The 275,977-nt window shown below is 47.8% G+C and overlaps 9 protein-coding genes and 4 long non-coding RNA genes across 19 annotated transcripts; 9 read left to right on the top strand and 4 right to left on the bottom strand.

Moving 5' to 3' along the window:
- Nucleotides 1-4,984: 4,984 nt before the first annotated feature.
- Nucleotides 4,985-21,278, bottom strand: LOC147648267 (uncharacterized). Of its 2 annotated transcripts, XR_015280481.1 has the most exons (4): nucleotides 20,926-21,278; nucleotides 12,175-12,376; nucleotides 7,888-9,650; nucleotides 4,985-6,120 (listed from the first exon to the last, which is right to left on the bottom strand). It is a non-coding gene; the product is annotated as an uncharacterized LOC147648267 (long non-coding RNA). The 2 variants fall into 2 exon arrangements; XR_015280482.1 differs by lacking the exon at nucleotides 4,985-6,120 and having other exon boundaries at nucleotides 7,775-9,650.
- A 4,752-nt stretch (nucleotides 21,279-26,030) lies between these two features.
- LOC147648266 (uncharacterized) lies at nucleotides 26,031-26,470 on the bottom strand. Its single transcript, XR_015280480.1, has 2 exons — nucleotides 26,421-26,470; nucleotides 26,031-26,123 (listed from the first exon to the last, which is right to left on the bottom strand). It is a non-coding gene; the product is annotated as an uncharacterized LOC147648266 (long non-coding RNA).
- LOC147648265 (serine/threonine-protein kinase PAK 3-like) lies at nucleotides 26,285-44,832 on the top strand. Of its 2 annotated transcripts, XM_086867992.1 has the most exons (22): nucleotides 26,285-26,936; nucleotides 27,062-27,597; nucleotides 28,039-28,076; nucleotides 28,504-28,607; nucleotides 30,118-30,256; nucleotides 30,396-30,595; nucleotides 31,515-31,642; nucleotides 31,819-31,988; nucleotides 32,814-32,885; nucleotides 33,210-33,332; nucleotides 33,636-33,758; nucleotides 34,330-34,465; nucleotides 36,577-36,640; nucleotides 37,422-37,470; nucleotides 38,763-38,872; nucleotides 39,700-39,817; nucleotides 40,648-40,747; nucleotides 41,156-41,352; nucleotides 41,678-41,812; nucleotides 43,739-43,989; nucleotides 44,139-44,306; nucleotides 44,658-44,832. In XM_086867992.1, the coding sequence occupies exons 2-20, from the start codon at nucleotides 27,522-27,524 to the stop codon at nucleotides 43,781-43,783; spliced, it is 2,127 nt and encodes a 708-aa protein (XP_086724118.1). In that variant the 5' UTR covers nucleotides 26,285-26,936; nucleotides 27,062-27,521; the 3' UTR covers nucleotides 43,784-43,989; nucleotides 44,139-44,306; nucleotides 44,658-44,832. The 2 variants fall into 2 exon arrangements, with proteins under 2 accessions (XP_086724118.1, XP_086724119.1); XM_086867993.1 differs by lacking the exons at nucleotides 30,118-30,256; nucleotides 30,396-30,595 and having other exon boundaries at nucleotides 26,297-26,936.
- Nucleotides 44,148-55,048, top strand: LOC147648264 (zinc finger protein 541-like). Its single transcript, XM_086869791.1, has 10 exons — nucleotides 44,148-44,306; nucleotides 48,969-49,172; nucleotides 50,466-50,515; nucleotides 50,675-50,814; nucleotides 51,266-51,369; nucleotides 51,921-51,996; nucleotides 52,340-52,428; nucleotides 52,959-53,042; nucleotides 53,763-53,926; nucleotides 54,391-55,048. The coding sequence occupies exons 1-10, from the start codon at nucleotides 44,148-44,150 to the stop codon at nucleotides 54,485-54,487; spliced, it is 1,167 nt and encodes a 388-aa protein (XP_086725917.1). The 3' UTR covers nucleotides 54,488-55,048.
- A 33,786-nt stretch (nucleotides 55,049-88,834) lies between these two features.
- Nucleotides 88,835-106,771, top strand: LOC147648263 (uncharacterized). Its single transcript, XM_086867991.1, has 21 exons — nucleotides 88,835-89,426; nucleotides 89,876-89,913; nucleotides 90,341-90,444; nucleotides 91,954-92,092; nucleotides 92,232-92,431; nucleotides 93,276-93,403; nucleotides 93,580-93,749; nucleotides 94,569-94,640; nucleotides 94,968-95,090; nucleotides 95,394-95,516; nucleotides 96,090-96,225; nucleotides 98,343-98,406; nucleotides 99,188-99,236; nucleotides 100,192-100,301; nucleotides 101,136-101,253; nucleotides 102,082-102,181; nucleotides 102,589-102,785; nucleotides 103,111-103,245; nucleotides 105,175-105,426; nucleotides 105,598-105,765; nucleotides 106,597-106,771. Exons 1-19 carry the CDS (start codon nucleotides 89,351-89,353, stop codon nucleotides 105,217-105,219), a joined length of 2,127 nt encoding a protein of 708 aa, XP_086724117.1. The 5' UTR covers nucleotides 88,835-89,350; the 3' UTR covers nucleotides 105,220-105,426; nucleotides 105,598-105,765; nucleotides 106,597-106,771.
- A 281-nt stretch (nucleotides 106,772-107,052) lies between these two features.
- On the bottom strand, nucleotides 107,053-125,699 carry LOC147648262 (uncharacterized). Of its 2 annotated transcripts, XR_015280478.1 has the most exons (5): nucleotides 125,345-125,699; nucleotides 116,619-116,819; nucleotides 112,332-114,094; nucleotides 110,422-110,562; nucleotides 107,053-109,785 (listed from the first exon to the last, which is right to left on the bottom strand). It is a non-coding gene; the product is annotated as an uncharacterized LOC147648262 (long non-coding RNA). The 2 variants fall into 2 exon arrangements; XR_015280479.1 differs by lacking the exon at nucleotides 112,332-114,094 and having other exon boundaries at nucleotides 125,345-125,697.
- Nucleotides 125,700-130,475: 4,776 nt separating this feature from the next.
- LOC147648261 (uncharacterized) lies at nucleotides 130,476-130,952 on the bottom strand. Its single transcript, XR_015280098.1, has 2 exons — nucleotides 130,866-130,952; nucleotides 130,476-130,568 (listed from the first exon to the last, which is right to left on the bottom strand). It is a non-coding gene; the product is annotated as an uncharacterized LOC147648261 (long non-coding RNA).
- LOC147648260 (uncharacterized) lies at nucleotides 130,734-149,269 on the top strand. Its single transcript, XM_086867046.1, has 21 exons — nucleotides 130,734-132,044; nucleotides 132,486-132,523; nucleotides 132,951-133,054; nucleotides 134,565-134,703; nucleotides 134,843-135,042; nucleotides 135,962-136,089; nucleotides 136,266-136,435; nucleotides 137,261-137,332; nucleotides 137,657-137,779; nucleotides 138,083-138,205; nucleotides 138,777-138,912; nucleotides 141,024-141,087; nucleotides 141,869-141,917; nucleotides 143,200-143,309; nucleotides 144,137-144,254; nucleotides 145,085-145,184; nucleotides 145,593-145,789; nucleotides 146,115-146,249; nucleotides 148,176-148,427; nucleotides 148,576-148,743; nucleotides 149,095-149,269. The coding sequence occupies exons 1-19, from the start codon at nucleotides 131,969-131,971 to the stop codon at nucleotides 148,218-148,220; spliced, it is 2,127 nt and encodes a 708-aa protein (XP_086723172.1). The 5' UTR covers nucleotides 130,734-131,968; the 3' UTR covers nucleotides 148,221-148,427; nucleotides 148,576-148,743; nucleotides 149,095-149,269.
- Nucleotides 149,270-153,442: 4,173 nt separating this feature from the next.
- LOC147648258 (zinc finger protein 541-like) lies at nucleotides 153,443-254,489 on the top strand. The gene is made up of 11 exons (XM_086867987.1): nucleotides 153,443-153,607; nucleotides 154,903-154,952; nucleotides 155,112-155,251; nucleotides 155,703-155,806; nucleotides 156,358-156,433; nucleotides 156,773-156,861; nucleotides 157,396-157,479; nucleotides 158,192-158,355; nucleotides 158,820-158,975; nucleotides 254,000-254,206; nucleotides 254,346-254,489. The coding sequence occupies exons 2-9, from the start codon at nucleotides 154,921-154,923 to the stop codon at nucleotides 158,914-158,916; spliced, it is 786 nt and encodes a 261-aa protein (XP_086724113.1). The 5' UTR covers nucleotides 153,443-153,607; nucleotides 154,903-154,920; the 3' UTR covers nucleotides 158,917-158,975; nucleotides 254,000-254,206; nucleotides 254,346-254,489.
- LOC111944787 (uncharacterized) lies at nucleotides 192,454-211,163 on the top strand. Of its 2 annotated transcripts, XM_086867981.1 has the most exons (22): nucleotides 192,454-192,955; nucleotides 193,022-193,818; nucleotides 194,268-194,305; nucleotides 194,733-194,836; nucleotides 196,346-196,484; nucleotides 196,624-196,823; nucleotides 197,668-197,795; nucleotides 197,972-198,141; nucleotides 198,961-199,032; nucleotides 199,360-199,482; nucleotides 199,786-199,908; nucleotides 200,482-200,617; nucleotides 202,735-202,798; nucleotides 203,580-203,628; nucleotides 204,584-204,693; nucleotides 205,528-205,645; nucleotides 206,474-206,573; nucleotides 206,981-207,177; nucleotides 207,503-207,637; nucleotides 209,567-209,818; nucleotides 209,990-210,157; nucleotides 210,989-211,163. In XM_086867981.1, exons 2-20 carry the CDS (start codon nucleotides 193,743-193,745, stop codon nucleotides 209,609-209,611), a joined length of 2,127 nt encoding a protein of 708 aa, XP_086724107.1. In that variant the 5' UTR covers nucleotides 192,454-192,955; nucleotides 193,022-193,742; the 3' UTR covers nucleotides 209,612-209,818; nucleotides 209,990-210,157; nucleotides 210,989-211,163. The 2 variants fall into 2 exon arrangements, with proteins under 2 accessions (XP_086724107.1, XP_086724108.1); XM_086867982.1 differs by having other exon boundaries at nucleotides 192,454-193,818.
- LOC147648259 (uncharacterized) lies at nucleotides 234,316-252,868 on the top strand. Of its 2 annotated transcripts, XM_086867985.1 has the most exons (22): nucleotides 234,316-234,749; nucleotides 234,796-235,644; nucleotides 236,086-236,123; nucleotides 236,551-236,654; nucleotides 238,165-238,303; nucleotides 238,443-238,642; nucleotides 239,562-239,689; nucleotides 239,866-240,035; nucleotides 240,861-240,932; nucleotides 241,260-241,382; nucleotides 241,686-241,808; nucleotides 242,380-242,515; nucleotides 244,626-244,689; nucleotides 245,471-245,519; nucleotides 246,802-246,911; nucleotides 247,738-247,855; nucleotides 248,686-248,785; nucleotides 249,194-249,390; nucleotides 249,716-249,850; nucleotides 251,775-252,026; nucleotides 252,175-252,342; nucleotides 252,694-252,868. In XM_086867985.1, the coding sequence occupies exons 2-20, from the start codon at nucleotides 235,569-235,571 to the stop codon at nucleotides 251,817-251,819; spliced, it is 2,127 nt and encodes a 708-aa protein (XP_086724111.1). In that variant the 5' UTR covers nucleotides 234,316-234,749; nucleotides 234,796-235,568; the 3' UTR covers nucleotides 251,820-252,026; nucleotides 252,175-252,342; nucleotides 252,694-252,868. The 2 variants fall into 2 exon arrangements, with proteins under 2 accessions (XP_086724111.1, XP_086724110.1); XM_086867984.1 differs by having other exon boundaries at nucleotides 234,349-235,644.
- A 2,587-nt stretch (nucleotides 254,490-257,076) lies between the features above and the next one.
- LOC147648257 (zinc finger protein 541-like) lies at nucleotides 257,077-259,387 on the top strand. The gene is made up of 4 exons (XM_086867990.1): nucleotides 257,077-257,108; nucleotides 258,402-258,451; nucleotides 258,611-258,750; nucleotides 259,202-259,387. The coding sequence occupies exons 2-4, from the start codon at nucleotides 258,420-258,422 to the stop codon at nucleotides 259,372-259,374; spliced, it is 345 nt and encodes a 114-aa protein (XP_086724116.1). The 5' UTR covers nucleotides 257,077-257,108; nucleotides 258,402-258,419; the 3' UTR covers nucleotides 259,375-259,387.
- A 470-nt stretch (nucleotides 259,388-259,857) lies between these two features.
- On the top strand, nucleotides 259,858-262,464 carry LOC147648256 (zinc finger protein 541-like). 2 transcript variants are annotated; one of them, XM_086867988.1, is made up of 5 exons: nucleotides 259,858-259,932; nucleotides 260,273-260,361; nucleotides 260,896-260,979; nucleotides 261,700-261,863; nucleotides 262,328-262,464. In XM_086867988.1, the coding sequence occupies exons 1-5, from the start codon at nucleotides 259,869-259,871 to the stop codon at nucleotides 262,422-262,424; spliced, it is 498 nt and encodes a 165-aa protein (XP_086724114.1). In that variant the 5' UTR covers nucleotides 259,858-259,868; the 3' UTR covers nucleotides 262,425-262,464. The 2 variants fall into 2 exon arrangements, with proteins under 2 accessions (XP_086724114.1, XP_086724115.1); XM_086867989.1 differs by lacking the exon at nucleotides 261,700-261,863 and having other exon boundaries at nucleotides 262,328-262,421.
- Nucleotides 262,465-275,977: the final 13,513 nt, after the last annotated feature.

Here is a 275,977-nt window from a genome sequence, read left to right as displayed (position 1 = left end):
CCCACTCTCACCCCTCCACAGCACAGAAAATCTTTCTCCTTTAACAACACAATACAATCTACCTCCCTCCAGAAAACAAACTCAAACTTTCAATCAACAACCACATACATTTATTTACCCTTACTCTCTCACATCTGTCACTCACCCTCACTCATCTTAGTCACAACAAGACAACAATAAGATACCTTTTACTTTCAAGTCACTTGTTAATATCCACCCATGGGTATTGTAAAAAAATGTTCCAGGTTTCTTGGATTAATCTTCAGTTTGGTCGCTTTAAGCCCAAATTTATTGGATTTAATCCTCAAATTGTTTGGGGGAAGTTTTGGGGATCCCCACATTTATCTTGTTTTCCCAGTGGATTGTGCCAGGGAAACATTTGTCTCCCTTCCCCAGAGGGGTCCAATCCCTCCCCTGAGACTCAGTCCCAGTCACCCCAGAGGCTGTCTTGCAACCTCCCTTCCTGCTCTCCTGAAAAATACTTACAATCTTTTGTCTTCTCTGGGTCTTCATGCACAAGAATTATGCAGCTAAATTCTGTGATTTAGGGAGCATTTTCCCTCTCCTGTGCTTTATCTGTCTCCTTGTCCACTGAAGGAAATTGGCCAGGAGACAAGACTCCTGTTTGATGCCTTTCTTAGGATTCAGCTCTTCGGGTGGGGGGCCCGAGGAGTTGCTTGCACCACGGCCATTCCCACACTGGCAGCTCCAAGGAGGAGGCACAATTCAGCTCTGCAGCACACACTGCAGAGCTGGGGCTTCCATCCTCATGAGAGTAGCCAGGACACCTGTTGTTCTGGCTCGTAGTCTAGGGGGGTCAGTCCTTTCCAGTCCTCTTGAGGTCATGGAGATGCAGGAAGATGGTTTCTAAGCAGGCTTAGGTGATGCAGGAAGATGATCTTTCATCATAGCTTGCTAGAATATGTTTCCCTGTCCTTTTATTCCTGTTAGCTCCTTGTTTTGGTGTCTCGCATGCCTTTGTTTGCATATTACTCGGTTGCACATCTTCCTGGGAGTTTCTTTGTTCTGGTGTGGCACAGCCTCCATGGGAGTTGCTCCTTCTGTGGCATACCTTTCTAATGGGTTGCTTTTGTTAGTTTGATTTAGCCCCCATGGGAGCAGCTTTGTTACAGAGTAGCAAGGAAGTAAGGGAAAGGGTACAGGAATGTCTCACAAGAACCTTTAAAACACTTGAGAAACTGCTAAGTAATTAACATTACTAATAACCATCGGAGTAAACAAGGTGCACAAGGTTTACAAATGGGATGAGAACATTAACTGTACACAACTAAACACAGTATTTTAAGCGGGGTGGATTTCTTGAGAGATTTTATTCATGACATCCACAGGGTTTTTACCTGCAGCCGCTGATTCATGGCAGAGGAGCGAGGTCTACTGAAGTCAGCAGGGCGCACCTTTTCTCTGCTCAGGATCTCTCAGTGGTCTCAGAGGTGAGGTGCTCCTCCCAGATGAGTCCCCAGTTGTGAAAAATGACATTCACTGTTCTGGTAAATTTTAGAAGACACGAATGCTGTTGCTGGCCTGAAAAGAATGGGAAGGCCAGAGCTGTCTCTCAGAAGCAGGGAGGTCCCCCAGGAAGCCACCTGGCAGAGCCAGGCTGGAGCTGGGGGAGAGGGCTGGCTGTCAGGCTGCTAAGGAGGTGCCTGAAGCTGCTGAGTACGTCCTGTGCATTCTTTGTCAGATTGAGCAGTGTATTCTAGTGTATGTGCTTCAGCATGAGCCGCAATAGCACATGTTCCTCCTCACTTTAGTGTCACACAGACATTTTGCAACCCCTACTGAAGCCATTGTGGTGCTTGGAGGCAGCCAGGGAGCACTTTGGAGCGTTCCTTTGGCCTTTGAGGGCAGCTGGGAGTGGGTGGGCTTTGCCTGAGCTTCCCTGTGCAGTAAAGAAAAAAGTGGGGATTGTTTCCTGAGCAGCAGAAGGTTGTGACCTAGCAAATGGCCCAGTGAACGTGTGTGTGCTAGTCAGACTAAATTGACCAGAACTGTGGGCTTCCTAGATTCCCCTTAAACTCATGACTTGTCACCAGTCAGTGGAGACCAAATTCTTCAGAGAAATTACTTGGCTCTGTGGCTGCTTTCCTATTGGTGGTGTTTGTATCACTGGTATTATTTCCCCTCTTCTTTCTACAGGTCACATGGCCCCTGCCACAAAAATCTCCACTCCGAGTGCTTTTCAAATGAAAATGTAGGACACTTGCAGCAAAACAATTGAGGAAGTTGAGGACATGACCAGGAACACTTCAGGATTACTTTCTCCAATGCCAGCTAGCAGCAGACTCGCAATAAAAATCCTAGAAACCCCCAAGCCACTTGCAAGATTCCTTTCCTTGTCTCCCACGCAATATGGCTCTACATTCACTTCTGAATTCTTTCTTAAATGTCCCTCCTGTGGGCGTTCTGGTATGGTTTGGAATTGGGAACAGTCTCCTTCCTTTATCAACTCCAGCCTACCCTGCCTTTGCAATATGGCCATTGGCCAGGTTTTGCCCAGCCGTGGACTTGTGGATGAGGCAGAAAGTGCAATTGCATTTCCAGCCAGAAAGCATAGAAGAGCAGGGCAGCCAAAACCTCCCAAACATTCCCCCCTTTTTTTTTAAATATAAAAGCAGTATCTGTCATGCTGTCTCCTGGCCCTTTGGAGACAGGGTGACAAACAGGGCACTTGGACCTTCCACCTAACCCTACAGGCCTAGTTCCTTTCAGCCAGTGATACCTCTTGTTGTATCCCTGGTGATGTGACAGTCATATCCAGGAGCTGTCAAATGGCATTTCCAGTGATCCAAACTCTCAGAGTAGCATGCTGCAGGCTTGCTAACTTCAAAGTTACAACTTTAAGGCTTAACTCCAAGAACAGGAAACAGTTTAACCTTAGAATCCTGGGAAACCTCAAGAAAGGAAAAAAAAACCGCTTGTCTAAGTCACTTTTTGACTCATCAACTAAATACTCAAGTTCTCACCTTAGAAAGTCTTTGTGGTCATAAACAGATAAAAATCCTCAAATAAACTTGTCATCTCTAAAGGTCCCAGATCACCACAGATCAACTGCACGAGTCGTCACGGCTCCACAACTTCTGCTGGAGCTTGGTCAGGGAGATGATGTCTCCTGGGCAGCATGTAGGTGCAGGGCAGACACCCCTGGCTACTCACCACCGTGGTCTGGTGTCCAGTGAAACACAGGGAATGCAATGGGTTCCCATGGGCCTTCCCACTTATTCGTATTCATGTCTTTGTTCATTACTTTAGGTGTGGGAGACAGGGCATCACCAGACAAATGTTGTGACCGGAAATGACTCAACATTACTGGGTTCTGGGATCGTTCCGCTGCTGTTAAGTGATTTAGGGTGTAAACAGCTTTTTCTACTCTACTCTGTCGTGTTGTGCTACACATTCCCCCGTTTTGTTTATCTAAGATGTGTTTTAAAGTGCCCTGTGCTTGTTCTACGATAGCCTGTCCAGTTAATAAATGGGGAATACCCGTTTGGTGTGACACACCCCATAGCTGTAGAAATTGTCTACTTTTTTGGGAGGTATAAGCAGGTCGGTTTTCTCTTTGGATGTTACGGGGGATGCCCAAAGCAGCAAAGGCTAATCAACAATGTGCGATGGCATCCCGACCTTTTTCTCCTGAGTGTACTGACGCCCAGATTGCCGATGAAAAGGAATCAATTGACACACGCTCCTATTGCAGTCTAAATTCAGGAATATGTATGACATCAGTCTGCCAGATTTGGAAAGCTTTGAAGCCACGGGGATTAAGTCCCCTTTGTGGTGGAGCAGTGTGGCTCTGGCAGTCAGGGCAGCTATTAACTATGTTACGAGCTTCTGTGTTCCGCAGCATAAATTGCCTCCGTGGAGCTGCAACACCTTGATGGAAGAAGGCGGCGTGTGTGAGGCTTTTGCTCGGGCAAGTGTGTCTGGTTGTGGTGCTGTGCCGGCGGGGCTAGCTAAGTGATCTGCTGGTGCGTTGCCCTCTGTAATAAAACCTGGAAGACTGGTGTGGCTTCTGATGTGAAGGATGTAGTAAAGACGATTTCTTGATTGAATGCTACGCCGCAGGGTTTTGACTAAGCCAAATAACTGTGCATTGTCAATTTCCTTTAATAGAGCTGGATCTAATCTCTGTGTAATGGCTGCAACATCGGCAGAGTCAGTGACTGTGTTTAAAGGAGTATGGGGAAAACGCTGAAAAGCCACGGTTATGGCATGTAGCTCAGCTAACTGAGCTGACCCCTTTTCATGACCTAATGTTTGCCACTCCCTTTCTTCCTTCCACAAGGAACAATTGCTTTTCCTGGTTTTCCCAAGCCATCAGCAAACACAGTGAACACAGTAATACCTTTTAAGGGAGTTTTACTCTTCAGAAGTTTCAGGGATACTGCAGTGGTCTTAATTGCAGTGACGTATGACTCGGTAGATGGTAAGAGATTTGCCCTGAGAAATTTTGTAAGGCACTTGGCAAAGCAGTGCTCTTGGCCTAACACCATTCAAATTCTTCTTGTGTTATAGGAAGAATGATTTTTGAAGGATCTTTTGCAGTCACTTGTAAGCAACTTTGATGACATCTCGTGATTAGCTGGGCAATTAATTCAAAGATGCTAGGGGCTGTCTTTTTTGGTTGATGGGGTAAGAACATCCATTCTAAAACATGCAAAAGGGTCAGACAACTGAGTACCCCATTGTCCAATAATTGCAGCAGGATGGAATTCAGCAGTGCATATAAACACAGTGACACACACTTCTGGGAAAAGCCGGTGGACCTGTCTGTTTGTGAGGGTCTGCTCTCCTCTTTCAAGAATGGCTTTTTGCTTCCTGAGGGAAGTTAGATCAAGATCACCCTTTAGGAGGCAAAATAAGGGTACTAATTGTGGAGCGGTGGGTCCTAGATAGGTTCTGAGCCACTTGATAAGAAGTTTTGAGCATCACTGAAATTCTTAATTTTTGTTGAGAATTGAATTGTTTGGGGCTGAATAGTCTGATGCATAATTTGGAGCCCAAGGTACTTCCAAGGTGGTTGCTGCTGAAGCTTTTCTGGTGCCACTTGCAGCCCAAATGATTTCATGCTTATATCAGGCTCGGCCAAATTAGTGAAAGATCTTCTTAGTTAGAGTGGCTATTAAAATGTCATCCATATCATGATATAATGATAACAATAAGGCAATTGTTGCCTTACTGATGAGAATGCCCGAGCAACATGCCATTGGCAAACGGTAGGGCTATTTTTCATGCCTTGAGGAGGAACCTTCCATTGATTGTGCTCCAAAGGGGCAGTGTTCTTAAAAGAAGACACTGTGCAGGCAGACTTTGAGGTATCATTTGGCTGTAGTGGAATAGGAAAGAAACAATCTTTTAGATCCACAGTCAGAATGTCCATGTTGGCAGGAAGCATTGTGGGAGATGGCACAGCACGTTGTAAAGCTCCCATGTTTCTGTGACTACACTGATTTTTTTCAGGTCCTGGAGCAACCTCCATTTCCCCGACTTCTTTTTGATGACGAACACCGGGGTTTTCCAAGGGCTTGTGGAGGGTTCTAGGTGCCCTTGAACCAGCTGCTCCTGCATCAAAGACTTCAGGGCATGTAGTTTTTCCTTCTCTAGGGGCCACTTTGGTACCCACAGAGGCTGAGAGGTAACCATTTTAGGACTAGTGTATGAGATTTCAAACAGCCCTTTCAAACAGTAGCCCCATCAAAAATCTGTCCCCACCCGGACTCCCCAGGCAGATAAAACATCCCTCCCCAAGAGGTTAGGTGGTGCTGCAGTGAAGTAAGGTCAGATGGTGGCTGTCTGACCCTCTGGACTTTTCAGCAACACAGGCTTACTGCTCCAAGAGCTCTGCGTGGTCCCATCGAGGCCAGCAACAGTGGATCCCGCAGCTGTGGTGGGCCATGATGAAGGCCAAGTTTGGGCAGAGATGATGCTGACATCTGCCCCTGTGTCAATCATTCCACTAACCTTTATTTGGGAGGGCTGTGCCCACGGCACTGTGATAGTACACACCATGTTAGGCCTCTGATCGCCAGCAACCTGGGTCCAAAATACGTGAGGTTCGTTCACCGGTCGACCTGAGGCCTTGGTCTCCTCTCACCTTGGGGTCTGTATTTGGAAGACAAGACATCAAAGGGATAAGCTGGGCTATTTTGTATTTTTCAGGAATAGTCACAATAGTGGAATAGGGGGGTAGCATGTATTTATCCGGTAAAGTCTGAATTATTAAGAGCAGGGTGTACATCGATATCTTGCATAGTGGCACTGGACCTTGCAAGTACGAGTGCTCTCAGCCTTCTCCCGATAGGCCCCTGGGCATCAAGTGGGATTTGATGTACTTTTAAGGTGCTTATGGTCACTGAGATGAGGGTGGAAACATCCATTCCAGCGGCTCCTTCATTCCTCCCTGTGAGCTACTCGCACAGGCTGCTGTGATAGATTGGCATTTAAGAAAACAAAGAGAAACACCTCAAGAAGTCCAAACTGCTAGAGGCTGTTTGGTGGGAGTTTTTCTCCCGGCCAACAACTGGCCATTTCTAAGAATTGACATCCCTTTTGACTATTGAAAAGTGAGATCAACCTGTGAACGCCACCTTAAGACCTAAGCCTGGGAATTTCTTTGTCTCTTTGTTTCTGGCTGGGAAAGGTAGCAGAGCTCCAGCTGGCCTCCCGTTCCCCTGCCCAGGCCATGTGGCCCACGCAGGGGCTGGGCTGGGCCTGCCGCGGCTCCCGGCCGAGAGATGGGGCCTGCGGAGCTTCCCCCCGGGCTCTGGCCGGGCCAGGCCGGTCCCTGGCTCGGCTGCAGTTTTTGCTCTGACTGAATTCACCAGAGATGGTCGAGTAGAGAAAGAAAAGCGCTCTTGACTTGCGGCGAGCTGAGACAGTGACCACACTCTCTAGAGCTACCATGAAGAATCTTCCATCGCAGACAGCTCCAGCTGCTGCTCCGGCAGAGATCACAAAACCATCTACAAAGCCTGGACAAGGTTTTAACCCTTTCATTACCCAGATGTGACCAGCAGATTAATGGGGTTTTTTTCCAGAGAAAGAAAGAGAGAGTAATGAACATGTAAAAAGAGTTTATAAACTATCAGAGACAGTGAAGGAAAGAATTAAGCTTTAGAAGAGATAAAGAATAAGGAGATGCTTTAAGAAGCTGAAATATTTTTCTGTGAAAGCTACAGAGATAGACAATAGCGTTCTGAAAAAACTGCTTTAATTCATGACAGAGTATTTTGGGAGGAATAGAGCAGTTCAAAGTGTGGATTTTGAGCAAAAAGTGAAGTGGTTGTGATACAGTGAGGTGCTGGAACAGAGCGGAAGAAGTAATAGTTGAAGATTTGTGGCTTTGTAGAAGCAAAGAGAAAACTTCTGTTTGCAGGGAAGCTCACAGAGACAAATGAAGAGAACTTTTGCCTTTGAATAACTCATCCTTAAAAATGACATCCCCAGACACATTTGACCCATAACACACCTCAGAGTGATGTAAAATGAGAGAAGACAACGGATAGCAGATTTACAAGCAGCTGGCATCAGAGAATTTTTTATAAAGAAAATTAGTTTTCTTGTGAGAAACTCCAGAGATTCGCAGAAAAAGACTTCTGTTTCTCTACAGAGACTGATAAGAAAACTCTAGCAAGAATTGTGACTGTTTTAAATACCAAAGTTTTTTTGTTGCTATGTTGTCATGATGAATAAGAAAATGGCTGAGTAGTGGGGGAGAAAAGGGTTTCCTGGGAGTATTATTCTCGTTTTCTTATCGTTTTATTAATAAACTTTCTTTATTCCTTTTAAGTTTTATGCCTGTTTTGCTCTTCTTCTAATCCATATCTCACACCAAGAAAGAAGTAACTTTTCTAGTAATTTTTTACTTACTGCTTTAAAACCACGGCACCTGCACAGGAGGGCAAGGAGACCTCACGCTGGATTCTCCCTTTGCCTGCTCCTTGAGACAATGTCTGTTAGTATGGAATTGTGATCTGCATTGCTTGGCTAAATGACCGGGTTTTCCACCCTTGTTACAATTGATGTCCATATTCCTCTGACCCTGGCATGTTCCCACTGAAGCAGCCTTGCGGGGACAGTTCATTTTTAGGTGGCTTTGCTGTCTGCATTTCTAACACTGACAAGGTGACACTCTTACAGCAGCGGCAATTGAAACAGCTGGTAAAGTCATCCTGTGGGAATGAGAACCAACATTAGAACAGGCAGGGATCATATCATTTAGTGATGGATTTTCATTTGGTAGCAGTTCTATAATCCTTCAACCATCCTCGTTCGCATTGCCCCTTCCTCACTGCAAAATCAAGGCATTTCTGGCCTCAGGATTTGTCATTTGTTTCTCCATCACACCTTGTAACCTCCACATGAATTGTAGATATGCTTCTTTGACTCCTTGTTGGATTTTGGAATACGCTTGTGTTGGATTGTCTTATTTGCTACTTTAAATAATGCCTTTGTTCCCAAGTATTTCATCCATGCCATTGTTAGTGGATGCAGGTTGGCCTGGAGTTTTGGATGTCTCGCTGGTGCTAGTCCTAAAAGCTGAGGGACCTCGGCCTCGTAACATGGATCTTGGAGTGGAACTTTTATATTGTTTAACTCCATGATTATCAGCGCAGTGTCTCCATTCCATCTGCTGATTCCAACAGCATATATTGGACAGTTGTAAACATTCATTTGGCTAGTTGCTTCATGTCAAATGGTGTTCCTTCCTCTGTTGTTAAAGAGCACAGCATATTAGCAACGGCAGGCAAACCTGATCCGTGCTTGGCAACCAGCTGACGCAGCTCAGGAAGTGCCAGCCATTGGAAAGGGGTGCATTTCCCTGGTAGATTTCCACTGCCTCTTACTACGGGAGATGCAGCAATTGTCCCGTCCTCTGGCTCCCAGCCCCCTGACACGGGCACATCCATTTTTTCTGCTCCTTCACTTTCCCCACTCACAATAGCTGCCTGCTTCACCTTTTGCCAGATGCTTACAGGATCAGGCAGGGCTGTTGGCAGTGCAGTGATGGCGGTGACATCTCAGGGCTAACCAAGGGGACGGTGGCTCTGGCTCTCTCTGGTTGTATCCCTGGCGTCCCTTGCCGCTCTATTTTCCAGAGGTAGCTCCATCTCCGGTGATAGCAGCGTGTCTGCTGCAACAGCAGCGGCAACATCAGGTCTCTGTGGTCCACCATTATTTCTGGGTATGATGCTTCACTGGGCACCAGATGCTTCTGATGACACGTGTGTCTCAGGCGAGCGCTGTTGTGATGCTGCACAGGTGCGTTTGAAGCAGCTGCAGGATGCTCTTTCTCCATAGAAAATGCGTGGCCAGCACAGCCAGGCACGCTCACAGAATGCCTGCTCGTCAAGGCTGCGGAGCACAGCTCCACAACAGAAGCAGCTTGGCAGTGGCCAGGGCTTGACCGCAGCTGGACATGGTCCCACATTGCCCAGCAGTAAGCACCTCTCTGCAGCACTTGGAGGCAGGGCACGGAGGTGTGGCAGAGCACGGAGTGGCAGCAAACCCCACTCCATCACCAGGCACTGCCTCACTGGGGCAAGGAACCTCATCGGAGCAGCCAGGTGCCGCTTCAGGCTTTTCTGCAGGTGCCAAAGCCCATGCACCCATGCACCCATGCTGCTGATGTCCTGCAATTACAAAAAAGGAAAAAACAGAAAGGAGAGGTGTTGACCAAGCATGGCACTCTACAGCATTGTTAGTAGCTCTAAGGCTGTGGGCAGCTTTTCCCCTCTGTGCCACGGCTGTCCCACCACTCTTCACAGCTCAAATGCTGCCAGCAGCTTTTCCCAGATGCCCCATGTCTATCCCACAGCTCTGCTCAGCCCAGATGCTGCAGGCAGTTCTTTCCAGCTGTCTTTCTTCTCTGCCCCTTCTGTCTCCCCGCTCCACCCCTGACAGCTCCTGTATCACTTCCAGTGGTCACCAGTTGTCGCAGTCTGGGAGACACACAAGCGACAAGACACGCTGGGTTCATGCACAGCAGCCACCTTTCACTGAGTTCAGCTCTCTTTATATAGATCAGAAGGACTGCACGGGCAATCCCCACTGGCTGAACCGGTTGCCACCCGGTCAGCCAGGCAAGAGCTGCTCTGTCCCCAGTGCTCTAGGCCTGCTCTCCAACAGCTCCCACTGGTCAAGTGACATAATCGAGGCACTTACATAAACACACACCTTTCACTTACAGAACGGGGTTTCATTATAATTGTGAGGCCTTCAGGCCAGCTGTTGACCACCACAGTACAGGAGAGCCTCATTTGTCTGCCCTTTGAGGTGGCTGCTCACTGCAGCCTCTTGAATCTGGAAACTTCATCTGGAGACTGAGTTCTCTGCCCCATGTTTTTTCCCAGAGACCAGGGCCTGTCATCTGCTGTCCCAGGTGGCTTTGAGGGTGGCCCCTGTGACCCTACTGCAAACAACAGCGGACAGTGGCAGGTGGTTGTTTCCAAAATCACGTCCTTCAGGGGCAGTGTGCTGTGTACATCCTTTGTCCAGCCAGGCCCCAGACCTGGGGATCACATGCAGGCACTGCTGCTGCTGTCACTGAAGTCAGTGAGGATTTGCTGGTTGGCTTCCATCCCAGCAGAACTGGTCACTTACAAAGCCAGGGGCTGATGCTGTCCTGCAGATCTCTGGGCTGCATGGGGGGGAGGGAGCTGTCCCTTGCTGTTATTCTCCATCAGGAAAAGCTGTGCCAGCCAGGTGTGCATCAACACAGCAAACAGGGAGTGTGAGAGTCTCTTCCATCTGTGTCTGCTGAGAGTTTTGACTTTTGAGATGAAGTGGCACAAAGTCCATTGCTTTAGGTCCCTCTCTGTATCGCTGTGTTAGATAATGCTGCTACCTCGGCCTGTAGCACAGCAGCAGGGCAAAAAGCCTCTCAGCTTAGCAGGTGCAATAAGCTGCTATCAATGCACAGAAAAACTGCATTTTGTCTTTATGAGGGAGATGAGCACTGTTTGAGCAGTGAGAAAATAGGGAATGATGCTCCTGAACTTTCCTTCTTTCCTTCTGTCAATTACAGGCAGATCTCTGTGGCTCCTGGGTGTGCCCATGACTGGCAGCAAAAGGGGGAATCTCCAGTGCCACACCCAGGTTGGGCCATGAGGTGCCAGGACCAGGAGCATGGCCCTACATGAGCTCACCTGCAAATTGTGTCTAGACTTGCAGGTAGGTGCCACAGCCCAAGTCAATCAGTTGGGCCTGTCTGGTGGCCAGGTTGAGAAGGATTTGTTGGGTTGGATGTCCCTGTGCAGCATGTCACAGCTGCTGCCGTGCCATTGCTATAAACGGGCTCAGAGTTTTTGGGAGGAAAAACAAAGTCAAGCCCTTTATTAACCACACTACAGAAAAACACCAACAGAGGCAAGAGACACTGATTAGGGCACCTCCAACAATTATCAGTATTTTCTTCCACCGTTTATGGGTATCATTCATTCCTAGATACTGTTTCCAAGGCAGCTCACCTACAGAAAAAGTGAATTTAGGGCCTCTTCTCCATATGCACTCCTCACCAATGGCATCAGATCGCAAGCTCCAGACTTCCTCTTCTGGTCTTTTATCTGGTGTGGATTCTCCTTTTTCTAATACCCATAGTAAATTCTGTAGGCTCAAAGGCATTCCTTTCCATGGCCAGATTTCGGCCATTTGGGTGTCACCACAAATCCAAAAGTTAGTAATGTTAAACTCACGGCTTATTCTCTCTGCCAAATCCAAGAATAGGTTTTCCCCCCTATGGTACCTGTATCCCAGGTCCCTGCTTTATTATCCCTCTCCCCTCTCTATCTTTGATCCAGTCTGGCTTATAAACTCCTTTGGCAGTACCACTTGCAATAGGCTTTTTCTCTGAACAAATCCAGTTCTCCTTCATAGAGCATTCCCCCAACAATTTTCATTTCATGTTCCCTACCTTTTCGGACAGCCAATACATTTTCCCATCCTCATTACAATAGTCAGTTCTAAAAAGTTGATACAATTGAGGTTTGGGTTAGTATGTACTCTGAGGACAGCAGTCCAAGAGTCTCCTGCATATGTGGGGTAGTAGCACTTACCACAGGGAGCCACTTCTTCTCTCTGGACCATTACTTGTAAGAGGAGAAATACCAGCAGGAGTCTGGTACAGGTCACTTTCCCACCCATGCCTCACTTTCTCACCTGTGGCTCTTTTTGTGGCAAGAAGTGTATCCTGATCCAGTCATGCCTCCCTTCTTTTGGCACTCCTAGCTGGGTACTATTTTACTTCTTTGTTGCAGGAGCTTGTAAATTTTCCCTTTTGTATCCATTTGCTTGTTTCTTTTAGGGCCTGATTGCTAGATGTGTGGGAGAATGCTCTATCTGCTTCTTAGGATCTTGGCATCTGCAACAAGAAATACCAGAGGTTAACAAGGAACCTTCAACCTCGTACATTCTCATACGTTAGACAATTTCTTTAAATAGATTATACACAGTTAAAACTTAATATATTTTAAATACATTCAACAAGGGTTGAATATTTAAATAGAGTTAAATAATTAGTGTGGCTCATAGTTGCAACTTTTAAAACAGACTCTTATTATTTCCTGTTCCCAGGAGGTTGATTTGGAAATTTCTTCTTTCAAATGAGCTTGGTGTCTGACACTTTTGTTGTTGTCCATTCTGTGGGAGTAGAAGCTGGTTCCTTAGGAGCAGGGACTGGTCCTTTGACTCTGGTGACATGTGTCCATCTCTTTTCGTGTGTCTGGGTCACTGTTTCAGTGATTAGCAAAACTCGGAAGGGACCTTCCCATCTTGGAGTTAATGCTTGTTCTCTCCATGTTTTAATCAGGACCCAATCTCCAGGTTTAAATTCATGTACTTTAAAATCAGAGGGGGTGGTTTGAGGGAGTTATCCTTTCTCCCCTAATTCTTCCAAGGTGTTAGCCACTGCCTGTATTTATATTATATATTATTTTTATTATTGTATTTTCTGTATGTATATTACACTCCTCATATGTTCCAATGGTACCCGGAGTGGTCAGGAATGGTAGACCAAACATCATCTTGTATGGGGAAACCCCCTAATCTGCTCTAGGTTTTGTCCTTGCCCTCGTTAAAGCAAGAGGAAGACACTTCAGTGAATTGCTTTTTGTCTCTTCTGTTAATTTCATGAGGGCTATTTTTAGTGTTTGATTGATTCCCTCAAAGTTCCCGTCCAGAACTTTGTGGCCTCCAGGGGGTATGGAGTCTCCAAGCCATATTTAGGGCAGCTGTTATTTGATGGAGGATTTTTGACATAAAATGTGGACCTCTATCTAAATCTATAGTATTTATTAGTCCATACCTTGGTATAAATTGTTCCAAAAGGAATTTATTAAAGACTTCTGCTGTTGCCTTGGTTGTTATGAGTTAGATGATCAATTATAACCAATAGATATTTGAATCTTTGTACCTGGGGAAGTTCACTATAATCTAGCTTCATATTTTGGAAGGGTCTTCTAGCCAATTCTCTTCCCTCTTGAGGAAATTTCCCCATTACCTTTTGGTTTACCCGTTAGCAGATCGTGCATTCTCGAGTTATAGCTCTAAGGACTTCAAATACTTCAATAGAGGCATAAGTCCGTACAAAGGGATCATTAACGCTTGGGTCCCCCAATGGGTTGAAGCATGGAGGCTCTCTAACACCTTCTGAGCCAGTGGTTTGTTTAGTACTTGCCTCCCATGCAGCATCCTCCATTCCCCTTTTTCATTTTTAACAGCACCATGCTTTTATAATTCTTCTTGCTCTTTTTCACTGAATATCGGAACTCCCTCATCTTCTTTGTTTCTATCATCCTTACCCCCCACTTCTACCAGCTGTAGTATTTTGCTGGTGTTCTCTAAAGCAACTGCCTTGGCTACTTGGTCAGCTAAGTGATTTCCTTTTATTCTCACTGAATCTCCTTTCTGATGTCCTTTCACGTGGACTACTGCTATCTCCTCTGGCCCCATCAAAGTTTCCAGCACAGCTTTAATTAAACCCTCATGAATTCACGATTTCCCTTTGCAACTTACAAAGCCTCTTTCAGTCCAAATTTTCCCAAAGGTGTGTACCACCCCCTCAGCAGATCTGGAGTCTGCAGAGATAGGTCCGCTCTTTCGATTAAGCCATTTCCATCCTTTTAACAGTGCCTAGCTCTCGCAGCACTGTGCAGACCAACTATCAGGGAGCTTTCCTTTCTCTGTAACAGTCATGTTACACCCGCCAATGATGGCGTATCCCGACATTCTTGTTCCATTTACTACTTTGGATGAACCGTCCACAAAAAGAATTTCCCCTTCGGTTAACGGATGCTCCAGAAGGTCTTCTCTGACCTTGGTCTGTAAATCAATGATCTCAAGGCACCAGTGCTCTGACTCCTCTTCTGTTGGTCTTCCATACGGGAACTGCGAGGGATTCTGAATTTTTGTAATTGCTAATCCCAGGCTTTCACTATTATGCCAAATTAATTCATATTTTGAGAGTCTATTATCTGATGTCCAGTGACCAGCCCTTTTGCTTAGAATGGCTTTCAAATCATGTGGGGTATACACTTGGATTTTGCTCCCAAACGTTAGTTTCCAACTCTCTTTTATGAGGGCTGCTGTCGTGGCTATGGCTTGGAGACAATTTGGCCACCCTCTAACCACAGCATCCAATAATTTTGACACATAAGCCACAGGCTTCATAAGCCCACCCCACTCCTGTACCAGGACACCATAGGCAATTCCCTCTTCAGTATTAACAAATGGTTCAAATCATCGACTGTTGTAGTTGATAGCCTGAAATGTATCTTTTCCCATCTTTTATTTGTGATCCTCCCCCGACCCCCAGCTTCTCTTTTTCCTAATTGTTTACCTGGTGTCAAGTTACCACGGTTACTGAAGTTTCTCTCCTCAGCCCCACGGTGAGAGGCCGGATAGAGTAAAGAGAGGACCCCGCTGGCATTTCCAGCTGCTTGAAGTTTCTTTAGCCCAGGAAAGCACGGGGTTGAGAGAAGAGAACCCTTCTTTCCAACACGGAAGTTTGTAACTCTGTTTTTCTCGTCCCAGAATGCCTCTGAGCTATGGAAGCTGAGAGGCCAGGCTTACCTTGCCTTCCCTTTCTTTCCCCCCTGGGTTGCCAGGAAACCAAGCCCCCCCTCTCTCCTCCTCTGCCCCTCTGTGGAGAATACTCCTACACCTTTGTGGGCATTTGAAGAAGTTGGTGTCTGTTATTTCTTATCTTGGTGTGTGTAACCTTGATTTGTAGAAAGTTTGTAAGATGTACTAACTGAGAAAAATAATTGGTTCTTTCTCTGATGTTCCCTCCCTCCGAGAAACCCTGTTAAAAGAGACCCCCCAGACCCCAAATCCTTTGTCTCTCGTCCCTTGGATTCCCCTTCACAGAAATAAACTGTGGAATGCAAACCAGAGAGAGAGTCCCCCCCTGATTTCTTTACTCGCTCTATAGACTTGAATTCTTGAAGAAAATCAGTGAATCTCACAAACATATGCTGGCTCAAAACTCGAGTGAAGAGAAACCTCATCACTGAGCTAGCCGGGCCACACTCGAGAAGATCGAGTCAATCGACTTGGATCTGGCAAGCTCAATACAAGGGCACTAGCCAATCTTGCTTTCTATTTCAGGAACTTCTTTTCATCGTCCTCAAGCCAAGTGATAGGTTCACCCCCTACCAATTAATCATATAAGAATTTAACTAATTTAGTATGATCTTCTATCCACAATTTGCAAGATCCAATTAGCTCAAATAATTTCCTTATATCCATTTTGGTCTTTGGTGCCGATAATGATAATATCCCTTGGACTCGGTTTGGATCTAACTTTCCGTATCCTTTTCCAGTGAAATGCCCTAAATATTTCGCTTCAGGTTCTACAAATGGTAGTTTCTTTTTTGACATTCTCAAACCTTTCTCCCCCAAGAAATTTAGTAAAATCACTGTCATATTTTGGACCTCTTCTTTTGATTTCCCTGAAACCAAGAGATCATCTACATACTGTAGGACTTGTTCCTTTACTGAGCCCAGACCATTTCATTAGTTCCTCTAAGACTTGTCCAAATCAATTGGGAGATTCCGTAAATCCCTGGGGTTGCTGGGTCCATTGCAACTGTTGTTTCCGGCCTGTTTCCTCCTCTGCCCATTCAAATGCAAACCACTTCCTGCTTTCCTTCTCTAAGGGGCAGGACCAAAAGGCATCCTTCAGATCAATGACGCTGAACCATGCCTGTTCTGATGGCACTTTATTTAATAAATGATATGGATTAGCCACCACCGCGTACCTGGTGACAGTTTGTTCATTAACCTCTCTCAAATCTTGCACTAACCCATATGTACCATCACGTTTCCTGACTGGTAAAATTGGTGTGTTATCTGGTGACATACATGGTTCTAATATTCCCCCTTCAACTAACTCCTTAATCGCTGTACTTAACCCTCGTTTTCCTTCTGCTGATACTGGATATTGTCTCACCCTGATGGATAGTATTTCATTTTAATCTCTATGGGGGGAATATTTAATAGTCCATGACATCCTTTTTCTGCCCACACCTTGGGATTTACCCCTTTTTCATCGTCATTTCTCAGTACCAACATCCTGGCTACCATACGTCCTCCCTCTGCTACCAATCCTATTTGCAGTTGCACTTGGAAGTCCCGGCTCAAAAGATTGCACCCTATGTCCAGCACGTACAACAAATCTGCACACCCCTCCCAGAAACTCCCTTTTACTTTCACCTTTTCTACAAGAAATACTTCAAATGGTTCATTTTTTGCACCATTCACTTTACATCTGCAATTACTTAATTTATACCCCCTTGGAATCTCAGAAATATTGATCTATCTGACCCAGTGTCAACTGAAAATTCCTGTTCTTCGCTCTGAGGGACAATTTCCATCTTTACCACGGGCTCCCTCTGATGTTCAATCCCGTCCCATAGAGCATAGAGCCCCTGACACCCCTTATCGTCTCCCCTCAAAATCTTTTCCAAGGTATCTTGTTCTTTGGCTATACTTTCATCTTGCTCTCTCTTCTTACAAAACCTCTTGCTATGACCCTTCTCATTACAGCAATAACAAACCATATCCACCCACAGGGATTGTCTCTCTCCATCTCCTTTTTTCTTCCCCTCTGCCCATCTTTTCAATCCCCCTTTCTCCTCTTTCACTGGCTCATTTTTATCAACCCACATACTTGGCTTTGCCACTGCTATCATGATTTTAGCTTTTGCCTTGATTTTCTCCACCTCCCTTCTTAAGCATATATGGATGCTAGCTTTGGAACAGGCTGCAGGGAGCTGCAGAAACTGCAGGCCCATGGCCTCTCAGTCCTGCCTGAGAAGCTAGCCTGGGAAATTCATAGGAGGATTTCAAAACAATCCTCAGAGACAGAAAACAATTGCCAGGTGCTGTTTGTCTGTCCTCTTGTTTTCCTTGCAGGAGAGAGTCAGGGGGGTAGTGAGCCCCACTGACCAATGATGGTGATGTAGCACTTTGCTAACCAATAAGAGTTTCCTTTCTGTACTTTTCCACCTATCTGTCTATAAGACAAGCTAGAGCAATAAACTAGAGAGATTCTCCTGTTGTGACTCCCTTGAGAGTCCATGTCATTCTTTATCGCCATTCCCAATCAGAACGACAAGCATACTTTTTGCACCTCCCTCAAGAACTCATTAAGGCCCTTCTCCTGCCAGTTACTCAATTTTTTCCAGTTTTCTTCTGATGTCTACCCTGGCTTTAGCTACAAACTGTATTCTTTCCAATACCTGTCCTTCTGGACTCTCTGGATCAACACTAGAGTATAATTGAAAATTCCTTTTCAATCTTTCGAGCCAAGTGCTGCGTCTTTCATCTTTCTCCTGGTGACTATCAAACACTAGCTTGGCATTATTTGCTCTGGCAACTGCCTCTCCTATTCCTCGTATCATCAGTGTTCTATAGTCCCTCATATTCCTCCATCCTTCTTCCTCGTTGGGATCCCATCCCGGTTGGTTATTAGGCACTTTTTCCTCTCCTCTAGGAACAATTTGATTCTCTCTTTCCCAAATCCTCATTGCAGCTGCCTGAATTAATTGATTCTCCTCTAGGGAGAAAAGTATACCCAGTATTGAATTTAATTCTTCCCAGGTATACATGCTTGGACCCAAGAATTGATCCAGTTGGTTCGGTACCTCAACTGGATCTTCCAATAGGGCTTTTATTTCCTTTTTATAATGTCTCAGCTCAGAGGCGGTCAGTGGGGCATCTACAAACCCTATTCCCCCTCTAGCACCCCACATAGGTACTTCTGTCAATGGAAACAACCTTTCAGATCTCTCTTTTTTACTCCTGTTTTTCTCAGCCTGGAATCTGGTATTGTACCTGTTGGCCTTTTTCATTCTCACTCTGTCTGTCACAACCGTATGTACTCTCTCCCCCTTGTGCACACTCCCTTTCCATTTCTGTCCCTAGTCTTTCTTTTAACCCCATCCTCTCTCCAACACATTGAGTTATGGGGGAGAAAGAGAAAGGGATATTCTGGAGGCTGTTGGGGGCAAGGATAGGTACAGGAATATCTGATGACTTAGGTGAGGGTTTGAAGATGCAGCTGGGATTACAGAAATAATTGGACGAGACACAGGGGAGGCTGTGGGAACCTGGAGTCTTAAAGGTGGTTCTGAGGAGGATGTGTGTGGTGTTGGGGAAGTGGAAGGTGAATTAAGATTCGTGGGGCAGGTAGGAAGAACAGGTTCAGAAGGAGGACATGAGGGTATGGACAGGGACTTAGTGGGAACTGAAGGCAAGATGGGGTAAGGTGCTAATGGCAGAGGAGGAGGATGATGGATAACAGGTGGAGTTGGGGGAGGAGGTGGTGGGAGGTTATCTAGGGGGTTCCACTTCTTTTCAACTTTTCCTCCTTCTTCCCTACCTGACCCTTCAGATACTTGAAATACCTACACACTTTTCTCTGTCTCAACTTTCTCAAGCCAACAGGATGGATATTTTGCTGCTTCTTCATCTGGAACCTCTTTTAAACTGACCTGTTTATTTAATGCCAAGCATAACCATTTTTCCTTGCAGCCATACCAAGGCCAATAGACAGGGCCCTCTGAAATGCTTTCCATTGCCCATATTTCAGTACAATACTTTATCATTTTTATTTTATTTAGGCCCTTTAAAATATCTTCTTTTTCCCACCTGTTCAACATTTCCCCCAGGGGACTATTAGCGCCTACTTCCTTAGGGGTGTTCTTTCGTTTTCCTTTCTGACCTTTTTTCCTACACACTGTCCCATTGTCTTTTACTATTGAAACTCAACTATTACTTTCAATGAATACAACAAAATCCAGAAGACATAATGAATGTAATATAAATCCAACAGTATTACGGTCTACCTAGATCAGACATTAATAGGAAAACTAAATAAGAAAACACTTAAACAAGAGTAAATATGATATTCTAAACATTAGTTTAAAGAAATCCACTTTGGAAATGGCTACAGCGCAACTTATCAAACACACCCGAATGTTAACAACAACTGGAATGCCAGCTGCAGGTGATCACCTGAAATAAGGGTAAGAGGGTAGCAAAACAGATTAATTAAAACATTCAAAAGTAGAAAGGCCAACAATTGAAGTAGTTGTTAAAATAGTATGGGAAACAAAAATAAATATGGCGGTCAAAGACAGAATGGCCAACAATGGAAAGAGTAATTAAAATAGTTTGGGAAACTAAATAAATATGGGTGTCAAAAAAAAAAAATTAATGGCAGACAATTGAAATATTAATTAAAATAGCGTGGGAAAATAAAATAAATATGTCTGTCAAAAACAAAATGGCAGACAATGGAAATTGTGACTAAAATAAAAATGGAATGGAACCCAAATGAAACAATTGAAGAGAGTGAAATAAAAACAGTTATATGTATCCAATTAAAACCATTGTAACAATAAATATGGGTATTTAAGATTAGCAGCTAAAGATGAGGAAATTCCTATGAATTAAATAACTATCCTATTCAATATGACCGCTCAGCTTAAAATGGATGCCTCAAATGACCCGTTACAGTCCAAAATGGCCGCCCCGCCAGCCCATTATGATCTGAAATGGCCGCCCCGCCAGCCCCGTACCATCTCAAATGGCTCTCTTGAGAAGTGATCTGGGGACTCTTGGCTAGCCTTCACCCCAGAACTGCACTCTCCAAGGACCCGCAGCTATACAAGAAAACCTGAAAACCACAGACTAACAGCAAATTCCTAGTAAAACTTCCAAACACAAGCCAAATCTCCCACAGATAAAATGGACATTAAATGAGCGAGAATAAATCACAAAAAAAATATAAATGACCAAATTATGACCAAACTAGAAATTTTAAACAAACTATAAATAAAAACATCAAATATAGATATAGATATAGATATAGATATAGATATAGATATAGATACCCCTCCTACCTCTGGGGTCCTAATTCCCTGGACAACAAATCCTCCCTTTGGTTGGTTTCCAGGCAATCACCCCTGCCCACCCCAGTCCTTCCTCCCTCCAGTCCCTCTTGGGTTCCTAGTTCAGAGGGGACTTCCCCTTCCCAACCCCCTCTTTGGGATTCCTAGCTCAGGGGGTGAGGGTTCTGGATAAGATCAACTGCACCTCACAAGCCTCCTTTTGGGAGGACAGGAGCCTTTGCGAGTAAGGCTGGTGTAAGGGAAGGTACTACCTGTCTCCCACGAGCTCCCTAAAAATCCCCTAAACAGGATTTTTAAATTGAGATTCTAGGAGTCCACTCACTCAATCTCAATTGCTTCCCTCTGTTCTCGGTCAGCCCACTCGCGGGAGTCCGGAAACGCGGTGCTAGCAGGCCCCACTTGCTTCTGGAGTCTCTATTAACAGCCCCTGTCTCACTCACACTCACACTCACTTCACAGCCCCTTCCCCTCAGACCCCACCCACCACACCAACCTGTGTGTCGTGGGCCTCGCTCCCTCTCGAGGTGGGGTTGCTGTGCCTCTGCTGGTCTTCGGGTCCTATCAGCTGTCCCTTCCACGGTCTCGATGTAGTCCAGGGGGACAAAAAATACATGCGCACCCAAATCTGTCCTATGTGGAGACTGCTCCCCAGCATGATAGTTCCAGACGAGTTCCCAAAAATTGTTATAAATGGGCTCAGACTTTTGGGTAGAAAAACAAAGGCAAACCCTTTATTAACCAAACTACAGGAAAACACCAACAGAGGCCAGAGCCCATGACAAGCCTGAACTCTGCAATAGCAATGCCAAACACTCTCCCTTAAATCAAACTCTGCAGGAGGACCCCAAGTGGAAGCTCGATGCTCCTTTTATAGATGCCCCCTTGTCCATGATTGGTCCATTTTCAATCTGCCCTCTGATTGGTCCATTTCCCGGGCTGTCATTGGTCTTTAGCGTGGTGCACTCCAGACCAATCATTCCCCCAGGGCGTCGAGTGATTGGTTGGCTTTTCCACCAATGGTTGTTTCTGGTGCAGACATCACCCCTGGCACATCATGTTCTGGAGTGTTCTTTTAACTTACCACCGCGCAATACCCCACCAGCCCTGCACCATCCCATCTCCACTTGACTGCCCCCACACCAATCACCGGACTTTGCCCACTTCCCTTCTAAACCCACGAGAACACAAACTCCCTAACAACAAATGTTAACTAACGACTAGGAACATTTTCTATTGAATAATTAGTAACTTATAACCCAGACATCAACAATTAATCAACATGTTACAACAATTAGATTTCTTATGACACTTATAACACCACATGTCCTCCAGCACCTGGCAGAGCAGCTCCTGCACCACCTAGCTCTTCTGATAGGATCTCCCACACCAGAATGAAATCAAATAGGTCCTGGCACTGCTTCATCACCAACAAGAAGTTGTTGTGGAGCTCAAACCATTCCAGGAGATGAACACCACAGAATCCAGCGGATATCTTGTCCAGCAGCTCAATCTCCAGGGTCACGTGGATGCCATAGGGCTGCAGGAAGACCACGATGCTGAGAGTGGAGCTGGTGCTGTGCCAGGGGTCTGGAAATGCTCACCCATCCTGGGATGCTCTGTTCCCTGCGCTGAACCCACCCTGCCCCACAGGGCCCCTGGCCGAGCCCCGCTCGCCCCGGGGCAGCACTGGCCACTTCGTTGCCAGGCCGAAGCAGGCTCTGATGGAATCATGGAGCAGCTCTTTCTTCCTCCATGGCCATATCCACCGTCTCGTTTAGCTTCTTCTTCACTACACTATAACTTTTATTTCCGGCAACCTGCAACTTTCCCCTGATGCTCGCATCCCCTGGACCTCATCCCGCCTACTCACCCCCCCATACTGCCATCTCTTCCTCACAAGCAAAGCGCTGTCCGGACTTTCCCCTGGAGCATTAGGAAGTGTTGAATGAGGAGCCTGCCAGTGCCAGGCAGAGCCAGCCATGAGGGAGGGCAGAGGAGTGGATGAGAAGGGAGAAATGCAGCCCCTGCGGGACAGTGCTGCTCTCCCGACGGCTCAGGGTGGGGAGGTGGGGCTGTGCGCGGCACCGTGCCCTCGGCACCGGGGCTGTTGATGTTTGCTTGTGCGGTTCTGCGTGAAAATCTGAGACTGCGGATAGGATTCAAAGAAAAGCAACTGCTACTCTTGCTGCAGTTTGGATGCCAATCCAATAGAGCAGCTCAGCTCTCCCCCACGTCCCTCCTCCCTTGCCAGTCCAGCACTTTCACACTGGAGCAAAGGGCCTGCCTGCAAAGAAACTGCTGGCTGGTTCATTTCTCCTGCTGGTTGTTGACACAGGTAGAAAACCAAAAGAGGCTGGATCCCAAGTCTCTTTAAACATGGTAACTTTGCCATGCTAATCCAAGACAAAGAGTCTTGACTTCTGCACAGTGTCACACAGATCACCTCGGTTGCTGCTGTGTATTGTCCCTGCTGAGGGTAAAATACTATCAGAGCTTATTCCCTGTCTCTAGAACTCACACTTGAGCAAAGAACTGTACTCTAAGGTCTTACATTTGCACGTTTCTTGTGGTTCCAGCATTGCTTTCAAAGAAAAACAAGGAAAAGCAAAGTGTGCGTAGCTAATGATAGAGTGCCTAAAACTTGCAATGTCATAGGTTTTAGAGGTAAGGTGAATTAGGAATTAATGTGATTTAGAACTTGTGCAACATGGAAAAGGGGAGCTTGTAAAGAAAGGAATTCCTACATGTGAACATCCTGGATTGTTTCTTTCTGTTTTTATTTCACTGTGGGAAAGCTTTCTCAGTTTCCAAGAATCTTTTCCACAGTCATGTTTGTTCTTTCCAAGCTCTTCTCTTTACTGGACAGCTAGGTTGCGCTTCTGCCACAAGATGTGCCACCAAGTGCAGCTTCTCTTGGCTTTCAACAATGTGTGTGCAGCAAGACTCTTGCAGCAAACCAGGAGAAATGGTTTGTGACCTTTACATCTTGTCTTTTCCTTGAAAACTAGAGAGTTGTGCCATTGGCTGGGTTTTCACTTAGACCATTGTGCCTGCCCAAGGAAAACTGCAGATAGTACCAGGAATTGTTAGGGACACAGCCCTGGGTGAACTCAGAGATAGGAGCTCCAGAGCCTACAGCCAGAAAGGGAATCTTGTGCAATAATCATTCCAACACCTCAATGTACATCTAGAGAGTGATCTAGAAGGTGAAGGTGGTCTGACAGAGGTAGTTTGCTTCTGTGTTCAGTTTAGATGATTCTACATCTTGTGCATTGGTGTCACATTTCAGCTTTTGCGACCTCGGTCCCAGGCCAGCTGAGAGAAGTGTGGCAAGTAAAAAGATAGGCATGATTGGGTGACCCAAAAATAAAACCGCTTTAATGGCAAAATAACAAAAACAAAAGGCGAACACACAGTCCACCATAAAAGGTGAGAAAGGGGTGGCTACAATGGTGTATATATACGGAAGATCTGAGGGTAGCTCTGAAGGCAGGGTTCCAATGACAATCCAGGATTAGGAATATGGAAACTAATGCAACAAACAACAACCAATCCGGGGAGAGAACTAAGAACACTCTGGAAGCATAACCATGTATGTACAGGCTTGCTAGCGTCCGGCCTACAGGCTCTATTCCCATGGTCTTTGTTAATGTCTAAGGCTGGTTCATTATCAGTGCCAAGCAGTTCTAGCCCCAGCCTTTGGTATGAATTGAGTACAATCAGTTCATTCAAAGCAGCAGAACAAACATGACCTAGGAGAGCAGACGACTGAAAGAATTTGAGGAGAATATATGCAGGGAATGATTTGGCTATCTTGGTCTATAAGAATGATAATTCTTCTGACTTTCTAATATATTGCCTGTGCTTTTGACCTTCTTAACAAGGCCCTTTGCATCACACGTTCATCAGGAACTGAGCACACTGAGCTTCTGTAACTGCATGAAAGATGTTCCTCTGCAGGGACACGCAGGGGGAAAAAGGAGCGGGTGCTTGAGCCCTCTCTGCATGTGAAAGTTCAGACCCCACTTCCCACGTGTCAGTGGCAGGGCTGAAGAGCCAGGTCATGGCAGGACTCCAGCCCTCAGCATCTTCAGCCACTAAGGGCAAATGCTGCCTGATCAGAAGCTTGCAGCTCTGCACTGCGCCAGAGCTTTGCACTGGACCAACCAAAGCTACCCCTTACTGGTTCAGGATGCTCAGGCCCTGGACTGACAACACGTGCGGGATTGTTGTCCTTTGGCTCCCCTTTTGCCTCTGGAGGCACAGAGCGAGCCACAGGAGGTTCTGCTGCTGGTGTGCTGCTCTGCAGACAGACAGGGGCATGAGGGACAGGGAGCAAGTTGTCATTTAGAACCTTATTTCTCCTGAGCTCTATCCCCAGCTGTCCAAAGGAAAAATAGTAAATGTGGAAAGGAATTGAAATCCAAGTCTTTAAAACAAACTTCAAACGTGTTGATGACACCCATTAGATGGTACTATGTATGGTTCTGAAGGAGATCTTCCAGCCTGGCTGCAATCAGCAACCAATCTTCTGTCTGAAGATCTCAGTTTCATCTGATTGGAAATGGAAATGCAAAATTTTAAAATAGGCCATGATCCCTTTCCTCCCAGTGATGTGAACACTGAAGTTTTACAGAGGCTTCTGGCTTCCCAGGTAAAGCCAAGGCAAGCGCTGCTGCTGCTGCTGCTGCTGCTGCTGCTGTGGCAGAGAGCCCTGGCTGGGCAGGGCAGGCACCCACTGTGCCACGGGCTGTTTCTCCTACCTGAGCTGGGCGGTGCTTTTGAGCCAGTAATGACAACCGGTGGGAGAACGAAGGGGGCTCTTCTGGCACCGGCACTTAGGGATGCCGTAGGGTGACCTTCAGGGCAGAGCTTGGGCCCCCACAAAGCAAAGCTGAGGTGTAGTGTTCTGGGGCTGCAGCATCGTGTCCAGGGAGGCTACAGTTTATCAGTGACCAGCATGGGACTCAAGGAGATGATCTCCTGCTCTGTAACAGTTTCCTGATCTCTGGAAACTGTTGCCACTGGAGATGAACAGATCACACGGACACAGCTCCAGGTGTGGTGAAAGGAAGAGTTTATTTCTTCTCCCAGGATTTAGAGGTTTCTGACCACGGCCAGGGATTGGATGGTCAGGATAACACTTTCCCAACTGCACTGGCCGTGAGAGATGTCCATCACAAGACGTGTATCAGAAAGAATGGACACATCTCTATGTTTAGAGTTACAGTCCTGGGAAAGTCTTTAGAAAACCATGTGAGCAAGCTCAGAAGCTGAGTTTTCAAGGCGACAGGAAACCATTTCTTCAACGCAGGAACAAACTCAACTTAGATCCAGAGACAGAGAGCCCCAAACAGAGACAAGGTGGTGAGTTTATGGGACAGAACCAGGGTGGAGTTTTAAGGTTGGGGTCTAATAGGAACATAGCAAGGGAGAAACCCCAGGGGCTCAAGCGCAATCTGAACTCCCTGGGCTGCCACCCCACAAGGCCAGCGCAGGAGGGTCCAGGGTGGGGCAATTCTTCCTGGGCTCATCTCCCTAGAGGGATGGAATCCACTCTTCCCGGGCTTTAAAGAACCACACCTGTCACTTGTCCAATGCTTATCTGAAAGTCAATGTTTGCCTCGCTGGGCAGGGGGCAGCTGACACAGAGGGAAACGGTTGTTGAGCACTTCCTTTCAAGCCTTCTGGCTGTTGGCAGGGAAGGGACACAAGTGCCAGGATGAGCAGCAGGGCCCGAGGCCGCTCCGTGCCTGCAGGGAGGGGCGGCTGCCGCTGGGGGCGCCATGGGAAGGGGGCGCCCCCGCGCGGGGCGGGCGGGGCGGGGCAGCCACCAGGGGGCGCCCGGGGCGGGGCGGGGCCCCTCTGTGAGGGGGGAGAGCCTCGGGCGGCTGCGGAGCAGGGCCGAGCTACAGACGGGCCCGGCCGGCCGTCTGTCCGTCCGTCCGCAACAGCGCCAGAGCAACGCACAGCGCCAGGGCAACTCACAGCTTAAGCGCAGCCCGGCGAGCAAGGGAATCTTGCCATGGAGGGCAGGCTTCGGGGCGTTTGATTGCCAGGCCTGCGCTGAGCCGGCAGGGCACAAAGCCTCCTCAAGCACCACTGCCTCCTCTGCAGGCTTCCTGCTCTTCCTTTGCTGACAGGGTCCAGTCAGCCAGGCTGGAGGCAGGCTCGGCTGGTGTTACAAACAGCTGCTGTCCAGAATGAAAAAGACAAAACCCAAAGCAGAGGGAAGGATTGCTTCCCAAGCTGAGTTCCTCACAGGAGGAGGCAGCGTTCCTCTGGTTCCCAGAAAGATGCAGAAATTTGACACGAGTACACTAAGTGCCCCTTACTTTTGTGGCCAGAACCTTGCCATTGCAGGCCAGTGTAGCTCACAATCAATATTCACCCATTCATCCAGAGTCCTCAGCCTGTTGGGATTTTCCCCCCGAGAGCAGCCTGGGAATGCTGCTTGCTGTCCCAGGGCTTCTTCCTTGCAGGAAACTCCAAAGACTCACTTAGGTAACTCCTTTCTGTGTACCTTCATCATGACATTACCCCAAGCTCTTTCCAAGGCTGCAGATTGAAGCCTTCAGCATCTGTGGAATTTTCCATTTCTCCGTTTCCCACAATGCATGAATTCACAGACCCACCTAGAGCGGCTGCTATTGTGATGTCAGCGGCGGGCTGCCACGTCACAGCGCTGTCAAGGGGAAGTTGCCCTGGTGCACGCAAGGCCTCAGCGTCCAGAGCGGCTCTTGGCGTGCTCGTTGCAGGAGGACGCTGTATTGTGGTGTTCTCAGGCAGCAGTCTGTGCCCTGAAAAGGGAGTCTTTTTTTCTTTGCCTGCTCTTGTATGAGTCTGTGGACTCGTGCAGGCATCCTTTTCTTTCCCCTGTAGTTGTAGGGTGTGCAGACAGGTTACACGTGTGGTGTAGTCTGCACACCTGTGCACGTTTCTTTTGGATTTTTCCCCTATTCTTATACAGTCCGCGGGTTGCTGCGGGTATCCTTTTTTTTTTCCCCCTTCCTTGCACGGTCTGTGCAACAGAGAGTTTTCTCTGTTTTTGTGTTTTGGCCTGCGGACTCGAGCAGCCCTGCTGAAGAGATGGAGCAAGTCCGTAGAGCAGTCGGCAGGGCTTTTTCATCTGTGTCATGCCGCAAACTATTTAGTGGTCTGAGACGTAAGTAGAAGTTGTTCCCTTGGGGCTGCATATTGGAACAAAAGTGCCATAAAGATGCCATAAGGATACATACAAGGGATGTGCCTGTCTAACTGGACCCCCTCAGTGTGCTACAATAGTGAGTGGCTTTGCTCTGAAGGGCCAAAAGCTGAGCACTTTGTGTGTGCTCCTGCACCCTGGGGCTGGGCCTGTGCTGTGTCCAAAGAGATGTGCAAGCGCTGAGAGGCGTTTGGGGGAAGCTTTTCTGAGGAATTGTTTCCAGAAAGCGCAAAAAGGGAAATACTGCATGCAGTTTAGGAAAAAAACCAGTCTAGGAAAGGGAGGAAACAAAAAAGCTGCTTTAGTTGCATGGTGGACAGTGAGCTACAATGGAGGCACTGACTACTAAGGATCAGAGAGTTTTCCAACAGCACCTGGCTCATTTTCCTTTGTCTCCGGCAGGTCGCCTGAAACGTGGAAGGAGTCAAGTCCATGGTTTGGTGAGTGGGAATTGCACCCTTGACATTCCTGGTGTCAGAGAATAGTGGAGCAAGCTTTGGGCTTGGTCTGTTGCAGCCTAATGTCAGCCTGGCAGGCCAAATGAAAGTCCATGTCAGTGTCTGCATGGCAGAGACAATGTCTGTCTCTGAAAGACTGGAAGGCAGTTCCTATTGGCTTCTCCCTAATACCTGAAATCCTGAGGGGAAGCCAGTTGACCAGAACTGAGCAGGGAAATGTTCCCTGCTTCTATTCAGACACTTTCACAGCAACTCAAGACTTATGTTGTTACTCCCATCAGCACCAAGACACAACAGCTTTTGCCCCCAGGTGACCTGTGTCTCCGCTTGCTGCTGCTGCCATCTCTCAGGAGCCAACATCCCTGCTCTTATTGTTTGTTTGTGCTTTTCCCCTGCTCCTTCCCTGCAGGCCCCAACAGGAGAGATTCTTGCCAGTCAGGACTCCTCGGCCCAGGCAAGAAAGGTGGAGCAGCAGCAGAGCAGGGATCAAGTGCAAAGCGCCCTGGAGTTCAGGTGTGTGCTAGGCTTTCTCGCTTTCTGTGATCAGGGCTGGGCATTGCTGGGCTTTAGGAGGCCCAGCGTCAAAGAACAATTTGACTTTGTCATCGTTTGACTGGCTCAGCAGTGTTGGGGGAAGGCAGCCCATGGGCAGGTCTGGCTGCAGCCGACTGAGCTGCAGCATAGCTGCCTCCTGGGACTCGCTCCTCCAAGCTTGACAAGAAGCATTGCAAACTGGAGCAGAGTAGGAGCAAGGGAGCTTCAGGCTGGGCCTAAGGAGAAGCACTGAACCCCAAAGGCAATCATGCAGCAGAAGAAGCCCCTCAGAGAGCTTGTGCACATTCCACCTCTAGAAATTTGGAAGCCCCAGCTAGATGGAGCCTTGAGCAGCCTTTCCAGACGCCGTAGCTGATCCCAGGTGCTTGGAGCTAAAGTCTGGGCTAGAAGCTTCCAGGGATCCCTGCCAGCCTAAACCATGCAGGGATCCTTTGATTATTGGAATTGGATTGCAAGTTCATACCTACCTCCTCCCTCAGAGCCTGAGGGTCGTGGTGAAAATCTTGAGACTTTTCTGAGCTAACTCTTGTGAAGTATGCTGCAGGACCTAGAGTTGCTTTTGAGCAGCAGCAGTAGAAAGGAAAGGTGTTACAACTTCCTGAGAGTCTCTGGGGATTCTAGCTGAGCACTGATTCTTGCTCACTTGTCCACCCACCCACTGGAACTTGTCAAGGCCCATTTGGCTGGTCCCTCTTCCTTTTTAAAGAGTGCCAAAACTTAGTGAGCACTGCTGGCTTAGTTAGTCAAAAACAAATGTCACAATTCTTCTTGCTCACAGAATTCCAGTAATTTAAATGGCAGGATACCTTTCCCTCCTCCAGGATAGTTCTTGTTCAGATCAAATCCCAGCTGTGGTTTCTTTCTCATGCTGCTAGAAGCTGGTGTTTTCACCTATGCTCCAGTGCATAGCTTTAGTCTCTTTACCTTGGAGAGTCTCTGGAAAATGAAGTATCTCTAGGTACCCTATGAATGGCATTAAACATTGACGAGTCAGCCAGGAGAACACTGTGTTCTGTCCCCCTGCAGAGTGACTTGGAAGTGCAGATGAGCTCAGGGCTCTTTGCTTGTTGCACTAGTGAAAGCAAGGGTAATTGTGGCTGTCCTCATCTGGACTTAGCAAGCCTGACTTAGCCAAAGAACTTTTGCAAGTGCAGTAGCCAGTGTATCAGAGAGGAGCGTAAGGCCTAGCAGGCAGGAAGCTGTTCAGCTGAGAGATCCTGAGCTTTCTGGAAGTGTTTCTGTGGTTTCTGGAAGCTTGTTGACTTCCTCAGTGGTGACTCTTTCACCTGCAGTAATGACAAAGAGCGATGCTGCTCTAGCCAGGCCATTCCAGCATTCTCTTGAGGTGGATCTAGAGGGCTGTTGCAAGTCCCTGAGGATGGCCTATGTGGGACATCGTATGTAGTCATGGTTTTGCAAGGAGGCTGTGTTGCTATGAAAGGCTTGTTTGTGTGTGCCCCTGCTGTAGATGGAAGGAGTTGGCTGCATTTGGGAGAAACCGCCCCTCCTCACTGGAGAGGGCGTTTGAAGTGGCAGCAGAGCCAGAGGAGGAATCACAGCTGCAGAGAGATCTGCGGAAAGAAGAGGTTCCTCAGGCAGTGCCAAAGGTATGCTCACCTTATTCCTAGGCACCACCCGTGGGAGAGGGAGCTGCCCTTGGCAAGACTGCCCCAAATGTTGCTTCTGGCAGCAAGCTAAGCCCGAGACTGTGGTGTTTTTCTTCTTGAAAAATGGTGCCCCCCGCAGTTCCAGGTTTGCCGCCCTCAGCGGCCAGCTCACAGGCATCTGGAGAAGCTGCTCCAGGAGTTCTCTCGCCAAGGGCACATCCTGTCCCAGGTGTGCAGCGAGAAGGCAGCGCTGGCACAGGAGAACGCTGCCCTGCAAGAACGACTGGCAGCCACGGAGCGGGAGCTACGAGGCCTTTCGGAGCAGCTGGGAGAGGCCAGGTAAAGGCAGGGAGGAGACCCTGGGCAGGACATTATGGAAGACATTTCTGAGCTAACGCTTGTGAAGTATAGTGCAGGACCTAGAGTTGCTTTTGAGCAGCAGCAGCAGAAGGGAAAGGTCTTGCAACTTCCTGAGTGTCTCTGGGGATTCTAGCTGAGCACTGATTCTTGCTCACTTGTCCACCCACCCACTGGATCTTGTCAAGGCCCATTTGGCTGGTCCCTCTTCCTTTTTAAAGAGTGCCAAAACTTAGTGAGCACTGCTGGCTTAGTTAGCCAAAAACAAATGTCGCAATTGTTCTTGCTCACAGAATTCCAGTAATTTAAATGGCAGGATACCTTTCCCTCCTCCAGGATAGTTCTTGTTCCGATCAAATCCTAGCTCTGGTTTCTTTCTCATGCTGCTAGAAGCTGGTGTTTTCACCTATGCTCCAGTGCATAGCTTTAGTCTCTTTACCTTGGAGAGTCTCTGGAAAATGAAGTATCTCTAGGTACCCTATGAATGGCATTAAACATTGACGAGTCAGCCAGGAGAACACTGTGTTCTGTCCCCCTGCAGAGTGACTTGGAAATGCAGATGAGCTCAGGGCTGTGAGCAGAGGCTGGGCTTTTGCTCCTTGGCGGAGACTTTGTGGGCACAGCCACCCTTGTGGGATATGGGAGGCAAAGGCAATTTGAGCTTTGGCTGCTGAGATCAAACTCAGCTGGCCTTTCTGAGCAGGGCTAAGTCATGGGGAAAGGCTGGCCAACCACCTGGAGGGGCCTGCTTTGCTATTTGAAGTGGTAGAAATAGTCTTGGATCTGAATTTCCATGCCAGCCATTTTCCATCCTCAGGTGTCGGGGCCTCAAGGCACATCTTCCTAGAAAATATGTTTGTGTGTGCCAGGAACAATTTCTCTTCTTTCCCACAACTTGTAGGTCAGAGAAGCAGAGCTTGGAATGCAGCCTGTTGGAGGCTCAGCAGCAGGTATTGAAGCTGGAGATCACCAGGAGCCACCTGGAAGGCCAAGTTCGCACAGCCATGCAGGCCAAGGAGGTGATACTTGGTGAGAGCCTCGTGCGCTGTGTGTCTGGTGATGGCCCTGCCTAGTGCAGTTGCTGTGAAGGCAGCTCTGTGCGCAGGGCTTCCGAGGAGTGAAGGAGCTGGGAACAGGTCCCTCCTTGGCTAAAACAGAAAGGGCTTAAGGTCAGCAGAGTCTCTGAGTGTTGTTCATGCTTGCAGAGGATGTGAGGGGCCTTCGTCGGGAGCTGCAAGCTCTAAGATCTCTCAGCCAGCAGCAACTGGAAGAAATGGCTCAGCAGCTCCGCTCTGCAGAAGAGCAGTTCAGCCAGGGTCTGAGACAATGGCAATCTGCTCAGGAAGAGGAAAAGAGGAAGCTCCTGCAAGAACAGGTAGGAAACAATATGCACCTGAATTTTTCAGGCAAGCTTGGTGGGCTGGCATAGGAGAATAGCAGCCTGAGTATGTGACACAGTGGCAAGGCTCTACTATAGGCCAGATGTTGCTGGGCCAGGCAGCAGAGGGCTTCAAGGGCTCAGAGTTGAGGGGCTGAGAATGGCCAGAGGGAGCTGCTGGGACACTGAATGCAGCCACGGTTTCAGGGTGTGAAAAAGCCGAGGTCTCCTGGAGGCTGGGTGCTGCCCACACAAAGCATGGCAGCAGAGAAGGAGCAGGATGTTTCCAATGCCCTCGTGCCATGCAGCAGTCTGCTGACCTTGCTGCCAACTGCAGTCCCAGCAACTGGGTTCCTTGCTTTCTGTCCTTCCACGGTGGAAGAGGACAGAGGTCTTCCCTTTGGCCTTGAAGCACTCTCAGCAGGCCCCATGTTGCTGGTATTTCAGCTGGTGGCCTGTCTTGTGATTAAGGCATGGGGGTGCTGGCCTTGTCGTCATCCTGCAGTCCACCTGCAGCTTTTCCTTGATCAAAGGGCAGGGGGACATTGAGAACACAGCCTCTGAGAAGAGGCAAAAATCCTGAGGAGGGAGGGGCCTGATCAAACAGGCAGCCGTCAAAGTGGCAAAGGAAGGTGGCATCTCCTTTCCTTCCACTTGCTGACCCTCCTCCTAAGTTTCTCGTTAGGTCAGGAGTTGTGGCGGGCACAAAGCCACTACTGTGAACTCCTTAGTAGGAGGGTTGTGGGTATGATGCAACTTGCCTTGTTTTCTCTGGGGAGAATGGCTGGGCCTTCATCTGGAAGTGTCTCTTCCTCTCATCAGGAAAGGCAGCTGGAACAACAGCGTTTGGAGGCTTGGGAGCAGCTGGAGCAAAGGGAGAACCTGGTGGCTGAGGTACAGAGGGAGCAGGAGAAAAGGTTGCTCGAGATGAAGCAGGAAGTTGCCATCTTGCAAGCAGAACAAGAAGAGATAAGAACTAGAGCCAGCCAAGAGGCAACGCGTGTGCAAAGAGAGTTTCTGTGTTGTTTTGGGCTCCTCTGGGCTCCTTGTGGGCACTGCTTTCCTGGACACTGTCTGGATGGCATCCCTTAGCTGTCCCTAGTTCAACAAGAGAAAAAGAGCAAAATGCTTTTGGGAAAGTGTGAGCACATCAACCTTGCTTGCCACACAAGTGTTGTGTGGGAAGTTTAATGCCATCTTCTCTTTGTTCCTGTGCAGCTGCAGCACCAGGAGGCTACTCTCTTGCGAAGGGTGCACCAGCTGCAGAGAAAGCTTAACCATAGGCAGCGGGAGGTAGAGCTGCTGAGGCAGGAGCTGGAGGAACAGCAGGAAGATTGGCAGGTGAGCCTGACTAGGCAGGTAGCAGAGGGAAGGGCAGTAATGAGGACGTGAAGTTTGCATGTCAGGAAAGGGGAGGCAAGGACTACTGCAGGCACTGTGAGCACAGAGCGTGACAGGCTCCAGCGCTGAGCAGCAGGAAGAAGAGTTAGGATGGAAGGGCTGGAGCTGGGTAGAGAAGCTGAAGGAAGTGCTTCTGAATGGAAGGTCTTTGGAGACTGGGAAAGGAGAAACCTGAGCGTGGTTGGATGCCACCTGCCACTTGATGGCAGGTGCTAGTAAGAATTTTCTTGACAAAATATCCAGGACGAGCTGCAGGCAGTGGTGCAGGAAGCTCAGTGGAAGATGAAGGCAATGGAGGAGAGGCGCAAGGAGGAAATGAAAAGGATGCAGCAGATGCTGCAGTACAGGCTGGCAGAGCAAGAGCAGGTGAGTGAAAGAGCAGTAGGCAGTGCAGTCATGCAACAAGTGGTCTCTGCCCTTCTCACCTTTCTCCTGCAGAGCAGCAGGAGGATGGAGGCCATGCCCCTGGCTGCCATGTGCTGGGGTCTCCATTGCAGCTGCTCAGAAGGACACTTCCTGGGCTGCTGAATCTCAGCTGCTGCCCTGGGCAGCAGGGCTGGTGCTTTGGCTGTGGGCCAGCAATGCTCAGAATGTATTTCTGCTGGCCTCCTGGTGCTCGCTTTCTTTTTGGGGCTTTCTTCAGGTCAACATGGTGACCCACATGGATTCTGAACAAGTTGTCCCTGTCCATGGTGAATGCAGTCCTCAGGACAGGGTGAAATTGAAACTTGTTCTTTCCCTTCCACAGTCTCTACTCGGGCTGACTGACAAGCTGTAGTCTGTGCCTGCTTGGTGGGGTTGGACTTGAGCTGGAAGAGTTGAGAGCTCAGCTTGCAGCCTAACACAAGTGTTGTTCCTAAGGGCTTGCCTTTGATATGCGCTCTCTGGGGCATCTCTGCCAGCCACCTTTGTGACACCAACCAATTTCTTGTTCCAGATGGACGTGGGCGCTGCAGCAGCATCTTCCAAAGGAGCCTTCCCTCCGCAGCCTGAAAACCTGAGCAGGAGCAGTTCGTCCCGCCCAAGGCAGGAGTCAGAGCAGCGGAAAGAGAAGCACTGCCTGAAGCTGCTGAGTACGTCCTGTACATCCTTTGTCCAAACAAGCTGTGTATTATAGTGTGTGTGCCTGCTGTACTACAGCATATTCCTCCTCATTCTGGTGTGGGACAGACATTCTGGATTCCCTACGGAAGCCGTTGTGGTACTCAGAGGCAGCCAGGGAGCACTTTGGGCCATTCCTTTTGCCTTAGAGGGCAGCTGGGAGTGGGTGGCAACTGATGGTTGCGACCTAGCAAATGACCCAGGGAACAAGTGTGTGTGCTAGTCTGGCTAAATGGATCCTAACTGTTGGCGTCCTAGATTGCCTCTCAACTCCTTTCTTGTCACCAGTCATTGGAGACCAAACACTTCAGAGAAATTGCTTGGCTGTGTGGCTGCTTTCATACTGGTGTTGTTTCGATGACTGTTAGGACTTCTCCTCCTGCAGTTGGTTTTGTTAAGAATTCTATATTTTGGTTAGCCCAACCTCCTTGAAAAGGGTATCAGGGTATCAGCAGAAATAGGAGAGGAAGAGGTCTTTTCAGTAGGCCCCAGAAGTTAAAATACCATATTCTTAGAAGAATCCTTCGGAGTCAGAGAGGAAGAGGTGTTTTCCAAGTGCACAAAAAGAAGAAAAACAGGAGACTTTTTTTTTTACAATCCCTCTTTGATATTTTACTTGTATGCTTAGGAAGATGCATCAAAGAGACAATGCATCTATGTGGCACAGTGAGATCCAAGTGCCCTGCAGGCAGTTCTCAGGAGGAAGGCTGCAGCCCCTCTGCTGCACGTTCCCCTGGTACCGGCCACTTTGTCACGGCTAATGCCCGGCCCATCAATACTCCTGGAGAGCCAAGCCCTGGCCTCAATCCCTGCTCGGATCATGCTCTAGGAAAGCACACCATGGCCTTGGTGACTCTGCAGTACAGCCAAGTTGCTTCTTGCATGTAATATCTGCCAGGGCAGGGCTGTCAGAGAATAACAGGTTGGGTACTGAACAGAGCCCAGTTTATTCAGAGTCTGCCGTCAACTGTTGGGACAAAAGGGGCATTGATCCAGTCCTGTGTGGGTCTGGACTCAGTGGCAGTCATGGTCTGCGTCGAGTGGGGCACCAGCTTGTAATGGGACTCAGTCTGACTCTGGCTTCTTCACAGTGGTTGTCTGTGGCCATTGGTGGGCTTTGCCAAGCTTTTTGTCCTACCTGCCCTGCCACTGATGGCTGGTGTGACTGCAGAGGCTGGAGCCTTCCTGAGCTGTGAGGATTTAGCTGCCTCCCCATTGGCACAGCTTTGCCTGGACTTGTGAAAGAATCAGCGTTTCACTTGGGCAGCAGTCTGTGCCATGGCAGCGCCTGAGGAGCGGCGCTGTCCTTGTTACCCATCTCCACTGTGCCCATTTGGGAAGATGGGGCACGTGGGTGGTGCTGAAGAGGCTGAGTCCAGTGCTAGAGACTGCTGCACCCCAGGCTGAAGACAAGTACTTGTATTTCTTCACTGCCCATGGGGAATGGGCAAAGTCATCTTCAGAACTTAGCCTGCTCAGCAATGAAGAGGATCCTAATCCTTCCAGCCATTGTTCTTGGTTATAGCATGAGCTGCTGTTCTTGACAAGTGGCAAGGCATTCTTTAGGCAAAATACTGAGAGGTAGACAAGGTCCCCTACGCTCCTGGAATTCACGTTGCAATATTCTTTCTGCTCGGCAAAAAGCAGCTGTTGGTAAAAATTCATCCCAGATCCCAGAGTGTATTTAGTCTTTGGAAGTAGGAAATCTTTTGCTGAATCTTACAAGAGAGTGTGCATTCCCAAGGAAATGAAGGCTCCTGATTTTTCAGCTCTCCTTCTGATTTGTAAATGACAGCTACTTGCCTTGGTGCCTGTTGTTTTCTGATGTTGGTCTGCTCTGATGCTTTCTCCATGGGCTTAGTTTCCTCTCAAGGTAACCCTTCAAAGGAGCGTGGAGAATCAGACTCTGTGCAGGCCATGTGTGCTACAGAGCTGCCTGCCTTGCTGGGGCTGCTGCTGCTGTTGTTCTTGTTGCCAACCGACCATAAATTGCTCAGAGTCCCGGGAGTGGAGCTGAGTTTCAGATCTCCTGCAAGTCGGTATCTCTCCTTTGAAGTTTGTTCTTGTGTTTTGTTTCTTTCAGGGAGTGTTGTGAGCGTGGGAGATCCAGAGAAGAAATACACTGGATGGGAACTTATTGGTAGTGGGTGAGTGCAGCCAAGCTTACTTGTGCATGGGCCAGGTATTTTGCTGGTGCAATATCAAGTGGGAAGTCAGGCCAGCTGCAAGCATCTTCACAGCCCGGCTTTAGATTGTCCCTGTCTCACTACTGATCACAAGGCATCATCCAAGGTAACTGGATGCTGGCAATTTCTTGCCTGCCTCAAGGAGGAGGACCTGGAAGCCGTGCTGTCCCTCAAGCGTGTGGCACCACTTGGCTGCTTTTCCTAGGAGACATGGTTTTGTATGATTCAAAGTAATATGGCCACAATGATGAAGGAAAACTGAGAGAGCAGCTTCCCACCTGATAGCTGTCAGATAACTGCTGTCGGTGGCATTTCTTTCCAGTCTTTGGCTGAAAACAATATTCAGTGCTCAGGACAATAAGGAAGGCTGCGTGGTGCTGCCTGAGTTTGGCAGATAGAATGAAAAGAGAGTGGTGAGAAGGCCCTGCAGGTCTCTCTGTTCCATTGCCTGGAAAGGCACACACACAGGCACAAAAAGGAAGAAGGGAAGAAAACCCCCACATCCATAATCTAGTGTGTACATTTGGGATTTGTAGCAGCCTTTTTCCTTCCTGTTGGATGGAGCTTTTCACTTGAACATGGTGCATGCAGAGGGCTGCTGGGCTGCTGGGCTACTGGCACAAGAGTAGACAAACCATGGTGTTTTACAGACACTCCGGGCAGCAGAGAGCTCCTGCCTGGGCTGCCTTTCACTTCTCAGCACTGAACAGCTTCTCTGTTCTTGCCACTCTTCTGTTTCTAGGGCTTTTGGAACCGTTTATAAGGCCTTTGACACTGCCACAGGACAAGCGGTAAGTGCCAACAGCCCTCGCAGATTCTGCTGCTCTGGAGTGCTTTCCCTTGCAATGTGACCTGTGGCCAGAGCTTTGGGCCACCTGTCCTTGCTGCAAAGGCTGTCCTGCAGAAGCAGCCTACCTAGAGGCAGCCTGCAGAATGCATTTTGGACAGACTTTGTCTTGCATCCTGAATGGATGCAGGGATGGCGGTGGTGTGTTTCAGAGAAGGACACGCTAGTCCAAACTTACTGGATAAATATGCATAGAGTGATTGATGGCAACAGCCATCGTTCTGGCCCAATTCCTCTTAAGCCCAGGTTCTGACACAGATGGGATCTCCCATTATCTTCCATCATGTGGTTTAGTTTGTAAATATAATACAAGATCTAATGAAGGAGAGATTTTGTCTGGACACGGTTTTGCGTTTCAGTCCTAGGGAACGTGGCCCACACACAGACACACACACACACACACACACGGGTCAATGAGGAGAAGTCAATGATGAGCCTTAAATAATACAACCTTGTGTTGGTTCTGTGTCAGTGACATTCCATTACAGGGATGCTGTTTGTCCTGAACAGGCATGGTGGTCTCTTGGAGAGCCGCACTGCTCTTTGGGGTTAAAAGTTCAGAGTCCTGACTTCTCATTTCTGGCTCCCAGCACATACAACTCCATCTTCCTGATAGTTCCTTATCCACCTGCAGTGCTGTGCTCAGGAACTGTGCTCGGAGGGAGGTCTACAAGGAATCCAAAAGCCCTAAACCATGCCTATAACATGGGGGGTGTCTGCCACAGAAAGAAGTATTGCTTTTTAAACCCACTAAATAATTACAAGTCTAAACCATGTTCAAGAATGTTCTTCAGAGATGCAAAATCCAAACTATAAAAGTTAGGGAAGTTTTGAGAAAACTCAACTTTACTTTGAGTTGTCTTAGAGTTCTTTTTTGGACAGCATTTTCTCCATAATGTAGCTGTGCATTTACATTGGGGCACAATCAAGAATGGCAGCCGGTTCTGAAACAGTGAGTGGTCAGTCCCTAGAAATGCTAGCATATTTCCAGCCATTTCAATTTCTTTTCACAGAAGCAGAATTGCTTTTGGCTTACAAAACGTGTGTAAATGATAATAGTGGTGAGAAACCAAGTCTATTTGAGAAGCCTGTGGGTGCAGAGAGTGTTGTTAGCGCCTTGTGGTTGATGCTTTAGAGTCCCTTTTTCCCGAGGTGACAAGGCATCGTGGCCCATGAGCACAAGGAGAAAGAGGCTCTTGTAATGTCTGTACCTAATGGCTTTCAACGTCATTGCAGGTGGCTGTAAAGGAACTTGATCTCCAGCACCAGGGCTGCGAGGACGTATTGAAAGAAATCCTGGTCATGAGGGAATACAAGAACCCAAATATTGTCACCTACCTTGAAAGGTAAGTACTTCTGGGATTTTTCTGGGAATGCTCCTTGCCATACTCACAAGGCAAAGGTTTAAAAGGTCTTTACTTGCTGGCAGAAAATGCATCTTTCCATTAACATCAAGCCACTCCTGGGCCAGGCATGGGAGGAGATTGCATTTTGTCCCCAGGAATGATTCCCGGCATAAATAACTTGAAGATTGTTCTCAGAAACCTGGCTCTCTTCCTAAGCCAGCAGCCTGCACATTCACTCACTGCATGTCCTTATGAGGACATGGTTTTTCCTGAGTGTCGCAGGAGAAGTGCTGAGAAAGCATGACAGAAATGATTTCCCTTGCACTGTTCCCACCATTTTCCATTGCCTTGCATTCCAAAAGACTAGACTAGGAGACACATGGTTTGCCAGGTTTGAAATTGTTTTTCCCCTTTGTGACTGTCCTTTATGCACCGTTTTCCAAAGGGTGTTTTGCAGTGCTGCACACTCGCCTGCCCTGGGTAAAAGCTGTGAAATCTGTTCCCTTGTTGCTGGAGTTAATGGTGCAATTGGTATATGAAGATAATGAAGCAGCTGCTGGCATGTGTCCACTTCCAGATTTATCTGGGCCATCACAAATGTGTCTTTTTCCCCTGCTTGCCGCCTAAGCTGTCTCCTTTTCCACAGATGTGCCTTCCTCATTCAGACACAGATTGCAAGCACTGGATTGCCTAGGTGGAGATGGTCTTGATTTTATTCCATCTTCATTTACCAGCGACCTGGAAACAAAACTCAGCTGTAACCCTTCCTTCCATACAGCAGTTTAGCTGTGCACATTCATCTCCACGCTGTTGTTTTCATCTTTCAGCTACCTTCTGAATGAGATTCTCCTGCTGGTCTTGGAGTATATGGACGGAGGCTCTTTAGCTAAGGTGATCCACATGGGAACGATGGCTGTAGGACACATAGCAACGGTCTGCCGGGAGGTAAGGGATCCTGCTTGTGCTTGCCATGGCTTGGCATGGCTTGTCCTTGGAAGGTGCTGCTAAGTGAGTGATTCCATGTTCAGAGCTTTCTTTCTGCATTGCTCTTTTACGCTTCAGAGAAGCAAGAGCATCTGGACTGAACTGCCTGCCTGTGGCCCTGCCTGTACTGCAGTCTTCTTTACACTTACCTACTGCTGTTGAACTCTCTGTCTCTTTTGCAGTTTTATTTTCTGTTCTGTGCTTTGCCCCTCCAAGCCTTTGCCCAGAACCTTTCTGCATTGCCTTCTTTGCCTGTAAGTGCAAAGGGGCTGATGTCTGAGTTTTAAACCTATGGCAAAGCCAAAGAGAGACTCATCTCTCACAGGTCTGGCTGTGCCAAAGGATGGCATGGCCCCCACCATGGTGCTTGCTGCTGAAAACTGACAAAAGAGCTCCTTCTGAGTCTGCTGTCAAGGCAGCCTTATAACCCTTGTCCTCCAGTCTCCCAGCTGACAGTGATCCCCTTGGTACCCAAGGCAGGGACTTCTCCTCTTTTGGCAAACCGTTGCTTGTCCTCCGGATGGGGAAAGCACATCAGCTGCAGCAGCACTCATTCCCACTGGCTTTGCAGGGGACAGTCTCGAGCAAGGACTGATGTTTCCCCCTCAGCAACTAATATGTCTTCCCTTGGAAAGATCGCTCTCTCCTAGAGTTGAAGCAGCAAGCTCTTCCTCTTGCCACCACTCACTGCTCCTTTGAGATCTGTGAATCTTCAGGAGCAGTTTCCTTTGGCATGTGATGCAATCAGATCAGGCTAACTTTTGGCTTCCCGTTTCTTTTTTCTCTCCCAGTGCCTGCAAGGCCTGGCCTTCCTTCATGCCAACGACGTGATCCACAGAGACATCAAAAGTGACAATATACTTCTGGGCCTGGATGGCTCTGTCAAGTTGGGTGGGTATTCTTGGTCAGGTGCAGCGCTGCGGGGAGGTGGTGTGGGGCTGCTTTTGAGTGGCTGCCAGCTGCTGCTGAGAGTGCACGCAGCACTCCTGCAAGCTCAGGGCACTGCTGCAAGGTGCTAAGAGGTGTAGAGAGCAACAAGGTGTCAAGGTTGGCTTGTACGTGCTCACTCCAGAGGGAGAGAAGTTCAGTCTAAAGCTTCAGGTGAATGAGGAAAAGCCACGGTGTGAATGGTTTGGGTTTGCTAAGTGGACAGTTCCCCATATGCATGGCTGCAGCCCTGAGGCTGCACAAGAGCACAGCTCCTTTTCCACCTTGATTCAGCATTGCATTCTGAGACTTAGACTGAGGAACATTTTCCCTTGGTTTCCTCCTTGAAGCAGTGTTTGTTTGTCTCCTCAGCTGATTTTGGCCTCTGTGCTGTGCTCAGCCCTGAGCAGAGTAAACCGAGGTGTATGGCCGGGACCACTCGCTGGATGGCACCCGAGGTTGTCAGGAGAGAGCCATACGGCCCCAAAGTGGACATCTGGTCCCTTGGGATTGTGGGAATAGAAATGGCCATAGGAGAGGCTCCGTATACTTGGAAAACCAGTGCTAAGGTAAGGTGCAAATAAGCCCACATGCCAGTGGCCTTCTGCTCTGTCTCCATTAGACACAATCCCATTCCCACGGCTTGGACAGCTTCCAAGAAGGCCCACTTCTAAAATGTCCCTGGGGCCCACGTAAGCTGTCAAGGCAAGAGCTGCTGGATGTTGGAATAGCTGAGGCAGCCCTGGGGCCTTTTTCTTTTGGGAGAAAAGGCTCATCTCTCACCATTTGCTAGGCAAGAAATTGCCACTGCAGACTGGGCCTTCAAATATGGGGTCTAGGTGGGTACTTAAGGATATGAAAGAATCACGTAGAGTCTGTTTCCTTCTTCCTCAGGCTAAGTATCTGATAGGCACACAAGGAGTTCCAGATCTGGACAAGCTAAGCCTACATCCCAGCTTGTGTGAATTTCTGGAACGTTGCCTGCAGATGGATGTGGACAAGAGAGGCTCTGCCAAGGAACTTCTGGAGGTACAGTGCAGAGTGGCTGCAGGCCAAAGAGTGTTCCCTGTCAGGGTTTGCTCCTGGGCCGAGCTCCAGGGCATCAGATGGGCCCCCCTCATCTTAATCTCCAGTCTGGTTGCTTTTCACATGAAAACCAAGTAGGATCCAAGACTACTTCAGGTTAGAAGGGACTGCTGAAGGTCATCTAGTCCAAGGCCCCTGCCACTGGCAAGGATATCTTCAAGTAGATCAAGTTGCTCAGAGCCCCAGCCAAGCTGACCTTGAATGTTGCCAGCGTTGGGGCACCTGCCAGCTCTCTGGGCAACCTGTGCCAGTGTTTCAGCACTCTCCTGCTAAAGACTTTCTTCCTTAGAGCCAATCTGAATCAACTCTCTTAGTTTAAAACCATTTCCCCTTGGCTCTTGCAATTGGCCCTGTGAATAGATGTGTCCACATCTTTTTTAGAAGCCCCTTCAAATATTGAAAGGTCTCCTTGCAGATTGCCCTTCTCCAGGCTAAACAAGCCCAATTCTCACAGCCGTTGCTCAGAGGAGAACTCTCAACTTCTCGTCATTTCTGAGGCCCTCTTTTGCTCTCGGGTGCTGTTTTCAGGTTTACCTGCTAGCCAAGGAACTGAAGTATCGCAGTGCTGGGGACAGAGGCCTGCAGTGGGGTTTGGAGATCCCAATGAAAGCAGTCCCTGCCAAGCGCTTCTAGGCTGATCTGTGGGAAGGCAGGGGCTGTGGGGGCTGAGGGTGAGCCTCACAGGGGACCCAGCTTGTCCCTCCTGGCCCACTCTTAGGGGTTTCTGCCAGCCAAACAGGGACAGCTGAGCAGCATTTGTGCCAGCCCCATGTGCTGCCTGGCCCGGTCACGTAGATGAGAAGCGCTGCGGCTTTGCTGCCAGGTTTTGTGGCAGATGGGGAGCTGCTGAGCGGGCCACTTCCTCGGCTGTCCCTGCTATGGAGGAAGATGCCAGAATTGAGTCCATCTGTGCTCTGCCACTTGTATCTGTGTGTTTCTGGACACTAGAGGAAACCAGCTTGACCCTGTTATAAATGAAAATGCTAGACTTGCCAGTACATCAGGCAATATAGCCAATTTATTAATTGGTTTGATAAAAGCTGAGCAAGTTTTTACGATGCGCTGGGTGCGTTGAGTTCCTCTACCCTAAGCAATGCACAAATTCAGGTCTCCAAAGCTCGTCTCTTATGCCTTTCTAGGCACTTCACTTCCTCAAATCCTCACTTATTTTCTACTTGGTTTTCCCTCCTAATCAGTGGTTGTGGTTCTTGAACATCTGTTGGGGAGCTGGTCCGAGACGGTCTTCTGCTGTGTCCGTAGTCTCTCATCTTTCTCTTAAAATATTGTTTTCTATTAGCAGTTTGTTTAACTAAGCGTATGTTTTGTTAGTCAGAATGTATTTTGCAAGCTTTCTTTCAGTCATTTTCCAACTCAAAGCTAACTTCTCTAAAAATAGCTTCATAGGCTCTTTCTTTAGTTATTACAAAACTCAAAATGTTCCAAAGCATGTTTCAAAATGCTTTTCTAGAGCTTTTTAGCTCCTGTTGGTCTTATTTCCCTTTTTTTAAGTGATTACAAGTTTTCCTTCAAACTAGTTTATACAAAGATACAAGGTAGTTTAAAGTTTAATATTTGGTTGTTAGAACAAGCTGTTATCTAAAAGCTGATTGTTATATAATTATTTTGTTCAACTTTACTTCCATGCTTTATTTTAGCTAATTTTCAAACCACTTCTTAGTAATAATCCCATGGTCTCTGTCTGTATTGCTCGCAGACACACAGACATGGGTGAGTGTCACCATTAGATTGACACAAATCTCCACTTAATTTCTCACAACCCTGTTAGAAGCTCAGTTGGGAAAACAATGGTTCCTCTTTCCTTTGCCTTTTTTCATTTGGTTTCTTTTGTTTCTTTTTCCCTCTGGGCAGCATCCATTTCTCAGATTAGCCGAGCCTCTCTCCAGCCTCTTCTGACAACCCCATGGCTGTCATCCCGGCAGCAAAGTAATGCAGGAAGCAGAGGGGATGACGAGGACCACCTGAGCACTTGGAGAACAGAGCCTCTGAGACCAGGCGGAAATCCTGAGGAGCCAGGGCCAGGAAACAGGCAGCCATCAGAGCAGGAAAGGAAGGTGGCCTCTCCTTTTCTCCCATCTGCTGATCCTCCTTCTAAATTTCTGGTAAGGACACAGGTGCTGGAGAGCACAAAGTCACTATTAATGTGCCCTTTCCAGCTGGGGGGGCTGTTGTGTGGGGCATGAAGCTTCCACTCTTTCTTTGGGGAGCTTGTCTGGGACTTCATCTGCAAGTGTCTTCCTCCCCCCACCAGGCCTGTGAGATGGAATGTCAGCATGTGGAGGTGCAGGAGCAGCCGCTGCTGCAAGGAGAAAACTTCCTGGCAGATGTAGAGAGGGAGCAGGAGAGATGGAGCAGGAAGTTGGCACCTTGCAAGCTGAACAAGAAGACGTATGAAGCAGGGCCAGTCAAGAGTCAAAAGGTATGAAAAGAGAGTTTGTGTGTTGTTTTGGACCCCTCTGGGCTCCTTCTGGGCACTGCTTCTCTGGACACTGTCTGTCTGTCTGTCTGTCTGTCTGTCTGGGATTGTCTCTTAACTGGTCCTTGGTCAACAGTGCTGGAGAGACCTTTGTGCCATGAGGGACAGGGCCTCTCAGGTGAGAGGCTGCCAGGGTGCAGATGTGAGGAAGGCACGAATGCTGTTGCTGGCCTGAAAAGAATGGGAAGGCCAGAGCTGTCTCTCAGAAGCAGGGAGGTCCCCCAGGAAGCCACCTGGCAGAGCCAGGCTGGAGCTGTGGGAGAGCTGGTTTTACTTCCCCTCTTCTTTCAACAGATCACATGGCCCCTGCCACAAAAATCTCCACTCCGAGTGCTTTTCAAATGAAAACGTAGGACACTTGCAGCAAAGCAATTGAGGAAGCTGAGGACATGACCAGGAACACTTCAGGATTACTTTCTCCAATGCCAGCTAGCAGCAGACTCGCAATAAAAATCCTAGAAACCCCCAAGCCACTTGCAAGATTCCTTTCCTTGTCTCCCACGGAATATGGCTCTACATTCACTTCTGAATTCTTTCTTAAATGTCCCTCCTGTGGGCGTTCTGGTATGGTTTGGAATTGGGAACAGTCTCCTTCCTTTATCAACTCCAGCCTACCCTGCCTTTGGAATATGGCCATTGGCCAGGTTTTGGCCAGCCATGGACTTGTGGATGAGGCAGAAAGTGCAATTGCATTTCCAGCCAGAAAGCAATGAAGAGCAGGGCATCCAAGACCTCCCAAACATTCCCCCCTTTTTGTTTTTAAATATAAAAGCAGTACCTGTCATGCTGTCTCCTGGCCCTTTGGAGACAGGGTGACGAAAAGGGCACTTGGACCTTCCACCTAACCCTACAGGCCTAGTCCCTTTCAGCCAGTGATACCTCTTTGTTGGGGGTTAGGTGTCCTATTTTTTAGTTCTAGCTTGCCCATGGAATTTTTACCCATTAGTTGCAAGGACAACCTAACTGTGGGTACTTGGTGGGTGACAAAAGAGTTTGGCCAGGCCCAGAGGGGGAAGGGGGCAGGAAAAAGGAGGGTGGGGACAGTTTGGAGGGCTTTCTTCAGCTTCGGAGAAGGAAACTTTGGGTGCAGAGCTGCTGCGGTGGGGAGAAGGGAATTTCGCCATCACCCAGATGGAGCTGCTGCTTCTTCTCCTTCTTCCCTCTTTGTTGGTGGCCTCGCACCCCCTGTCCTGCCGGGACATGTGGCAGTGCCAGGCACCACCACGGAGGTCCTGATACATCTCAGCCACCAGCCCAGGATCTCTGCTCATCCCTGCTGTTCCAGCCGACTGTTCCTCAGAGCCCTGCAGGAGCACCGGCACTGCCCGCCCGAGGGGTTTGTGAAACAAAGCCTCTCCTCCATCCCTTCCCATCTCAGCCGAGAAAGCTGTCACGGGGTCCCTGGTTCTGTTTTCTTGCTAATGCTGTAGTTATTGTTGTTTGCCTGGTTATACTAGTAAAGAACTGTAATTCCTATCCCCAGATCTCTGCCTGAAGGCCCCTTGATTTCGGAATTATAATAATTTGAAGGGAGGGGAGCTATATTTGTTCATTGCAAGGGAGGCTCCTGCCCTCCCTAGCAGACACCTGTATTCTAAAACAGGGACACTCCCCAAGAAGAAAAGACCAAATTAAGCCTGCCACTTGTCCAGGGCTAACAAGAATTATCTGTCAAATGGTCTGGATAGAAATCTAGATAGATTGATTTTTCAGTTTTTAGGATTGTTCATTCTTCTATTTAGTTGACTAGATAGACATTTCTCCATTTGTTACTTAAGATTCATTAGCATTCTTAAAGATTTATTAGGATTATTAGATTATTATGATGATTAGATTATTTGAATATTACATTATTAGGTTATTAGCTTCTTAGATTATTATTGTTAGATTATTAGATTCGATTACTAGCGACATTTCTCAATTTGTTAGTTGAGATTCATTAGCTTTCTTAAAGATTTATTAGGATTGTTAGATTATTATGATGATTAGATTATCTGATTATTAGATTATTAGGTTATTAGGTTATTGTTATCATTAGATTATTAGATTAGATTATTAGATTATTAGTGTTCGATTCTTATCAGTCAATGTAAGAGCTTTGGTGTTGTTCATTAAGCTCCATCTTTTGTTCTCTTGTTTTCATGAAGACAAAAGCTGTCTTTCTCATTAAAGCAAAGTTTGTTCCATTTTGTCTTTTTGTCTGTCTGAAATCACTCCAGCAATGTCTGTTCCATTTGTTTGGTGTTGCAAACACGCTATTGGCCCTGAGAAGGATCTGGGCACGTGCATCCTCCCACAGGCCCAGCCCCTTCCCCAGCTGGCAGGACTTCCAAAGGTGTGTCCCCATGGTGCCAGTGAAATCATGGTGGGCTTTCATCCTTGGATTCCTAAAAACCTCAGCTTGCAGTGAAAAGGGAGGCTTTGTTTAATTCAATGAATTGCATCTATGTGAGTGGGCTTGTCTCATTATACTTGGAGGGCTAAAAGCTGGGGGTTTGAGTACTTTTGGTCGCCAAGCAACACAGCTTTGTTCCATTTTGCTGGACAGATGGACTTGGCCACCTTCAAGGACTTTTCCAACCTCTGCCATTCTATAAAATTAACATCCACATGCATTAACATCTGTCATCTATAAAACCTGAGATTGGCATTTGCATGTGGAATTGTTTGTTGTTGTTGTTTTTGTTGCTTAGAAGTTGTTCATTGTAGAATTGTACTGGTTGTGGTTTTTTGTGTGTTCCAATTGAATGTTTAATTGTCATAAGCATTATCCCTCTTTTTGTAGTCCCTTACTCATTTGTTTGTTGCCATTGATGCATTGTTTGTAAGTTTAATAATCTCTTTTAAGTTTGTTACTTTCAAAGTTTTCCAAGCAAATCCCCTCACCAGCAGCATCTTAGAAAGAATTTTTAACCTGCCCCAGAAGACTTGTAACTTGACACCAGGGCAACGGTGCATACTAATGAGGAACTTTCCCTCCAAAACCTCAGTTACCCCAAGGACAGCAAACTGTTGGAGGAGAAGATGTTACCAGCACCAATCAACAACAACTACAGGGGTGGGACTGCCAGCAACAAGCTGAGGGGACAGAGATTATAAAAGGACCTGTGAAGTTTGAAGAGCTGCCCTTTAACTGTGGATTAGCTGCAGCTGAGGACCTGACACTGCACACTTCGGTCTACATCTCTTTTAGAGACTTTTTTATATAAATTTGAGTGCAGATTAGCAGCATTCACTGCAGTGCCGCCGAGTTCTTGCTTTGGGACCAAAACCCCGGTTCGGCCAAAGGATTCCTCAATCCTCAGACCTGGGACTTTTATAAAATTTATTTTCTTTTTACTCCCTCACCCATTATCCCTTCCTCCCCTTTTCTTTTTTCCCTTAATAAACACCCTAGTTTATTTGAACCCCCAAAGTTTTGTCTTTTTCCTCACACATCCAAGAAAGCAGCAGCTCACTTTCGGTTTCTCTTTCCAAGACCAGCCTCCCGCTCTGGGCCTCCACCAACCTCCTTAGATCAAGCAAAGCGGGAGTGAACATTATCCTCTCACTTCTCACAGCTTTGGTATTTGCACCAAAGGAGCAGGAAACTCGCTCCTTTATCTAGCCCAGCAAATGGCATGGCCTGGCAAGGTCTTGGGAGCAGGAGCTGGGGAGAATGGAGAGGAGACGAGGGAGGGGGGAACTACCAGGCTGGTGCTGGGATGCTGACAGAAGCTTGCTCTTGTCTGACGGAGCCGCTGCAGGTGGGATTTGGAGCCTCCAAAGCATCTGCTTTGCACTGGGCCTTGTTACAGCTGTCCCCGGGGTTTGCTGCTGTGTGTGTGCAACAAGCAGGCTGGGAAGGAAGCAAGATTTGCTTTTGCCTAACATGAGGCAGGAAAGCAGTAAAACAGGCTCGGTTCCGCCCTATCTGGGACCTAAAACAAGTGGGAAGGCCATTAGTGTGAAAAAGTAATTCTGTTCGTGCTAGTCTCCCAGTCTTTTGAGACTAACATCTCACTTCTCCAAGGGAGCTGGAAGAAAGAAAAAAGGAATTGGGCATTAAATGTTTGCTAGGGAATTGCTGGTGGTGTGTCCCCATCAATTCCCCTGAAAAACATCCTGTTTATCCAAGTTTCAGGGAACGACTGTTGAGGTGAGAGACTGGTCAGCTCAAAGGAGGGAAAACATCATCAAGAGACATCACTAGGCATCTGACAGTTTATAAAAGGGGGCTGGATGAATGCTTCCACTTTGAGAGAAAGCTTTGCAGCTGCCTCTCCAGTGAACGACTGGCAGGCTCTTGCTCCTCTCGGAGCTGGAGCAGAGCCAGGGCCAGGATCCTTCTGCTTCTGCAGTGCAGACAGTGTGCTATGGGCCCTTTGACAGAGCCAGGCTCCCGTTCAGCTGCAGGCACCTTCCAGAGAAGCACGGAGAAGACCCAGAGCTCTCCCTGCACTGCTTTGCCCTGTCCAGAGGACTGTCGAGAAATGCCCCACTGGGAAGGTGCTCAGAGCAACCTTGCAGCAGCAGAAGTAAAAGAGGCAAAGGTGCCCCAGCCCTGTTTGTGTCCCCTGGGTCCCCTGGGTCCCCTGGGCATGGAATGTGTGGCTGTGCCCATAGCGACTGTCGTCATTGTCTCCCACTCCTGTGGCCGTTGGTGGAACACTGGTGCTGGACCAGCGCTGGAGCAGCAGCTGCAGGATCTGCTCCTGGGCTGCCCCTGGCCAGCCACCTTCTAGCCTCAGTGCCAGATCTGGCCTCTGGATAGACATCCCGAGCTCGTCTGCCAGCAGGCATCCCCACACTACTTTGGCACTGGCAAAGGTAAGAAAATCCCCCTTTGCCCTCAAAGCGCTAAGAGAACGGCAGGAGGCTCCTCTTGGCTCTCCCACCAGCCACGGCAGACACGGTCTGTGCTCCCGTTCCCCAGACGAGGTGACGCATGAAAGCGGGCTCCAGCTTCTGGAGGAATAATCATGCCTCCGTCTGTGGAAATCCAGAGCTTTCCATAGAGGACATAGAGAACGGTCACCGTGCAGTTTCACATTCTCATCCACCAATGAGATTTTCTGATTAAAAGTCCTCCTTGCTACCCACTGAAGTCCTACAACTATCTTGTGGTGACCCTTAAACAATCTGGTCATTACTGACGAGTTCAGGGCTTCAGTGTCCATAAAAGTCCTGTATCAGGCCCTGGCTCTGCTCACGCCTCCTCCAAAGCTTTCAAAACCAGAATGTTGGCACTTCTCCTCTGGGATCCCTGCTGTTCAAGGCATGGAAGCAGTTTGCCAGGCTTGTCCTCCAATACAGCCTTTCACCTACAAAAATGGTCTGCTTGCAGCCATTCTTCTATACTTACACACTTACATCATTTACAGCGACATTAGACTTTAGTATCTTTCTAGATTCTTTTGTTCCACCTGCATTGTGTCTCTGCAGATGAATGACAGGGGATAGATCCTCTTACCTCTATCGAGATATTGGGATGGATTTCTCTATGTTTTTCAATGCCTGTGGGGCTGGTTGTGCCTCATGGGCAGAGGCAGCTGTGAAATGGGGCCATCTGGAATGGTCCTTCTCAACAACACAGTCACAGAATTTGGCAGAATTTTCTGGGTTGGAAGGCACCCAGAAAGTTGAGTCTGGCTCCTGGCCCTGCCCAGGACAGCCTCAAGAATCACACCCTGTGCCCAAGAGCAATGTCCAAATGTCCATTTTTTGAGTTCTGTCAGGCTTGGTGCTGTGACCCCTTCCCTGGGGAGGCTGTGCCAGTGCCCAGCCACCCTCTGGCTGAAGAACCTTTTCCTCCTATCCAAGCTCAGCCTCCCCTGGCACAACTTGCGTGCCGTCCTCTTGGGTCTTCTCACTGGCCCCAGGACTGAAGGGAAGCCTGAAGGCAAGACTGCCTGTCCTTCAGTCTTCCCCTCTTGAGGACACTGCAGGCTGCCAGAGGCTCCTGCCTCGCAAGTTCCAAGTGAAAAACGCAGCAATTGTGCCAAACAGAGGGGAGCTGGGACGCAGGAGCTTGTGCTTTCAATGATGAGGATGAGAAGGAAGGCTAGCAACACATCATGGCTGAAGTTTTTTTACCTGGGCCTTTGTTTTGCTCTCTTCCAGGTGGAAAGGAGAGGCACAATGAAAAGGAAAGCAAGAGCCCAGATTCGACCGTGAGTTTTGTCCGAGGGATAAAAGAGCGGCAAACTTGAGGGATGGCGAGGAGGAGAACTGTTATTTCAGAGTTGGGCTGGGATTGCCTCAAGCCTGCCCATGGCATCAAGTGTCTCTTGACCACTTGCCTTTCTTCCCTCCATCCCTTTTCCCTTTAGACACATCAAGGTTGGCAGTGACTTTCAGGCTGAGCTCCCTGAGCTGCAGACCACAGCACCGAGTGAGGATGAAGAGCACGCGTCCCTGGTCTGGAAGCCTTGGGAGGAAGATGACTCTGCCATGGAAAAACCTGACAGAGGTAGCTGTCAAGCTTTTCTTCCACCCCTGAGATACTTGGGTGTGTAAAAGGCAGCTTTTGGTTGGTAAAAGGCAGCTTTTTGCATGCTCTGCATCTCTCCTTGTCTCACCCGTCTTCTTCCATGGGAGGGTTAGAGGCAAGGAGAATGCTCCATTTCTGCAGCAGGGTGGGAAAAGAGCAACTTTCCTGCTCTCCATATCGGTCGGGGGCATTTGCCACTGGAAGAGGAGAGATTGGCCCCTGCTTCTTATTCCAAAGGCTGCTTTCATGGGAGAGAGAGCCAGCACTACGTGGGCCCTTGGTTCAGCTGCCCCTTTCTTTGCTATCCTTTCCACGCTCTCCAACCGCTTGGCTGTCTTCAGCTCTTGTGCTTTCCTTCTCCCTTGTATTGCAAGCTTTCCCCTTTCTTGCTTCAAGCCTGACTTTCACTGGGGTTTTGTTGTGCTTGCAGTAAGACAACTGTTGGACATGGCCAGCGCCCGTGGCGTTTCCGGGCCAGCGGCTAACCTGGAGCTGGCCCTGCACTGCCTGCACCAGGCACGCGGCAGCCTTCCGGTAAGAAGCGGCACTTTGGGTGCCCAGAAGAGTGGACAGGGAATTCCTAAGGCCTGGGCACTGGGATAGCCTCTCCTGGCTGCTCTTTGTAGAGGGGGGCTAACAAGAAGTGGACAACTTGCTGCCTGCTGTGTCTCCTCCAGCTACAGCAGGGGTGAGCCCAACTGGCTTGAGCAGGGACAATATCTCTCCTGGAGGAGCTGCTGGCAGGTCCCACAGCCTGCTCCCTTGTCGATCTCCCGCACATCTGTGTGCTCTAAAACATTCTGGGGGGAGTTGAGGGGAAATCCCCACAAGCCTCAGTGAGCAGAGGCAATTCTGGGCTCAGGAGAAGCATTGAGTGGGTGACCAACGTGCCACTCTAGGGGAGCAGGATCAAAGGGATGGGCAGTAAAAAGGAAGGTTTGGGAGCAAACCCCAGTGTTGAACCCATATGAGATCCACTGGACTGAACCCCTGAAGAGGCAAAGTAGCTGAAAGGTAGCGTTGATGGTTCTTTGGCTCCTTTCTATGGTGGGGAAGCTAAAGCCTTTTTCCCTTTGATCCTGCAGGAGGCTCTGGACATGTTGCTCTCAGGGGGGCCTCCCACACCTCAAGGCCACCCCTTGGCTGATTATCATTACGCAGGTAAGCGAAGCACAGCTTGTTCCTTCACTGACAGATACTGCCTGCCGTCCCCTTAATTGCCATGGCAAGCATTTGTGCTCCAACAAATAACGCCATCACAAGGCCTCCTCTTGCCTGGGGCAGGGGAAAGCAGCAGCATCTCCCCCTTCAGCTTTCCTTGGAGTTTTCCATGGGTTTTTTTTTTATCCTTCCTGGGGAATGCCTGCTCTTGTCTTCATTACTTTCCAAGGGAGCAGACATGTACGCAGGTGAAAGGTGGGTGGCGCCAATTTTGTTTTGGCAGCCAGTGGGATCTACTCCAAGTGGATGGAGGGACCAATTTACCTGCTGCTTTTTTTGCCAGACTCTGACATATGGACACCTGAGGAGAAGGAGTCCTTCGAAAAGGCTTTTCACACCTATGGCAAGGATTTTCATCTCATCCAGAAGCAGGTAAAGCCATAGGACATTCTTGACCCTAGCAGATCATCAGGAGGAAATGTTGATTATTTCTGCTCCCAGATGTTGGAATCCAGTCTCTCTTCTCAAATACCCGAAATAATCAAGTAATAATGAAACAGGACATCAAAGGCCTGCAAGAGAGGGGTGATTCTGCCTCAAAGGCCCTTTCCTCCAAGCTCTTTCGGAACACAAAGGCTTATTCTGTCAGATTTGGTCTCCTAAGTGCGCTGATGCTTCCACAGCAGATGGTGCTGGGAGAGCTGAGAACCCAATGGGGGAAAGAAAAACTGTGCTACATGGATTTGTTATTGATCTGTGCATCGCATGTCTTCCCACACAGCATCATACACTGTATATTACATTGCACAAGGCCTCTTTTACACCTTATTTATTTCATTTTACACCCTACTCAATTTACTCCATCATTTTGCTTCCTAGGTGACTCCAGAACTCTCCAATTGTTCTCCAATGCACCCTACAGGATGGCCATTTTAGATTCCTTCTTCTTCTCTTCCCAACAGGTTCAGAGCAAGACTGTGGCACAGTGTGTGGAGTACTACTACACCTGGAAGAAAGAACATAAACTTGCCAAAAGTCTTGCTCAGGTGAGTGGGAAGAAAATCAAGACAAGGCTGGAGGGTGGAGAAACTGGGAGAAGGGGACAAAACCTGCTGGCAAGCCTGGGAGGCACCGCTCTGCCAGGATCACATTGTCCCGTACACTGGAAAGGCGCAGCAGATGCTGCCCAGGCCTTGATCATCAAACATCAAAACATCAAAACATCAAAACATCAGTAATCCTGGCTGCGCTCGTGCAGATTCTGTAGATGTTCAGGGACCTTTTGTAGCATCCCAGTGTACTCCCCAAAAAGGAGCTGCCCGTGCTGTGGCTCTGCTGAAACTTTCCTTACTGACAAACCAGAATTTGCTTCACAGACACTGAGAGAGAGAGAGAGAGATTAGTTTGGGCAGTAGAAACTGGGTAACCATGTGTCTTTAGGAATTTGGCTGAATTTAAAAGTCATTCCCTAGACAGGGAGGAAAAGTAGGGGTAAACAGATGCTGGGCAGAGAGGTCCAATTAAGAAAAGGAGAACTATAGATACCCACGTATGGATCCCACCCCTTCAGGCAGTAGAAAGGAGGTGTTTTTTCCTCCAAGTGCTGTGTTTGTATTCCGCTGCAGCCCACCCCCAAATCCAGCTGTTTTCCCAGCTCTTTAGGCTTGGGAGGAATTTGCTTAGGCCAATAGATTCTGGCGCTGGACGCTCTGATTTCCAGCTTTGTGAGAGGAAGGAAAAATTGATCAGGATTCTTGGATTTCCAGACTGTGAGCGAACCAAAGAGGAGCCAAAGCCCTCCCAGAAAGGAGAACGGGAAGACAGGGAAGAGAAGCCGCAAGAGGGCCCGCAACGCGGAGTGTCCCTGCTGCCAAGCGCCCCAGCCACCCCATTCGGCGGGAGGCCCCTTTCCCTGCGGCCAGTGCAAACGGTGCGCAAGTTCTACCTCTTTCTGCTCAAAGCCTGCGCCTTTGGACTGAAACAGGCTGACCGTGTTCAAAGGCACCACAGGGGAAGCTGAGGGCACTCGCAGGACCGCCTCTCACCGCCGTGCAAAGCCTTACAAGCCACTTTCACCCCAAAGAGCTTAGCTAAAGCCCAGCATTCCCAGGGAAACCTTGCCCTGCCCCACCAAGACACAATTCGTACACAAGTAGGAATAGGTAGACCAAAGCTTGCTTTGATGGTGCTGATCAAATCCAAAAGAAGATGAAGCGAGAGGAGGAAGACATTTGAAGGAACTGCAACAAGAAAGATCAGATTTATGCTTCTGATCAATTTACAGAGGTTCCACAGCCAGAAAAGACAGAAATTCACGGAGAAATGGAAATCTTGGAGCTCGCTTTAATGGTGTGCATTGAATTAACAATGGCTGCTTTGTTTCCTGTCTTCCAGGGTGTTTGAAACCGTGCAGGAAAGGAACGCACATAGGAGAAGACATCGCGCACGGAAGGAACCAGGGCCTCTCCCCAAGAAGAAAAAAACAAATTAAGCCTGCCACTTATCTGGGGCTAACAGAAATTATCTGTCAGATGGTCTAGATAGAAATAAGTTTTTTAAGATTTTTAAGATTTTTAAGTTTTTAGGATTATTCATTCTTCTGTTTAGTTGACTAGATAGACATTTCTCCATTTGTTACTTAAGATTCATTAGCTTTCTTAAAGATTTATTAGGATTATTATTATCATTAGATTATTAGATTATTAGGTTATTAGCTTCTTAGATTATTATTGTTAGATTATTAGATTCGATTACTAGTGACATTTCTCAATTTGTTAGTTGAGATTCATTAGCTTTCTTAAAGATTTATTAGGATTATTAGATTATTATGATGATTAGATTATTTGATTATTAGATTATTAGGCTAGTAGGTTATTATATTGTTATTATTTGATTATTAGATTTGATTATTAGCTTATTAGATTATTATTGTTCGATTCTTATCAGTCAATGTAAGAGGTTTGCTGTTGTTCGTTAAGCTCCATCTTTTGTTCTCTTGTTTTCATGAAGACAAAAGCTGTCTTTCTCATTAAAGCAAAGTTTGTTCCATTTTGTCTTTTTGTCTGTCTGAAATCACTCCAGCAATGTCTGTTCCATTTGTTTGGTGTTGCAAACACGCTATTGGCCCTGAGAAGGATCTGGGCACGTGCATCCTCCCACAGGCCCAGCCCCTTCCCCAGCTGGCAGGACTTCCAAAGGTGTGTCCCCATGGTGCCAGTGAAATCATGGTGGGCTTTCATCCTTGGATTCCTAAAAACCTCAGCTTGCAGTGAAAAGGGAGGCTTTGTTTAATTCAATGAATTGCATCTATGTGAGTGGGCTTGTCTCATTACACTTGGAGGGCTAAAAGCTGGGGGTTTGAGTACTTTTGGTCGCCAAGCAACACAGCTTTGTTCCATTTTGCTGGACAGATGGACTTGGCCACCTTCAAGGACTTTTCCAACCTCTGCCATTCTATAACATTAACATCCACGTGCATTAACATCCAAGAAAGCAGCAACTCACTTTCAGTTTCTCTTTCAAAGACCAGCCTCCCGCTCTGGGCCTCCACCAACCTCCTTAGATCAAGCAAAGCAGGAGTGAACATTATCCTCTCACTTCTCACAGCTTTGGTATTTGCACCAAAGGAGCAGGAAACTCGCTCCTTTATCTAGCCCAGCAAATGGCATGGCCTGGCAAGGTCTTGGGAGCAGGGGCTGGGGAGAATGGAGAGGAGACGAGGGAGGGGGGAACTACCAGGCTGGTGCTGGGATGCTGACAGAAGCTTGCTCTTGTCTGACGGAGCCGCTGCAGGTGGGATTTGGAGCCTCCAAAGCATCTGCTTTGCACTGGGCCTTGTTACAGCTGTCCCCGGGGTTTGCTGCTGTGTGTGTGCAACAAGCAGGCTGGGAAGGAAGCAAGATTTGCTTTTGCCTAACATGAGGCAGGAAAGCAGTAAAACAGGCTCTGTTTTGCCCTGTCTGGGACCTAAGCAGTAAAACAAGGTGGAAGGCCATTAGTGTGAATTTCTTTTTCTATCATACATTGAGCTGTGTCTGTGTGAATCATTTAGTGTCCAACAGCGACAATCCCTTTTAAAATCTGACCTGTTATTTGTAGATTTGTGGACTTCTAGTTTCTAGCCCATAGGCTTTCATGATCTTGTTTCCTCAACTACATGCAGAGATTAGTGTGCATGTAGATCAACTGAATGCTTGCAGTCTGGCATTTCATGCTTTCCCAGATACTGTAACACATTTCAGCTCTCAGCTTAATATTAGGTTATTTCAAGAGGAGCCCTAGTGCAGGCACTGTTATTGGTGACATGGCAGGATTCTGTGAAGTGTTGCTAGCATAAGCAAATTCATTGGTTTTTAAGTCACAAGGAAACCTAACAGTCAACAAGATGGTTCCTCCAGGCCAGAGGCTGTAAGATTTCTTCAATGTTCTCCTGTTTGCCTGTTTTCCACTGCTTCAACTCTTCCACTTGTCATGGAATTTAAAGAAATGTATTTTTCCTAGAGACATTTCCTGGAGAGCAGACTGAAAGAAATGAAGGTTCAAAAGCTTCTGTTACTCCTCAACTCCCAGTTTTCCTTCTCCCTAGGAAAGATGGTTGGGCCATATGTTTTTTAGCAGCCCAGCCATAAAGTCTTTGGCATTCCTCACCTTCGTCAGCACAGTGGTAGATATATATTTCCTATGTGATAAGGATGATGGAAACCAGAGCATAAGCATGCAGGAAGGTTTTCTCCATCCTCACACTTGGCAAGTGTGAAACAACAGGATGGGAAGACGGGAAGACCTCATCAATAGAATATCGTGCAGGCAGGTCAGAGGTTAAAAAACAAACAAGAAGGGAGCCTGAAATATCAATTGTTGGCAAGAAAGTTTGAATACTAAAACACATGAATATGCATGAGCCTCAGGAATGATACAGTATAAAGATAACACTGTTTCAAATCTACAGCATGCTCTCTGGCGAACCGGCCAGAGACACCTCAGTGCTGGATACTTTCGTCCCTTTTCTTATCCCTCATTAAACTTATTAAAAATTCTAAAGTGTGAACTTTGTTTTTCACAATCTCCAGTATTATTCTGCCACACAACACTACTTTGGAGTTAGAATTGTGAAAAACAAAGTTCACTCTTTAAAATTTTGAAGTTTAATACGGGATAAAAAGGGACAATATCAAGCGCTGGGGTGTTTTTGGCAATTGGCCAAAGAACACATCATTCGCTTAAAACAGTGTTCTCTAGATACTATTCCACTGATGGGGGTACATGCATATTCATAAGTTTATACATTATTCAAACATTCTTGTGAGGTTTTGATGTTTCAGGAACTCTTCTGTTTGCTTTTAACCTCTGACTTGTCTGTATGACATCCTGTAGATTAAGTATAAATATATATTTTATTTCTTCTTGTGGTTCCATCCTGTTGCTTCCCACTCCCTGGTAACGAGGAGAAGTCAATAAATTCTTCTCTGGTGCTCTGTTTTTTGTCACTGTTATCTTATTACTTGGAGAGGCCTGTCTGCAGATGTGAGAAACAACATCATTGTTTTACACCATTCTCTGGGTTCATTACATAACTGCATTTTAACATTTCATAGTCTCCATTTTAATATTTTGCTAAGGCCTAGGATATAACATCTATTTATCACACTACTATTTATATAAACTTTATATAAATATAAATAAACAAACATAAATTAAGTAGAAATAAACCGATAGATTATATTATACTAACAAGCAGTTAAATTAAAGGAATATTCATATCTAGGAATTGTAAATTGTACAATATCAAAATATATGTGATTATTAACAACATGCAAAAGCTAATACATAAATGCAAGAGCCAATATTATATTGTCATTTATAACAGAATTTACATGGATATATTAGGACCCAAGAAGGTTAAAGATAGAAAATTGTTATTTGAAGTACACTGTTATGGAACTCTCAGGAAATGAAATGAAGTGGAGCTGCAGAGCATTTAACATACAATACTCATCCTAATACTTGTGAAAGCCAATATCACAATATGGATTTATAACACTCTGTCATCAAAGTCCCTCCACAGACTCAGCAGTCAGTTATATTAAGTTCCTTACTTATCCTTTCCCCTAATTTTACAAACAGGTTCTTTCTTAATTTTGAGATATCTATTTCTCTGTTTAACTGCTGTTTAAGCTTTGTATACAGGTCCCGACGTGAGGTTAATACAGGGCTAGATTGCTATGCTGGCTTTGTCTTTTTTCTTGACAGTTTTTCCTTTACCAAATCTTGGACTTTTCCCTTAATGGCAAATGTGAAACAAATCCATTTTTCTCTTTTTGGACATTTGTTTGCCAAGCTGTTACCACTTGTTCTTAGATTTTCTGTAATCTAATACTTTTTCCCATTTCTGCATACAAGTATTTCATTTTGGTGGCACATAACAGTGACTGTTGACATGGGTGTGAGGAATAAAATAGGAACTCTGGTGGTTTTTCATGCAAAGCTTTCGGAAGCATTTGTAACATGGCCTTGCCAGTGTCTTGAAAGGGAAAAGGCAAAGTATAAGTGACAGAAGAAGGAATAACAGAAGTTGAGTATGGCTTATACCCTCACCTCCCCTCCCCTCCCTATGGGGCTGCAGCCCATAGCAGCTGTACAGGATCTTTTTGGTGGCGACTACAGCGGCCAACCCGGTCTTGCCCTCTAGTTCCTCCTTACTTCTTTTCTTTTGCAATTTCCAGGCAAATTGCTTTTGACACCTCTTAACCATAGTTTCTCACCATTCCTCAGGTATTTCCCATTCAACAGGCACTAGTAATTCCCATCCACAAAGCAAAGTTGTTATTTCAATTGTTCTCAATAGATTTGGCACAATACAATACTTCATGCAATGAGAGCTTTAACTTTGTGAACTACAATACTAAGTTTTCCACAATTTAACTCAGCTAGTATGTTTAGTATTGGCATGATTCAGACAGGGTGTATGGGATGGCACTTAAGGAAGTTTTAATTCCATCCCCTGCTTTATATTAATCACAGGTGAAAGGCAGAACATGAGGATCTCTTGACTGAAACAGTCCGGTCGTCCTGTCTAAAGTAGAAGTATTCCTCCCCAAGGTGGGTATTGAAGGAGTCTCAGAACTTGTCTAGGTGGCACTTGAAACTACTGACATAAACTAAGCCTTACTTCCCAGATAGGCAGGATTTTTTGTACATTCCTTGGATCACTTGGATTGGCCTAGCTCATTACCACCAAGTCCCCACTTAAGACTCAATTTGGTATCACCCGGCTTAGATGTTACAATCCCTTCCTCAGCTTCCTTCACTGCTCCTTTGATTTTACTGGTGTGGCATGGATTTGCCCTCTTGCTTTGGTGCAGACTGCTGTCTCAGTTATCAGTAGTACCTGAAAGGACTTCTTAATAGCACAGGACAGTGAAAACATCACATCAGGATTTTTTATTGGCATTGTCTAAAACATTTGCGTTTTTTATAAAAAGCTTGAAAGTAAATGTAGAGGCAATTTTTTCTTTGTGTGAGCTATAATTAGTTAAACAAGAAAGGCCAGGCTAGTGTTGACATGAGATGAATCCCATTTATTACCTTTTTACCCTCTGGGTAATATCTAACTGTTTAGCTTCACAGACTTCTTCTTCTAACTGGTATAAATTGGCGTGACAAAATAAAAGGGACAATTTAAACAATAATTAATGAAAGCCAATTTTATTAATCCAGCAAGCAGTAAAGCAAGCAAAAGCCAGCTGGGGCAGCCGGAGGACACTTCCTCTTAAGCGTCCCACACGCTCAGCCTTGGCTGAGGAGGTTCCCTTTTTTATACAGTCTCTGCCTCTGTGTCTTCCTGGATCACATCAGCGCCTGCGCCTCCTGTTGCTAGGGGGTCTTCTTCTGCCTCCCGGTGGTGGCGGGGAGGCAATTCTCCTGAATAAGGAGATGTTCTACTTCCCCTTTGTACAGCCGGACAGCATCTTGCAGCTTCAGCTCTGCAGTTTCAGCCTCTTGCCTTCACAGCCGGACATGTGGTCATTGTGCTTAGGCGTTTCTGCAATATTAGCTCTTAAAACAACCTCAATAATTAAATTTTATTTTAGTAATCCTATTAAATTTGATTAACAAACAATAAAAATTTATTACATAACAGTTTCTGAAGACAAAAAAACCTCTTCCTCTTAACAACGAGGAAAAAAGGAAATAAAGGAAGAGAGGAAAAAGAAATCTTACTTTAAGAAATTAAAACTAAACACCTTGGTGAAGTTTGGAGAACTAGCGAGAGATTAAGGCTATTTTGCCTTGGTCTCATCCCCCACTGCTCTTTTTACTCACAGCAGCTCTTCCAGGCTGTCCCTCACTCCTGCCCCGCTGCTGCCGTGGCTCTGGGCAGGGCGAGCTCTGTTTTAGCAGCTCACTCTGCAGGCGAGGGGGACTCATAGACAGCCACCTGTGTGGGGACCCTGGGGGCGAAGCCCGTGCCCCGCCTAGCCCTGCTGCGCTGTCCCCACACACAGGACTGGCATGTTCAACACAGCCAGCCCCAGCACAGCCCACGGGCAGTGCCCGGAGCCCACAGTGCTGGGCTCCAGCGCTCCGCTCTGACGCCTCTGTCACCGGGCCAGCGGTGAACTGCGCGAACCGCACCCAGCACTGCTGCCGGGCCAGCGAGCGTGTCCAGCAGCCCTGTGCCTCTCCACACCCGGCACAGTAAAGGCAGGTCGGACCTCAGCAGCGCCCCTTGCAAACCGCGCCCCACGCCACCTCCACCGGCTGCGTGAAAACCAGAAGCCTCCGAGCCGGGCCCCTCTGGTGGCCACCCACACGGACCAGCCCTTGCAACAGCCTTCCAGATCCTGACGCTCGCAAAAAAGCGGTCAAACAACCCCCTCAAACGTGGCAACCCCCAACCCGGCATCCCTAGCTGTTCCTGGTATTTTCTTTCCTTGGCACAACCCCCATTTTTAATTGTATTTGCAAGTCCCTTCCCAGCAAGTTGATGTCTTAGCTCCAGGAACTAGTAAAACATCTCCTGTTCTTATGCTGGTTTTCCTTCGAATTTCTACAGCTCCAGTGACAGGAATCTCAAACCCTTCTCCCCCTGCTACTTCTACTGTGTTACCACCTACACCACATCTTTCTGTAATTTTTACTACATAAGTTCTTCCTGCTTCAGAATCAACCACAAATTCTAATACCTCTTCTTGAGGGCCTACCCTCAAAGTTATCAAAGGCTTCAGATGGCACTCACCTCCCCCCAGAAAAACCAAAGAGAGCTTACTTCCTCCCCACTCTCTCCCTGGATGCATCTCCTGGAATCCTTCCAAACCCTTCTCTAAACTTCACTGTTCTCCCCAAAATCCAAGACTTTAAGCAGAGACACAGCCCACCACTGCAGAAACTCACAGCACAATCACACAGGGAATTCTTCTGAGACCCAGGAAAACAAGTACTGCAGCCACAGAGTGCCCCTGGATTGGAGCTCATGCCACACGTTGGCGCTGCTTCGCATCCCACTCGCACATCTGGCCAAGAAAGAGCTCTCTGAGATAGTTCCACATTAGTCTCCACTCCTGAAATCAGAGAACCAAATGTGCCCGGGGCTCTAGAAGACCCAGAAAACTCGGGTCCCAAAGGAACTCCTCCAACTCCTTCACTATTTGAAGTAGGCACTGGGAACAACCCACTCCACAGCATGTTCCTGGCCTGTTTCACAGCTTCAGGAGGTTTCCAGGAGCTACTGAGAGCCCCTCTGATCCCCCTGTTCCTGGAGCACGGACCGGAACACGGGGAACCCAGACCAGCATCTGGGGCTCAACCAGCCCACCTGAAGGCACCGGAAAAACCAGAGCAGGGCTCTGTGGGCTGGGAAGAGCCCTAAATGACTTTAAACAATCTATGGGCACCAAGATCTAGATGGCCTCCACCCTTGCCCCACTTGAGAGGGGAGAGCTGAACTTATTCCCAGGGTACCCCTCGAGCCCTGACCTCATTGCCCAGCTGCTCCAGAAGACCTACGGAGTCCGACCCAACAGGAGCCCCACTCCACTCCTGAGGCTGATCCACCACTCCAAGTGCCACAGCAGGCCACAGCTCCTCAGGGAGTAGCTGCAGGAGCACTATCCCCCAGGAAAATCTTTTCACTGCTGCCACTGCAGCCCCAGTGGGGCAAAACCCTAAAAAACCCTCAAATGCTTCTGCTTCTCCTCCCCAGGGCCCTGGCCAAGCCATATGCTAGCTCACAGCATACAGGAGCAACTGTCCCCCAAAGGCTCCAGTTGCCCAGGGGAAAAGAAGTGCTGGGAGGAGGGAGTCGCTTCTAAAAATAACCTTGACTCTGCTCTGGGACCAGAGCTGCCACCCTGGGCAGTCTCACTGAAAACCAATTTGGGGCAGAACTCTGGGGGCCCTTGGACTGCAAGCCCCAGCCCTGGTTTGCCATTCCGAGACTCCAAGACAGAAGCCCCTAGGGAGGAAGGGAATCAACACCAAGTGTCCCCACTGTGACCCAGCCCCATCAAGACCCTCTGGTGGCATTGTCCCTGTCCCCACTCTCACCCCTCCACAGCACAGAAAATCTTTCTCCTTTAACAACACAATACAATCTACCTCCCTCCAGAAAACAAACTCAAACTTTCAATCAACAACCACATACATTTATTTACCCTTACTCTCTCACATCTGTGTCACTCACCCTCACTCATCTTAGTCACAACAAGACAACAATAAGATACCTTTTACTTTCAAGTCACTTGTTAATATCCACCCATGGGTATTGTAAAAAAATGTCCCAGGTTTCTTGGATTAATCTTCAGTTTGGCCGCTTTAAGCCCAAATTTATTGGATTTAATCCTCAAATTGTTTGGGGGAAGTTTTGGGGATCCCCACATTTATCTTGTTTTCCCAGTGGATTGTGCCAGGGAAACATTTGTCTCCCTTCCCCAGAGGGGAAGGGGTCCAATCCCTCCCCTGAGACTCAGTCCCAGTCACCCCAGAGGCTGTCTTGCAACCTCCCTTCCTGCTCTCCTGAAAAATACTTACAATCTTTTGTCTTCTCCGGGTCTTCATGCACAAGAATTATGCAGCTAAATTCTGTGATTTAGGGAGCATTTTCCCTCTCCTGTGCTTTATCTGTCTCCTTGTCCACTGAAGGAAATTGGCCAGGAGACAAGACTCCTGTTTGATGCCTTTCTTAGGATTCAGCTCTTGGGGTGGGGGGCCCGAGGAGTTGCTGGCACCACGGCCATTCCCACACTGGCAGCTCCAAGGAGGAGGCACAATTCAGCTCTGCAGCACACACTGCAGAGCTGGGGCTTCCATCCTCATGAGAGTAGCCAGGACACCTGTTGTTCTGGCTCGTAGTCTAGGGGGGTCAGTCCTTTCCAGTCCTCTTGAGGTCATGGAGATGCAGGAAGATGGTTTCTAAGCAGGCTTAGGTGACGCAGGGAGATGATCTTTCATCATAGCTTGCTAGAATATGTTTCCCTGTCCTTTTATTCCTGTTAGCTCCTTGTTTTGGTGTCTCGCATGCCTTTGTTTGCATATTACTCGGTTGCACATCTTCCTGGGAGTTTCTTTGTTCTGGTGTGGCACAGCCTCCATGGGAGTTGTTCCTTCTGTGGCATACCTTTCTAATGGGTTGCTTTTGTTAGTTTGATTTAGCCCCCATGGGAGCAGCTTTGTTACAGAGTAGCAAGGAAGTAAGGGAAAGGGTACAGGAATGTCTCATAAGAACCTTTAAAACACTTGAGAAACTGCTAAGTAATTAACATTACTAATAACCATCGGAATAAACAAGGTGAACAAGGTTTACAAATGGGATAAGAACATTACCTGTACACAACTAAACACAGTATTTTAAGCGGGGTGGATTTCTTGAGAGATTTTATTCATGACATCCACAGGGTTTTTACCTGCAGACGCTGATTCATGGCAGAGGAGCGAGGTCTACTGAAGTCAGCAGGGCGCACCTTTTCTCTGCTCAGGATCTCTCAGTGGTCTCAGAGGTGAGGTGCTCCTCCCAGATGAGTCCCCAGTTGTGAAAAATGACATTCACTGTTCTGGTAAATTTTAGAAGACACGAATGCTGTTGCTGGCCTGAAAAGAATGGGAAGGCCAGAGCTGTCTCTCAGAAGCAGGGAGGTCCCCCAGGAAGCCACCTGGCAGAGCCAGGCTGGAGCTGGGGGAGAGGGCTGGCTGTCAGGCTGCTGAGGAGGTGCCTGAAGCTGCTGAGTACGTCCTGTGCATTCTTTGTCAGATTGAGCAGTGTATTCTAGTGTATGTGCTTCAGCATGAGCCGCAATAGCACATGTTCCTCCTCACTTTAGTATCAGACACAGACATTTTGGACCCCCTACTGAAGCCATTGTGGTGCTTGGAGGCAGCCAGGGAGCACTTTGGGGCGTTCCTTTGGCCTTTGAGGGCAGCTGGGAGTGGGTGGGCTTTGCCTGAGCTTCCCTGTGCAGTAAAGACAAAAGTGGGGATTGTTTCCTGAGCAGCAGAAGGTTGTGACCTAGCAAATGGCCCAGTGAACGTGTGTGTGCTAGTCAGACTAAATTGCTCAGAACTGTGGGCTTCCTAGATTCCCCTTAAACTCATGACTTGTCACCAGTCATTGGAGACCAAATTCTTCAGAGAAATTACTTGGCTCTGTGGCTGCTTTCCTATTGGTGGTGTTTGTATCACTGGTATTATTCCCCTCTTCTTTCTACAGGTCACATGGCCCCTGCCACAAAAATCTCCACTCCGTGTGCTTTTCAAATGAAAATGTAGGAAACTCACAGCAAAGCAATTGAGGAAGTTGAGGACATGACCAGGAACACTTCAGGATTACTTTCTCCAATGCCAGCTAGCAGCAGACTCGCAATAAAAATCCTAGAAACCCCCAAGCCACTTGCAAGATTCCTTTCCTTGTCTCCCACGCAATATGGCTCTACATTCATTTCTGAATTCTTTCTTAAATGTCCCTCCTGTGGGCATTCTGGTATGGTTTGGAATTGGGAACAGTCTCCTTCCTTTATCAACTCCAGCCTACCCTGCCTTTGGAATATGGCCATTGGCCAGGTTTTGCCCAGCTGTGGACTTGTGGATGAGGCAGAAAGTGCAATTGCATTTCCAGCCAGAAAGCAATGAAGAGCAGGACAGCCAAAACCTCCCAAACATTCCCCCCTTTTTGTTTTTAAATATAAAAGCAGTACCTGTCATGCTGTCTCCTGGCCCTTTGGAGACAGGGTGACAAACAGGGCACTTGGACCTTCCACCTAACCCTACAGGCCTAGTTCCTTTCAGCCAGTGATACCTCTTGTTGTATCCCTGGTGATGTGACAGTCATATCCAGGAGCTGTCAAATGGCATTTCCAGTGATCCAAACTCTCAGAGTAGCATGCTGCAGGCTTGCTAACTTCAAAGTTACAACTTTAAGGCTTAACTCCAAGAACAGGAAACAGTTTAACCTTAGAATCCTGGGAAACCTCAAGAAAGGAAAAAAAACCCACTTGTCTAAGTCACTTTTTGACTCATCGACTAAATACTCAAGTCCTCACCTTAGAAAGTCTTTGTGGTCATAAACAGATAAAAATCCTCAAATAAACTTGTCATCTCTAAAGGTCCCAGATCACCATACATCAACTGCACGAGTCGTCACGGCTCCACAACTTCTGCTGGAGCTTGGTCAGGGAGATGTTTTCTCCTGGGCAGCATGTAGGTGCAGGGCAGACACCCCTGGCTACTCACCACCGTGGTCTGGTGTCCGGTGAAACACAGGGAATGCAATGGGTTCCCATGGGCCTTCCCACTTATTCGTATGCATGTCTTTGTTCATTACTTCAGGTGTGGGAGACAGGGCATCACCAGACAAATGTTGTGACCGGAAATGACTCAACATTACTGGGTTCTGGGATCGTTCCGCTGCTGTTAAGTGATTTAGGGTGTAAACAGCTTTTTCTACTCTACTCTGTGGTGTTGTGCTACACATTCCCCCGTTTTGTTTATCTAAGATGTGTTTTAAAGTGCCCTGTGCTTGTTCTACGATAGCCTGTCCAGTTAATAAATGGGGAATACCCGTTTGGTGTGACACACCCCATAGCTGTAGAAATTGTCTACTTTTTTGGGAGGTATAAGCAGGTCGGTTTTCTCTTTGCATGTTACAGGGGATGCCCAAAGCAGCAAAGGCTAATCAACAGTGTGCGATGGCATCCCGACCTTTTTCTCCTGAGTGTACTGACGCCCAGATTGCCGATGAAAAGGAATCAATTGACACACGCTCCTATTGCAGTCGAAATTGAGGAACATGTATGACATCAGTCTGCCAGATTTGGAAAGCTTTGAAACCACGGGGATTAAGTCCCCTTTGTGGTGGAGCAGTGTGGCTCTGGCAGTCAGGGCAGCTATTAACTATGTTACGAGCTTCTGTGTTCCGCAGCATAAATTGCCTCCGTAGAGCTACAACACCTTGATGGAAGAAGGCGGCGTGTGTGAGGCTTTTGCTCGGGCAAGTGTGTCTGGTTGTGGTGCTGTGCCGGCGGGGCTAGCTAAGTGATCTGCTGGTGCGTTGCCCTCTGTAATAAAACCTGGAAGATTGGTGTGGCTTCTGATGTGAAGGATGTAGTAAAGACGATTTCTTGCTTGAATGCTACGCCGCAGGGTTTTGACTAGGCCAAATAATTGTGCACTGTCAATTTCCTTTAATAGAGCTGGATCTAATCTCTGTGTAATGGCTGCAACATCGGCAGAGTCAGTGACTGTGTTTAAAGGAGTATGGGGAAAACGCTGAAAAGCCACGGTTATGGCATGTAGCTCAGCTAACTGAGCTGACCCCTTTTCATGACCTAATGTTTGCCACTCCCTTTCTTCCTTCCACAAGGAACAATTGCTTTTCCTGGTTTTCCCAAACCGTCAGCAAACACAGTGAACACAGTAATACCTTTTAAGGGAGTTCTACTCTTCAGAAGTTTCAGGGATACTGCAGTGCTCTTAATTGCAGTGACGTATGACTCGGTAGATGGTAAGAGATTTGCCCTGAGAAATTTTGTAAGGCACTTGGCAAAGCAGTGCTCTTGGCCTAACACCATTCAAATTCTTCTTGTGTTATAGGAAGAATGATTTTTGAAGGATCTTTTGCAGTCACTTGTAAGCACCTTTGATGACATCTCATGATTAGCTGGGCAATTAATTCAAAGATGCTAGGGGCTGTCTTTTTTGGTTGATGGGGTAAGAACATCCATTCTAAAACATGCAAAAGGGTCAGACAACTGAGTACCCCATTGTCCAATAATTGCAGCAGGATGGAATTCAGCAGTGCATATAAACACAGTGACACACACTTCTGGGAAAAGCCGGTGGACCTGTCTGTTTGTGAGGGTCTGCTCTCCTCTTTCAAGAATGGCTTTTTGCTTCCTGAGGGAAGTTAGATCAAGATCACCCTTTAGGAGGCAAAATAAGGGTACTAATTGTGGAGCGGTGGGTCCTAGATAGGTTCTGAGCCACTTGATAAGAAGTTTTGAGCATCACTGAAATTCTTAATTTTTGTTGAGAATTGAATTGTTTGGGGCTGAATAGTCTGATGCATAATTTTGAGCCCAAGGTACTTCCAAGGTGGTTGCTGCTGAAGCTTTTCTGGTGCCACTTGCAGCCCAAATGATTTCATGCTTATATCAGGCTCGGCCAAATTAGTGAAAGATCTTCTTAGTTAGAGTGGCTATTAAAATGTCATCCATATCATGATATAATGATAACAGTAAGGCAATTGTTGCCTTACTGATGAGAATGCCCGAGCAACATGCCATTGGCAAACGGTAGGGCTATTTTTCATGCCTTGAGGAGGAACTTTCCATTGATTGTGCTCCAAAGGGGCAGTGTTCTTAAAAGAAGACACTGTGCAGGCAGACTTTGAGGTATCATTTGGCTGTAGTGGAATAGGAAAGAAACAATCTTTTAGATCCACAGTCAGAATGTCCATGTTGGCAGGAAGCATTGTGGGAGATGGCATAGCAGGTTGTAAAGCTCCCATGTTTCTGTGACTACATTGATTTTTTTCAGGTCCTGGAGCAACCTCCATTTCCCCGACTTCTTTTTGATGACGAACAGCGGGGTTTTCCAAGGGCTTGTGGAGGGTTCTAGGTGCCCTTGAACCAGCTGCTCCTGCATCAAAGACTTCAGGGCATGTCGTTTTTCCTTCTCTAGGGGCCACTTTGGTACCCACAGAGGCTGAGAGGTAACCATTTTAGGACTAGTGTATGAGATTTCAAACAGCCCTTTCAAACAGTAGCCCCATCAAAAATCTGTCCCCACCCAGACTCCCCAGGCAGATAAAACATCCCTCCCCAAGAGGTTAGGTGGTGCTGCAGTGAAGTAAGGTCAGATGGTGGCTGTCTGACCCTCTGGACTTTTCAGCAACACAGGCTTACTGCTCCAAGAGCTCTACGTGGTCCCATCGAGGCCAGCAACAGTGGATCCCGCAGCTGTGGTGGGCCATGATGAAGGCCAAGTTTGGGCAGAGAAGATGCTGACATCTGCCCCTGTGTCAATCATTCCACTAACCTTTATTTGGGAGGGCTGTGCCCACGGCACTGTGATAGTACACACCATGTTAGGCCTCTGATCGCCAGCAACCTGGGTCCAAAATACGTGAGGTTCGTTCACCGGTCGACCTGAGGCCTTGGTCTCCTCTCACCTTGGGGTCTGTATTTGGAACACAAGACATCAAAGGGATAAGCTGGGCTATTTTGTATTTTTCAGGAATAGTCACAATAGTGGAATAGAGGGGTAGCATGTATTTATCCGGTAAAGTCTGAATTATTAAGAGCAGGGTGTACATCGATATCTTGCATAGTGGCACTGGACCTTGCAAGTACGAGTGCTCTCAGCCTTCTCCCGATAGGCCCCTGGGCATCAAGTGGGATTTGATGTACTTTTAAGGTGCTTATGGTCACTGAGATGAGGGTGGAAACATCCATTCCAGCGGCTCCTTCATTCCTCCCTGTGAGCTACTCGCACAGGCTGCTGTGATAGATTGGCATTTAAGAAAACAAAGAGAAACACCTCAAGAAGTCCAAACTGCTAGAGGCTGTTTGGTGGGAGTTTTTCTCCCGGCCAACAACTGGCCATTTCTAAGAATTGACATCCGTTTTGACTATTGAAAAGTGAGATCAACCTGTGAACGCCACCTTAAGACCTAAGCCTGGGAATTTCTTTGTCTCTTTGTTTCTGGCTGGGAAAGGTAGCAGAGCTCCAGCTGGCCTCCCGTTCCCCTGCCCAGGCCATGTGGCCCACGCAGGGGCTGGGCTGGGCCTGCCGCGGCTCCCGGCCGAGAGATGGGGCCTGCGGAGCTTCCCCCCGGGCTCTGGCCGGGCCAGGCCGGTCCCTGGCTCGGCTGCAGTTTTTGCTCTGACTCAATTCACCAGAGATGGTCGAGTAGAGAAAGAAAAGCGCTCTTGACTTGCGGCGAGCTGAGACAGTGACCACACTCTCTAGAGCTACCATGAAGAATCTTCCATCGCAGACAGCTCCAGCTGCTGCTCCGGCAGAGATCACAAAACCATCTACAGAGCCTGGACAAGGTTTTAACCCTTTCATTACCCAGATGTGACTGGCAGATTAATGGGGTTTTTTTCCAGAGAAAGAAAGAGAGAGTAATGAACATGTAAAAAGAGTTTATAAACTATCAGAGACAGTGAAGGAAAGAATTAAGCTTTAGAAGAGATAAAGAATAAGGAGATGCTTTAATAAGCGGAAATATTTTTCTGTGAAAGCTACAGAGATAGACAACAGCGTTCTGAAAAAACTGCTTTAATTCATGACAGAGTATTTTGGGAGGAATAGAGCAGTTCAAAGTGTGGATTTTGAGCAAAAAGTGAAGTGGTTGTGATACAGTGAGGTGCTGGAACAGAGGGGGAGAAGTAATAGTTGAAGATTTGTGGCTTTGTAGAAGCAAAGAGAAAACTTCTGTTTGCAGGGAAGCTCACAGAGACAAATGAAGAGAACTTTTGCCTTTGAATAACTCATCCTTAAAAATGACATCCCCAGACTCATTTGACCCATAACACACCTCAGAGTGATGTAAAGTGAGAGAAGACAACGGATAGCAGATTTTCAAGCAGCTGGCATCAGAGAATTTTTTATAAAGAAAATTAGTTTTCTTGTGAGAAACTCCATAGATTCACAGAAAAAGACTTCTGTTTCTCTACAGAGACTGATAAGAAAACTCTAGCAAGAATTGTGACTGTTTTAAATACCAAAGTTTTTTTGTTGCTATGTTGTCATGATGAATAAGAAAATGGCTGAGTAGTGGGGGAGAAAAGGGTTTCCTGGGAGTATTATTCTCGTTTTCTTATAGTTTTATTAATAAACTTTCTTTATTCCTTTTAAGTTTTATGCCTGTTTTGCTCTTCTTCTAATCCATATCTCACATCAAGAAAGAAGTAACTTTTCTAGTAATTTTTTACTTACTGCTTTAAAACCACGGCACCTGCACAGGAAGGCAAGGAGACCTCACGCTGGATTCTCCCTTTGCCTGCTCCTTGAGACAATGTCTGTTAGTATGGAACTGTGATCTGCATTGCTTGGCTAAATGACCGGGTTTTCCACCCTTGTTACAATTGATGTCCATATTCCTCTGACCCTGGCATGTTCCCACTGAGGCGGCCTTGCGGGGACAGATCATTTTTAGGTGGCTTTGCTGTCTGCATTTCTAACACTGACAAGGTGACACTCTTACAGCAGCGGCAATTGAAACAGCTGGTAAAGTCATCCTGTGGGAATGAGAACCAACATTAGAACAGGCAGGGATCATATCATTTAGTGATGGATTTTCATTTGGTAGCAGTTCTATAATCCTTCAACCATCCTCGTTCGCATTGCCCCTTCCTCACTGCAAAATCAAGGCATTTCTGGCCTCAGGATTTGTCATTTGTTTCTCCATCACACCTTGTAACCTCCACATGAACTGTAGATATGCTTCTTTGACTCCTTGTTGGATATTGGAATACGCTTGTGTTGGATTGTCTTATTTGCTACTTTAAATAATGCCTTTGTTTCCAAGTATTTTATCCATGCCATTGTTAGTGGATGCAGTTTGGCCTGGAGTTTTGGATGTCTCGCTGGTGCTAGTCCTAAAAGCTGAGGGACCTCGGCCTCGTAACATGGATCTTGGAGTGGAACTTTTATATTGTTTAACTCCATGATTATCAGCGCAGTGTCTCCATTCCATCTGCTGATTCCAACAGCATATATTGGACAGTTGTAAACATTCATTTGGCTAGTTGCTTCATGTCAAATGGTATTCCTTCCTCTGCTGTTAAAAAGCACAGCATATTAGCAACGGCAGGCAAACCTGATCCGTGCTTGGCAACCAGCTGACGCAGCTCAGGAAGTGCCAGCCATTGGAAAGGGGTGCATTTCCCTGGTAGATTTCCACTGCCTCTTACTACGGGAGATGCAGCAATTGTCCCGTCCTCTGGCTCCCAGTCCCCTGACACGGGCACATCCATTTTTTCTGCTCCTTCACTTTCCCCACTCACAATAGCTGCCTGCTTCACCTTTTGCCAGATGCTTACAGGATCAGGCAGGGCTGTTGGCAGTGCAGTGATGGCGGTGACATCTCAGGGCTAACCAAGGGGACGGTGGCTCTGGCTCTCTCTGGTTGTATCCCTGGCGTCCCTTGCCGCTCTATTTTCCAGAGGTAGCTCCATCTCCGGTGATAGCAGCGTGTCTGCTGCAACAGCAGCGGCAACATCAGGACTCTGTGGTCCACCATTATTTCTGGGTATGATGCTTCACTGGGCACCAGATGCTTCTGATGACACGTGTGTCTCAGGCGAGCGCTGTTGTGATGCTGCACAGGTGCGTTTGAAGCAGCTGCAGGATGCTCTTTCTCCATAGAAAATGCGTGGCCAGCACAGCCAGGCACGCTCACAGAATGCCTGCTCGTCAAGGCTGCGGAGCACAGCTCCACAACAGAAGCAGCTTGGCAGTGGCCAGGGCTTGACCGCAGCTGGACATGGTCCCACATTGCCCAGCAGTAAGCACCTCTCTGCAGCACTTGGAGGCAGGGCACGGAGGTGTGGCAGAGCACGGAGCGGCGGCAAACCCCACTCCATCACCAGGCACTGCCTCACTGGGGCAAGGAACCTCATCGGAGCAGCCAGGTGCCGCTTCAGGCTTTTCTGCAGGTGCCAAAGCCCATGCACCCATGCACTCATGCTGCTGATGTCCTGCAATTACAAAAAAGGAAAAAACAGAAAGGAGAGGTGTTGACCAAGCATGGCACTCTACAGCATTGTTAGTAGCTCTAAGGCTGCCAGCAGCTTTTCCCCTCTGTGCCACAGCTGTCCCACCACTCTTCACAGCTCAAATGCTGCCAGCAGCTTTTCCCAGCTGCCCCGTGTCTATCCCACAGCTCTGCTCAGCCCAGATGCTGCAGGCAGTTCTTTCCAGCTGTCTTTCTTCTCTGCCCCTTCTGTCTCCCCGCTCCACCCCTGACAGCTCCTGTATCACTTCCAGTGGTCACCAGTTGTCGCAGTCTGGGAGACACACAAGCGACAAGACACGCTGGGTTCATGCACAGCAGCCACCTTTCACTGAGTTCAGCTCTCTTTATATAGATCAGAAGGACTGCACGGGCAATCCCCACTGGCTGAACCGGTTGCCACCCGGTCAGCCAGGCAAGAGCTGCTCTGTCCCCAGTGCTCTAGGCCTGCTCTCCAACAGCTCCCACTGGTCAAGTGACATAATCGAGGCACTTACATAAACACACACCTTTCACTTACAGAACAGGGATTCATTATAATTGTGAGGCCTTCAGGCCAGCTGCTGACCACCACAGTACAGGAGAGCCTCATTTGTCTGCCCTTTGAGGTGGCTGCTCACTGCAGCCTCTTGAATCTGGAAACTTCATCTGGAGACTGAGTTCTCTGCCCCGTGTTTTTTCCCAGAGACCAGGGCCTGTCATCTGCTGTCCCAGGTGGCTTTGAGGGTGGCCCCTGTGACCCTACTGCAAACAACAGCAGACAGTGGCAGGTGGTTGTTTCCAAAATCATGTCCTTCAGGGGCAGTGTGTTGTGTACATCCTTTGTCCAGCCAGGCCCCAGACCTGGGGATCACATGCAGGCACTGCTGCTGCTGTCACTGAAGTCAGTGAGGATTTGCTGGTTGGCTTCCATCCCGGCAGAACTGGTCACTTACAAAGCCAGGGGCTGATGCTGTCCTGCAGATCTCTGGGCTGCATGGGGGGGAGGGAGCTGTCCCTTGCTGTTATTCTCCATTAGGAAAAGCTGTGCCAGCCAGGTGTGCATCAACACAGCAAACAGGGAGTGTGAGAGTCTCTTCCATCTGTGTCTGCTGAGAGTTTTGACTTTTGAGATGAAGTGGCACAAAGTCCATTGCTTTAGGTCCCTCTCTGTATCGCTGTGTTAGATAATGCTGCTACCTCGGCCTGTAGCACAGCAGCAGGGCAAAAAGCCTCTCAGCTCAGCAGGTGCAATAAGCTGCTATCAATGCACAGAAAAACTGCATTTTGTCTTTATGAGGGAGATGAACACTGTTTGAGCAGTGAGAAAATAGGGAATGATGCTCCTGAACTTTCCTTCTTTCCTTCTGTCAATTACAGGCAGATCTCTGTGGCTCCTGGGTGTGCCCATGACTGGCAGCAAAAGGGAGAATCTCCAGTGCCACACCCAGGTTGGGCCATGAGGTGCCAGGACCAGGAGCATGGCCCTACATGAGCTCACCTGCAAATTGTGTCTAGACTTGCAGGTGGGTGCCACAGCCCAAGTCAATCAGTTGGGCCTGTCTGGTGGCCAGGTTGAGGAGGATTTGTTGAGTTGCATGTCCCTGTGCAGCATGTCACAGCTGCTGCCGTGCCATTGCTATAAACGGGCTCAGAGTTTTTGGGTGGAAAAACAAAGTCAAGCCCTTTATTAACCAAACTACAGAAAAACACCAACAGAGGCAAGAGACACTGATTAGGGCACCTCCAACAATTACCAGTATTTTCTTCCACCATTTATGGGTATCATTCATTCCTAGATACTGTTTCCAAGGCAGCTCACCTACAGAAAAAGTGAATTTAGGGCCTCTTCTCCATATACACTCCTCACCAATGGCATCAGATCCAAAGCTCCAGACTTCCTCTTCTGGTCTTTTATCTGGTGTGGATTCTCCTTTTTCTAATACCCATAGTAAATTCTGTAGGCTCAAAGGCATTCCTTTCCATGGCCAGATTTCGGCCATTTGGGTGTCACCACAAATCCAAAAGTTAGTAATGTTAAACTCACGGCTTATTCTCTCTGCCAAATCCAAGAACAGGTTTTCCCCACTATGGTACCTGTATCCCAGGTCCCTGCTTTATTATCCCTCTCCCCTCTCTATCTTTGATCCAGTCTGGCTTATAAACTCCTTTGGAAGTACCACTTGCAATAGGCTTTTTCTCTGAACAAATCCAGTTCTCCTTCATAGAGCATTCCCCCAACAATTTTCATTTCATGTTCCCTACCTTTTCGGACAGCCAATACATTTTCCCATCCTCATTACAATAGTCAGTTCTAAAAAGTTGATACAATTGAGGTTTGGGTTAGTATGTACTCTGAGGACGGCAGTCCAAGAGTCTCCTGCATATGTGGGGTAGTAGCACTTATCACAAGGAGCCGCTTCTTCTCTCTGGACCATTACTTGTAAGAGGAGAAATATCAGCAGGAGTCTGGTACAGGTCACTTTCCCACCCATGCCTCACTTTCTCACCTGTGGCTCTTTTTGTGGCAAGAAGTGTATCCTGATCCAGTCATGTCTCCCTTCTTTTGGCACTCCTTGCCAGCTACTATTTTACTTCTTTGTTGCAGGAGCTTGTCATTTTCCCTTTTGTATCCATTTGCTTGTTTCTTTTAGGGCCTGATTGCTAGATGTGTGGGAGAATGCTCTATCTGCTTCTTAGGATCTTGGCATCTGCAACAAGAAATACCAGAGGTTAACGAGGAACCTTCAACCTCGTACATTCTCATACGTTAGACAATTTCTTTAAATAGATTATATACAGTTAAAACTTAATATATTTTAAATACATTCAACAAGGGTTGAATACTTAAATAGAGTTAAATAATTAGTGTGGCTCATAGTTGCAACTTTTAAAACAGACTCTTATTATTTCCTGTTCCCAGGAGGTTGATTTGGAAATTTCTTCTTTCAAATGAGCTTGGTGTCTGACACTTTTGTTGTTGTCCATTCTGTGGGAGTAGAAGCTGGTTCCTTAGGAGCAGGGACTGGTCCTTTGACTCTGGTGACATGTGTCCATCCCTTTTCGTGTGTTTGGGTCACTGTTTCAGTGATTAGCAAAACTCAGAAGGGACCTTCCCATCTTGCAGTTAATGCTTGTTCTCTCCATGTTTTAATCAGGACCCAATCTCCAGGTTTAAATTTATGTACTTTAAAATCAAAGGGGGTGGTTTGAGGGAGTTATCCTTTCTCCCCTAATTCTTCCAAGGTGTTAGCCACTGCCTGTATTTATATTATATATTATTTATATTATTGTATTTTCTGTATGTATATTACACTCCTCATATGTTCCAATGGTACCCGGAGTGGTCCGGAATGGTAGACCAAACATCATCTTGTATGGGGAAACCCCCTAATCTGCTCTAGGTTTTGTCCTTACCCTCGTTAAAGCAAGAGGAAGACACTTAAGTGAATTGCTTTTTGTCTCTTCTGTTAATTTCATGAGGGCTATTTTTAGTGTTTGATTGATTCCCTCAAAGCTCCCGTCCAGAACTTTGTGGCCTCCAGGGGGTATGGAGTCTCCAAGCCATATTTAGGGCAGCTGTTATTTGATGGAGGGTTTTTGACATAAAATGTGGACCTCTATCTAAATCTATAGTATTTATTAGTCCATACCTTGGTATAAATTGTTCCAAAAGGAATTTATTAAAGACTTCTGCTGTTGCCTTGGTGGTTATGAGTTAGATGATCAATTATAACCAATAGATATTTGAATCTTTGTACCTGGGGAAGTTCACTATAATCTAGCTTCATATTTTGGAAGGGTCTTCTAGCCAATTCTCTTCCCTCTTGAGGAAATTTCCCCATTACCTTTTGGTTTACCCGTTAGCAGATCGTGCATTCTCGAGTTATAGCTCTAAGGACTTCAAATACTCCAATAGAGGCATAAGTCCGTACAAAGGGATCATTAACGCTTGGGTCCCCCAATGGGTTGAAGCATGGAGGCTCTCTAACACCTTCTGAGCCAGTGGTTTGTTTAAGTACTTGCCTCCCATGCAGCATCCTCCATTCCCCTTTTTCATTTTTAACAGCACCATGCTTTTATAATTCTTCTTGCTCTTTTTCACTGAATATCGGAACGCCCTCATCTTCTTTGTTTCTATCATCCTTACCCCCCACTTCTACCAGCTGTAGTATTTTGCTGGTGTTCTCTAAAGCAACTGCCTTGGCTACTTGGTCAGCTAAGTGATTTCCTCTTATTCTCACTGAATCTCCTTTCTGATGTCCTTTCACGTGGACTACTGCTATCTCCTCTGGCCCCATCAAAGCTTCCAGCACAGCTTTAATTAAACCCTCATGAATTCATGATTTCCCTTTGAAACTTACAAAGCCTCTTTCAGTCCAAATTTTCCCAAAGGTGTGTACCACCCCCTCAGCATATCTGGAGTCTGCAGAGATAGGTCCACTCTTTCGATTAAGCCATTTCCATCCTTTTAACAGTGCCTAGCTCTCGCAGCACTGTGCAGACCAACTATCAGGGAGCTTTCCTTTCTCTGTAACAGTCATGTTACACCCGCCAATGATGGCGTATCCCGACATTCTTGTTCCATTTACTACTTTGGATGAACCGTCCACAAAAAGAATTTCCCCTTTGGCTAACGGATGCTCCAGAAGGTCTTCTCTGACCTTGGTCTGTAAATCAATGATCTCAAGGCACCAGTGCTCTGACTCCTCTTCTGTTGGTCTTCCATACGGAAACTGCGATGGATTCTGAATTTTTGTAATTGCTAATCCCAGGCTTTCACTATTATTCCAAATTAATTCATATTTTGAGAGTCTATTATCTGATGTCCAGTGACCAGCCCTTTTGCTTAGAATGGCTTTCAAATCATTTGGGGTATACACTTGGATTTTGCTCCCAAACGTTAGTTTCCAACTCTCTTTTATGAGGGCTGCTGTCGTGGCTATGGCTTGGAGACAATTTGGCCACCCTCTAACCACAGCATCCAATAATTTTGACACATAAGCCACAGGCTTCATAAGCCCACCCCACTCCTGTACCAGGACACCATAGGCTATTCCCTCTTCAGAATTAACAAATGGTTCAAATCATTGACTTAGATCTGGCAAGCTCAATACAAGGGCACTAGCCAATCTTGCTTTCTATTTCAGGAACTTCTTTTCATCGTCCTCAAGCCAAGTGATAGGTTCACCCCCTACCAATTAATCATATAAGAATTTAACTAATTTAGTATGATCTTCTATCCACAATTTGCAAGATCCAATTAGCTCAAATAATTTCCTTATATCCGTTTTGGTCTTTGGTGCCGATAATGATAATATCCCTTGGACTCGGTTCGGATCTAACTTTCCGTATCCTTTTCCAGTGAAATGCCCTAAATATTTCCCTTCAGGTTCTACAAATGGTAGTTTCTTTTTTGACACTCTCAAACCTTTCTCCCCCAAGAAATTTAGTAAACTCACTGTCATATTTTGGCCCTCTTCTTTTGATTTCCCTGAAACCAAGAGATCATCTACATACTGTAGGACTTGTTCCTTTACTGAGCCCAGACCATTTCATTAGTTCCTCTAAGACTTGTCCAAATCAATTGGGAGATTCCGTAAATCCCTGGGGTTGCTGGGTCCATTGCAACTGTTGTTTCCGGCCTGTTTCCTCGTCTGCCCATTCAAATGCAAACCACTTCCTGCTTTCCTTCTCTAAGGGGCAGGACCAAAAGGCATCCTTCAGATCAATGACGCTGAACCATGCCTGTTCTGATGGCACTTTATTTAATAAATGATATGGATTAGCCACCACCGCGTACCTGCTGACAGTTTGTTCATTAACCTCTCTCAAATCTTGCACTAACCCATATGTACCATCACGTTTCCTGACTGATAAAATTGATGTGTTATCTGGTGACATACATGGTTCTAATATTCCCCCTTCAACTAACTCCTTAATCACTGTACTTAACCCTCGTTTTCCTTCTGCTGATACTGGATATTGTCTCACCCTGATGGATAGTATTTCATTTTAATCTCTATGGGGGGAATATTTAATAGTCCATGACATCCTTTTTCTGCCCACACCTTGGGATTTACCCCTTTTTCATCTTCATTTCTCAGTACCAACATCGTGGCTACCATACGTCCTCCCTCTGCTACCACTCCTATTTGTAGCTGCACATGGAAGTCCCGGCTCAAAAGATTGCACCCTATGTCCAGCACATACAACAAATCTGCACACCCCTCCCAGAAACTCCCTTTTACTTTCACCTTTTCTACAAGAAATACTTCAAATGGTTCATTTTCTGCACCATTCACTTTACATCTGCAATTACTTAATTTATACCCCCTTGGAATCTCAGAAATACTTGATCTATCTGACCCAGTGTCAACTGAAAATTCCTGTTCTTCGCTCTGAGGGACAATTTCCATCTTTACCACGGGCTCCCTCTGATGTTCAATCCCGTCCCATAGAGCATAGAGCCCCTGACACCCCTTATCGTCTCCCCTCAAAATCTTTTCCAAGGTATCTTGTTCTTTGGCTATACTTTCATCTTGCTCTCTCTTCTTAAAAAACCTCTTGCTATGACCCTTCTCATTACAGCAATAACAAACCATATGCGCCCACAGGGATTGTCTCTCTCCATCTCCTTCTTTCTTCCCCTCTGCCCATCTTTTCAATCCCCCTTTCTCCTCTTTCACTGGCTCATTTTTATCAACCCCCATACTTGGCTTTGCCACTGCTATCATGATTTTAGCTTTTGCCTTGATTTTCTCCACCTCCCTTCTTAAGCATATATGGATGCTAGCTTTGGAACAGGCTGCAGGGAGCTGCAGAAACTGCAGGCCCATGGCCTCTCAGTCCTGCCTGAGAAGCTAGCCTGGGATATTCATAGGAGGATTTCAAAACAATCCTCAGATACAGAAAACAACTGCCAGGTGCTGTTTGTCTGTCCTCTTGTTTTCCCTTGCAGGAGAGAGTCAGGGGGGTAGTGAGCCCCACTGTCCAATGATGGTGATGTAGCACTTTGCTAACCAATAAGAGTTTCCTTTCTGTACTTTTCCACGTATCTGTCTATAAGACAAGCTAGAGCAATAAACTAGAGAGATTCTCCTGTTGTGACTCCCTTGAGAGTCCATGTCATTCTTTATCGCCGTTCCCAATCAGAACGACAAGCATACTTTTTGCACCTCCCTCAAGAACTCATTAAGGCCCTTCTCCTGCCAGTTACTCAATTTTTTCCAGTTTTCTTCTGATGTCTACCCTGGCTTTAGCTACAAACTGTATTCTTTCCAATACCTGTCCTTCTGGACTCTCTGGATCAACACTAGAGTATAATTGAAAATTCCTTTTCAATCTTTCGAGCCAAGTGCTGCGTCTTTCATCTTTCTCCTGGTGACTGTCAAACACTAGCTTGGCATTATTTGCTTTGGCAACTGCCTCTCCTATTCCTCGTATCATCAGTGTTCTATAGTCCCTCATATTCCTCCATCCTTCTTCCTCGTTGGGATCCCATCCCGGTTGGTTATTAGGCACTTTTTCCTCTCCTCTAGGAACAATTTGATTCTCTCTTTCCCAAATCCTCATTGCAGCTGCCTGAATTTATTGATTCTCCTCTGGGGAGAAAAGTATACCCAGTATTGAATTTAATTCTTCCCAGGTATACATGCTTGGACCCAAGAATTGATCCAGTTGGTTCGGTACCTCAACTGGATCTTCCAATAGGGCTTTTATTTCCTTTTTATAATGTCTCAGCTCAGAGGCGGTCAGTGGGGCATCTACAAACCCTATTCCCCCTCTAGCACCCCACATAGGTACTTCTGTCAATGGAAACAACCTTTCAGATCTCTCTTTTTTACTCCTGTTTTTCTCAGCCTGGAATCTGGTATTGTACCTGTTGGCCTTTTTCATTCTCACTCTGTCTGTCACAACCGTATGTACTCTCTCCCCCTTGTGCACACTCCCTTTCCATTTCTGTCCCTAGTCTTTCTTTTAACCCCATCCTCTCTCCAACACATTTTGGAGTTATGGGGAAGAAAGAGAAAGGGATATTCTGGAGGCTGTTGGGGGCAAGGATAGGTACAGGAATATCTGATGACTTAGGTGAGGGTTTGAAGATCCAGCTGGGATTACAGAAATAATTGGACGAGACACAGGGGAGGCTGTGGGAACCTGGAGTCTTAAAGGTGGTTCTGAGGAGGATGTGTGTGGTGTTGGGGAAGTGCAAGGTGAATTAAGATTCGTGGGGCAGGTAGGAAGAACAGGTTCAGAAGGAGGACATGAGGGTATGGATAGGGACTTAGTGGGAACTGAAGGCAAGATGGGGTAAGGTGCTAATGGCAGAGGAGGAGGATGATGGATAACAGGTGGAGTTGAGGGAGGAGGTGGTGGGAGGTTATCTAGGGGGTTCCACTTCTTTTCAACTTTTCCTCCTTCTTCCCTACCTCACCCTTCAGATACTTGAAATACCTACACACTTTTCTCTGTCTCAACTTTCTCAAGCCAATAGGATGCATATTTTGCTTCTTCTTCATCTGGAACCTCTTTTAAACTGACATGTTTATTTAATGCCAAGCATAACCATTTTTCCTTGCAGCCATACCAAGGCCAATAGACAGGGCCCTCTGAAATGCTTTCCATTGCCCATATTTCAGTACAATACTTTATCATTTTTATTTTATTTAGGCCCTTTAAAATATCTTCTTTTTCCCACCTGTTCAACATTTCCCCCAGGGGACTATTAGCACCTACTTCCTTAGGGGTGTTCTTTCGTTTTCCTTTCTGACCTTTTTTCCTACACACTGTCCCATTGTCTTTTACTATTGAAACCAAACTATTACTTTCAATGAATACAACAAAATCCAGAAGAAATAATGAATGTAATATAAATCCAACGGTATTACGGTCTACCTAGATCAGACATTAATAGGAAAACTAAATAAGAAAACACTTAAACAAGAGTAAATATGATATTCTAAACATTAGTTTAAAGAAATCCACCTTGGAAATGGCTACAGCGCAACTTATCAAACACACCCGAATGTTAACAACAACTGGAATGCCAACTGCAGGTGATCACCTGAAATAAGGGTAAGAGGGTAGCAAAACAGATTAATTACAACATTCAAAAGTAGAAAGGCCGACAATTGAAGTAGTTGTTAAAGTAGTATGGGAAACAAAAATAAATATGGCGGTCAAAGACAGAATGGCCAACAATGGAAATAGTAATTAAAATAGTTTGGGAAACTAAATAAATATGGGTGTCAAAAAAAAAAATAAATGGCAGACAATTGAAATATTAATTAAAATAGCGTGGGAAAATAAAATAAATATGTCTGTCAAAAACAAAATGGCAGACAATGGAAATTGTGACTAAAATAAAAATGGAATGGAACCCAAATGAAACAATTGAAGAAAGTGAAATAAAAACAGTGATATGTTTTTTATCCAATTAAAACCATTGTAACAATAAATATGGGTATTTATGATTAGCAGCTAAAGATGAGGAAATTCCTATGAATTAAATAACTATCCTATTCAATATGACCACTCAGCTTAAAATGGATGCCTCAAATGACCCGTTACAGTCCAAAATGGCCACCCCGCCAGCCCATTATGATCTGAAATGGCCGCCCCGCCAGCCCCGTACCATCTCAAATGGCTCTCTTGAGAAGTGATCTGGGGACTCATGGCTAGCCTTCACCCCAGAACTGCATTCTCCAAGGACCCGCAGCTATACAAGAAAACCTCAAAACCACAGACTAACAGCAAATTCCTAGTAAAACTTCCAAACACAAGCCAAATCTCCCACAGATAAAATGGACATTAAATGAGCGAGAATAAATCACAAAAAAAATATAAATGACCAAATTATGACCAAACTAGAAATTTTAAACAAACTATAAATAAAAACATCAAGTATAGATATAGATATAGATATAGATATAGATATAGATATAGATATAGATATAGATATAGATACCCCTCCTACCTCTGGGGTTCTAATTCCCTGGACAACAAATCCTCCCTTTGGTTGGTTTCCAGGCAATCACCCCTGCCCACCCCAGTCCTTCCTCCCTCCAGTCCCTCTTGGGTTCCTAGTTCAGAGGGGACTTCCCCTTCCCAACCCCCTCTTTGGGATTCCTAGCTCAGGGGGTGAGGGTTCTGGATAAGATCAACTGCACCTCACAAGCCTCCTTTTGGGAAGACAGGAGCCTTTGCAAGTAAGGCTGGTGTAAGGGAAGGTACTACCTGTCTCCCACGAGCTCCCTAAAAATCCCCTAAACAGGATTTTTAAATTGAGATTCTAGGAGTCCACTCACTCAATCTCAATTGCTTCCCTCTGTTCTCGGTCAGCCCACTCGCGGGAGTCCAGAAACGCGGTGCAAGCAGGCCCCACTTGCTTCTGGAGTCTCTATTAACAGCCCCCGTCTCACTCACACTCACACTCACTTCACAGCCCCTTCCCCTCAGACCCCACCCACCACACCAACCCGTGTGTCGTGGGCCTCGCTCCCTCTCGAGGTGGGGTTGCTGTGCCTCTGCTGGTCTTCGGGTCCTATCAGCTGTCCCTTCCACGGTCTCGATGTAGTCCAGGGGGACAAAAAATACATGCGCACCCAAATCCGTCCTATGCCGAGACTGCTCCCCGGCATGATAGTTCCAGACGAGTTCCCAAAAATTGTTATAAATGGGCTCAGACTTTTGGGTAGAAAAACAAAGGCAAACCCTTTATTAACCAAACTACAGGAAAACACCAACAGAGGCCAGAGCCCATGACAAGCCTGAACTCTGCAATAGCAATGCCAAACACTCTCCCTTAAATCAAACTCTGCAGGAGGACCCCAAGTGGAAGCTCGATGCTCCTTTTATAGATCCCCCCTTGTCCATGATTGGTCCATTTTCAATCTGCCCTCTGATTGGTCCATTTCCCGGGCTGTCATTGGTCTTTGGCGTGGTGCACTCCAGACCAATCATTCCCCCAGGGCGTCGAGTGATTGGTTGGCTTTTCCACCAATGGTTGTTTCTGGTGCAGACATCACCCCTGGCACATCATGTTCTGGAGTGTTCTTTTAACTTACCACCGCGCAATACCCCACCAGCCCTGCACCATCCCATCTCCACTTGACTGCCCCCACACCAATCACCGGACTTTGCCCACTTCCCTTCTAAACCCACGAGAACACAAACTCCCTAACAACAAATGTTAACTAACGACTAGGAACATTTTCTATTGAATAATTAGTAACTTATAACCCAGACATCAACAATTAATCAACATGTTACAACAATTAGATTTCTTATGACACTTATAACACCACATGTCCTCCAGCACCTGGCAGAGCAGCTCCTGCACCACCTAGCTCTTCTGATAGGATCTCCCACACCAGAATGAAATCAAATAGGTCCTGGCACTGCTTCATCACCAACAAGAAGCTGTTGTGGAGCTCAAACCATTCCAGGAGATGAACACCACAGAATCCAGCGGATATCTTGTCCAGCAGCTCAATCTCCAGGGTCACGTGGATGCCATAGGGCTGCAGGAAGACCACGATGCTGAGAGTGGAGCTGGTGCTGTGCCAGGGGTCTGGAAATGCTCACCCATCCTGGGATGCTCTGTTCCCTGCGCTGAACCCACCCTGCCCCACAGAGCCCCTGGCCGAGCCCCGCTCGCCCCGGGGCAGCACTGGCCACTTCGTTGCCAGGCCGAAGCAGGCTCTGATGGAATCATGGAGCAGCTCTTTCTTCCTCCATGGCCATATCCACCGTCTCGTTTAGCTTCTTCTTCACTACACTATAACTTTTATTTCTGGCAACCTGCAACTTTCCCCTGATGCTCGCATCCCCTGGACCTCATCCCGCCTACTCACCCCCCACACTGCCATCTCTTCCTCACAAGCAAAGCGCTGTCCGGACTTTCCCCTGGAGCATTAGGAAGTGTTGAATGAGGAGCCTGCCAGTGCCAGGCAGAGCCAGCCATGAGGGAGGGCAGAGGAGTGGATGAGAAGGGAGAAATGCAGCCCCTGCGGGACAGTGCTGCTCTCCCGACGGCTCAGGGTGGGGAGGTGGGGCTGTGTGCGGCACCGTGCCCTCGGCACCGGAGCTGTTGATGTTTGCTTGTGCGGTTCTGCGTGAAAATCTGAGACTGCGGATAGGATTCAAAGAAAAGAATTCAACTGCTACTCTTGCTGCAGTTTGGATGCCAATCCAATAGAGCAGCTCAGCTCTCCCCCACGTCCCTCCTCCCTTGCCAATCCAGCACTTTCACACTGGAGCAAAGGGCCTGTCTGCAAAGAAACTGCTGGCTGGTTCATTTCTCCTGCTGGTTGTTGACACAGGTAGAAAACCAAAAGGGGCTGGATGCCAAGTCTCTTTAAACATGGTAACTTTGCCATGCTAATCCAAGACAAAGAGTCTTGACTTCTGCACAGTGTCACACAAATCACCTCGGTTGCTGCTGTGTATTGTCCCTGCTGAGGGTAAAATACTATCAGAGCTTATTCCCTGTCTCTAGAACTCACACTTGAGCAAAGAACTGTACTCTAAGGTCTTACATTTGCACGTTTCTTGTGGTTCCAGCATTGCTTTCAAAGAAAAACAAGGAAAAGCAAAGTGTGCGTAGCTAATGATAGAGTGCCTAAAACTTGCAATGTCATAGGTTTTAGAGGTAAGGTGAATTTGGAATTAATGTGATTTAGAACTTGTGCAACATGGAAAAGGGGAGCTTATAAAGAAAGGAATTCCTACATATGAACATCCTGGATTGTTTCTTTCTGTTTTTATTTCACTGTGGGAAAGCTCTCTCAGTTTCCAAGAATCTTTTCCACAGTCATGTTTGTTCTTTCCAAGCTCTTCTCTTTACTGGACAGCTAGGTTGCGCTTCTGCCACAAGATGTGCCACCAAGTGCAGCTTCTCTTGGCTTTCAACAATGTGTGTGCAGCAAGACTCTTGCAGCAAACCAGGAGAAATGGTTTGTGACCTTTACATCTTGTCTTTTCCTTGAAAACTAGAGAGTTGTGCCATTGGCTGGGTTTTCACTTAGACCATTGTGCCTGCCCAAGGAAAACTGCAGATAGTACCAGGAATTGTTAGGGACACAGCCCTGGGTGAACTCAGAGATAGGAGCTCCAGAGCCTACAGCCAGAAAGGGAATCTTGTGCAATAATCATTCCAACACCTCAATGTACATCTAGAGAGTGATCTAGAAGGTGAAGGTGGTCTGACAGAGGTAGTTTGCTTCTGTGTTCAGTTTAGATGATTCTACATCTTGTGCTTTGGTGTCGCATTTCAGCTTTTGCGACCTCGGTCCCAGGCCAGCTGAGAGAAGTGTGGCAAGTAAAAAGATAGGCATGATTGGGTGAACCAAAAATAAAACCGCTTTAATGGCAAAATAACAAAAACAAAAGGCGAACACACAGTCCACCATAAAAGGTGAGAAAGGGGTGGCTACAATGGTGTATATATACGGAAGATCTGAGGGTAGCTCTGAAGGCAGGGTTCCAATGACAATCCAGGATTAGGAATATGAAAACTAATGCAACAAACAACAGCCAATCCGGGGAGAGAACTAAGAACACTCTGGAAGCATAACCATGTATGTACAGGCTTGCTAGCATCCGGCCTACAGGCTCTATTCCCATGGTCTTTGTTAATGTCTAAGGCTGGTTCATTATCAGTGCCAAGCAGTTCTAGCCCCAGCCTTTGGTATGAATTGAGTACAATCAGTTCATTCAAAGCAGCAGAACAAACATGACCTAGGAGAGCAGACGACTGAAAGAATTTGAGGAGAATATATGCGGGGAATGATTTGGCTATCTTGGTCTATAAGAATGATAATTCTTCTGACTTTCTAATATATTGCCTGTGCTTTTGACCTCCTTAACAAGGCCCTTTGCATCACACGTTCATCAGGAACTGAGCACACTGAGCTTCTGTAACTGCATGAAAGATGTTCCTCTGCAGGGACACGCAGGGGGAAAAAGGAGCGGGTGCTTGAGCCCTCTCTGCATGTGAAAGTTCAGACCCCACTTCCCACATGTCAGTGGCAGGGCTGAAGAGCCAGGTCATGGCAGGACTCCAGCCCTCAGCATCTTCAGCCACTAAGGGCAAATGCTGCCTGATCAGAAGCTTGCAGCTCTGCACTGCGCCAGAGCTTTGCACTGGACCAACCAAAGCTACCCCTTACTGGTTCAGGATGCTCAGGCCCTGGACTGACAGCACGTGCGGGATTGTTGTCCTTTGGCTCCCCTTTAGCCTCTGGAGGCACAGAGCGAGCCACAGGAGGTTCTGCTGCTGGTGTGCTGCTCTGCAGACAGACAGGGGCATGAGGGACAGGGAGTAAGTTGTCATTTAGAACCTTATTTCTCCTGAGCTCTATCCCCAGCTGTCCGAAGGAAAAATAATAAATGTGGAAAGGAATTGAAATCCAAGTCTTTAAAACAAACTTCAAACGTGTTGATGACACCCATTAGATGGTACTATGTATGGTTCTGAAGGAGATCTTCCAGCCTGGCTGCAATCAGCAACCAATCTTCTGTCTGAAGATCTCAGTTTCATCTGATTGGAAATGGAAATGCAAAATTTTAAAATAGGCCATGATCCCTTTCCTCCCAGTGATGTGAACACTGAAGTTTTACAGAGGCTTCTGGCTTCCCAGGTAAAGCCAAGGCAAGCGCTGCTGCTGCTGCTGCTGCTGCTGTGGCAGAGAGCCCTGGCTGGGCAGGGCAGGCACCCACTGTGCCACGGGCTGTTTCTCCTACCTGAGCTGGGCGGTGCTTTTGAGCCAGTAATGACAACCGGTGGGAGAACGAAGGGGGCTCTTCTGGCACCGGCACTTAGGGATGCCGTAGGGTGACCTTCAGGGCAGAGCTTGGGCCCCCACAAAGCAAAGCTGAGGTGTAGTGTTCTGGGGCTGCAGCATCGTGTCCAGGGAGGCTACAGTTTACCAGTGACCAGCATGGGACTCAAGGAGATGATCTCCTGCTCTGTAACAGTTTCCTGATCTCTGGAAACTGTTGCCACTGGAGATGAACAGATCACACAGACACAGCTCCAGGTGTGGTGAAAGGAAGAGTTTATTTCTTCTCCCAGGATTTAGAGGTTTCTGACCACGGCCAGGGATTGGATGGTCAGGATAACACTTTCCCAACCGCACTAGCCGTGAGAGATGTCCATCACAAGACGTGTATCAGAAAGAATGGACACATCTCTATGTTTAGAGTTACAGTCCTGGGAAAGTCTTTAGAAAACCATGTGAGCAAGCTCAGAAGCTGAGTTTTCAAGGCGACAGGAAACCATTTCTTCAACACAGGAACAAACTCAGCTTAGATCCAGAGACAGAGAGCCCCAGACAGAGACAAGGTGGTGGGTTTATGGGAAAGAACCGGGGTGGAGTTTAAGGTTGGGGTCTAATAGGAACATAGCAAGGGAGAAACCCCAGGGGCTCAAGCGCAATCTGAACTCCCTGGGCTGCCACCCCACAAGGCCAGCGCAGGAGGGTCCAGGGTGGGGCAACTCCTCCTGGGCTCATCCCCCTAGGCAGAGGGATGGAATCCACTCTTCCCGGGCTTTAAAGAACCACACCTGTCACTTGTCCAGTGCTTATCTGAAAGTCAATGTTTGCCTCGCTGGGCAGGGGGCAGCTGACACAGAGGGAAACGGCTGGAGAGCACTTCCTTTCAAGCCTTCTGGCTGTTGGCAGAGAAGGGACACAAGTGCCAGGATGAGCAGCAGGGCCCGAGGCCGCTCCGTGCCTGCAGGGAGGGGCGGCTGCCGCTGGGGGCGCCATGGGAAGGGGGCGCCCCCGCGCGGGGCGGGCGGGGCGGGGCAGCCACCAGGGGGCGCCCGGGGCGGGGCGGGGCCCCTCTGTGAGGGGGGAGAGCCTCGGGCGGCTGCGGAGCAGGGCCGAGCCACAGACGGGCCCGGCCGGCCGTCTGTCCGTCCGTCCGCAACAGCGCCAGAGCAACGCACAGCGCCAGGGCAACTCACAGCTTAAGCTCAGCCCGGCGAGCAAGGGAATCTTGCCATGGAGGGCAGGCTTCAGGGCGTTTGATTGCCAGGCCTGCGCTGAGCTGGCAGGGCACAAAGGCTCCTCAAGCACCACTGCCTCCTCTGCAGGCTTCCTGCTCTTCCTTTGCTGACAGGGTCCAGTCAGCCAGGCTGGAGGCAGGCTCGGCTGGTGTTACAAACAGCTGCTGTCCAGAATGAAAAAGACAAAACCCAAAGCAGAGGGAAGGATTGCTTCCCAAGCTGAGTTCCTCACAGGAGGAGGCAGCGTTCCTCTGGTTTCCAGAAAGATGCAGAATTTTGACACGAGTACACTAAGTGCCCCTTACTTTTGTGGCCAGAACCTTGCCATTGCAGGCCAGTGTAGCTCACAATCAATATTCACCCATTCATTACTTTTGTGGCCAGAACCTTGCCATTGCAGGCCAGTGTAGCTCACAATCAATATTCACCCATTCATCCAGAGTCCTCAGCCTGTTGGGATTTTCCCCCCGAGAGCAGCCTGGGAATGCTGCTTGCTGTCCCAGGGCTTCTTCCTTGCAGGAAACTCCAAAGACTCACTTAGGTAACTCCTTTCTGTGTACCTTCATCATGACATTACCCCAAGCTCTTTCCAAGGCTGCAGATTGAAGCCTTCAGCATCTGTGGAATTTTCCATTTCTCCGTTTCCCACAATGCATGAATTCACAGACCCACCTAGAGCGGCTGCTATTGTGATGTCAGCGGCGGGCTGCCACGTCACAGCGCTGTCAAGGGGAAGTTGCCCTGGTGCACGCAAGGCCTCAGCGTCCAGAGCGGCTCTTGGCGTGCTCGTTGCAGGAGGACGCTGTGTTGTGGTGTTCTCAGGCAGCAGTCTGTGCCCTGAAAAGGGAGTCTTTTTTTCTTTGCCTGCTCTTGTATGAGTCTGTGGACTCGTGCAGGCATCCTTTTCTTTCCCCTGTAGTTGTAGGGTGTGCAGACAGGTTACACGTGTGGTGTAGTCTGCACACCTGTGCACATTTCTTTTGGATTTTTCCCTTCCTCTTGTACAGTCCGCGGGTTGCTGCGGGTATCCTTTTTTTTCTTTCCCCTTCCTTGCACGGTCTGTGCAACAGAGAGTTTTCTCTGTTTTTGTGTTTTGGCCTGCGGACTCGAGCAGCCCTGCTGAAGAGATGGAGCAAGTCCGTAGAGCAGTTGGCAGGGCTTTTTCATCTGTGTCATGCCGCAAACTATTTAGTGGTCTGAGACGTAAGTAGAAGTTGTTCCCTTGGGGCTGCATATTGGAACAAAAGTGCCATAAAGATGCCATAAGGATACATACAAGGGATGTGCCTGTCTAACTGGACCCCCTCAGTGTGCTACAATAGTGAGTGGCTTTGCTCTGAAGGGCCAAAAGCTGAGCACTTTGTGTGTGCTCCTGCACCCTGGGGCTGGGCCTGTGCTGTGTCCAAAGAGATGTGCTAGCGCTGAGAGGCGTTTGGGGGAAGCTTTTCTGAGGAATTGTTTCCAGAAAGCGCAAAAAGGGAAATACTGCATGCAGTTTAGGAAAAAAACCAAAAAACCAGTCTAGGAAAGGGAGGAAACAAAAAAGCTGCTTTAGTTGCATGGTGGACAGTGAGCTACAATGGAGGCACTGACTACTAAGGATCAGAGAGTTTTCCAACAGCACCTGGCTCATTTTCCTTTGTCTCCGGCAGGTCGCCTGAAACGTGGAAGGAGTCAAGTCCATGGTTTGGTGAGTGGGAAGGGCACCCTTGACATTCCTGGTGTCAGAGAATAGTGGAGCAAGCTTTGGGCTTGGTCTGTTGCAGCCTAATGTCAGCCTGGCAGGCCAAATGAAAGTCCATGTCAGTGTCTGCATGGCAGAGACAATGTCTGTCTCTGAAAGACTGGAAGGCAGTTCCTGTTGGCTTCTCCCTAATACCTGAAATCCTGAGGGGAAGCCAGTTGACCAGAACTGAGCAGGGAAATGTTCCCTGCTTCTATTCAGACACTTTCACAGCAACTCAAGACTTATGTTGTTACTCCCATCAGCACCAAGACACAACAGCTTTTGCCCCCAGGTGACCTGTGTCTCCGCTTGCTGCTGCTGCCAGCTCTCAGGAGCCAACATCCCTGCTCTTATTGTTTGTTTGTGCTTTTCCCCTGCTCCTTCCCTGCAGGCCCCAACAGGAGAGATTCTTGCCAGTCAGGACTCCTCGGCCCAGGCAAGAAAGGTGGAGCAGCAGCAGAGCAGGGATCAAGTGCAAAGCGCCCTGGAGTTCAGGTGTGTGCTAGGCTTTCTCGCTTTCTGTGATCAGGGCTGGGCATTGCTGGACTTTAGGAGGCCCAGCGTCAAAGAACAATTTGACTTTGTCATCGTTTGACTGGCTCAGCAGTGCTGGGGAAGGCAGCCCATGGGCAGGTCTGGCTGCAGCCGACTGAGCTGTAGCACAGCTGCCTCCTGGGACTCGCTCCTCCAAGCTTGACAAGAAGCATTGCAAACTGGAGCAGAGTAGGAGCAAGGGAGCTTCAGGCTGGGCCTAAGGAGAAGCACTGAACCCCAAAGGCAATCATGCAGCAGAAGAAACCCCTCAGAGAGCTTGTGCACATTTCACCTCTAGAAATTTGGAAGCCCCAGCTAGATGGAGCCTTGAGCAGCCTTTCCAGATGCCGTAGCTGATGCCAGGTGGTTGGAGCTAAAGTCTGGGCTAGAAGCTTCCAGGCATCCCTGCCAGCCTAAACCATGCAGGGATCCTTTGATTATTGGAATTGGATTGCAAGTTCATACCTACCTCCTCCCTCAGAGCCTGAGGGTCGTGGTGAAAATCTTGAGACTTTTCTGAGCTAACTCTTGTGAAGTATGGTGCAGGACCTAGAGGTGCTTTTGAGCAGCAGCAGTAGAAAGGAAAGGTCTTGCAACTTCCTGAGAGTCTCTGGGGATCCTAGCTGAGCACTGATTCTTGCTCACTTGTCCACCCACCCACTGGAACTTGTCAAGGCCCATTTGGCTGGTCCCTCTTCCTTTTTAAAGAGTGCCAAAACTTAGTGAGCGCTGCTGGCTTAGTTAGCCAAAAATAAATGTCGCAATTGTTCTTGCTCACAGAATTCCAGTAATTTAAATGGCAGGATACCTTTCCCTCCTCCAGGATAGTTCTTGTTCAGATCAAATCCCCGCTATGGTTTCTTTCTCATGTTGCTAGAAACTGGTGTTTTCACCTATGCTCCAGTGCATAGCTTTAGTGTCTTTACCTTGGAGAGTCTCTGGAAAATGAAGTATCTCTAGGTACACTATGAATGGCATTAAACATTGATGAGTCAGCCAGGAGAACACTGTGTTCTGTCCCCCTGCAGAGTGACTTGGAAGTGCAGATGAGCTCAGGGCTCTTTGCTTGTTGCACTAGTGAAAGCAAGAGTAATTGTGGCTGTCCTCATCTGGACTTAGCAAGCCTGACTTAGCCAAAGAACTTTTGCAAGTACAGTAGCCAGTGTATCAGAGAGGAGCGTAAGGCCTAGCAGGCAGGAAGCTGTTCAGCTGAGAGATCCTGAGCTTTCTGGAAGTGTTTCTGTGGTTTCTGGAAGCTTGTTGACTTCCTCAGTGGTGACTCTTTCACCTGCAGTAATGACAAAGAGCGATGCTGCTCTAGCCAGGCCATTCCAGCATTCTCTTGAGGTGGATCTAGAGGGCTGTTGCAAGTCCCTGAGGATGGCCTATGTGGGACATCGTATGTAGTCGTGGTTTTGCAAGGAGGCTGTGTTGCTATGAAAGGCTTGTTTGTGTGTGCCCCTGCTGTAGATGGAAGGAGTTGGCTGCATTTGGGAGAAACCGCCCCTCCTCACTGGAGAGGGCGTTTGAAGTGGCAGCAGAGCCAGAGGAGGAATCACAGCTGCAGAGAGATCTGCGGAAAGAAGAGGTTCCTCAGGCAGTGCCAAAGGTATGCTCACCTTATTCCTAGGCAGCACCTGTGGGAGAGGGAGCTGCCCTTAGCAAGACTGCCCCAAATGTTGCTTCTGGCAGCAAGCTAAGCCCGAGACTGTGGTGTTGTTCTTCTTGAAAAATGGTGCCCCCCGCAGTTCCAGGTTTGCCGCCCTCAGCGGCCAGCTCACAGGCATCTGGAGAAGCTGCTCCAGGAGTTCTCTCGCCAAGGGCACATCCTGTCCCAGGTGTGCAGCGAGAAGGCAGCGCTGGCACAGGAGAACGCTGCCCTGCAAGCTCGACTGGCAGCCACGGAGCGGGAGCTACGAGGCCTTTCGGAGCAGCTGGGAGAGGCCAGGTAAAGGCAGGGAGGAGACCCTGGGCAGGACATTATGGAAGACATTTCTGAGCTAACGCTTGTGAAGTATAGTGCAGGACCTAGAGTTGCTTTTGAGCAGCAGCAGCAGAAGGGAAAGGTCTTATGACTTCCTGAGTGTCTCTGGGGATTTATGCTGAGCACTGATTCTTGCTCACTTTTCCACCCACCCACTGGAACTTGTCAAGGCCCATTGTCGCAATTGTTCTTGCTCACAGAATTCCAGTAATTTAAATGGCAGGATACCTTTCCCTCCTCCAGGATAGTTCTTGTTCCGATCAAATCCTAGCTCTGGTTTCTTTCTCATGCTGCTAGAAGCTGGTGTTTTCACCTATGCTCCAGTGCATAGCTTTAGTCTCTTTACCTTGGAGAGTCTCTGGAAAATGAAGTATCTCTAGGTACCCTATGAATGGCATTAAACATTGATGAGTCAGCCAGGAGAACACTGTGTTCTGTCCCCCTGCAGAGTGACTTGGAAATGCAGATGAGCTCAGGGCTGTGAGCAGAGGCTGGGCTTTTGCTCCCTGGCAGAGACTTTGTGGGCACAGCCACCCTTGTGGGATATGGGAGGCAAAGGCAATTTGAGCTTTGGCTGCTGAGATCAAACTCAGCTGGCCTTTCTGAGCAGGGCTAAGTCATGGGGAAAGGCTGGCCAACCACCTGGAGGGGCCTGCTTTGCTATTTGAAGTGGTAGAAATAGTCTTGGATCTGAGTTTCCACACAAGCCATTTTCCATCCTCAGGTGTCGGGATCTTAAGGCACATCTTCCTAGAAAATGTGTTTGTGTGTGCCAGGAACAATTTCTCTTCTTTCCCACAACTTGTAGGTCAGAGAAGGAGAGCTTGGAATGCAGCCTGTTGGAGGCTCAGCAGCAGGTATTGAAGCTGGAGATCACCAGGAGCCACCTGGAAGGCCAAGTTCGCACAGCCATGCAGGCCAAGGAGGTGATACTTGGTGAGAGCCTCGTGCGCTTTGTGTCTGGCGATGGCCCTGCCTAGTGCAGTTGCTCCGAAGGCAGCTCTGTGCGCAGGGCTTCCGAGGAGTGAAGGAGCTGGGAACAGGTCCCTCCTTGGCTAAAACAGAAAGGGCTTAAGGTCAGCAGAGTCTCTGAGTGTTGTTCATGCTTGCAGAGGATGTGAGGGGCCTTCGTCGGGAGCTGCAAGCTCTAAGATCTCTCAGCCAGCAGCAACTGGAAGAAATGGCTCAGCAGCTCCGCTGTGCCGAAGAGCAGTTCAGCCAGGGTCTGAGACAATGGCAATCTGCTCAGGAAGAGGAAAAGAGGAAGCTCCTGCAAGAACAGGTAGGAAACAATATGCACCTGAATTTTTCAGGCAAGCTTTGTGGGCTGGCATAGGAGAATAGCAGCCTGAGTATGTGACACGGTGGCAAGGCTCTACTGTAGGCCAGATGTTGCTGGGCCAGGCAGCAGAGGGCTTCAAGGGCTCAGAGTTGAGGGGCTGAGAATGGCCAGAGGGAGCTGCTGGGACACTGAATGCAGCCACGGTTTCAGGGTGTGAAAAAGCCGAGGTCTCCTGGAGGCTGGGTGCTGCCCACACAAAGCATGGCAGCAGAGAAGGAGCAGGATGTTTCCAATGCCCTCGTGCCATGCAGCAGTCTGCTGACCTTGCTGCCAACTGCAGTCCCAGCAACTGGGTTCCTTGCTTTCTGTCCTTCCACGGTGGACAGAGGTCTTCCCTTTGGCCTTGAAGCATTCTCAGCAGGCCCCATGTTGCTGGTATTTCAGCTGGTGGCCTGTCTTGTGACTAAGGCGTGGGGGTGCTGGCCTTGTTGTCATCCTGCAGTCCACCTGCAGCTTTTCCTTGATCAAAGGACAGGGGGACATTGAGAACACAGCCTCTGAGAAGAGGCAAAAATCCTGAGGAGGGAGGGGCCTGATCAAACAGGCAGCCGTCAAAGTGGCAAAGGAAGGTGGCATCTCCTTTCCTTCCACTTGCTGACCCTCCTCCTAAGTTTCTCATTAGGACAGGAGTTGTGGCGGGCACAAAGCCACTACTGTGAACTCTTTAGTAGGAGGGTTGTGGGTATGATGCAACTTGCCTTATTTTCTTTGGGGAGAATGACTGGGCCTTCATCTGGAAGCGTCTCTTCCTCTCATCAGGAAAGGCAGCTGGAACAACAGCGTTTGGAGGCTTGGGAGCAGCTGGAGCAAAGGGAGAACCTGGTGGCTGAGGTACAGAGGGAGCAGGAGAAAAGGTTGCTTGAGATGAAGCAGGAAGTTGCCATCTCGCAAGCGGAAGAAGAAAAGATAAGAACTAGAGCCAGCCAAGAGGCAACGCGTGTGCAAAGAGAGTTTCTGTGTTGTTTTGGGCTCCTCTGGGCTCCTTGTGGGCACTGCTTTCCTGGACACTGTCTGGGTGGGATTGTCCCTTAGCTGTCCCTAGTTCAACAAGAGAAAAAGAGCAAAATGCTTTTGGGAAAGTGTGAGCACATCAACCTTGCTTGCCACACAAGTGTTGTGTGGGAAGTTTAATGCCATCTTCTCTTTGTTCCTGTGCAGCTGCAGCACCAGGAGGCTACTCTCTTGCAGAGGGTGCACCAGCTGCAGCGAAAGCTTCATCATAGGCAGCGGAAGGTAGATTTGCTGAAGCAGGAGCTGGAGGAACAGCAGGAAGATTGGCAGGTGAGCCTGACTAGGCAGGTAGCAGAGGGAAGGGCAGTAATGAGGACGTGAAGTTTGCATGTCAGGAAAGGGGAGGCAAGGACTACTGCAGGCACTGTGAGCACAGAGCGTGACAGGCTCCAGCGCTGAGCAGCAGGAAGAAGAGTTAGGATGGAAGGGCTGGAGCTGGGTAGAGAAGCTGAAGGAAGTGCTTCTGAATGGAAGGTCTTTGGAGACTGGGAAACGAGAAACCTGAGCGTGGTTGGATGCCACCTGCCACTTGATGGCAGGTGCTAGTAAGAATTTTCTTGACCAAATATCCAGGACGAGCTGCAGGCAGTGGTGCAGGAAGCTCAGTGGAAGATGAAGGCAATGCAGGAAAGGCACAAGGAGGAAATGAAAAGGATGCAGCAGATGCTGCAGTACAGGCTGGCAGAGCAAGAGCAGGTGAGTGAAAGAGCAGTAGGCAGTGCAGTCATGCAACAAGTGGTCACTGCCCTTCTCACCTTTCCCCTGCAGAGCAGCAGGAGGATGGAGGCCATGCCTCTGGCTGCCATGTGCTGTGCTCCCCATTGCAGCTGCTCAGAAGGACACTTCCTGGGCTGCTGAATCTCAGCTGCTGCCCTGGGCAGCAGGGCTAGTGCTTTGGCTGTGGGCCTGCAATGCTCAGAATGTATTTCTGCTGGCCTCCTAGTGCTCGCTTTCTTTTTGGGGCTTTCTTCAGGTCAACATGGTGACCCACACGGATTCTGAACAAGTTGTCCCTGTCCATGGTGAATGCAGTCCTCAGGACAGGGTGAAATTGAAACTTGTTCTTTCCCTTCCACAGTCTCTACTCGGGCTGGCTGTGACAAGCTGTAGTCTCTGCCTGCTTGGTGGGGTTGGACTTGAGCGGGAAGAGTTGAGAGCTCAGCTTGCAGCCTAACACAAGTGTTGTTCCTAAGGGCTTGCCTTTGATATGCGCTCTCTGGGGCATCTCTGCCAGCCACCTTTGTGACACCAACCAATTTCTTGTTCCAGATGGACGTGGGCGCTGCAGCAGCATCTTCCAAAGGAGCCTTCCCTCCGCAGCCTGAAAACCTGAGCAGGAGCAGTTCGTCCCGCCCAAGGCAGGAGTCAGAGCAGCGGGGAGAGAAGCATTGCCTGAAGCTGCTGAGTACGTCCTGTACATCCTTTGTCCGAACAAGCTGTGTATTACAGTGTGTGTGCCTGCTGTACTACAGCATATTCCTCCTCATTCTGGTGTGGGACAGACATTCTGGATTCCCTACAGAAGCCGTTGTGGTACTCAGAGGCAGCCAGGGAGCACTTTGGGCCATTCCTTTTGCCTCAGAGGGCAGCTGGGAGCGGGTGGCAACTGATGGTTGCGACCTAGCAAATGACCCAGGGAACATGTGTGTGTGCTAGTCTGGCTAAATGGATCCTAACTGTTGGCGTCCTAGATTGCCTCTCGACTCCTTTCTTGTCACCAGTCATTGGAGACCAAACACTTCAGAGAAATTGCTTGGCTGTGTGGCTGCTTTCATACTGGTGTTGTTTTGATGACTGTTAGGACTTTTCCTCTTCCTCCTGCAGTTGGTTTTGGTAAGAATTCTATATTTTGGTTAGCCCAACCTCCTTGAAAAGGGTATCAGGTGGCAGCAGAAATAGGAGAGGAAGAGGTCTTTTCAGTAGGCCCCAGAAGTTAAAATACCATATTCTTAGAAGAATCTTTTGGAGTCAGAGAGGAAGAGGTGTTTTCCAAGTGCATGAAAAGCAGAGAAACAGAAGACTTTTTCTTTACAATCCCTCTTTGATATTTTACTTGTATGCTTAGGAAGATGCATCAAAGAGACAATGCATCTATGTGGCACAGTGAGATCCAAGTGCCCTGCAGGCAGTTCTCAGGAGGAAGGCTGCAGCCCCTCTGCTGCACGTTCCCCTGGTACCGGCCACTTTGTCACGGCTAATGCCCGGCCCGTCAATACTCCTGGAGAGCCAAGCCCTGGCCTCAATCCCTGTTCGGATTATGCTCTAGGAAAGCACACCATGGCCTTGGTGACTCTGCAGTACAACCAAGTTGCTTCTTGCATGTAATAGCTGCCAGGGCAGGGCTGTCAGAGAATAACAGGTTGGGTACTGAACAGAGCCCAGTTTACTCAGAGTCTGCCGTCAACTGTTGGGACAAAAGGGGCATTGATCCAGTCCTGTGTGGGTCTGGACTCAGTGGCAGTCATGGTCTGTGTCGAGTGGGGGACCAGCTTGTAATGGGACTCAGTCTGACTCTGGCTTCTTCACAGTGGTTGTCTGTGGCCATTGGTGGGCTTTGCCAAGCTTTTTTGTCCTACCTGCCCTGCCACTGATGGCTGGTGTGACTGCAGAGGCTGGAGCCTTCCTGAGCTGTGAGGATTTAGCTGCCTCCCCATTGGCACAGCTTTGCCTGGACTTGTGAAAGAATCAGCGTCTCACTTGGGCAGCAGTCTGTGCCACGGCAGCGCCTGAGGAGCGGCGCTGTCCTTGTTACCCATCTCCACTGTGCCCATTTGGGAAGATGGGGCATGTGGGTGGTGCTGAAGAGGCCGAGTCCAGTGCTAGAGACTGCTGCACCCCAGGCTGAAGACAAGTACTTGTATTTCTTCAGTGCCCATGGGGAATGGGCAAAGTCATCTTCAGAACTTAGCCTGCTCAGCAATGAAGAGGATCCTAATTCTTCCAGACATTGTTCTTGGTTATAGCATGAGCTGCTGTTCTTGACAAGTGGCAAGGCATTCTTTAGGCAAAATGCTGAGAGTTAGACAAGGTCCCCTATGCTCCTGGAATTCATGTTGCAATATTCTTTCTGCTCTGCAAAAAGCAGCTGTTGGTAAAAATTCATCCCAGATCCCAGAGTGCATTTAGTCTTTGGAAGTAGGAAATCTTTTGCTGAATCTCACAAGAGAGTGTGCATTCCCAAGGAAATGAAGGCTCCTGATTTTTCAGCTCTCCTTCTGATTTGTAAATGACAGCTACTTGCCTTGGTGCCTGTTGTTTTCTGATGTCGGTCTGCTCTGATGCTTTCTCCATGGGCTTAGTTTCCTCTCAAGGTAACCCTTCAAAGGAACGCGGAGAATCAGACTCTGTGCAGGCCATGTGTGCTACAGAGCTGCCTGCCTTGCTGGGGCTGCTGCTGCTGTTGTTCTTGTTGCCAACCGACCATAAATTGCTCAGAGTCCCGGAGAGTGGAGCTGAGTTTCAGATCTCCTGCAAGTCGGTATCTCTCCTTTGAAGTTTGTTCTTGTGTTTTGTTTCTTTCAGGGAGTGTTGTGAGCGTGGGAGATCCAGAGAAGAAATACACTGGATGGGAACTTATTGGTAGTGGGTGAGTGCAGCCAAGCTTACTTGTGCATGGGCCAGGTATTTTGCTGGTGCAATATCAAGTGGGAAGTCAGGCCAGCTGCAAGCATCTTCACAGCCCGGCTTTAGATTGTCCCTGTCTCACTACTGATCACAAGGCATCATCCAAGGTAACTGGATGCTGGCAATTTCTTGCCTGCCTCCAGGAGGAGGACCTGGAAGCCGTGCTGTCCCTCAAGCGTGTGGCACCACTTGGCTGCTTTTCCTAGGAGACATGGTTTTGTATGATTCAAAGTAATACGGCCACACTGATGAAGGAAAACTGAGAGAGCAGCTTCCCACCTGATAGCTGTCAGATAACTGCTGTCGGTGGCATTTCTTTCCAGTCTTTGGCTGAAAACAATATTCAGTGCTCAGGACAATAAGGAAGGCTGCGTGGTGCTGCCTGAGTTTGGCAGATAGAATGAAAAGAGAGTGGTGAGAAGGCCCAGCAGGTCTCTCTGTTCCATTGCCTGGAAAGGCACACACACAGGCACAAAAAGGAAGAAGGGAAGAAAACCCCCACATCCATAATCTAGTGTGTACATTTGGGATTTGTAGCAGCCCTCTTCCTTCCTGTTGGATGGAGCTTTTCACTTCAACATGGTGCATGCAGAGGGCTGCTGGGCTGCTGGGCTACTGGTACAAGAGTAGACAAACCATGGTGTTTTACAGACACTCCGGGCAGCAGAGAGCTCCTGCCTGGGCTGCCTTTCACTTCTCAGCACTGAACAGCTTCTCTGTTCTTGCCACTCTTCTGTTTCTAGGGCTTTTGGAACCGTTTATAAGGCCTTTGACACTGCCACAGGACAAGCGGTAAGTGCCAATAGCCCTCGCAGATTCTGCTGCTCTGGAGTGCTTTCCCTTGCAATGTGACCTGTGGCCAGAGCTTTGGGCCACCTGTCCTTGCTGCAAAGGCTGTCCTGCAGAAGCAGCCTACCTAGAGGCAGCCTGCAGAATGCATTTTGGACAGACTTTGTCTTGCATCCTGAATGGATGCAGGGATGGTGGTGGTGTGTTTCAGAGAAGGACACGCTAGTCCAAATTTAATGGTGGTGTCTTGGAGAGCCGCACTGCTCTTTGGGGTTGAAAGTTCAGAGTCCTGACTTCTTATTTCTGGCTCCCAGCACGTACAACTCCATCTTCCTGACAGTTCCTTATCCACCTGCAGTGCTGTGCTCAGGAACTGTGCTCGGAGGGAGGTCTACGAGGAATCCAAAAGCCCTAAACCACGCCTATAACGGGGGGTGTCTGCCACAGAAAGGAGTATTGTTTTTTAAACCCATTAAATAATTACAAGTCTAAACCACGTTCAAAAATGTTCTTCAGAGATGCAAAATCCAAACTATAAAAGTTAGGGAAGTTTTGAGGAAACTCAGCTTTACTTTGAGTTGTCTTAGAGTTCTTTTTTGGACAGCATTTTCTCCATAATGTAGCTGTGCATTTACATTGGGGCACAATCAAGAATGGCAGCTGGTTCTGAAACAGTGAGTGGTCAGTCCCTAGAAATTCTAGCATATTTCCAGCCATTTCAATTTCTTTTCACAGAAGCAGAATTGCTTTTGGCTTACAAAACGTGTGTAAATGATAATAGTGGTGAGAAACCAAGTCTATTTGAGAAGCCTGTGGGTGCAGAGAGTGTTGTTAGCGCCTTGTGGTTGATGCTTTAGAGTCCCTTTTTCCCGAGGTGACAAGGCATCGTGGCCCATGAGCACAAGGAGAAAGAGGCTCTTGTAATGTCTGTACCTAATGGCTTTCAATGTCATTGCAGGTGGCTGTAAAGGAACTTGATCTCCAGCACCAGGGCTGCGAGGAGGTATTGAAAGAAATCCTGGTCATGAGGGAATACAAGAACCCAAATATTGTCACCTACCTTGAAAGGTAAGTACTTCTGGGATTTTTCTGGGAATGCTCCTTGCCATACTCACAAGGCAAAGGTTTAAAAGGTCTTTACTCGCTGGCAGAAAATGCATCCTTCCATTAACATCAAGCCACTCCTGGGCCAGGCATGGGAGGAGATTGCATTTTGTCCCCAGGAATGGTTCCTGGCATAAATAACTTGAAGATTGTTCTCAGAAACCTGGCTCTCTTCCTAAGCCAGCAGCCAGCACATTCACTCATTTCATGTTCTTATCAGGTTTTGGGGCTTGAGTTTTCCTGAGTGTTGCAGGAGAAGTGCTGAGAAAGCATGACAGAAATGATTTCCCTTGCGCCGTTCCCACCATTTTCCATTGCCTTGCATTCCAAAAGACTAGGCTAGGAGACACATGGTTTGCCAGGTTTGAAATTGTTTTTCCCCTTTGTGACTGTCCTTTATGCACCGTTTTCCAAAGGGTGTTTTGCAGTGCTGCACACTCGCCTGCCCGGGGTAAAAGCTGTGAAATCTGTTCCCTTGTTGCTGGAGTTAATGGTGCAATTGGTATATGAAGATAATGAAGCAGCTGCTGGCATGTGTCCACTTCCAGATTTATCTGGGCCATCACAAATGTGTCTTTTTCCCCTGCTTGCCGCCTAAGCTGTCTCCTTTTCCACAGATGTGCCTTCCTCATTCAGACACAGATTGCAAGCACTGGATTGCCTAGGTGGAGATGGTCTTGATTTTATTCCATCTTCATTTACCAGTGCCCTGGAAACAAAACTCAGCTGTAACCCTTCCTTCCATACAGCAGTTTAGCTGTGCACATTCATCTCCACGCTGTTGTTTTCATCTTCCAGCTACCTTCTGAATGAGATTCTCCTGCTGGTCTTGGAGTATATGGACGGAGGCTCTTTAGCTAAGGTGATCCACATGGGAACGATGGCTGTAGGACACATAGCAACGGTCTGCCGGGAGGTAAGGGATCCTGCTTGTGCTTGCCATGGCTTGGCATGGCTTGTCCTTGGAAGGTGCTGCTAAGTGAGTGATTCCATGTTCAGAGCTTTCTTTCTGCATTGCTCTTTTACGCTTCAGAGAAGCAAGAGCATCTGGACTGAACTGCCTGCCTGTGGCCCTGCCTGTACTGCAGTCTTCTTTACACTTATCTACTGTTGTGGAACCCTCTGTCTCTTTTGCCGTTTTATTTTCTGTTCTGTGCTTTGCCCCTCCAAGCCTCTGCCCAGAACCTTTCTGCATTGCCTTCTTTGCCTGTAAGTGCAAAGTGGCTGCTGTTTGAGTTTTAAACCTATGGCAAAGCCAAAGAGAGACTCATCTCTCACAGGTCTGGCCTTCAAATGATGGCATGGCCCCCACCATGGTGCTTGCTGCTGAAAACTGACAAAAGAGCTCCTTCTGAGTCTGCTGTCAAGGCAGCCTTATAACCCTTGTCCTCCAATCTCCCAGCTGACAGTGATCCCCTTGGTACCCAAGGCAGGGACTTCTCCTCTTTTGGCAAACCTTTGCTTGTCCTCCGGATGGGGAAAGCACATCAGCTGCAGCAGCACTCATTCCCACTGGCTTTGCAGGGGACAGTCTCGAGCAAGGACTGATGTTTCCCCCTCAGCAACTAATATGTCTTCCCTTGGAAAGATCGCTCTCTCCTAGAGTTGAAGCAGCAAGCTCTTCCTCTTGCCACCACTCACTGCTCCTTTGAGATCTGTGAATCTTCAGGAGCAGTTTCCTTTGGCATGTGATGCAATCAGATCAGGCTAACTTTTGGCTTCCCGTTTCTTTTTTCTCTCCCAGTGCCTGCAAGGCCTGGCCTTCCTTCATGCCAACGACGTGATCCACAGAGACATCAAAAGTGACAATATACTTCTGGGCCTGGATGGCTCTGTCAAGTTGGGTGGGTATTCTTGGCCAGGTGCAGCGCTGCGGGGAGGTGGTGTGGGGCTGCTTTTGAGTGGCTGCCAGCTGCTGCTGAGAGTGCACGCAGCACTCCTGCAAGCTCAGGGCACTGCTGCAAGGTGCTAAGAGGTGTAGAGAGCAACAAGGTGTCAAGGTTGGCTTGTATGTGCCCACTGCAGAGGGAGAGAAGTTCAGCCTAAAGCTTCAGGTGAATGAGGAAAGCCACGGTGTGAATGGCTTGGGTTTGCTAAGTGGACAATTCCCCATATGCATGGCTGCAGCCCTGAGGCTGCACAAGAGCACAGCTCCTTTTCCACCTTGATTCAGCATTGCATTCTGAGACTTAGACTGAGGAACATTTTCCCTTGGTTTCCTCCTTGAAGCAGTGTTTGTTTGTCTCCTCAGCTGATTTTGGCCTCTGTGCTGTGCTCAGCCCTGAGCAGAGTAAACCGAGGTGTATGGCCGGGACCACTCGCTGGATGGCGCCCGAGGTTGTCAGGAGAGAGCCATACGGCCCCAAAGTGGACATCTGGTCCCTTGGGATTGTGGGAATAGAAATGGCCATAGGAGAGGCTCCGTATACTTGGAAAACCAGTGCTATGGTAAGGTGCAAATAAGCCCACATGCCAGTGGCCTTCTGCTCTGTCTCCATTAGACACAATCCCATTCCCACGGCTTGGACAGCTTCCAAGAAGGCCCACTTCTAAAATGTCCCTGGGGCCCACGTAAGCTGTCAAGGCAAGAGCTGCTGGATGTTGGAATAGCTGAGGCAGCCCTGGGGCCTTTTTCTTTTGGGAGAAAAGGCTCATCTCTCACCATTTGCTAGGCAAGAAATTGCCACTGCAGACTGGGCCTTCAAATATGGGGTCTAGGTGGGTACTTAAGGATATGAAAGAATCACGTAGAGTCTGTTTCCTTCTTCCTCAGGCTAAGTATCTGATAGGCACACAAGGAGTTCCAGATCTGGACAAGCTAAGCCTACATCCCAGCTTGTGTGACTTTCTGGAACGTTGCCTGCAGATGGATGTGGACAAGAGAGGCTCTGCCAAGGAACTTCTGGAGGTACAGTGCAGAGTGGCTGCAGGCCAAAGAGTGTTCCCTGTCAGGGTTTGCTCCTGGGCCGAGCTCCAGGGCATCAGATGGGCCCTCCCCATCTTAATCTCCAGTCTGGTTGCTTTTCACATGAAAACCAAGTAGGATCCAAGACTACTTCAGGTTAGAAGGGACTGCTGAAGGTCATCTAGTCCAAGGCCCCTGCCACTGGCAAGGATATCTTCAAGTAGATCAAGTTGCTCAGAGCCCCAGCCAAGCTGACCTTGAATGTTGCCAGGATTGGGGCACCTGCCAGCTCTCTGGGCAACCTGTGCCAGTGTTTCAGCACTCTCCTGCTAAAGACTTTCTTCCTTAGAGCCAATCTGAATCAACTCTCTTAGTTTAAAACCATTTCCCCTTGTCTCTTGCAATTGGCCCTGCTAATAGATGTGTCCTCATCTTCTTTAGAAGCCCCTTCAAATATTGAAAGGTCTCCTTGCAGATTGCCCTTCTCCAGGCTAAACAAGCCCAATTCTCACAGCCGTTGCTCAGAGGAGAACTCTCAACTTCTCGTCATTTCTGAGGCCCTCTTTTGCTCTCGGGTGCTGTTTTCAGCTTTACCTGCTAGCCAAGGAACTGAAGTATCGCAGTGCTGGGGACAGAAGCCCGCAGTGGGGTTTGGAGATCCCAATGAAAGCAGTCCCTGCCAAGCGCTTCTAGGCTGATCTGTGGGAAGGCAGGGGCTGTGGGGGCTGAGGGTGAGCCTCACAGGGGACCCAGCTTGTCCCTCCTGGCCCACTCTTAGGGGTTTCTGCCAGCCAAACGGGGACAGCTGAGCAGCATTTGTGCCAGCCCCATGTGCTGCCTGGCCCGGTCACGTAGATGAGAAGCGCTGCGGCTTTGCTGCCAGGTTTTGTGGCAGATGGGGAGCTGCTGAGCGGGCCACTTCCTCGGCTGTCCCTGCTATGGAGGAAGATGCCAGAATTGAGTCCATCTGTGCTCTGCCACTTGTATCTGTGTGTTTCTGGACACTAGAGGAAACCAGCTTGACCCTGTTATAAATGAAAATGCTAGACTTGCCAGTACATCAGGCAATATAGCCAATTTATTAATTGGTTTGATAAAAGCTGAGCAAGTTTTTACAGCAAGTGGGCTGGGTGCGTTGAGGGCCTCTACCCTAAGCAATGCACAAATTCAGGTCTCCAAAGCTCGTCTCTTATGCCTTTCTAGGCACTTCACTTCCTCAAATCCTTACTTATTTTCTACTTGGTTTTCCCTCCTAATCAGTGATTGTGGTTCTTGAACATCTGTTGGGAAGCTGGTCTGAGACGGTCTTCTGCTGTCTCCGTAGTCTCTCATCTTTCTCTTAAAATATTGTTTTCTATTAGCAGTTTGTTTAACTAAGCGTATATTTTGTTAGTCAGCATATAGTTTGCAAGCTTTCTTTCAATCATTTTCCAACTCAAAGCTAACTTCTCTAAAAATAGCTTCATAGGCTCTTTCTTTAGTTATTACAAAACTCAAAATGTTTCAAGGCATGTTTCAAAATGCTTTTCTAGAGCTTTTTAGCTCCCGTTGGTCTTACTTCCCTTTTTTAAGTGATTACAAGTTTTCCTTCAAACTAGTTTATACAAAGATACAAGGTAGTTTAAAGTTTAATATTTGGTTGTTAGAACAAGCTGTTATCTAAAAGCTGATTGTTATATAATTATTTTGTTCAACTTTACTTCCATGCTTTATTTTAGCTAATTTTCAAACCACTTCTTAGTAATAATCCCATGGTCTCTGTCTGTATTGCTCGCAGACACACAGACATGGGTGAGTGTCACCATTAGATTGACACAAATCTCCACTTAATTTCTCACAACCCTGTTAGAAGCTCAGCTGGGAAAACAATGGTTCCCCTTTTTTTTGCCTTTTTTCATTTGGTTTCTTTTGTTTCTTTTTCCCTCTGGGCAGCATCCATTTCTCAGATTAGCCGAGCCTCTCTCCAGCCTCTTCTGACAACCCCATGGCTGTCATCCCGGCAGCAAAGTAATGCAGGAAGCAGAGGGGATGACGAGGACCACCTGAGCACTTGGAGAACAGAGCCTCTGAGACCAGGCAGAAATCCTGAGGAGCCAGGGGCCAGGAAACAGGCAGCCATCAGAGCAGGAAAGGAAGGTGGCATCTCCTTTTCTCCCATCTGCTGATCCTCCTTCTAAATTTCTGGTAAGGACACAGGTGCTGGAGAGCACAAAGTCACTATTAATGTGCCCTTTTCAGCTGGGGGGGCTGTTGTGTGGGGCATGAAGCTTCCACTCTTTCTTTGGGGAGCTTCCACTCTTTCTTTGGGGAGCTTGTCTGGGACTTCATCTGCAAGTGTCTTCCTCCCCTCACCAGGCCTGTGAGATGGAATGTCAGCATGTGGAGGTGCAGGAGCAGCCGCTGCTGCAAGGAGAAAACTTCCTGGAAGAGGTGGAGAGGGAGCAGGAGAGATGAAGCAGGAAGTTGACACCTTGCAAGCTGAACAAGAAGACGTATGAAGTAGGGCCAGTCAAGAGGCAAAAGGTATGAAAAGAGAGTTTGTGTGTTGCTTTGGACTCCTCTGGGCTCCTTCTGGGCACTGCTTCTCTGGACACTGTCTGTCTGTCTGTCTGTGATTGTCTCTTAACTGGTCCTTGGTCAACAGTGCTGGAGAGACCTTTGTGCCATAAGGGTCGGGGCTTCTCAGGTGAGAGGCTGCCAGGGTGCAGATGTGAGGAAGGCACGAATGCTGTTGCTGGCCTGAAAAGAATGGGAAGGCCAGAGCTGTCTCTCAGAAGCAGGGAGGTCCCCCAGGAAGCCACCTGGCAGAGCCAGGCTGGAGCTGGGGGAGAGGGCTGGCTGTCAGGCTGCTAAGGAGGTGCCTGAAGCTGCTGAGTACGTCCTGTGCATTCTTTGTCAGATTGAGCAGTGTATTCTAGTGTATGTGCTTCAGCATGAGCTGCAATAGCACATGTTCCTCCTCACTTTAGTGTCACACAGACATTTTGCACCCCCTACTGAAGCCATTGTGGTGCTTGGAGGCAGCCAGGGAGCACTTTGGAGCATTCCTTTTGCCTTTGAGGGCAGCTGGGAGTCGGTGGGCTTTGCCTGAGCTTCCCTGTGCAGTAAAGACAAAAGTGGGGATTGTTTCCTGAGCAGCAGAAGGTTGTGACCTAGCAAATGGCCCAGTGAACGTGTGTGTGCTAGTCAGACAAAATTGATCAGAACTGTGGGCTTCCTAGATTCCCCTTAAACTCATGACTTGTCACCAGTCATTGGAGACCAAATTCTTCAGAGAAATTACTTGGCTCTGTGGCTGCTTTCCTATTGGTGGTGTTTGTATCACTGGTATTACTTCCGCTCGTCTTTCTACAGGTCACATGGCCCCTGCCACAAAAATCTCCACTCCGTATGCTTTTCAAATGAAAACATAGGACACTTGCAGCAAAGCAATTGAGGAAGTTGAGGACATGACCAGGAGCACTTCAGGATTACTTTCTCCAATGCCAGCTAGCAGCAGACTCGCAATAAAAATCCTAGAAACCCCCAAGCCCCTTGCAAGATTCCTTTCCTTGTCTCCCACGCAATATGGCTCTACATTCACTTCTGAATTCTTTCTTAAATGTCCCTCCTGTGGGCGTTCTGGTATGGTTTGGAATTGGGAACAGTCTCCTTCCTTTATCAACTCCAGCCTACCCTGCCTTTGGATTATGGCCATTGGCCAGGTTTTGCCCAGCCGTGGACTTGTGGATGAGGCAGAAAGTGCAATTGCATTTCCAGCCAGAAAGCAATGAAGAGCAGGGCAGCCAAAACCTCCCAAACATTCCCCCCTTTTTGTTTTTAAATATAAAAGCAGTACCTGTCATGCTGTCTCCTGGCCCTTTGGAGACAGGGTGACAAACAGGGCACTTGGACCTTCCACCTAACCCTACAGGCCTAGTTCCTTTCAGCCAGTGATACGTCTTGTTGTATCCCTGGTGATGTGACAGTCATATCCAGGAGCTGTCAAATGGCATTTCCAGTGATCCAAACTCTCAGAGTAGCATGCTGCAGGCTTGCTAACTTCAAAGTTACAACTTTACAACTCCAAGAACAGGAAACAGTTTAACCTTAGAATCGTGGGAAACCTCAAGAAAGGAAAAAAAAACCGCTTGTCTAAGTCACTTTTTGACTCATCGACTAAATACTCAAGTCCTCACCTTAGAAAGTCTTTGTGGTCATAAACAGATAAAAATCCTCAAATAAACTTGTCATCTCTAAAGGTCCCAGATCACCATAGATCAACTGCACGAGTCGTCACGGCTCCACAACTTCTGCTGGAGCTTGGTCAGGGAGATGTTGTCTCCTGGGCAGCATGTAGGTGCAGGGCAGACACCCCTGGCTACTCACCACCGTGGTCTGGTGTCCGGTGAAACACAGGGAATGCAATGGGTTCCCATGGGCCTTCCCACTTATTCGTATTCATGTCTTTGTTCATTACTTTAGGTGTGGGAGACAGGGCATCACCAGACAAATGTTGTGACCGGAAATGACTCAACATTACTGGGTTCTGGGATCGTTCCGCTGCTGTTAAGTGATTTAGGGTGTAAACAGCTTTTTCTACTCTACTCTGTGGTGTTGTGCTACACATTCCCCCGTTTTGTTTATCTAAGATGTGTTTTAAAGTGCCCTGTGCTTGTTCTACGATAGCCTGTCCAGTTAATAAATGGGGAATACCCGTTTGGTGTGACACACCCCATAGCTGTAGAAATTGTCTACTTTTTTGGGAGGTATAAGCAGGTCGGTTTTCTCTTTGCATGTTACGGGGGATGCCCAAAGCAGCAAAGGCTAATCAACAACGTGCGATGGCATCCCGACCTTTTTCTCCTGAGTGTACTGACGCCCAGATTGCCGATGAAAAGGAATCAATTGACACACGCTCCTATTGCAGTCTAAATTCAGGAATATCTATGACATCAGTCTGCCAGATTTGGAAAGCTTTGAAGCCACGGGGATTAAGTCCCCTTTGTGGTGGAGCAGTGTGGCTCTGGCAGTCAGGGCAGGTATTAACTATGTTACGAGCTTCTGTGTTCCGCAGCATAAATTGCCTCCGTGGAGCTGCAACACCTTGATGGAAGAAGGCGGCGTGTGTGAGGCTTTTGCTCGGGCAAGTGTGTCTGGTTGTGGTGCTGTGCCGGCGGGGCTAGCTAAGTGATCTGCTGGTGCGTTGCCCTCTGTAATAAAACCTGGAAGATTGGTGTGGCTTCTGATGTGAAGGATTTAGTAAAGACGATTTCTTGCTTGAATGCTACGCCGCAGGGTTTTGACTAGGCCAAATAACTGTGCATTGTCAATTTCCTTTAATAGAGCTGGATCTAATCTCTGTGTAATGGCTGCAACATCGGCAGAGTCAGTGACTGTGTTTAAAGGAGTATGGGGAAAACGCTGAAAAGCCACGGTTATGGCATGTAGCTCAGCTAACTGAGCTGACCCCTTTTCATGACCTAATGTTTGCCACTCCCTTTCTTCCTTCCACAAGGAACAATTGCTTTTCCTGGTGTTTTTTCCCAAACCGTCAGCAAACACAGTGAACACAGTAATACCTTTTAAGGGAGTTCTACTCTTCAGAAGTTTCAGGGATACTGCAGTGGTCTTAATTGCAGTGACGTATGACTCGGTAGATGGTAAGAGATTTGCCCTGAGAAATTTTGTAAGGCACTTGGCAAAGCAGTGCTCTTGGCCTAACACCATTCAAATTCTTCTTGTGTTATAGGAAGAATGATTTTTGAAGGATCTTTTGCAGTCACTTGTAAGCAACTTTGATGACATCTCATGATTAGCTGGGCAATTAATTCAAAGATGCTAGGGGCTGTCTTTTTTGGTTGATGGGGTAAGAACATCCATTCTAAAACATGCAAAAGGGTCAGACAACTGAGTACCCCATTGTCCAATAATTGCAGCAGGATGGAATTCAGCAGTGCATATAAACACAGTGACACACACTTCTGGGAAAAGCCGGTGGACCTGTCTGTTTGTGAGGGTCTGCTCTCCTCTTTCAAGAATGGCTTTTTGCTTCCTGAGGGAAGTTAGATCAAGATCACCCTTTAGGAGGCAAAATAAGGGTACTAATTGTGGAGCGGTGGGTCCTAGATAGGTTCTGAGCCACTTGATAAGAAGTTTTGAGCATCACTGAAATTCTTAATTTTTGTTGAGAATTGAATTGTTTGGGGCTGAATAGTCTGATGCATAATTTTGAGCCCAAGGTACTTCCAAGGTGGTTGCTGCTGAAGCTTTTCTGGTGCCACTTGCAGCCCAAATGATTTTCATGCTTGTATCAGGCTTGGCCAAATTAGTGAAAGATCTTCTTAGTTAGAGTGGCTATTAAAATGTCATCCATATCATGATATAATGATAACAGTAAGGCAATTGTTGCCTTACTGATGAGAATGCCCAAGCAACATGCCATTGGCAAACGGTAGGGCTATTTTTCATGCCTTGAGGAGGAACTTTCCATTGATTGTGCTCCAAAGGGGCAGTGTTCTTAAAAGAAGACACTGTGCAGGCAGACTTTGAGGTATCATTTGGCTGTAGTGGAATAGGAAAGAAACAATCTTTTAGATCCACAGTCAGAATGTCCAAGTTGTCAGGAAGCATTGTGGGAGATGGCACAGCAGGTTGTAAAGCTCCCATGTTTCTGTGACTACACTGATTTTTTTTCAGGTCCTGGAGCAACCTCCATTTCCCCGACTTCTTTTTGATGACGAACAGCGGGGTTTTCCAAGGGCTTGTGGAGGGTTCTAGGTGCCCTTGAACCAGCTGCTCCTGCATCAAAGACTTAAGGGCATGTTGTTTTTCCTTCTCTAGGGGCCACTTTGGTACCCACAGAGGCTGAGAGGTAACCATTTTAGGACTAGTGTATGAGATTTCAAACAGCCCTTTCAAACAGTAGCCCCATCAAAAATCTGTCCCCACCCAGACTCCCCAGGCAGATAAAACATCCCTCCCCAAGAGGTTAGGTGGTGCTGCAGTGAAGTAAGGTCAGGTGGTGGCTGTCTGACCCTCTGGACTTTTCAGCAACACAGGCTTACTGCTCCAAGAGCTCTACGTGGTCCCATCGAGGCCAGCAACAGTGGATCCCGCAGCTGTGGTGGGCCATGATGAAGGCCAAGTTTGGGCAGAGATGATGCTGACATCTGCCCCTGTGTCAATCATTCCACTAACCTTTATTTGGGAGGGCTGTGCCCACGGCACTGTGATAGTACACACCATGTTAGGCCTCTGATCGCCAGCAACCTGGGTCCAAAATACGTGAGGTTCGTTCACCGGTCGACCTGAGGCCTTGGTCTCCTCTCACCTTGGGGTCTGTATTTGGAACACAAGACATCAAAGGGATAAGCTGGGCTATTTTGTATTTTTCAGGAATAGTCACAATAGTGGAATAGAGGGGTAGCATGTATTTATCCGGTAAAGTCTGAATTAATAAGAGCAGGGTGTACATCGATATCTTGCATAGTGGCACTGGACCTTGCAAGTACGAGTGCTCTCAGCCTTCTCCCGATAGGCCCCTGGGCATCAAGTGGGATTTGATGTACTTTTAAGGTGCTTATGGTCACTGAGATGAGGGTGGAAACATCCATTCCAGCGGCTCCTTCATTCCTCCCTGTGAGCTACTCGCACAGGCTGCTGTGATAGATTGGCATTTAAGAAAACAAAGAGAAACACCTCAAGAAGTCCAAACTGCTAGAGGCTGTTTGGTGGGAGTTTTTCTCCCGGCCAACAACTGGCCATTTCTAAGAATTGACATCCGTTTTGACTATTGAAAAGTAAGATCAACCTGTGAACGCCACCTTAAGACCTAAGCCTGGGAATTTCTTTGTCTCTTTGTTTCTGGCTGGGAAAGGTAGCAGAGCTCCAGCTGGCCTCCCGTTCCCCTGCCCAGGCCATGTGGCCCACGCAGGGGCTGGGCTGGGCCTGCCGCGGCTCCCGGCCGAGAGATGGGGCCTGCGGAGCTTCCCCCCGGGCTCTGGCCGGGCCAGGCCGGTCCCTGGCTCGGCTGCAGTTTTTGCTCTGACTGAATTCACCAGAGATGGTCGAGTAGAGAAAGAAAAGCGCTCTTGACTTGCAGCGAGCTGAGACAGGGACCACACTCTCTAGAGCTACCATGAAGAATCTTCCATCGCAGACAGCTCCAGCTGCTGCTCCAGCAGAGATCACAAAACCATCTACAGAGCCTGGACAAGGTTTTAGCCCTTTCATTACCCAGATGTGACCGGCAGATTAATGGGTTTTTTTTCCAGAGAAAGAAAGAGAGAGTAATCAACATGTAAAAAGAGACTTTATAAACTATCAGAGACAGTGAAGGAAAGAATTAAGCTTTAGAAGAGATGAAGAATAAGGAGATGCTTTAATAAGCTGAAATATTTTTCTGTGAAAGCTACAGAGATAGACAACAGCGTTCTGAAAAAACTGCTTTAATTCATGACAGAGTATTTTGGGAGGAATAGAGCAGTTCAAAGTGTGGATTTTGAGCAAAAAGTGAAGTGGTTGTGATACAGTGAGGTGCTGGAACAGAGGGGGAGAAGTAATAGTTGAAGATTTGTGGCTTTGTAGAAGCAAAGAGAAAACTTCTGTTTGCAGGGAAGCTCACAGAGACAAATGAAGGGAACTTTTGCCTTTGAATAACTCATCCTTAAAAATGACATCCCCAGACTCATTTGACCCATAACACACCTCAGAGTGATGTAAAATGAGAGAAGACAACGGATAGCAGATTTACAAGCAGCTGGCATCAGAGAATTTTTTATAAAGAAAATTAGTTTTCTTGTGAGAAACTCCAGAGATTCGCAGAAAAAGACTTCTGTTTCTCTACAGAGACTGATAAGAAAACTCTAGCAAGAATTGGGACTGTTTTAAATACCAAAGTTTTTTTGTTGCTATGTTGTCATGACGAATAAGAAAATGGCTGAGTAGTGGGGGAGAAAAGGGTTTTCTGGGAGTATTATTCTCGTTTTCTTATAGTTATATTAATAATCTTGCTTTATTCCTTTTAAGTTTTATGCCTGTTTTGCTCTTCTTCTAATCCATATCTCACACCAAGAAAGAAGTAACTTTTCTAGTAATTTTTTACTTACTGCTTTAAAACCACAGCACCTGCACAGGAAGGCAAGGAGACCTCACGCTGGATTCTCCCTTTGCCTGCTCCTTGAGACAATGTCTGTTAGTATGGAATTGTGATCTGCATTGCTTGGCTAAATGACCGGGTTTTCCACCCTTGTTACAATTGATGTCCATATTCCTCTGACCCTGGCATGTTCCCACTGAGGCGGCCTTGTGGGGACAGTTCATTTTTAGGTGGCTTTGCTGTCTGCATTTCTAACACTGACAAGGTGACACTCTTACAGCAGCGGCAATTGAAACAGCTGGTAAAGTCATCCTGTGGGAATGAGAACCAACATTAGAACAGGCAGGGATCATATCATTTAGTGATGGATTTTCATTTGGTAGCAGTTCTATAATCCTTCAACCATCCTCGTTCGCATTGCCCCTTCCTCACTGCAAAATCAAGGCATTTCTGGCCTCAGGATTTGTCATTTGTTTCTCCATCACACCTTGTAACCTCCACATGAATTGTAGATATGCTTCTTTGACTCCTTGTTGGATATTGGAATACGCTTGTGTTGGATTGTCTTATTTGCTACTTTAAATAATGCCTTTGTTCCCAAGTATTTCATCCATGCCATTGTTAGTGGATGCAGTTTGGCCTGGAGTTTTGGATGTCTCGCTGGTGCTAGTCCTAAAAGCTGAGGGACCTCGGCCTCGTAACATGGATCTTGGAGTGGAACTTTTATATTGTTTAACTCCATGATTATCAGCGCAGTGTCTCCATTCCATCTGCTGATTCCAACAGCATATATTGGACAGTTGTAAACATTCATTTGGCTAGTTGCTTCATGTCAAATGGTGTTCCTTCCTCTGTTGTTAAAGAGCACAGCATATTAGCAACGGCAGGCAAACCTGATCCGTGCTTGGCAACCAGCTGACGCAGCTCAGGAAGTGCCAGCCATTGGAAAGGGGTGCATTTCCCTGGTAGATTTCCACTGCCTCTTACTACGGGAGATGCAGCAATTGTCCCGTCCTCTGGCTCCCAGCCCCCTGACACGGGCACATCCATTTTTTCTGCTCCTTCACTTTCCCCACTCACAATAGCTGCCTGCTTCACCTTTTGCCAGATGCTTACAGGATCAGGCAGGGCTGTTGGCAGTGCAGTGATGGCGGTGACATCTCAGGGCTAACCAAGGGGACGGTGGCTCTGGCTCTCTCTGGTTGTATCCCTGGCGTCCCTTGCCGCTCTATTTTCCAGAGGTAGCTCCATCTCCGGTGATAGCAGCGTGTCTGCTGCAACAGCAGCGGCAACATCAGGACTCTGTGGTCCACCATTATTTCTGGGTATGATGCTTCACTGGGCACCAGATGCTTCTGATGACACGTGTGTCTCAGGCAAGCGCTGTTGTGATGCTGCACAGGTGCGTTTGAAGCAGCTGCAGGATGCTCTTTCTCCATAGAAAATGCGCGGCCAGCACAGCCAGGCATGCTCACAGAATGCCTGCTCATCAAGGCTGCAGAGCACAGCTCCACAACAGAAGCAGCTTGGCAGTGGCCAGGGCTTGACAGCAGCTGGACATGGTCCCACATTGCCCAGCAGTAAGCACCTCTCTGCAGCACTTGGAGGCAGGGCACGGAGGTGTGGCAGAGCACGGAGCGGCGGCAAACCCCACTCCATCACCAGGCACTGCCTCACTGGGGCAAGGAACCTCATCGGAGCAGCCAGGTGCCGCTTCAGGCTTTTCTGCAGGTGCCAAAGCCCATGCACCCATGCACCCATGCTGCTGATATCCTGCAATTAGAAAAAAGGAAAAAACAGAAAGGAGAGGTGTTGACCAAGCATGGCACTCTACAGCACTGTTAGTAGCTCTAAGGCTGTGGGCAGCTTTTCCCCTCTGTGCCACGGCTGTCCCACCACTCTTCACAGCTCAAATGCTGCCAGCAGCTTTTCCCAGATGCCCCATGTCTATCCCACAGCTCTGCTCAGCCCAGATGCTGCAGGCAGTTCTTTCCAGCTGTCTTTCTTCTCTGCCCCTTCTGTCTCCCCGCTCCACCCCTGACAGCCCCTGTATCACTTCCAGTGGTCACCAGTTGTCGCAGTCTGGGAGACACACAAGTGACAAGACACGCTGGGTTCATGCACAGCAGCCACCTTTCACTGAGTTCAGCTCTCTTTATATAGATCAGAAGGACTGCACGGGCAATCCCCACTGGCTGAACCGGTTGCCACCCGGTCAGCCAGGCAAGAGCTGCTCTGTCCCCAATGCTCTAGGCCTGCTCTCCAACAGCTCCCACTGGTCAAGTGACATAATCGAGGCACTTACATAAACACACACCTTTCACTTACAGAACGGGGTTTCATTATAATTGTGAGGCCTTCAGGCCAGCTGTTGACCACCACAGTACAGGAGAGCCTCATTTGTCTGCCCTTTGAGGTGGCTGCTCACTGCAGCCTCTTGAATCTGGAAACTTCATCTGGAGACTGAGTTCTCTGCCCCATGTTTTTTCCCAGAGACCAGGGCCTGTCAGCTGCTGTCCCAGGTGGCTTTGAGGGTGGCCCCTGTGACCCTACTGCAAACAACAGCGGACAGTGGCAGGTGGTTGTTTCCAAAATCACGTCCTTCAGGGGCAGTGTGTTGTGTACATCCTTTGTCCAGCCAGGCCCCAGACCTGGGGATCACATGCAGGCACTGCTGCTGCTGCCACTGAAGTCAGTGAGGATTTGCTGGTTGGCTTCCATCCCAGCAGAACTGGTCACTTACAAAGCCAGGGGCTGATGCTGTCCTGCAGATCTCTGGGCTGCATGGGTGGGAGGAAGCTGTCCCTTGCTGTTATTCTCCATCAGGAAAAGCTGTGCCAGCCAGGTGTGCATCAACACAGCAAACAGGGAGTGTGAGAGTCTCTTCCATCTGTGTCTGCTGAGAGTTTTGACTTTTGAGATGAAGTGGCACAAAGTCCATTGCTTTAGGTCCCTCTCTGTATCGCTGTGTTAGATAATGCTGCTACCTCGGCCTGTAGCACAGCAGCAGGGCAAAAAGCCTCTCAGCTCAGCAGGTGCAATAAGCTGCTATCAATGCACAGAAAAACTGCATTTTGTCTTTATGAGGGAGATGAGCACTGTTTGAGCAGTGAGAAAATAGGGAATGATGCTCCTGAACTTTCCTTCTTTCCTTCTGTCAATTACAGGCAGATCTCTGTGGCTCCTGGGTGTGCCCATGACTGGCAGCAAAAGGGGGAATCTCCAGTGCCACACCCAGGTTGGGCCATGAGGTGCCAGGACCAGGAGCATGGCCCTACATGAGCTCACCTGCAAATTGTGTCTAGACTTGCAGGTAGGTGCCACAGCCCAAGTCAATCAGTTGGGCCTGTCTGGTGGCCAGGTTGAGGAGGATTTGTTGGGTTGGATGTCCCTGTGCAGCATGTCACAGCTGCTGCCGTGCCATTGCTATAAACGGGCTCAGAGTTTTTGGGAGGAAAAACAAAGTCAAGCCCTTTATTAACCACACTACAGAAAAACACCAACAGAGGCAAGAGACACTGATTAGGGCACCTCCAACAATTATCAGTATTTTCTTCCACCGTTTATGGGTATCATTCATTCCTAGATACTGTTTCCAAGGCAGCTCACCTACAGAAAAAGTGAATTTAGGGCCTCTTCTCCATATACACACCTCACCAATGGCATCAGATCACAAGCTCCAGACTTCCTCTTCTGGTCTTTTATCTGGTGTGGATTCTCCTTTTTCTAATACCCATAGTAAATTCTGTAGGCTCAAAGGCATTCCTTTCCATGGCCAGATTTCGGCCATTTGGGTGTCACCACAAATCCAAAAGTTAGTAATGTTAAACTCACGGCTTATTCTCTCTGCCAAATCCAAGAATAGGTTTTCCCCCCTATGGTACCTGTATCCCAGGTCCCTGCTTTATTATCCCTCTCCCCTCTCTATCTTTGATCCAGTCTGGCTTATAAACTCCTTTGGCAGTACCACTTGCAATAGGCTTTTTCTCTGAACAAATCCAGTTCTCCTTCATAGAGCATTCCCCCAACAATTTTCATTTCATGTTCCCTACCTTTTTGGACAGCCAATACATTTTCCCATCCTCATTACAATAGTCAGTTCTAAAAAGTTGATACAATTGAGGTTTGGGTCAGTATGTACTCTGAGGACAGCAGTCCAAGAGTCTCCTGCATATGTGGGGTAGTAGCACTTACCACAGGGAGCCACTTCTTCTCTCTGGACCATTACTTGTAAGAGGAGAAATATCAGCAGGAGTCTGGTACAGGTCACTTTCCCACCCACGCCTCACTTTCTCACCTGTGGCTCTTTTTGTGGCAAGAAGTGTATCCTGATCCAGTCATGCCTCCCTTCTTTTGGCACTCCTTGCCGGCTCCTATTTTACTTCTTTGTTGCAGGAGCTTGTCATTTTCCCTTTTGTATCCATTTGCTTGTTTCTTTTAGGGCCTGATTGCTAGATGTGTGGGAGAATGCTCTATCTGCTTCTTAGGATCTTGGCATCTGCAACAAGAAATACCAGAGGTTAACAAGGAACCTTCAACCTCGTACATTCTCATACGTTATACAATTTCTTTAAATAGATTATACACAGTTAAAACTTAATATATTTTAAATACATTCAACAAGGGTTGAATATTTAAATAGAGTTAAATAATTAGTGTGGCTCATAGTTGCAACTTTTAAAACAGACTCTTATTATTTCCTGTTCCCAGGAGGTTGATTTGGAAATTTCTTCTTTCAAATGAGCTTGGTGTCTGACACTTTTGTTGTTGTCCATTCTGTGGGAGTAGAAGCTGGTTCCTTAGGAGCAGGGACTGGTCCTTTGACTCTGGTGACATGTGTCCATCCCTTTTCGTGTGTTTGGGTCACTGTTTCAGTGATTAGCAAAACTCGGAAGGGACCTTCCCATCTTGGAGTTAATGCTTGTTCTCTCCATGTTTTAATCAGGACCCAATCTCCAGGTTTAAATTTATGTACTTTAAAATCAGAGGGGGTGGTTTGAGGGAGTTATCCTTTCTCCCCTAATTCTTCCAAGGTGTTAGCCACTGCCTGTATTTATATTATATATTATTTTTATTATTGTATTTTCTGTATGTATATTATACTCCTCATATGTTCCAATGGTACCCGGAGTGGTCAGGAATGGTAGACCAAACATCATCTTGTATGGGGAAACCCCCTAATCTGCTCTAGGTTTTGTCCTTACCCTCGTTAAAGCAAGAGGAAGACACTTCAGTGAATTGCTTTTTGTCTCTTCTGTTAATTTCATGAGGGCTATTTTTAGTGTTTGATTGATTCCCTCAAAGTTCCCGTCCAGAACTTTGTGGCCTCCAGGGGGTATGGAGTCTCCAAGCCATATTTAGGGCAGCTGTTATTTGATGGAGGATTTTTGACATAAAATGTGGACCTCTATCTAAATCTATAGTATTTATTAGTCCATACCTTGGTATAAATTGTTCCAAAAGGAATTTATTAAAGACTTCTGCTGTTGCCTTGGTTGTTATGAGTTAGATGATCAATTATAACCAATAGATATTTGAATCTTTGTACCTGGGGAAGTTCACTATAATCTAGCTTCATATTTTGGAAGGGTCTTCTAGCCAATTCTCTTCCCTCTTGAGGAAATTTCCCCATTACCTTTTGGTTTACCCGTTAGCAGATCGTGCATTCTCGAGTTATAGCTCTAAGGACTTCAAATACTCCAATAGAGGCATAAGTCCGTACAAAGGGATCATTAACGCTTGGGTCCCCCAATGGGTTGAAGCATGGAGGCTCTCTAACACCTTCTGAGCCAGTGGTTTGTTTAGTACTTGCCTCCCATGCAGCATCCTCCATTCCCCTTTTTCATTTTTAACAGCACCATGCTTTTATAATTCTTCTTGCTCTTTTTCACTGAATATCGGAACTCCCTCATCTTCTTTGTTTCTATCATCCTTACCCCCCACTTCTACCAGCTGTAGTATTTTGCTGGTGTTCTCTAAAGCAACTGCCTTGGCTACTTGGTCAGCTAAGTGATTTCCTTTTATTCTCACTGAATCTCCTTTCTGATGTCCTTTCACGTGGACTACTGCTATCTCCTCTGGCCCCATCAAAGTTTCCAGCACAGCTTTAATTAAACCCTCATGAATTCACGATTTCCCTTTGCAACTTACAAAGCCTCTTTCAGTCCAAATTTTCCCAAAGGTGTGTACCACCCCCTCAGCAGATCTGGAGTCTGCAGAGATAGGTCCACTCTTTCGATTAAGCCATTTCCATCCTTTTAACAGTGCCTAGCTCTCGCAGCACTGTGCAGACCAACTATCAGGGAGCTTTCCTTTCTCTGTAACAGTCATGTTACACCCGCCAATGATGGCGTATCCCGACATTCTTGTTCCATTTACTACTTTGGATGAACCGTCCACAAAAAGAATTTCCCCTTTGGTTAACGCATGCGCCAGAAGGTCTTCTCTGACCTTGGACTGTAAATCAATGATCTCAAGGCACCAGTGCTCTGACTCCTCTTCTGTTGGTCTTCCATACGGGAACTGCGAGGGATTCTGAATTTTTGTAATTGCTAATCCCAGGCTTTCACTATTATGCCAAATTAATTCATATTTTGAGAGTCTATTATCTGATGTCCAGTGACCAGCCCTTTTGCTTAGAATGGCTTTCAAATCATGTGGGGTATACACTTGGATTTTGCTCCCAAACGTTAGTTTCCAACTCTCTTTTATGAGGGCTGCTGTCGTGGCTATGGCTTGGAGACAATTTGGCCACCCTCTAACCACAGCATCCAATAATTTTGACACATAAGCCACAGGCTTCATAAGCCCACCCCACTCCTGTACCAGGACACCATAGGCAATTCCCTCTTCAGTATTAACAAATGGTTCAAATCATCGACTGTTGTAGTTGATAGCCTGAAATGTATCTTTTCCCATCTTTTATTTGTGATCCTCCCCCGACCCCCAGCTTCTCTTTTTCCTAATTGTTTACCTGGTGTCAAGTTACCACGGTTACTGAAGTTTCTCTCCTCAGCCCCACGGTGAGAGGCCGGATAGAGTAAAGAGAGGACCCCGCTGGCATTTCCAGCTGCTTGAAGTTTCTTTAGCCCAGGAAAGCACGGGGTTGAGAGAAGAGAACCCTTCTTTCCAACACGGAAGTTTGTAACTCTGTTTTTCTCGTCCCAGAATGCCTCTGAGCTATGGAAGCTGAGAGGCCAGGCTTACCTTGCCTTCCCTTTCTTTCCCCCCTGGGTTGCCAGGAAACCAAGCCCCCCCTCTCTCCTCCTCTGCCCCTCTGTGGAGAATACTCCTACACCTTTGTGGGCATTTGAAGAAGTTGGTGTCTGTTATTTCTTATCTTGGTGTGTGTAACCTTGATTTGTAGAAAGTTTGTAAGATGTACTAACTGAGAAAAATAATTGGTTCTTTCTCTGATGTTCCCTCCCTCCGAGAAACCCTGTTAAAAGAGACCCCCCAGACCCCAAATCCTTTGTCTCTCGTCCCTTGGATTCCCCTTCACAGAAATAAACTGTGGAATGCAAACCAGAGAGAGAGTCCCCCCCTGATTTCTTTACTCGCTCTATAGACTTGAATTCTTGAAGAAAATCAGTGAATCTCACAAACATATGCTGGCTCAAAACTCGAGTGAAGAGAAACCTCATCACTGAGCTAGCCGGGCCACACTCGAGAAGATCGAGTCAATCGACTTGGATCTGGCAAGCTCAATACAAGGGCACTAGCCAATCTTGCTTTCTATTTCAGGAACTTCTTTTCATCGTCCTCAAGCCAAGTGATAGGTTCACTCCCTACCAATTAATCATATAAGAATTTAACTAATTTAGTATGATCTTCTATCCACAATTTGCAAGATCCAATTAGCTCGATTAATTTCCTTATATCCATTTTGGTCTTTGGTGCCGATAATGATAATATCCCTTGGACTCGGTTTGGATCTAACTTTCCGTATCCTTTTCCAGTGAAATGCCCTAAATATTTCGCTTCAGGTTCTACAAATGGTAGTTTCTTTTTTGACATTCTCAAACCTTTCTCCCCCAAGAAATTTAGTAAACTCACTGTCATATTTTGGACCTCTTCTTTTGATTTCCCTGAAACCAAGAGATCATCTACATACTGTAGGACTTGTTCCTTTACTGAGCCCAGACCATTTCATTAGTTCCTCTAAGACTTGTCCAAATCAATTGGGAGATTCCGTCAATCCCTAGGGTTGCTGGGTCCATTGCAACTGTTGTTTCCGGCCTGTTTCCTCGTCTGCCCATTCAAATGCAAACCACTTCCTGCTTTCCTTCTCTAAGGGGCAGGACCAAAAGGCATCCTTCAGATCAATGACGCTGAACCATGCCTGTTCTGATGGCACTTTATTTAATAAATGATATGGATTAGCCACCACCGCGTACCTGGTGACAGTTTGTTCATTAACCTCTCTCAAATCTTGCACTAACCCATATGTACCATCACGTTTCCTGACTGGTAAAATTGGTGTGTTATCTGGTGACATACATGGTTCTAATATTCCCCCTTCAACTAACTCCTTAATCGCTGTACTTAACCCTCGTTTTCCTTCTGCTGATACTGGATATTGTCTCACCCTGATGGATAGTATTTCATTTTAATCTCTATGGGGGGAATATTTAATAGTCCGTGACATCCTTTTTCTGCCCACACCTTGGGATTTACCCCTTTTTCATCTTCATTTCTCAGTACCAACATCCTGGCTACCACACGTCCTCCCTCTGCTACCACTCCTATTTGTAGCTGCACTTGGAAGTCCCGGCTCAAAAGATTGCACCCTATGTCCAGCACGTACAGCAAATCTGCACACCCCTCCCAGATACTCCCTTTTACTTTCACCTTTTCTACAAGAAATACTTCAAATGGTTCATTTTTTGCACCATTCACTTTACATCTGCAATTACTTAATTTATACCCCCTTGGAATCTCAGAAATATTGATCTATCTGACCCAGTGTCAACTGAAAATTCCTGTTCTTCGCTCTGAGGGACAATTTCCATCTTTACCACGGGCTCCCTCTGATGTTCAATCCCATCCCATAGAGCATAGAGCCCCTGACACCCCTTATCGTCTCCCCTCAAAATCTTTTCCCAGGTATCTTGTTCTTTGGCTATACTTTCATCTTGCTCTCTCTTCTTACAAAACCTCTTGATATGACCCTTCTCATTACAGCAATAACAAACCATATCCACCCACAGGGATTGTCTCTCTCCATCTCCTTCTTTCTTCCCCTCTGCCCATCTTTTCAATCCCCCTTTCTCCTCTTTCACTGGCTCATTTTTATCAACCCACATACTTGGCTTTGCCACTGCTATCATGATTTTAGCTTTTGCCTTGATTTTCTCCACCTCCCTTCTTAAGCATATATGGATGCTAGCTTTGGAACAGGCTGCAGGGAGCTGCAGAAACTGCAGGCCCATGGCCTCTCAGTCCTGCCTGAGAAGCTAGCCTGGGAAATTCATAGGAGGATTTCAAAACAATCCTCAGAGACAGAAAACAACTGCCAGGTGCTGTTTGTCTGTCCTCTTGTTTTCCTTGCAGGAGAGAGTCAGGGGGGTAGTGAGCCCCACTGTCCAATGATGGTGATGTAGCACTTTGCTAACCAATAAGAGTTTCCTTTCTGTACTTTTCCACGTATCTGTCTATAAGACAAGCTAGAGCAATAAACTAGAGAGATTCTCCTGTTGTGACTCCCTTGAGAGTCCATGTCATTCTTTATCGCCGTTCCCAATCAGAACGACAAGCATACTTTTTGCACCTCCCTCAAGAACTCATTAAGGCCCTTCTCCTGCCAGTTACTCAATTTTTTCCAGTTTTCTTCTGATGTCTACCCTGGCTTTAGCTACAAACTGTATTCTTTCCAATACCTGTCCTTCTGGACTCTCTGGATCAACACTAGAGTATAATTGAAAATTCCTTTTCAATTTTTCGAGCCAAGTGCTGCGTCTTTCATCTTTCTCCTGGTGACTATCAAACACTAGCTTGGCATTATTTGCTCTGGCAACTGCCTCTCCTATTCCTCGTATCATCAGTGTTCTATAGTCCCTCATATTCCTCCATCCTTCTTCCTCGTTGGGATCCCATCCCGGTTGGTTATTAGGCACTTTTTCCTCTCCTCTAGGAACAATTTGATTCTCTCTTTCCCAAATCCTCATTGCAGCTGCCTGAATTAATTGATTCTCCTCTAGGGAGAAAAGTATACCCAGTATTGAATTTAATTCTTCCCAGGTATACATGCTTGGACCCAAGAATTGATCCAGTTGGTTCGGTACCTCAACTGGATCTTCCAATAGGGCTTTTATTTCCTTTTTATAATGTCTCAGCTCAGAGGCGGTCAGTGGGGCATCTACAAACCCTATTCCCCCTCTAGCACCCCACATAGGTACTTCTGTCAATGGAAACAACCTTTCAGATCTCTCTTTTTTACTCCTGTTTTTCTCAGCCTGGAATCTGGTATTGTACCTGTTGGCCTTTTTCATTCTCACTCTGTCTGTCACAACCGTATGTACTCTCTCCCCCTTGTGCACACTCCCTTTCCATTTCTGTCCCTAGTCTTTCTTTTAACCCCATCCTCTCTCCAACACATTGAGTTATGGGGGAGAAAGAGAAAGGGATATTCTGGAGGCTGTTGGGGGCAAGGATAGGTACAGGAATATCTGATGACTTAGGTGAGGGTTTGAAGATCCAGCTGGGATTACAGAAATAATTGGACGAGACACAGGGGAGGCTGTGGGAACCTGGAGTCTTAAAGGTGGTTCTGAGGAGGATGTGTGTGGTGTTGGGGAAGTGGAAGGTGAATTAAGATTCGTGGGGCAGGTAGGAAGAACAGGTTCAGAAGGAGGACATGAGGGTATGGACAGGGACTTAGTGGGAACTGAAGGCAAGATGGGGTAAGGTGCTAATGGCAGAGGAGGAGGATGATGGATAACAGGTGGAGTTGGGGGAGGAGGTGGTGGGAGGTTATCTAGGGGGTTCCACTTCTTTTCAACTTTTCCTCCTTCTTCCCTACCTGACCCTTCAGATACTTGGAAATACCTACACACTTTTCTCTGTCTCAACTTTCTCAAGCCAACAGGATGCATATTTTGCTTCTTCTTCATCTGGAACCTCTTTTAAACTGACATGTTTATTTAATGCCAAGCATAACCATTTTTCCTTGCAGCCATACCAAGGCCAATAGACAGGGCCCTCTGAAATGCTTTCCATTGCCCATATTTCAGTACAATACTTTATCATTTTTATTTTATTTAGGCCCTTTAAAATATCTTCTTTTTCCCACCTGTTCAACATTTCCCCCAGGGGACTATTAGCGCCTACTTCCTTAGGGGTGTTCTTTCGTTTTCCTTTCTGACCTTTTTTCCTACACACTGTCCCATTGTCTTTTACTATTGAAACTCAACTATTACTTTCAATGAATACAACCAAATCCAGAAGTAATAATGAATGTAATATAAATCCAACGGTATTACGGTCTACCTAGATCAGACATTAATAGGAAAACTAAATAAGAAAACACTTAAACAAGAGTAAATATGATATTCTAAACATTAGTTTAAAGAAATCCACTTTGGAAATGGCTACAGCGCAACTTATCAAACACACCCGAATGTTAACAACAACTGGAATGCCAACTGCAGGTGATCACCTGAAATAAGGGTAAGAGGGTAGCAAAACAGATTAATTAAAACATTCAAAAGCAGAAAGGCCAACAATTGAAGTAGTTGTTAAAATAGTATGGGAAACAAAAATAAATATGGCGGTCAAAGACAGAATGGCCAACAATGGAAATAGTAATTAAAATAGTTTGGGAAACTAAATAAATATGGGTGTCAAAAAAAAAAAATAAATGGCAGACAATTGAAATATTAATTAAAATAGCATGGGAAAATAAAATAAATATGTCTGTCAAAAACAAAATGGCAGACAATGGAAATTGTGACTAAAATAAAAATGGAATGAAACCCAAATGAAACAGTTGAAGAGAGTGAAATAAAAACAGTGATATCTATCCAATTAAAACCATTGTAACAATAAATATGGGTATTTATGATTAGCAGCTAAAGATGAGGAAATTCCTATGAATTAAATAACTATCCTATTCAATATGACCGCTCAGCTTAAAATGGATGTCTCAAATGACCCGTTACAGTCCAAAATGGCCGCCCCGCCAGCCCATTATGATCTGAAATGGCCGCCCCGCCAGCCCCGTACCATCTCAAATGGCTCTCTTGGGAAGTGATCTGGGGACTCTTGGCTAGCCTTCACCCCAGAACTGCACTCTCCAAGGACCCGCAGCTATACAAGAAAACCTGAAAACCACAGACTAACAGCAAATTCCTAGTAAAACTTCCAAACACAAGCCAAATCTCCCACAGATAAAATGGACATTAAACGAGCGAGAATAAATCACAAAAAAAAATAAATGACCAAATTATGACCAAACTAGAAATTTTAAACAAACTATAAATAAAAACATCAAGTATAGATATAGATATAGATACCCCTACTACCTCTGGGGTCCTAATTCCCTGGACAACAAATCCTCCCTTTGGTTGGTTTCCAGGCAATCACCCCTGCCCACCCCAGTCCTTCCTCCCTCCAGTCCCTCTTGGGTTCCTAGTTCAGAGGGGACTTCCCCTTCCCAACCCCCTCTTTGGGATTCCTAGCTCAGGGGGTGAGGGTTCTGGATAAGATCAACTGCACCTCACGAGCCTCCTTTTGGGAAGACAGGAGCCTTTGCGAGTAAGGCTGGTGTAAGGGAAGGTACTACCTGTCTCCCACGAGCTCCCTAAAAATCCCCTAAACAGGATTTTTAAATTGAGATTCTAGGAGTCCACTCACTCAATCTCAATTGCTTCCCTCTGTTCTCAGTCAGCCCACTCGCGGGAGTCTGGAAACGCGGTGCTAGCAGGCCCCACTTGCTTCTGGAGTCTCTATTAGCAGCCCCTGTCTTATTCACACTCACACTCACTTCACAGCCCCTTCCCCTCAGACCCCACCCACCACACCAACCTGTGTGTCGTGGGCCTCGCTCCCCCTCGAGGTGGGGTTGCTGTGCCTCTGCTGGTCTTCGGGTCCTATCAGCTGTCCCTTCCACGGTCTCGATGTAGTCCAGGGGGACAAAAAATACATGCGCACCCAAATCCGTCCTATGCCGAGACTGCTCCCCGGCATGATAGTTCCAGACGAGTTCCCAAAAATTGTTATAAATGGGCTCAGACTTTTGGGTAGAAAAACAAAGGCAAACCCTTTATTAACCAAACTACAGGAAAACACCAACAGAGGCCAGAGCCCATGACAAGCCTGAACTCTGCAATAGCAATGCCAAACACTCTCCCTTAAATCAAACTCTGCAGGAGGACCCCAAGTGGAAGCTCGATGCTCCTTTTATAGATCCCCCCTTGTCCATGATTGGTCCATTTTCAATCTGCCCTCTGATTGGTCCATTTCCCGGGCTGTCATTGGTCTTTAACGTGGTGCACTCCAGACCAATCATTCCCCCAGGGCGTCGAGTGATTGGTTGGCTTTTCCACCAATGGTTGTTTCTGGTGCAGACATCACCCCTGGCACATCATGTTCTGGAGTGTTCTTTTAACTTACCACCGCGCAATACCCCACCAGCCCTGCACCATCCCATCTCCACTTGACTGCCCCCACACCAATCACCGGACTTTGCCCACTTCCCTTCTAAACCCACGAGAACACAAACTCCCTAACAACAAATGTTAACTAACGACTAGGAACATTTTCTATTGAATAATTAGTAACTTATAACCCAGACATCAACAATTAATCAACATGTTACAACAAGTAGATTTCTTATGACACTTATAACACCACATGTCCTCCAGCACCTGGCAGAGCAGCTCCGGCACCTGGCAGAGCAGCTCCTGCACCACCCAGCTCTTCTGATAGGATCTCCCACACCAGAATGAAATCAAATAGGTCCTGGCACTGCTTCATCACCAACAAGAAGTTGTTGTGGAGCTCAAACCGTTCCAGGAGATGAACAGCACCACAGAATCCAGCGGATATCTTGTCCAGCAGCTCAATCTCCAGGGTCACGTGGATGCCATAGGGCTGCAGGAAGACCATGATGCTGAGAGTGGAGCTGGTGCTGTGCCAGGGGTCTGGAAATGCTCACCCATCCTGGGATGCTCTGTTCCCTGCGCTGAACCCACCCTGCCCCACAGAGCCCCTGGCCGAGCCCCGCTCGCCCCGGGGCAGCACTGGCCACTTCGTTGCCAGGCCGAAGCAGGCTCTGATGGAATCATGGAGCAGCTCTTTCTTCCTCCATGGCCATATCCACCGTCTCGTTTAGCTTCTTCTTCACTACACTATAACTTTTATTTCCGGCAACCTGCAACTTTCCCCTGATGCTCGCATCCCCTGGACCTCATCCCGCCTACTCACCCCCCACACTGCCATCTCTTCCTCACAAGCAAAGCGCTGTCCGGACTTTCCCCTGGAGCATTAGGAAGTGTTGAATGAGGAGCCTGCCAGTGCCAGGCAGAGCCAGCCATGAGGGAGGGCAGAGGAGTGGATGAGAAGGGAGAAATGCAGCCCCTGCGGGACAGTGCTGCTCTCCCGACGGCTCAGGGTGGGGAGGTGGGGCTGTGCGCGGCACCGTGCCCTCGGCACCGGGGCTGTTGATGTTTTCTTGTGCGGTTCTGCGTGAAAATCTGAGACTGCGGATAGGATTCAAAGAAAAGAATTCAACTGCTACTCTTGCTGCAGTTTGGATGCCAATCCAATAGAGCAGCTCAGCTCTCCCCCACGTCCCTCCTCCCTTGCCAATCCAGCACTTTCACACTGGAGCAAAGGGCCTGTCTGCAAAGAAACTGCTGGCTGGTTCATTTCTCCTGCTGGTTGTTGACACAGGTAGAAAACCAAAAGAGGCTGGATGCCAAGTCTCTTTAAACATGGTAACTTTGCCATGCTAATCCAAGACAAAGAGTCTTGACTTCTGCACAGTGTCACACAAATCACCTCGGTTGCAGCTGTGTATTGTCCCTGCTGAGGGTAAAATACTATCAGAGCTTATTCCCTGTCTCTAGAACTCACACTTGAACAAAGAACTGTACTCTAAGGTCTTACATTTGCACGTTTCTTGTGGTTCCAGCATTGCTTTCAAAGAAAAACAAGGAAAAGCAAAGTGTGCGTAGCTAATGATAGAGTGCCTAAAACTTGCAATGTCATAGGTTTTAGAGGTAAGGTGAATTTGGAATTAATGTGATTTAGAACTTGTGCAACATGGAAAAGGGGAGCTTATAAAGAAAGGAATTCCTACTTATGAACATCCTGGATTGTTTCTTTCTGTTTTTATTTCACTGTGGGAAAGCTTTCTCAGTTTCCAAGAATCTTTTCCACAGTCATGTTTGTTCTTTCCAAGCTCTTCTCTTTACTGGACAGCTAGGTTGCGCTTCTGCCACAAGATGTGCCACCAAGTGCAGCTTCTCTTGGCTTTCAACAATGTGTGTGCAGCAAGACTCTTGCAGCAAACCAGGAGAAATGGTTTGTGACCTTTACATCTTGTCTTTTCCTTGAAAACTAGAGAGTTGTGCCATTGGCTGGGTTTTCACTTAGACCATTGTGCCTGCCCAAGGAAAACTGCAGATAGTACCAGGAATTGTTAGGGACACAGCCCTGGGTGAACTCAGAGATAGGAGCTCCAGAGCCTACAGCCAGAAAGGGAATCTTGTGCAATAATCATTCCAACACCTCAATGTACATCTAGAGAGTGATCTAGAAGGTGAAGGTGGTCTGACAGAGGTAGTTTGCTTCTGTGTTCAGTTTAGATGATTCTACATCTTGTGCTTTGGTGTCACATTTCAGCTTTTGCGACCTCGGTCCCAGGCCAGCTGAGAGAAGTGTGGCAAGTAAAAAGATAGGCATGATTGGGTGACCCAAAAATAAAACCGCTTTAATGGCAAAATAACAAAAACAAAAGGCGAACACACAGTCCACCATAAAAGGTGAGAAAGGGGTGGCTACAATGGTGTATATATACGGAAGATCTGAGGGTAGCTCTGAAGGCAGGGTTCCAATGACAATCCAGGATTAGGAATATGAAAACTAATGCAACAAACAACAACCAATCCGGGGAGAGAACTAAGAACACTCTGGAAGCATAACCATGTATGTACAGGCTTGCTAGCGTCCGGCCTACAGGCTCTATTCCCATGGTCTTTGTTGATGTCTAAGGCTGGTTCATTATCAGTGCCAAGCAGTTCTAGCCCCAGCCTTTGGTACGAATCGAGTACAATCAGTTCATTCAAAGCAGCAGAACAAACATGACCTAGGAGAGTAGACGACTGAAAGAATTTGAGGAGAATATATGCGGGGAATGATTTGGCTATCTTGGTCTATAAGAATGATAATTCTTCTGACTTTCTAATATATTGCCTGTGCTTTTGACCTCCTTAACAAGGCCCTTTGCATCACACGTTCATCAGGAACTGAGCACACTGAGCTTCTGTAACTGCATGAAAGATGTTCCTCTGCAGGGACACGCAGGGGGAAAAAGGAGCGGGTGCTTGAGCCCTCTCTGCATGTGAAAGTTCAGACCCCACTTCCCACGTGTCAGTGGCAGGGCTGAAGAGCCAGGTCATGGCAGGACTCCAGCCCTCAGCATCTTCAGCCACTAAGGGCAAATGCTGCCTGATCAGAAGCTTGCAGCTCTGCACTGCGCCAGAGCTTTGCACTGGACCAACCAAAGCTACCCCTTACTGGTTCAGGATGCTCAGGCCCTGGACTGACAACACGTGCGGGATTGTTGTCCTTTGGCTCCCCTTTAGCCTCTGGAGGCACAGAGCGAGCCACAGGAGGTTCTGCTGCTGGTGTGCTGCTCTGCAGACAGACAGGGGCATGAGGGACAGGGAGTAAGTTGTCATTTAGAACCTTATTTCTCCTGAGCTCTATCCCCAGCTGTCTGAAGGAAAAATAGTAAATGTGGAAAGGAATTGAAATCCAGGTCTTTAAAACAAACTTCAAACATGTTGATGACACCCATTAGATGGTACTATGTATGGTTCTGAAGGAGATCTTCCAGCCTGGCTGCAATCAGCAACCCATCTTCTGTCAAAGATCTCGATTTTATCTGATTAGAAATGGAAATGCAAAATTTTAAAATAGGCCATGATCCCTTTCCTCCCAGTGATGTGAACACTGAAGTTTTACAGAGGCTTCTGGCTTCCCAGGTAAAGCCAAGGCAAGCGCTGCTGCTGCTGCTGCTGCTGCTGTGGCAGAGAGCCCTGGCTGGGCAGGGCAGGCACCCACTGTGCCACGGGCTGTTTCTCCTACCTGAGCTGGGCGGTGCTTTTGAGCCAGTAATGACAACCGGTGGGAGAACGAAGGGGGCTCTTCTGGCACCGGCACTTAGGGATGCCGTAGGGTGACCTTCAGGGCAGAGCTTGGGCCCCCACAAAGCAAAGCTGAGGTGTAGTGTTCTGGGGCTGCAGCATCGTGTCCAGGGAGGCTACAGTTTACCAGTGACCAGCATGGGACTCAAGGAGATGATCTCCTGCTCTGTAACAGTTTCCTGATCTCTGGAAACTGTTGCCACTGGAGATGAACAGATCACACGGACACAGCTCCAGGTGTGGTGAAAGGAAGAGTTTATTTCTTCTCCCAGGATTTAGAGGTTTCTGACCACAGCCAGGGATTGGATGGTCAGGATAACACTTTCCCAACTGCACTGGCTGTGAGAGATGTCCATCACAAGACGTGTATCAGAAAGAATGGACACATCTCTATGTTTAGAGTTACAGTCCTGGGAAAGTCTTTAGAAAACCATGTGAGCAAGCTCAGAAGCTGAGTTTTCAAGGCGACAGGAAACCATTTCTTCAACACAGGAACAAACTCAGCTTAGATCCAGAGACAGAGAGCCCCAGACAGAGACAAGGTGGTGGGTTTATGGGACAGAACCAGGGTGGAGTTTTAAGGTTGGGGTCTAATAGGAACATAGCAAGGGAGAAACCCCAGGGGCTCAAGCGCAATCTGAACTCCCTGGGCTGCCACCCCACAAGGCCAGCGCAGGAGGGTCCAGGGTGGGGCAATTCTTCCTGGGTTCATCCCCCTAGGCAGATGAGGATGGAATCCACTCTTCTCGGGCTTTAAAGAACCACACCTGTCACTTGTCCAATGCTTATCTGAAAGTCAATGTTTGCCTCGCTGGGCAGGGGGCAGCTGACACAGAGGGAAACGGTTGTTGAGCACTTCCTTTCAAGCCTTCTGGCTGTTGGCAGAGAAGGGACACAAGTGCCAGGATGAGCAGCAGGGCCCGAGGCCGCTCCGTGCCTGCAGGGAGGGGCGGCTGCCGCTGGGGGCGCCATGGGAAGGGGGCGCCCCCGCGCGGGGCGGGCGGGGCGGGGCAGCCACCAGGGGGCGCCCGGGCCGGGGCGGGGCCCCTCTGTGAGGGGGGAGAGCCTCGGGCGGCTGCGGAGCAGGGCCGAGCCACAGACGGGCCCGGCCGGCCGTCTGTCCGTCCGTCCGCAACAGCGCCAGAGCAACGCACAGCGCCAGGGCAACTCACAGCTTAAGCGCAGCCCGGCGAGCAAGGGAATCTTGCCATGGAGGGCAGGCTTCAGGGCGTTTGATTGCCAGGCCTGCGCTGAGCCGGCAGGGCACAAAGCCTCCTCAAGCACCACTGCCTCCTCTGCAGGCTTCCTGCTCTTCCTTTGCTGACAGGGTCCAGTCAGCCAGGCTGGAGGCAGGCTCGGCTGGTGTTACAGACAGCTGCTGTCCAGAATGAAAAAGACAAAACCCAAAGCAGAGGGAAGGATTGCTTCCCAAGCTGAGTTCCTCACAGGAGGAGGCAGCGTTCCTCTGGTTCCCAGAAAGATGCAGAATTTTGACACGAGTACACTAAGTGCCCCTTAACTTTTGTGGCCAGAACCTTGCCATTGCAGGCCAGTGTAGCTCACAATCAATATTCACCCATTCATCCAGAGTCCTCAGCCTGTTGGGATTTTCCCCCCGAGAGCAGCCTGGGAATGCTGCTTGCTGTCCCAGGGCTTCTTCCTTGCAGGAAACTCCAAAGACTCACTTAGGTAACTCCTTTCTGTGTACCTTCATCATGACATTACCCCAAGCTCTTTCCAAGGCTGCAGATTGAAGCCTTCAGCATCTGTGGAATTTTCCATTTCTCTGTTTCCCACAATGCATGAATTCACAGACCCACCTAGAGCGGCTGCTATTGTGATGTCAGCGGCGGGCTGCCACGTCACAGCGCTGTCAAGGGGAAGTTGCACTGGTGCACGCAAGGCCTCAGCGTCCAGAGCGGCTCTTGGCGTGCTCGTTGCAGGAGGGCGCTGTATTGTGGTGTTCTCAGGCAGCAGTCTGTGCCCTGAAAAGGGAGTCTTTTTTTCTTTGCCTGCTCTTGTATGAGTCTGTGGACTCGTGCAGGCATCCTTTTCTTTCCCCTGTAGTTGTAGGGTGTGCAGACAGGTTACACGTGTGGTGTAGTCTGCACACCTGTGCACGTTTCTTTTGGATTTTTCCCCTATTCTTATACAGTCCGCGGGTTTCTGCGGGTATCCTTTTTTTTTTTCCCCCTTCCTTGCACGGTCTGTGCAACAGAGAGTTTTCTCTCTTTTTGTGTTTTGGCCTGCGGACTTGAGTAGCCCTGCTGAAGAGATGGAGCAAGTCCGTAGAGCAGTTGGCAGGGCTTTTTCATCTGTGTCATGCCGCAAACTATTTAGTGGTCTGAGACGTAAGTAGAAGTTGCTCCCTTGGGGCTGCATATTGGAACAAAAGTGCCATAAAGATGCCATAAGGATACATACAAGGGATGTGCCTGTCTAACTGGACCCCCTCAGTGTGCTACAATAGTGAGTGGCTTTGCTCTGAAGGGCCAAAAGCTGAGCACTTTGTGTGTGCTCCTGCACCCTGGGGCTGGGCCTGTGCTGTGTCCAAAGAGATGTGCAAGCACTGAGAGGCGTTTGGGGGAAGCTTTTCTGAGGAATTGTTTCCAGAAAGCGCAAAAAGGGAAATACTGCATGCAGTTTAGGAAAAAAACCAGTCTAGGAAAGGGAGGAAACAAAAAAGCTGCTTTAGTTGCATGGTGGACAGTGAGCTACAATGGAGGCACTGACTACTAAGGATCAGAGAGTTTTCCAACAGCACCTGGCTCATTTTCCTTTGTCTCCGGCAGGTCGCCTGAAACGTGGAAGGAGTCGAGTCCATGGTTTGGTGAGTGGGAAGGGCACCCTTGGCATTCCTGGTGTCAGAGAATAGTGGAGCAAGCTTTGGGCTTGGTCTGTTGCAGCCTAATGTCAGCCTGGCAGGCCAAATGAAAGTCCATGTCAGTGTCTGCATGGCAGAGACAATGTCTGTCTCTGAAAGACTGGAAGGCAGTTCCTGTTGGCTTCTCCCTAATACTTGAAATCCTGAGGGGAAGCCAGTTGACCAGAACTGAGCAGGGAAATGTTCCCTGCTTCTATTCAGACACTTTCACAGCAACTCAAGACTTATGTTGTTACTCCCATCAGCACCAAGACACAACAGCTTTTGCCCCCAGGTGACCTGTGTCTCCGCTTGCTGCTGCTGCCAGCTCTCAGGAGCCAACATCCCTGCTCTTATTGCTTGTTTGTGCTTTTCCCCTGCTCCTTCCCTGCAGGCCCCAACAGGAGAGATTCTTGCCAGTCAGGACTCCTCGGCCCAGGCAAGAAAGGTGGAGCAGCAGCAGAGCAGGGATCAGGTGCAAAGCGCCCTGGAGTTCAGGTGTGTGCTAGGCTTTCTCGCTTTCTGTGATCAGGGCTGGGCATTGCTGGGCTTTAGGAGGCCCAGCGTCAAAGAACAATTTGACTTTGTCATCGTTTGACTGGCTCAGCAGTGTTGGGGGAAGGCAGCCCATGGGCAGGTCTGGCTGCAGCCGACTGAGCTGCAGCATAGCTGCCTCCTGGGACTCGCTCCTCCAAGCTTGACAAGAAGCATTGCAAACTGGAGCAGAGTAGGAGCAAGGGAGCTTCAGGCTGGGCCTAAGGAGAAGCACTGAACCCCAAAGGCAATCATGCAGCAGAAGAAGCCCCTCAGAGAGCTTGTGCACATTTCACCTCTAGAAATTTGGAAGCCCCAGCTAGATGGAGCCTTGAGCAGCCTTTCCAGACGTCGTAGCTGATGCCAGGTGCTTGGAGCTAAAGTCTGGGCTAGAAGCTTCCAGGAATCCCTGCCAGCCTAAACCATGCAGGGATCCTTTGATTATTGGAATTGGATTGGAAGTTCATACCTACCTCCTCCCTCAGAGCCTGAGGGTCGTGGTGAAAATCTTGAGACTTTTCTGAGCTAACTCTTGTGAAGTATGGTGCAGGACCTAGAGGTGCTCTTGAGCAGCAGCAGTAGAAAGGAAAGGTGTTGCAACTTCCTGAGAGTCTCTGGGGATCCTAGCTGAGCACTGATTCTTGCTCACTTGTCCACCCACCCACTGGAACTTGTCAAGGCCCATTTGGCTGGTCCCTCTTCCTTTTTAAAGAGTGCCAAAACTTAGTGAGCACTGCTGGCTTAGTTAGCCAAAAATAAATGTCACAATTCTTCTTGCTCACAGAATTCCAGTAATTTAAATGGCAGGATACCTTTCCCTCCTCCAGGATAGTTCTTGTTCAGATCAAATCCCAGCTGTGGTTTCTTTCTCATGTTGCTAGAAGCTGGTGTTTTCACCTATGCTCCAGTGCATAGCTTTAGTCTCTTTACCTTGGAGAGTCTCTGGAAAATGAAGTATCTCTAGGTACCCTATGAATGGCATTAAACATTGACGAGTCAGCCAGGAGAACACTGTGTTCTGTCCCCCTGCAGAGTGACTTGGAAGTGCAGATGAGCTCAGGGCTCTTTGCTTGTTGCACTAGCGAAAGCAAGAGTAATTGTGGCTGTCCTCATCTGGACTTAGCAAGCCTGACTTAGCCAAAGAACTTTTGCAAGTGCAGTAGCCAGTGTATCAGAGAGGAGCGTAAGGCCTAGCAGGCAGGAAGCTGTTCAGCTGAGAGATTCTGAGCTTTCTGGAAGTGTTTCTGTGGTTTCTGGAAGCTTGTTGACTTCCTCAGTGGTGACTCTTTCACCTGCAGGAATGACAAAGAGCGATGCTGCTCTAGCCAGGCCATTCCAGCATTCTCTTGAGGTGGATCTAGAGGGCTGTTGCAAGTCCCTGAGGATGGCCTATGTGGGACATCGTATGTAGTCGTGGTTTTGCAAGGAGGCTGTGTTGCTATGAAAGGCTTGTTTGTGTGTGCCTCTCTTGTAGATGGAAGGAGTTGGCTGCATTTGGGAGAAACCGCCCCTCCTCACTGGAGAGGGCGTTTGAAGTGGCAGCAGAGCCAGAGGAGGAATCACAGCTGCAGAGAGATCTGCGGAAAGAAGAGGTTCCTCAGGCAGTGCCAAAGGTATGCTCACCTTATTCCTAGGAAGCACCTGTGGGAGAGGGAGCTGCCCTTAGCAAGACTGCCCCAAATGTTGCTTCTGGCAGCAAGCTAAGCCCGAGACTGTGGTGTTTTTCTTCTTGAAAAATGGTGCCCCCCGCAGTTCCAGGTTTGCCGCCCTCAGCGGCCAGCTCACAGGCATCTGGAAAAGCTGCTCCAGGAGTTCTCTCGCCAAGGGCACATCCTGTCCCAGGTGTGCAGCGAGAAGGCAGCGCTGGCACAAGAGAACGCTGCCCTGCAAGCCCGACTGGCAGCCACGGAGCGGGAGCTACGAGGCCTTTCGGAGCAGCTGGGAGAGGCCAGGTAAAGGCAGGGAGGAGACCCTGGGCAGGACATTATGGAAGACATTTCTGAGCTAACGCTTGTGAAGTATGGTGCAGGACCTAGAGGTGCTTTTGAGCAGCAGCAGTAGAAAGGAAAGTTCTTGCAACTTCCTGAGTGTCTCTGGGGATTTTAGCTGAGCACTGATTCTTGCTCACTTGTCCACCCACCCACTGGATCTTGTCAAGGCCCATTTGGCTGGTCCCTCTTCCTTTTTAAAGAGTGCCAAAACTTAGTGAGCACTGCTGGCTTAGTTAGCTAAAAGCAATTCTTGCAATTGTTCTTGTTCACAGAATTCCAGTAATTTAAATGGCAGGATACCTTTCCCTCCTCCAGGATAGTTCTTGTTCAGATCAAATCCTAGCTGTGGTTTCTTTCTCATGCTGCTAGAAGCTGGTGTTTTCACCTATGCTCCAGTGCATAGCTTTAGTCTCTTTACCTTGGAGAGTCTCTGGAAAATGAAGTATCTCTAGGTACACTATGAATGGCATTAAACATTGACGAGTCAGCCAGGAGAACACTGTGTTCTGTCCCCCTGCAGAGTGACTTGGAAGTGCAGATGAGCTCAGGGCTGTGAGCAGAGGCTGGGCTTTTGCTCCCTGGCAGAGACTTTGTGGGCACAGCCACCCTTGTGGGATATGGGAGGCAAAGGCAATTTGAGCTTTGGCTGCTGAGATCAAACTCAGCTGGCCTTTCTGAGCAGGGCTAAGTCATGGGGAAAGGCTGGCCAACCACCTGGAGGGGCCTGCTTTGCTATTTGAAGTGGTAGAAATAGTCTTGGATCTGAATTTCCATGCCAGCCATTTTCCATCCTCAGGTATCGGGGCCTCAAGGCACATCTTCCTAGAAAATGTGTTTGTGTGTGCCAGGAACAATTTCTCTTCTTTCCCACAACTTGTAGGGCAGAGAAGCAGAGCTTGGAATGCAGCCTGTTGGAGGCTCAGCAGCAGGTATTGAAGCTGGAGATCACCAGGAGCCACCTGGAAGGCCAAGTTCGCACAGCCATGCAGGCCAAGGAGGTGATACTTGGTGAGAGCCTCGTGCGCTTTGTGTCTGGCGATGGCCCTGCCTAGTGCAGTTGCTGTGAAGGCAGCTCTGTGTGCAGGGCTTCCAAGGAGTGAAGGAGCTGGGAACAGGTCCCTCCTTGGCTAAAACAGAAAGGGCTTAAGGTCAGCAGAGTCTCTGAGTGTTGTTCATGCTTGCAGAGGATGTGAGGGGCCTTCGTCGGGAGCTGCAAGCTCTAAGATCTCTCAGCCAGCAACAACTGGAAGAAATGGCTCAGCAGCTCCGCTCTGCAGAAGAGCAGTTCAGCCAGGGTCTGAGACAATGGCAATCTGCTCAGGAAGAGGAAAAGAGGAAGCTCCTGCAAGAACAGGTAGGAAACAATATGCACCTGAATTTTTCAGGCAAGCTTGGTGGGCTGGCATAGGAGAATAGCAGCCTGAGTATGTGACACAGTGGCAAGGCTCTACTATAGGCCAGATGTTGCTGGGCCAGGCAGCAGAGGGCTTCAAGGGCTCAGAGTTGAGGGGCTGAGAATGGCCAGAGGGAGCTGCTGGGACACTGAATGCAGCCACGGTTTCAGGGTGTGAAAAAGCCGAGGTCTCCTGGAGGCTGGGTGCTGCCCACACAAAGCATGGCAGCAGAGAAGGAGCAGGATGTTTCCAATGCCCTCGTGCCATGCAGCAGTCTGCTGACCTTGCTGCCAACTGCAGTCCCAGCAACTGGGTTCCTTGCTTTCTGTCCTTCCACGGTGGAAGAGGACAGAGGTCTTCCCTTTGGCCTTGAAGCACTCTCAGCAGGCCCCATGTTGCTGGTATTTCAGCTGGTGGCCTGTCTTGTGATTAAGGCATGGGGGTGCTGGCCTTGTCGTCATCCTGCAGTCCACCTGCAGCTTTTCCTTGATCAAAGGGCAGGGGGACATTGAGAACACAGCCTCTGAGAAGAGGCAAAAATCCTGAGGAGGGAGGGGCCTGATCAAACAGGCAGCCATCAAAGTGGCAAAGGAAGGTGGCATCTCCTTTCCTTCCACTTGCTGACCCTCCTCCTAAGTTTCTCGTTAGGTCAGGAGTTGTGGCGGGCACAAAGCCACTACTGTGAACTCCTTAGTAGGAGGGTTGTGGGTATGATGCAACTTGCCTTGTTTTCTCTGGGGAGAATGACTGGGCCTTCATCTGGAAGTGTCTCTTCCTCTCATCAGGAAAGGCAGCTGGAACAACAGCGTTTGGAGGCTTGGGAGCAGCTGGAGCAAAGGGAGAACCTGGTGGCTGAGGTACAGAGGGAGCAGGAGAAAAGGTTGCTTGAGATGAAGCAGGAAGTTGCCATCTCGCAAGCGGAAGAAGAAAAGATAAGAACTAGAGCCGGCCAAGAGGCAATGCGTGTGCAAAGAGAGTTTCTGTGTTGTTTTGGGCTCCTCTGGGCTCCTTGTGGGCACTGCTTTCCTGGACACTGTCTGGGTGGCATCCCTTAGCTGTCCCTAGTTCAACAAGAGAAAAAGAGCAAAATGCTTTTGGGAAAGTGTGAGCACATCAACCTTGCTTGCCACACAAGTGTTGTGTGGGAAGTTTAATGCCATCTTCTCTTTGTTCCTGTGCAGCTGCAGCACCAGGAGGCTACTCTCTTGCGAAGGGTGCACCAGCTGCAGCGAAAGCTTAATCATAGGCAGCGGGAGGTAGAGCTGCTGAGGCAGGAGCTGGAGGAACAGCAGGAAGATTGGCAGGTGAGCCTGACTAGGCAGGTAGCAGAGGGAAGGGCAGTAATGAGGACGTGAAGTTTGCATGTCAGGAAAGGGGAGGCAAGGACTACTGCAGGCACTGGGAGCACAGAGCGTGACAGGCTCCAGCGCTGAGCAGCAGGAAGAAGAGTTAGGATGGAAGGGCTGGAGCTGGGTAGAGAAGCTGAAGGAAGTGCTTCTGAATGGAAGGTCTTTGGAGACTGGGAAAGGAGAAACCTGAGCGTGGTTGGATGCCACCTGCCACTTGATGGCAGGTGCTAGTAAGAATTTTCTTGACCAAATATCCAGGACGAGCTGCAGGCAGTGGTGCAGGAAGCTCAGTGGAAGATGAAGGCAATGGAGGAGAGGCGCAAGGAGGAAATGAAAAGGATGCAGCAGATGCTGCAGTACAGGCTGGCAGAGCAAGAGCAGGTGAGTGAAAGAGCAGTAGGCAGTGCAGTCATGCAACAAGTGGTCTCTGCCCTTCTCACCTTTCTCCTGCAGAGCAGCAGGAGGATGGAGGCCATGCCTCTGGCTGCCATGTGCTGTGCTCTCCATTGCAGCTGCTCAGAAGGACACTTCCTGGGCTGCTGAATCTCAGCTGCTGCCCTGGGCAGCAGGGCTAGTGCTTTGGCTGTGGGCCAGCAATGCTCAGAATGTATTTCTGCCGGCCTCCTAGTGCTCGCTTTCTTTTTGGGGCTTTCTTCAGGTCAACATGGTGACCCACATGGATTCTGAACAAGTTGTCCCTGTCCATGGTGAATGCAGTCCTCAGGACAGGGTGAAATTGAAACTTGTTCTTTCCCTTCCACAGTCTCTACTCGGGCTGACTGACAAGCTGTAGTCTCTGCCTGCTTGGTGGGGTTGGACTTGAGCGGGAAGAGTTGAGAGCTCAGCTTGCAGCCTAACACAAGTGTTGTTCCTAAGGGCTTGCCTTTGATATGCGCTCTCTGGGGCATCTCTGCCAGCCACCTTTGTGACACCAACCAATTTCTTGTTCCAGATGGACGTGGGCGCTGCAGCAGCATCTTCCAAAGGAGCCTTCCCTCCGCAGCCTGAAAACCTGAGCAGGAGCAGTTCGTCCCGCCCAAGGCAGGAGTCAGAGCAGCGGAAAGAGAAGCACTGCCTGAAGCTGCTGAGTACGTCCTGTACATCCTTTGTCCAAACAAGCTGTGTATTATAGTGTGTGTGCCTGCTGTACTACAGCATATTCCTCCTCATTCTGGTGTCCGACAGACATTCTGGATTCCCTACAGAAGTCCTTGTGGTACTCAGAGGCAGCCAGGGAGCACTTTGGGCCATTCCTTTTGCCTTAGAGGGCAGCTGAGAGCGGGTGGCAACTGATGGTTGCGACCTAGCAAATGACCCAGGGAACATGTGTGTGTGCTAGTCTGGCTAAATGGATCCTAACTGTTGGCGTCCTAGATTGCCTCTCGACTCCTTTCTTGTCACCAGTAATTGGAGACCAAACACTTCAGAGAAATTGCTTGGCTGTGTGGCTGCTTTCATACTGGTGTTGTTTTGATGACTGTTAGGACTTTTCCTCCTGCAGTTGGTTTTGTTAAGAATTCTATATTTTGGTTAGCCCAACCTCCTTGAAAAGGGTATCAGGGTATCAGCAGAAATAGGAGAGGAAGAGGTCTTTTCAGTAGGCCCCAGAAGTTAAAATACCATATTCTTAGAAGAATCCTTCGGAGTCAGAGAGGAAGAGGTGTTTTCCAAGTGCACAAAAAGAAGAAAAACAGGAGACTTTTTTTTTTACAATCCCTCTTTGATATTTTACTTGTATGCTTAGGAAGATGCATCAAAGAGACAATGCATCTATGTGGCACAGTGAGATCCAAGTGCCCTGCAGGCAGTTCTCAGGAGGAAGGCTGCAGCCCCTCTGCTGCACGTTCCCCTGGTACCGGCCACTTTGTCACGGCTAATGCCCGGCCCATCAATACTCCTGGAGAGCCAAGCCCTGGCCTCAATCCCTGCTCAGATCATGCTCTAGGAAAGCACACCATGGCCTTGGTGACTCTGCAGTACAGCCAAGTTGCTTCTTGCATGTAATATCTGCCAGGGCAGGGCTGTCAGAGAATAACAGGTTGGGTACTGAACAGAGCCCAGTTTATTCAGAGTCTGCCGTCAACTGTTGGGACAAAAGGGGCATTGATCCAGTCCTGTGTGGGTCTGGACTCAGTGGCAGTCATGGTCTGTGTCGAGTGCGGCACCAGCTTGTAATGGGACTCAGTCTGACTCTGGCTTCTTCACAGTGGTTGTCTGTGGCCATTGGTGGGCTTTGCCAAGCTTTTTGTCCTACCTGCCCTGCCACTGATGGCTGGTGTGACTGCAGAGGCTGGAGCCTTCCTGAGCTGTGAGGATTTAGCTGCCTCCCCATTGGCACAGCTTTGCCTGGACTTGTGAAAGAATCAGCGTCTCACTTGGGCAGCAGTCTGTGCCACGGCAGCGCCTGAGGAGTGGCGCTGTCCTTGTTACCCATCTCCACTGTGCCCATTTGGGAAGATGGGGCACGTGGGTGGTGCTGAAGAGGCTGAGTCCAGTGCTAGAGACTGCTGCACCCCAGGCTGAAGACAAGTACTTGTATTTCTTCACTGCCCATGGGAAATGGGCAAAGTCATCTTCAGAACTTAGCCTGCTCAGCAATGAAGAGGATCCTAATCCTTCCAGCCATTGTTCTTGGTTATAGCATGAGCTGCTGTTCTTGACAAGTGGCAAGGCATTCTTTAGGCAAAATGCTGAGAGGTAGACCAGGTCCCCTACGCTCCTGGAATTCACGTTGCAATATTCTTTCTGCTCGGCAAAAAGCAGCTGTTGGTAAAAATTCATCCCAGATCCCAGAGTGTATTTAGTCTTTGGAAGTAGGAAATCTTTTGCTGAATCTTACAAGAGAGTGTGCATTCCCAAGGAAATGAAGGCTCCTGATTTTTCAGCTCTCCTTCTGATTTGTAAATGACAGCTACTTGCCTTGGTGCCTGTTGTTTTCTGATGTTGGTCTGCTCTGATGCTTTCTCCATGGGCTTAGTTTCCTCTCAAGGTAACCCTTCAAAGGAGCGTGGAGAATCAGACTCTGTGCAGGCCATGTGTGCTACAGAGCTGCCTGCCTTGCTGGGGCTGCTGCTGCTGTTGTTCTTGTTGCCAACCAACCATAAATTGCTCAGAGTCCCGAGAGTGGAGCTGAGTTTCAGATCTCCTGCAAGTCGGGATCTCTCCTTTGAAGTTTGTTCTTGTGTTTTGTTTCTTTCAGGGAGTGTTGTGAGCGTGGGAGATCCAGAGAAGAAATACACTGGATGGGAACTTATTGGTAGTGGGTGAGTGCAGCCAAGCTTACTTGTGCATGGGCCAGGTATTTTGCTGGTGCAATATCAAGTGGGAAGTCAGGCCAGCTGCAAGCATCTTCACAGCCCGGCTTTAGATTGTCCCTGTCTCACTACTGATCACAAGGCATCATCCAAGGTAACTGGATGCTGGCAATTTCTTGCCTGCCTCCAGGAGGAGGACCTGGAAGCCGTGCTGTCCCTCAAGCGTGTGGCACCACTTGGCTGCTTTTCCTAGGAGACATGGTTTTGTATGATTCAAAGTAATATGGCCACAATGATGAAGGAAAACTGAGAGAGCAGCTTCCCACCTGATAGCTGTCAGATAATTGCTGTCGGTGGCATTTCTTTCCAGTCTTTGGCTGAAAACAATATTCAGTGCTCAGGACAATAAGGAAGGCTGCGTGGTGCTGCCTGAGTTTGGCAGATAGAATGAAAAGAGAGTGGTGAGAAGGCCCAGCAGGTCTCTCTGTTCCATTGCCTGGAAAGGCACACACACAGGCACAAAAAGGAAGAAGGGAAGAAAACCCCCACATCCATAATCTAGTGTGTACATTTGGGATTTGTAGCAGCTCTTTTCCTCCCTGTTGGATGGAGCTTTTCACTTGAACATGGTGCATGCAGAGGGCTGCTGGGCTGCTGGGCTACTGGTACAAGAGTAGACAAACCATGGTGTTTTACAGACACTCCGGGCAGCAGAGAGCTCCTGCCTGGGCTGCCTTTCACTTCTCAGCACTGAACAGCTTCTCTGTTCTTGCCACTCTTCTGTTTCTAGGGGTTTTGGAACCGTTTATAAGGCCTTTGACACTGCCACAGGACAAGCGGTAAGTGCCAACAGCCCTCGCAGATTCTGCTGCTCTGGAGTGCTTTCCCTTGCAATGTGACCTGTGGCCAGAGCTTTGGGCCACCTGTCCTTGCTGCAAAGGCTGTCCTGCAGAAGCAGCCTACCTAGAGGCAGCCTGCAGAATGCATTTTGGACAGACTTTGTCTTGCATCCTGAATGGATGCAGGGATGGCGGTGGTGTGTTTCAGAGAAGGACACGCTAGTCCAAACTTACTGGATAAATATGCATAGAGTGATTGATGGCAACAGCCATCATTCTGGCCCAATTCCTCTTAAGCCCAGGTTCTGACACAGATGGGATCTCCCATTATCTTCCATCATGTGGTTTAGTTTGTAAATATAATACAAGATCTAATGAAGGAGAGATTTTGTCTGGACACGGTTTTGCGTTTCAGTCCTAGGGAACGTGGCCCACACACAGACACACACACACGGGTCAATGAGGAGAAGTCAATGATGAGCCTTAAATAATACAACCTTGTGTTGGTTCTGTGTCAGTGACATTCCATTACAGGGATGCTGTTTGTCCTGAACAGGCATGGTGGTGTCTTGGAGAGCCGCACTGCTCTTTGGGGTTAAAAGTTCAGAGTCCTGACTTCTCATTTCTGGCTCCCAGCACATACAACTCCATCTTCCTGATAGTTCCTTATCCACCTGCAGTGCTGTGCTCAGGAACTGTGCTCGGAGGGAGGTCTACGAGGAATCCAAAAGCCCTAAACCATGCCTATAACACTGGGGGTGTCTGCCACAGAAAGAAGTATTGCTTTTTAAACCCACTAAATAATTACAAGTCTAAACCATGTTCAAGAATGTTCTTCAGAGATGCAAAATCCAAACTATAAAAGTTAGGGAAGTTTTGAGAAAACTCAGCTTTACTCTGAGTTGTCTTAGAGTTCTTTTTTGGACAGCATTTTCTCCATAATGTAGCTGTGCATTTACATTGGGGCACAATCAAGAATGGCAGCCGGTTCTGAAACAGTGAGTGGTCAGTCCCTAGAAATGCTAGCATATTTCCAGCCATTTCAATTTCTTTTCACAGAAGCAGAATTGCTTTTGGCTTACAAAACGTGTGTAAATGATAATAGTGGTGAGAAACCAAGTCTATTTGAGAAGCCTGTGGGTGCAGAGAGTGTTGTTAGCGCCTTGTGGTTGATGCTTTAGAGTCCCTTTTTCCCGAGGTGACAAGGCATCGTGGCCCATGAGCACGAGGAGAAAGAGGCTCTTGTAATGTCTGTACCTAATGGGTTTCAACGTCATTGCAGGTGGCTGTAAAGGAACTTGATCTCCAGCACCAGGGCTGCGAGGACGTATTGAAAGAAATCCTGGTCATGAGGGAATACAAGAACCCAAATATTGTCACCTACCTTGAAAGGTAAGTACTTCTGGGATTTTTCTGGGAATGCTCCTTGCCATACTCACAAGGCAAAGGTTTAAAAGGTCTTTACTTGCTGGCAGAAAATGCATCTTTCCATTAACATCAAGCCACTCCTGGGCCAGGCATGGGAGGAGATTGCATTTTGTCCCCAGGAATGATTCCCGGCATAAATAACTTGAAGATTGTTCTCAGAAACCTGGCTCTCTTCCTAAGCCAGCAGCCTGCACATTCACTCACTTCATGCCCTTATGAGGACATGGTTTTTCCTGAGTGTCGCAGGAGAAGTGCTGAGAAAGCATGACAGAAATGATTTCCCTTGCACTGTTCCCACCATTTTCCATTGCCTTGCATTCCAAAAGACTAGGCTAGGGGACACATGGTTTGCCAGGTCTGAAATTGTTTTTCCCCTTTGTGACTGTCCTTTATGCACCGTTTTCCAAAGGGTGTTTTGCAGTGCTGCACACTCGCCTGCCCGGGGTAAAAGCTGTGAAATCTGTTCCCTTGTTGCTGGAGTTAATGGTGCAATTGGTATATGAAGATAATGAAGCAGCTGCTGGCATGTGTCCACTTCCAGATTTATCTGGGCCATCACAAATGTGTCTTTTTCCCCTGCTTGCCGCCTAAGCTGTCTCCTTTTCCACAGATGTGCCTTCCTCATTCAGACACAGATTGCAAGCACTGGATTGCCTAGGTGGAGATGGTCTTGATTTTATTCCATCTTCATTTACCAGTGCCCTGGAAACAAAACTCAGCTGTAACCCTTCCTTCCATACAGCAGTTTAGCTGTGCACATTCATCTCCACACTGTTGTTTTCATCTTCCAGCTACCTTCTGAATGAGATTCTCCTGCTGGTCTTGGAGTATATGGACGGAGGCTCTTTAGCTAAGGTGATCCACATGGGAACGATGGCTGTAGGACACATAGCAACGGTCTGCCGGGAGGTAAGGGATCCTGCTTGTGCTTGCCATGGCTTGGCATGGCTTGTCCTTGGAAGGTGCTGCTAAGTGAGTGATTCCATGTTCAGAGCTTTCTTTCTGCATTGCTCTTTTACGCTTCAGAGAAGCAAGAGCATCTGGACTGAACTGCCTGCCTGTGGCCCTGCCTGTACTGCAGTCTTCTTTACACTTATCTACTGCTGTTGAACTCTCTGTCTCTTTTGCAGTTTTATTTTCTGTTCTGTGCTTTGCCCCTCCAAGCCTTTGCCCAGAACCTTTCTGCATTGCCTTCTTTGCCTGTAAGTGCAAAGGGGCTGATGTCTGAGTTTTAAACCTATGGCAAAGCCAAAGAGAGACTCATCTCTCACAGGTCTGGCTGTGCCAAAGGATGGCATGGCCCCCACCATGGTGCTTGCTGCTGAAAACTGACAAAAGAGCTCCTTCTGAGTCTGCTGTCAAGGCAGCCTTATAACCCTTGTCCTCCAGTCTCCCAGCTGACAGTGATCCCCTTGGTACCCAAGGCAGGGACTTCTCCTCTTTTGGCAAACCGTTGCTTGTCCTCCGGATGGGGAAAGCACATCAGCTGCAGCAGCACTCATTCCCATTGGCTTTGCAGGGGACAGTCTCGAGCAAGGACTGATGTTTCCCCCTCAGCAACTAATATGTCTTCCCTTGGAATGATCGTGCTCTCCTAGAGTTGAAGCAGCAAGCTCTTCCTCTTGCCACCACTCACTGCTCCTTTGAGATCTGTGAATCTTCAGGAGCAGTTTCCTTTGGCATGTGATGCAATCAGATCAGGCTAACTTTTGGCTTCCCGTTTCTTTTTTCTCTCCTAGTGCCTGCAAGGCCTGGCCTTCCTTCATGCCAACGACGTGATCCACAGAGACATCAAAAGTGACAATATACTTCTGGGCCTGGATGGCTCTGTCAAGTTGGGTGGGTATTCTTGGTCAGGTGCAGCGCTGCGGGGAGGTGGTGTGGGGCTGCTTTTGAGTGGCTGCCAGCTGCTGCTGAGAGTGCACGCAGCACTCCTGCAAGCTCAGGGCACTGCTGCAAGGTGCTAAGAGGTGTAGAGAGCAACAAGGTGTCAAGGTTGGCTTGTACGTGCTCACTCCAGAGGGAGGGAAGTTCAGTCTAAAGCTTCAGGTGAATGAGGAAAAGCCACGGTGTGAATGGTTTGGGTTTGCTAAGTGGACAGTTCCCCATATGCATGGCTGCAGCCCTGAGGCTGCACAAGAGCACAGCTCCTTTTCCACCTTGATTCAGCATTGCATTCTGAGACTTAGACTGAGGAACATTTTTCCTTGGTTTCCTCTTTGAAGCAGTGTTTGTTTGTCTCCTCAGCTGATTTTGGCCTCTGTGCTGTGCTCAGCCCTGAGCAGAGTAAACCGAGGTGTATGGCCGGGACCACTCGCTGGATGGCACCCGAGGTTGTCAGGAGAGAGCCATACGGCCCCAAAGTGGACATCTGGTCCCTTGGGATTGTGGGAATAGAAATGGCCATAGGAGAGGCTCCGTATACTTGGAAAACCAGTGCTAAGGTAAGGTGCAAATAAGCCCACATGCCAGTGGCCTTCTGCTCTGTCTCCATTAGACACAATCCCATTCCCACAGCTTGGACAGCTTCCAAGAAGGCCCACTTCTAAAATGTCCCTGGGGCCCACGTAAGCTGTCAAGGCAAGAGCTGCTGGATGTTGGAATAGCTGAGGCAGCCCTGGGGGCTTTTTCTTTTGGGAGAGAAGGCTCATCTCTCACCATTTGCTAGGCAAGAAATTGCCACTGCAGACTGGGCCTTCAAATATGGGGTCTAGGTGGGTACTTAAGGATATGAAAGAATCACGTAGAGTCTGTTTCCTTCTTCCTCAGGCTAAGTATCTGATAGGCACACAAGGAGTTCCAGATCTGGACAAGCTAAGCCTACATCCCAGCTTGTGTGAATTTCTGGAACGTTGCCTGCAGATGGATGTGGACAAGAGAGGCTCTGCCAAGGAACTTCTGGAGGTACAGTGCAGAGTGGCTGCAGGCCAAAGAGTGTTCCCTGTCAGGGTTTGCTCCTGGGCCGAGCTCCAGGGCATCAGATGGGCCCCCCTCATCTTAATCTCCAGTCTGGTTGCTTTTCACATGAAAACCAAGTAGGATCCAAGACTACTTCAGGTTAGAAGGGACTGCTGAAGGTCATCTAGTCCAAGGCCCCTGCCACTGGCAAGGATATCTTCAAGTAGATCAAGTTGCTCAGAGCCCCAGCCAAGCTGACCTTGAATGTTGCCAGCGTTGGGGCACCTGCCAGCTCTCTGGGCAACCTGTGCCAGTGTTTCAGCACTCTCCTGCTAAAGACTTTCTTCCTTAGAGCTAATCTGAATCAACTCTCTTAGTTTAAAACCATTTCCCCTTGGCTCTTGCAATTGGCCCTGTGAATAGATGTGTCCTCATCTTTTTTAGAAGCCACTTCAAATATTGAAAGGTCTCCTTGCAGATTGCCCTTCTCCAGGCTAAACAAGCCCAATTCTCACAGCCGTTGCTCAGAGGAGAACTCTCAACTTCTCGTCATTTCTGAGGCCCTCTTTTGCTCTCGGGTGCTGTTTTCAGCTTTACCTGCTAGCCAAGGAACTGAAGTATCGCAGTGCTGGGGACAGAGGCCCGCAGTGGGGTTTGGAGATCCCAATGAAAGCAGTCCCTGCCAAGCGCTTCTAGGCTGATCTGTGGGAAGGCAGGGGCTGTGGGGGCTGAGGGTGAGCCTCACAGGGGACCCAGCTTGTCCCTCCTGGCCCACTCTTAGGGGTTTCTGCCAGCCAAACGGGGACAGCTGAGCAGCATTTGTGCCAGCCCCATGTGCTGCCTGGCCCGGTCACGTAGATGAGAAGCGCTGCGGCTTTGCTGCCAGGTTTTGTGGCAGATGGGGAGCTGCTGAGCGGGCCACTTCCTCGGCTGTCCCTGCTATGGAGGAAGATGCCAGAATTGAGTCCATCTGTGCTCTGCCACTTGTATCTGTGTGTTTCTGGACACTAGAGGAAACCAGCTTGACCCTGTTATAAATGAAAATGCTAGACTTGCCAGTACATCAGGCAATATAGCCAATTTATTAATTGGTTTGATAAAAGCTGAGCAAGTTTTTATGATGCGCTGGGTGCGTTGAGTTCCTCTACCCTAAGCAATGCACAAATTCAGGTCTCCAAAGCTCGTCTCTTATGCCTTTCTAGGCACTTCACTTCCTCAAATCCTCACTTATTTTCTACTTGGTTTTCCCTCCTAATCAGTGGTTGTGGTTCTTGAACATCTGTTGGGGAGCTGGTCCGAGACGGTCTTCTGCTGTCTCCGTAGTCTCTCATCTTTCTCTTAAAATATTGTTTTCTATTAGCAGTTTGTTTAACTAAGCGTATGTTTTGTTAGTCAGAATGTATTTTGCAAGCTTTCTTTCAGTCATTTTCCAACTTAAAGCTAACTTCTCTAAAAATAGCTTCATAGGCTCTTTCTTTAGTTATTACAAAACTCAAAATGTTCCAAAGCATGTTTCAAAATGCTTTTCTAGAGCTTTTTAGCTCCTGTTGGTCTTACTTCCCTTTTTTTAAGTGATTACAAGTTTTCCTTCAAACTAGTTTATACAAAGATACAAGGTAGTTTAAAGTTTAATATTTGGTTGTTAGAACAAGCTGTTATCTAAAAGCTGATTGTTATATAATTATTTTGTTCAACTTTACTTCCATGCTTTATTTTAGCTAATTTTCAAACCACTTCTTAGTAATAATCCCATGGTCTCTGTCTGTATTGCTCGCAGACACACAGACATGGGTGAGTGTCACCATTAGATTGACACAAATCTCCACTTAATTTCTCACAACCCTGTTAGAAGCTCAGCTGGGAAAACAATGGTTCCTCTTTCCTTTGCCTTTTTTCATTTGGTTTCTTTTGTTTCTTTTTCCCTCTGGGCAGCATCCATTTCTCAGATTAGCCGAGCCTCTCTCCAGCCTCTTCTGACAACCCCATGGCTGTCATCCCGGCAGCAAAGTAATGCAGGAAGCAGAGGGGATGACGAGGACCACCTGAGCACTTGGAGAACAGAGCCTCTGAGACCAGGCGGAAATCCTGAGGAGCCAGGGGCCAGGAAACAGGCAGCCATCAGAGCAGGAAAGGAAGGTGGCATCTCCTTTCCTCCCATCTGCTGATCCTCCTTCTAAATTTCTGGTAAGGACACAGGTGCTGGAGAGCACAAAGTCACTATTAATGTGCCCTTTCCAGCTGGGGGGGTGTTGTGTGGGGCATGAAGCTTCCACTCTTTCTTTGGGGAGCTTGTCTGGGACTTCATCTGCAAGTGTCTTCCTCCCCCCACCAGGCCTGTGAGATGGAATGTCAGCATGTGGAGGTGCAGGAGCAGCTGCTGCTGCAAGGAGAAAACTTCCTGGCAGAAGTAGAGAGGGAGCAGGAGAGATGGAGCAGGAAGTTGGCACCTTGCAAGCTGAACAAGAAGACGTATGAAGCAGGGCCAGTCAAGAGGCAAAAGGTATGAAAAGAGAGTTTGTGTGTTGTTTTGGACCCCTCTGGGCTCCTTCAGGGCACTGCTTCTCTGGACACTGTCTGTCTGTCTGTCTGTCTGTCTGTCTGGGATTGTCTCTTAACTGGTCCTTGGTCAACAGTGCTGGAGAGACCTTTGTGCCATGAGGGTCGGGGCTTCTCAGGTGAGAGGCTGCCAGGGTGCAGATGTGAGGAAGGCACGAATGCTGTTGCTGGCCTGAAAAGAATGGGAAGGCCAGAGCTGTCTCTCAGAAGCAGGGAGGTCCCCCAGGAAGCCACCTGGCAGAGCCAGGCTGGAGATGTGGGAGATCTGGTTTTACTTCCCCTCTTCTTTCAACAGATCACATGGCCCCTGCCACAAAAATCTCCACTCCGAGTGCTTTTCAAATGAAAACGTAGGACACTTGCAGCAAAGCAATTGAGGAAGCTGAGGACATGACCAGGAACACTTCAGGATTACTTTCTCCAATGCCATCTAGCAGCAGACTCGCAATAAAAATCCTAGAAACCCCCAAGCCACTTGCAAGATTCCTTTCCTTGTCTCCCACGGAATATGGCTCTACATTCACTTCTGAATTCTTTCTTAAATGTCCCTCCTGTGGGCGTTCTGGTATGGTTTGGAATTGGGAACAGTCTCCTTCCTTTATCAACTCCAGCCTACCCTGCCTTTGGAATATGGCCATTGGCCAGGTTTTGGCCAGCCATGGACTTGTGGATGAGGCAGAAAGTGCAATTGCATTTCCAGACAGAAAGCAATGAAGAGCATGGCACAAAAACCTCTCAAACATTCCCCCCTTTTTGTTTTTAAATATAAAAGCAGTATCTGTCATCCTGTCTCCTGGCCCTTTGGAGACAGGGTGACGAAAAGGGCACTTGGACCTTCCACCTAACCCTACAGGCCTAGTCCCTTTCAGCCAGTGATACCTCTTTGTTGGGGGTTAGGTGTCCTATTTTTTAGTTCTAGCTTGCCCATGGAATTTTTACCCATTAGTTGCAAGGACAACCTAACTGTGGGTACTTGGTGGGTGACAAAAGAGTTTGGCCAGGCCCAGAGGGGGAAGGGGGCAGGAAAAAGGAGGGTGGGGACAGTTTGGAGGGCTTTCTTCAGCTTCGGAGAAGGAAACTTTGGGTGCAGAGCTGCTGCGGTGGGGAGAAGGGAATTTCGCCATCACCCAGATGGAGCTGCTGCTTCTTCTCCTTCTTCCCTCTTTGTTGGTGGCCTCGCACCCCCCTGTCCTGCCGGGACGTGTGGCAGTGCCAGGCACCACCACGGAGGTCCTGATACATCTCAGCCACCAGCCCAGGATCTCTGCTCATCCCTGCTGTTCCAGCCGACTGTTCCTCAGAGCCCTGCAGGAGCACCGGCACTGCCCGCCCGAGGGGTTTGTGAAACAAAGCCTCTCCTCCATCCCTTTCCATCTCAGCTGAGAAAGCTGTCACGGGGTCCCTGGTTCTGTTTTCTTGCTAATGCTGTAGTTATTGTTGTTTGCCTGGTTATACTAGTAAAGAACTGTTATTCCTATCCCCAGATCTCTGCCTGAAGGCTCCTTGATTTCAGAATTAAAATAATTCGAAGGGAGGGGGGCTATATTTGTTCATTGCAAGGGAGGCTCCTGCCCTCCCTAGCAGACACCTGTATTCTAAAACAGGGACACTCCCCAAGAAGAAAAGACCAAATTAAGCCTGCCACTTGTCCAGGGCTAACAAGAATTATCTGTCAAATGGTCTGGATAGAAATCTAGATAGATTGATTTTTCAGTTTTTAGGATTGTTCATTCTCCTATTTAGTTGACTAGATAGACATTTCTCCATTTGTTACTTAAGATTCATTAGCATTCTTAAAGATTTATTAGGATTATTAGATTATTATGATGATTAGATTATTTGAATATTAGATTATTAGGTTATTAGCTTCTTAGATTATTATTGTTAGATTATTAGATTCGATTACTAGCGACATTTCTCAATTTGTTAGTTGAGATTCATTAGCTTTCTTAAAGATTTATTAGGATTGTTAGATTATTATGATGATTAGATTATCTGATTATTAGATTATTAGGTTATTAGGTTATTGTTATCATTAGATTATTAGATTAGATTATTAGATTATTAGTGTTCGATTCTTATCAGTCAATGTAAGAGCTTTGGTGTTGTTCGTTAAGCTCCATCTTTTGTTCTCTTGTTTTCATGAAGACAAAAGCTGTCTTTCTCATTAAAGCAAAGTTTGTTCCATTTTGTCTTTTTGTCTGTCTGAAATCACTCCAGCAATGTCTGTTCCATTTGTTTGGTGTTGCAAACACGCTATTGGCCCTGAGAAGGATCTGGGCACGTGCATCCTCCCACAGGCCCAGCCCCTTCCCCAGCTGGCAGGACTTCCAAAGGTGTGTCCCCATGGTGCCAGTGAAATCATGGTGGGCTTTCATCCTTGGATTCCTAAAAACCTCAGCTTGCAGTGAAAAGGGAGGCTTTGTTCAATTCAATGAATTGCATCTATGTGAGTGGGCTTGTCTCATTATACTTGGAGGGATAAAAGCTGGGGGTTTGAGTACTTTTGGTCGCCAAGCAACGCAGCTTTGTTCCATTTTGCTGGACAGATGGACTTGGCCACCTTCAAGGACTTTTCCAACCTCTGCCATTCTATAAAATTAACATCCACGTGCATTAACATCTGTCATCTATAAAACCTGAGATTGGCATTTGCATGTGGAATTGTTTGTTGTTGTTTTTGTTGCTTAGAAGTTGTTCATTGTAGAATTGTACTGGTTGTGGTTTTTTGTGTGTTCCAATTGAATGTTTAATTGTCATAAGCATTATCCCTCTTTTTGTAGTCCCTTACTCATTTGTTTGTTGCCATTGATGCATTGTTTGTAAGTTTAATAATCTCTTTTAAGTTTGTTACTTTCAAAGTTTTCCAAGCAAATCCCCTCACCAGCAGCATCTTAGAAAGAATTTTTAACCTGCCCCAGAAGACTTGTAACTTGACACCAGGGCAACGGTGCATACTAATGAGGAACTTTCCCTCCAAAACCTCAGTTACCCCAAGGACAGCAAACTGTTGGAGGAGAAGATGTTACCAGCACCAATCAACAACAACTACAGGGGTGGGACTGCCAGCAACAAGCTGAGGGGACAGAGATTATAAAAGGACCTGTGAAGTTTGAAGAGCTGCCCTTTTACTGTGGATTAGCTGCAGCTGAGGACCTGACACTGCACACTTCGGTCTACATCTCTTTTAGAGACTTTTTTATATAAATTTGAGTGCAGATTAGCAGCATTCACTGCAGTGCCGCCGAGTTCTTGCTTTGGGACCAAAACCCCGGTTCGGCCAAAGGATTCCTCAATCCTCAGACCTGGGACTTTTATAAAATTTATTTTCTTTTTACTCCATCACCCATTATCCCTTCCTCCCCTTTTCTTTTTTCCCTTAATAAACACCCTAGTTTATTTGAACCCCCAAAGTTGTTTCTTTTTCCTCACACATCCAAGAAAGCAGCAGCTCACTTTCGGTTTCTCTTTCCAAGACCAGCCTCCCGCTCTGGGCCTCCACCAACCTCCTTAGATCAAGCAAAGCGGGAGTGAACATTATCCTCTCACTTCTCACAGCTTTGGTATTTGCACCAAAGGAGCAGGAAACTCGCTCCTTTATCTAGCCCAGCAAATGGCATGGCCTGGCAAGGTCTTGGGAGCAGGGGCTGGGGAGAATGGAGAGGAGACGAGGGAGGGGGGAACTACCAGGCTGGTGCTGGGATGCTGACAGAAGCTTGCTCTTGTCTGACGGAGCCGCTGCAGGTGGGATTTGGAGCCTCCAAAGCATCTGCTTTGCACTGGGCCTTGTTACAGCTGTCCCCGGGGTTTGCTGCTGTGTGTGTGCAACAAGCAGGCTGGGAAGGAAGCAAGATTTGCTTTTGCCTAACATGAGGCAGGAAAGCAGTAAAACAGGCTCGGTTCCGCCCTATCTGGGACCTAAAACAAGTGGGAAGGCCATTAGTGTGAAAAAGTAATTCTGTTCGTGCTAGACTCCCAGTCTTTTGAGACTAACATCTCACTTCTCCAAGGGAGCTGGAACAAAGAAAAAAGGAATTGGGCATTAAATGTTTGCTAGGGAATTGCTGGTGGTGTGTCCCCATCAATTCCTCTGAAAAACATCCTGTTTCTCCAAGTTTCAGGGAACGACTGTTGAGGTGAGAGACTGGTCAGCTCAAAGGAGGGAAAACATCATCAAGAGACATCATTAGGCATCAGACAGTTTATAAAAGGGGGCTGGATGAATGCTTCCACTTTGAGGAAAAAGCTTTGTAGCTGCCTCTCCACTGAACGACTGGCAGGCTCTTGCTTCTCTCGGAGCTGGAGCAGAGCCAGGGCCAGGATCCTTCTGCTTCTGCAGTGCAGACAGTGTGCTATGGGCCCTTTGACAGAGCCAGGCTCCCGTTCAGCTGCAGGCACCTTCCAGAGAAGCACGGAGAAGACCCAGAGCTCTCCCTGCACTGCTTTGCCCCGTCCAGAGGACTGTCGAGAAATGCCCCACTGGGAAGGTGCTCAGAGCAACCTTGCAGCAGCAGAAGTAAAAGAGGCAAAGGTGCCCCAGCCCTGTTTGTGTCCCCTGGGTCCCCTGGGTCCCCTGGGCATGGAATGTGTGGCTGTGCCCATAGCGACTGTCGTCATTGTCTCCCACTCCTGTGGCTGTTGGTGGAACACTGGTGCTGGACCAGCGCTGGAGCAGCAGCTGCAGGATCTGCTCCTGGGCTGCCCCTGGCCAGCCACCTTCTATCCTCAGTGCCAGATCTGGCCTCTGGATAGACATCCCGAGCTCATCTGCCAGCAGGCATCCCCACACTACTTTGGCACTGGCAAAGGTAAGAAAATCCCCCTTTGCCCTCAAAGCGCTAAGAGAACGGCAGGAGGCTCCTCTTGGCTCTCCCACCAGCCACGGCAGACACGGTCTGTGCTCCCGTTCCCCAGACGAGGTGACGCATGAAAGCGGGCTCCAGCTTCTGGAGGAATAATCATGCCTCCGTCTGTGGAAATCCAGAGCTTTCCATAGAGGACATAGAGAACGGTCACCGTGCAGTTTCACATTCTCATCCACCAATGAGATTTTCTGATTAAAAGTCCTCCTTGCTACCCACTGAAGGCCTACAACTATCTTGTGGTGACCCTTAAACAATCTGGTCATTACTGATGAGTTCAGGGCTTCAGTGTCCATAAAAGTCCTGTATCAGGCCCTGGCTTTCCTCACGCCTCCTCCAAAGCATTCAAAACCAGAATGTTGGCACTTCTCCTCTGGGATCCCTGCTGTTCAAGGCATGGAATCAGTTTGCCAGGCTTGTCCTCCAATACAGCCTTTCACCTACAAAAATGGTCTGCCTGCAGCCATTCTTCTATACTTCCATACTTTCATCATTTACAGCGACATTAGACTTTAGTATCTTTCTAGATTCTTTTGTTCCACCTGCATTGGGTCTCTGTAGATGAATGACAGGGGATAGATCCTCTTATCTCTATTGAGATATTGGGATGGATTTCTCTATGTTTTTCAATGCCTGTGGGGCTGGTTGTGCCTCATGGGCAGAGGCAGCTGTGAAATGGGGCCATCTGGAGTGGTCCTTCTCAACAACACAGTCACAGAATTTGGCAGAATTTTCTGGGTTGGAAGGCACCCAGAAAGTTGAGTCTGGCTCCTGGCCCTGCCCAGGACAGCCTCAAGAATCACACCCTGTGCCCAAGAGCAATGTCCAAATGTCCATTTTTTGAGTTCTGTCAGGCTTGGTGCTGTGACCCCTTCCCTGGGGAGGCTGTGCCAGTGCCCAGCCACCCTCTGGCTGAAGAACCTTTTCCTCCTATCCAAGCTCAGCCTCCCCTGGCACAACTTGCGTGCCATCCTCTTGGGTCTTCTCACTGGCCCCAGGACTGAAGTGAAGCCTGAAGGCAAGACTGCCTGTCCTTCAGTCTTCCCCTCTTGAGGACACTGCAGGCTGCCAGAGGCTCCTGCCTCGCAAGTTCCAAGTGAAAAACGCAGCAATTGTGCCAAACAGAGGGGAGGTGGGACGCAGGAGCTTGTGCTTTCAATGATGAGGATGAGAAGGAAGGCTAGCAACACATCATGGCTGAAGTTTTTTTTTACCTGGGCCTTTGTTTTGCTCTCTTCCAGGTGGAAAGGAGAGGCACAATGAAAAGGAAAGCAAGAGCCCAGATTCGACCGTGAGTTTTGCCCGAGGGATAAAAGAGCGGCAAACTTGAGGGATGTCGAGGAGGAGAACTGTTATTTCAGAGTTGGGCTGAGATTGCCTCAAGCCTGCCCATGGCATCAAGTGTCTCTTGACCACTTGCCTTTCTTCCCTCCATCCCTTTTCCCTTTAGACACATCAAGGTTGGCAGTGACTTTCAGGCTGAGCTCCCTGAGCTGCAGACCACACCACCGAGTGAGGATGAAGAGCACGCGTCCCTGGTCTGGAAGCCTTGGGAGGAAGATGACTCTGCCATGGAAAAACCTGACAGAGGTAGCTGTCAAGCTTTTCTTCCACCCCTGAGATACTTGGGTGTGTAAAAGGCAGCTTTTGGTTGGTAAAAGGCAGCTTTTTGCATGCTCTGCATCTCTCCTTGTCTCACCCGTCTTCTTCCATGGGAGGGTTAGAGGCAAGGAGAATGCTCCATTTTTGCAGCAGGGTGGGAAAAGAGCAACTTTCCTGCTCTCCATATCGGTCGGGGGCATTTGCCACTGGAAGAAGAGAGATTGGCCCCTGCTTCTTATTCCAAAGGCTGCTTTCATGGGAGAGAGAGCCAGCACTACGTGGGCCCTTGGTTCAGCTGCCCCTTTCTTTGCTATCCTTTCCACGCCCTCCAACCACTTGGCTGTCTTCAGCTCTTGTGCTTTCCTTCTCCCTTGTATTGCAAGCTTTCCCCTTTCTTGCTTCAAGCCTGACTTTCACTGGGGTTTTGTTGTGCTTGCAGTAAGACAACTGTTGGACATGGCCAGCGCCCGTGGCGTTTCCGGGCCAGCGGCTAACCTGGAGCTGGCCCTGCACTGCCTGCACCAGGCACGCGGCAGCCTTCCGGTAAGAAGCGGCACTTTGGGTGCCCAGAAGAGTGGACAGGGAATTCCTAAGGCCTGGGCACTGGGATAGCCTCTCCTGGCTGCTCTTTGTAGAGGGGGGCTAACAAGAAGTGGACAACTTGCTGCCTGCTGTGTCTCCTCCAGCTACAGCAGGGGTGAGCCCAACTGGCTTGAGCAGGGACAATATCTCTCCTGGAGGAGCTGCTGGCAGGTCCCACAGCCTGCTCCCTTGTCGATCTCCCGCACATCTGTGTGCTCTAACACATTCTGGGGGGAGTTGAGGGGAAATCCCCACAAGCCTCAGTGAGCAGAGGCAATTCTGGGCTCAGGAGAAGCACTGAGTGGGTGACCAACGTGCCACTCTTGGGGAGCAGGATCAAAGAGTTGGGCAGTAAAAAGGAAGGTTTGGGAGCAAACCCCAGTGTTGAACCCATATGAGATCCACTGGACTGAACCCCTGAAGAGGCAAAGTAGCTGAAAGGTAGCGTTGATGGTTCTTTGGCTCCTTTCTATGGTGGGGAAGCTAAAGCCTTTTTCCCTTTGATCTTGCAGGAGGCTCTGGACATGTTGCTCTCAGGGGGGCCTCCCACACCTCAAGGCCACCCCTTGGCTGATTATCATTACGCAGGTAAGCGAAGCACAGCTTGTTCCTTCACTGACAGATACTGCCGTCCCCTTAATTGCCATGGCAAGCATTTGTGCTCCAACAAATAATGCCATCACAAGGCCTCCTCTTGCCTGGGGCAGGGGAAAGCAGCAGCATCTCCCCCTTCAGCTTTCCTTGGAGTTTTCCATGGGTTTTTTTTTTATCCTTCCTGGGGAATGCCTGCTCTTGTCTTCATTACTTTCCAAGGGAGCAGACATGTACGCAGGTGAAAGGTGGATGGCGCCAATTTTGTTTTGGCAGCCAGTGGGATCTACTCCAAGTGGATGGAGGGACCAATTTACCTGCTGCTTTTTTTGCCAGACTCTGACATATGGACACCTGAGGAGAAGGAGTCCTTCAAAAAGGCTTTTCACACCTATGGCAAGGATTTTCATCTCATCCAGAAGCAGGTAAAGCCATAGGACATTCTTGACCCTAGCAGATCATCAGGAGGAAATGTTGATTATTTCTGCTCCCAGATGCTGGAATCCAGTCTCTCTCTCTTCTCAAATACCCGAAATAATCAAGTAATAATGAAACAGGACATCAAAGGCCTGCAAGAGAGGGGTGATTCTGCCTCAAAGGCCCTTTCCTCCAAGCTCTTTCGGAACACAAAGGCTTATTCTGTCAGATTTGGTCTCCTAGGTGCGCTGATGCTTCCACAGCAGATGGTGCTGGGAGAGCTGAGAACCCAATGGGGGAAAGAAAAACTGTGCTACATGGATTTGTTATTGATCTGTGCATCGCATGTCTTCCCACACAGCATCATACACTGTATATTACATTGCACAAGGCCTCTTTTACGCCTTATTTATTTCATTTTACACCCTACTCAATTTACTCCATCATTTTGCTTCCTAGGTGACTCCAGAACTCTCCAATTGTTCTTCAATGCACCCTACAGGATGGCTATTTTAGATTCCTTCTTCTTCTCTTCCCAACAGGTTCAGAGCAAGACTGTGGCACAGTGTGTGGAGTACTACTACACCTGGAAGAAAGAACATAAACTTGCCAAAAGTCTTGCTCAGGTGAGTGGGAAGAAAATCAAGACAAGGCTGGAGGGTGGAGAAACTGGGAGAAGGGGACAAAACCTGCTGGCAAGCCTGGGAGGCACCGCTCTGCCAGGATCACATTGTCCCGTACACTGGAAAGGCGCAGCAGATGCTGCCCAGGCCTTGATCATCAAACATCAAAACATCAAAACATCAGTAATCCTGGCTGCGCTCGTGCAGATTCTGTAGATGTTCAGGGACCTTTTGTAGCATCCCAGTGTACTCCCCAAAAAGGAGCTGCCCGTGCTGTGGCTCTGCTGAAACTTTCCTTACTGACAAACCAGAATTTGCTTCACAGACACTGAGAGAGAGAGAGAGAGATTAGTTTGGGCAGTAGAAACTGGGTAACCATGTGTCTTTAGGAATTTGGCTGAATTTAAAAGTCATTCCCTAGACAGGGAGGAAAAGTAGGGGTAAACAGATGCTGGGCAGAGAGGTCCAATTAAGAAAAGGAGAACTATAGATACCCACGTATGGATCCCACCCCTTCAGGCAGTAGAAAGGAGGCGTTTTTTCCTCCAAGTGCTGTGTTTGCATTCCGCTGCAGCCCGCCCCCAAATCCAGCTGTTTTCCCAGCTCTTTAGGCTTGGGAGGAATTTGCTTAGGCCAATAGATTCTGGCGCTGGACGCTCTGATTTCCAGCTTGGTGAGAGGAAGGAAAAATTGATCAGGATTCTTGGATTTCCAGACTGTGAGCGAACCAAAGAGGAGCCAAAGCCCTCCCAGAAAGGAGAACGGGAAGACAGGGAAGAGAAGCCGCAAGAGGGCCCGCAACGCGGAGTGTCCCTGCTGCCAAGCGCCCCAGCCACCCCATTCGGCGGGAGGCCCCTTTCCCTGCGGCCAGTGCAAACGGTGCGCAAGTTCTACCTCTTTCTGCTCAAAGCCTGCGCCTTTGGACTGAAACAGGCTGACCGTGTTCAAAGGCACCACAGGGGAAGCTGAGGGCACTCGCAGGACCGCCTCTCACCGCCGTGCAAAGCCTTACAAGCCACTTGCACCCCAAAGAGCTTAGCTAAAGCCCAGCATTCCCAGGGAAACCTTGCCCTGCCCCACCAAGACACAATTCGTACACAAGTAGGAATAGGTAGACCAAAGCTTGCTTTGATGGTGCTGATCAAATCCAAAAGAAGATGAAGCGAGAGGAGGAAGACATTTGAAGGAACTGCAACAAGAAAGATCAGATTTATGCTTCTGATCAATTTACAGAGGTGCCACAGCCAGAAAAGACAGAAATTCACGGAGAAATGGAAATCTTGGAGCTCGCTTTAATGGTGTGCATTGAATTAACAATGGCTGCTTTGTTTCCTGTCTTCCAGGGTGTTTGAAACCGTGCAGGAAAGGAACGCACATAGGAGAAGACATCGCGCACGGAAGGAAGCAGGGCCTCTCCCCAAGAAGAAAAAAACAAATTAAGCCTGCCACTTATCTGGGGCTAACAGAAATTATCTGTCAGATGGTCTAGATAGAAATAAGTTTTTTAAGTTTTTTAAGATTTTTAAGTTTTTAGGATTATTCATTCTTCTGTTTAGTTGACTAGATAGACATTTCTCCATTTGTTACTTAAGATTCATTAGCTTTCTTAAAGATTTATTAGGATTATTATTATCATTAGATTATTAGATTATTAGGTTATTAGCTTCTTAGATTATTATTGTTAGATTATTAGATTCGATTACTAGTGACATTTCTCAATTTGTTAGTTGAGATTCATTAGCTTTCTTAAAGATTTATTAGGATTATTTGATTATTATGATGATTAGATTATTTGATTATTAGATTATTAGGTTAGTAGGTTATTATATTGTTATTATTTGATTATTAGATTTGATTATTAGCTTATTAGATTATTATTGTTCGATTCTTATCAGTCAATGTAAGAGCTTTGGTGTTGTTCGTTAAGCTCCATCTTTTGTTCTCTTGTTTTCATGAAGACAAAAGCTGTCTTTCTCATTAAAGCAAAGTTTGTTCCATTTTGTCTTTTTGTCTGTCTGAAATCACTCCAGCAATGTCTGTTCCATTTGTTTGGTGTTGCAAACACGCTATTGGCCCTGAGAAGGATCTGGGCACGTGCATCCTCCCACAGGCCCAGCCCCTTCCCCAGCTGGCAGGACTTCCAAAGGTGTGTCCCCATGGTGCCAGTGAAATCATGGTGGGCTTTCATCCTTGGATTCCTAAAAACCTCAGCTTGCAGTGAAAAGGGAGGCTTTGTTCAATTCAATGAATTGCATCTATGTGAGTGGGCTTGTCTCATTATACTTGGAGGGATAAAAGCCGGGAGTTTGAGTACTTTTGGTCGCCAAGCAACACAGCTTTGTTCCATTGTGCTGGACAGATGGACTTGGCCACCTTCAAGGACTTTTCCAACCTCTGCCATTCTATAAAATTAACATCCACGTGCATTAACATCCAAGAAAGCAGCAACTCACTTTCAGTTTCTCTTTCAAAGACCAGCCTCCCGCTCTGGGCCTCCACCAACCTCCTTAGATCAAGCAAAGCGGGAGTGAACATTATCCTCTCACTTCTCACAGCTTTGGTATTTGCACCAAAGGAGCAGGAAACTCGCTCCTTTATCTAGCCCAGCAAATGGCATGGCCTGGCAAGGTCTTGGGAGCAGGGGCTGGGGAGAATGGAGAGGAGACGAGGGAGGGGGGAACTACCAGGCTGGTGCTGGGATGCTGACAGAAGCTTGCTCTTGTCTGACGGAGCCGCTGCAGGTGGGATTTGGAGCCTCCAAAGCATCTGCTTTGCACTGGGCCTTGTTACAGCTGTCCCCGTGGTTTGCTGCTGTGTGTGTGCAACAAGCAGGCTGGGAAGGAAGCAAGATTTGCTTTTGCCTAACATGAGGCAGGAAAGCAGTAAAACAGGCTCTGTTTTGCCCTGTCTGGGACCTAAGTAGTAAAGCAAGGTGGAAGGCCATTAGTGTGAATTTCTTTTTCTATCATACATTGAGCTGTGTCTGTGTGAATCATTTAGTGTCCAACAGCGACAATCCCTTTTAAAATCTGACCTGTTATTTGTAGATTTGTGGACTTCTAGTTTCTAGCCCATAGGCTTTCATGATCTTGTTTCCTCAACTACATGCAGGGATTAGTGTGCATGTAGATTAACTGAATGCTTGCAGTCTGGCATTTCATGCTTTCCCAGATACTGTAACACATTTCAGCTCTCAGCTTAATATTAGGTTATTTCAAGAGGAGCCCTAGTGCAGGCACTGTTATTGGTGACATGGCAGGATTCTGTGAAGTGTTGCTAGCATAAGCAAATTCATTGGTTTTTAAGTCACAAGGAAACCTAACAGTCAACAAGACGGTTCCTCCAGGCCAGAGGCTGTAAGATTTCTTCAATGTTTTCCTGTTTGCCTGTTTTCCACTGCTTCAACTCTTCCACTTGTAATGGAATTTAAAGAAGTGTATTTTTCCTAGAGACATTTCCTGGAGAGCAGACTGAAAGAAATGAAGGTTCAAAAGCTTCTGTTGCTCCTCAACTCCCAGTTTTCCTTCTCCCTAGGAAAGATGGTTGGGCCATATGTTTTTCATCAGCCCAGCCATAAAGTCTTTGGCATTCCTCACCTTCGTCAGCACAGTGGTAGATATATATTTCCTGTGTGATAAGGATGATGGAAACCAGAGCATAAGCATGCAGGAAGGTTTTCTCCATCCTCACACTTGGCAAGTGTGAAACAACAGGATGGGAAGACGGGAAGACCTCATCAATAGAATATCGTGCAGGCAGGTCAGAGGTTAAAAAACAAACAAGAAGGGAGCCTGAAATATCAATTGTTGGCAAGAAAGTTTGAATACTAAAACACATGAATATGCATGAGCCTCAGGAATGATACAGTATAAAGATAACACTGTTTCAAATCTACAGCATGCTCTCTGGCGAACCGGCCAGAGACACACCTTAGTGCTGGATACTTTTGTCCCTTTTCTTATCCCTCATTAAACTTATTAAAAATTCTAAAGTGTGAACTTTGTTTTTCACAATCTCCAGTATTATTCTGCCACACAACACTACTTTGGAGTTAGAATTGTGAAAAACAAAGTTCACTCTTTAAAAGTTTGAAGTTTAATACGGGATAAAAAGGGACAATATCAAGCGCTGGGGTGTTTTTGGCAATTGGCCAAAGAACACACCATTCGCTTAAAACAGTGTTCTCTAGATACTATTCCATTGATGGGGGTACATGCATATTCATAAGTTTATACATTATTCAAACATTCTTGTGAGGTTTTGATGTTTCAGGAACTCTTCTGTTTGCTTTTAACCTCTGACTTGTCTGTATGACATCCTGTAGATTAAGTAGAAATATATATTTTATTTCTTCTTGTGGTTCCATCCTGTTGCTTCCCACTCCCTGGTAATGAGGAGAAGTCAATAAATTCTTCTCTGGTGCTCTGTTTTTTGTCACTGTTATCTTATTACTTGGAGAGGCCTGTCTGCAGATGTGAGAAACAACATCATTGTTTTACACCATTCTCTGGGTTCATTACATAACTGCATTTTAACATTTCATAGTCTCCATTTTAATATTTTGCTAAGGCCTAGGATATAACATCTATTTATCACACTACTATTTATATAAACTTTATATAAATATAAATAAACAAACATAAATTAAATAGAAATAAACTGATAGATTATATTATACTAACAAGCAGTTAAATTAAAGGAATATTCATATCTAGGAATTGTAAATTGTACTATATCAGAATACTTGTGATTATTAACAACATGCAAAAGCTAATACATAAATGCAAGAGCCAATATTATATTGTCATTTATAACAGAATTTACATGGATATATTAGGACCCAAGAAGGTTAAAGATAGAAAATTGCTATTTGAAGTAAACTGTTATGGAACTCTCAGGAAATGAAATGAAGTGGAGCTGCAGAGCATTTAACATACAATACTCATCCTAATACTTGTGAAAGCCAATATCACAATATGGATTTATAACACTCTGTCATCAAAGTCCCTCCACAGACTCAGCAGTCAGTTATATTAAGTTCCTTACTTATCCTGTCCCCTAATTTTACAAACAGGTTCTTTCTTAATTTTGAGATATCTATTTCTCTGTTTAACTGCTGTTTAAGCTTTGTATACAGGTCCCGACGTGAGGTTAATACAGGGCTAGATTGCTATGCTGGCTTTGTCTTTTTTCTTGACAGTTTTGCCTTTACCAAATCTTGGACTTTTCCCTTAATGGCAAATGTGAAACAAATCCATTTTTCTCTTTTTGGACATTTGTTTGCCAAGCTGTTACCACTTGTTCTTAGATTTTCTGTAATCTAATACTTTTTCCCATTTCTGCATACAAGTATTTCATTTTGGTGGCACATAACAGTGACTGTTGACATGGGTGTGAGGAATAAAATAGGAACTCTGGTGGTTTTTCATGCAAAGCTTTCGGAAGCATTTGTAACATGGCCTTGCCAGTGTCTTGAAAGGGAAAAGGCAAAGTATAAGTGACAGAAGAAGGAATAACAGAAGTTGAGTATGGCTTATACCCTCCCCTCCCCTCCCCTCCCTATGGGGCTGCAGCCCATAGCAGCTGTACAGGATCTTTTTGGTGGCGACTACAGCGGCCAACCCGGTCTTGCCCTCTAGTTCCTCCTTACTTCTTTTCTTTTGCAATTTCCAGGCAAATTGCTTTTGACACCTCTTAACCATAGTTTCTCACCATTCCTCAGGTATTTCCCATTCAACAGGCACTAGTAATTCCCATCCACAAAGCAAAGTTGTTATTTCAATTGTTCTCAATAGATTTGGCACAATACAATGAGCTTTAACTTTGTGAACTACAATACTAAGTTTTCCACAATTTAACTCAAGCTAGTATGTTTAGTATTGGCATGATTCAGACAGGGTGTATGGGATGGCACTTAAGGAAGTTGTAATTCCATCCCCTGCTTTATAGAAGTCACAGGTTAAAGGCAGAACATGAGGATCTCTTGACTGAAACAGTCCGGTCTTCCTGTCTAAAGTAGAAGTATTCCTCCCCAAGGTGGGTATTGAAGGAGTCTCAGAACTTGTCTAGGTGGCACTTGAAACTACTGACATAAACTAAGCCTTACTTCCCAGATAGGCAGGATTTTTTGTACATTCCTTGGATCATTTGGATTGGCCTAGCTCATTACCACCAAGTCCCCACTTAAGACTCAATTTGGTATCACCCGGCTTAGATGTTACAATCCCTTCTTCAGCTTCCTTCACTGCTCCTTTGATTTTACTGGTGTGGCATGGATCTGCCCTCTTGCTTTGGTGCAGACTGCTGTCTCAGTTATCAGTAGTACCTGAAAGGACTTCTTAATAGCACAGGACAGTGCAAACATCACATCAGGATTTTTTATTGGCATTGTCTAAAACATTTGCGTTTTTTATAAAAAGCTTGAAAGTAAATGTAGAGGCAGTTTTTTCTTGTGTGAGCTATAATTAGTTAAACAAGAAAGGCCAGGCTAGTGTTGACATGAGATGAATCCCATTTATTACCTTTTTACCCTCTGGGTAATATCTAACTGTTTAGCTTCACAGACTTCTTCTTCTTCTGTTATAAATTGGCGTGACAAAATAAAAGGGACAATTTAAACAATAATTAATGAAAGCCAATTTTATTAATCCAGCAAGCAGTAAAGCAAGCAAAAGCCAGCTGGGGCAGCCGGAGGACACTTCCTCTTAAGCGTCCCACACGCTCAGCCTTGGCTGAGGAGGTTCCCTTTTTTATACAGTCTCTGCCTCTGTGTCTTCCTGGATCACATCAGCGCCTGCGCCTCCTGTTGCTAGGGGGTCTTCTTCTGCCTCCCGGTGGTGGCGGGGAGGCAATTCTCCTGAATAAGGAGATGTTCTACTTCCCCTTTGTACAGCCGGGCAGCATCTTGCAGCTTCAGCTCTGCAGTTTCAGCCTCTTGCCTTCACAGCCGGACATGTGGTCATTGTGCTTAGGCGTTTCTGCAATATTAGCTCTTAAAACAACCTCAATAATTAAATTTTATTTTAGTAATCCTATTAAATTTGATTAACAAACAATAAAAATTTATTACATAACAGTTTCTGAAGACAAAAAAACCTCTTCCTCTTAACAACGAGGAAAAAAGGAAATAAAGGAAGAGAGGAAAAAGAAATCTTACTTTAAGAAATTAAAACTAAACAACTTGGTGAAGTTTGGAGAACTAGTGAGAGATTAAGGCTATTTTGCCTTGGTCTCATCCCCCACTGCTCTTTTTACTCACAGCAGCTCTTCCAGGCTGTCCCTCACTCCTGCCCCGCTGCTGCCGTGGCTCTGGGCAGGGCGAGCTCTGTTTTAGCAGCTCACTCTGCAGGCGAGGGGGACTCATAGACAGCCACCTGTGTGGGGACCCTGGGGGCGAAGCCCGTGCCCCGCCTAGCCCTGCTGCGCTGTCCCCACACACAGGACTGGCATGTTCAACACAGCCAGCCCCAGCACAGCCCACGGGCAGTGCCCGGAGCCCACAGTGCTGGGCTCCAGCGCTCCGCTCTGACGCCTCTGTCACCGGGCCAGCGGTGAACTGCGCGAACCGCACCCAGCACTGCTGCCGGGCCAGCGAGCGTGTCCAGCAGCCCTGTGCCTCTCCACACCCGGCACAGTAAAGGCAGGTCGGACCTCAGCAGCGCCCCTTGCAAACCGCGCCCCACGCCACCTCCACCGGCTGCGTGAAAACCAGAAGCCTCTGAGCTGGGCCCCTCTGGTGGCCACCCACACGGACCAGCCCTTGCAACAGCCTTCCAGATCCTGACGCTTGCAAAAAACCGGTCAAACAACCCCCCCAAACGTGGCAACCCCCAACTCGGCATCCCTAGCTGTTCCTGGTATTATCTTTCCTTGGCACAACCCCCATTTTTAATTGTATTTGCAAGTCCCTTCCCAGCAAGTTGATGTCTTAGCTCCAGGAACTAGTAAAACATCTCCTGTTCTTATGCTGGTTTTCCTTCGAATTTCTACAGCTCCAGTGACAGGAATCTCAAACTCTTCTCCCCCTGCTACTTCTACTGTGTTACCACCTACACCACATCTTTCTGTAATTTTTACTACATAAGTTCTTCCTGCTTCAGAATCAACCACAAATTCTAATACCTCTTCTTGAGGGCCTACCCTCAAAGTTATCAAAGGCTTCAGATGGCACTCACCTCCCCCCAGAAAAACCAAATAGAGCTTACTTCCTCCCCACTCTCTCCCCGGGTGCATCTCCTGGAATCCTTCCAAACCCTTCTCTAAACTTCGCTGTTCTCCCCAAAATCCAAGACTTTAAGCAGAGACACAGCCCACCGCTGCAGAAACTCACAGCACAATCATACAGGGAATTCTTCTGAGACCCAGGAAAACAAGTACTGCAGCCACAGAGTGCCCCTGGATTGGAGCTCATGCCACACGTTGGCGCTGCTTCGCATCCCACTCGCACATCTGGCCAAGAAAGAGCTCTCTGAGATAGTTCCACATTAGTCTCCACTCCTGAAATCAGAGAACCAAAATGTGCTCGGGGCTCTAGAAGACCCGGAAAACTCGGGTCCCAGGGGAACTCCTCCAACTCCTTCACTATTTGAAGTAGGCACTGGGAACAACCCACTCCACAGCATGTTCCTGGCCTGTTTCACAGCTTCAGGAGGTTTCCAGGAGCTACTGAGAGCCCCTCTGATCCCCCTGTTCCTGGAGCAGGGACCGGAACACGGGGAACCCAGACCAGCATCTGGGGCTCAACCAGCCCACCTGAAGGCATCGGAAAAACCAGAGCAGGGCTCTGTGGGCTGGGAAGAGCCCTAAATGACTTTAAACAATCTATGGGCACCAAGATCTAGATGGCCTCCACCCTTGCCCCACTTGAGAGGGGAGAGCTGAACTTATTCCCAGGGTACCCCTCGAGCCCTGACCTCATTGCCCAGCTGCTCCGGAAGACCTACGGAGTCCGACCCAACAGGAGCCCCACTCCACTCCTGAGGCTGATCCACCACTCCAAGTGCCACAGCAGGCCACAGCTCCTCAGGGAGTAGCTGCAGGAGCACTATCCCTCAGGAAAATCTTTTCACTGCTGCCACTGCAGCCCCAGTGGGGCAAAACCCTAAAAAACCCTCAAATGCTTCTGCTTCTCCTCCCCAGGGCCCTGGCCGAGCCATATGCTAGCTCACAGCATACAGGAGCAACTGTCCCCCAGAGGCTCCATTTGCCCGGGGGAAAGGAAAGTGCTGGGAGGAGGGAGTTGCTTCTAAAAATAACCTTGACTCCGCTCTGGGACCAGAGCTGCCACCCTGGGGCAGTCTCACTGAAAACCAATTTGGGGCAGAACTCTTGGGGCCCTTGGACCGCAAGCCCCAGCCCTGGTTTGCCATTCCGAGACTCCAAGACAGAAGCCCCTAGGGAGGAAGGGAATCAACACCAAGTGTCCCCACTGTGACCCAGCCCCATCAAGACCCTCTGGTGGCATTGTCCCTGTCCCCACTCTCACCCCTCCACAGCACAGAAAATCTTTCTCCTTTAAAAACACAATACAATCTACCTCCCTCCAGAAAACAAACTCAAACTTTCAATCAACAACCACATACATTTATTTACCCTTACTCTCTCACATCTGTCACTCACCCTCACTCATCTTAGTCACAACAAGACAACAATAAGATACCTTTTACTTTCAAGTCACTTGTTAATATCCACCCATGGGTATTGTAAAAAAATGTTCCAGGTTTCTTGGATTAATCTTCAGTTTGGCCGCTTTAAGCCCAAATTTATTGGATTTAATCCTCAAATTGTTTGGGGGAAATTTTGGGGATCCCCACATTTATCTTGTTTTCCCAGTGGATTGTGCCAGGGAAACATTTGTCTCCCTTCCCCAGAGGGGTCCAATCCCTCCCCTGAGACTCAGTCCCAGTCACCCCAGAGGCTGTCTTGCAACCTCCCTTCCTGCTCTCCTGAAAAATACTTACAATCTTTTGTCTTCTCCGGGTCTTCATGCACAAGAATTATGCAGCTAAATTCTGTGATTTAGGGAGCATTTTCCCTCTCCTGTGCTTTATCTGTCTCCTTGTCCACTGAAGGAAATTGGCCAGGAGACAAGACTCCTGTTTGATGCCTTTCTTAGGATTCAGCTCTTGGGGTGGGGGGCCCGAGGAGTTGCTGGCACCACGGCCATTCCCACACTGGCAGCTCCAAGGAGGAGGCACAATTCAGCTCTGCAGCACACACTGCAGAGCTGGGGCTTCCATCCTCATGAGAGTAGCCAGGACACCTGTTGTTCTGGCTCGTAGTCTAGGGGGGTCAGTCCTTTCCAGTCCTCTTGAGGTCATGGAGATGCAGGAAGATGGTTTCTAAGCAGGCTTAGGTGACGCAGGGAGATGATCTTTCATCATAGCTTGCTAGAATATGTTTCCCTGTCCTTTTATTCCTGTTAGCTCCTTGTTTTGGTGTCTCGCATGCCTTTGTTTGCATATTACTCGGTTGCACATCTTCCTGGGAGTTTCTTTGTTCTGGTGTGGCACAGCCTCCATGGGAGTTGCTCCTTCTGTGGCATACCTTTCTAATGGGTTGCTTTTGTTAGTTTGATTTAGCCCCCATGGGAGCAGCTTTGTTACAGAGTAGCAAGGAAGTAAGGGAAAGGGTACAGGAATGTCTCATAAGAACCTTTAAAACACTTGAGAAACTGCTAAGTAATTAACATTACTAATAACCATCGGAATAAACAAGGTGCACAAGGTTTACAAATGGGATGAGAACATTAACTGTACACAACTAAACACAGTATTTTAAGCGGGGTGGATTTCTTGAGAGATTTTATTCATGACATCCACAGGGTTTTTACCTGCAGCCACTGATTCATGCCAGAAGGAGTGAGGTCTACTGAAGTCAGCAGGGCGCACCTTTTCTCTGCTCAGGATCTCTCAGTGGTCTCAGAGGTGAGGTGCTCCTCCCAGATGAGTCCCCAGTTGTGAAAAATGACATTCACTGTTCTGGTAAATTTTAGAAGACACGAATGCTGTTGCTGGCCTGAAAAGAATGGGAAGGCCAGAGCTGTCTCTCAGAAGCAGGGAGGTCCCCCAGGAAGCCACCTGGCAGAGCCAGGCTGGAGCTGGGGGAGAGGGCTGGCTGTCAGGCTGCTAAGGAGGTGCCTGAAGCTGCTGAGTACGTCCTGTGCATTCTTTGTCAGATTGAGCAGTGTATTCTAGTGTATGTGCTTCAGCATGAGCCGCAATAGCACATGCTCCTCCTCACTTTAGTATCACACAGACATTTTGGACCCCCTACTGAAGCCATTGTGGTGCTTGGAGGCAGCCAGGGAGCACTTTGGGGCGTTCCTTTGGCCTTTGAGGGCAGCTGGGAGTGGGTGGGCTTTGCCTGAGCTTCCCTGTGCAGTAAAGACAAAAGTGGGGATTGTTTCCTGAGCAGCAGAAGGTTGTGACCTAGCAAATGGCCCAGTGAACGTGTGTGTGCTAGTCAGACTAAATTGCTCAGAACTGTGGGCTTCCTAGATTCCCCTTAAACTCATGACTTGTCACCAGTCATTGGAGACCAAATTCTTCAGAGAAATTACTTGGCTCTGTGGCTGCTTTCCTATTGGTGGTGTTTGTATCACTGGTATTACTTCCCCTCTTCATTCTACAGGTCACATGGCCCCTGCCACAAAAATCTCCACTCCGAGTGCTTTTCACATGAAAATGTAGGACACTTGCAGCAAAGCAATTGAAAAAGGCTGAAGACATGACCAGGAACACTTCAGGATTACTTTCTCCAATGCCAGCTAGCAGCAGATTCGCAATAAAAATCCTAGAAACCCCCAAGCCCCTTGCAAGATTCCTTTCCTTGTCTCCCACGCAATATGGCTCTACATTCACTTCTGAATTCTTTCTTAAATGTCCCTCCTGTGGGCGTTCTGGTATGGTTTGGAATTGGGAACAGTCTCCTTCCTTTATCAACTCCAGCCTACCCTGCCTTTGGATTATGGCCATTGGCCAGGTTTTGGCCAGCCGTGGACTTGTGGATGAGGCAGAAAGTGCAATTGCATTTCCAGCCAGAAAGCAATGAAGAGCAGGGCAGCCAAAACCTCCCAAACATTCCCCCCTTTTTGTTTTTAAATATAAAAGCAGTACCTGTCATCCTGTCTCCTGGCCCTTTGGAGACAGGGTGACGAAAAGGGCACTTGGACCTTCCACCTAACCCTACAGGCCTAGTCCCTTTCAGCCAGTGATACCTCTTGTTGTATCCCTGGTGATGTGACAGTCATATCCAGGAGCTGTCAAATGGCATTTCCAGTGATCCAAACTCTCACAGTAGCATGCTGCAGGCTTGCTAACTTCAAAGTTACAACTTTAAGGCTTAACTCCAAGAACAGGAAACAGTTTAACCTTAGAATCCTGGGAAACCTCAAGAATGGAAAAAAAACCCACTTGTCTAAGTCACTTTTTGACTCATCGACTAAATACTCAAGTCCTCACCTTAGAAAGTCTTTGTGGTCATAAACAGATAAAAATCCTCAAATAAACTTGTCATCTCTAAAGGTCCCAGATCACCATACATCAACTGCACGAGTCGTCACGGCTCCACAACTTCTGCTGGAGCTTGGTCAGGGAGATGTTGTCTCCTGGGCAGCATGTAGGTGTAGGGCAGACACCCCTGGCTACTCACCACCGTGGTCTGGTGTCCAGTGAAACACAGGGAATGCAATGGGTTCCCATGGGCCTTCCCACTTATTCGTATTCATGTCTTTGTTCATTACTTTAGGTGTGGGAGACAGGGCATCACCAGACAAATGTTGTGACCGGAAATGACTCAACATTACTGGGTTCTGGGATCGTTCCGCTGCTGTTAAGTGATTTAGGGTGTAAACAGCTTTTTCTACTCTACTCTGTGGTGTTGTGCTACACATTCCCCCGTTTTGTTTATCTAAGATGTGTTTTAAAGTGCCCTGTGCTTGTTCTACGATAGCCTGTCCAGTTAATAAATGGGGAATACCCGTTTGGTGTGACACACCCCATAGCTGTAGAAATTGTCTACTTTTTTGGGAGGTATAAGCAGGTCGGTTTTCTCTTTGCATGTTACGGGGGATGCCCAAAGCAGCAAAGGCTAATCAACAACGTGCGATGGCATCCCGACCTTTTTCTCCTGAGTGTACTGACGCCCAGATTGCCGATGAAAAGGAATCAATTGACACACGCTCCTATTGCAGTCGAAATTGAGGAACATGTATGACATCAGTCTGCCAGATTTGGAAAGCTTTGAAGCCACGGGGATTAAGTCCCCTTTGTGGTGGAGCAGTGTGGCTCTGGCAGTCAGGGCAGCTATTAACTATGTTACGAGCTTCTGTGTTCCGCAGCATAAATTGCCTCCGTAGAGCTACAACACCTTGATGGAAGAAGGCGGCGTGTGTGAGGCTTTTGCTCGGGCAAGTGTGTCTGGTTGTGGTGCTGTGCCGGCGGGGCTAGCTAAGTGATCTGCTGGTGCGTTGCCCTCTGTAATAAAACCTGGAAGACTGGTGTGGCTTCTGATGTGAAGGATGTAGTAAAGACGATTTCTTGCTTGAATGCTACGCCGCAGGGTTTTGACTAGGCCAAATAATTGTGCATTGTCAATTTCCTTTAATAGAGCTGGATCTAATCTCTGTGTAATGGCTGCAACATCGGCAGAGTCAGTGACTGTGTTTAAAGGAGTATGGGGAAAACGCTGAAAAGCCACGGTTATGGCATGTAGCTCAGCTAACTGAGCTGACCCCTTTTCATGACCTAATGTTTGCCACTCCCTTTCTTCCTTCCACAAGGAACAATTGCTTTTCCTGGTGGTTTTTCCCAAACCATCAGCAAACACAGTGAACACAGTAATACCTTTTAAGGGAGTTCTACTCTTCAGAAGTTTCAGGGATACTGCAGTGGTCTTAATTGCAGTGACGTATGACTCGGTAGATGGTAAGAGATTTGCCCTGAGAAATTTCGTAAGGCACTTGGCAAAGCAGTGCTCTTGGCCTAACACCATTCAAATTCTTCTTGTGTTATAGGAAAAATGATTTTTGAAGGATCTTTTGCAGTCACTTGTAAGCACCTTTGATGACATCTCATGATTAGCTGGGCAATTAATTCAAAGATGCTAGGGGCTGTCTTTTTTGGTTGATGGGGTAAGAACATCCATTCTAAAACATGCAAAGGGGTCTGACAACTGAGTACCTCATTGTCCAATAATTGCAGCAGGATGGAATTCAGCAGTGCATATAAACACAGTGACACACACTTCTGGGAAAAGCCGGTGGACCTGTCTGTTTGTGAGGGTCTGCTCTCCTCTTTCAAGAATGGCTTTTTGCTTCCTGAGGGAAGTTAGATCAAGATCACCCTTTAGGAGGCAAAATAAGGGTACTAATTGTGGAGCGGTGGGTCCTAGATAGGTTCTGAGCCACTTGATAAGAAGTTTTGAGCATCACTGAAATTCTTAATTTTTGTTGAGAATTGAATTGTTTGGGGCTGAATAGTCTGATGCATAATTTTGAGCCCAAGGTACTTCCAAGGTGGTTGCTGCTGAAGCTTTTCTGGTGCCACTTGCAGCCCAAATGATTTCATGCTTATATCAGGCTCGGCCAAATTAGTGAAAGATCTTCTTAGTTAGAGTGGCTATTAAAATGTCATCCATATCATGATATAATGATAACAGTAAGGCAATTGTTGCCTTACTGATGAGAATGCCCGAGCAACATGCCATTGGCAAACGGTAGGGCTATTTTTCATGCCTTGAGGAGGAACTTTCCATTGATTGTGCTCCAAAGGGGCAGTGTTCTTAAAAGAAGACACTGTGCAGGCAGACTTTGAGGTATCATTTGGCTGTAGTGGAATAGGAAAGAAACAATCTTTTAGATCCACAGTCAGAATGTCCATGTTGGCAGGAAGCATTGTGGGAGATGGCATAGCAGGTTGTAAAGCTCCCATGTTTCTGTGACTACATTGATTTTTTTCAGGTCCTGGAGCAACCTCCATTTCCCCGACTTCTTTTTGATGACGAACAGCGGGGTTTTCCAAGGGCTTGTGGAGGGTTCTAGGTGCCCTTGAACCAGCTGCTCCTGCATCAAAGACTTCAGGGCATGTCGTTTTTCCTTCTCTAGGGGCCACTTTGGTACCCACAGAGGCTGAGAGGTAACCATTTTAGGACTAGTGTATGAGATTTCAAACAGCCCTTTCAAACAGTAGCCCCATCAAAAATCTGTCCCCACCCAGACTCCCCAGGCAGATAAAACATCCCTCCCCAAGAGGTTAGGTGGTGCTGCAGTGAAGTAAGGTCAGATGGTGGCTGTCTGACCCTCTGGACTTTTCAGCAACACAGGCTTACTGCTCCAAGAGCTCTACGTGGTCCCATCGAGGCCAGCAACAGTGGATCCCGCAGCTGTGGTGGGCCATGATGAAGGCCAAGTTTGGGCAGAGAAGATGCTGACATCTGCCCCTGTGTCAATCATTCCACTAACCTTTATTTGGGAGGGCTGTGCCCACGGCACTGTGATAGTACACACCATGTTAGGCCTCTGATCGCCAGCAACCTGGGTCCAAAATACGTGAGGTTCGTTCACCGGTCGACCTGAGGCCTTGGTCTCCTCTCACCTTGGGGTCTGTATTTGGAACACAAGACATCAAAGGGATAAGCTGGGCTATTTTGTATTTTTCAGGAATAGTCACAATAGTGGAATAGAGGGGTAGCATGTATTTATCCGGTAAAGTCTGAATTAATAAGAGCAGGGTGTACATCGATATCTTGCATAGTGGCACTGGACCTTGCAAGTACGAGTGCTCTCAGCCTTCTCCCGATAGGCCCCTGGGCATCAAGTGGGATTTGATGTACTTTTAAGGTGCTTATGGTCACTGAGATGAGGGTGGAAACATCCATTCCAGCGGCTCCTTCATTCCTCCCTGTGAGCTACTCGCACAGGCTGCTGTGATAGATTGGCATTTAAGAAAACAAAGAGAAACACCTCAAGAAGTCCAAACTGCTAGAGGCTGTTTGGTGGGAGTTTTTCTCCCGGCCAACAGCTGGCCATTTCTAAGAATTGACATCCGTTTTGACTATTGAAAAGTGAGATCAACCTGTGAACGCCACCTTAAGACCTAAGCCTGGGAATTTCTTTGTCTCTTTGTTTCTGGCTGGGAAAGGTAGCAGAGCTCCAGCTGGCCTCCCGTTCCCCTGCCCAGGCCATGTGGCCCACGCAGGGGCTGGGCTGGGCCTGCCGCGGCTCCCGGCCGAGAGATGGGGCCTGCGGAGCTTCCCCCCGGGCTCTGGCCGGGCCAGGCCGGTCCCTGGCTCGGCTGCAGTTTTTGCTCTGACTGAATTCACCAGAGATGGTCGAGTAGAGAAAGAAAAGCGCTCTTGACTTGCGGCGAGCTGAGACTGTGACCACACTCTCTAGAGCTACCATGAAGAATCTTCCATCGCAGACAGCTCCAGCTGCTGCTCCGGCAGAGATCACAAAACCATCTACAGAGCCTGGACAAGGTTTTAACCCTTTCATTACCCAGATGTGACTGGCAGATTAATGGGGTTTTTTTCCAGAGAAAGAAAGAGAGAGTAATGAACATGTAAAAAGAGTTTATAAACTATCAGAGACAGTGAAGGAAAGAATTAAGCTTTAGAAGAGATAAAGAATAAGGAGATGCTTTAATAAGCTGAAATATTTTTCTGTGAAAGCTACAGAGATAGACAACAGCGTTCTGAAAAAACTGCTTTAATTCATGACAGAGTATTTTGGGAGGAATAGAGCAGTTCAAAGTGTGGATTTTGAGCAAAAAGTGAAGTGGTTGTGATACAGTGAGGTGCTGGAACAGAGGGGGAGAAGTAATAGTTGAAGATTTGTGGCTTTGTAGAAGCAAAGAGAAAACTTCTGTTTGCAGGGAAGCTCACAGAGACAAATGAAGAGAACTTTTGCCTTTGAATAACTCATCCTTAAAAATGACATCCCCAGACTCATTTGACCCATAACACACCTCAGAGTGATGTAAAGTGAGAGAAGACAACGGATAGCAGATTTTCAAGCAGCTGGCATCAGAGAATTTTTTATAAAGAAAATTAGTTTTCTTGTGAGAAACTCCATAGATTCACAGAAAAAGACTTCTGTTTCTCTACAGAGACTGATAAGAAAACTCTAGCAAGAATTGGGACTGTTTTAAATACCAAAGTTTTTTTGTTGCTATGTTGTCATGATGAATAAGAAAATGGCTGAGTAGTGGGGGAGAAAAGGGTTTCCTGGGAGTATTATTCTCGTTTTCTTATAGTTTTATTAATAAACTTTCTTTATTCCTTTTAAGTTTTATGCCTGTTTTGCTCTTCTTCTAATCCATATCTCACATCAAGAAAGAAGTAACTTTTCTAGTAATTTTTTACTTACTGCTTTAAAACCACGGCACCTGCACAGGAAGGCAAGGAGACCTCACGCTGGATTCTCCCTTTGCCTGCTCCTTGAGACAATGTCTGTTAGTATGGAACTGTGATCTGCATTGCTTGGCTAAATGACCGGGTTTTCCACCCTTGTTACAATTGATGTCCATATTCCTCTGACCCTGGCATGTTCCCACTGAGGCGGCCTTGCGGGGACAGATCATTTTTAGGTGGCTTTGCTGTCTGCATTTCTAACACTGACAAGGTGACACTCTTACAGCAGCGGCAATTGAAACAGCTGGTAAAGTCATCCTGTGGGAATGAGAACCAACATTAGAACAGGCAGGGATCATATCATTTAGTGATGGATTTTCATTTGGTAGCAGTTCTATAATCCTTCAACCATCCTCGTTCGCATTGCCCCTTCCTCACTGCAAAATCAAGGCATTTCTGGCCTCAGGATTTGTCATTTGTTTCTCCATCACACCTTGTAACCTCCACATGAACTGTAGATATGCTTCTTTGACTCCTTGTTGGATATTGGAATACGCTTGTGTTGGATTGTCTTATTTGCTACTTTAAATAATGCCTTTGTTTCCAAGTATTTTATCCATGCCATTGTTAGTGGATGCAGTTTGGCCTGGAGTTTTGGATGTCTCGCTGGTGCTAGTCCTAAAAGCTGAGGGACCTCAGCCTCGTAACATGGATCTTGGAGTGGAACTTTTATATTGTTTAACTCCATGATTACCAGCGCAGTGTCTCCATTCCATCTGCTGATTCCAACAGCATATATTGGACAGTTGTAAACATTCATTTGGCTAGTTGCTTCATGTCAAATGGTGTTCCTTCCTCTGTTGTTAAAGAGCACAGCATATTAGCAACGGCAGGCAAACCTGATCCGTGCTTGGCAACCAGCTGACGCAGCTCAGGAAGTGCCAGCCATTGGAAAGGGGTGCATTTCCCTGGTAGATTTCCACTGCCTCTTACTACGGGAGATGCAGCAATTGTCCCGTCCTCTGGCTCCCAGTCCCCTGACACGGGCACATCCATTTTTTCTGCTCCTTCACTTTCCCCACTCACAATAGCTGCCTGCTTCACCTTTTGCCAGATGCTTACAGGATCAGGCAGGGCTGTTGGCAGTGCAGTGATGGCGGTGACATCTCAGGGCTAACCAAGGGGACGGTGGCTCTGGCTCTCTCTGGTTGTATCCCTGGCGTCCCTTGCCGCTCTATTTTCCAGAGGTAGCTCCATCTCCGGTGATAGCAGCGTGTCTGCTGCAACAGCAGCGGCAACATCAGGACTCTGTGGTCCACCATTATTTCTGGGTATGATGCTTCACTGGGCACCAGATGCTTCTGATGACACGTGTGTCTCAGGCGAGCGCTGTTGTGATGCTGCACAGGTGCGTTTGAAGCAGCTGCAGGATGCTCTTTCTCCATAGAAAATGCGTGGCCAGCACAGCCAGGCACGCTCACAGAATGCCTGCTCGTCAAGGCTGCGGAGCACAGCTCCACAACAGAAGCAGCTTGGCAGTGGCCAGGGCTTGACCGCAGCTGGACATGGTCCCACATTGCCCAGCAGTAAGCACCTCTCTGCAGCACTTGGAGGCAGGGCACGGAGGTGTGGCAGAGCACGGAGCGGCGGCAAACCCCACTCCATCACCAGGCACTGCCTCACTGGGGCAAGGAACCTCATCGGAGCAGCCAGGTGCCGCTTCAGGCTTTTCTGCAGGTGCCAAAGCCCATGCACCCATGCACTCATGCTGCTGATGTCCTGCAATTACAAAAAAGGAAAAAACAGAAAGGAGAGGTGTTGACCAAGCATGGCACTCTACAGCATTGTTAGTAGCTCTAAGGCTGCCAGCAGCTTTTCCCCTCTGTGCCACGGCTGTCCCACCACTCTTCACAGCGCAAATGCTGCCAGCAGCTTTTCCTAGCTGCCCCGTGTCTATCCCACAGCTCTGCTCAGCCCAGATGCTGCAGGCAGTTCTTTCCAGCTGTCTTTCTTCTCTGCCCCTTCTGTCTCCCCGCTCCACCCCTGACAGCTCCTGTATCACTTCCAGTGGTCACCAGTTGTCGCAGTCTGGGAGACACACAAGCGACAAGACACGCTGGGTTCATGCACAGCAGCCACCTTTCACTGAGTTCAGCTCTCTTTATATAGATCAGAAGGACTGCACGGGCAATCCCCACTGGCTGAACCGGTTGCCACCCGGTCAGCCAGGCAAGAGCTGCTCTGTCCCCAGTGCTCTAGGCCTGCTCTCCAACAGCTCCCACTGGTCAAGTGACATAATCGAGGCACTTACATAAACACACACCTTTCACTTACAGAACAGGGATTCATTATAATTGTGAGGCCTTCAGGCCAGCTGCTGACCACCACAGTACAGGAGAGCCTCATTTGTCTGCCCTTTGAGGTGGCTGCTCACTGCAGCCTCTTGAATCTGGAAACTTCATCTGGAGACTGAGTTCTCTGCCCCGTGTTTTTTCCCAGAGACCAGGGCCTGTCAGCTGCTGTCCCAGGTGGCTTTGAGGGTGGCCCCTGTGACCCTACTGCTAACAACAGCGGACAGTGGCAGGTGGTTGTTTCCAAAATCATGTCCTTCAGGGGCAGTGTGTTGTGTACATCCTTTGTCCAGCCAGGCCCCAGACCTGGGGATCACATGCAGGCACTGCTGCTGCTGTCACTGAAGTCAGTGAGGATTTGCTGGTTGGCTTCCATCCCGGCAGAACTGGTCACTTACAAAGCCAGGGGCTGATGCTGTCCTGCAGATCTCTGGGCTGCATGGGTGGGAGGGAGCTGTCCCTTGCTGTTATTCTCCATCAGGAAAAGCTGTGCCAGCCAGGTGTGCATCAACACAGCAAACAGGGAGTGTGAGAGTCTCTTCCATCTGTGTCTGCTGAGAGTTTTGACTTTTGAGATGAAGTGGCACAAAGTCCATTGCTTTAGGTCCCTCTCTGTATCGCTGTGTTAGATAATGCTGCTACCTCGGCCTGTAGCACAGCAGCAGGGCAAAAAGCCTCTCAGCTCAGCAGGTGCAATAAGCTGCTATCAATGCACAGAAAAACTGCATTTTGTCTTTATGAGGGAGATGAACACTGTTTGAGCAGTGAGAAAATAGGGAATGATGCTCCTGAACTTTCCTTCTTTCCTTCTGTCAATTACAGGCAGATCTCTGTGGCTCCTGGGTGTGCCCATGACTGGCAGCAAAAGGGAGAATCTCCAGTGCCACACCCAGGTTGGGCCATGAGGTGCCAGGACCAGGAGCATGGCCCTACATGAGCTCACCTGCAAATTGTGTCTAGACTTGCAGGTGGGTGCCACAGCCCAAGTCAATCAGTTGGGCCTGTCTGGTGGCCAGGTTGAGGAGGATTTGTTGAGTTGCATGTCCCTGTGCAGCATGTCACAGCTGCTGCCGTGCCATTGCTATAAACGGGCTCAGAGTTTTTGGGTGGAAAAACAAAGTCAAGCCCTTTATTAACCAAACTACAGAAAAACACCAACAGAGGCAAGAGACACTGATTAGGGCACCTCCAACAATTACCAGTATTTTCTTCCACCATTTATGGGTATCATTCATTCCTAGATACTGTTTCCAAGGCAGCTCACCTACAGAAAAAGTGAATTTAGGGCCTCTTCTCCATATACACTCCTCACCAATGGCATCAGATCGCAAGCTCCAGACTTCCTCTTCTGGTCTTTTATCTGGTGTGGATTCTCCTTTTTCTAATACCCATAGTAAATTCTGTAGGCTCAAAGGCATTCCTTTCCATGGCCAGATTTCGGCCATTTGGGTGTCACCACAAATCCAAAAGTTAGTAATGTTAAACTCACGGCTTATTCTCTCTGCCAAATCCAAGAACAGGTTTTCCCCACTATGGTACCTGTATCCCAGGTCCCTGCTTTATTATCCCTCTCCCCTCTCTATCTTTGATCCAGTCTGGCTTATAAACTCCTTTGGAAGTACCACTTGCAATAGGCTTTTTCTCTGAACAAATCCAGTTCTCCTTCATAGAGCATTCCCCCAACAATTTTCATTTCATGTTCCCTACCTTTTCGGACAGCCAATACATTTTCCCATCCTCATTACAATAGTCAGTTCTAAAAAGTTGATACAATTGAGGTTTGGGTTAGTATGTACTCTGAGGACGGCAGTCCAAGAGTCTCCTGCATATGTGGGGTAGCAGCACTTATCACAAGGAGCCGCTTCTTCTCTCTGGACCATTACTTGTAAGAGGAGAAATATCAGCAGGAGTCTGGTACAGGTCACTTTCCCACCCATGCCTCACTTTCTCACCTGTGGCTCTTTTTGTGGCAAGAAGTGTATCCTGATCCAGTCATGTCTCCCTTCTTTTGGCACTCCTTGCCAGCTACTATTTTACTTCTTTGTTGCAGGAGCTTGTCATTTTCCCTTTTGTATCCATTTGCTTGTTTCTTTTAGGGCCTGATTGCTAGATGTGTGGGAGAATGCTCTATCTGCTTCTTAGGATCTTGGCATCTGCAACAAGAAATACCAGAGGTTAACGAGGAACCTTCAACCTCGTACATTCTCATACGTTAGACAATTTCTTTAAATAGATTATATACAGTTAAAACTTAATATATTTTAAATACATTCAACAAGGGTTGAATACTTAAATAGAGTTAAATAATTAGTGTGGCTCATAGTTGCAACTTTTAAAACAGACTCTTATTATTTCCTGTTCCCAGGAGGTTGATTTGGAAATTTCTTCTTTCAAATGAGCTTGGTGTCTGACACTTTTGTTGTTGTCCATTCTGTGGGAGTAGAAGCTGGTTCCTTAGGAGCAGGGACTGGTCCTTTGACTCTGGTGACATGTGTCCATCCCTTTTCGTGTGTTTGGGTCACTGTTTCAGTGATTAGCAAAACTCAGAAGGGACCTTCCCATCTTGCAGTTAATGCTTGTTCTCTCCATGTTTTAATCAGGACCCAATCTCCAGGTTTAAATTTATGTACTTTAAAATCAAAGGGGGTGGTTTGAGGGAGTTATCCTTTCTCCCCTAATTCTTCCAAGGTGTTAGCCACTGCCTGTATTTATATTATATATTATTTATATTATTGTATTTTCTGTATGTATATTACACTCCTCATATGTTCCAATGGTACCCGGAGTGGTCCGGAATGGTAGACCAAACATCATCTTGTATGGGGAAACCCCCTAATCTGCTCTAGGTTTTGTCCTTACCCTCGTTAAAGCAAGAGGAAGACACTTAAGTGAATTGCTTTTTGTCTCTTCTGTTAATTTCATGAGGGCTATTTTTAGTGTTTGATTGATTCCCTCAAAGCTCCCGTCCAGAACTTTGTGGCCTCCAGGGGGTATGGAGTCTCCAAGCCATATTTAGGGCAGCTGTTATTTGATGGAGGGTTTTTGACATAAAATGTGGACCTCTATCTAAATCTATAGTATTTATTAGTCCATACCTTGGTATAAATTGTTCCAAAAGGAATTTATTAAAGACTTCTGCTGTTGCCTTGGTGGTTATGAGTTAGATGATCAATTATAACCAATAGATATTTGAATCTTTGTACCTGGGGAAGTTCACTATAATCTAGCTTCATATTTTGGAAGGGTCTTCTAGTCAATTCTCTTCCCTCTTGAGGAAATTTCCCCATTACCTTTTGGTTTACCCGTTAGCAGATCGTGCATTCTCGAGTTATAGCTCTAAGGACTTCAAATACTCCAATAGAGGCATAAGTCCGTACAAAGGGATCATTAACGCTTGGGTCCCCCAATGGGTTGAAGCATGGAGGCTCTCTAACACCTTCTGAGCCAGTGGTTTGTTTAAGTACTTGCCTCCCATGCAGCATCCTCCATTCCCCTTTTTCATTTTTAACAGCACCATGCTTTTATAATTCTTCTTGCTCTTTTTCACTGAATATCGGAACGCCCTCATCTTCTTTGTTTCTATCATCCTTACCCCCCACTTCTACCAGCTGTAGTATTTTGCTGGTGTTCTCTAAAGCAACTGCCTTGGCTACTTGGTCAGCTAAGTGATTTCCTCTTATTCTCACTGAATCTCCTTTCTGATGTCCTTTCACGTGGACTACTGCTATCTCCTCTGGCCCCATCAAAGCTTCCAGCACAGCTTTAATTAAACCCTCATGAATTCATGATTTCCCTTTGAAACTTACAAAGCCTCTTTCAGTCCAAATTTTCCCAAAGGTGTGTACCACCCCCTCAGCATATCTGGAGTCTGCAGAGATAGGTCCGCTCTTTCGATTAAGCCATTTCCATCCTTTTAACAGTGCCTAGCTCTCGCAGCACTGTGCAGACCAACTATCAGGGAGCTTTCCTTTCTCTGTAACAGTCATGTTACACCCGCCAATGATGGCGTATCCCGACATTCTTGTTCCATTTACTACTTTGGATGAACCGTCCACAAAAAGAATTTCCCCTTTGGTTAACGGATGCTCCAGAAGGTCTTCTCTGACCTTGGTCTGTAAATCAATGATCTCAAGGCACCAGTGCTCTGACTCCTCTTCTGTTGGTCTTCCATACGGGAACTGCGAGGGATTCTGAATTTTTGTAATTGCTAATCCCAGGCTTTCACTATTATTCCAAATTAATTCATATTTTGAGAGTCTATTATCTGATGTCCAGTGACCAGCCCTTTTGCTTAGAATGGCTTTCAAATCATTTGGGGTATACACTTGGATTTTGCTCCCAAACGTTAGTTTCCAACTCTCTTTTATGAGGGCTGCTGTCGTGGCTATGGCTTGGAGACAATTTGGCCACCCTCTAACCACAGCATCCAATAATTTTGACACATAAGCCACAGGCTTCATAAGCCCACCCCACTCCTGTACCAGGACATCATAGGCTATTCCCTCTTCAGAATTAACAAATGGTTCAAATCATTGACTTAGATCTGGCAAGCTCAATACAAGGGCACTAGCCAATCTTGCTTTCTATTTCAGGAACTTCTTTTCATCGTCCTCAAGCCAAGTGATAGGTTCACCCCCTACCAATTAATCATATAAGAATTTAACTAATTTAGTATGATCTTCTATCCACAATTTGCAAGATCCAATTAGCTCAAATAATTTCCTTATATCCGTTTTGGTCTTTGGTGCCGATAATGATAATATCCCTTGGACTCGGTTCGGATCTAACTTTCCGTATCCTTTTCCAGTGAAATGCCCTAAATATTTCCCTTCAGGTTCTACAAATGGTAGTTTCTTTTTTGACACTCTCAAACCTTTCTCCCCCAAGAAATTTAGTAAACTCACTGTCATATTTTGGCCCTCTTCTTTTGATTTCCCTGAAACCAAGAGATCATCTACATACTGTAGGACTTGTTCCTTTACTGAGCCCAGACCATTTCATTAGTTCCTCTAAGACTTGTCCAAATCAATTGGGAGATTCCGTAAATCCCTGGGGTTGCTGGGTCCATTGCAACTGTTGTTTCCGGCCTGTTTCCTCGTCTGCCCATTCAAATGCAAACCACTTCCTGCTTTCCTTCTCTAAGGGGCAGGACCAAAAGGCATCCTTCAGATCAATGACGCTGAACCATGCCTGTTCTGATGGCACTTTATTTAATAAATGATATGGATTAGCCACCACCGCGTACCTGCTGACAGTTTGTTCATTAACCTCTCTCAAATCTTGCACTAACCCATATGTACCATCACGTTTCCTGACTGATAAAATTGATGTGTTATCTGGTGACATACATGGTTCTAATATTCCCCCTTCAACTAACTCCTTAATCACTGTACTTAACCCTCGTTTTCCTTCTGCTGATACTGGATATTGTCTCACCCTGATGGATAGTATTTCATTTTAATCTCTATGGGGGGAATATTTAATAGTCCATGACATCCTTTTTCTGCCCACACCTTGGGATTTACCCCTTTTTCATCTTCATTTCTCAGTACCAACATCGTGGCTACCATACGTCCTCCCTCTGCTACCACTCCTATTTGTAGCTGCACATGGAAGTCCCGGCTCAAAAGATTGCACCCTATGTCCAGCACATACAACAAATCTGCACACCCCTCCCAGAAACTCCCTTTTACTTTCACCTTTTCTACAAGAAATACTTCAAATGGTTCATTTTCTGCACCATTCACTTTACATCTGCAATTACTTAATTTATACCCCCTTGGAATCTCAGAAATACTTGATCTATCTGACCCAGTGTCAACTGAAAATTCCTGTTCTTCGCTCTGAGGGACAATTTCCATCTTTACCACGGGCTCCCTCTGATGTTCAATCCCGTCCCATAGAGCATAGAGCCCCTGACACCCCTTATCGTCTCCCCTCAAAATCTTTTCCAAGGTATCTTGTTCTTTGGCTATACTTTCATCTTGCTCTCTCTTCTTAAAAAACCTCTTGCTATGACCCTTCTCATTACAGCAATAACAAACCATATGCGCCCACAGGGATTGTCTCTCTCCATCTCCTTCTTTCTTCCCCTCTGCCCATCTTTTCAATCCCCCTTTCTCCTCTTTCACTGGCTCATTTTTATCAACCCCCATACTTTGCTTTGCCACTGCTATCATGATTTTAGCTTTTGCCTTGATTTTCTCCACCTCCCTTCTTAAGCATATATGGATGCTAGCTTTGGAACAGGCTGCAGGGAGCTGCAGAAACTGCAGGCCCATGGCCTCTCAGTCCTGCCTGAGAAGCTAGCCTGGGATATTCATAGGAGGATTTCAAAACAATCCTCAGATACAGAAAACAACTGCCAGGTGCTGTTTGTCTGTCCTCTTGTTTTCCCTTGCAGGAGAGAGTCAGGGGGGTAGTGAGCCCCACTGTCCAATGATGGTGATGTAGCACTTTGCTAACCAATAAGAGCTTCCTTTCTGTACTTTTCCACGTATCTGTCTATAAGACAAGCTAGAGCAATAAACTAGAGAGATTCTCCTGTTGTGACTCCCTTGAGAGTCCATGTCATTCTTTATCGCCGTTCCCAATCAGAACGACAAGCATACTTTTTGCACCTCCCTCAAGAACTCATTAAGGCCCTTCTCCTGCCAGTTACTCAATTTTTTCCAGTTTTCTTCTGATGTCTACCCTGGCTTTAGCTACAAACTGTATTCTTTCCAATACCTGTCCTTCTGGACTCTCTGGATCAACACTAGAGTATAATTGAAAATTCCTTTTCAATCTTTCGAGCCAAGTGCTGCGTCTTTCATCTTTCTCCTGGTGACTGTCAAACACTAGCTTGGCATTATTTGCTTTGGCAACTGCCTCTCCTATTCCTCGTATCATCAGTGTTCTATAGTCCCTCATATTCCTCCATCCTTCTTCCTCGTTGGGATCCCATCCCGGTTGGTTATTAGGCACTTTTTCCTCTCCTCTAGGAACAATTTGATTCTCTCTTTCCCAAATCCTCATTGCAGCTGCCTGAATTAATTGATTCTCCTCTGGGGAGAAAAGTATACCCAGTATTGAATTTAATTCTTCCCAGGTATACATGCTTGGACCCAAGAATTGATCCAGTTGGTTCGGTACCTCAACTGGATCTTCCAATAGGGCTTTTATTTCCTTTTTATAATGTCTCAGCTCAGAGGCGGTCAGTGGGGCATCTACAAACCCTATTCCCCCTCTAGCACCCCACACAGGTACTTCTGTCAATGGAAACAACCTTTCAGATCTCTCTTTTTTACTCCTGTTTTTCTCAGCCTGGAATCTGGTATTGTACCTGTTGGCCTTTTTCATTCTCACTCTGTCTGTCACAACCGTATGTACTCTCTCCCCCTTGTGCACACTCCCTTTCCATTTCTGTCCCTAGTCTTTCTTTTAACCCCATCCTCTCTCCAACACATTTTGGAGTTATGGGGAAGAAAGAGAAAGGGATATTCTGGAGGCTGTTGGGGGCAAGGATAGGTACAGGAATATCTGATGACTTAGGTGAGGGTTTGAAGATCCAGCTGGGATTACAGAAATAATTGGACGAGACACAGGGGAGGCTGTGGGAACCTGGAGTCTTAAAGGTGGTTCTGAGGAGGATGTGTGTGGTGTTGGGGAAGTGCAAGGTGAATTAAGATTCGTGGGGCAGGTAGGAAGAACAGGTTCAGAAGGAGGACATGAGGGTATGGATAGGGACTTAGTGGGAACTGAAGGCAAGATGGGGTAAGGTGCTAATGGCAGAGGAGGAGGATGATGGATAACAGGTGGAGTTGAGGGAGGAGGTGGTGGGAGGTTATCTAGGGGGTTCCACTTCTTTTCAACTTTTCCTCCTTCTTCCCTACCTCACCCTTCAGATACTTGAAATACCTACACACTTTTCTCTGTCTCAACTTTCTCAAGCCAATAGGATGCATATTTTGCTGCTTCTTCATCTGGAACCTCTTTTAAACTGACATGTTTATTTAATGCCAAGCATAACCATTTTTCCTTGCAGCCATACCAAGGCCAATAGACAGGGCCCTCTGAAATGCTTTCCATTGCCCATATTTCAGTACAATACTTTATCATTTTTATTTTATTTAGGCCCTTTAAAATATCTTCTTTTTCCCACCTGTTCAACATTTCCCCCAGGGGACTATTAGCACCTACTTCCTTAGGGGTGTTCTTTCGTTTTCCTTTCTGACCTTTTTTCCTACACACTGTCCCATTGTCTTTTACTATTGAAACCAAACTATTACTTTCAATGAATACAACAAAATCCAGAAGAAATAATGAATGTAATATAAATCCAACGGTATTACGGTCTACCTAGATCAGACATTAATAGGAAAACTAAATAAGAAAACACTTAAACAAGAGTAAATATGATATTCTAAACATTAGTTTAAAGAAATCCACCTTGGAAATGGCTACAGCGCAACTTATCAAACACACCCGAATGTTAACAACAACTGGAATGCCAACTGCAGGTGATCACCTGAAATAAGGGTAAGAGGGTAGCAAAACAGATTAATTACAACATTCAAAAGTAGAAAGGCCAACAATTGAAGTAGTTGTTAAAATAGTATGGGAAACAAAAATAAATATGGCGGTCAAAGACAGAATGGCCAACAATGGAAATAGTAATTAAAATAGTTTGGGAAACTAAATAAATATGGGTGTCAAAAAAAAAAAATAAATGGCAGACAATTGAAATATTAATTAAAATAGCGTGGGAAAATAAAATAAATATGTCTGTCAAAAACAAAATGGCAGACAATGGAAATTGTGACTAAAATAAAAATGGAATGGAACCCAAATGAAACAATTGAAGAAAGTGAAATAAAAACAGTGATATGTTTTTTATCCAATTAAAACCATTGTAACAATAAATATGGGTATTTATGATTAGCAGCTAAAGATGAGGAAATTCCTATGAATTAAATAACTATCCTATTCAATATGACCGCTCAGCTTAAAATGGATGCCTCAAATGACCCGTTACAGTCCAAAATGGCCGCCCCGCCAGCCCATTATGATCTGAAATGGCCGCCCCGCCAGCCCCGTACCATCTCAAATGGCTCTCTTGAGAAGTGATCTGGGGACTCATGGCTAGCCTTCACCCCAGAACTGCATTCTCCAAGGACCCGCAGCTATACAAGAAAACCTCAAAACCACAGACTAACAGCAAATTCCTAGTAAAACTTCCAAACACAAGCCAAATCTCCCACAGATAAAATGGACATTAAATGAGCGAGAATAAATCACAAAAAAAATATAAATGACCAAATTATGACCAAACTAGAAATTTTAAACAAACTATAAATAAAAACATCAAGTATAGATATAGATATAGATATAGATATAGATATAGATACCCCTCCTACCTCTGGGGTTCTAATTCCCTGGACAACAAATCCTCCCTTTGGTTGGTTTCCAGGCAATCACCCCTGCCCACCCCAGTCCTTCCTCCCTCCAGTCCCTCTTGGGTTCCTAGTTCAGAGGGGACTTCCCCTTACCAACCCCCTCTTTGGGATTCCTAGCTCAGGGGGTGAGGGTTCTGGATAAGATCAACTGCACCTCACAAGCCTCCTTTTGGGAAGACAGGAGCCTTTGCAAGTAAGGCTGGTGTAAGGGAAGGTACTACCTGTCTCCCACGAGCTCCCTAAAAATCCCCTAAACAGGATTTTTAAATTGAGATTCTAGGAGTCCACTCACTCAATCTCAATTGCTTCCCTCTGTTCTCGGTCAGCCCACTCGCGGGAGTCCGGAAACGCGGTGCAAGCAGGCCCCACTTGCTTCTGGAGTCTCTATTAACAGCCCCCGTCTCACTCACACTCACACTCACTTCACAGCCCCTTCCCCTCAGACCCCACCCACCACACCAACCCATGTGTCGTGGGCCTCGCTCCCTCTCGAGGTGGGGTTGCTGTGCCTCTGCTGGTCTTCGGGTCCTATCAGCTGTCCCTTCCACGGTCTCGATGTAGTCCAGGGGGACAAAAAATATATGCGCACCCAAATCCGTCCTATGCCGAGACTGCTCCCCAGCATGATAGTTCCAGACGAGTTCCCAAAAATTGTTATAAATGGGCTCAGACTTTTGGGTAGAAAAACAAAGGCAAACCCTTTATTAACCAAACTACAGGAAAACACCAACAGAGGCCAGAGCCCATGACAAGCCTGAACTCTGCAATAGCAATGCCAAACACTCTCCCTTAAATCAAACTCTGCAGGAGGACCCCAAGTGGAAGCTCGATGCTCCTTTTATAGATCCCCCCTTGTCCATGATTGGTCCATTTTCAATCTGCCCTCTGATTGGTCCATTTCCCGGGCTGTCATTGGTCTTTGGCGTGGTGCACTCCAGACCAATCATTCCCCCAGGGCGTCGAGTGATTGGTTGGCTTTTCCACCAATGGTTGTTTCTGGTGCAGACATCACCCCTGGCACATCATGTTCTGGAGTGTTCTTTTAACTTACCACCGCGCAATACCCCACCAGCCCTGCACCATCCCATCTCCACTTGACTGCCCCCACACCAATCACCGGACTTTGCCCACTTCCCTTCTAAACCCACGAGAACACAAACTCCCTAACAACAAATGTTAACTAACGACTAGGAACATTTTCTATTGAATAATTAGTAACTTATAACCCAGACATCAACAATTAATCAACATGTTACAACAATTAGATTTCTTATGACACTTATAACACCACATGTCCTCCAGCACCTGGCAGAGCAGCTCCTGCACCACCTAGCTCTTCTGATAGGATCTCCCACACCAGAATGAAATCAAATAGGTCCTGGCACTGCTTCATCACCAACAAGAAGCTGTTGTGGAGCTCAAACCATTCCAGGAGATGAACACCACAGAATCCAGCGGATATCTTGTCCAGCAGCTCAATCTCCAGGGTCACGTGGATGCCATAGGGCTGCAGGAAGACCACGATGCTGAGAGTGGAGCTGGTGCTGTGCCAGGGGTCTGGAAATGCTCACCCATCCTGGGATGCTCTGTTCCCTGCGCTGAACCCACCCTGCCCCACAGGGCCCCTGGCCGAGCCCCGCTCGCCCCGGGGCAGCACTGGCCACTTCGTTGCCAGGCCGAAGCAGGCTCTGATGGAATCATGGAGCAGCTCTTTCTTCCTCCATGGCCATATCCACCGTCTCGTTTAGCTTCTTCTTCACTACACTATAACTTTTATTTCCAGCAACCTGCAACTTTCCCCTGATGCTCGCATCCCCTGGACCTCATCCCGCCTACTCACCCCCCACACTGCCATCTCTTCCTCACAAGCAAAGCGCTGTCCGGACTTTCCCCTGGAGCATTAGGAAGTGTTGAATGAGGAGCCTGCCAGTGCCAGGCAGAGCCAGCCATGAGGGAGGGCAGAGGAGTGGATGAGAAGGGAGAAATGCAGCCCCTGCGGGACAGTGCTGCTCTCCCGACGGCTCAGGGTGGGGAGGTGGGGCTGTGCGCGGCACCGTGCCCTCGGCACCGGAGCTGTTGATGTTTGCTTGTGCGGTTCTGCGTGAAAATCTGAGACTGCGGATAGGATTCAAAGAAAAGAATTCAACTGCTACTCTTGCTGCAGTTTGGATGCCAATCCAATAGAGCAGCTCAGCTCTCCCCCACGTCCCTCCTCCCTTGCCAGTCCAGCACTTTCACACTGGAGCAAAGGGCCTGTCTGCAAAGAAACTGCTGGCTGGTTCATTTCTCCTGCTGGTTGTTGACACAGGTAGAAAACCAAAAGGGGCTGGATGCCAAGTCTCTTTAAACATGGTAACTTTGCCATGCTAATCCAAGACAAAGAGTCTTGACTTCTGCACAGTGTCACACAAATCACCTCGGTTGCTGCTGTGTATTGTCCCTGCTGAGGGTAAAATACTATCAGAGCTTATTCCCTGTCTCTAGAACTCACACTTGAGCAAAGAACTGTACTCTAAGGTCTTACATTTGCACGTTTCTTGTGTTTCCAGCATTGCTTTCAAAGAAAAACAAGGAAAAGCAAAGTGTGCGTAGCTAATGATAGAGTGCCTAAAACTTGCAATGTCATAGGTTTTAGAGGTAAGGTGAATTTGGAATTAATGTGATTTAGAACTTGTGCAACATGGAAAAGGGGAGCTTATAAAGAAAGGAATTCCTACATATGAACATCCTGGATTGTTTCTTCCTGTTTTTATTTCACTGTGGGAAAGCTCTCTCAGTTTCCAAGAATCTTTTCCACAGTCATGTTTGTTCTTTTCAAGCTCTTCTCTTTACTGGACAGCTAGGTTGCGCTTCTGCCACAAGATGTGCCACCAAGTGCAGCTTCTCTTGGCTTTCAACAATGTGTGTGCAGCAAGACTCTTGCAGCAAACCAGGAGAAATGGTTTGTGACCTTTACATCTTGTCTTTTCCTTGAAAACTAGAGAGTTGTGCCATTGGCTGGGTTTTCACTTAGACCATTGTGCCTGCCCAAGGAAAACTGCAGATAGTACCAGGAATTGTTAGGGACACAGCCCTGGGTGAACTCAGAGATAGGAGCTCCAGAGCCTACAGCCAGAAAGGGAATCTTGTGCAATAATCATTCCAACACCTCAATGTACATCTAGAGAGTGATCTAGAAGGTGAAGGTGGTCTGACAGAGGTAGTTTGCTTCTGTGTTCAGTTTAGATGATTCTACATCTTGTGCTTTGGTGTCGCATTTCAGCTTTTGCGACCTCGGTCCCAGGCCAGCTGAGAGAAGTGTGGCAAGTAAAAAGATAGGCATGATTGGGTGACCCAAAAATAAAACCGCTTTAATGGCAAAATAACAAAAACAAAAGGCGAACACACAGTCCACCATAAAAGGTGAGAAAGGGGTGGCTACAATGGTGTATATATACGGAAGATCTGAGGGTAGCTCTGAAGGCAGGGTTCCAATGACAATCCAGGATTAGGAATATGAAAACTAATGCAACAAACAACAGCCAATCCGGGGAGAGAACTAAGAACACTCTGGAAGCATAACCATGTATGTACAGGCTTGCTAGCATCCGGCCTACAGGCTCTATTCCCATGGTCTTTGTTAATGTCTAAGGCTGGTTCATTATCAGTGCCAAGCAGTTCTAGCCCCAGCCTTTGGTACGAATTGAGTACAATCAGTTCATTCAAAGCAGCAGAACAAACATGACCTAGGAGAGCAGACGACTGAAAGAATTTGAGGAGAATATATGCGGGGAATGATTTGGCTATCTTGGTCTATAAGAATGATAATTCTTCTGACTTTCTAATATATTGCCTGTGCTTTTGACCTCCTTAACAAGGCCCTTTGCATCACACGTTCATCAGGAACTGAGCACACTGAGCTTCTGTAACTGCATGAAAGATGTTCCTCTGCAGGGACACGCAGGGGGAAAAAGGAGCGGGTGCTTGAGCCCTCTCTGCATGTGAAAGTTCAGACCCCACTTCCCACATGTCAGTGGCAGGGCTGAAGAGCCAGGTCATGGCAGGACTCCAGCCCTCAGCATCTTCAGCCACTAAGGGCAAATGCTGCCTGATCAGAAGCTTGCAGCTCTGCACTGCGCCAGAGCTTTGCACTGGACCAACCAAAGCTACCCCTTACTGGTTCAGGATGCTCAGGCCCTGGACTGACAGCACGTGCGGGATTGTTGTCCTTTGGCTCCCCTTTAGCCTCTGGAGGCACAGAGCGAGCCACAGGAGGTTCTGCTGCTGGTGTGCTGCTCTGCAGACAGACAGGGGCATGAGGGACAGGGAGTAAGTTGTCATTTAGAACCTTATTTCTCCTGAGCTCTATCCCCAGCTGTCCGAAGGAAAAATAATAAATGTGGAAAGGAATTGAAATCCAAGTCTTTAAAACAAACTTCAAACGTGTTGATGACACCCATTAGATGGTACTATGTATGGTTCTGAAGGAGATCTTCCAGCCTGGCTGCAATCAGCAACCAATCTTCTGTCTGAAGATCTCAGTTTCATCTGATTGGAAATGGAAATGCAAAATTTTAAAATAGGCCATGATCCCTTTCCTCCCAGTGATGTGAACACTGAAGTTTTACAGAGGCTTCTGGCTTCCCAGGTAAAGCCAAGGCAAGCGCTTCTGCTGCTGCTGCTGCTGCTGTGGCAGAGAGCCCTGGCTGGGCAGGGCAGGCACCCACTGTGCCACGGGCTGTTTCTCCTACCTGAGCTGGGCGGTGCTTTTGAGCCAGTAATGACAACCGGTGGGAGAACGAAGGGGGCTCTTCTGGCACCGGCACTTAGGGATGCCGTAGGGTGACCTTCAGGGCAGAGCTTGGGCCCCCACAAAGCAAAGCTGAGGTGTAGTGTTCTGGGGCTGCAGCATCGTGTCCAGGGAGGCTCCAGTTTACCAGTGACCAGCATGGGACTCAAGGAGATGATCTCCTGCTCTGTAACAGTTTCCTGATCTCTGGAAACTGTTGCCACTGGAGATGAACAGATCACACGGACACAGCTCCAGGTGTGGTGAAAGGAAGAGTTTATTTCTTCTCCCAGGATTTAGAGGTTTCTGACCACGGCCAGGGATTGGATGGTCAGGATAACACTTTCCCAACCGCACTGGCCGTGAGAGATGTCCATCACAAGACGTGTATCAGAAAGAATGGACACATCTCTATGTTTAGAGTTACAGTCCTGGGAAAGTCTTTAGAAAACCATGTGAGCAAGCTCAGAAGCTGAGTTTTCAAGGCGACAGGAAACCATTTCTTCAACACAGGAACAAACTCAGCTTAGATCCAGAGACAGAGAGCCCCAGACAGAGACAAGGTGGTGGGTTTATGGGAAAGAACCGGGGTGGAGTTTAAGGTTGGGGTCTAATAGGAACATAGCAAGGGAGAAACCCCAGGGGCTCAAGCGCAATCTGAACTCCCTGGGCTGCCACCCCACAAGGCCAGCGCAGGAGGGTCCAGGGTGGGGCAACTCCTCCTGGGCTCATCCCCCCAGGCAGAGGGATGGAATCCACTCTTCCCGGGCTTTAAAGAACCACACCTGTCACTTGTCCAGTGCTTATCTGAAAGTCAATGTTTGCCTCGCTGGGCAGGGGGCAGCTGACACAGAGGGAAACGGCTGGAGAGCACTTCCTTTCAAGCCTTCTGGCTGTTGGCAGAGAAGGGACACAAGTGCCAGGATGAGCAGCAGGGCCCGAGGCCGCTCCGTGCCTGCAGGGAGGGGCGGCTGCCGCTGGGGGCGCCATGGGAAGGGGGCGCCCCCGCGCGGGGCGGGCGGGGCGGGGCAGCCACCAGGGGGCGCCCGGGGCGGGGCGGGGCCCCTCTGTGAGGGGGGAGAGCCTCGGGCGGCTGCGGAGCAGGGCCGAGCCACAGACGGGCCCGGCCGGCCGTCTGTCCGTCCGTCCGCAACAGCGCCAGAGCAACGCACAGCGCCAGGGCAACTCACAGCTTAAGCTCAGCCCGGCGAGCAAGGGAATCTTGCCATGGAGGGCAGGCTTCAGGGCGTTTGATCGCCAGGCCTGCGCTGAGCCGGCAGGGCACAAAGCCTCCTCAAGCACCACTGCCTCCTCTGCAGGCTTCCTGCTCTTCCTTTGCTGACAGGGTCCAGTCAGCCAGGCTGGAGGCAGGCTCGGCTGGTGTTACAAACAGCTGCTGTCCAGAATGAAAAAGACAAAACCCAAAGCAGAGGGAAGGATTGCTTCCCAAGCTGAGTTCCTCACAGGAGGAGGCAGCGTTCCTCTGGTTCCCAGAAAGATGCAGAATTTTGACACGAGTACACTAAGTGCCCCTTACTTTTGTGGCCAGAACCTTGCCATTGCAGGCCAGTGTAGCTCACAATCAATATTCACCCATTCATTACTTTTGTGGCCAGAACCTTGCCATTGCAGGCCAGTGTAGCTCACAATCAATATTCACCCATTCATCCAGAGTCCTCAGCCTGTTGGGATTTTCCCCCCGAGAGCAGCCTGGGAATGCTGCTTGCTGTCCCAGGGCTTCTTCCTTGCAGGAAACTCCAAAGACTCACTTAGGTAACTCCTTTCTGTGTACCTTCATCATGACATTACCCCAAGCTCTTTCCAAGGCTGCAGATTGAAGCCTTCAGCATCTGTGGAATTTTCCATTTCTCTGTTTCCCACAATGCATGAATTCACAGACCCACCTAGAGCGGCTGCTATTGTGATGTCAGCGGCGGGCTGCCACGTCACAGCGCTGTCAAGGGGAAGTTGCCCTGGTGCACGCAAGGCCTCAGCGTCCAGAGCGGCTCTTGGCGTGCTCGTTGCAGGAGGACGCTGTATTGTGGTGTTCTCAGGCAGCAGTCTGTGCCCTGAAAAGGGAGTCTTTTTTTCTTTGCCTGCTCTTGTATGAGTCTGTGGACTCGTGCAGGCATCCTTTTCTTTCCCCTGTAGTTGTAGGGTGTGCAGACAGGTTACACGTGTGGTGTAGTCTGCACACCTGTGCACGTTTCTTTTGGATTTTTCCCTTCCTCTTGTACAGTCCGCGGGTTGCTGCGGGTATCCTTTTTTTTTTCCCCCTTCCTTGCACGGTCTGTGCAACAGAGAGTTTTCTCTGTTTTTGTGTTTTGGCCTGCGGACTCGAGCAGCCCTGCTGAAGAGATGGAGCAAGTCCGTAGAGCAGTCGGCAGGGCTTTTTCATCTGTGTCATGCCGCAAACTATTTAGTGGTCTGAGACGTAAGTAGAAGTTGTTCCCTTGGGGCTGCATATTGGAACAAAAGTGCCATAAAGATGCCATAAGGATACATACAAGGGATGTGCCTGTCTAACTGGACCCCCTCAGTGTGCTACAATAGTGAGTGGCTTTGCTCTGAAGGGCCAAAAGCTGAGCACTTTGTGTGTGCTCCTGCACCCTGGGGCTGGGCCTGTGCTGTGTCCAAAGAGATGTGCTAGCGCTGAGAGGCGTTTGGGGGAAGCTTTTCTGAGGAATTGTTTCCAGAAAGCGCAAGAAGGGAAATACTGCATGCAGTTTAGGAAAAAAACCAAAAAACCAGTCTAGGAAAGGGAGGAAACAAAAAAGCTGCTTTAGTTGCATGGTGGACAGTGAGCTACAATGGAGGCACTGACTACTAAGGATCAGAGAGTTTTCCAACAGCACCTGGCTCATTTTCCTTTGTCTCCGGCAGGTCGCCTGAAACGTGGAAGGAGTCAAGTCCATGGTTTGGTGAGTGGGAAGGGCACCCTTGACATTCCTGGTGTCAGAGAATAGTGGAGCAAGCTTTGGGCTTGGTCTGTTGCAGCCTAATGTCAGCCTGGCAGGCCAAATGAAAGTCCATGTCAGTGTCTGCATGGCAGAGACAATTTCTGTCTCTGAAAGACTGGAAGGCAGTTCCTGTTGGCTTCTCCCTAATACCTGAAATCCTGAGGGGAAGCCAGTTGACCAGAACTGAGCAGGGAAATGTTCCCTGCTTCTATTCAGACACTTTCACAGCAACTCAAGACTTATGTTGTTACTCCCATTAGCACCAAGACACAACAGCTTTTGCCCCCAGGTGACCTGTGTCTCCGCTTGCTGCTGCTGCCAGCTCTCAGGAGCCAACATCCCTGCTCTTATTGTTTGTTTGTGCTTTTCCCCTGCTCCTTCCCTGCAGGCCCCAACAGGAGAGATTCTTGCCAGTCAGGACTCCTCGGCCCAGGCAAGAAAGGTGGAGCAGCAGCAGAGCAGGGATCAAGTGCAAAGCGCCCTGGAGTTCAGGTGTGTGCTAGGCTTTCTCGCTTTCTGTGATCAGGGCTGGGCATTGCTGGACTTTAGGAGGCCCAGCGTCAAAGAACAATTTGACTTTGTCATCGTTTGACTGGCTCAGCAGTGCTGGGGAAGGCAGCCCATGGGCAGGTCTGGCTGCAGCCGACTGAGCTGTAGCACAGCTGCCTCCTGGGACTCGCTCCTCCAAGCTTGACAAGAAGCATTGCAAACTGGAGCAGAGTAGGAGCAAGGGAGCTTCAGGCTGGGCCTAAGGAGAAGCACTGAACCCCAAAGGCAATCATGCAGCAGAAGAAGCCCCTCAGAGAGCTTGTGCACATTTCACCTCTAGAAATTTGGAAGCCCCAGCTAGATGGAGCCTTGAGCAGCCTTTCCAGATGCCGTAGCTGATGCCAGGTGGTTGGAGCTAAAGTCTGGGCTAGAAGCTTCCAGGGATCCCTGCCAGCCTAAACCATGCAGGGATCCTTTGATTATTGGAATTGGATTGCAAGTTCATACCTACCTCCTCCCTCAGAGCCTGAGGGTCGTGGTGAAAATCTTGAGACTTTTCTGAGCTAACTCTTGTGAAGTATGGTGCAGGACCTAGAGGTGCTTTTGAGCAGCAGCAGTAGAAAGGAAAGGTCTTGCAACTTCCTGAGAGTCTCTGGGGATCCTAGCTGAGCACTGATTCTTGCTCACTTGTCCACCCACCCACTGGAACTTGTCAAGGCCCATTTGGCTGGTCCCTCTTCCTTTTTAAAGAGTGCCAAAACTTAGTTAGCGCTGCTGGCTTAGTTAGCCAAAAACAAATGTCGCAATTGTTCTTGCTCACAGAATTCCAGTAATTTAAATGGCAGGATACCTTTCCCTCCTCCAGGATAGTTCTTGTTCAGATCAAATCCCCGCTATGGTTTCTTTCTCATGTTGCTAGAAACTGGTGTTTTCACCTATGCTCCAGTGCATAGCTTTAGTGTCTTTACCTTGGAGAGTCTCTGGAAAATGAAGTATCTCTAGGTACACTATGAATGGCATTAAACATTGATGAGTCAGCCAGGAGAACACTGTGTTCTGTCCCCCTGCAGAGTGACTTGGAAGTGCAGATGAGCTCAGGGCTCTTTGCTTGTTGCACTAGTGAAAGCAAGAGTAATTGTGGCTGTCCTCATCTGGACTTAGCAAGCCTGACTTAGCCAAAGAACTTTTGCAAGTACAGTAGCCAGTGTATCAGAGAGGAGCGTAAGGCCTAGCAGGCAGGAAGCTGTTCAGCTGAGAGATCCTGAGCTTTCTGGAAGTGTTTCTGTGGTTTCTGGAAGCTTGTTGACTTCCTCAGTGGTGACTCTTTCACCTGCAGTAATGACAAAGAGCGATGCTGCTCTAGCCAGGCCATTCCAGCATTCTCTTGAGGTGGATCTAGAGGGCTGTTGCAAGTCCCTGAGGATGGCCTATGTGGGACATCGTATGTAGTCGTGGTTTTGCAAGGAGGCTGTGTTGCTATGAAAGGCTTGTTTGTGTGTGCCCCTGCTGTAGATGGAAGGAGTTGGCTGCATTTGGGAGAAACCGCCCCTCCTCACTGGAGAGGGCGTTTGAAGTGGCAGCAGAGCCAGAGGAGGAATCACAGCTGCAGAGAGATCTGCGGAAAGAAGAGGTTCCTCAGGCAGTGCCAAAGGTATGCTCACCTTATTCCTAGGCAGCACCTGTGGGAGAGGGAGCTGCCCTTAGCAAGACTGCCCCAAATGTTGCTTCTGGCAGCAAGCTAAGCCCGAGACTGTGGTGTTGTTCTTCTTGAAAAATGGTGCCCCCCGCAGTTCCAGGTTTGCCGCCCTCAGCGGCCAGCTCACAGGCATCTGGAGAAGCTGCTCCAGGAGTTCTCTCGCCAAGGGCACATCCTGTCCCAGGTGTGCAGCGAGAAGGCAGCGCTGGCACAGGAGAACGCTGCCCTGCAAGCTCGACTGGCAGCCACGGAGCGGGAGCTACGAGGCCTTTCGGAGCAGCTGGGAGAGGCCAGGTAAAGGCAGGGAGGAGACCCTGGGCAGGACATTATGGAAGACATTTCTGAGCTAACGCTTGTGAAGTATAGTGCAGGACCTAGAGTTGCTTTTGAGCAGCAGCAGCAGAAGGGAAAGGTCTTATGACTTCCTGAGTGTCTCTGGGGATTTATGCTGAGCACTGATTCTTGCTCACTTTTCTACCCACCCACTGGAACTTGTCAAGGCCCATTGTCGCAATTGTTCTTGCTCACAGAATTCCAGTAATTTAAATGGCAGGATACCTTTCCCTCCTCCAGGATAGTTCTTGTTCCGATCAAATCCTAGCTCTGGTTTCTTTCTCATGCTGCTAGAAGCTGGTGTTTTCACCTATGCTCCAGTGCATAGCTTTAGTCTCTTTACCTTGGAGAGTCTCTGGAAAATGAAGTATCTCTAGGTACCCTATGAATGGCATTAAACATTGATGAGTCAGCCAGGAGAACACTGTGTTCTGTCCCCCTGCAGAGTGACTTGGAAATGCAGATGAGCTCAGGGCTGTGAGCAGAGGCTGGGCTTTTGCTCCCTGGCAGAGACTTTGTGGGCACAGCCACCCTTGTGGGATATGGGAGGCAAAGGCAATTTGAGCTTTGGCTGCTGAGATCAAACTCAGCTGGCCTTTCTGAGCAGGGCTAAGTCATGGGGAAAGGCTGGCCAACCACCTGGAGGGGCCTGCTTTGCTATTTGAAGTGGTAGAAATAGTCTTGGATCTGAGTTTCCACACAAGCCATTTTCCATCCTCAGGTGTCGGGATCTTAAGGCACATCTTCCTAGAAAATGTGTTTGTGTGTGCCAGGAACAATTTCTCTTCTTTCCCACAACTTGTAGGTCAGAGAAGGAGAGCTTGGAATGCAGCCTGTTGGAGGCTCAGCAGCAGGTATTGAAGCTGGAGATCACCAGGAGCCACCTGGAAGGCCAAGTTCGCACAGCCATGCAGGCCAAGGAGGTGATACTTGGTGAGAGCCTCGTGCGCTTTGTGTCTGGCGATGGCCCTGCCTAGTGCAGTTGCTCCGAAGGCAGCTCTGTGCGCAGGGCTTCCGAGGAGTGAAGGAGCTGGGAACAGGTCCCTCCTTGGCTAAAACGGAAAGGGCTTAAGGTCAGCAGAGTCTCTGAGTGTTGTTCATGCTTGCAGAGGATGTGAGGGGCCTTCGTCGGGAGCTGCAAGCTCTAAGATCTCTCAGCCAGCAGCAACTGGAAGAAATGGCTCAGCAGCTCCGCTGTGCCGAAGAGCAGTTCAGCCAGGGTCTGAGACAATGGCAATCTGCTCAGGAAGAGGAAAAGAGGAAGCTCCTGCAAGAACAGGTAGGAAACAATATGCACCTGAATTTTTCAGGCAAGCTTTGTGGGCTGGCATAGGAGAATAGCAGCCTGAGTATGTGACACGGTGGCAAGGCTCTACTGTAGGCCAGATGTTGCTGGGCCAGGCAGCAGAGGGCTTCAAGGGCTCAGAGTTGAGGGGCTGAGAATGGCCAGAGGGAGCTGCTGGGACACTGAATGCAGCCACGGTTTCAGGGTGTGAAAAAGCCGAGGTCTCCTGGAGGCTGGGTGCTGCCCACACAAAGCATGGCAGCAGAGAAGGAGCAGGATGTTTCCAATGCCCTCGTGCCATGCAGCAGTCTGCTGACCTTGCTGCCAACTGCAGTCCCAGCAACTGGGTTCCTTGCTTTCTGTCCTTCCACGGTGGACAGAGGTCTTCCCTTTGGCCTTGAAGCATTCTCAGCAGGCCCCATGTTGCTGGTATTTCAGCTGGTGGCCTGTCTTGTGACTAAGGCGTGGGGGTGCTGGCCTTGTTGTCATCCTGCAGTCCACCTGCAGCTTTTCCTTGATCAAAGGACAGGGGGACATTGAGAACACAGCCTCTGAGAAGAGGCAAAAATCCTGAGGAGGGAGGGGCCTGATCAAACAGGCAGCCGTCAAAGTGGCAAAGGAAGGTGGCATCTCCTTTCCTTCCACTTGCTGACCCTCCTCCTAAGTTTCTCATTAGGACAGGAGTTGTGGCGGGCACAAAGCCACTACTGTGAACTCTTTAGTAGGAGGGTTGTGGGTATGATGCAACTTGCCTTATTTTCTTTGGGGAGAATGACTGGGCCTTCATCTGGAAGCGTCTCTTCCTCTCATCAGGAAAGGCAGCTGGAACAACAGCGTTTGGAGGCTTGGGAGCAGCTGGAGCAAAGGGAGAACCTGGTGGCTGAGGTACAGAGGGAGCAGGAGAAAAGGTTGCTTGAGATGAAGCAGGAAGTTGCCATCTCGCAAGCGGAATAAGAAAAGATAAGAACTAGAGCCAGCCAAGAGGCAACGCGTGTGCAAAGAGAGTTTCTGTGTTGTTTTGGGCTCCTCTGGGCTCCTTGTGGGCACTGCTTTCCTGGACACTGTCTGGGTGGGATTGTCCCTTAGCTGTCCCTAGTTCAACAAGAGAAAAAGAGCAAAATGCTTTTGGGAAAGTGTGAGCACATCAACCTTGCTTGCCACACAAGTGTTGTGTGGGAAGTTTAATGCCATCTTCTCTTTGTTCCTGTGCAGCTGCAGCACCAGGAGGCTACTCTCTTGCAGAGGGTGCACCAGCTGCAGCGAAAGCTTCATCATAGGCAGCGGAAGGTAGATCTGCTGAAGCAGGAGCTGGAGGAACAGCAGGAAGATTGGCAGGTGAGCCTGACTAGGCAGGTAGCAGAGGGAAGGGCAGTAATGAGGACGTGAAGTTTGCATGTCAGGAAAGGGGAGGCAAGGACTACTGCAGGCACTGTGAGCACAGAGCGTGACAGGCTCCAGCGCTGAGCAGCAGGAAGAAGAGTTAGGATGGAAGGGCTGGAGCTGGGTAGAGAAGCTGAAGGAAGTGCTTCTGAATGGAAGGTCTTTGGAGACTGGGAAACGAGAAACCTGAGCGTGGTTGGATGCCACCTGCCACTTGATGGCAGGTGCTAGTAAGAATTTTCCTGACCAAATATCCAGGACGAGCTGCAGGCAGTGGTGCAGGAAGCTCAGTGGAAGATGAAGGCAATGCAGGAAAGGCACAAGGAGGAAATGAAAAGGATGCAGCAGATGCTGCAGTACAGGCTGGCAGAGCAAGAGCAGGTGAGTGAAAGAGCAGTAGGCAGTGCAGTCATGCAACAAGTGGTCTCTGCCCTTCTCACCTTTCCCCTGCAGAGCAGCAGGAGGATGGAGGCCATGCCTCTGGCTGCCATGTGCTGTGCTCCCCATTGCAGCTGCTCAGAAGGACACTTCCTGGGCTGCTGAATCTCAGCTGCTGCCCTGGGCAGCAGGGCTAGTGCTTTGGCTGTGGGCCAGCAATGCTCAGAATGTATTTCTGCTGGCCTCCTAGTGCTCGCTTTCTTTTTGGGGCTTTCTTCAGGTCAACATGGTGACCCACACGGATTCTGAACAAGTTGTCCCTGTCCATGGTGAATGCAGTCCTCAGGACAGGGTGAAATTGAAACTTGTTCTTTCCCTTCCACAGTCTCTACTCGGGCTGGCTGTGACAAGCTGTAGTCTCTGCCTGCTTGGTGGGGTTGGACTTGAGCGGGAAGAGTTGAGAGCTCAGCTTGCAGCCTAACACAAGTGTTGTTCCTAAGGGCTTGCCTTTGATATGCGCTCTCTGGGGCATCTCTGCCAGCCACCTTTGTGACACCAACCAATTTCTTGTTCCAGATGGACGTGGGCGCTGCAGCAGCATCTTCCAAAGGAGCCTTCCCTCCGCAGCCTGAAAACCTGAGCAGGAGCAGTTCGTCCCGCCCAAGGCAGGAGTCAGAGCAGCGGGGAGAGAAGCATTGCCTGAAGCTGCTGAGTACGTCCTGTACATCCTTTGTCCGAACAAGCTGTGTATTACAGTGTGTGTGCCTGCTGTACTACAGCATATTCCTCCTCATTCTGGTGTGGGACAGACATTCTGGATTCCCTACAGAAGCCGTTGTGGTACTCAGAGGCAGCCAGGGAGCACTTTGGGCCATTCCTTTTGCCTCAGAGGGCAGCTGGGAGCGGGTGGCAACTGATGGTTGCGACCTAGCAAATGACCCAGGGAACATGTGTGTGTGCTAGTCTGGCTAAATGGATCCTAACTGTTGGCGTCCTAGATTGCCTCTCGACTCCTTTCTTGTCACCAGTCATTGGAGACCAAACACTTCAGAGAAATTGCTTGGCTGTGTGGCTGCTTTCATACTGGTGTTGTTTTGATGACTGTTAGGACTTTTCCTCTTCCTCCTGCAGTTGGTTTTGGTAAGAATTCTATATTTTGGTTAGCCCAACCTCCTTGAAAAGGGTATCAGGTGACAGCAGAAATAGGAGAGGAAGAGGTCTTTTCAGTAGGCCCCAGAAGTTAAAATACCATATTCTTAGAAGAATCTTTTGGAGTCAGAGAGGAAGAGGTGTTTTCCAAGTGCATGAAAAGCAGAGAAACAGAAGACTTTTTCTTTACAATCCCTCTTTGATATTTTACTTGTATGCTTAGGAAGATGCATCAAAGAGACAATGCATCTATGTGGCACAGTGAGATCCAAGTGCCCTGCAGGCAGTTCTCAGGAGGAAGGCTGCAGCCCCTCTGCTGCACGTTCCCCTGGTACCGGCCACTTTGTCACGGCTAATGCCCGGCCCGTCAATACTCCTGGAGAGCCAAGCCCTGGCCTCAATCCCTGCTTGGATCATGCTCTAGGAAAGCACACCATGGCCTTGGTGACTCTGCAGTACAACCAAGTTGCTTCTTGCATGTAATAGCTGCCAGGGCAGGGCTGTCAGAGAATAACAGGTTGGGTACTGAACAGAGCCCAGTTTACTCAGAGTCTGCCGTCAACTGTTGGGACAAAAGGGGCATTGATCCAGTCCTGTGTGGGTCTGGACTCAGTGGCAGTCATGGTCTGTGTCGAGTGGGGGACCAGCTTGTAATGGGACTCAGTCTGACTCTGGCTTCTTCACAGTGGTTGTCTGTGGCCATTGGTGGGCTTTGCCAAGCTTTTTTGTCCTACCTGCCCTGCCACTGATGGCTGGTGTGACTGCAGAGGCTGGAGCCTTCCTGAGCTGTGAGGATTTAGCTGCCTCCCCATTGGCACAGCTTTGCCTGGACTTGTGAAAGAATCAGCGTCTCACTTGGGCAGCAGTCTGTGCCACGGCAGCGCCTGAGGAGCGGCGCTGTCCTTGTTACCCATCTCCACTGTGCCCATTTGGGAAGATGGGGCATGTGGGTGGTGCTGAAGAGGCCGAGTCCAGTGCTAGAGACTGCTGCACCCCAGGCTGAAGACAAGTACTTGTATTTCTTCAGTGCCCATGGGGAATGGGCAAAGTCATCTTCAGAACTTAGCCTGCTCAGCAATGAAGAGGATCCTAATTCTTCCAGACATTGTTCTTGGTTATAGCATGAGCTGCTGTTCTTGACAAGTGGCAAGGCATTCTTTAGGCAAAATGCTGAGAGTTAGACAAGGTCCCCTATGCTCCTGGAATTCATGTTGCAATATTCTTTCTGCTCTGCAAAAAGCAGCTGTTGGTAAAAATTCATCCCAGATCCCAGAGTGCATTTAGTCTTTGGAAGTAGGAAATCTTTTGCTGAATCTCACAAGAGAGTGTGCATTCCCAAGGAAATGAAGGCTCCTGATTTTTCAGCTCTCCTTCTGATTTGTAAATGACAGCTACTTGCCTTGGTGCCTGTTGTTTTCTGATGTCGGTCTGCTCTGATGCTTTCTCCATGGGCTTAGTTTCCTCTCAAGGTAACCCTTCAAAGGAACGCGGAGAATCAGACTCTGTGCAGGCCATGTGTGCTACAGAGCTGCCTGCCTTGCTGGGGCTGCTGCTGCTGTTGTTCTTGTTGCCAACCGACCATAAATTGCTCAGAGTCCCGGAGAGTGGAGCTGAGTTTCAGATCTCCTGCAAGTCGGTATCTCTCCTTTGAAGTTTGTTCTTGTGTTTTGTTTCTTTCAGGGAGTGTTGTGAGCGTGGGAGATCCAGAGAAGAAATACACTGGATGGGAACTTATTGGTAGTGGGTGAGTGCAGCCAAGCTTACTTGTGCATGGGCCAGGTATTTTGCTGGTGCAATATCAAGTGGGAAGTCAGGCCAGCTGCAAGCATCTTCACAGCCCGGCTTTAGATTGTCCCTGTCTCACTACTGATCACAAGGCATCATCCAAGGTAACTGGATGCTGGCAATTTCTTGCCTGCCTCCAGGAGGAGGACCTGGAAGCCGTGCTGTCCCTCAAGCGTGTGGCACCACTTGGCTGCTTTTCCTAGGAGACATGGTTTTGTATGATTCAAAGTAATACGGCCACACTGATGAAGGAAAACTGAGAGAGCAGCTTCCCACCTGATAGCTGTCAGATAACTGCTGTCGGTGGCATTTCTTTCCAGTCTTTGGCTGAAAACAATATTCAGTGCTCAGGACAATAAGGAAGGCTGCGTGGTGCTGCCTGAGTTTGGCAGATAGAATGAAAAGAGAGTGGTGAGAAGGCCCAGCAGGTCTCTCTGTTCCATTGCCTGGAAAGACACACACACAGGCACAAAAAGGAAGAAGGGAAGAAAACCCCCACATCCATAATCTAGTGTGTACATTTGGGATTTGTAGCAGCCTTTTTCCTTCCTGTTGGATGGAGCTTTTCACTTGAACATGGTGCATGCAGAGGGCTGCTGGGCTGCTGGGCTACTGGTACAAGAGTAGACAAACCATGGTGTTTTACAGACACTCCGGGCAGCAGAGAGCTCCTGCCTGGGCTGCCTTTCACTTCTCAGCACTGAACAGCTTCTCTGTTCTTGCCACTCTTCTGTTTCTAGGGCTTTTGGAACCGTTTATAAGGCCTTTGACACTGCCACAGGACAAGCGGTAAGTGCCAATAGCCCTCGCAGATTCTGCTGCTCTGGAGTGCTTTCCCTTGCAATGTGACCTGTGGCCAGAGCTTTGGGCCACCTGTCCTTGCTGCAAAGGCTGTCCTGCAGAAGCAGCCTACCTAGAGGCAGCCTGCAGAATGCATTTTGGACAGACTTTGTCTTGCATCCTGAATGGATGCAGGGATGGTGGTGGTGTGTTTCAGAGAAGGACACGCTAGTCCAAATTTAATGGTGGTGTCTTGGAGAGCCGCACTGCTCTTTGGGGTTGAAAGTTCAGAGTCCTGACTTCTTATTTCTGGCTCCCAGCACGTACAACTCCATCTTCCTGACAGTTCCTTATCCACCTGCAGTGCTGTGCTCAGGAACTGTGCTCGGAGGGAGGTCTACGAGGAATCCAAAAGCCCTAAACCACGCCTATAACGGGGGGTGTCTGCCACAGAAAGGAGTATTGTTTTTTAAACCCATTAAATAATTACAAGTCTAAACCACGTTCAAAAATGTTCTTCAGAGATGCAAAATCCAAACTATAAAAGTTAGGGAAGTTTTGAGGAAACTCAGCTTTACTTTGAGTTGTCTTAGAGTTCTTTTTTGGACAGCATTTTCTCCATAATGTAGCTGTGCATTTACATTGGGGCACAATCAAGAATGGCAGCTGGTTCTGAAACAGTGAGTGGTCAGTCCCTAGAAATTCTAGCATATTTCCAGCCATTTCAATTTCTTTTCACAGAAGCAGAATTGCTTTTGGCTTACAAAACGTGTGTAAATGATAATAGTGGTGAGAAACCAAGTCTATTTGAGAAGCCTGTGGGTGCAGAGAGTGTTGTTAGCGCCTTGTGGTTGATGCTTTAGAGTCCCTTTTTCCCGAGGTGACAAGGCATCGTGGCCCATGAGCACAAGGAGAAAGAGGCTCTTGTAATGTCTGTACCTAATGGCTTTCAATGTCATTGCAGGTGGCTGTAAAGGAACTTGATCTCCAGCACCAGGGCTGCGAGGAGGTATTGAAAGAAATCCTGGTCATGAGGGAATACAAGAACCCAAATATTGTCACCTACCTTGAAAGGTAAGTACTTCTGGGATTTTTCTGGGAATGCTCCTTGCCATACTCACAAGGCAAAGGTTTAAAAGGTCTTTACTCGCTGGCAGAAAATGCATCCTTCCATTAACATCAAGCCACTCCTGGGCCAGGCATGGGAGGAGATTGCATTTTGTCCCCAGGAATGGTTCCTGGCATAAATAACTTGAAGATTGTTCTCAGAAACCTGGCTCTCTTCCTAAGCCAGCAGCCAGCACATTCACTCATTTCATGTTCTTATCAGGTTTTGGGGCTTGAGTTTTCCTGAGTGTTGCAGGAGAAGTGCTGAGAAAGCATGACAGAAATGATTTCCCTTGCGCCGTTCCCACCATTTTCCATTGCCTTGCATTCCAAAAGACTAGGCTAGGAGACACATGGTTTGCCAGGTTTGAAATTGTTTTTCCCCTTTGTGACTGTCCTTTATGCACCGTTTTCCAAAGGGTGTTTTGCAGTGCTGCACACTTGCCTGCCCTGGGTAAAAGCTGTGAAATCTGTTCCCTTGTTGCTGGAGTTAATGGTGCAATTGGTATATGAAGATAATGAAGCAGCTGCTGGCATGTGTCCACTTCCAGATTTATCTGGGCCATCACAAATGTGTCTTTTTCCCCTGCTTGCCGCCTAAGCTGTCTCCTTTTCCACAGATGTGCCTTCCTCATTCAGACACAGATTGCAAGCACTGGATTGCCTAGGTGGAGATGGTCTTGATTTTATTCCATCTTCATTTACCAGTGCCCTGGAAACAAAACTCAGCTGTAACCCTTCCTTCCATACAGCAGTTTAGCTGTGCACATTCATCTCCACGCTGTTGTTTTCATCTTCCAGCTACCTTCTGAATGAGATTCTCCTGCTGGTCTTGGAGTATATGGACGGAGGCTCTTTAGCTAAGGTGATCCACATGGGAACGATGGCTGTAGGACACATAGCAACGGTCTGCCGGGAGGTAAGGGATCCTGCTTGTGCTTGCCATGGCTTGGCATGGCTTGTCCTTGGAAGGTGCTGCTAAGTGAGTGATTCCATGTTCAGAGCTTTCTTTCTGCATTGCTCTTTTACGCTTCAGAGAAGCAAGAGCATCTGGACTGAACTGCCTGCCTGTGGCCCTGCCTGTACTGCAGTCTTCTTTACACTTATCTACTGTTGTGGAACCCTCTGTCTCTTTTGCCGTTTTATTTTCTGTTCTGTGCTTTGCCCCTCCAAGCCTCTGCCCAGAACCTTTCTGCATTGCCTTCTTTGCCTGTAAGTGCAAAGTGGCTGCTGTTTGAGTTTTAAACCTATGGCAAAGCCAAAGAGAGACTCATCTCTCACAGGTCTGGCCTTCAAATGATGGCATGGCCCCCACCATGGTGCTTGCTGCTGAAAACTGACAAAAGAGCTCCTTCTGAGTCTGCTGTCAAGGCAGCCTTATAACCCTTGTCCTCCAATCTCCCAGCTGACAGTGATCCCCTTGGTACCCAAGGCAGGGACTTCTCCTCTTTTGGCAAACCGTTGCTTGTCCTCCGGATGGGGAAAGCACATCAGCTGCAGCAGCACTCATTCCCACTGGCTTTGCAGGGGACAGTCTCGAGCAAGGACTGATGTTTCCCCCTCAGCAACTAATATGTCTTCCCTTGGAAAGATCGCTCTCTCCTAGAGTTGAAGCAGCAAGCTCTTCCTCTTGCCACCACTCACTGCTCCTTTGAGATCTGTGAATCTTCAGGAGCAGTTTCCTTTGGCATGTGATGCAATCAGATCAGGCTAACTTTTGGCTTCCCGTTTCTTTTTTCTCTCCCAGTGCCTGCAAGGCCTGGCCTTCCTTCATGCCAACGACGTGATCCACAGAGACATCAAAAGTGACAATATACTTCTGGGCCTGGATGGCTCTGTCAAGTTGGGTGGGTATTCTTGGCCAGGTGCAGCGCTGCGGGGAGGTGGTGTGGGGCTGCTTTTGAGTGGCTGCCAGCTGCTGCTGAGAGTGCACGCAGCACTCCTGCAAGCTCAGGGCACTGCTGCAAGGTGCTAAGAGGTGTAGAGAGCAACAAGGTGTCAAGGTTGGCTTGTATGTGCCCACTGCAGAGGGAGAGAAGTTCAGCCTAAAGCTTCAGGTGAATGAGGAAAGCCACGGTGTGAATGGCTTGGGTTTGCTAAGTGGACAATTCCCCATATGCATGGCTGCAGCCCTGAGGCTGCACAAGAGCACAGCTCCTTTTCCACCTTGATTCAGCATTGCATTCTGAGACTTAGACTGAGGAACATTTTCCCTTGGTTTCCTCCTTGAAGCAGTGTTTGTTTGTCTCCTCAGCTGATTTTGGCCTCTGTGCTGTGCTCAGCCCTGAGCAGAGTAAACCGAGGTGTATGGCCGGGACCACTCGCTGGATGGCGCCCGAGGTTGTCAGGAGAGAGCCATACGGCCCCAAAGTGGACATCTGGTCCCTTGGGATTGTGGGAATAGAAATGGCCATAGGAGAGGCTCCGTATACTTGGAAAACCAGTGCTATGGTAAGGTGCAAATAAGCCCACATGCCAGTGGCCTTCTGCTCTGTCTCCATTAGACACAATCCCATTCCCACGGCTTGGACAGCTTCCAAGAAGGCCCACTTCTAAAATGTCCCTGGGGCCCACGTAAGCTGTCAAGGCAAGAGCTGCTGGATGTTGGAATAGCTGAGGCAGCCCTGGGGCCTTTTTCTTTTGGGAGAAAAGGCTCATCTCTCACCATTTGCTAGGCAAGAAATTGCCACTGCAGACTGGGCCTTCAAATATGGGGTCTAGGTGGGTACTTAAGGATATGAAAGAATCACGTAGAGTCTGTTTCCTTCTTCCTCAGGCTAAGTATCTGATAGGCACACAAGGAGTTCCAGATCTGGACAAGCTAAGCCTACATCCCAGCTTGTGTGACTTTCTGGAACGTTGCCTGCAGATGGATGTGGACAAGAGAGGCTCTGCCAAGGAACTTCTGGAGGTACAGTGCAGAGTGGCTGCAGGCCAAAGAGTGTTCCCTGTCAGGGTTTGCTCCTGGGCCGAGCTCCAGGGCATCAGATGGGCCCTCCCCATCTTAATCTCCAGTCTGGTTGCTTTTCACATGAAAACCAAGTAGGATCCAAGACTACTTCAGGTTAGAAGGGACTGCTGAAGGTCATCTAGTCCAAGGCCCCTGCCACTGGCAAGGATATCTTCAAGTAGATCAAGTTGCTCAGAGCCCCAGCCAAGCTGACCTTGAATGTTGCCAGGATTGGGGCACCTGCCAGCTCTCTGGGCAACCTGTGCCAGTGTTTCAGCACTCTCCTGCTAAAGACTTTCTTCCTTAGAGCCAATCTGAATCAACTCTCTTAGTTTAAAACCATTTCCCCTTGTCTCTTGCAATTGGCCCTGCTAATAGATGTGTCCTCATCTTCTTTAGAAGCCCCTTCAAATATTGAAAGGTCTCCTTGCAGATTGCCCTTCTCCAGGCTAAACAAGCCCAATTCTCACAGCCGTTGCTCAGAGGAGAACTCTCAACTTCTCGTCATTTCTGAGGCCCTCTTTTGCTCTCGGGTGCTGTTTTCAGCTTTACCTGCTAGCCAAGGAACTGAAGTATCGCAGTGCTGGGGACAGAAGCCCGCAGTGGGGTTTGGAGATCCCAATGAAAGCAGTCCCTGCCAAGCGCTTCTAGGCTGATCTGTGGGAAGGCAGGGGCTGTGGGGGCTGAGGGTGAGCCTCACAGGGGACCCAGCTTGTCCCTCCTGGCCCACTCTTAGGGGTTTCTGCCAGCCAAACGGGGACAGCTGAGCAGCATTTGTGCCAGCCCCATGTGCTGCCTGGCCCGGTCACGTAGATGAGAAGCGCTGCGGCTTTGCTGCCAGGTTTTGTGGCAGATGGGGAGCTGCTGAGCGGGCCACTTCCTCGGCTGTCCCTGCTATGGAGGAAGATGCCAGAATTGAGTCCATCTGTGCTCTGCCACTTGTATCTGTGTGTTTCTGGACACTAGAGGAAACCAGCTTGACCCTGTTATAAATGAAAATGCTAGACTTGCCAGTACATCAGGCAATATAGCCAATTTATTAATTGGTTTGATAAAAGCTGAGCAAGTTTTTACAGCAAGTGGGCTGGGTGCGTTGAGGGCCTCTACCCTAAGCAATGCACAAATTCAGGTCTCCAAAGCTCGTCTCTTATGCCTTTCTAGGCACTTCACTTCCTCAAATCCTTACTTATTTTCTACTTGGTTTTCCCTCCTAATCAGTGATTGTGGTTCTTGAACATCTGTTGGGGAGCTGGTCTGAGACGGTCTTCTGCTGTCTCCGTAGTCTCTCATCTTTCTCTTAAAATATTGTTTTCTATTAGCAGTTTGTTTAACTAAGCGTATATTTTGTTAGTCAGCATATAGTTTGCAAGCTTTCTTTCAATCATTTTCCAACTCAAAGCTAACTTCTCTAAAAATAGCTTCATAGGCTCTTTCTTTAGTTATTACAAAACTCAAAATGTTTCAAGGCATGTTTCAAAATGCTTTTCTAGAGCTTTTTAGCTCCCGTTGGTCTTACTTCCCTTTTTTAAGTGATTACAAGTTTTCCTTCAAACTAGTTTATACAAAGATACAAGGTAGTTTAAAGTTTAATATTTGGTTGTTAGAACAAGCTGTTATCTAAAAGCTGATTGTTATATAATTATTTTGTTCAACTTTACTTCCATGCTTTATTTTAGCTGATTTTCAAACCACTTCTTAGTAATAATCCCATGGTCTCTGTCTGTATTGCTCGCAGACACACAGACATGGGTGAGTGTCACCATTAGATTGACACAAATCTCCACTTAATTTCTCACAACCCTGTTAGAAGCTCAGCTGGGAAAACAATGGTTCCCCTTTTTTTTGCCTTTTTTCATTTGGTTTCTTTTGTTTCTTTTTCCCTCTGGGCAGCATCCATTTCTCAGATTAGCCGAGCCTCTCTCCAGCCTCTTCTGACAACCCCATGGCTGTCATCCCGGCAGCAAAGTAATGCAGGAAGCAGAGGGGATGACGAGGACCACCTGAGCACTTGGAGAACAGAGCCTCTGAGAGCAGGCAGAAATCCTGAGGAGCCAGGGGCCAGGAAACAGGCAGCCATCAGAGCAGGAAAGGAAGGTGGCATCTCCTTTTCTCCCATCTGCTGATCCTCCTTCTAAATTTCTGGTAAGGACACAGGTGCTGGAGAGCACAAAGTCACTATTAATGTGCCCTTTTCAGCTGGGGGGGCTGTTGTGTGGGGCATGAAGCTTCCACTCTTTCTTTGGGGAGCTTCCACTCTTTCTTTGGGGAGCTTGTCTGGGACTTCATCTGCAAGTGTCTTCCTCCCCTCACCAGGCCTGTGAGATGGAATGTCAGCATGTGGAGGTGCAGGAGCAGCCGCTGCTGCAAGGAGAAAACTTCCTGGAAGAGGTGGAGAGGGAGCAGGAGAGATGAAGCAGGAAGTTGACACCTTGCAAGCTGAACAAGAAGACGTATGAAGTAGGGCCAGTCAAGAGGCAAAAGGTATGAAAAGAGAGTTTGTGTGTTGCTTTGGACTCCTCTGGGCTCCTTCTGGGCACTGCTTCTCTGGACACTGTCTGTCTGTCTGTCTGTGATTGTCTCTTAACTGGTCCTTGGTCAACAGTGCTGGAGAGACCTTTGTGCCATGAGGGTCGGGGCTTCTCAGGTGAGAGGCTGCCAGGGTGCAGATGTGAGGAAGGCACGAATGCTGTTGCTGGCCTGAAAAGAATGGGAAGGCCAGAGCTGTCTCTCAGAAGCAGGGAGGTCCCCCAGGAAGCCACCTGGCAGAGCCAGGCTGGAGCTGGGGGAGAGGGCTGGCTGTCAGGCTGCTAAGGAGGTGCCTGAAGCTGCTGAGTACGTCCTGTGCATTCTTTGTCAGATTGAGCAGTGTATTCTAGTGTATGTGCTTCAGCATGAGCTGCAATAGCACATGTTCCTCCTCACTTTAGTGTCACACAGACATTTTGCACCCCCTACTGAAGCCATTGTGGTGCTTGGAGGCAGCCAGGGAGCACTTTGGAGCATTCCTTTTGCCTTTGAGGGCAGCTGGGAGTGGGTGGGCTTTGCCTGAGCTTCCCTGTGCAGTAAAGACAAAAGTGGGGATTGTTTCCTGAGCAGCAGAAGGTTGTGACCTAGCAAATGGCCCAGTGAACGTGTGTGTGCTAGTCAGACAAAATTGATCAGAACTGTGGGCTTCCTAGATTCCCCTTAAACTCATGACTTGTCACCAGTCATTGGAGACCAAATTCTTCAGAGAAATTACTTGGCTCTGTGGCTGCTTTCCTATTGGTGGTGTTTGTATCACTGGTATTACTTCCGCTCGTCTTTCTACAGGTCACATGGCCCCTGCCACAAAAATCTCCACTCCGTATGCTTTTCAAATGAAAACATAGGACACTTGCAGCAAAGCAATTGAGGAAGTTGAGGACATGACCAGGAGCACTTCAGGATTACTTTCTCCAATGCCAGCTAGCAGCAGACTCGCAATAAAAATCCTAGAAACCCCCAAGCCCCTTGCAAGATTCCTTTCCTTGTCTCCCACGCAATATAGCTCTACATTCACTTCTGAATTCTTTCTTAAATGTCCCTCCTGTGGGCGTTCTGGTATGGTTTGGAATTGGGAACAGTCTCCTTCCTTTATCAACTCCAGCCTACCCTGCCTTTGGATTATGGCCATTGGCCAGGTTTTGGCCAGCCGTGGACTTGTGGATGAGGCAGAAAGTGCAATTGCATTTCCAGCCAGAAAGCAATGAAGAGCAGGGCAGCCAAAACCTCCCAAACATTCCCCCCTTTTTGTTTTTAAATATAAAAGCAGTATCTGTCATCCTGTCTCCTGGCCCTTTGGAGACAGGGTGACAAACAGGGCACTTGGACCTTCCACCTAACCCTACAGGCCTAGTTCCTTTCAGCCAGTGATACGTCTTGTTGTATCCCTGGTGATGTGACAGTCATATCCAGGAGCTGTCAAATGGCATTTCCAGTGATCCAAACTCTCAGAGTAGCATGCTGCAGGCTTGCTAACTTCAAAGTTACAACTTTACAACTCCAAGAACAGGAAACAGTTTAACCTTAGAATCGTGGGAAACCTCAAGAAAGGAAAAAAAAACCGCTTGTCTAAGTCACTTTTTGACTCATCGACTAAATACTCAAGTCCTCACCTTAGAAAGTCTTTGTGGTCATAAACAGATAAAAATCCTCAAATAAACTTGTCATCTCTAAAGGTCCCAGATCACCATACATCAACTGCACGAGTCGTCACGGCTCCACAACTTCTGCTGGAGCTTGGTCAGGGAGATGTTGTCTCCTGGGCAGCATGTAGGTGCAGGGCAGACACCCCTGGCTACTCACCACCGTGGTCTGGTGTCCGGTGAAACACAGGGAATGCAATGGGTTCCCATGGGCCTTCCCACTTATTCGTATTCATGTCTTTGTTCATTACTTTAGGTGTGGGAGACAGGGCATCACCAGACAAATGTTGTGACCGGAAATGACTCAACATTACTGGGTTCTGGGATCGTTCCGCTGCTGTTAAGTGATTTAGGGTGTAAACAGCTTTTTCTACTCTACTCTGTGGTGTTGTGCTACACATTCCCCCGTTTTGTTTATCTAAGATGCGTTTTAAAGTGCCCTGTGCTTGTTCTACGATAGCCTGTCCAGTTAATAAATGGGGAATACCCGTTTGGTGTGACACACCCCATAGCTGTAGAAATTGTCTACTTTTTTGGGAGGTATAAGCAGGTCGGTTTTCTCTTTGGATGTTACGGGGGATGCCCAAAGCAGCAAAGGCTAATCAACAACGTGCGATGGCATCCCGACCTTTTTCTCCTGAGTGTACTGACGCCCAGATTGCCGATGAAAAGGAATCAATTGACACACGCTCCTATTGCAGTCTAAATTCAGGAACATGTATGCCATCAGTCTGCCAGATTTGGAAAGCTTTGAAGCCACGGGGATTAAGTCCCCTTTGTGGTGGAGCAGTGTGGCTCTGGCAGTCAGGGCAGGTATTAACTATGTTACGAGCTTCTGTGTTCCGCAGCATAAATTGCCTCCGTGGAGCTGCAACACCTTGATGGAAGAAGGCGGCGTGTGTGAGGCTTTTGCTCGGGCAAGTGTGTCTGGTTGTGGTGCTGTGCCGGCGGGGCTAGCTAAGTGATCTGCTGGTGCGTTGCCCTCTGTAATAAAACCTGGAAGATTGGTGTGGCTTCTGATGTGAAGGATGTAGTAAAGACGATTTCTTGCTTGAATGCTACGCCGCAGGGTTTTGACTAGGCCAAATAACTGTGCATTGTCAATTTCCTTTAATAGAGCTGGATCTAATCTCTGTGTAATGGCTGCAACATCGGCAGAGTCAGTGACTGTGTTTAAAGGAGTATGGGGAAAACGCTGAAAAGCCACGGTTATGGCATGTAGCTCAGCTGAGCTGACCCCTTTTCATGACCTAATGTTTGCCACTCCCTTTCTTCCTTCCACAAGGAACAATTGCTTTTCCTGGTGTTTTTTCCCAAACCGTCAGCAAACACAGTGAACACAGTAATACCTTTTAAGGGAGTTCTACTCTTCAGAAGTTTCAGGGATACTGCAGTGGTCTTAATTGCAGTGACGTATGACTCGGTAGATGGTAAGAGATTTGCCCTGAGAAATTTTGTAAGGCACTTGGCAAAGCAGTGCTCTTGGCCTAACACCATTCAAATTCTTCTTGTGTTATAGGAAGAATGATTTTTGAAGGATCTTTTGCAGTCACTTGTAAGCAACTTTGATGACATCTCATGATTAGCTGGGCAATTAATTCAAAGATGCTAGGGGCTGTCTTTTTTGGTTGATGGGGTAAGAACATCCATTCTAAAACATGCAAAAGGGTCAGACAACTGAGTACCCCATTGTCCAATAATTGCAGCAGGATGGAATTCAGCAGTGCATATAAACACAGTGACACACACTTCTGGGAAAAGCCGGTGGACCTGTCTGTTTGTGAGGGTCTGCTCTCCTCTTTCAAGAATGGCTTTTTGCTTCCTGAGGGAAGTTAGATCAAGATCACCCTTTAGGAGGCAAAATAAGGGTACTAATTGTGGAGCGGTGGGTCCTAGATAGGTTCTGAGCCACTTGATAAGAAGTTTTGAGCATCACTGAAATTCTTAATTTTTGTTGAGAATTGAATTGTTTGGGGCTGAATAGTCTGATGCATAATTTTGAGCCCAAGGTACTTCCAAGGTGGTTGCTGCTGAAGCTTTTCTGGTGCCACTTGCAGCCCAAATGATTTTCATGCTTGTATCAGGCTTGGCCAAATTAGTGAAAGATCTTCTTAGTTAGAGTGGCTATTAAAATGTCATCCATATCATGATATAATGATAACAGTAAGGCAATTGTTGCCTTACTGATGAGAATGCCCAAGCAACATGCCATTGGCAAACGGTAGGGCTATTTTTCATGCCTTGAGGAGGAACTTTCCATTGATTGTGCTCCAAAGGGGCAGTGTTCTTAAAAGAAGACACTGTGCAGGCAGACTTTGAGGTATCATTTGGCTGTAGTGGAATAGGAAAGAAACAATCTTTTAGATCCACAGTCAGAATGTCCAAGTTGTCAGGAAGCATTGTGGGAGATGGCACAGCAGGTTGTAAAGCTCCCATGTTTCTGTGACTACACTGATTTTTTTTCAGGTCCTGGAGCAACCTCCATTTCCCCGACTTCTTTTTGATGACGAACAGCGGGGTTTTCCAAGGGCTTGTGGAGGGTTCTAGGTGCCCTTGAACCAGCTGCTCCTGCATCAAAGACTTAAGGGCATGTTGTTTTTCCTTCTCTAGGGGCCACTTTGGTACCCACAGAGGCTGAGAGGTAACCATTTTAGGACTAGTGTATGAGATTTCAAACAGCCCTTTCAAACAGTAGCCCCATCAAAAATCTGTCCCCACCCGGACTCCCCAGGCAGATAAAACATCCCTCCCCAAGAGGTTAGGTGGTGCTGCAGTGAAGTAAGGTCAGATGGTGGCTGTCTGACCCTCTGGACTTTTCAGCAACACAGGCTTACTGCTCCAAGAGCTCTACGTGGTCCCATCGAGGCCAGCAACAGTGGATCCCGCAGCTGTGGTGGGCCATGATGAAGGCCAAGTTTGGGCAGAGATGATGCTGACATCTGCCCCTGTGTCAATCATTCCACTAACCTTTATTTGGGAGGGCTGTGCCCACGGCACTGTGATAGTACACACCATGTTAGGCCTCTGATCGCCAGCAACCTGGGTCCAAAATACGTGAGGTTCGTTCACCGGTTGACCTGAGGCCTTGGTCTCCTCTCACCTTGGGGTCTGTATTTGGAACACAAGACATCAAAGGGATAAGCTGGGCTATTTTGTATTTTTCAGGAATAGTCACAATAGTGGAATAGAGGGGTAGCATGTATTTATCCGGTGAAGTCTGAATTAATAAGAGCAGGGTGTACATCGATATCTTGCATAGTGGCACTGGACCTTGCAAGTACGAGTGCTCTCAGCCTTCTCCCGATAGGCCCCTGGGCATCAAGTGGGATTTGATGTACTTTTAAGGTGCTTATGGTCACTGAGATGAGGGTGGAAACATCCATTCCAGCGGCTCCTTCATTCCTCCCTGTGAGCTACTCGCACAGGCTGCTGTGATAGATTGGCATTTAAGAAAACAAAGAGAAACACCTCAAGAAGTCCAAACTGCTAGAGGCTGTTTGGTGGGAGTTTTTCTCCCGGCCAACAACTGGCCATTTCTAAGAATTGACATCCGTTTTGACTATTGAAAAGTGAGATCAACCTGTGAACGCCACCTTAAGACCTAAGCCTGGGAATTTCTTTGTCTCTTTGTTTCTGGCTGGGAAAGGTAGCAGAGCTCCAGCTGGCCTCCCGTTCCCCTGCCCAGGCCATGTGGCCCACGCAGGGGCTGGGCTGGGCCTGCCGCGGCTCCCGGCCGAGAGATGGGGCCTGCGGAGCTTCCCCCCGGGCTCTGGCCGGGCCAGGCCGGTCCCTGGCTCGGCTGCAGTTTTTGCTCTGACTCAATTCACCAGAGATGGTCGAGTAGAGAAAGAAAAGCGCTCTTGACTTGCGGCGAGCTGAGACAGGGACCACACTCTCTAGAGCTACCATGAAGAATCTTCCATCGCAGACAGCTCCAGCTGCTGCTCCAGCAGAGATCACAAAACCATCTACAGAGCCTGGACAAGGTTTTAGCCCTTTCATTACCCAGATGTGACCGGCAGATTAATGGGTTTTTTTTCCAGAGAAAGAAAGAGAGAGTAATCAACATGTAAAAAGAGACTTTATAAACTATCAGAGACAGTGAAGGAAAGAATTAAGCTTTAGAAGAGATGAAGAATAAGGAGATGCTTTAATAAGCTGAAATATTTTTCTGTGAAAGCTACAGAGATAGACAACAGCGTTCTGAAAAAACTGCTTTAATTCATGACAGAGTATTTTGGGAGGAATAGAGCAGTTCAAAGTGTGGATTTTGAGCAAAAAGTGAAGTGGTTGTGATACAGTGAGGTGCTGGAACAGAGGGGGAGAAGTAATAGTTGAAGATTTGTGGCTTTGTAGAAGCAAAGAGAAAACTTCTGTTTGCAGGGAAGCTCACAGAAACAAATGAAGGGAACTTTTGCCTTTGAATAACTCATCCTTAAAAATGACATCCCCAGACTCATTTGACCCATAACACACCTCAGAGTGATGTAAAATGAGAGAAGACAACGGATAGCAGATTTACAAGCAGCTGGCATCAGAGAATTTTTTATAAAGAAAATTAGTTTTCTTGTGAGAAACTCCAGAGATTCGCAGAAAAAGACTTCTGTTTCTCTACAGAGACTGATAAGAAAACTCTAGCAAGAATTGGGACTGTTTTAAATACCAAAGTTTTTTTGTTGCTATGTTGTCATGACGAATAAGAAAATGGCTGAGTAGTGGGGGAGAAAAGGGTTTTCTGGGAGTATTATTCTCGTTTTCTTATAGTTATATTAATAATCTTGCTTTATTCCTTTTAAGTTTTATGCCTGTTTTGCTCTTCTTCTAATCCATATCTCACACCAAGAAAGAAGTAACTTTTCTAGTAATTTTTTACTTACTGCTTTAAAACCACAGCACCTGCACAGGAAGGCAAGGAGACCTCACGCTGGATTCTCCCTTTGCCTGCTCCTTGAGACAATGTCTGTTAGTATGGAATTGTGATCTGCATTGCTTGGCTAAATGACCGGGTTTTCCACCCTTGTTACAATTGATGTCCATATTCCTCTGACCCTGGCATGTTCCCACTGAGGCGGCCTTGCGGGGACAGTTCATTTTTAGGTGGCTTTGCTGTCTGCATTTCTAACACTGACAAGGTGACACTCTTACAGCAGCGGCAATTGAAACAGCTGGTAAAGTCATCCTGTGGGAATGAGAACCAACATTAGAACAGGCAGGGATCATATCATTTAGTGATGGATTTTCATTTGGTAGCAGTTCTATAATCCTTCAACCATCCTCGTTCGCATTGCCCCTTCCTCACTGCAAAATCAAGGCATTTCTGGCCTCAGGATTTGTCATTTGTTTCTCCATCACACCTTGTAACCTCCACATGAATTGTAGATATGCTTCTTTGACTCCTTGTTGGATTTTGGAATACGCTTGTGTTGGATTGTCTTATTTGCTACTTTAAATAATGCCTTTGTTCCCAAGTATTTCATCCATGCCATTGTTAGTGGATGCAGTTTGGCCTGGAGTTTTGGATGTCTCGCTGGTGCTAGTCCTAAAAGCTGAGGGACCTCGGCCTCGTAACATGGATCTTGGAGTGGAACTTTTATATTGTTTAACTCCATGATTATCAGCGCAGTGTCTCCATTCCATCTGCTGATTCCAACAGCATATATTGGACAGTTGTAAACATTCATTTGGCTAGTTGCTTCATGTCAAATGGTGTTCCTTCCTCTGTTGTTAAAGAGCACAGCATATTAGCAACGGCAGGCAAACCTGATCCGTGCTTGGCAACCAGCTGACGCAGCTCAGGAAGTGCCAGCCATTGGAAAGGGGTGTATTTCCCTGGTAGATTTCCACTGCCTCTTACTATGGGAGATGCAGCAATTGTCCCGTCCTCTGGCTCCCAGCCCCCTGACACGGGCACATCCATTTTTTCTGCTCCTTCACTTTCCCCACTCACAATAGCTGCCTGCTTCACCTTTTGCCAGATGCTTACAGGATCAGGCAGGGCTGTTGGCAGTGCAGTGATGGCGGTGACATCTCAGGGCTAACCAAGGGGACGGTGGCTCTGGCTCTCTCTGGTTGTATCCCTGGCGTCCCTTGCCGCTCTATTTTCCAGAGGTAGCTCCATCTCCGGTGATAGCAGCGTGTCTGCTGCAACAGCAGCGGCAACATCAGGACTCTGTGGTCCACCATTATTTCTGGGTATGATGCTTCACTGGGCACCAGATGCTTCTGATGTCACGTGTGTCTCAGGCAAGCGCTGTTGTGATGCTGCACAGGTGCGTTTGAAGCAGCTGCAGGATGCTCTTTCTCCATAGAAAATGCGTGGCCAGCACAGCCAGGCATGCTCACAGAATGCCTGCTCATCAAGGCTGCAGAGCACAGCTCCACAACAGAAGCAGCTTGGCAGTGGCCAGGGCTTGACAGCAGCTGGACATGGTCCCACATTGCCCAGCAGTAAGCACCTCTCTGCAGCACTTGGAGGCAGGGCACGGAGGTGTGGCAGAGCACGGAGCGGCGGCAAACCCCACTCCATCACCAGGCACTGCCTCACTGGGGCAAGGAACCTCATCGGAGCAGCCAGGTGCCGCTTCAGGCTTTTCTGCAGGTGCCAAAGCCCATGCACCCATGCACCCATGCTGCTGATATCCTGCAATTAGAAAAAAGGAAAAAACAGAAAGGAGAGGTGTTGACCAAGCATGGCACTCTACAGCACTGTTAGTAGCTCTAAGGCTGTGGGCAGCTTTTCCCCTCTGTGCCACGGCTGTCCCACCACTCTTCACAGCTCAAATGCTGCCAGCAGCTTTTCCCAGCTGCCCCGTGTCTATCCCACAGCTCTGCTCAGCCCAGATGCTGCAGGCAGTTCTTTCCAGCTGTCTTTCTTCTCTGCCCCTTCTGTCTCCCCGCTCCACCCCTGACAGCCCCTGTATCACTTCCAGTGGTCACCAGTTGTCGCAGTCTGGGAGACACACAAGCGACAAGACACGCTGGGTTCATGCACAGCAGCCACCTTTCACTGAGTTCAGCTCTCTTTATATAGATCAGAAGGACTGCACGGGCAATCCCCACTGGCTGAACCGGTTGCCACCCGGTCAGCCAGGCAAGAGCTGCTCTGTCCCCAGTGCTCTAGGCCTGCTCTCCAACAGCTCCCACTGGTCAAGTGACATAATCGAGGCACTTACATAAACACACACCTTTCACTTACAGAACGGGGTTTCATTATAATTGTGAGGCCTTCAGGCCAGCTGTTGACCACCACAGTACAGGAGAGCCTCATTTGTCTGCCCTTTGAGGTGGCTGCTCACTGCAGCCTCTTGAATCTGGAAACTTCATCTGGAGACTGAGTTCTCTGCCCCATGTTTTTTCCCAGAGACCAGGGCCTGTCAGCTGCTGTCCCAGGTGGCTTTGAGGGTGGCCCCTGTGACCCTACTGCAAACAACAGCGGACAGTGGCAGGTGGTTGTTTCCAAAATCACGTCCTTCAGGGGCAGTGTGTTGTGTACATCCTTTGTCCAGCCAGGCCCCAGACCTGGGGATCACATGCAGGCACTGCTGCTGCTGCCACTGAAGTCAGTGAGGATTTGCTGGTTGGCTTCCATCCCAGCAGAACTGGTCACTTACAAAGCCAGGGGCTGATGCTGTCCTGCAGATCTCTGGGCTGCATGGGTGGGAGGAAGCTGTCCCTTGCTGTTATTCTCCATCAGGAAAAGCTGTGCCAGCCAGGTGTGCATCAACACAGCAAACAGGGAGTGTGAGAGTCTCTTCCATCTGTGTCTGCTGAGAGTTTTGACTTTTGAGATGAAGTGGCACAAAGTCCATTGCTTTAGGTCCCTCTCTGTATCGCTGTGTTAGATAATGCTGCTACCTCGGCCTGTAGCACAGCAGCAGGGCAAAAAGCCTCTCAGCTCAGCAGGTGCAATAAGCTGCTATCAATGCACAGAAAAACTGCATTTTGTCTTTATGAGGGAGATGAGCACTGTTTGAGCAGTGAGAAAATAGGGAATGATGCTCCTGAACTTTCCTTCTTTCCTTCTGTCAATTACAGGCAGATCTCTGTGGCTCCTGGGTGTGCCCATGACTGGCAGCAAAAGGGGGAATCTCCAGTGCCACACCCAGGTTGGGCCATGAGGTGCCAGGACCAGGAGCATGGCCCTACATGAGCTCACCTGCAAATTGTGTCTAGACTTGCAGGTAGGTGCCACAGCCCAAGTCAATCAGTTGGGCCTGTCTGGTGGCCAGGTTGAGAAGGATTTGTTGGGTTGGATGTCCCTGTGCAGCATGTCACAGCTGCTGCCGTGCCATTGCTATAAACGGGCTCAGAGTTTTTGGGTGGAAAAACAAAGTCAAGCCCTTTATTAACCAAACTACAGAAAAACACCAACAGAGGCAAGAGACACTGATTAGGGCACCTCCAACAATTACCAGTATTTTCTTCCACCATTTATGGGTATCATTCATTCCTAGATACTGTTTCCAAGGCAGCTCACCTACAGAAAAAGTGAATTTAGGGCCTCTTCTCCATATACACTCCTCACCAATGGCATCAGATCCAAAGCTCCAGACTTCCTCTTCTGGTCTTTTATCTGGTGTGAATTCTCCTTTTTCTAATACCCATAGTAAATTCTGTAGGCTCAAAGGCATTCCTTTCCATGGCCAGATTTCGGCCATTTGGGTGTCACCACAAATCCAAAAGTTAGTAATGTTAAACTCACGGCTTATTCTCTCTGCCAAATCCAAGAATAGGTTTTCCCCCCTATGGTACCTGTATCCCAGGTCCCTGCTTTATTATCCCTCTCCCCTCTCTATCTTTGATCCAGTCTGGCTTATAAACTCCTTTGGCAGTACCACTTGCAATAGGCTTTTTCTCTGAACAAATCCAGTTCTCCTTCATAGAGCATTCCCCCAACAATTTTCATTTCATGTTCCCTACCTTTTCGGACAGCCAATACATTTTCCCATCCTCATTACAATAGTCAGTTCTAAAAAGTTGATACAATTGAGGTTTGGGTTAGTATGTACTCTGAGGACGGCAGTCCAAGAGTCTCCTGCATATGTGGGGTAGCAGCACTTATCACAAGGAGCCGCTTCTTCTCTCTGGACCATTACTTGTAAGAGGAGAAATATCAGCAGGAGTCTGGTACAGGTCACTTTCCCACCCATGCCTCACTTTCTCACCTGTGGCTCTTTTTGTGGCAAGAAGTGTATCCTGATCCAGTCATGCCTCCCTTCTTTTGGCACTCCTTGCCAGCTACTATTTTACTTCTTTGTTGCAGGAGCTTGTCATTTTCCCTTTTGTATCCATTTGCTTGTTTCTTTTAGGGCCTGATTTCTAGATGTGTGGGAGAATGCTCTATCTGCTTCTTAGGATCTTGGCATCTGCAACAAGAAATACCAGAGGTTAACGAGGAACCTTCAACCTCGTACATTCTCATACGTTAGACAATTTCTTTAAATAGATTATATACAGTTAAAACTTAATATATTTTAAATACATTCAACAAGGGTTGAATATTTAAATAGAGTTAAATAATTAGTGTGGCTCATAGTTGCAACTTTTAAAACAGATTCTTATTATTTCCTGTTCCCAGGAGGTTGATTTGGAAATTTCTTCTTTCAAATGAGCTTGGTGTCTGACACTTTTGTTGTTGTCCATTCTGTGGGAGTAGAAGCTGGTTCCTTAGGAGCAGGGACTGGTCCTTTGACTCTGGTGACATGTGTCCATCCCTTTTCGTGTGTTTGGGTCACTGTTTCAGTGATTAGCAAAACTCAGAAGGGACCTTCCCATCTTGGAATTAATGCTTGTTCTCTCCATGTTTTAATCAGGACCCAATCTCCAGGTTTAAATTTATGTACTTTAAAATCAAAGGGGGTGGTTTGAGGGAGTTATCCTTTCTCCCCTAATTCTTCCAAGGTGTTAGCCACTGCCTGTATTTATATTATATATTATTTCTATTATTGTATTTTCTGTATGTATATTACACTCCTCATATGTTCCAATGGTACCCGGAGTGGTCAGGAATGGTAGACCAAACATCATCTTGTATGGGGAAACCCCCATATCTGCTCTAGGTTTTGTCCTTGCCCTCGTTAAAGCAAGAGGAAGACACTTAAGTGAATTGATTTTTGTCTCTTCTGTTAATTTCATGAGGGCTATTTTTAGTGTTTGATTGATTCCCTCAAAGTTCCCGTCCAGAACTTTGTGGCCTCCAGGGGGTATGGAGTCTCCAAGCCATATTTAGGGCAGCTGTTATTTGATGGAGGGTTTTTGACATAAAATGTGGACCTCTGTCTAAATCTATAGTATTTATTAGTCCATACCTTGGTATAAATTGTTCCAAAAGGAATTTATTAAAGACTTCTGCTGTTGCCTTGGTGGTTATGAGTTAGATGATCAATTATAACCAATAGATATTTGAATCTTTGTACCTGGGGAAGTTCAGTATAATCTAGCTTCATATTTTGGAAGGGTCTTCTAGCCAATTCTCTTCCCTCTTGAGGAAATTTCTCCATTACCTTTTGGTTTACCCATTAGCAGATCATGCATTCTCGAGTTATAGCTCTAAGGACTTCAAATACTCCAATAGAGGCATAAGTCCGTACAAAGGGATCATTAACGCTTGGGTCCCCCAATGGGTTGAAGCATGGAGGCTCTCTAACACCTTCTGAGCCAGTGGTTTGTTTAGTACTTGCCTCCCATGCAGCATCCTCCATTCCCCTTTTTCATTTTTAACAGCACCATGCTTTTATAATTCTTCTTGCTCTTTTTCACTGAATATCAGAACGCCCTCATCTTCTTTGTTTCTATCATCCTTACCCCCCACTTCTACCAGCTGTAGTATTTTGCTGGTGTTCTCTAAAGCAACTGCCTTGGCTACTTGGTCAGCTAAGTGATTTCCTTTTATTCTCACTGAATCTCCTTTCTGATGTCCTTTCACGTGGACTACTGCTATCTCCTCTGGCCCCATCAAAGCTTCCAGCACAGCTTTAATTAAACCCTCATGAATTCACGATTTCCCTTTGCAACTTACAAAGCCTCTTTCAGTCCAAATTTTCCCAAAGGTGTGTACCACCCCCTCAGCATATCTAGAGTCTGCAGAGATAGGTCCACTCTTTCGATTAAGCCATTTCCATCCTTTTAACATTGCCTAGCTCTCGCAGCACTGTGCAGACCAACTATCAGGGAGCTTTCCTTTCTCTGTAACAGTCATGTTACACCCGCCAATGATGGCGTATCCCGACATTCTTGTTCCATTTACTACTTTGGATGAACCGTCCACAAAAAGAATTTCCCCTTTGGTTAACGGATGCTCCAGAAGGTCTTCTCTGACCTTGGTCTGTAAATCAATGATCTCAAGGCACCAGTGCTCTGACTCCTCTTCTGTTGGTCTTCCATACGGGAACTGCGAGGGATTCTGAATTTTTGTAATTGCTAATCCCAGGCTTTCACTATTATTCCAAATTAATTCATATTTTGAGAGTCTATTATCTGATGTCCAGTGACCAGCCCTTTTGCTTAGAATGGCTTTCAAATCATTTGGGGTATACACTTGGATTTTGCTCCCAAACGTTAGTTTCCAACTCTCTTTTATGAGGGCTGCTGTCGTGGCTATGGCTTGGAGACAATTTGGCCACCCTCTAACCACAGCATCCAATAATTTTGACACATAAGCCACAGGCTTCATAAGCCCACCCCACTCCTGTACCAGGACACCATAGGCTATTCCCTCTTCAGTATTAACAAATGGTTCAAATCATTGACTTAGATCTGGCAAGCTCAATACAAGGGCACTAGCCAATCTTGCTTTCTATTTCAGGAACTTCTTTTCATCGTCCTCAAGCCAAGTGATAGGTTCACCCCCCTACCAATTAATCACATAAGAATTTAACTAATTTAGTATGATCTTCTATCCACAATTTGCAAGATCCAATTAGCCCCAATAATTTCCTTATATCCGTTTTGGTCTTTGGTGCCGATAATGATAATATCCCTTGGACTCGGTTTGGATCTAACTTTCCGTATCCTTTTCCAGTGAAATGCCCTAAATATTTCCCTTCAGGTTCTACAAATGGTAGTTTCTTTTTTGACACTCTCAAACCTTTCTCCCCCAAGAAATTTAGTAAACTCACTGTCATATTTTGGCCCTCTTCTTTTGATTTCCCTGAAACCAAGAGATCATCTACATACTGTAGGACTTGTTCCTTTACTGAGCCCAGACCATTTCATTAGTTCCTCTAAGACTTGTCCAAATCAATTGGGAGATTCCGTAAATCCCTGGGGTTGCTGGGTCCATTGCAACTGTTGTTTCCGGCCTGTTTCCTCGTCTGCCCATTCAAATGCAAACCACTTCCTGCTTTCCTTCTCTAAGGGGCAGGACCAAAAGGCATCCTTCAGATCAATGACGCTGAACCATGCCTGTTCTGATGGCACTTTATTTAATAAATGATATGGATTAGCCACCACCGCATACCTGGTGACAGTTTGTTCATTAACCTCTCTCAAATCTTGCACTAACCCATATGTACCATCACGTTTCCTGACTGATAAAATTGATGTGTTATCTGGTGACATACATGGTTCTAATATTCCCCCTTCAACTAACTCCTTAATCGCTGTACTTAACCCTCGTTTTCCTTCTGCTGATACTGGATATTGTCTCACCCTGATGGGTAGTATTTCATTTTAATCTCTATGGGGGGAATATTTAATAGTCCATGACATCCTTTTTCTGCCCACACCTTGGGATTTACCCCTTTTTCATCGTCATTTCTCAGTACCAACATCCTGGCTACCATACGTCCTCCCTCTGCTACCACTCCTATTTGCAGTTGCACTTGGAAGTCCTGGCTCAAAGGATTGCACCCTATGTCCAGCACGTACAGCAAATCTGCACACCCCTCCCAGAAACTCCCTTTTACTTTCACCTTTTCTACAAGAAATACTTCAAATGGTTCCTTTTCTGCACCATTCACTTTACATCTGCAATTACTTAATTTATACCCCCTTGGAATCTCAGATATATTGATCTATCTGACCCAGTGTCAACTGAAAATTCCTGTTCTTCGCTCTGAGGGACAATTTCCATCTTTACCACGGGCTCCCTCTGATGTTCAATCCCGTCCCATAGAGCATAGAGCCCCTGACACCCCTTATCGTCTCCCCTCAAAATCTTTTCCAAGGTATCTTGTTCTTTGGCTATACTTTCATCTTGCTCTCTCTTCTTACAAAACCTCTTGCTATGACCCTTCTCATTACAGCAATAACAAACCATATCCGCCCACAGGGATTGTCTCTCTCCATCTCCTTCTTTCTTCCCCTCTGCCCATCTTTTCAATCCCCCTTTCTCCTCTTTCACTGGCTCATTTTTATCAACCCCCATACTTTGCTTTGCCACTGCTATCATGATTTTAGCTTTTGCCTTGATTTTCTCCACCTCCCTTCTTAAGCATATATGGATGCTAGCTTTGGAACAGGCTGCAGGGAGCTGCAGAAACTGCAGGCCCATGGCCTCTCAGTCCTGCCTGAGAAGCTAGCCTGGGAAATTCATAGGAGGATTTCAAAACAATCCTCAGAGACAGAAAACAATTGCCAGGTGCTGTTTGTCTGTCCTCTTGTTTTCCTTGCAGGAGAGAGTCAGGGGGGTAGTGAGCCCCACTGACCAATGATGGTGATGTAGCACTTTGCTAACCAATAAGAGTTTCCTTTCTGTACTTTTCCACGTATCTGTCTATAAGACAAGCTAGAGCAATAAACTAGAGAGATTCTCCTGTTGTGACTCCCTTGAGAGTCCATGTCATTCTTTATCGCCGTTCCCAATCAGAACGACAAGCATACTTTTTGCACCTCCCTCAAGAACTCATTAAGGCCCTTCTCCTGCCAGTTACTCAATTTTTTCCAGTTTTCTTCTGATGTCTACCCTGGCTTTAGCTACAAACTGTATTCTTTCCAATACCTGTCCTTCTGGACTCTCTGGATCAACACTAGAGTATAATTGAAAATTCCTTTTCTATCTTTCGAGCCAAGTGCTGCGTCTTTCATCTTTCTCCTGGTGACTATCAAACACTAGCTTGGCATTATTTGCTCTGGCAACTGCCTCTCCTATTCCTCGTATCATCAGTGTTCTATAGTCCCTCATATTCCTCCATCCTTCTTCCTCGTTGGGATCCCATCCCGGTTGGTTATTAGGCACTTTTTCCTCTCCTCTAGGAACAATTTGATTCTCTCTTTCCCAAATCCTCATTGCAGCTGCCTGAATTAATTGATTCTCCTCTGGGGAGAAAAGTATACCCAGTATTGAATTTAATTCTTCCCAGGTATACATGCTTGGACCCAAGAATTGATCCAGTTGGTTCGGTACCTCAACTGGATCTTCCAATAGGGCTTTTATTTCCTTTTTATAATGTCTCAGCTCAGAGGCGGTCAGTGGGGCATCTACAAACCCTATTCCCCCTCTAGCACCCCACATAGGTACTTCTGTCAATGGAAACAACCTTTCAGATCTCTCTTTTTTACTCCTGTTTTTCTCAGCCTGGAATCTGGTATTGTACCTGTTGGCCTTTTTCATTCTCACTCTGTCTTTCACAACCGTATGTACTCTCTCCCCCTTGTGCACACTCCCTTTCCATTTCTGTCCCTAGTCTTTCTTTTAACCCCAACCTCTCTCCAACACATTTTGGAGTTATGGGGGAGAAAGAGAAAGGGATATTCTGGAGGCTGTTGGGGGCAAGGATAGGTACAGGAATATCTGATGACTTAGGTGAGGGTTTGAAGATGCAGCTGGGATTACAGAAATAATTGGACGAGACACAGGGGAGGCTGTGGGAACCTGGAGTCTTAAAGGTGGTTCTGAGGAGGATGTGTGTGGTGTTGGGGAAGTGCAAGGTGAATTAAGATTCGTGGGGCAGGTAGGAAGAACAGGTTCAGAAGGAGGACATGAGGGTATGGATAGGGACTTAGTGGGAACTGAAGGCAAGATGGGGTAAGGTGCTAATGGCAGAGGAGGAGGATGATGGATAACAGGTGGAGTTGGGGGAGGAGGTGGTGGGAGGTTATCTAGGGGGTTCCACTTCTTTTCAACTTTTCCTCCTTCTTCCCTACCTGACCCTTCAGATACTTGAAATACCTACACACTTTTCTCTGTCTCAACTTTCTCAAGCCAACAGGATGCATATTTTGCAGCTTCTTCATCTGGAACCTCTTTTAAGCTGACATGTTTATTCAATGCCAAGCATAACCATTTTTCCTTGCAGCCATACCAAGGCCAATAGACAGGGCCCTCTGAAATGCTTTCCATTGCCCATATTTCAGTACAATACTTTATCATTTTTATTTTATTTAGACCCTTTAAAATATCTTCTTTTTCCCACCTGTTCAACATTTCCCCCAGGGGACTATTAGCGCCTACTTCCTTAGGGGTGTTCTTTCTTTTTCCTTTCTGACCTTTTTTCCTACACACTGTCCCATTGTCTTTTACTATTTAAACTCAACTATTACTTTCAATGAATACAACAAAATCCAGAAGAAATAATGAATGTAATATAAATCCAACGGTATTACGGTCTACCTAGATCAGACATTAATAGGAAAACTAAATAAGAAAACACTTAAACGAGAGTAAATATGATATTCTAAACATTAGTTTAAAGAAATCCACCTTGGAAATGGCTACAGCGCAACTTATCAAACACACCCGAATGTTAACAACAACTGGAATGCCAGCTGCAGGTGATCACCTGAAATAAGGGTAAGAGGGTAGCAAAACAGATTAATTACAACATTCAAAAGTAGAAAGGCCAACAATTGAAGTAGTTGTTAAAATAGTATGGGAAACAAAAATAAATATGGCGGTCAAAGACAGAATGGCCAACAATGGAAATAGTAATTAAAATAGTTTGGGAAACTAAATAAATATGGGTGTCAAAAAAAAAAAAAATGGCAGACAATTGAAATATTAATTAAAATAGCGTGGGAAAATAAAATAAATATGTCTGTCAAAAACAAAATGGCAGACAATGGAAAATGTGACTAAAATAAAAATGGAATGGAACCCAAATGAATCAATTGAAGAGAGTGAAATAAAAACAGTGATATCTATCCAATTAAAACCATTGTAACAATAAATATGGGTATTTATGATTAGCAGCTAAAGATGAGGAAATTCCTATGAATTAAATAACTATCCTATTCAATATGACCGCTCAGCTTAAAATGGATGCCTCAAATGACCCGTTACAGTCCAAAATGGCCGCCCCGCCAGCCCATTATGATCTGAAATGGCCGCCCCGCCAGCCCCGTACCATCTCAAATGGCTCTCTTGAGAAGTGATCTGGGGACTCTTGGCTAGCCTTCACCCCAGAACTGCACTCTCCAAGGACCCACAGCTATACAAGAAAACCTCAAAACCACAGACCAACAGCAAATTCCTAGTAAAACTTCCAAACACAAGCCAAATCTCCCACAGATAAAATGGACATTAAATGAGCGAGAATGAATCACAAAAAAAATATAAATGACCAAATTATGACCAAACTAGAAATTTTAAACAAACTATAAATAAAAACATCAAGTATAGATATAGATATAGATACCCCTCCTACCTCTGGGGTCCTAATTCCCTGGACAACAAATCCTCCCTTTGGTTGGTTTCCAGGCAATCACCCCTGCCCACCCCAGTCCTTCCTCCCTCCAGTCCCTCTTGGGTTCCTAGTTCAGAGGGGACTTCCCCTTACCAACCCCCTCTTTGGGATTCCTAGCTCAGGGGGTGAGGGTTCTGGATAAGATCAACTGCACCTCACAAGCCTCCTTTTGGGAAGACAGGAGCCTTTGCAAGTAAGGCTGGTGTAAGGGAAGGTACTACCTGTCTCCCACGAGCTCCCTAAAAATCCCCTAAACAGGATTTTTAAATTGAGATTCTAGGAGTCCACTCACTCAATCTCAATTGCTTCCCTCTGTTCTCGGTCAGCCCACTCGCGGGAGTCCGGAAACGCGGTGCTAGCAGGCCCCACTTGCTTCTGGAGTCTCTATTAACAGCCCCTGTCTCACTCACACTCACACTCACTTCACAGCCCCTTCCCCTCAGACCCCACCCACCACACCAACCTGTGTGTCGTGGGCCTCGCTCCCCCTCGAGGTGGGGTTGCTGTGCCTCTGCTGGTCTTCGGGTCCTATCAGCTGTCCCTTCCACGGTCTCGATGTAGTCCAGGGGGACAAAAAATACATGCGCACCCAAATCCGTCCTATGCCGAGACTGCTCCCCGGCATGATAGTTCCAGACGAGTTCCCAAAAATTGTTATAAATGGGCTCAGACTTTTGGGTAGAAAAACAAAGGCAAACCCTTTATTAACCAAACTACAGGAAAACACCAACAGAGGCCAGAGCCCATGACAAGCCTGAACTCTGCAATAGCAATGCCAAACACTCTCCCTTAAATCAAACTCTGCAGGAGGACCCCAAGTGGAAGCTCGATGCTCCTTTTATAGATCCCCCCTTGTCCATGATTGGTCCATTTTCAATCTGCCCTCTGATTGGTCCATTTCCCGGGCTGTCATTGGTCTTTGGCGTGGTGCACTCCAGACCAATCATTCCCCCAGGGCGTCGAGTGATTGGTTGGCTTTTCCACCAATGGTTGTTTCTGGTGCAGATATCACCCCTGGCACATCATGTTCTGGAGTGTTCTTTTAACTTACCACCGCGCAATACCCCACCAGCCCTGCACCATCCCATCTCCACTTGACTGCCCCCACACCAATCACCGGACTTTGCCCACTTCCCTTCTAAACCCACGAGAACACAAACTCCCTAACAACAAATGTTAACTAACGACTAGGAACATTTTCTATTGAATAATTAGTAACTTATAACCCAGACATCAACAATTAATCAACATGTTACAACAATTAGATTTCTTATGACACTTATAACACCACATGTCCTCCAGCACCTGGCAGAGCAGCTCCTGCACCACCTAGCTCTTCTGATAGGATCTCCCACACCAGAATGAAATCAAATAGGTCCTGGCACTGCTTCATCACCAACAAGAAGTTGTTGTGGAGCTCAAACCATTCCAGGAGATGAACACCACAGAATCCAGCGGATATCTTGTCCAGCAGCTCAATCTCCAGGGTCACGTGGATGCCATAGGGCTGCAGGAAGACCACGATGCTGAGAGTGGAGCTGGTGCTGTGCCAGGGGTCTGGAAATGCTCACCCATCCTGGGATGCTCTGTTCCCTGCGCTGAACCCACCCTGCCCCACAGGGCCCCTGGCCGAGCCCCGCTCGCCCTGGGGCAGCACTGGCCACTTCGTTGCCAGGCCGAAGCAGGCTCTGATGGAATCATGGAGCAGCTCTTTCTTCCTCCATGGCCATATCCACCGTCTCGTTTAGCTTCTTCTTCACTACACTATAACTTTTATTTCCGGCAACCTGCAACTTTCCCCTGATGCTCGCATCCCCTGGACCTCATCCCGCCTACTCACCCCCCACACTGCCATCTCTTCCTCACAAGCAAAGCGCTGTCCGGACTTTCCCCTGGAGCATTAGGAAGTGTTGAATGAGGAGCCTGCCAGTGCCAGGCAGAGCCAGCCATGAGGGAGGGCAGAGGAGTGGATGAGAAGGGAGAAATGCAGCCCCTGCAGGACAGTGCTGCTCTCCCGACGGCTCAGGGTGGGGAGGTGGGGCTGTGCGCGGCACCGTGCCCTCGGCACCGGAGCTGTTGATGTTTGCTTGTGCGGTTCTGCGTGAAAATCTGAGACTGCGGATAGGATTCAAAGAAAAGAATTCAACTGCTACTCTTGCTGCAGTTTGGATGCCAATCCAATAGAGCAGCTCAGCTCTCCCCCACGTCCCTCCTCCCTTGCCAGTCCAGCACTTTCACACTGGAGCAAAGGGCCTGTCTGCAAAGAAACTGCTGGCTGGTTCATTTCTCCTGCTGGTTGTTGACACAGGTAGAAAACCAAAAGGGGCTGGATGCCAAGTCTCTTTAAACATGGTAACTTTGCCATGCTAATCCAAGACAAAGAGTCTTGACTTCTGCACAGTGTCACACAAATCACCTCGGTTGCTGCTGTGTATTGTCCCTGCTGAGGGTAAAATACTATCAGAGCTTATTCCCTGTCGCTAGAACTCACACTTGAGCAAAGAACTGTACTCTAAGGTCTTACATTTGCACGTTTCTTGTGGTTCCAGCATTGCTTTCAAAGAAAAACAAGGAAAAGCAAAGTGTGCGTAGCTAATGATAGAGTGCCTAAAACTTGCAATGTCATAGGTTTTAGAGGTAAGGTGAATTTGGAATTAATGTGATTTAGAACTTGTGCAACGTGGAAAAGGGGAGCTTATAAAGAAAGGAATTCCTACATATGAACATCCTGGATTGTTTCTTTCTGTTTTTATTTCACTGTGGGAAAGCTCTCTCAGTTTCCAAGAATCTTTTCCACAGTCATGTTTGTTCTTTCCAAGCTCTTCTCTTTACTGGACAGCTAGGTTGCGCTTCTGCCACAAGATGTGCCACCAAGTGCAGCTTCTCTTGGCTTTCAACAATGTGTGTGCAGCAAGACTCTTGCAGCAAACCAGGAGAAATGGTTTGTGACCTTCAGACTCTTGCAGCAAACCAGGAGAAATGGTTTGTGACCTTTACATCTTGTCTTTTCCTTGAAAACTAGAGAGTTGTGCCATTGGCTGGGTTTTCACTTAGACCATTGTGCCTGCCCAAGGAAAACTGCAGATAGTACCAGGAATTGTAAGGGACACAGCCCTGGGTGAACTCAGAGATAGGAGCTCCAGAGCCTACAGCCAGAAAGGGAATCTTGTGCAATAATCATTCCAACACCTCAATGTACATCTAGAAAGTGAACTAGAAGGTGAAGGTGGTCTGACAGAGGTAGTTTGCTTCTGTGTTCAGTTTAGATGATTCTACATCTTGTGCTTTGGTGTCACATTTCAGCTTTTGCGACCTCGGTCCCAGGCCAGCTGAGAGAAGTGTGGCAAGTAAAAAGATAGGCATGATTGGGTGACCCAAAAATAAAACCGCTTTAATGGCAAAATAACAAAAACAAAAGGCGAACACACAGTCCACCATAAAAGGTGAGAAAGGGGTGGCTACAATGGTGTATATATACGGAAGATCTGAGGGTAGCTCTGAAGGCAGGGTTCCAATGACAATCCAGGATTAGGAATATGAAAACTAATGCAACAAACAACAACCAATCCGGGGAGAGAACTAAGAACACTCTGGAAGCATAACCATGTATGTACAGGCTTGCTAGCGTCCGGCCTACAGGCTCTATTCCCATGGTCTTTGTTAATGTCTAAGGCTGGTTCATTATCAGTGCCAAGCAGTTCTAGCCCCAGCCTTTGGTACGAATCGAGTACAATCAGTTCATTCAAAGCAGCAGAACAAACATGACCTAGGAGAGTAGACGACTGAAAGAATTTGAGGAGAATATATGCGGGGAATGATTTGGCTATCTTGGTCTATAAGAATGATAATTCTTCTGACTTTCTAATATATTGCCTGTGCTTTTGACCTTCTTAACAAGGCCCTTTGCATCACACGTTCATCAGGAACTGAGCACACTGAGCTTCTGTAACTGCATGGAAGATGTTCCTCTGCAGGGACACGCAGGGGGAAAAAGGAGCGGGTGCTTGAGCCCTCTCTGCATGTGAAAGTTCAGACCCCACTTCCCACATGTCAGTGGCAGGGCTGAAGAGCCAGGTCATGGCAGGACTCCAGCCCTCAGCATCTTCAGCCACTAAGGGCAAATGCTGCCTGATCAGAAGCTTGCAGCTCTGCACTGCGCCAGAGCTTTGCACTGGACCAACCAAAGCTACCCCTTACTGGTTCAGGATGCTCAGGCCCTGGACTGACAGCACGTGCGGGATTGTTGTCCTTTGGCTCCCCTTTAGCCTCTGGAGGCACAGAGCGAGCCACAGGAGGTTCTGCTGCTGGTGTGCTGCTCTGCAGACAGACAGGGGCATGAGGGACAGGGAGTAAGTTGTCATTTAAAACCTTATTTCTCCTGAGCTCTATCCCCAGCTGTCCGAAGGAAAAATAATAAATGTGGAAAGGAATTGAAATCCAAGTCTTTAAAACAAACTTCAAACGTGTTGATGACACCCATTAGATGGTACTATGTATGGTTCTGAAAGAGGTCTTCCAGCCTGGCTGCAATCAGCAACCCATCTTCTGTCTGAAGATCTGTTTCATCTGATTGGAAATGGAAATGCAAAATTTTAAAATAGGCCATGATCCCTTTCCTCCCAGTGATGTGAACACTGAAGTTTTACAGAGGCTTCTGGCTTCCCAGGTAAAGCCAAGGCAAGCGCTGCTGCTGCTGCTGCTGCTGCTGCTGCTGTGGCAGAGAGCCCTGGCTGGGCAGGGCAGGCACCCACTGTGCCACGGGCTGTTTCTCCTACCTGAGCTGGGCGGTGCTTTTGAGCCAGTAATGACAACCGGTGGGAGAACGAAGGGGGCTCTTCTGGCACCGGCACTTAGGGATGCCATAGGGTGACCTTCAGGGCAGAGCTTGGGCCCCCACAAAGCAAAGCTGAGGTGTAGTGTTCTGGGGCTGCAGCATTGTGTCCAGGGAGGCTACAGTTTACCAGTGACCAGCATGGGACTCAAGGAGATGATCTCCTGCTCTGTAACAGTTTCCTGATCTCTGGAAACTGTTGCCACTGGAGATGAACAGATCACACGGACACAGCTCCAGGTGTGGTGAAAGGAAGAGTTTATTTCTTCTCCCAGGATTTAGAGGTTTCTGACCACGGCCAGGGATTGGATGGTCAGGATAACACTTTCCCAACCGCACTGGCCGTGAGAGATGTCCATCACAAGACGTGTATCAGAAAGAATGGACACATCTCTATGTTTAGAGTTACAGTCCTGGGAAAGTCTTTAGAAAACCATGTGAGCAAGCTCAGAAGCTGAGTTTTCAAGGCGACAGGAAACCATTTCTTCAACGCAGGAAAAAACTCAACTTAGATCAGAGACAGAGAGCCCCAAACAGAGACAAGGTGGTGGGTTTATGGGACAGAACCAGGGTGGAGTTTTAAGGTTGGGGTCTAATAGGAACATAGCAAGGGAGAAACCCCAGGGGTTCAAGCGCAATCTGAACTCCCTGGGCTGCCACCCCACAAGGCCAGTGCAGGAGGGTCCAGGGTGGGGCAATTCTTCCTGGGCTCATCCCCCCAGGCAGAGGGATGGAATCCACTCTTCCCGGGCTTTAAAGAACCACACCTGTCACTTGTCCAATGCTTATCTGAAAGTCAGTGTTTGCCTCGCTGGGCAGGGAGCAGCTGACACAGAGGGAAACGGTTGTTGAGCACTTCCTTTCAAGCCTTCTGGCTGTTGGCAGAGAAGGGACACAAGTGCCAGGATGAGCAGCAGGGCCCGAGGCCGCTCCGTGCCTGCAGGGAGGGGCGGCTGCCGCTGGGGGCGCCATGGGAAGGGGGCGCCCCCGCGCGGGGCGGGCGGGGCGGGGCAGCCACCAGGGGGCGCCCGGGGCGGGGCGGGGCCCCTCTGTGAGGGGGGAGAGCCTCGGGCGGCTGCGGAGCAGGGCCGAGCTACAGACGGGCCCGGCCGGCCGTCTGTCCGTCCGTCCGCAACAGCGCCAGAGCAACGCACAGCGCCAGGGCAACTCACAGCTTAAGCTCAGCCCGGCGAGCAAGGGAATCTTGCCATGGACGGCAGGCTTCAGGGCGTTTGATTGCCAGGCCTGCGCTGAGCTGGCAGGGCACAAAGCCTCCTCAAGCACCACTGCCTCCTCTGCAGGCTTCCTGCTCTTCCTTTGCTGACAGGGTCCAGTCAGCCAGGCTGGAGGCAGGCTCGGCTGGTGTTACAAACAGCTGCTGTCCAGAATGAAAAAGACAAAACCCAAAGCAGAGGGAAGGATTGCTTCCCAAGCTGAGTTCCTCACAGGAGGAGGCAGCGTTCCTCTGGTTCCCAGAAAGATGCAGAAATTTGACACAAGTACACTAAGTGCCCCTTACTTTTGTGGCCAGAACCTTGCCATTGCAGGCCAGTGTAGCTCACAATCAATATTCACCCATTCATCCAGAGTCCTCAGCTTGTTGGGATTTTCCCCCCGAGAGCAGCCTGGGAATGCTGCTTGCTGTCCCAGGGCTTCTTCCTTGCAGGAAACTCCAAAGACTCACTTAGGTAACTCCTTTCTGTGTACCTTCATCATGACATTACCCCAAGCTCTTTCCAAGGCTGCAGATTGAAGCCTTCAGCATCTGTGGAATTTTCCATTTCTCCGTTTCCCACAATGCATGAATTCACAGACCCACCTAGAGCGGCTGCTATTGTGATGTCAGCGGCGGGCTGCCACGTCACAGCGCTGTCAAGGGGAAGTTGCCCTGGTGCACGCAAGGCCTCAGCGTCCAGAGCGGCTCTTGGCGTGCTCGTTGCAGGAGGACGCTGTATTGTGGTGTTCTCAGGCAGCAGTCTGTGCCCTGAAAAGGGAGTCTTTTTTTCTTTGCCTGCTCTTGTATGAGTCTGTGGACTCGTGCAGGCATCCTTTTCTTTCCCCTGTAGTTGTAGGGTGTGCAGACTGGTTACACGTGTGGTGTAGTCTGCACACCTGTGCACATTTCTTTTGGATTTTTCCCCTATTCTTATACAGTCCGCGGGTTTCTGCGGGTATCCTTTTTTTTTCCCCCCTTCCTTGCACGGTCTGTGCAACAGAGAGTTTTCTCTGTTTTTGTGTTTTGGCCTGCGGACTCGAGTAGCCCTGCTGAAGAGATGGAGCAAGTCCGTAGAGCAGTCGGCAGGGCTTTTTCATCTGTGTCATGCCGCAAACTATTTAGTGGTCTGAGACGTAAGTAGAAGTTGTTCCCTTGGGGCTGCATATTGGAACAAAAGTGCCATAAAGATGCCATAAGGATACATACAAGGGATGTGCCTGTCTAACTGGACCCCCTCAGTGTGCTGCAATAGTGAGTGGCTTTGCTCTGAAGGGCCAAAAGCTGAGCACTTTGTGTGTGCTCCTGAACCCTGGGGCTGGGCCTGTGCTGTGTCCAAAGAGATGTGCAAGCGCTGAGAGGCGTTTGGGGGAAGCTTTTCTGAGGAATTGTTTCCAGAAAGCGCAAAAAGGGAAATACTGCATGCAGTTTAGGAAAAAAACCAGTCTAGGAAAGGGAGGAAACAAAAAAGCTGCTTTAGTTGCATGGTGGACAGTGAGCTACAATGGAGGCACTGACTACTAAGGATCAGAGAGTTTTCCAACAGCACCTGGCTCATTTTCCTTTGTCTCCGGCAGGTCGCCTGAAACGTGGAAGGAGTCAAGTCCATGGTTTGGTGAGTGGGAAGGGCACCCTTGGCATTCCTGGTGTCAGAGAATAGTGGAGCAAGCTTTGGGCTTGGTCTGTTGCAGCCTAATGTCAGCCTGGCAGGCCAAATGAAAGTCCATGTCAGTGTCTGCATGGCAGAGACAATGTCTGTCTCTGAAAGACTGGAAGGCAGTTCCTATTGGCTTCTCCCTAATACCTGAAATCCTGAGGGGAAGCCAGTTGACCAGAACTGAGCAGGGAAATGTTCCCTGCTTCTATTCAGACACTTTCACAGCAACTCAAGACTTATGTTGTTACTCCCATCAGCACCAAGACACAACAGCTTTTGCCCCCAGGTGACCTGTGTCTCCGCTTGCTGCTGCTGCCAGCTCTCAGGAGCCAACATCCCTGCTCTTATTGTTTGTTTGTGCTTTTCCCCTGCTCCTTCCCTGCAGGCCCCAACAGGAGAGATTCTTGCCAGTCAGGACTCCTCGGCCCAGGCAAGAAAGGTGGAGCAGCAGCAGAGCAGGGATCAGGTGCAAAGCGCCCTGGAGTTCAGGTGTGTGCTAGGCTTTCTCGCTTTCTGTGATCAGGGCTGGGCATTGCTGGGCTTTAGGAGGCCCAGTGTCAAAGAACAATTTGACTTTGTCATCGTTTGACTGGCTCAGCAGTGTTGGGGGAAGGCAGCCCATGGGCAGGTCTGGCTGCAGCCGACTGAGCTGCAGCATAGCTGCCTCCTGGGACTCGCTCCTCCAAGCTTGACAAGAAGCATTGCAAACTGGAGCAGAGTAGGAGCAAGGGAGCTTCAGGCTGGGCCTAAGGAGAAGCACTGAACCCCAAAGGCAATCATGCAGCAGAAGAAGCCCCTCAGAGAGCTTGTGCACATTTCACCTCTAGAAATTTGGAAGCCCCAGCTAGATGGAGCCTTGAGCAGCCTTTCCAGACGCCGTAGCTGATCCCAGGTGGTTGGAGCTAAAGTCTGGGCTAGAAGCTTCCAGGTATCCCTGCCAGCCTAAACCATGCAGGGATCCTTTGATTATTGGAATTGGATTGCAAGTTCATACCTACCTCCTCCCTCAGAGCCTGAGGGTCGTGGTGAAAATCTTGAGACTTTTCTGAGCTAACTCTTGTGAAGTATGGTGCAGGACCTAGAGTTGCTTTTGAGCAGCAGCAGTAGAAAGGAAAGGTCTTGCAACTTCCTGAGTGTCTCTGGGGATCCTAGCTGAGCACTGATTCTTGCTCACTTGTCCACCCACCCACTGGAACTTGTCAAGGCCCATTTGGCTGGTCCCTCTTCCTTTTTAAAGAGTGCCAAAACTTAGTGAGCGCTGCTGGCTTAGTTAGCCAAAAACAAATGTTGCAATTCTTCTTGCTCACAGAATTCCAGTAATTTAAATGGCAGGATACCTTTCCCTCCTCCAGGATAGTTCTTGTTCAGATCACATCCCAGCTGTGGTTTCTTTCTCATGTTGCTAGAAGCTGGTGTTTTCACCTATGCTCCAGTGCATAGTTTTAGTCTCTTTACCTTGGAGAGTCTCTGGAAAATGAAGTATCTCTACGTACACGATGAATGGCATTAAACATTCACGAGTCAGCCAGGAGAACACTGTGTTCTGTCCCCCTGCAGAGTGACTTGGAAGTGCAGATGAGCTCAGGGCTCTTTGCTTGTTGCACTAGTGAAAGCAAGAGTAATTGTGGCTGTCCTCATCTGGACTTAGCAAGCCTGACTTAGCCAAAGAACTTTTGCAAGTGCAGTAGCCAGTGTATCAGAGAGGAGCGTAAGGCCTAGCAGGCAGGAAGCTGTTCAGCTGAGAGATCCTGAGCTTTCTGGAAGTGTTTCTGTGGTTTCTGGAAGCTTGTTGACTTCCTCAGTGGTGACTCTTTCACCTGCAGGAATGACAAAGAGCGATGCTGCTCTAGCCAGGCCATTCCAGCATTCTCTTGAGGTGGATCTAGAGGGCTGTTGCAAGTCCCTGAGGATGGCCTATGTGGGACATCGTATGTAGTCGTGGTTTTGCAAGGAGGCTGTGTTGCTATGAAAGGCTTGTTTGTGTGTGCCTCTCTTGTAGATGGAAGGAGTTGGCTGCATTTGGGAGAAACCGCCCCTCCTCACTGGAGAGGGCGTTTGAAGTGGCAGCAGAGCCAGAGGAGGAATCACAGCTGCAGAGAGATCTGCGGAAAGAAGAGGTTCCTCAGGCAGTGCCAAAGGTATGCTCACCTTATTCCTAGGCAGCACCTGTGGGAGAGGGAGCTGCCCTTAGCAAGACTGCCCCAAATGTTGCTTCTGGCAGCAAGCTAAGCCCGAGACTGTGGTGTTTTTCTTCTTGAAAAATGGTGCCCCCCGCAGTTCCAGGTTTGCCGCCCTCAGCGGCCAGCTCACAGGCATCTGGAAAAGCTGCTCCAGGAGTTCTCTCGCCAAGGGCACATCCTGTCCCAGGTGTGCAGCGAGAAGGCAGCGCTGGCACAAGAGAACGCTGCCCTGCAAGCCCGACTGGCAGCCATGGAGAGGGAGCTACGAGGCCTTTCGGAGCAGCTGGGAGAGGCCAGGTAAAGGCAGGGAGGAGACCCTGGGCAGGACATTATGGAAGACATTTCTGAGCTAACGCTTGTGAAGTATGGTGCAGGACCTAGAGGTGCTTTTGAGCAGCAGCAGTAGAAAGGAAAGTTCTTGCAACTTCCTGAGTGTCTCTGGGGATTTTAGCTGAGCACTGATTCTTGCTCACTTGTCCACCCACCCACTGGATCTTGTCAAGGCCCATTTGGCTGGTCCCTCTTCCTTTTTAAAGAGTGCCAAAACTTAGTGAGCGCTGCTGGCTTAGTTAGCTAAAAGCAATTCTTGCAATTGTTCTTGTTCACAGAATTCCAGTAATTTAAATGGCAGGATACCTTTCCCTCCTCCAGGATAGTTCTTGTTCCGATCAAATCCTAGCTCTGGTTTCTTTCTCATGCTGCTAGAAGCTGGTGTTTTCACCTATGCTCCAGTGCATAGCTTTAGTCTCTTTACCTTGGAGAGTCTCTGGAAAATGAAGTATCTCTACGTACACGATGAATGGCATTAAACATTGACGAGTCAGCCAGGAGAACACTGTGTTCTGTCCCCCTGCAGAGTGACTTGGAAATGCAGATGAGCTCAGGGCTGTGAGCAGAGGCTGGGCTTTTGTTCCTTGGCGGAGACTTTGTGGGCACAGCCACCCTTGTGGGATATGGGAGGCAAAGGCAATTTGAGCTTTGGCTGCTGAGATCAAACTCAGCTGGCCTTTCTGAGCAGGGCTAAGTCATGGGGAAAGGCTGGCCAACCACCTGGAGGGGCCTGCTTTGCTATTTGAAGTGGTAGAAATAGTCTTGGATCTGAATTTCCATGCCAGCCATTTTCCATCCTCAGGTGTCGGGGCCTCAAGGCACATCTTCCTAGAAAATGTGTTTGTGTGTGCCAGGAACAATTTCTCTTCTTTCCCACAACTTGTAGGTCAGAGAAGCAGAGCTTGGAATGCAGCCTGTTGGAGGCTCAGCAGCAGGTATTGGAGCTGGAGATCACCAGGAGCCACCTGGAAGGCCAAGTTCGCACAGCCATGCAGGCCAAGGAGGTGATACTTGGTGAGAGCCTCGTGCGCTGTGTGTCTGGCGATGGCCCTGCCTAGTGCAGTTGCTGTGAAGGCAGCTCTGTGCGCAGGGCTTCCAAGGAGTGAAGGAGCTGGGAACAGGTCCCTCCTTGGCTAAAACGGAAAGGGCTTAAGGTCAGCAGAGTCTCTGAGTGTTGTTCATGCTTGCAGAGGATGTGAGGGGCCTTCGTCGGGAGCTGCAAGCTCTAAGATCTCTCAGCCAGCAGCAACTGGAAGAAATGGCTCAGCAGCTCCGCTCTGCAGAAGAGCAGTTCAGCCAGGGTCTGAGACAATGGCAATCTGCTCAGGAAGAGGAAAAGAGGAAGCTCCTGCAAGAACAGGTAGGAAACAATATGCACCTGAATTTTTCAGGCAAGCGTGGTGGGCTGGCATAGGAGAATAGCAGCCTGAGTATGTGACACAGTGGCAAGGCTCTACTGTAGGCCAGATGTTCCTGGGCCAGGCAGCAGAGGGCTTCAAGGGCTCAGAGTTGAGGGGCTGAGAATGGCCAGAGGGAGCTGCTGGGACACTGAATGCAGCCACGGTTTCAGGGTGTGAAAAAGCCGAGGTCTCCTGGAGGCTGGGTGCTGCCCACACAAAGCATGGCAGCAGAGAAGGAGCAGGATGTTTCCAATGCCCTCGTGCCGTGCAGCAGTCTGCTGACCTTGCTGCCAACTGCAGTCCCAGCAACTGGGTTCCTTGCTTTCTGTCCTTCCACGGTGGAAGAGGACAGAGGTCTTCCCTTTGGCCTTGAAGCACTCTCAGCAGGCCCCATGTTGCTGGTATTTCAGCTGGTGGCCTGTCTTGTGATTAAGGCATGGGGGTGCTGGCCTTGTCGTCATCCTGCAGTCCACCTGCAGCTTTTCCTTGATCAAAGGGCAGGGGGACATTGAGAACACAGCCTCTGGGAAGAGGCAAAAATCCTGAGGAGGGAGGGGCCTGATCAAACAGGCAGCCGTCAAAGTGGCAAAGGAAGGTGGCATCTCCTTTCCTTCCACTTGCTGACCCTCCTCCTAAGTTTCTCGTTAGGTCAGGAGTTGTGGCGGGCACAAAGCCACTACTGTGAACTCCTTAGTAGGAGGGTTGTGGGTATGATGCAACTTGCCTTATTTTCTCTGGGGAGAATGACTGGGCCTTCATCTGGAAGTGTCTCTTCCTCTCATCAGGAAAGGCAGCTGGAACAACAGCGTTTGGAGGCTTGGGAGCAGCTGGAGCAAAGGGAGAACCTGGTGGCTGAGGTACAGAGGGAGCAGGAGAAAAGGTTGCTTGAGATGAAGCAGGAAGTTGCCATCTCGCAAGCGGAACAAGAAGAGATAAGAACTAGAGCCAGCCAAGAGGCAACGCGTGTGCAAAGAGAGTTTCTGTGTTGTTTTGGGCTCCTCTGGGCTCCTTGTGGGCACTGCTTTCCTGGACACTGTCTGGGTGGGATTGTCCCTTAGCTGTCCCTAGTTCAACAAGAGAAAAAGAGCAAAATGCTTTTGGGAAAGTGTGAGCACATCAACCTTGCTTGCCACACAAGTGTTGTGTGGGAAGTTTAATGCCATCTTCTCTTTGTTCCTGTGCAGCTGCAGCACAGGGAGGCTACTCTCTTGCGAAGGGTGCACCAGCTGCAGCGAAAGCTTAACCATAGGCAGCGGGAGGTAGAGCTGCTGAGGCAGGAGCTGGAGGAACAGCAGGAAGATTGGCAGGTGAGCCTGACTAGGCAGGTAGCAGAGGGAAGGGCAGTAATGAGGACGTGAAGTTTGCATGTCAGGAAAGGGGAGGCAAGGACTACTGCAGGCACTGGGAGCACAGAGCGTGACAGGCTCCAGCGCGGAGCAGCAGGAAGAAGAGTTAGGATGGAAGGGCTGGAGCTGGGTAGAGAAGCTGAAGGAAGTGCTTCTGAATGGAAGGTCTTTGGAGACTGGGAAAGGAGAAACCTGAGCGTGGTTGGATGCCACCTGCCACTTGATGGCAGGTGCTAGTAAGAATTTTCTTGACCAAATATCCAGGACGAGCTGCAGGCAGTGGTGCAGGAAGCTCAGTGGAAGATGAAGGCAATGGAGGAGAGGCGCAAGGAGGAAATGAAAAGGATGCAGCAGATGCTGCAGTACAGGCTGGCAGAGCAAGAGCAGGTGAGTGAAAGAGCAGTAGGCAGTGCAGTCATGCAACAAGTGGTCTCTGCCCTTCTAACCTTTCCCCTGCAGAGCAGCAGGAGGATGGAGGCCATGCCTCTGGCTGCCATGTGCTATGCTCCCCATTGCAGCTGCTCAGAAGGACACTTCCTGGGCTGCTGAATCTCAGCTGCTGCCCTGGGCAGCAGGGCTAGTGCTTTGGCTGTGGGCCAGCAATGCTCAGAATGTATTTCTGCCGGCCTCCTAGTGCTCGCTTTCTTTTTGGGGCTTTCTTCAGGTCAACATGGTGACCCACATGGATTCTGAACAAGTTGTCCCTGTCCATGGTGAATGCAGTCCTCAGGACAGGGTGAAATTGAAACTTGTTCTTTCCCTTCCACAGTCTCTACTCGGGCTGACTGACAAGCTGTAGTCTGTGCCTGCTTGGTGGGGTTGGACTTGAGCGGGAAGAGTTGAGAGCTCAGCTTGCAGCCTAACACAAGTGTTGTTCCTAAGGGCTTGCCTTTGATATGCGCTCTCTGGGGCATCTCTGCCAGCCACCTTTGTGACACCAACCAATTTCTTGTTCCAGATGGACGTGGGCGCTGCAGCAGCATCTTCCAAAGGAGCCTTCCCTCCGCAGCCTGAAAACCTGAGCAGGAGCAGTTCGTCCCGCCCAAGGCAGGAGTCAGAGCAGCGGAAAGAGAAGCACTGCCTGAAGCTGCTGAGTACGTCCTGTACATCCTTTGTCCAAACAAGCTGTGTATTATAGTGTGTGTGCCTGCTGTACTACAGCATATTCCTCCTCATTCTGGTGTGGGACAGACATTCTGGATTCCCTACAGAAGTCCTTGTGGTACTCAGAGGCAGTCAGGGAGCACTTTGGGCCATTCCTTTTGCCTTAGAGGGCAGCTGGGAGTGGGTGGCAACTGATGGTTGCGACCTAGCAAATGACCCAGGGAACATGTGTGTGTGCTAGTCTGGCTAAATGGATCCTAACTGTTGGCGTCCTAGATTGCCTCTCGACTCCTTTCTTGTCACCAGTAATTGGAGACCAAACACTTCAGAGAAATTGCTTGGCTGTGTGGCTGCTTTCATACTGGTGTTGTTTTGATGACTGTTAGGACTTTTCCTCCTGCAGTTGGTTTTGGTAAGAATTCTATATTTTGGTTAGCCCAACCTCCTTGAAAAGGGTATCAGGGTATCAGCAGAAATAGGAGAGGAAGAGGTCTTTTCAGTAGGCCCCAGAAGTTAAAATACCATATTCTTAGAAGAATCCTTCGGAGTCAGAGAGGAAGAGGTGTTTTCCAAGTGCACAAAAAGAAGAAAAACAGGAGACTTTTTTTTTTACAATCCCTCTTTGATATTTTACTTGTATGCTTAGGAAGATGCATCAAAGAGACAATGCATCTATGTGGCACAGTGAGATCCAAGTGCCCTGCAGGCAGTTCTCAGGAGGAAGGCTGCAGCCCCTCTGCTGCACGTTCCCCTGGTACCGGCCACTTTGTCACGGCTAATGCCCGGCCCGTCAATACTCCTGGAGAGCCAAGCCCTGGCCTCAATCCCTGTTCGGATTATGCTCTAGGAAAGCACACCATGGCCTTGGTGACTCTGCAGTACAGCCAAGTTGCTTCTTGCATGTAATATCTGCCAGGGCAGGGCTGTCAGAGAATAACAGGTTGGGTACTGAACAGAGCCCAGTTTATTCAGAGTCTGCCGTCAACTGTTGGGACAAAAGGGGCATTGATCCAGTCCTGTGTGGGTCTGGACTCAGTGGCAGTCATGGTCTGTCTTGAGTGGGGGACCAGCTTGTAATGGGACTCAGTCTGACTCTGGCTTCTTCACAGTGGTTGTCTGTGGCCATTGGTGGGCTTTGCCAAGCTTTTTGTCCTACCTGCCCTGCCACTGATGGCTGGTGTGACTGCAGAGGCTGGAGCCTTCCTGAGCTGTGAGGATTTAGCTGCCTCCCCATTGGCACAGCTTTGCCTGGACTTGTGAAAGAATCAGCGTCTCACTTGGGCAGCAGTCTGTGCCACGGCAGCGCCTGAGGAGCGGCGCTGTCCTTGTTACCCATCTCCACTGTGCCCATTTGGGAAGATGGGGCATGTGGGTGGTGCTGAAGAGGCTGAGTCCAGTGCTAGAGACTGCTGCACCCCAGGCTGAAGACAAGTACTTGTATTTCTTCACTGCCCATGGGAAATGGGCAAAGTCATCTTCAGAATTAGCCTGCTCAGCAATGAAGAGGATCCTAATCCTTCCAGCCATTGTTCTTGGTTATAGCATGAGCTGCTGTTCTTGACAAGTGGCAAGGCATTCTTTAGGCAAAATGCTGAGAGGTAGACAAGGTCCCCTACGCTCCTGGAATTCACGTTGCAATATTCTTTCTGCTCGGCAAAAAGCAGCTGTTGGTAAAAATTCATCCCAGATCCCAGAGTGTATTTAGTCTTTGGAAGTAGGAAATCTTTTGCTGAATCTTACAAGAGAGTGTGCATTCCCAAGGAAATGAAGGCTCCTGATTTTTCAGCTCTCCTTCTGATTTGTAAATGACAGCTACTTGCCTTGGTGCCTGTTGTTTTCTGATGTTGGTCTGCTCTGATGCTTTCTCCATGGGCTTAGTTTCCTCTCAAGGTAACCCTTCAAAGGAGCGTGGAGAATCAGACTCTGTGCAGGCCATGTGTGCTACAGAGCTGCCTGCCTTGCTGGGGCTGCTGCTGCTGTTGTTCTTGTTGCCAACCGACCATAAATTGCTCAGAGTCCCGAGAGTGGAGCTGAGTTTCAGATCTCCTGCAAGTCGGTATCTCTCCTTTGAAGTTTGTTCTTGTGTTTTGTTTCTTTCAGGGAGTGTTGTGAGCGTGGGAGATCCAGAGAAGAAATACACTGGATGGGAACTTATTGGTAGTGGGTGAGTGCAGCCAAGCTTACTTGTGCATGGGCCAGGTATTTTGCTGGTGCAATATCAAGTGGGAAGTCAGGCCAGCTGCAAGCATCTTCACAGCCCGGCTTTAGATTGTCCCTGTCTCACTACTGATCACAAGGCATCATCCAAGGTAACTGGATGCTGGCAATTTCTTGCCTGCCTCCAGGAGGAGGACCTGGAAGGCCTCCTATCCCTCAAGCGTGTGGCACCACTTGGCTGCTTTTCCTAGGAGACATGGTTTTGTATGATTCAAAGTAATATGGCCACACTGATGAAGGAAAACTGAGAGAGCAGCTTCCCACCTGATAGCTGTCAGATAACTGCTGTCGGTGGCATTTCTTTCCAGTCTTTGGCTGAAAACAATATTCAGTGCTCAGGACAATAAGGAAGGCTGCGTGGTGCTGCCTGAGTTTGGCAGATAGAATGAAAAGAGAGTGGTGAGAAGGCCCAGCAGGTCTCTCTGTTCCATTGCCTGGAAAGGCACACACACAGGCACAAAAAGGAAGAAGGGAAGAAAACCCCCACATCCATAATCTAGTGTGTACATTTGGGATTTGTAGCAGCTCTTTTCCTCCCTGTTGGATGGAGCTTTTCACTTGAACATGGTGCATGCAGAGGGCTGCTGGGCTGCTGGGCTACTGGCACAAGAGTAGACAAACCATGGTGTTTTACAGACACTCCGGGCAGCAGAGAGCTCCTGCCTGGGCTGCCTTTCACTTCTCAGCACTGAACAGCTTCTCTGTTCTTGCCACTCTTCTGTTTCTAGGGGTTTTGGAACCGTTTATAAGGCCTTTGACGTTGCCACAGGACAAGCGGTAAGTGCCAACAGCCCTCGCAGATTCTGCTGCTCTGGAGTGCTTTCCCTTGCAATGTGACCTGTGGCCAGAGCTTTGGGCCACCTGTCCTTGCTGCAAAGGCTGTCCTGCAGAAGCAGCCTACCTAGAGGCAGCCTGCAGAATGCATTTTGGACAGACTTTGTCTTGCATCCTGAATGGATGCAGGGATGGCGGTGGTGTGTTTCAGAGAAGGACACGCTAGTCCAAACTTACTGGATAAATATGCATAGAGTGATTGATGGCAACAGCCATCATTCTGGCCCAATTCCTCTTAAGCCCAGGTTCTGACACAGATGGGATCTCCCATTATCTTCCATCATGTGGTTTAGTTTGTAAATATAATACAAGATCTAATGAAGGAGAGATTTTGTCTGGACACGGTTTTGCGTTTCAGTCCTAGGGAACGTGGCCCACACACAGACACACACACACGGGTCAATGAGAAGAAGTCAATGATGAGCCTTAAATAATACAACCTTGTGTTGGTTCTGTGTCAGTGACATTCCATTACAGGGATGCTGTTTGTCCTGAACAGGCATGGTGGTGTCTTGGAGAGCCGCACTGCTCTTTGGGGTTAAAAGTTCAGAGTCCTGACTTCTCATTTCTGGCTCCCAGCAAATACAGCTCCATCTTCCTGATAGTTCCTTATCCACCTGCAGTGCTGTGCTCAGGAACTGTGCTCGGAGGGAGGTCTACGAGGAATCCAAAAGCCCTAAACCATGCCTATAACATGGGGGGTGTCTGCCACAGAAAGAAGTATTGCTTTTTAAACCCACTAAATAATTACAAGTCTAAACCATGTTCAAGAATGTTCTTCAGAGATGCAAAATCCAAACTATAAAAGTTAGGGAAGTTTTGAGAAAACTCAACTTTACTTTGAGTTGTCTTAGAGTTCTTTTTTGGACAGCATTTTCTCCATAATGTAGCTGTGCATTTACATTGGGGCACAATCAAGAATGGCAGCCGGTTCTGAAACAGTGAGTGGTCAGTCCCTAGAAATGCTAGCATATTTCCAGCCATTTCAATTTCTTTTCACAGAAGCAGAATTGCTTTTGGCTTACAAAACGTGTGTAAATGATAATAGTGGTGAGAAACCAAGTCTATTTGAGAAGCCTGTGGGTGCAGAGAGTGTTGTTAGCGCCTTGTGGTTGATGCTTTAGAGTCCCTTTTTCCCGAGGTGACAAGGCATCGTGGCCCATGAGCACAAGGAGAAAGAGGCTCTTGTAATGTCTGTACCTAATGGCTTTCAACGTCATTGCAGGTGGCTGTAAAGGAACTTGATCTCCAGCACCAGGGCTGCGAGGACGTATTGAAAGAAATCCTGGTCATGAGGGAATACAAGAACCCAAATATTGTCACCTACCTTGAAAGGTAAGTACTTCTGGGATTTTTCTGGGAATGCTCCTTGCCATACTCACAAGGCAAAGGTTTAAAAGGTCTTTACTTGCTGGCAGAAAATGCATCTTTCCATTAACATCAAGCCACTCCTGGGCCAGGCATGGGAGGAGATTGCATTTTGTCCCCAGGAATGATTCCCGGCATAAATAACTTGAAGATGTTCTCAGAAACCTGGCTCTCTTCCTAAGCCAGCAGCCTGCACATTCACTCACTGCATGTCCTTATGAGGACATGGTTTTTCCTGAGTGTCGCAGGAGAAGTGCTGAGAAAGCATGACAGAAATGATTTCCCTTGCGCCGTTCCCACCATTTTCCATTGCCTTGCATTCCAAAAGACTAGGCTAGGGGACACATGGTTTGCCAGGTCTGAAATTGTTTTTCCCCTTTGTGACTGTCCTTTATGCACCGTTTTCCAAAGGGTGTTTTGCAGTGCTGCACACTCGCCTGCCCTGGGTAAAAGCTGTGAAATCTGTTCCCTTGTTGCTGGAGTTAATGGTGCAATTGGTATATGAAGATAATGAAGCAGCTGCTGGCATGTGTCCACTTCCAGATTTATCTGGGCCATCACAAATGTGTCTTTTTCCCCTGCTTGCCGCCTAAGCTGTCTCCTTTTCCACAGATGTGCCTTCCTCATTCAGACACAGATTGCAAGCACTGGATTGCCTAGGTGGAGATGGTCTTGATTTTATTCCATCTTCATTTACCAGCGACCTGGAAACAAAACTCAGCTGTAACCCTTCCTTCCATACAGCAGTTTAGCTGTGCACATTCATCTCCACACTGTTGTTTTCATCTTCCAGCTACCTTCTGAATGAGATTCTCCTGCTGGTCTTGGAGTATATGGACGGAGGCTCTTTAGCTAAGGTGATCCACATGGGAACGATGGCTGTAGGACACATAGCAACGGTCTGCCGGGAGGTAAGGGATCCTGCTTGTGCTTGCCATGGCTTGGCATGGCTTGTCCTTGGAAGGTGCTGCTAAGTGAGTGATTCCATGTTCAGAGCTTTCTTTCTGCATTGCTCTTTTACGCTTCAGAGAAGCAAGAGCATCTGGACTGAACTGCCTGCCTGTGGCCCTGCCTGTACTGCAGTCTTCTTTACACTTACCTACTGCTGTTGAACTCTCTGTCTCTTTTGCAGTTTTATTTTCTGTTCTGTGCTTTGCCCCTCCAAGCCTTTGCCCAGAACCTTTCTGCATTGCCTTCTTTGCCTGTAAGTGCAAAGGGGCTGATGTCTGAGTTTTAAACCTATGGCAAAGCCAAAGAGAGACTCATCTCTCACAGGTCTGGCTGTGCCAAAGGATGGCATGGCCCCCACCATGGTGCTTGCTGCTGAAAACTGACAAAAGAGCTCCTTCTGAGTCTGCTGTCAAGGCAGCCTTATAACCCTTGTCCTCCAGTCTCCCAGCTGACAGTGATCCCCTTGGTACCCAAGGCAGGGACTTCTCCTCTTTTGGCAAACCGTTGCTTGTCCTCCGGATGGGGAAAGCACATCAGCTGCAGCAGCACTCATTCCCACTGGCTTTGCAGGGGACAGTCTCGAGCAAGGACTGATGTTTCCCCCTCAGCAACTAATATGTCTTCCCTTGGAAAGATCGCTCTCTCCTAGAGTTGAAGCAGCAAGCTCTTCCTCTTGCCACCACTCACTGCTCCTTTGAGATCTGTGAATCTTCAGGAGCAGTTTCCTTTGGCATGTGATGCAATCAGATCAGGCTAACTTTTGGCTTCCCGTTTCTTTTTTCTCTCCCAGTGCCTGCAAGGCCTGGCCTTCCTTCATGCCAACGACGTGATCCACAGAGACATCAAAAGTGACAATATACTTCTGGGCCTGGATGGCTCTGTCAAGTTGGGTGGGTATTCTTGGTCAGGTGCAGCGCTGCGGGGAGGTGGTGTGGGGCTGCTTTTGAGTGGCTGCCAGCTGCTGCTGAGAGTGCACGCAGCACTCCTGCAAGCTCAGGGCACTGCTGCAAGGTGCTAAGAGGTGTAGAGAGCAACAAGGTGTCAAGGTTGGCTTGTACGTGCTCACTCCAGAGGGAGAGAAGTTCAGTCTAAAGCTTCAGGTGAATGAGGAAAAGCCACGGTGTGAATGGTTTGGGTTTGCTAAGTGGACAGTTCCCCATATGCATGGCTGCAGCCCTGAGGCTGCACAAGAGCACAGCTCCTTTTCCACCTTGATTCAGTATTGCATTCTGAGACTTAGACTGAGGAACATTTTTCCTTGGTTTCCTCTTTGAAGCAGTGTTTGTTTGTCTCCTCAGCTGATTTTGGCCTCTGTGCTGTGCTCAGCCCTGAGCAGAGTAAACCGAGGTGTATGGCCGGGACCACTCGCTGGATGGCACCCGAGGTTGTCAGGAGAGAGCCATACGGCCCCAAAGTGGACATCTGGTCCCTTGGGATTGTGGGAATAGAAATGGCCATAGGAGAGGCTCCGTATACTTGGAAAACCAGTGCTAAGGTAAGGTGCAAATAAGCCCACATGCCAGTGGCCTTCTGCTCTGTCTCCATTAGACACAATCCCATTCCCACAGGTTGGACAGCTTCCAAGAAGGCCCACTTCTAAAATGTCCCTGGGGCCCACGTAAGCTGTCAAGGCAAGAGCTGCTGGATGTTGGAATAGCTGAGGCAGCCCTGGGGCCTTTTTCTTTTGGGAGAGAAGGCTCATCTCTCACCATTTGCTAGGCAAGAAATTGCCACTGCAGACTGGGCCTTCAAATATGGGGTCTAGGTGGGTACTTAAGGATATGAAAGAATCACGTAGAGTCTGTTTCCTTCTTCCTCAGGCTAAGTATCTGATAGGCACACAAGGAGTTCCAGATCTGGACAAGCTAAGCCTACATCCCAGCTTGTGTGAATTTCTGGAATGTTGCCTGCAGATGGATGTGGACAAGAGAGGCTCTGCCAAGGAACTTCTGGAGGTACAGTGCAGAGTGGCTGCAGGCCAAAGAGTGTTCCCTGTCAGGGTTTGCTCCGGGGCCAAGCTCCAGGGCATCAGATGGGCCCTCCCCATCTTAATCTCCAGTCTGGTTGCTTTTCACATGAAAACCAAGTAGGATCCAAGACTGCTTCAGATTAGAAGGGACGGCTGAAGGTCATCTAGTCCAAGGCCCCTGCCACTGGCAAGGATATCTTCAAGTAGATCAAGTTGCTCAGAGCCCCAGCCAAGCTGACCTTGAATGTTGCCAGGATTGGGGCACCTGCCAGCTCTCTGGGCAACCTGTGCCAGTGTTTCAGCACTCTCCTGCTAAAGACTTTCTTCCTTAGAGCCAATCTGAATCAACTCTCTTAGTTTAAAACCATTTCCCCTTGGCTCTTGCAATTGGCCCTGTGAATAGATGTGTCCTCATCTTTTTTAGAAGCCCCTTCAAATATTGAAAGGTCTCCTTGCAGATTGCCCTTCTCCAGGCTAAACAAGCCCAATTCTCACAGCCGTTGCTCAGAGGAGAACTCTCAACTTCTCGTCATTTCTGAGGCCCTCTTTTGCTCTCGGGTGCTGTTTTCAGCTTTACCTGCTAGCCAAGGAACTGAAGTATCGCAGTGCTGGGGACAGAGGCCCGCAGTGGGGTTTGGAGATCCCAATGAAAGCAGTCCCTGCCAAGCGCTTCTAGGCTGATCTGTGGGAAGGCAGGGGCTGTGGGGGCTGAGGGTGAGCCTCACAGGGGACCCAGCTTGTCCCTCCTGGCCCACTCTTAGGGGTTTCTGCCAGCCAAACGGGGACAGCCGAGCAGCATTTGTGCCAGCCCCATGTGCTGCCTGGCCCGGTCACGTAGATGAGAAGCGCTGCGGCTTTGCTGCCAGGTTTTGGCAGATGGGGAGCTGCTGAGCGGGCCACTTCCTCGGCTGTCCCTGCTGTGGAGGAAGATGCCAGAATTGAGTCCATCTGTGCTCTGCCACTTGTATCTGTGTGTTTCTGGACACTAGAGGAAACCAGCTTGACCCTGTTATAAATGAAAATGCTAGACTTGCCAGTACATCAGGCAATATAGCCAATTTATTAATTGGTTTGATAAAAGCTGAGCAAGTTTTTACGATGCGCTGGGTGCGTTGAGTTCCTCTACCCTAAGCAATGCACAAATTCAGGTCTCCAAAGCTCGTCTCTTATGCCTTTCTAGGCACTTCACTTCCTCAAATCCTCACTTATTTTCTACTTGGTTTTCCCTCCTAATCAGTGGTTGTGGTTCTTGAACATCTGTTGGGGAGCTGGTCTGAGATGGTCTTCTGCTGTGTCCGTAGTCTCTCATCTTTCTCTTAAAATATTGTTTTCTATTAGCAGTTTGTTTAACTAAGCGTATGTTTTGTTAGTCAGAATGTATTTTGCAAGCTTTCTTTCAGTCATTTTCCAACTCAAAGCTAACTTCTCTAAAAATAGCTTCATAGGCTCTTTCTTTAGTTATTACAAAACTCAAAATGTTTCAAAGCATGTTTCAAAATGCTTTTCTAGAGCTTTTTAGCTCCTGTTGGTCTTATTTCCCTTTTTTTAAGTGATTACAAGTTTTCCTTCAAACTAGTTTATACAAAGATACAAGGTAGTTTAAAGTTTAATATTTGGTTGTTAGAACAAGCTGTTATCTAAAAGCTGATTGTTATATAATTATTTTGTTCAACTTTACTTCCATGCTTTATTTTAGCTGATTTTCAAACCACTTCTTAGTAATAATCCCATGGTCTCTGTCTGTATTGCTCGCAGACACACAGACATGGGTGAGTGTCACCATTAGATTGACACAAATCTCCACTTAATTTCTCACAACCCTGTTAGAAGCTCAGTTGGGAAAACAATGGTTCCCCTTTCCTTTGCCTTTTTTCATTTGGTTTCTTTTGTTTCTTTTTCCTTCTGGGCAGCATCCATTTCTCAGATTAGCTGAGCCTCTCTCCAGCCTCTTCTGACAACCCCATGGCTGTCATCCCGGCAGCAAAGTAATGCAGGAAGCAGAGGGGATGACGAGGACCACCTGAGCACTTGGAGAACAGAGCCTCTGAGAGCAGGCAGAAATCCTGAGGAGCCAGGGGCCAGGAAACAGGCAGCCATCAGAGCAGGAAAGGAAGGTGGCATCTCCTTTTCTCCCATCTGCTGATCCTCCTTCTAAATTTCTGGTAAGGACACAGGTGCTGGAGAGCACAAAGTCACTATTAATGTGCCCTTTTCAGCTGGTGGGGTGTTGTGTGGGGCATGAAGCTTCCACTCTTTCTTTGGGGAGCTTGTCTGGGACTTCATCTGCAAGTGTCTTCCTCCCCCCACCAGGCCTGTGAGATGGAATGTCAGCATGTGGAGGTGCAGGAGCAGCTGCTGCTGCAAGGAGAAAACTTCCTGGCAGATGTAGAGAGGGAGCAGGAGAGATGGAGCAGGAAGTTGGCACCTTGCAAGCTGAACAAGAAGACGTATGAAGCAGGGCCAGTCAAGAGTCAAAAGGTATGAAAAGAGAGTTTGTGTGTTGTTTTGGACCCCTCTGGGCTCCTTCAGGGCACTGCTTCTCTGGACACTGTCTGTCTGTCTGTCTGTCTGTCTGTCTGGGATTGTCTCTTAACTGGTCCTTGGTCAACAGTGCTGGAGAGACCTTTGTGCCATGAGGGACAGGGCCTCTCAGGTGAGAGGCTGCCAGGGTGCAGATGTGAGGAAGGCACGAATGCTGTTGCTGGATTGAAAAGAATGGGAAGGCCAGAGCTGTCTCTCAGAAGCAGGGAGGTCCCCCAGGAAGCCACCTGGCAGAGCCAGGCTGGAGCTGTGGGAGAGCTGGTTTTACTTCCCCTCTTCTTTCTACAGGTCACATGGCCCCTGCTAAAAAAATCTCCACTCCGAGTGCTTTTCAAATGAAAACGTAGGACACTTGCAGCAAAGCAATTGAGGAAGCTGAGGACATGACCACGAACACTTCAGGATTACTTTCTCCAATGCCAGCTAGCAGCAGACTCGCAATAAAAATCCTAGAAACCCCCAAGCCCCTTGCAAGATTCCTTTCCTTGTCTCCCACGCAATATGGCTCTACATTCACTTCTGAATTCTTTCTTAAATGTCCCTCCTGTGGGCGTTCTGGTATGGTTTGGAATTGGGAACAGTCTCCTTCCTTTATCAACTCCAGCCTACCCTGCCTTTGGAATATGGCCATTGGCCAGGTTTTGGCCAGCCATGGACTTGTGGATGAGGCAGAAAGTTTTTGCATTTTTGCACCTTTGGAGACAGGGTGATGAAAAGGGCACTTGGACCTTCCACCTAACCCTACAGGCCTAGTCCCTTTCAGCCAGTGATACCTCTTTGTTGGGGGTTAGGTGTCCTATTTTTTAGTTCTAGCTTGCCCATGGAATTTTTACCCATTAGTTGCAAGGACAGCCTAACTGTGGGTACTTGGTGGGTGACAAAAGAGTTTGGCCAGGCCCAGAGGGGGAAGGGGGCAGGAAAAAGGAGGGTGGGGACAGTTTGGAGGGCTTTCTTCAGCTTCGGAGAAGGAAACTTTGGGTGCAGAGCTGCTGCGGTGGGGAGAAGGGAATTTCGCCATCACCCAGATGGAGCTGCTGCTTCTTCTCCTTCTTCCCTCTTTGTTGGTGGCCTCGCACCCCCTGTCCTGCCGGGACGTGTGGCAGTGCCAGGCACCACCACGGAGGTCCTGATACATCTCAGCCACCAGCCCAGGATCTCTGCTCATCCCTGCTGTTCCAGCCGACTGTTCCTCAGAGCCCTGCAGGAGCACCGGCACTGCCCGCCCAAGGGGTTTGTGAAACAAAGCCTCTCCTCCATCCCATCCCATCTCAGCCGAGAAAGCTGTCACGGGGTCCCTGGTTCTGTTTTCTTGCTAATGCTGTAGTTATTGTTGTTTGCCTGGTTATACTAGTAAAGAACTGTTATTCCTATCCCCAGATCTCTGCCTGAAGGCTCCTTGATTTCAGAATTAAAATAATTCGAAGGGAGGGGGGCTATATTTGTTCATTGCAAGGGAGGCTCCTGCCCTCCCTAGCAGACACCTGTATTCTAAAACAGGGACACTCCCCAAGAAGAAAAGACCAAATTAAGCCTGCCACTTGTCCAGGGCTAACAAGAATTATCTGTCAAATGGTCTGGATAGAAATCTAGATAGATTGATTTTTAAGTTTTTAGGATTGTTCATTCTTCTGTTTAGTTGACTAGATAGACATTTCTCCATTTGTTACTTAAGATTCATTAGCATTCTTAAAGATTTATTAGGATTATTAGATTATTATGATGATTAGATTATTTGAATATTAGATTATTAGGTTATTAGCTTCTTAGATTATTATTGTTAGATTATTAGATTCGATTACTAGTGACATTTCTCAATTTGTTAGTTGAGATTCATTAGCTTTCTTAAAGATTTATTAGGATTGTTAGATTATTATGATGATTAGATTATCTGATTATTAGATTATTAGGTTATTAGGTTATTGTTATCATTAGATTATTAGATTAGATTATTAGATTATTAGTGTTCGATTCTTATCAGTCAATGTAAGAGCTTTGGTGTTGTTCGTTAAGCTCCATCTTTTGTTCTCTTGTTTTCATGAAGACAAAAGCTGTCTTTCTCATTAAAGCAAAGTTTTTTCCATTTTGTCTTTTTGTCTGTCTGAAATCACTCCAGCAATGTCTGTTCCATTTGTTTGGTGTTGCAAACACGCTATTGGCCCTGAGAAGGATCTGGGCACGTGCATCCTCCCACAGGCCCAGCCCCTTCCCCAGCTGGCAGGACTTCCAAAGGTGTGTCCCCATGGTGCCAGTGAAATCATGGTGGGCTTTCATCCTTGGATTCCTAAAAACCTCAGCTTGCAGTGAAAAGGGAGGCTTTGTTCAATTCAATGAATTGCATCTATGTGAGTGGGCTTGTCTCATTATACTTGGAGGGATAAAAGCTGGGGGTTTGAGTACTTTTGGTCGCCAAGCAACGCAGCTTTGTTCCATTTTGCTGGACAGATGGACTTGGCCACCTTCAAGGACTTTTCCAACCTCTGCCATTCTATAAAATTAACATCCACGTGCATTAACATCTGTCATCTATAAAACCTGAGATTGGCATTTGCATGTGGAATTGTTTGTTGTTGTTGTTTTTGTTGCTTAGAAGTTGTTCATTGTAGAATTGTACTGGTTGTGGTTTTTTGTGTGTTCCAATTGAATGTTTAATTGTCATAAGCATTATCCCTCTTTTTGTAGTCCCTTACTCATTTGTTTGTTGCCATTGATGCATTGTTTGTAAGTTTAATAATCTCTTTTAAGTTTGTTACTTTCAAAGTTTTCCAAGCAAATCCCCTCACCAGCAGCATCTTAGAAAGAATTTTTAACCTGCCCCAGAAGACTTGTAACTTGACACCAGGGCAAGGGTGCATACTAATGAGGAACTTTCCCTCCAAAACCTCAGTTACCCCAAGGACAGCAAACTGTTGGAGGAGAAGACGTTACCAGCACCAATCAACAACAACTACAGGGGTGGGACTGCCAGCAACAAGCTGAGGGGACAGAGATTATAAAAGGACCTGTGAAGTTTGAAGAGCTGCCCTTTAACTGTGGATTAGCTGCAGCTGAGGACCTGACACTGCACACTTCGGTCTACATCTCTTTTAGAGACTTTTTTATATAAATTTGAGTGCAGATTAGCAGCATTCACTGCAGTGCCGCCGAGTTCTTGCTTTGGGACCAAAACCCCGGTTCGGCCAAAGGATTCCTCAATCCTCAGACCTGGGACTTTTATAAAATTTATTTTCTTTTTACTCCCTCACCCATTATCCCTTCCTCCCCTTTTCTTTTTTCCCTTAATAAACACCCTAGTTTATTTGAACCCCCAAAGTTGTGTCTTTTTCCTCACACATCCAAGAAAGCAGCAGCTCACTTTTGGTTTCTCTTTCAAAGACCAGCCTCCCGCTCTGGGCCTCCACCAACCTCCTTAGATCAAGCAAAGCGGGAGTGAACATTATCCTCTCACTTCTCACAGCTTTGGTATTTGCACCAAAGGAGCAGGAAACTCGCTCCTTTATCTAGCCCAGCAAATGGCATGGCCTGGCAAGGTCTTGGGAGCAGGGGCTGGGGAGAATGGAGAGGAGACGAGGGAGGGGGGAACTACCAGGCTGGTGCTGGGATGCTGACAGAAGCTTGCTCTTGTCTGACGGAGCCGCTGCAGGTGGGATTTGGAGCCTCCAAAGCATCTGCTTTGCACTGGGCCTTGTTACAGCTGTCCCCGGGTTTTGCTGCTGTGTGTGTGCAACAAGCAGGCTGGGAAGGAAGCAAGATTTGCTTTTTCCTAACATGAGGCAGGAAAGCAGTAAAACAGGCTCGGTTCTGCCTTATCTGGGACCTAAAACAAGTGGGAAGGCCATTAGTGTGAAAAAGTAATTCTGTTCGTGCTAGACTCCCAGTCTTTTGAGACTAACATCTCACTTCTCCAAGGGAGCTGGAAGAAAGAAAAAAGGAATTGGGCATTAAATGTTTGCTAGGGAATTGCTGGTGGCGTGTCCCCATCAATTCCCCTGAAAAACATCCTGTTTCTCCAAGTTTCAGGGAACGACTGTTGAGGTGAGAGACTGGTCAGCTCAAAGGAGGGAAAACATCATCAAGAGACATCACTAGGCATCTGACAGTTTATAAAAGGGGGCTGGATGAATGCTTCCACTTTGAGAGAAAGCTTTGCAGCTGCCTCTCCAGTGAACGACTGGCAGGCTCTTGCTCCTCTCGGAGCTGGAGCAGAGCCAGGGCCAGGATCCTTCTGCTTCTGCAGTGCAGACAGTGTGCTATGGGCCCTTTGACAGAGCCAGGCTCCCGTTCAGCTGCAGGCACCTTCCAGAGAAGCACGGAGAAGACCCAGAGCTCTCCCTGCACTGCTTTGCCCCGTCCAGAGGACTGTCAAGAAATGCCCCACTGGGAAGGTGCTCAGAGCAACCTTGCAGCAGCAGAAGTAAAAGAGGCAAAGGTGCCCCAGGCCTGTTTGTGTCCCCTGGGTCCCCTGGGTCCCCTGGGCATGGAATGTGTGGCTGTGCCCATAGCGACTGTCGTCATTGTCTCCCACTCCTGTGGCCGTTGGTGGAACACTGGTGCTGGACCAGCGCTGGAGCAGCAGCTGCAGGATCTGCTCCTGGGCTGCCCCTGGCCAGCCACCTTCTAGCCTCAGTGCCAGATCTGGCCTCTGGATAGACATCCCGAGCTCATCTGCCAGCAGGCATCCCCACACTACTTTGGCACTGGCAAAGGTAAGAAAATCCCCCTTTGCCCTCAAAGCGCTAAGAGAACGGCAGGAGGCTCCGCTTGGCTCTCCCACCAGCCACGGCAGACACGGTCTGTGCTCCCGTTCCCCAGACGAGGTGACGCATGAAAGCGGGCTCCAGCTTCTGGAGGAATAATCATGCCTCCGTCTGTGGAAATCCAGAGCTTTCCATAGAGGACATAGAGAACGGTCACGGTGCAGTCTCACATTCTCATCCAACAATGAGATTTTCTGATTAAAAGTCCTCCTTGCTACCCACTGAAGTCCTACAACTATCTTGTGGTGACCCTTAAACAATCTGGTCATTACTGACGAGTTCAGGGCTTCAGTGTCCATAAAAGTCCTGTATCAGGCCCTGGCTCTGCTCACGCCTCCTCCAAAGCGTTCAAAACCAGAATGTTGGCACTTCTCCTCTGGGATCCCTGCTGTTCAAGGCATGGAAGCAGTTTGCCAGGCTTGTCCTCCAATACAGCCTTTCACCTACAAAAATGGTCTGCTTGCAGCCATTCTTCTATAGTTCCATACTTTCATCATTTACAGCGACATTAGACTTTAGTATCTTTCTAGATTCTTTTGTTCCACCTGCATTGTGTCTCTGCAGATGAATGACAGGGGATAGATCCTCTTATCTCTATTGAGATATTGGGATGGATTTCTCTATGTTTTTCAATGCCTGTGGGGCTGGTTGTGCCTCATGGGCAGAGGCAGCTGTGAAATGGGGCCGTCTGGAGTGGTCCTTCTCAACAACACAGTCACAGAATTTGGCAGAATTTTCTGGGTTGGAAGGCACCAGAAAGTTGAGTCTGGCTCCTGGCCCTGCCCAGGACAGCCTCAAGAATCACACCCTGTGCCCAAGAGCAATGTCCAAATGTCCATTTTTTGAGTTCTGTCAGGCTTGGTGCTGTGACCCCTTCCCTGGGGAGGCTGTGCCAGTGCCCAGCCACCCTCTGGCTGAAGAACCTTTTCCTCCTATCCAAGCTCAGCCTCCCCTGGCACAACTTGCGTGCCGTCCTCTTGGGTCTTCTCACTGGCCCCAGGACTGAAGTGAAGTCTGAAGGCAAGACTGCCTGTCCTTCAGTCTTCCCCTCTTGAGGACACTGCAGGCTGCCAGAGGCTCCTGCCTCGCAAGTTCCAAGTGAAAAACGCAGCAATTGCGCCAAACAGAGGGGAGCTGGGATGCAGGAGCTTGTGCTTTGCAATGATGAGGATGAGAAGGAAGGCTAGCGACACATCATGGCTGAAGTTTTTTTACCTGGGCCTTTGTTTTGCTCTCTTCCAGGTGGAAAGGAGAGGCACAATGAAAAGGAAAGCAAGAGCCCAGATTCGACCGTGAGTTTTGCCCGAGGGATAAAAGAGCGGCGAACTTGAGGGATGGCGAGGAGGAGAACTGTTATTTCAGAGTTGGGCTGGGATTGCTTCAAGCCTGCCCATGGCATCAAGTGTCTCTTGACCACTTGCCTTTCTTCCCTCCATCCCTTTTCCCTTTAGACACATCAAGGTTGGCAGTGACTTTCAGGCTGAGCTCCCCGAGCTGCAGACCACACCAGCGAGTGAGGAGGAAGAGCATGCATCCCTGGTCTGGAAGCCTTGGGAGGAAGATGACTCTGCCATGGAAAAACCTGACAGAGGTAGCTGTCAAGCTTTTCTTCCACCCCTGAGATACTTGGGTGTGTAAAAGGCAGCTTTTTGTTGGTAAAAGGCAGCTTTTTGCATGCTCTGCATCTCTCCTTGTCTCACCCGTCTTCTTCCATGGGAGGGTTAGAGGCAAGGAGAATGCTCCATTTCTGCAGCAGGGTGGGAAAAGAGCAACTTTCCTGCTCTCCATATCGGTCGGGGGCATTTGCCACTGGAAGAAGAGAGATTGGCCCCTGCTTCTTATTCCAAAGGCTGCTTTCATGGGAGAGAGAGCCAGCACTACGTGGGCCCTTGGTTCAGCTGCCCCTTTCTTTGCTATCCTTTCCACGCTCTCCAACCACTTGGCTGTCTTCAGCTCTTGTGCTTTCCTTCTCCCTTGTATTGCAAGCTTTCCCCTTTCTTGCTTCAAGCCTGACTTTCACTGGGGTTTTGTTGTGCTTGCAGTAAGACAACTGTTGGACATGGCCAGCGCCCGTGGCGTTTCCGGGCCAGCGGCTAACCTGGAGCTGGCCCTGCACTGCCTGCACCAGGCACGCGGCAGCCTTCCGGTAAGAAGCGGCACTTTGGGTGCCCAGAAGAGTGGACAGGGAATTCCTAAGGCCTGGGCACTGGGATAGCCTCTCCTGGCTGCTCTTTGTAGAGGGGGGCTAACAAGAAGTGGACAACTTGCTGCCTGCTGTGTCTCCTCCAGCTACAGCAGGGGTGAGCCCAACTGGCTTGAGCAGGGACAATATCTCTCCTGGAGGAGCTGCTGGCAGGTCCCACAGCCTGCTCCCTTGTCGATCTCCCGCACATCTGTGTGCTCTAAAACATTCTGGGGGGAGTTGAGGGGAAATCCCCACAAGCCTCAGTGAGCGGAGGCAATTCTGGGCTCAGGAGAAGCATTGAGTGGGTGAGCAACGTGCCACTCTTGGGGAGCAGGATCAAAGGGATGGGCAGTAAAAAGGAAGGTTTGGGAGCAAACCCCAGTGTTGAACCCATATGAGATCCACTGGACTGAACCCCTGAAGAGGCAAAGTAGCTGAAAGGTAGCGTTGATGGTTCTTTGGCTCCTTTCTATGGTGGGGAAGCTAAAGCCTTTTTCCCTTTGATCTTGCAGGAGGCTCTGGACATGTTGCTCTCAGGGGGGCCTCCCACACCTCAAGGCCACCCCTTGGCTGATTATCATTACGCAGGTAAGCGAAGCACAGCTTGTTCCTTCACTGACAGATACTGCCGTCCCCTTAATTGCCATGGCAAGCATTTGTGCTCCAACAAATAACGCCATCACAAGGCCTCCTCTTGCCTGGGGCAGGGGAAAGCAGCAGCATCTCCCCCTTCAGCTTTCCTTGGAGTTTTCCATGGGTTTTTTTTTTTATCCTTCCTGGGGAATGCCTGCTCTTGTCTTCATTACTTTCCAAGGGAGCAGACATGTACGCAGGTGAAAGGTGGGTGGCGCCAATTTTGTTTTGGCAGCCAGTGGGATCTACTCCAAGTGGATGGAGGGACCAATTTACCTGCTGCTTTTTTTGCCAGACTCTGACATATGGACACCTGAGGAGAAGGAGTCCTTCGAAAAGGCTTTTCACACCTATGGCAAGGATTTTCATCTCATCCAGAAGCAGGTAAAGCCATAGGACATTCTTGACCCTAGCAGATCATCAGGAGGAAATGTTGGTTATTTCTGCTACCAGATGCTGGAATCCAGTCTCTCTCTCTTCTCAAATACCCGAAATAATCAAATAATAATGAAACGGGACATCAAAGGCCTGCAAGAGAGGGGTGATTCTGCCTCAAAGGCCTTTTCCTCCAAGCTCTTTCGGAACACAAAGGCTTATTCTGTCAGATTTGGTCTCCTAGGTGCGCTGATGCTTCCACAGCAGATGGTGCTGAGAGAGCTGAGAACCCAATGGGGGAAAGAAAAACTGTGCTACATGGATTTGTTGTTGATCTGTGCATCGCATGTCTTCCCACACAGCATCATACACTGTATATTACATTGCACAAGGCCTCTTTTACGCCTTATTTATTTCATTTTACACCCTACTCAATTTACTCGGTCATTTTGCTTCCTAGGTGACTCCAGAACTCTCCAATTGTTCTCCAATGCACCCTACAGGATGGCCATTTTAGATTCCTTCTTCTTCTCTTCCCAACAGGTTCAGAGCAAGACTGTGGCACAGTGTGTGGAGTACTACTACACCTGGAAGAAAGAACATAAACTTGCCAAAAGTCTTGCTCAGGTGAGTGGGAAGAAAATCAAGACAAGGCCGGAGGGTGGAGAAACTGGGAGAAGGGGACAAAACCTGCTGGCAAGCCTGGGAGGCACCGCTCTGCCAGGATCACATTGTCCCGTACACTGGAAAGGCGCAGCAGATGCTGCCCAGGCCTTGATCATCAAACATCAAAACATCAAAACATCAAAACATCAGTAATCCTGGCTGCGCTCGTGGAGATTCTGCAGATGTTCAGTGACCTTTTGTAGCATCCCAGTGTACTCCCCAAAAAGGAGCTGCCCATGCTGTGGCTCTGCTGAAACTTTCCTTACTGACAAACCAGAATTTGCTTCACAGACACTGAGAGAGAGAGAGAGAGATTAGTTTGGACAGTAGAAACTGGGTAACCATGTGTCTTTAGGAATTTGGCTGAATTTAAAAGTCATTCCCTAGACAGGGAGGAAAAGTAGGGGTAAACAGATGCTGGGCAGAGAGGTCCAATTAAGAAAAGGAGAACTATAGATACCCACGTATGGATCCCACCCCTTCAGGCAGTAGAAAGGAGGCGTTTTTTCCTCCAAGTGCTGTGTTTGCATTCCGCTGCAGCCCGCCCCCAAATCCAGCTGTTTTCCCAGCTCTTTAGGCTTGGGAGGAATTTGCTTAGGCCAATAGATTCTGGCGCTGGACGCTCTGATTTCCAGCTTGGTGAGAGGAAGGAAAAATTGATCAGGATTCTTGGATTTCCAGACTGTGAGCGAACCAAAGAGGAGCCAAAGCCCTCCCAGAAAGGAGAACGGGAAGACAGGGAAGAGAAGCCGCAAGAGGGCCCGCAACGCGGAGTGTCCCTGCTGCCAAGCGCCCCAGCCACCCCATTCGGCGGGAGGCCCCTTTCCCTGCGGCCAGTGCAAACGGTGCGCAAGTTCTACCTCTTTCTGCTCAAAGCCTGCGCCTTTGGACTGAAACAGGCTGACCGTGTTCAAAGGCACCACAGGGGAAGCTGAGGGCACTCGCAGGACCGCCTCTCACCGCCGTGCAAAGCCTTACAAGCCACTTGCACCCCAAAGAGCTTAGCTAAAGCCCAGCATTCCCAGGGAAACCTTGCCCTGCCCCACCAAGACACAATTCGTACACAAGTAGGAATAGGTAGACCAAAGCTTGCTTTGATGGTGCTGATCAAATCCAAAAGAAGATGAAGCGAGAGGAGGAAGACATTTGAAGGAACTGCAACAAGAAAGATCAGATTTATGCTTCTGATCAATTTACAGAGGTGCCACAGCCAGAAAAGACAGAAATTCACGGAGAAATGGAAATCTTGGAGCTCACTTTAATGGTGTGCATTGAATTAACAATGGCTGCTTTGTTTCCTGTCTTCCAGGGTGTTTGAAACCGTGCAGGAAAGGAACGCACATAGGAGAAGACATCGCGCACGGAAGGAAGCAGGGCCTCTCCCCAAGAAGAAAAAAACAAATTAAGCCTGCCACTTATCTGGGGCTAACAGAAATTATCTGTCAGATGGTCCAGATAGAAATAAGTTTTTTAAGTTTTTTAAGATTTTTAAGTTTTTAGGATTATTCATTCTTCTGTTTAGTTGACTAGATAGACATTTCTCCATTTGTTACTTAAGATTCATTAGCGTTCTTAAAGATTTATTAGGATTATTATTATGATTAGATTATTAGATTATTAGGTTATTAGCTTCTTAGATTATTATTGTTAGATTATTAGATTCGATTACTAGTGACATTTCTCAATTTGTTAGTTGAGATTCATTAGCTTTCTTAAAGATTTATTAGGATTATTAGATTATTATGATGATTAGATTATTTGATTATTAGATTATTAGGTTAGTAGGTTATTATATTGTTATTATTTGATTATTAGATTTGATTATTAGCTTATTAGATTATTAGTGTTCGATTCTTATCAGTCAATGTAAGAGCTTTGGTGTTGTTCGTTAAGCTCCATCTTTTGTTCTCTTGTTTTCATGAAGACAAAAGCTGTCTTTCTCATTAAAGCAAAGTTTGTTCCATTTTGTCTTTTTGTCTGTCTGAAATCACTCCAGCAATGTCTGTTCCATTTGTTTGGTGTTGCAAACATGCTATTGGCCCTGAGAAGGATCTGGGCACGTGCATCCTCCCACAGGCCCAGCCCCTTCCCCAGCTGGCAGGACTTCCAAAGGTGTGTCCCCATGGTGCCAGTGAAATCATGGTGGGCTTTCATCCTTGGATTCCTAAAAACCTCAGCTTGCAGTGAAAAGGGAGGCTTTGTTTAATTCAATGAATTGCATCTATGTGAGTGGGCTTGTCTCATTATACTTGGAGGGATAAAAGCCGGGGGTTTGAGTACTTTTGGTCACCAAGCAACACAGCTTTGTTCCATTTTGCTGGACAGATGCACTTGGCCACCTTCAAGGACTTTTCCAGCCTCTGCCATTCTATAAAATTAACATCCACGTGCATTAACATCCAAGAAAGCAGCAACTCACTTTCAGTTTCTCTTTCAAAGACCAGCCTCCCGCTCTGGGCCTCCACCAACCTCCTTAGATCAAGCAAAGCGGGAGTGAACATTATCCTCTCACTTCTCACAGCTTTGGTATTTGCACCAAAGGAGCAGGAAACTCGCTCCTTTATCTAGCCCAGCAAATGGCATGGCCTGGCAAGGTCTTGGGAGCAGGGGCTGGGGAGAATGGAGAGGAGACGAGGGAGGGGGGAACTACCAGGCTGGTGCTGGGATGCTGACAGAAGCTTGCTCTTGTCTGACGGAGCCGCTGCAGGTGGGATTTGGAGCCTCCAAAGCATCTGCTTTGCACTGGGCCTTGTTACAGCTGCCCCCGGGGTTTGCTGCTGTGTGTGTGCAACAAGCAGGCTGGGAAGGAAGCAAGATTTGCTTTTGCCTAACATGAGGCAGGAAAGCAGTAAAACAGGCCCTGTTTTGCCCTGTCTGGGACCTAAGTAGTAAAACAAGGTGGAAGGCCATTAGTGTGAATTTCTTTTTCTATCATACATTGAGCTGTGTCTGTGTGAATCATTTAGTGTCCAACAGCGACAATCCCTTTTAAAATCTGACCTGTTATTTGTAGATTTGTGGACTTCTAGTTTCTAGCCCATAGGCTTTCATGATCTTGTTTCCTCAACTAAATGCAGAGATTAGTGTGCCTGTAGATTAACTGAATGCTTGCAGTCTGGCATTTCATGCTTTCCCAGATACTGTAACACATTTCAGCTCTCAGCTTAATATTAGGTTATTTCAAGAGGAGCCCTAGTGCAGGCACTGTTACTGGTGACATGGCAGGATTCTGTGAAGTGTTGCTAGCATAAGCAAATTCATTGGTTTTTAAGTCAGGAGGAAACCTAACAGTCAACAAGATGGTTCCTCCAGGCCAGAGGCTGTAAGATTTCTTCAATGTTTTCCTGTTTGCCTGTTTTCCACTGCTTCAACTCTTCCATTTGTCATGGAATTTAAAGAAGTGTATTTTTCCTAGAGACATTTCCTGGAGAGCAGACTGAAAGAAATGAAGGTTCAAAAGCTTCTGTTACTCCTCAACTCCCAGGTTTCCTTCTCCCTAGGAAAGATGGTTGGGCCATATGTTTTTCAGCAGCCCAGCCATAAAGGCTTTGGCATTCCTCACCTTCGTCAGCACAGTGGTAGATATATATTTCCTGTGTGATAAGGATGATGGAAACCAGAGCATAAGCATGCAGGAAGGTTTTCTCCATCCTCACACTTGGCAAGTGTGAAACAACAGGATGGGAACACGGGAAGACCTCATCAATAGAATATCCTGCAGGCAGGTCAGAGGTTAAATAACAAACAAGAAGGGAGCCTGAAATATCAATATCAATTGTTGCCAAGGAAGTTTGAATACTAAAACACATGAATATGCATGAGCCTCAGGAATGATACAGTATAAAGATAACACTGTTTCAAATCTACAGCATGCTCTCTGGCGAACAGGCCAGAGACACCTTAGTGCTGGATACTTTTGTCCCTTTTCTTATCCCTCATTAAACTTACTAAAAATTCTAAAGTGTGAACTTTGTTTTTCACAATCTCCAGTATTATTCTGCCACACAACACTACTTTGGAGTTAGAATTGTGAAAAACAAAGTTCACTCTTTAAAATTTTGAAGTTTAATACGGGATAAAAAGGGACAATATCAAGAGCTGGGGTGTTTTTGGCAATTGGCCAAAGAACACACCATTCGCTTAAAACAGTGTTCTCTAGATACTATTCCACTGATGGGGGTACATGCATATTCATAAGTTTATACATTATTCAAACATTTTTGTGAGGTTTTGATGTTTCAGGAACTCTTCTGTTTGCTTTTAACCTCTGACTTGTCTGTATGACATCCTGTAGATTAAGTATAAATATATATTTTATTTCTTCCTGTGATTCCATCCTGTTGCTTCCCACTCCCTGATAACGAGGAGAAGTCAATAAATTCTTCTCTGGTGCTCTGTTTTTTGTCACTGTTATCTTATTACTTGGAGAGGCCTGTCTGCAGATGTGAGAAACAACATCATTGTTTTACACCATTCTCTGGGTTCATTACATAACTGCATTTTAACATTTCATAGTCTCCATTTTAATATTTTGCTAAGGCCTAGGATATAACATCTATTTATCACACTACTATTTATATAAACTTTATATAAATAAATATAAATAAACAAACATAAATTAAGTAGAAATAAACTGATAGATTATATTATACTAACAAGCAGTTAAATTAAAGGAATATTCATATCTAGGAATTGTAAATTGTACTATATCAAAATACTTGTGATTATTAACAACATGCAAAAGCTAATACATAAATGCAAGAGCCAATATTATATTGTCATTTATAACAGAATTTACATGGATATATTAGGACCCAAGAAGGCTGAAGATAGAAAATTGTTATTTGAAGTAAACTGTTATGGAGCTCTCAGGAAATGAAATGAAGTGGAGCTGCAGAGCATTTAACATACAATACTCATCCTAATACTTGTGAAAGCCAATATCACAATATGGATTTATAACACTCTGTCATCAAAGTCCCTCCACAGACTCAGCAGTCAGTTATATTAAGTTCCTTACTTAACCTTTCCCCTAATTTTACAAACAAGTTCTTTCTTAATTTTGAGATATCTATTTCTCTGTTTAACTGCTGTTTAAGCTTTGTATACAGGTCCTGACGTGAGGTTAATACAGGGCTAGATTGCTATCCTGGCTTTGTCTTTTTTCTTGACAGTTTTTCCTTTACCAAATCTTGGACTTTTCCCTTAATGGCAAATGTGAAATAAATCCATTTTTCTATTTTTGGACATTTGTTTGCCAAGCTGTTACCACTTATTCTTAGAGTTTCTGTAATCTAATACTTTTTCCCATTTCTGCATACAAGTATTTCATTTTGGTGGCACATAACAGTGACTGTTGACTGGGTGTGAGGAATAAAATAGGAACTCTGGTGGTTTTTCATGCAAAGCTTTCGGAAGCATTTGTAACATGGCTTTGCCAGTGTCTTGAAAGGGAAAAGGCAAAGTATAAGTGACAGAAGAAGGAATAACAGAAGTTGAGTATGGCTTATACCCTCCCCTCCCCTCCCCTCCCCTCCCCTCCCTATGGGGCTGCAGCCCATAGCAGCTGTATAGGATCTTTTTGGTGCCGACTACAGCGGCCAACCCGGTCTTGCCCTCTAGTTCCTCCTTACTTCTTTTCTTTTGCAATTTCCAGGCAAATTGCTTTTGACACCTCTTAACCATAGTTTCTCACCATTCCTCAGGTATTTCCCATTCAACAGGCACTAGTAATTCCCATCCACAAAGCAAAGTTGTTATTTCAATTGTTCTCAATAGATTTGGCACAATACAGTACTTCATGCAATGAGAGCTTTAACTTTGTGAACTACAATACTAAGTTTTCCACAATTTAACTCAGCTAGTATGTTTAGTATTGGCATGATTCAGACAGGGTGTATGGGATGGCACTTAAGGAAGTTGTAATTCCATCCCCTGCTTTATATAAGTCACAGGTTAAAGGCAGAACATGAGGATCTCTTGACTGAAACAGTCCGGTCTTCCTGTCTAAAGTAGAAGTATTCCTCCCCAAGGTGGGTATTGAAGGAGTCTCAGAACTTGTCTAGGTGGCACTTGAAACTACTGACATAAACTAAGCCTTACTTCCCAGATAGGCAGGATTTTTTGTACATTCCTTGGATCATTTGGATTGGCCTAGCTCATTACCACCAAGTCCCCACTTAAGACTCAATTTGGTATCACCCGGCTTAGATGTTACAATCCCTTCTTCAGCTTCCTTCACTGCTCCTTAGATTTTACTGGTGTGGCGTGGATTTGCCCTCTTGCTTTGGTGCAGACTGCTGTCTCAGTTATCAGTAGTACTTGGAAGGACTTCTTAATAGCACAGGACAGTGAAAACATCACATCAGGATTTTTTATTGGCATTGTCTAAAACATTTGCGTTTTTTATAAAAAGCTTAACAGTAAATGTAGAGGCAGTTTTTTCTTTGTGTGAGCTATAATTAGTTAAACAAGAAAGGCCAGGCTAGTGTTGACATGAGATGAATCCCATTTATTACCTTTTTACCCTCTGGGTAATATCTAACTGTTTAGCTTCACAGACTTCTTCTTCTAACTGTTATAAATTGGCATGACAAAATAAAAGGGACTGTTGCTATCCAGCTCCCCGATGGGACCCCTCTGTCCCACCCCCCGTGGAGCCTGCTGGTCTCTGGGCACAGGCGGCGGAGGGGGTCCTGGAGTGGATACAACACGGACTCAAAGTATCTAGACACAGGAGGCTCAAACTTGCTGGAATAATCCCGGGTTTATTGTCTGTCGTCCATCCGGGGCAAGAGAGAGAGCGAAATGCTCTGGATCTTATCTCTTATACCAGGGGGCAGGGGTGATTAGGGGATGCAGGGAGGTCACAGCCAATGGGAAGGGGGGGGGGGAAAGAAGGTTTTCAGGTAGGAACTAACATTACACAAACCAGAGGTGAGTTTTACCCTTGGGAGGTACCAAGATTTCTAGATGCACTACAACACCTCACCCTTTTCTGTTATACAAAAATGAGAAACATGGATTTGAATAAGAGGTAGGTTATTTCAAAAAAAGGAAACAAATTTTTTAAAACATATTCGCAGCCAAAGTATGCAGGTCAGAGGCTAGAGAGGTTTCTTCTTGCTCTCTTCAGCGGCGTCTTCTTTTGGAAGCAACAGCCACTTGCTTCTCTTCTCTTCTTGCTGGTGCTGGATTCTTTGGAATAAAAGGTTTTACCCATTTCTGAGGGATCCATCGGGGGCCTGAAGGGGTGGATACACACGCGTAACCTCGCCCCCAGGTGACAAGTTCATAGGGACCCTTGGTTTGCCAAGTTTCAGGGTCCCTGATTAACACCGGTGGATGCTGTGACAATTTAAACTGATCACCACTGTTAAAATGCCGAGTTACAGGAGGATTCATGTTTTCAAATGAGCAGTTTAGGAAATTAATAGTAAACAGAGCTTTACATAGTTTCTGTTGGGGAGACATCCACACTGCTTCGCTACCTTGCCTGGCTAGGACTTGTTTGAGCGTCTGGTGCGTACGCTCGATTACAGCCTGACCTGTGGGGGAGTGGGGGATGCCAGTTTTATGTTCCACTCCCCACTGCTGGACAAATTCCAGGAACTCCTTGGATTTATACGCTGGGCCATTATCTGTTTTAATTTCTTTAGGGATTCCCAATACAGAAAAGGCCTGTACTAAGTGTTGTTTAGCATGTACAGACTTTTCTCCCGCATGAGCAGAGGCATACACCGCTCCTGAGTATGTATCAATACTCACATGTACATACTTCAGGCGACCAAAACTGGGAATGTGAGTGATATCTGTTTGCCACACCTCACAGCTCTTAAGGCCTCTGGGATTAACTCCGATGCCTAATGATGGCACTGCCTGGAGCTGACAATTGGGACAGGTAGCCACGATGGCTTTAGCCTGATTCCGTGTCAGCTGGAACTGACGAATCAGTCCTGGCACATTTTGATGATATTGTTGGTGACTTATTTTTGCCTGCTGAAACACATCAGGGAGACATACCTTTTCGGCTGGGGCAGCAAGGGAATCAGCCTTCCGGTTCCCCTCAGCGATTTCACCTGGCAATGGGGTGTGCGATCTTATATGCATCACATAGAAAGGTTGTTCTCTATTCGAGACTAAGTAAATCAGTTTTGAAAGCAATCTAAAGAGATGTTCGTTCTCAATGTCCTTGAGAACTGCCTGTTCCGCTCTGGACACCACTCCTGCTACGTAGGCTGAGTCAGTAACTAAATTAATCGGTTCTGAAAATTTTTCAAAGGCTCTCACGACCGCAGCTAGTTCAGCTATCTGGGGTGACCCCTCTACAAACTCAACATCAGCTTCCCAAAGCTGAGTCTGTGGATTTCTCCAAGTCATCACCGACTTGTGAGATGTCCCAGATGCGTCAGTGAACACTGTGAGAGCTTTGAGTGGCCTCCGGCTCCTTTTCTCACGAGGAATGAGATGGAATTCCTCATGAAACAATTTGTGTGATGGTGCATGAACTGAAATTTGCCCACTGTAGCTGTCCAGAGCTAACTGGAGGTTAGCATTGCTCTGCAGCAGATGCTCAAACATCTCTTTGGTCAGTCTCTCAGGGGAGTTTTTCCCTTCTCCAGAGAGCCTGACTGGGAGGTGAATACACATAAAGTCACAACCTGCCAGTTCCCGCAGCCTTACCCTGGCCTTTTGAATCAGCTGAGCCATCAGCTCTTGTGGCTTGGTGATAGTCTTGGGTCTTTGATGGGAGAGGAAAACCCATTCTATTATTAAGAGTGGGTCTCTCTGCCCTTCAGCCCATTGGAATATTAACCCATGTAGGTGTGGCAATTTTCCCAGGACAATAAATTTGAAAGGCAGCTCAGGTTTGAAGCGGTGTGCCTGTCTTTCTGTCAAGGCCTTTTGTGCCTTTTCAATTACAGTTTTTGCTTCTGGAGTTAGCACTCTGGGAGACAGTAACTCTCTCTCCCCTTTTAATAAATTGAGTAGGGGGCCCAGGTCTTCATTGGTGAGACCTAGCCAGGGTCTGACCCAGTTTAGTGACTCGCATAGAGAATGAAGATCTGCTAGAGTTTTAGGATTACTAATAATTTCTAATTTTTGTGGAACAACAGTCCGTGCTGTAATTTGCAGGCCCAGATATTTCCAAGGTGGCATCCTCTGAACTTTGTCTTCCTGCAATTGGAATCCAGCAGAGGTTAAAACTTTAACCACTAGGTCAAGGGTGTTTTTCAGTATGTTGTTATTGGGACAGCATATTAAAATATCGTCCATATAATGCAAAATGATAGCTTCTCTCTTTTCAGCACGCACTGAGGACAGCAATGACCCCACATACCACTGGCAGATGAAGGGGCTGGCTTTCATCCCCTGAGGTAATACTGTCCAGTGGTACCGTTTCATTGGGGCTTCCCTGTTAATGGTAGGAATGGAAAAGGCAAACCTTGGTGCATCCTCTGGATGCAGGGGAATTTGAAAAAAGCAATCTTTAATATCCAGTACTGCTAGTAGCCAATCTTGTGGTAGCATGGTTGGGGAGGGCATTCCTGGTTGGAGAGATCCCATGTCTTGTATTTTTTTGTTTATTTCTCTTAAATCTTGAAGGAGACGCCATTTATCTTTCCCTGGCTTTTTTATTACAAACACCGGGGAATTCCAAGGGCTGGTTGTTTCTACTATGTGTCCCTTAGCCAATTCTTCTTCTACTAATTTTTCTAGCGCCCCAAGTTTTTGTTTGCTGAGAGGCCACTGGTTCACCCAAATTGGATCATTATCTAGCCAAGATAATTTTTGGACAGGACGCTGTACAGTGGCCTCTATCAAAAATCCTGAGGTGTCTCAGGAATAGTGAGTTTTACCCCCCACTGCAACATGGTATCTCTCCCCCACAGGGGGCACTTGTAGTCAATTACAAAAGGTCGGACACTAGCAATCCTACCATCCGGACCTTCGATCTGGACGATATCTCTAGCAATTTTTGCCAGTTTCATCCCTCCAACACCTTGTATTTTTCCTGCCACTGGTTGTAGTTCCCAGTGTGATGGCCACACCTTTTCCGGTATGATGGTCACATCTGCCCCAGTGTCAATTAACCCTTCTACATGGAGATGTTCTGATTTATGTGTTAAATTGCATCCTATAATAGGCTTGTTTTCACCCACTACTTCTGCCCAGTAAACTCCCGGTGCTTTGTCATCTACTGGGACTTCTGTTGGAACAGGGATTACCTGGGCTATTACCTGCCCTTTGTCTATATAGAAAGGTGGTTGGGGGCACCTAGCTAAGAGAGTGAGGTGTGTTAGGCCTCCTGTGATTGTCATGGGAGCCACCTCAATCTCTATTGGTGTGTGTGCTGTGTCTCCAATAACAAAATACCTACTATCCAGTCCAGCCAGGTCTTGTGAATTATCCTGCAAATCTACTCCCACGACAGTCCAGCGGTCAGATCTGAAACAAAAAGCTTTAGAAGTTACAAGTCTGAATCGCTTTTGCGGTTGCCAGACCTTATTAGGCAAACGTTTTTCACAATTATAGTTTTGCAGTTTTTCACCCCCCTTCCCCCTTTTTATTAAAGGACAGAGATTCGTTTCCACTTCATTTATGTCTGCACGCTGAGTGGATAAGCGCTGTGATGTAAGTTTTTTGGCAAGCTGGTATCCATGTGTTTCTGTTGTTTTAAAGGACAGTTTTTAGCAAAGTGTCCTGGTTTTCTGCAATAAAAACAAATTCGCTGTTGCTGGTCAGGCGTCATCTGTTCATTCCTTGTCTCAGATGAAACTGCAGCAACAGGTCTTGGGGTGGTCCAGGGAGGTCTCTTTTCCTGCGAAAACATCTCTGCTTTCCTTGCACAGGCCGCTGACATCTGTGCCAGGGTCGGAGGGGGATCCACAGGCAAACCTAAAATAATTCTACGGCAAGATTCATTAGCATTTCTCTGAGCAAGTTCCTTGACTAACTCTGTCTGTACCACAGGGTCTTCTACCTGACGGGAGACTTGTTCTCTTAATCGGTCTAAGAATTGCAGGAATCCTTCTGAGGGCATTTGTTTTACATTAATATAACTGCCTTTAGTGTCAGCTGTAGGTAGCTGTGTGAAAGCCTTTTCTGCAGCTGTAGTGATTTTATCTATCACAGCTTTTGGCAATGCCCTAGTTTGGTCTTCAGGTTTTTCCCATACTCCTTCACCGCATAAATGCTCTAAAGTAATAGGATTATTTAATAAATCTACATATTGGGGATTAGTTTTTAATAATTCCACCAGTATGTTTTTTAGAAACCGCTTCCATGTGTTTTCCCATAATTCAAATTCAGATGGTGTAAGCAAACACTTAAAAAGATCTTTAATATCTGTAGGAACTAAATCATTTGAGGTTAATGTTGTTTTAACAATGCTTTTAAATATTTCACTATTACGGCCAAATTCTCTTTGTACTTTGCAAATTTCTTTTTTGTCTTGGTATGAAAACGGTTTGTAAGTACGGTTTTGTGGTCTCGTTCCAGTAAAGGTGACAGGAGCAACAGTGGGGAAAAAGGCTGAATTAAAACTATTTAGTTTTCTATTCTCAGTTGTATTGAGCTGGGCGGGGGGAAGGGCTTGTCTTGCTCGGACATCGGGGAAGCCCGTATTCCCCCATCCCCCAGGGGCACCATGTGGCTCCACACTGGGAGCAGGCTGTGAGGTTCCACCCTTCCATCCCCCGGGGCGTCCCCCGGGGCCATCAGGGCAATTTGCAGCAGCGCAACCACACCCGCCTCTGGAATGTGGTGAGGCAACCTCACCTCCCTGCTCGATCTCGGCCCCGCCCCCCGGACCATGGGAACTGGGCGGGGCCCCGCCCCTCAGCCTCCACTCGGCTCCGCCCTCAGACCCGCCCCCCAGACCGTGGGAAATGGGAGGGGCTCCGCCCCTCACCCCCCTTTCGGCCCAGCCCCCAGCCCCGCCTCCGGTTTCCGCCCCATCTCCGCCCCCGGCCCCGCCCCCGCAGGAGCCGGGCGGGGGGGCGCTCCCCCCCACGCCGGGTCTCGGAGGCTCGCAGCTCCCCATCGGGGGGCAGAGCCGGGACACCCCTCTCCCTGCCTCTCTGCAGGAGTAAGGGGTGTAACTCTCTCTTTCTTTGCTCTTCCTCCCCACGGGACAGGGGCCAGAGGGACAGGGAATAGGGTTACAGCCTCGGGGGACAGGGTCATAGGGTGGGGCCAGGCAGGGCTGGGGGGTGGTGCAGGGTGGAATGTCAGGGGGAACAAAGGGGTTGTGATAAGAGTTATGGGTGGAAACCGGTGGGTAGGAGGGATTATGGGTAGGAGAAAGGGAATACACAGGAGGATTCACCATGTGGCCGGGTAACACGTGGCCAGCGCCATCTTGGCTCTCAGCCATGTGGGGATAGAAAGATACATTTTCTGTAACACTGACAGGGTATAGGGAGGGGGCCTTGATGGCTTGTGAGGCAGGACTAGGTGACTGAGAGAGACACACCGGATTAGAACTTGTATTGTTTGTCTCGGGTATCTTTTCTATTGGGGGAACAGAGGTTTTGGGGGAAAAGTTAGGAAAGTTAGGTGCTTGTTTGTCTTCCGTTTTTATTTCTCTGTTAACTAATTCTTTTCGAATTAAAAGAAAAACTGGGAGGAATTTCAGGGCCGATTTGTCTCCTCTTTCTATTTTTAAGGTTAATAAATTTCCAATTTCATCCCAGGCAGTTACTGAATCTAATTTTAACAATTCAATCTGTTTACTTTGCTGAGTCAAATATGATACAAACTGTTTTATCTTATGTTTTGAAATTTTTACATTTGTGGTTTTTAAAAAATTCTGTATTTGTTGTGTATGACTCCTTTCTTGTGTGCATAGCCGGGATCCCATTTTTGGAGGTCACAGCAGCCCTGCACACAATCTGTCTATTTTCCCTACCACAGAAAACAAGGTTGCACCAAAAGAATTACAATTAAACTCACACTGTACCGGCAGCAGGGAGAATTCCCTCTCCCACCCCCTCTCCGTCTCTGCCCACGGCTGGGGGAACCCCACACGCTCGGGTCTGCTGCCGCTGGGAAGGAGTTACACGGAACACAGTCCCCCGGGGTCTGTTTCACTCTCCACCCCTCCCAGCCCGGTGTCCGAGTTCAATCTTACCTTTTTCTGTCGTTTTCTGGCGGTGGAAGGATACTCGTTGCCCTGGAATCGGTCCTCTGGTGCTGGAGGATTTTCGACTCCTTTTTGGAAACTTTTTTTGCTGTATTTTTTTTTAACTGCATCCAAAGTCTCCAAAGAACGGCTCACCCTGGCTCCGATAAGCCTTTAACGTGGGCTTGTTCAGCCCCAACGGTCGGGCGCCACTCTGTTGCTATCCAGCTCCCCGATGGGACCCCTCTGTCCCACCCCCCGTGGAGCCTGCTCGTCTCTGGGCACAGGCGGCGGAGGGGGTCCTGGAGTGGATACAACACGGACTCAAAGTATCTAGACACAGGAGGCTCAAACTTGCTGGAATAATCCCGGGTTTATTGTCTGTCGTCCATCCGGGGCAAGAGAGAGAGCGAAATGCTCTGGATCTTATCTCTTATACCAGGGGGCAGGGGTGATTAGGGGATGCAGGGAGGTCACAGCCAATGGGAAGGGGGGGGGGGGAAAGAAGGTTTTCAGGTAGGAACTAACATTACACAAACCAGAGGTGAGTTTTACCCTTGGGAGGTACCAAGATTTCTAGATGCACTACAACAAGGGACAATTTAAACAATAATTAATGAAAGCCAATTTTATTAATCCAGCAAGCAGTAAAGCAAGCAAAAGCCAGCTGGGGCAGCCGGAGGACACTTCCTCTTAAGCGTCCCACACGCTCAGCCTTGGCTGAGGAGGTTCCCTTTTTTATACAGTCTCTGCCTCTGTGTCTTCCTGGATCACATCAGCGCCTGCGCCTCCTGTTGCTAGGGGGTCTTCTTCTGCCTCCCGGTGGTGGCGGGGAGGCAATTCTCCTGAAAAAGGAGATGTTCTACTTCCCCTTTGTACAGCCGGACAGCATCTTGCAGCTTCAGCTCTGCAGTTTCAGCCTCTTGCCTTCACAGCCGGACATGTGGTCATTGTGCTTAGGCGTTTCTGCAATATTAGCTCTTAAAACAACCTCAATAATTAAATTTTATTTTAGTAATCCTATTAAATTTGATTAACAAACAATAAAAATTTATTACATAACAGTTTCTGAAGACAAAAAAACCTCTTCCTCTTAACAACGAGGGAAAAAGGAAATAAAGGAAGAGAGGAAAAAGAAATCTTACTTTAAGAAATTAAAACTAAACACCTTGGTGAAGTTTGGAGAACTAGCGAGAGATTAAGGCTATTTTGCCTTGGTCTCATCCCCCAGTGCTCTTTTTACTCACAGCAGCTCTTCCAGGCTGTCCCTCACTCCTGCCCCGCTGCTGCCGTGGCTCTGGGCAGGGCGAGCTCTGTTTTAGCAGCTCACTCTGCAGGCGAGGGGGACTCATAGACAGCCACCTGTGTGGGGACCCTGGGGGCGAAGCCCGTGCCCCGCCTAGCCCTGCTGCGCTGTCCCCACACACAGGACTGGCATGTTCAACACAGCCAGCCCCAGCACAGCCCACGGGCAGTGCCCGGAGCCCACAGTGCTGGGCTCCAGCGCTCCGCTCTGACGCCTCTGTCACCGGGCCAGCGGTGAACTGCGCGAACCGCACCCAGCACTGCTGCCGGGCCAGCGAGCGTGTCCAGCAGCCCTGTGCCTCTCCACACCCGGCACAGTAAAGGCAGGTCGGACCTCAGCAGCGCCCCTTGCAAACCGCGCCCCACGCCACCTCCACCGGCTGCGTGAAAACCAGAAGCCTCCGAGCCGGGCCCCTCTGGTGGCCACCCACACGGACCAGCCCTTGCAACAGCCTTCCAGATCCTGACGCTTGCAAAAAAGCGGTCAAACAAACCCCTCAAACGTGGCAACCCCCAACCCGGCATCCC

Source organism: Cyanistes caeruleus, chromosome Z (assembly GCF_971803275.1).
Source record: "Cyanistes caeruleus chromosome Z, bCyaCae1.hap1.1, whole genome shotgun sequence".
Lineage (NCBI taxonomy): Eukaryota > Metazoa > Chordata > Aves > Passeriformes > Paridae > Cyanistes > Cyanistes caeruleus.
Note: the sequence above shows the minus strand (reverse complement) of the source record. Positions and strands in the feature narration are given on the sequence as shown.

Coding starts and splice junctions, on each gene's coding strand:
- LOC147648263 (XM_086867991.1), top strand. CDS start 89,351: ATGGAGCAAGTCCGTAGAGCAGTTGGCAGGGCTTTTTCATCTGTGTCA. Junction 89,427..89,875: donor ACTATTTAGTGGTCTGAGAC/GTAAGTAGAAGT, acceptor TGTCTCCGGCAG/GTCGCCTGAAACGTGGAAGG. Junction 92,432..93,275: donor GAGCAGCTGGGAGAGGCCAG/GTAAAGGCAGGG, acceptor CACAACTTGTAG/GTCAGAGAAGGAGAGCTTGG.
- LOC147648265 (XM_086867992.1), top strand. CDS start 27,522: ATGGAGCAAGTCCGTAGAGCAGTCGGCAGGGCTTTTTCATCTGTGTCA. Junction 30,596..31,514: donor GAGCAGCTGGGAGAGGCCAG/GTAAAGGCAGGG, acceptor CACAACTTGTAG/GTCAGAGAAGCAGAGCTTGG. Junction 33,759..34,329: donor GGCTGGCAGAGCAAGAGCAG/GTGAGTGAAAGA, acceptor TTCTTGTTCCAG/ATGGACGTGGGCGCTGCAGC.
- LOC147648264 (XM_086869791.1), top strand. CDS start 44,148: ATGGAATGTCAGCATGTGGAGGTGCAGGAGCAGCCGCTGCTGCAAGGA. Junction 44,307..48,968: donor GGCCAGTCAAGAGTCAAAAG/GTATGAAAAGAG, acceptor CTGTGCCCATAG/CGACTGTCGTCATTGTCTCC. Junction 50,516..50,674: donor GCAAGAGCCCAGATTCGACC/GTGAGTTTTGTC, acceptor TTTTCCCTTTAG/ACACATCAAGGTTGGCAGTG.
- LOC147648260 (XM_086867046.1), top strand. CDS start 131,969: ATGGAGCAAGTCCGTAGAGCAGTTGGCAGGGCTTTTTCATCTGTGTCA. Junction 132,045..132,485: donor ACTATTTAGTGGTCTGAGAC/GTAAGTAGAAGT, acceptor TGTCTCCGGCAG/GTCGCCTGAAACGTGGAAGG. Junction 132,524..132,950: donor GGAGTCGAGTCCATGGTTTG/GTGAGTGGGAAG, acceptor CCTTCCCTGCAG/GCCCCAACAGGAGAGATTCT.
- LOC147648258 (XM_086867987.1), top strand. CDS start 154,921: ATGAAAAGGAAAGCAAGAGCCCAGATTCGACC. Junction 154,953..155,111: donor GCAAGAGCCCAGATTCGACC/GTGAGTTTTGCC, acceptor TTTTCCCTTTAG/ACACATCAAGGTTGGCAGTG. Junction 156,434..156,772: donor GGCTGATTATCATTACGCAG/GTAAGCGAAGCA, acceptor TTTTTTTGCCAG/ACTCTGACATATGGACACCT.
- LOC147648256 (XM_086867988.1), top strand. CDS start 259,869: ATGTTGCTCTCAGGGGGGCCTCCCACACCTCAAGGCCACCCCTTGGCT. Junction 260,980..261,699: donor TTGCCAAAAGTCTTGCTCAG/GTGAGTGGGAAG, acceptor TTGGATTTCCAG/ACTGTGAGCGAACCAAAGAG. Junction 261,864..262,327: donor CCCTGCGGCCAGTGCAAACG/GTGCGCAAGTTC, acceptor CCTGTCTTCCAG/GGTGTTTGAAACCGTGCAGG.
- LOC111944787 (XM_086867981.1), top strand. CDS start 193,743: ATGGAGCAAGTCCGTAGAGCAGTCGGCAGGGCTTTTTCATCTGTGTCA. Junction 194,837..196,345: donor CAAAGCGCCCTGGAGTTCAG/GTGTGTGCTAGG, acceptor CCCCTGCTGTAG/ATGGAAGGAGTTGGCTGCAT. Junction 205,646..206,473: donor TAGCAACGGTCTGCCGGGAG/GTAAGGGATCCT, acceptor TTTCTCTCCCAG/TGCCTGCAAGGCCTGGCCTT.
- LOC147648259 (XM_086867985.1), top strand. CDS start 235,569: ATGGAGCAAGTCCGTAGAGCAGTCGGCAGGGCTTTTTCATCTGTGTCA. Junction 240,036..240,860: donor GGAAGCTCCTGCAAGAACAG/GTAGGAAACAAT, acceptor TCCTCTCATCAG/GAAAGGCAGCTGGAACAACA. Junction 240,933..241,259: donor GGGAGAACCTGGTGGCTGAG/GTACAGAGGGAG, acceptor GTTCCTGTGCAG/CTGCAGCACAGGGAGGCTAC.
- LOC147648257 (XM_086867990.1), top strand. CDS start 258,420: ATGAAAAGGAAAGCAAGAGCCCAGATTCGACC. Junction 258,452..258,610: donor GCAAGAGCCCAGATTCGACC/GTGAGTTTTGCC, acceptor TTTTCCCTTTAG/ACACATCAAGGTTGGCAGTG. Junction 258,751..259,201: donor CATGGAAAAACCTGACAGAG/GTAGCTGTCAAG, acceptor TTGTGCTTGCAG/TAAGACAACTGTTGGACATG.